Here is a 288358-nt window from a genome sequence, read left to right as displayed (position 1 = left end):
TGAATAATGCAAATAAGGTATTTCTGTTTTTAATTTTTAATACATTTGTATACAATTCTAAAAAATAGTTTTTGGCTTGTCATCATGGGGTATTGTGTCTAGATTGATGAGGGAAATTTTTTATTTTAATCAATTTTAGAATACGCCTGCATTGTAACAAAATGTGGAAAACGGGAAGGTGTCTGAATACTTTCAGAATGCACTTTAAGTACACATTAATGACAAGTGTACCCCTCAAGGTACACTTCATTTTAACTATCTAAATCCTGTGTAACACCTAGTAATTACATTGCAGATTTGACATGCACTCTGTTGTGTACTTGTGTGTTTATCCTCCCACTTAAGGATGACACCCGTATGGTAGACCCCAGTCAATGATATTGACCTACATCTTATCTCTTTTTGTAAACTCAACCAAGTTAACCCAGATGCTACAGTTTTTGGGGGCAAGTGCTACCAACAACATTGAGTGGATATTTTGAAGAGTGTGCATTCACGGGTAGGTAATTAGAGTTTATGTAATCTCAGGACACCCAGTTAATTTTTTATTTTACCTTTATTTAACTAGGCAAGTCAGTTAAGAACAAATTCTTATTTTCAATGACGGCCTAGGAACAGTGGGTTAACTGTCTGTTCAGAGGCAGAACGACAGATTTTGTACTTTGTCAGCTCGGGGGTTTGAACTTGCAACCTTCCGGTTAGTAGTCCAACGCTCTAACCACTAGGCTACCCTGCCTCCTGTGCATGTGTCCACAAGAGATTATTATTGAATCGGATGAAACTGAGAAGAAACAAAATACTAAATTGGTGAATTTAGCGGAACCCTGCCCATTTGTAACAAGCATGATAACAACCATTCATTGTTACACCTCTGTAATTACAGACTGCAATTACCACCAGTTAGTTACATGTTATTACAGTGTACCTATGAGTTATTACAGTTAACTACAATGCTTGTTACACATGTAATTATACTGTAATAAGGACCCCTTAAAAGTAAGTATTACCCATTCCTGATTATATGTTTTTTTAGTTGAATCTTTGTGTCATACAAAGGACCTTGACCAAACTCTTTCTGTTCTTTGGATATGAAATCTTATCATGGTGAGCAGCTTAGCTTCTGATGTAGCCATCTAATGTCTAATGGTACCTGTCATTGAGCTCTATAGGGCAATGGATTCTCTTCCTAGGGGAACATCACTGTTGAGTTCCAAATCATTTTATACCATTAGATTTCCGTTTTCTGCCTCACATGGGTTGTGTCCCAAATGGCACCACATTCCTTTATTGTGCACTACTTTTAAACAGGGCCAATAGGGCTCTGTTCAAAAGTAGTGCACTGTGTAGGGAATAAAAATGCCACTTGGGACGCATGCATGTAAATCTCCTTCCATCCCGGCTTCCCTGACCGTGAGAGATGGTGATGATCAGAAGTGATCATGCGGTGGAATAGTGGAAGATTTGTGAGGTTAATAAAAGGAGCTCAGGGAAATGCTAGCTATATTCCAGGCATCATTGGAGTGCATTTAAATAGGTGAGTCAATGGTGGGAATGGTCAAGGGAGTCGGTAGCAAAATGATATGTACATGTGTGTGTGGTATATCAAATGCTCGCATCCTTTTATGCTGACTGATATTGCAGGCATAACTCTAGCAATGGTCATTTTGCAACATACATGCATAGGTCTACACCTGAACTATATGCTGAATTATCATGTTTATAGCAGCGCTCATATCTGAATCTCTGTTCCTGCCCTCTTCTTTTGTTTTAGGTGTGGTTACTGGTTACACACCAGAATTCAAGTAACCCAGGGGCAGCTATGTGTATTACGGGGAGCATTGGGGATGCTATCTCATGCATTGTCTAGTAGTGTGTTGTTCATCTTCAGTGGCTCGTTGCTGCAGGGTTGCTGTCCATGGTGCTGAATGTGCTGGTGCTATGTAGTATGGGGAGGTGACCAGTGTTTAGGGCTGTGAAAGTCAGTATGAGCAGGTTAAATACTGATAAGACTGTGTGTGGGCTTGTTCCATAGGATTGTGGAAAGAAAGGATAGAGAAACACAGCACCAAAGTACTGTATCACTGAACTGGTCAAACATGGATGAACTGCACCAATCTTTGAATGATCATACGAAGCACCAGTTGAATAAAGACTAGGAGCCAGGGAAAGGCAATCTAGGCCTACATCTCCATTTATTGAACTGTGAGGCATATTGGCAAAGAAAATGCAACTGTTTCCTGGTGCTCATGGAACCTGGCACTTGTATGAAACGCCAGTTGTTGCTCTCTCCATCTGGAGATGAAGGCAGCAGAATCCCCCCTACACTTCCTCCATGGGTGGGATGCAGATTTTAAACCAGAGTTGATTTGATGAACCCCATCCACACCAGCAGCCAGGTGCATAGAACCACAGGACCGTCATCATGATGAGGTTGGTTCCATGCACTCAACAGCTGGTTATCTGACAGCACAGCTACCCTGGCACCTGAGGTGGCATGCTACCATGTTGAGCTAAACCAACTAATCACTGGCATCCCCTCCTATGACTGCAAGGCTTTGTGCAGTGCATACAGGGGAGAATGGTTGTAATGGTTTGAATTGGAAAACGTGTGTGTGTGTGGGGGGGGGGGGTTCGCAAATCTACTGTGAATGGACAAAGGGTCATCTTTCTAATCTCCACAAAAGTAATGATAACAGTTCTACTAACTACTAAAACTGCTGTGTGCTTTGCCACCAAATGTAAGGATTCTAGGAGGTCCCATTCCCTCCACATCCAGCGTATGGGCCCTGGTCTAATGTAGTACACATTATAGGGAATAGGGTACCATTTGGGATGCAACCCAGCCTCTAACATAAAGGGGAATTGGGCTCCCTTCAGGAGAAGGGTTACTTAATCACTGACCTTTAGTATATAGTCCTACATTTCTCTACACTATCTTCCCATTCAAATGAACCTGTAATGGAGAGCCATGCATAAATGATGGATGAGAGAAGTTGAATAAACTTATTGCCAGAGACCTACAGTACATACTGTATGACTTGACTTATTACATATTTATAATATGTGTCAGTGGTGCTCTTACCTCCATACCTCCAGGACCACTGGTGTAAGAACAGCTGTGGTGTTAATGAAAACATTGAACATGGTGTGTGATGGTTGATTGAATATGGTAATAACAACATTTATGCAGCCAGGAATAGATTCATCACTATTTTTAAGAAGGCCTCTAAATCAGCCTGGTCTCAAAGCCATACGAAAATACTATTAAGTATTTCTGAGCACCACCAAGACGAATGATATGTTCTAATGGTCTAGTTGCTTTTGACAGAAACTAAAGTAAGGATGATGGTCGGAAAGGATGGGTGGGAGTATACCCGCGACCGTCTAGCAATCCAAAGGTTGCGTGTGAAGTTGTGTCAGGGACAACTGTAGTATTTTAGCGAACCTTTATTCTAACCTTAACCCAATTCACCTAACCTGCTACGAAATTGTCATAACCTTTGTAGTTTTAGTTGTACTAACGTTTTACATAATTTATCTTAACCTTTTTTGTCAGTTCTATCCACCAATGTAAATTCTCGCCTGATTCTCCATTGTTGTTATGAGCCAAAAAGCAAAATGTCTCAAAGAAAAGCATGTAATACTATACGAACCTCCTAACATATGAATTAAGTCATTAAATTCGTGTGATATTGTACAACCGCTATTCCATTCATAATGTAACCTAACGTAACGTAATATATCATAGTAGATGAAGGGAACTATTTTACGTACCAAATCCTACGAACTGCCCTGAGACTGTTGTTTTAGTTAGTATCCAATAACAGTTTTATACCTTCCATAGTTCTCTTAATCAGATACTATACATATTTTGAAACAAATATTAAGTTGCTTCCTATTCAATCAATGCAAATTAAAGTATTGCAAAAACATCTAGTATTCTATTCTGAATACTGCAAAGTCTGATTCCAAAGTATCATATGCTAATTAATGTACTAACTTGGGCTGCAATCCCTTTCTGAATCACCCAGTCCTCTGGTGTGTTCTACATGCACTAAATAAGGATATCAAAGGCTCACATATCGTCTGTCCGGAGGGCTGGAGGGTTTGGACACGTCTGTGAGATACTGTCTCCACACAAAAGGGCAGATAGACAATGGTTGTGCCCCAAATGCCTCCTTATTACCTATGTTGTGCAGTGCACTACTTTTGACCAGGGCTCTGGTCAAAAAAAGTGCAGTATATAGGGAATAGGGTGCCATTTGAGATGTAGACAATGGGTTGGCATTGGAAGCAGCCAGCTAATTAAAGTAGTCATGCTCAATGTTTAATGCATGACCTTTCTGTTGGCATTATAACACAAAGGTGAGGGACTAGTGCAATAACTCCGTGTTGAACAAGGTCAATATCCTTAACATCATCTCTATTCATTCTTCCTGGCTGGACAGGGGAGGGGAATAATCTCATGCATCTTTAATCCAGTTGTTACTATGCTCACACAGAGGAAATGGATTGGATGTAGTACACTGATTGGCAGGGTCCAAGATGAGAATAACACATACTGTACAGTAAAAGGAGAGGACATTTGGAAGAATCGGGTCAAGGATAGCTAATACTTTCATCTGGTTTTCACTCTAATAAAAAACTGTTCAATGACTCAAGGACTTGTCATTGGCAATGTTTTCTTCTATAACACAGCACATGTATCTAGCCTTTGAATTATCATGACAGTACAGTATGCAGTGTCAATAAAAAGCAACAGAAGCAACCAATAACAAACACTTTTCTTTGCCCACCACAATTACCTGTTCAGCACAAACAGTCATTTCACGGCAATCAACAGGCTTGTAGAGCCACTCAGATCTCTGAACCACATTGACCATTGGCAACCTCTGAGCATACAGTAATCAAAATAGCTGTTCATTAATTCAGAGTGCTATAGCTACTCCCCACCCTCAACATTTCCAATTAAGCTCACCATGAAGTAGCTGGTAAAACAAAGACAATTATGCTCGCCACATTATAAGCATACAAACAAATGACGAAAAAAAGCATCATCCTTCATCCTGCACCTTCACAAGTCGTTTTCAGATTTCAAGCACACATTGTATCTAGACGATTCTTTAACAAAGACACAGAAATTCAAAGATTGACTCAAAGCAGCACTGCTCTATTTGTTTTCCCCCACAGTGAGACCATAACGCTAAAGTTAGAAAGCTACATTTTGCATACATCAACTCAAGTGAACTCATAATAGGCACAACTGATCATTATCCTAATCTTATTCTACACCTTAACTATGATGCTTCATTGTAGTTACCAACATGCTACAGTTTATTTTAACTTTATTTAGCTAGGCAAGTTAGTTAAAAAGTCAGTTAATAACAAATTCTTATTTACATTGACGGCCTACCAAGAGGCAAAATGCCTCCTGCGGGAACGAGGGCTGGGATAAAAAAAAAAAGGGACAAAGCACACATCACGACAAGAAAGACACCACAACACTACATAAAGAGAGACCTAAGACAACAATACAGCATGGCAGCAACACTACATGGCAGCAGCACAACATGGTAGCAGCACAAACATGGTATAAACATCGTTGGGCACAGACAACAGCACAAAGGGCAAAAAGGTAGAAACGACAATACATCACTTGAAGCAGCCACAAGTCTCAGTAAACGTGTCCATGATTGAGTCTTTTAATGTAAAGATGGAGATAAAACGATCCAGTTTGAGGTTGTTTTTTTTTCAGCTTGTTCCAGTCGCTATGTGCAGCGAACTGAAAAGAGTAGCAACCCAGTGATGTGTGTGCTTTGGGTACCTTTAACAGAACGTGACTGGCAGAATGGGTGTTGTAAGTAGAGGATGAGGGTTGCAAATAAAATTTGATATCTGTACTAGAGGTCGACCGATTAATCGGAATGGCCGATTAATTAGGGCTGATTTCAAGTTTTCATAACAATTGGTAATCTGCATTTTTGGTCACAGATGATGGCCGATTACATTACACTCCACGAGGAGACTGCGTGGCAGGCTGACTACCTGTTATGCGAGTGCAGCAAAGAGGTGATAGCTAGCATTAAACGTATCTTATAAAAAACAATCAATCTTCACATAATCACTAGTTGGTTGATGGTTGATGATATTACTAGTTTATCTAGCTTGTCCTGCGTTGCATATAATCGACGCGGTGTCTGTTAATTTATTATTGAATCATAGCCTACTTCGCCAAACGGGTGATTTAACAAGCGCAATCACGAAAAGAGCACTGTCTTTGCACCAATGTGTACCTAACCATAAACATCAACGCCTTTCTCAAAATCAATACACAAGTATATATTTTTAAACCTGCATATTTAGTTAATATTGCCTGCTAACATGACTGGAGAAATTGTGTCACTTCTCTTGTGTTCTGTGCAACAGAGTCAGGGTATATGCAGCAGTTTGGGCCGCCTGGCTCGTTGCGAACTGTGAAGACTATTCCTAACAAAGACAGCCAACTTCGCCAAACGGGAGCTAATTTAACAAAAGCGCATTTGCGAAAAAAGCATAATCGTTGCACGAATGTACCTAACCACAAACATCAATGCCTTTCTTAAAATCAATACACAGAAGTATATATTTTTAAACCTGCATATTTAGTTAAAAGAAATTCATGTTAGCAGGCAATATTAAACTAGGGAAATTATGTCACTTCTCGTGTTCATTGCAGAGTCAGGGTATATGCAACAGTTTGGGCTGTCTGGCTTGTTGCGAACTAATTTGTCCGAATTTTACGTAATTATGACATAACATTGAAGATTGTGCAATGTAACAGGAATATTTAGACTTATGGATGGCACCTGTTAGATAAAATACGGAACGGTTCCATATTTCACTGAAAGAATAAACGTTTTATTTTCGAAATTATAGTTTCCGGATTTGACCATATTAATGACCTAAGTCTCGTATTTGTGTGTGTTATTATGTTATTATTAAGTCTATGATTTGATATTTGATAGAGCAGTCTGACTGAGCGGTGGTAGGCAGCAGCAGGCTCGTAAGCATTCATTCAAACAACACTTTCGTGCTTTTGCCAGCAGCTCTTCGCAATGCTTCAAGCATTGCACTGTTTATGACTTCAAGCCTATCAACTCCCGAGATTAGGCTGTTATAACCGATGTGAAATGGCTAGCTAGTTAGCGTTTCAAACGTCACTCGCTCTGAGACTTGGAGTAGTTGTTCCCCTTGCTCTGCAAGGGCCGTGGCTTTTGTGGAGCGATGGATAACGATGCTTCGAGGGTGGCTGTTGTCGATGTGTTCCTGGTTCGAGCCCAGGTAGGGGCGAGGAGAGGGACGGAAGCTATACTGTTACACTGGCAATACTAAAGTGCCTATAAGAATTGTTGTAATTATCATTATTACAAATAAATAAATATTGGCCGATTAATCGGTACCGGCTTTTTTTGGTCCTCCAATAATCGGTATCGATATCGCCATTGAAAAATCATAATCGGTCGACATCTAATCTGTACATTACTGACCCTTAGCTGACAATTTTGATGTAAGTTCGTTTAGTTGGCTGATTTTGGTGTCAGACTAACTAGCAAAATGGAAATTAAGTGCATCGCACGACTGCATGCCTGTAACGTTACAGCTAGCCACTGCCAGTCGTAGTGAAAGGTTTGTCTGTATGTTTGCCCAGAGATAAGTGAGTGAGTAAGTGCATGTGAGAGAGTGAGATAAAACAGCGACAACCCTAAAAGCTATTCCCATAACAGTACCCGAAGCCTAGACCCAATCTTGCCTGATACCATGAAATATATTGTATAAAGATATGCTTAATATATTGAACAAAATATAAATGCAATATGTAACAATTTCATTGATTTTACTGAGTTACAGTTCATATGAGGAAAATAGTCAATTTATATAAACTCATTAGGCCCTAATCTATGGATTTCACATGACTGGGATTACAGATATGCATCTCTTGGTCAGAGATACCTTTAAAAAAATGAGCCTCAGGATATAGTCACAATATTTTTGTGCATTAAAATTGCCATTGGTAAAATGCAATTGTGTTCATTGTCCGTAGTTTATGCCTGTCCATTGTTCGGGTTATGGAAGGGTTTGGGCTGGGTAGGCCGTCATTGTTCAATAATAATTTGTTCTTAACTGACTTGCCTAGTTAAATAAAGGTTAAATAAAAAATAAATAAGTATTATTTTTGTCCCCAACACAAGGTGCACCTGTGTAATGATCATGCTGTTTAATCAGCTTCTTGATATGCCACACCTGTCAAGTGGATGGATTATCTTGACAAAGGAGAAATGCTCACTAACAGGGATGTAAAGAAATGTGTGCACAATTTGAGAGAAATAAGCTTTTTGTGTGAATTGAACATTTCTGGGATCTTTTATTTCAGCTCATGAAACATGGGACTAACACTACATGTTACGTTTACATTTTTGTTCAGTGTATATTGATTGACCCAAGACAAATTTGAAGTACGTTACTAAACAACATAGTTTAGTCGGCTGGCTCAAGTTGTCTGACTAGCTAGCCAAATGGAATTTTCCTTCACTCTGTGGTCCGACTCATCCCAAAGCATCTCAATTTAGTTGTGGAGGCCAGGTCATCTGATGCAGCACTCCTGTCATGCCTGCTCCCTTTCCCCCTCTCTGGCACTCGAGGGCACCATCGTTACGCGCATCTGCTCTTCATTGGACTCACCTGTACTCCATCACGTTAATGATTGCCTCCCCTATATCTGTCTATTCCTCAGTTTCATCCCCGTGTCAGCATTAATGCCGTTTTGTTCCCCCTATCCAGACGCTGTCCTTGTTTTGTTTCATGTCGGTTATTTATTAAATATTCACTCCCTGTATTTGCTTCTCGTCTCCCAGCATCTGTCCTCACAACTCCATCACTCTCCTTATTGGTCAAATAGCCCTTACACAGCCTGGTGGTGTGTTGGGTCATTGTCCTGTTGAAAAACAAATGAGTCCCTCTAAGCCCAAGCCAGATGGGATGGTATATCGCTGCAGAATGCTGTGGTAGCCATGCTAATTAAGTGTGCCTTGAATTCTAAATAAATCACAGACAGTGTCACCAGCATAGCATCCCCAGACCATAACACCTCCTCCATGCTTTATGGTGGGAAATACACATGCGGAGATCATCCGTTTACCCACAACGCGTCTCAAAAAGCCACACGGCGGTTGGAAACAAAAATCCTAGAGCACAAATTTCCACCCGTCTGATGTCCATTGCTCGTGTTTCTTGGCCCAAGCAAGTCTCTTCTTCTTATTGATGTCCTTTAGTAGTGGTTTCATTGCAGCAATTCGACCATGAAGGCCTGATTCACACAGTCTCCTCTGAACAGTTGATGTAACAGAGATGTGTCTGTTACTTGAACTCGGTGAAGCATTTATATGGGCTGCAATTTCCGAGGCTGGTAACTCTAATGAACTTATCCTCTGCAGCATAGGTAACTCTGGGTCTTCCTTTCCTGTGGCGGTCCTCATGGGAGCCAGTTTCATCATAGTGCTTGATGGTTGTTGCGACTGCACTTCTTGAAATGTTCCGTATTGACTGACCTTCGTGTCTTAAAGTAATGATGGACTGTCCTTTCTCTTTGCTTATTTGAGCTGTTCATGCCATAATATGGACTTAGTATTTTACCAAATAGGGCTATCTTTTATCAAATAGTGCTATCTTCTGTATACCCCCGCTACCTTGTCACAACACAACTGATTGGCTCAAACGCATTAAGAAATTAGAAATTCCACAAATTAACTTTTAACAAGGCACACCTTTTAATTGAAATGCATTCCAGGTGACTGCCTCATGAAGCTGGTTGAGAGAATGCCAAGCGTGTGCAAAGCTGTCATCAATGCAAAGGGTGGCTATTTGAAGTATCTCTATAAAATGTATTTTGACTTGTTTAACACTTTTATGGTTACTACATGATTACATATGTGTTATTTCATAGTTTCGATGTCTTCACTATTATTCTACAATGTAGAAAATAGTAAAAAATAAAGAAAAACCCTTGAATGAGTAAGTGTTTTAAAACTTTTGACCGGTTTTGTACATCATGAGATTGAAATCACGTTCGCCCTTAATGGACAGCTACTTGGTTTACGGAAAGCATACGTTGAAACTAGTCATACATATCTGATTGTATCTGAATTACCCACATTTCGGTTAATGCGTTTCCCTTGTCCCTATATCCAGCTGATGTTCACTTTGTGTTCAGCAGAGAGGGTATTCAGAGGTGGTTTCGGCTGCACACAGCCTCATCTCTGTGCTGACCCAGACTATTAATCAGGGTCAAAGTCCAGTGCCACCGCATCTGCAAGCTCAGGTTCATCAGTTTCATGGTCAGGGGCATCATCAGCAGACTGAGGTGCAGGGACAGACCCAGAAACCGATGCATTCCTCCAGTAACCCGGAGATGGCCAGGTGCATATCAATGGTCCCAGAATACAGGAGATTTAATTTAGCTGTCTATACCCAACCCATCATAGGGTGTAACCACTGTTTTGACGATGTATCAATTCAACCAATAATCTGGAAATTATTTATTACGTTTCCCATTATCATAACTCCCTTGCTGACTCACTCACACACACACGCATTGAAACCGTTATGCATCCAAAGTTGGTAGTTCTTAGGTTTGGTACACATTTGCAGTCACAAAAAGATGAATAGACATGGTCTCTCTGGTACATTGTCACGCACACTTGAAACTCTCGCATACCTCTTTTCCACAAACCTACGTTGTTTCCCATTACAATTTCGAGATGAAATGAACTCAAAAGTAGATTTATCAATGTGAATTTTCTCCCTTCTACTTGTAGGTCCTTTCCAAACCCCTTCCGGAGGCAGGCTGCCTCTGGAAAAAGAAGAATAAACCCTTCTTCTAGAACCAGGCAAGACTACAAAGGCCTGGAAACCTATTATTTCAGTGTACACTTTCTAAATAAGTTGTACGGCTTCCTGAACATCCTTCAGAAGCAGTCAAATCTCTGCAAAAGTATCTTTCTCCCCAGGGAAGATTGCAGAGTTAGTGAATTTGTTTTATTACTAGTTATGTTGTATGAGTGTGTCAGATTTATTTCTAAATTGAATTTATCCTTTTTCAGCCAGATGCTGGCTACGTAGTCAGCCTCATCGCTCCTGAAATGAACCTCCAGGGCTGCCATAGAGAGTCAGATAATAAACTACATTCAGGACTTTGTTCAAGATGTGGAAACTGCAGGTGAGCCTCGGCCTTGTTGTTGAAATTGTCAACATGAATGATCATGAACCAACACGGTTGGGAAGATAACGTGTTCAGTTGCTGATTACCAGTTTATAATGGTCAACTCTATTGGATTACTCACTCATAGTCCAAGTACTTTGTTTTTTTTGGCTCACTTTGCTTTCAAAAGCCATACAGCAGACTATGAACACAGTATTGTTTTCACATTGTCACTATCACAAACACACACCAGTAATGGTGACGGAATGGAGGAAAAGGCCGCAGCAGTGCACAGGGAACAATAAGGAGAGGAAGAAGACGGAAGAAGAAGTACAGCCATCCAGACTCAGTTCCCACTGTCCCTAAAGTTAAGCAATGTCTGATGGGTCAGGGGCACAAGCCACTACTGTTGTCTGAACAGCAGGCCTTTAAAATGTTCTTCAAATTTGACCATGAGTGCCGAGTCCGAATGCCAGCGCACACCCTATGCTACCCTACAGTGCTTGCTCAAACACAATCACATTCCCCACAGCGCACCTGACCACTTATGAAGATTTTAAAACCATCATGATACAAACCACATCAGGTGGAGCATTCCACAGTGCGAATGCCCATTGGCTGTACACATTGGATGAGACGAGTCAGGTTTTCAGTTTTCTTCTGGTGTTAAGTGATTGTTTTTAAACACATTTATTTCACCTTTATTTAGCCAGGTAGGCAAGTTGAGAACAAGTTCTCATTTACAACTGCGAACTGGCCAAGAATAAAGCAAACCAGTTTGACACATAAAACAACACAGAGTTACACATGGAATAAGCAAAACATACAGTCAATTATACAGTTGAAGAAAATATATATACAGGCAATAAATAGGCCATGGTGGCGAGGTAATTATAATATACCAATTAGACACTAGAAGTTGATGATTGATGTGCAGAAGATGAATGTGCAAGTAGAGATACAGGGGTGCAAAGGAGCAAGATAAATAAATAAATAAATACAGTATGGGTATGAGGTAGTTGGATGGGCTATTTACAGATGGGCTCTGTACAGGTGCAGTGATCCGTGAGCTGCTCAGACAGCTGGTGCTTAAAGCTAGTGAGGGAGATATGAGTCTCCAGCTTCAGTGATTTTTGCAATTGATTACAGTCATTTGCAGCAGAGAACTGGAAGGAAAGGTGGCCAAATGAGGAATTGGCCTTGGGGGTGACTAGAGAGATATTCCTGCTGGAGCGCGTGCTACGGGTGGGTGCTGCTATGGTGACCAGTGAGCTGAGATAAGGCAGGGCCTTACCTATCAGAGACTTGTAAGATGACCTGAAGCCAGTGGGTTTGGCGATGAGTATTAAGTGAGGGCCAGCCAATGAGAGCGTACAGGTTGCAGTGGTGGATAGAATGTGGGGCTTTGGTGACAAAACGGATGGCACTGTGATAGACTGCATCCAATTTGTTGAGTAGTGCTGGGGGCTATTTTGTAATTTGTATTGTCACACAACTATTGGAAAATAGGTATTGCACTTCCTGTATTAAATGCCTTTGGGGGGGGGGCATCGGTCTATGGCCAATGACATGTTGGTCATGTTGTCAACAAAACATACATACAGTGCATTTGGAAAGTATTCAGACCTCTTGACTTTTTCAAATGTTGTTACGTTACAGCCTTGTTCTAAAATGTATTAAATTAAAATGTACACACAATACCCCATAATGACAAAGCGAACAGGTTTTCAGAAATTTCTGCAAAATTATTAAAAATAAGAAACAGAAATACCATATTTACATAAGTATTCAGACCCTTTGCTATGAGACTCGAATTTGAGCTTAGGTGCATCCTGTTTCTACAACTTGATTGGAGTCCACCTGTGGTGAATTCAATTGATTGGACGTGATTTGGAAAGGCACACACCTGTCTATATCAGGTCAAACAGTTGACAGTGCATGTCAGAGGAAAAACCAAGTCATGAGGTCGAAGGAATTGTCCGTAGAACTCCGAGACAGGATTGTGTCGAGGCACAGATCTAGGGAAAGGTACCAAAAGGTCACCAAGAACACAGTGTCCTCCATCATTCTTAAATGTAAGAAGTTTGGAACCACCAAGACTCTTCCTAGAACTGCCTGTACTGCCAAACTGAGCAACTGGGGGAGAAGGGCCTTGGTCAGGGAGGTGACCAAGAAACCGATGGTCACTCTGATAGAGCTCCAGAGTTCCTCTGTGGAGATGGGAGAATCATCCAGAAGGACAACCATCTCTGCAGCACTCCACTAATCAGGCCTTTATGGTAGAGTGGGTATAATTTGTGGAATGTTCCAACTTTGTAAATAACAAGGTTGCCAACAAACAATGCATACAATGTTGTATAGCGGCAGAATAAGATACCGGGTAGGGAGTGGGCTATTTCATTAAGGTTTTCACTCACCACGTTTATTCTGAAAAATGTCTGCCCTCACTGGTAGCCTATGGACAAACATTAAGAATAAGCTATGTGGTGAGTTGATGCCTATTCGACAGCTAGTTAACTAGGTGAATTGATCATGCAACTTTGTATGCGTTGTTTTTTGGCAACCTTGTACTTTACAAAGTTTTTGGAACAGATTCCTTTTGGAATGTTCCACAAATTATACCCACCCCTTCAAAATTGTCACTCACAGGTCAATAACTTACTGATTTTAGAAGCGTGTCTAACTAATACATTTATTTACAAACCATGTAACTACTTAGGTAAACATATGAATGACCTGTTGCCCAAAATTCGGCGCAGGTGTTGGTAACTGTTTCGCCATGTTTAGTACATGCGGCCCAGGGGAAAAGATTTGGTGCGTAGTGGTAACGTCAGACCGTCTGGTTAAGTAGCCAATAGAACTGGGTTAAAATGAACTGTCACTACAAAACTAGTGGACCAATGGAGACTCTTTGTCTAACAAAAAAAATAGAAAAGCCAAAATTCGCATTCGAAAAAACTGGCAGTATATGCAAAGAAACAGACCTCGAAAAGCAAACATACAAGTAGCGTAACCAAAATGTAGTAAATGCAGGCCAGAGCTTAGGCAAAATGGATTCAATAGGATTGGCTGTTGGGACAGTTTAACTGAAAACGATTTTTGAATTAGTTTTTAAACATATTTTTTTGTTATTTGGCATAGAGTTATGCTCTCACTTTAACATTATTTGCTTGGAAGTTTTGAGTTTTTTGCGTTTGATGTCATTATTTTTGTTTAAAATTCTATACATTTTGCTTTCAATTGTTTTTGTTTTTGATTTCAACATCCATAATTTCAACCTTCCTCGAAAATATGTTTACATTTTCAACTTTGTTTCATGTGTACGATTTATTTTATTTTAAATTCAATACATATTGCGTGAAATTGGCCCCCTTAGAGTGAGGCCAAAGAGGGCTTTATGAATATGTATTAACCAGTGGGTCTTGAAGATGGCCAGTTTACAGAGGAGTATAAAATGCAGTGATGTGTCCTAGAAGGAGCATTGGTGGCAAATCTGATTGCCAAATGGTAAAGAACCTCTAGCTGCTCGAGAGTACCCTTCCCTGCCAATCTATAAATTACCTCCGTAATCTAGCATGAGTAGGATGGTCATTTGAATCAGGATTAGTTTGGCAGCTGGGGTGAAAGACGAGCCGTTACGGTAAGAGGAAACCAAGTCTCGATTTAACCTTAGCCTGCAGCTTGGATATGTGCTTGGACCGTTGCATGCAGTGTGTGTGAATCATATTAATTATCATGTACAACACACAACTCATTTAAATATTACAGAGGGGTGGTATGCTCAAAAGGATGTGTGCTCTCTCTGTAGTCCGAACTGAGAGACACATCAGAGAGCCTTGATAACTGCAGCCCAGTGGGCACCACAGGTGAGGGATTCAGATCAACCATGAGAGACAGGGGGACAGAAAGCTGGAACCCAAACACAGCATTCACTCCTCACCTCCACCACCACTGTGCCTTTTAGTCCCTTTTAAGTGTCTGTTTGTGGATTGGCCAAGCTGACAGAGGGGTCGGTCTGTGCGTACCAAATGGCACCCTATTCCATATTTAGTGTACCACATTTCACTTTAATAGGGAATAAGGAAAATGAAAGCCTCTGCCAGCATGTTTTGGCACCTCATTGCGGAGTATTTCTTGTATTCCCTTTTTCTTTAACAATCAATGTTATATACTCTCCAACATAATATCTTAACTTCACTGGATTAGAGTAAATCAACTATGAATAAACTCATAGTAGAATCCCCTCGAGCTCATTTTATTTTTGAAAAATGTAACTAGGCAAGTCAGTTAAAGAACAAATTCTTATTTACAATGACAGCCTACCCTGGCCAAACCCGGACGACGCTGGGCCAATTGTACGCCACCCTATGGGGCTCCCAATCACAGCCGGTTGTGATACAGCCTGGAATCAAACCAGGGTCTGAAGTGATGCATCTAGCACTGAAATGCAGTGTCTTAGACCATTGCACCACTCAGGAGCCCAATTCTATATATTTTTCTGTTAGCTCTTAAGTTAAGAGACAGGATGCAGTCTGAGTCTGCAATGTGTGAGCTTGCAATGAAAAGCTAATTAGCTTCCAAAGATGCATTTTCCTCTGTCAACAAACTTACGTGTGCATAAAGAAGTGCTGGAGTTTCTGTCTAACGAACACTAACAGTGGAGAAAATGAACCCTCTACGTTTTTCTTCCTGTGTTTTAGTCTCTCTCTAATCCCATCAAAGTCCTGTGCTTTTCTTTTTTTACCTCCCCTCAGGATGGGCATCTGGGAATGTACTATCTGGTGATTACACACACACACAACCATCCAGGGCTGACAAACATCTTGGAGCGTAAATACACATAATCCCTCCATAGCCCCCCAATAAGTAAATACCAAAACACGAAAGAGCACTAATAACAGGACAACTTTGGCCCGATAGAGCACATAGTGTTATACACAAAATTCAATTAAATATCACATTACAGTAAATTAATACATATACCGATCCATGTTGAGTAGAGGATTGGTACTTCAGACATTGGGATGGTTAGAATTCGTATTTTTCTTTATTTCCAGAAAGGACAACCAAACTTTAGATGGAGGTTGCTATGTTTCCAGAGGAGTTTAACCTTGGAAGATTTAGTGTAACAGTTTTCTTCTGGTGAAAGAGAGGCGAACCAAAATGCAGCGTGGTTATTTTTGTACATCTTTAATAAAGATGAAAATACAACAATCTACAAAACTAGAACCGTGAAACAACCGAAACAGTCCTATCTGGTGCCACAAAGACAGGAACAATCACCCACAAAACCCAACACAAAACAGGCTACCTAAATATGGTTCCCAATCAGAGACAATGACTAACACCTGCCTCTGATTGAGAACCACATCAGGCCAAACATAGAAATAGACAAACCAGACACACAACATAGAATGCCCACCCAGCTCACGTCCTGACCAACACTAAAACAAGGAAAACACACAAGAACGATGGTCAGAACGTGACATTTAGCCTCAATAGAAATGTGTCATAATGACACAGAGCTGTCATTTTTGTTGACTGAATCGCCTTGGCACCAGAATGAATGCTGCTGTAAACTACGCCACCAAAACAGCCTAACTGGTACAATTTTGGAAATTATAAAACATCTGAAATGTATAGTTATCCAGGAAAAATGTCTTAGCGGTAGAGGGCACTTTTCTACTGTCTTTTCTACTGCCAGTTACAGTACATTACCACTGCCTTCTAGTCAGAGTTCCTCTGTCCAGTGCCTGGGTTATTTTGCCCATCTTAATCTTTCATTTTTATTGGCCAGTCTGAGATATGGCATTTTATTTGCAACTCTGCCTAGAAGGCCAGCTTCTGGAGTCGCCTCTTCACTGTTGAGACTGGTGTTTGTGGGTACTATTTAATGAAGCTGCCAGTTGAGGACTTGTCTGTTTCTCAAACTAGACAATCTAATGTATTTGTCCTCTTGCTCAGTTGTGCACCGGAGCCTCCCACTCCTCTTTCTACTCTGGTTAGAGCCAGTTTGTGCTGTTATGTGAAGGGGGTAGTAAACAGCGTTGTACGAGATCTTCAGTTTCTTGGAAAACTGTCGCATGGAATAGCCTTCATTTCTCAGAACAAGAATAGACTGACGAGTTTCAGAAGAAAGTTCTTTGTTTCTGGCCATTTTGAGCCTGTAATTGAACCCACAAATGCTGATGCTCCAGATACTCAACTAGTCTAAAGAAGGCCAGTTGTATTGCTTCTTTAATCAGAACAACAGTTTTCAGCGGTGCTAACATAATTGCAAAAGGGTTTTCTAATGATCAATTGGCCTTTTAAAATTATAAACTTGGATTAGCTAACAATTGGAACACAGGAGTGATCGTTGCTGATAATGGGCCTCTGTAGACCTACATAGATATTCAATTAAAAAAATCTGCCGTTTCCACTAACAATATCTACACTGTACTTCTGATCAATTTGATGTTATTTTAAATATTTATTTAAATATGTATGTACAGTGGGGCAAAAAAGTATTTAGTCAGCCACCAATTGTGCAGGTTCTCCCACTTAAAAAGATGAGAGAGGCCTGTAATTTTCATCATAGGTACACTTCAACTATGACAGACAAAATGAGAAAAAAAATCCAGAAAATCACATTGTAGGATTTTTAATGAATTTATTTGCAAATTATGGTGGAAAATAAGTATTTGGTCACCTACAAACAAGCAAGATTTCTGGCTCTCACAGACCTGTAACTTCTTTAAGAGGCTCCTCTGTCCTCCACTCATTACCTGTATTAATGGCACCTGTGAACTTGTTATCAGTATAAAAGACACCTGTCCACAACCTCAAACAGTCACACTCCAAACTCCACTATGGCCAAGACCAAAGAGCTGTCAAAGGACACCAGAAACAAAATTGTAGACCTGCACCAGAATGGGAAGACTGAATCTGCAATAGGTAAGCAGCTTGGTTTGAAGAAATCAACTGTGGGAGCAATTATTAGGAAATGGAAGGCATTCAAGACCACTGATAATCTCCCTCGATCTGGGGCTCCATGCAAGATCTCACCCCGTGGGGTCAAAATGATTACAAGAACGGTGAGCAAAAATCCCAGAACCACACGGGGGGACCTAGTGAATGACCTGCAGAGAGCTGGGACCAAAGTAACAAAGCCCACCATCAGTAACACACTACGCCGCCAGGGACTCAAATTCTGCAGTGCCAGACGTGTCCCCCTGCTTAAGCCAGTACATGTCCAGGCCCGTCTGAAGTTTGCTAGAGAGCATTTGGATGATCCAGAAGAAGATTGGGAGAATGTCAAATGGTCAGATGAAACCAAAATAAAACTTTTTGGTAAAAACTCAACTTGTCGTGTTTGGAGGACAAAGATTGCTGAGTTGCATCCAAAGAACACCATACCTACTGTGAAGCATGGGGTTGGAATCATCATGCTTTGGGCTGTTTTTCTGCAAAGGGACCAGGACGACTGATCCGTGTAAAGGAAAGAATGAATGGGGCCATGTATCGTGAGATTTTGAGTGAAACCCTCCTTCCATCAGCAAGGGCATTGAAGATGAAACCTGGCTGGGTCTTTCAGCATGACAATGATCCCAAACACACCGCCCGGGCAACGAAGGAGTGGCTTCGTAAGAAGCATTTCAAGGTCCTGGAGTGGCCTAGCCAGTCTCCAGACCTGAACCCCATAGAAAATCTTTGGAGGGAGTTGAAAGTCCGTGTTGCCCAGCAACAGTCCCAAAACATCACTGCTCTAGAGGAGATCTGCATGGAGGAATGGGCCAAAATACCAGCAACAGTGTGTGAAAACCTTGTGAAGACTTACAGAAAACATTTGACCTCTGTCATTGCCAACAAAGGGTATATAACAAAGTATTGAGATAAACTTTTGTTATTGACCAAATACTTATTTTCCACCATAATTTGCAAATAGATTCATTAAAAATCCTACAATGTGATTTTATGTATTTTTTTCTCATTTTGTCTGTCATAGTTGAACTGTACCTATGATGACAATTACAGGCCTCTCTCATATTTTTAAGTGGGAGAACTTGCACAATTGGTGGCTCACTAAATACTTTTTTGCCCCACTGTATATATACACACAGTTGAAGTCGAAGTTTACATATACCTTAACCAAATACATTTTAAACTCAGTTTCACAATTCCTGACATTTACTCCTAGTAAAAATGCTTAGGTCAGTTAGGATCACCACTTTATTTTAAGAATGTGAAATGTCAGAATAATAGTAGAGAGAATGATTCATTTCGGCTTTTATTTCTTTCATCACATTCCCAGTGTGTCAGAAGCTTACATACACTCAATTTGTATTTCGTAGCATTGCCTTTATATTGTTTAACTTTGGTCAAACGTGTAGGGTAGGCTTCCACAAGCTTACTTCCTCCCATACGCTTTTTCAGTTCTGCCCACAAATTCTCTGTAGCATTGAGGTCAGGTCTTTGTGATGGCCTCTCCAATACCTTGACTTTGTTGTCCTTAAGCCATTTTGCCACAACTTTGGAAGTATGTTTGGGGTCATTGTCCATTTGGAAGACAAGCCATTTGTCCATTTGCAACCAAGCTTTAACTTCCTGACTGATGTCTTGAGATGTTGCTTCAATATATCCACGTAATTTTATTTTCTCATGATGCCATCTATTTTGTGAATGCGCCAATCCCTCCTGCAGCAAAGCACCCCCACAACATGATGCTGCCACCCCCGTGCTTCACGTTTGGGATGGTGTTCTTCGGCTTGCAAGCTATCCCCCCTTTTTTCTCCATACATAACGATGGTCATTATAGCCAACAGTTCTATTTTTGTTTCATCAGACCAGAGGACATTTCTCCAAAAAGTATGATCTTTGTCTCCATGTGCAGTGCAATCAGTAGTCTGTTTTTTTTATGGTGGTTATGGAGCAGTGGCTTCTTCTTGCTGAGCGGCATTTCAGGTTATGTTGATATAGGACTCGTTTTACTGTGGCTATAGATACTTTTGTACCCGTTTCCTCCAGCATCTTCACAAGGTCCTTTGCTGTTGTTCTGGGATTGATTTGCACTTTTCGCACCAAAGTACATTCATCTCTAGGAGACAGAATGCGTCTCCTTCCTGAGCTGTATGACGGCTGCGTGGTCCCATGGTGTTTATACTTGCATACTATTGTTTGTACAGATGAACGTGGTACCTTCAGGCGTTTGGAAATTGCTCCAAGGGATGAACCAGACTCGTGGAGGGCTACAATTTTTTTCTGTGGTCTTGGCTGATTTCTTTTGATTTTCCCATGATGTCAAGCAAAGAGGCACTGAGTTTGAAGGTAGGCCTTGAAATACATCCACAGGTACACCTCCAATTGACTCAATTGATGTCAATTAGCCTATCAGAAGCTTTTAAAGCCATGACATAATTTTCTGGAATTTTCCAAGCTGTTTAAAGGCACAGTCAACTTAGTGTATGTAAACTTCTGACCCACTGGAATTGTGATACAGTGAATTGTAAGTAAAATAATCTGTCTGTAAACAATTTTTTATGACTCCAATATATTCAGACCCCTTGACAATTTGTTAGGTTACAGCCTTATTGTAAAATGTATTAAGATCCTACTTGAGACGCAGACGTCTCATCTAGACACCTGGAAATGCAAATGCGCTATGCTAAATGCTAAATGTACTCGTTAAAACTCAAACGTTCATTAAAACACACATGCAGGGTATTGAATTAAAGCTACACTCGTTATGAATCTAGCCAACAAGTCAGATTTTTAAAATGCTTTTCGGCGAAAGCATGAGAAGCTATTATCTGATAGCATGCAACACCCCAATATACCTGAAGGGGACGTAAACAAAATAATTAGCTTAGCCGGCGCTACACAAAACGCAGAAATAAAATATAAAACATTCATTACCTTTGATGATATTCTTTGTTGGCACTCCTATATGTTCCATAAACATCACAATTGGGTCTTTTTCCCGATTAAATCCGTCCATGTATGCCCAAAATATCCATTTGTATAGCCTGTCTGGTTCAGGAAAAAAGCTCTCTTCCAACACGCAACGTCATTTTTAAAAATTATATAAGTTGCCTATATTCTTTGACAAAACACTTCAACCTACTTTTGTAACCCAACTTTAGGTATTTGTAAACGTTAATAAGCGATCAAATTGATCACTGGGCGATCTGTATTCAATAGCAGCTACTCAAGAAAACAATGTCCCTTTTTCTCTCTTCCAAAATCGATTGCTGTATGCTGGACGGAATGAAGGATCTATTTGTCATTACACAAAGGATTTTTGTCAATGAAAATGACGTTTTTGGCTACATCGTGTGGAAGCTGTAGGAATTGCAATCTTGGCCCTATTTAATTTGGTGTCCCTTAAACAATACATGCAAGTGGCGCATGGATATTTTTTTCAGTTTTCAGCGACCAGTTTTTCTTGCACTTTTCGATGAAACACACGCTCTGTTATAGTCACAGCCGCGATTTAACCAGTTTTAGAAATTTCAGAGTGTTTTCTATCCACACATACTAATCATATGCATATACTACATTCCTGGCATGAGTAGCAGGACGCTGAAATGTTGCGCGATTTTTAACAGAATGTTCGAAAAAGGAGGGGGTAGACTGAAGATTAAATAATTTTCCCCTCATCAATCTACCCACAATACCCCATAATGACAAAGCAAGAACATGTTTTTGAAATGTTTGCTAATTTATAAAAAAAATAAAATAGAAATACCACATTTACATAAATATTCAGACCCTTTAGTCAGTACTTTGTTGAAGCACCTTTGACAGCAGTTACAGCCTTCAGTCTTCTTGGTGCTTGGTGTATGATGCTACAAGCTTGGCACACCTGTATTCGGGGAGTTTCTCCCATTCTTCTCTGCAGATTCTCTCAAGCTCTGTCAGGTTGGCTGGGGAGCGTTGCTGCTCAGCTGTTTTCAAGACTCTCCAGAGGTGTTCGATCGGTTTCAAGTCCAGGCTCTGGATAGGCCACTCAAGGACATTCAAATACTTGTCCCAAAGCCACTCTTGCATTATCTTGGGGTCGTTGTCCTGTTGGAAGGTGAACCTTTTCCCCAGTCTGAGGTCCTGAGCACTTTGGTGCAGGCTTTCATCAAGGATCTCTGCCACTGAAAAGCCCCCCCCCCCCCCCCCCCCCCCCCCGACAGCATGATGCTGTCACCACCATGCTTCACCATAGGGATGGTGCCAGATTTCCTCCAGACGCTACGCTTGGCTTTCTGGCCAAAGAGTTCAATCTTTGTTTCATCGGACCAGATCATCTTGTTTCTCATGGTCTGAGAGCCTTTAGGTGCCTTTTGGCAAACTCCAAGTGGGCTGTCATGTGCCTGTTACTGAGGAGTGGCTTCCGTCTGGCCACTCTACCATAAAGGCCTGATTGGTGGAGTGCTGCAGAGATCGTTGTCCTTCTGGGAGGTTCTCCCATCTCCACAGATGAACTCTGGAGATCATTCAGAGTGACCACCAGGTTCTTGGTCACCTCCCTGACCAAGGCCCTTCTCCCTCGAATGCTCAGTTTGGTCAAGCTGCCAACTTTATGAAGGATCTTGGTGGTTCCAAACTTCTTCCATTTTAGAATGATGGAGGCCACTGTGTTCTTGGGGACCTTCAATGCTGCAGAATTTTTTTGGAACCCTTCCCCAGATCTGTGCCTCGACATCAGTGGTGTAAAGTACTTCAGTAAAAATACTTTAAAATACTACCTAAGTATTTTTGGGGGGTATCTGTACTTTACCATTTATATTTTTTGCAACTTTTACTTCACTACATTCCTAAAGAAATGTTTGACTCTATACATTTTCCCTGACACCCAAAAGTACTTGTTACATTTTGACAGGAAAATGGTCAAATTCACAAACTTATCAAGAGAACATCCCTGGTCATCCCTACTAACTCTGACCTGGCGGACTCACTAAACACAAATGCTTCGTTTGTAAAGTGTTGTAGTGTGCCCCCGGCTATCCATCAATAAAAAACATGACAATTGTGCAGTCTGGTTTGCTTAATAAAATGAATTTAAAATTAAACTTTTATTTTTACTTTTGATACTTAATAAGTACATTTAAGCATTTAATGGCGTACTCTCACGGATCCCTTTGGAACTTTCATTGTGCACACCTGGCCCCTATTCCAACTGATTGTAATTTGTATGTACAGTGCCTTGCGATAGTATTCGGCCCCCTTGAACTTTGCGACCTTTTGCCACATTTCAGGCTTCAAACATAAATATATAAAACTATATTTTTTTGTGAAGAATCAACAACAAGTGGGACACAATCATGAAGTGGAATGACATTTATTGGATATTTCAAACTTTTTTAACAAATCAAAAACTGAAAAATTGGGCGTGCAAAATTATTCAGCCCCCTTAAGTTAATACTTTGTAGCGCCACCTTTTGCTGCGATTACAGCTGTAAGTCGCTTGGGGTATGTCTCTATCAGTTTTGCACATTGAGAGACTGAAATTTTTCCCATTCCTCCTTGCAAAACAGCTCGAGCTCAGTGAGGTTGGATGGAGAGCATTTGTGAACAGCAGTTTTCAATTCTTTCCACAGATTCTCGATTGGATTCAGGTCTGGACTTTGACTTGGCCATTCTAACACCTGGATATGTTTATTTTTGAACCATTCCATTGTAGATTTTGCTTTATGTTTAGGATCATTGTCTTGTTGGAAGACAAATCTCCGTCCCAGTCTCAGGTCTTTTGCAGACTCCATCAGGTTTTTCTTCCAGAATGGTCCTGTATTTGGCTCCATCCATCTTCCCATCAATTTTAACCATCTTCCCTGTCCCTGCTGAAGAAAAGCAGGCCCAAACCATGATGCTGCCACCACCATGTTTGACAGTGGGGATGGTGTGTTCAGCTGTGTTGCTTTTACGCCAAACATAACGTTTTGCATTGTTGCCAAAAAGTTCAATTTTGGTTTCATCTGACCAGAGCACCTTCTTCCACATGTTTGGTGTGTCTCCCAGGTGGCTTGTGGCAAATTTTAAACAACACTTTTTATGGATATCTTTAAGAAATGGCTTTCTTCTTGCCACTCTTCCATAAAGGCCAGATTTGTGCAACATACGACTGATTGTTGTCCTATGGACAGAGTCTCCCACCTCAGCTGTAGATCTCTGCAGTTCATCCAGAGTGATCATGGGCCTCTTGGCTGCATCTCTGATCAGTCTTCTCCTTGTATGAGCTGAAAGTTTAGAGGGACGGCCAGGTCTTGGTAGATTTTCAGTGGTCTGATACTCCTTCCATTTCAATATTATCGCTTGCACAGTGCTCCTTGGGATGTTTAAAGCTTGGGAAATCTTTTTGTATCCAAATCCGGCTTTAAACTTCTTCACAACAGTATCTCGGACCTGCCTGGTGTGTTCCTTGTTCTTCATGATGCTCTCTGCGCTTTTAACGGACCTCTGAGACTATCACAGTGCAGGTGCATTTATACGGAGACTTGATTACACACAGGTGGATTGTATTTATCATCATTAGTCATTTAGGTCAACATTGGATCATTCAGAGATCCTCACTGAACTTCTGGAGAGAGTTTGCTGCACTGAAAGTAAAGGGGCTGAATAATTTTGCACGCCCAATTTTTCAGTTTTTGATTTGTTAAAAAAGTTTGAAATATCCAATAAATGTCGTTCCACTTCATGATTGTGTCCCACTTGTTGATTCTTCACAAAAAAATACAGTTTTATATCTTTATGTTTGAAGCCTGAAATGTGGCAAAAGGTCGCAAAGTTCAAGGGGGCCGAATACTTTCGCAAGGCACTGTATGTGCCCTTTGTTCACCATGTTGTTGTTCATTATTGTTACAATGTCCATTGGTGTGTGTGAATACCTCTGCGGTGTGTTTTGGCTTGCGTGCCATTGTGGATTGCGCAGATGATTACGGGTCTCGTCCTATGTGTTAATCAACCCTGTGTTTTTGTTACGTGTTTGTTTGGTCTTCGTTCCCGTGCCTTTACACGGATGAATCCTGGTTTCAGCTGTGCCGAGCAAATGGCAGATAACTTGTATGGCGTCATGTGGCCGAGTTGTTTACTGACGTCAACGTTGTGAACCGAGTGCCCCATGGTGGTGGTGGGGTTATGGTATGGGCAGGCATAAGCTACGGACAATGGACACAATTTTATTTTATCACGGTTTCTCTGGCAGTGCTCAGAGTCTGAATTCCAGGGATAATACACTACCCCTGGTTGGCTCTGGAGAGTTTCCAGAGTGTGAATCATATGACATCAGTTCGAGGCAGCCTAAAGCCCCGGCTTTAGATTCGGCGGGGTAGAGTGAACCATTGGTGGTCAATTCCCCTTTGATGGAGCTGTGTCATAGATTGGCCATATTCTCTCCCGCAATGGAGTTCCTCCAGGTTTGGGAGAAGGTATTTACCTCCTGTCCCTGGAGGGGTGAAGTGTCGCTTACCCCTGTTTAAAATGTTGCCAATGAGCTAAAGGCGACCTGGGATTCCCCTTATTCAGCCAGGCTGGTGCTACCAGGTTGTGGTGAGTTCATGAATTTAAAATGTATGTGCCTTGTGTACACGCCACCGATGGATGTTAATCTGGCAAATTACTTAGCCCCAGAGGCTAACAAGGGGGCTAATTCTAGCACAGTACTTCTGGATAAATAGTGCCGGTTCGGGGTGGATCAGCTGGACAAAGTGTACCAGGCTGAGGGTGTGTATCTTGTGGATTTGCGAGAAACAAAAACAAGACGCAGTTCTACGGGTCCTTTTCCCACAAAAATCCTTTGCGGAGATGGCTTTGCAATTCAAGTGGCATGATGGAAAGCATCCAGGCCAGAGGCGGGTGGCTTCGAGGTTGGTTTTTGGTCCTTCTGGGCAGCTGTGGACGGATTGGCATGGACGGCGTGCTGGGTTGAATGAGAGAGGGGTGAAAGCAGACTCTTCCGTGGCACAGGAGAAGAAGCAGACCTCGTGGTCTAAGCTGGAGGCCTGGGGAGGGGGCGTGTTCCTCCCCAAGCATTTACTGTGGGAACAGTGTTCACAAGTGGCTCGGTTAATGGGGGCAAGTTACTGGTTTGCGAAGTCCCCGAACCTCTTGTGGGCCGGGTATCAGAATGGCGGTACAGGGAGGCATGAGCAAGATGGCAGTCAGTGCAGATACATTTTTTGGTAGCTGAAGGAATAATTGGATTTCCTTACCCAAATATGAACATTTGGTAATTTCTAAGGTCATAAAACCGTGTATGAATATGGTATAGTTTGTTTACCAAAGTAATTGATTACTTTCTGCAAGTTATTAATCTCTAAAACAATTAGGTTAGCGACAACACTAGATATCCACATCAGCTAGCTAGCTCAAAAACTAGCTTGTCTACATGGAAACTTCCGCGACCAGAACCAAAAGAAAAGAAATGGAAAAATCAGATCACAATTAACAGCAAAAAGATGGTATAATTTTGTGTACTCCTGTTCAGATTGAAACTGTGGGGGGAAATACTGCTATGGGTGATGAAAATTTGGTGAGCACGGAAAACAATGCTCGCAACTCGTGCCCCTCCAGTCCCCAACTCCAGTCCCCACCTTACGACCCCAGCACTCCAGTCAAACCCCAGTGGAAAAAGATGAGGCCAAGAGGGTATGTCACTTCTGAGATGCAAAACAATATTGTAATGCTTTTGACAGCAAAGATAGATGAAAGGGCAAATGGCTTGGAGGTCATGGCTAGGGAGAATACAATGAAAATTGAAGCCATGAAAAAATCTGTTGATTTTATCTTTGGAGAAGTGAAAACCCTCAAAGTGACATGAAGAAAGTTATCTGCCAGGAAAATGAAAAAAAGGTGGCTGAACTCGAGCAAAAGGTGAATAAGGCAGAGCGATACCAGCGCAGGTGGAACCTGAGTCTCCATTGAATTCCAGAGCAGGTGGGTGAGGACATCAAATGCAGAGTTGTTGACATCTGTGGAGCTGTCATTACTGACTCAAAAACATCGTTCACCGTGGACATTGTTCATTGTTTGGGAAGACTCAAGGATCAAGACAAGAGACCGAGGACAACCATCATCCGGTTCACCAACAGATCTACACAGGATCATTTCTAGAGGCGAGCGAAGAATTGGGAGTTCCTCATCAAGCAAAAATGTAGGTTAGGATCTAACCTCAGCGGACAAAGTGACACGAGAGAAACCGTGGCCGATGGTGTCTGCAGCTCGAAAAGGCAGGGAAAACAGCATTTCTTTTGTCGGCGCAAGAGTGATCATCGATGGGAATGAAATGCAGCCAAATCAGAATATTTGAGAGAGAGCCAGAGTCTAACTCGGGCAGAACTGGTAGGCCTAAAAACTGCCTAATTGCCAGGTGAAAAGCAGTCTTTTATTATAAAAAATGTACAAACACTTGAATGAGAAAAGGCTGACCTGAGAACTGGTAAACTAAACATTAACTGTGGGTGAATAACTGCTTATTGTAAAGTCTACACAATGTCACTTGTGAGAGTAAGAATACTTTGGTAACTTTATGACCAGTATTTGTTTGTTTTTTGTTGGAGAGGTTAATAACCTCTTGGATATGTGGGACGCTAGCGCCAAAAGCCAGTGAATATGCAGAGCGCCAAATAAAAATAAATTACTATAAAAATCCAACTTTCGTTAAATAACACATGCAAGATAGCAAATTAAAGCTACACTTCTTGTGAATCCAGCCAACATGTCAGATTTCAAAAATACTTTTTGGCGAAAGCAAACAATGCTATTATTTGAGGATAGCACCTTTGTAAACAAAGAGAGAAAAGCATATTTCAACCCTGCAGGCGCAACACAAAACGCAGAAATATAAATATAATTCATGCCTTTACCTTTGATGAGCTTCTTTTGTTGGCACTCCAATATGTCCCATAAACATCACAAATGGTCCCTTTGTTCGATTAATTCCGTCGATATATATCAAAATGTCAATTTATTTGGCGCGTTTGATACATAAAAACACTGGTTCCAACTTGCGCAACGTGACTACAAAATATCTCAAAAGTTACCTGTAAACTTTGTCAAAACATTTCAAACTACTTTTGTAATACAATTTTAGGTATTTTTTAACGTAAATAATCAATAAAATGGAAGACAGGATGATCTGTGTTCAATACAGGAGGAAAACAAACTGTAGCTAGCTTTCTGGTCACGAACCTCTAACACTACACTACAAGTGACCCTCGTTCTGAACAGGGCTATTTCATTACACAAAGGAAAAACCTCAACCAATTTCTAAAGACTGGTGACATCCAGTGGAAGTGGTAGGAACTGCAAGAAGGTCCCTTATAAATCTGGATTCCCAATGAAACCTCATTGAAAAGAGAGTGACATCAAGAAAAATACATCTGAATGGTTTGTCCTCTGGGTTTCGCCTGCTAAATAAATTATGTTATACTCAGACATGATTCAAACAGTTTTAGAAAGTGTTTTCTATCCAAATCTACTAATAATATGCATATCTTATCTTCTGGGGATGAGTAGCAGGCAGTTGAATTTGGGCATGCATTTCATCTGGACATGAAAATACTGCCCCCTGTCACCAAGAAGTTAATAATAGGATGGAAATCCTTTTGAGTTACATATCCTTAGGGAAAGCTTATATTAGCAAAACAACGTTGTTGGTTGAAGTTTGTCTTTATTTTGTTTTTCAATTAATGTCAGGGCTATTCGTAATTTACTCAAATATAAGGCTATTTTCCTGTGTCGCAAACAGTTTAATGCACTTTTACTTTCTACAAGAGACTTGTTCTTCCGATTTATCTTTTTGGGAAAATCAATGGGGTAATGATATCTGGTTATCATATGGCAACAAGCACTCTGCATGTGTAGCAGTTTTAAGAGGTGCATTTAAAGGGAAGGTCATTAGTAGTAAGAGTCACCACTCTAATCGTTGATTAATTTTAACCGTGAATTTCAACAGTGAAATATTTTTATTAGGGAATACTAATGCATCCAACAACAAACAACAGAATGTTATTTCAAGAATTTGAAGAAGAGATTAATAGAGTTATAGGTGTATTCCAGGATATCAAAAGTATCTTAGGTGGAGATTTTAATTCTGTATCTAATGTGATGATTGACAGATACCCCCCTCCTAACAGATCCAGCATGGTTATTCCTGAGTTTAATAATCTATGTCTTGGTCTTGGATTAGTCGAGATTTTGTGATCTAAATATCCTAAAAAAAAAGGACTTCCCTTGGAGTAACAAGGACATGTCCAGACAGTCAAGAATTGACTTCTGGTTGGTTTCTAATTTATTAGATAATACTGTAGTCAAGGTATCCATTGAACCATCAATTCTTACTGATCATAAAGTTATATTCTTATCTTTAAATATGAATGGATCTGAAGTTAATAAACCGAATCAGAGTTATTGGAAACTCAACAGTAGACTGCTGGAAGATGATAATTTCAACATGGATGCCAAAGATATTATACAAGAAAATTGGAGATAAGCCCAACTATTTACATCTTATGGAAAATATTGGGAATTAATGAAGTATGAAGTAATACAAACAGCCATGAAGAGGGGTAAAGAAATTGCTGACCTTAAAAGATTGAGGGAAGATAAACTTGTTAATAAGGAAATACTTTCTCTAATCTCTATGGAGGACCTTGATGAAGAAGGAAAGGGTTAGTTATTTTCTTTACAACTAAAAATGGACCGAATTAATGAAGAAGGAGCAAAAAGGGCATTTGTAAGATCAATGAGATGATTGGAGGAAGGTGAAAAAACAAACTAATTTTACAATTTAGAGAGAAATTCTGAATGTACACAAGTTCACACAAGTTATGGCACTTCATATAAATAAGGATACTTTTAGGGTTATTCAGATACAAGATAAAGAGAAAATGTTCACAATTGGCTGACGACACCACAATTTGTTTTGAAAGATAATAATGAAGTCAGGAAAGCTATTGACTGTATTAATGCCTTCTCACATGTATCTGGTTTATCTCTGAATATTAGGAAATGTGAATTATTTGCATTGAAGAGATGTGACTTAAACACACTATGTGAAATCCCTGTAAAAGATGTGATCACATATCTTGCCATTAAAGTTAGCAAAGATCAGAAAGAAATGGACAACTTAAATGCCTCTTCTATTGTAGAGAAAATTGCAGAGATTTAACTCCTGGTTAAGAGATTTCTCTTTATCTGGATGTGTACTTTTTGTCAAAATCTGAAGGTCTGTCCAGATTAGTTTATACTTCCCTTGCCTTGGATGTTCCTCTGTCAGTAACTAAAATGGTTGATACTAAATTATTTAACTTCATATGTAGGAATAAACCAAATTATTTAAGAAAAGCAGTAATATGTAGCACCCAAAGTGAGGGAGGGTAGAATGCTCATAATTTTAAAACCTCTAATATAATATTTAAGATCAAATGGATACAAAACTATTTAAGAAATAAGGATTTCATTTGGAATATCATCCCTAATTTAATATTCCAAAGATTGGTGGTCTAGAATTCATACTCAAATGCAACATTGATGTGGGTAAAATCCCTTTTAAGCTTTCTAAGCTTCATAAACAAGTACTTCTAACTTCGAACCTCATGTACAAAGACAATTTTTCCCCACATACAGTTGAAGTCAGAAGTTTACATACACCTTAGCCAAATACGTTTAAACTCAGTTTTTCACAATTCCTGACATTTAATCCTGGTAATAATTCCCTGTCTAAGGTCAGTTAGGATCACCACATTATTTAAAAAATGTGAAATGTCAGAATAATATTAGAGAGAATTGTTTATTTTAGCTTTAATTTCTTTCATCACATTCACAGTGGGTCAGAAGTTTACATATACTCAAAATAGTATTTGGTAGCATTGCCTTTAAATTGTTTAACATTTCGGGAAGCCTTCCACAAGCTTCCCACAATGAGTTGTGTGAATTTTGGCCTATTCCTCCTGACAGAGCTGGTGTAACTGACTCAGGTTTGTAGGCCTACTTGCTCGTACACGCTTTTTCAGTTCTGCCCACAACTTTTCTGTAGCATTGAGGTCAGGGCTTTGTTATGGCCACTGAACTACCTTAACTTTGTTGTCCTTAAGCCATTTTGCCACAACTGTGGAAGTATGCTTGGGGTCATTGTCCATTTGGAAGACCCATTTGCGACCAGGCTTTAACTTCCTGACTGATGTCTTGAGATGTTGCCTCAATATATCCGCATAATTGTACTCCCTCATGGTGCCATCTATTTTGTGAAGTGCAGTCCCTCCTGCGGCAAAGCACCCCCACAACATGATGCTGCCACCCCTATGCTTCATGGTTGCGATGGTGTTCTTTGGCTTGCAACACCCCCCCCCCCCCTTTCCTCCAAAGATAACGATGGTCATTATGGCCAAACAGTTCTATTTTTGGTTCATCAGACCAGAGGACATTTCTCCAAAAAGTACGATCTTTGTCCCCATGTATAGTTGCTGAGCGACCTTTCAAGTTATGTCGATATAGGACTCGTTTTACTGTGGATATAGATATCTTTGTACCTGTTTCCTCCAGCATCTTCACAAGGTCCTTTGCTGTTGTTCTGGGATTGATTTGCACTTTTTGCAACAAAGTACGTTCATCTCTAGGAGACCGAACGCGTCTCCTTCCTGAGCGGTATGACTTTTCCCATGGTGTTTATACTTGCGTACTATTGTTTGTACAGATGAACGTGGTACCTTCAGGCGTTTGGAAATTGCTCCCAAGGATGAACCAGACTTGTGGAGGTCTACTATTTGTTTCTGAGGTCTTGGCTGATTTATTTTGATTTTCCCATGATGTCAAGCAAAGAGGCACTGAGTTTGAAGGTAGGCCTTGAAATACATCCACAGGTGCACATCCAATTGACTAAAATGATGTCAATTAGCCTATCAGAAGCTTCTAAGGCCATTGCATCATTTTCTGGAATTTTCCAAGCTGTTTAAAGGCACAGTCAACTTAGTGTATGTAAACTTCTGACCCATTGGAATCGTGATACAGTGAATTATAAGTGAAATAATTGTCTGTAAACAATTGTTGGAATAATTACAGCTGTCATGCACAAACCGTCCCAACCGACTTTCCAAAACCATAGTTTGTTAACAAGAAATGTGTGGAGTCGTTAAAAGACGAGTTTTAATGACTCCAACATAAATGTATGTAAACTTCCGACTTTAACTGTCGGTATTCAATCTGGAATAATAAAGACATAAAATACAAAAACTAGTCTTTGTTTTTCCAGAACTGTTTTGACAACAACATTATCTGGGTTAAACAATTATTGAATAATGATGGACAACTATATTATTATCCAGAATTCATGGGAACACACAATGTTACATTCACCCCTGAGGAGTATCAAATTGTCGTTTGAGCCGTCCTTATAGGTGCTATTTTTCTTTTAGCAGAATATAACAATACTCCAAGTGCAACTGTTGAGGATTTTGTAGCCTCAATACAACTAGAAGGAATTGACATTTTAAACTGCATATGTAATAACATGTAATAAGATGTTACAATTCCTAATGCTAAAATGTACTGGAATGCAGCCGTAGAACAAGTGAACTGGAACAAAGTCTTGTTGTTGTCTGGCAAATAAGGTATCATACAAATTCATTCATAGAATCTACCCTGTAAAGACCTTTATTATACACAGATTTAAAATAGCTATTGACATCAAATGTGTATTTTGTGGTTGTGACTCAGAAACTCTTGACCATTTATTTTGGGACTGTTCTTATGTCAGAAGATTTGAGCTTGTTAGAAGATTTTATTTGAAAATAAACGACTATTAATGTTAATCTGAGAGTCTCTGATGCTATGTTTTATTTTGATCCAAATGATATGGACCCTGATTTAACTTTAATTGTTCATTTGTTTATTTTTCATTTTATGGATAAAGAATCTTCAATAAAGTTGTCAGAGAACAAATCCCTCTTCACATTATTTAAGATATAATTTTAATATTATTTTGAAATTATCAGTAAATGTAAAAACAAAAAAGCACTACTACGACCCATAAAACCTTTTGACAAATTAAACATGTATCTGGATATGTAATACCCCTGTCTGTTAGGTTTATGTACTCTTGTTTGTATATTTCTGTTTTTGTATGTTGTGTTCATAATTTTTTTTAAATCAACAAAATAAAAACAATTCTAAAATAAAAAATATTGTTTGTGCCCAAGGTTCTTCTGTGTTCAGGGGTATCGAGAGTACGGTATTGTCCAGGTTTGGGCATAATAAGCGTGGTTCCTTCCCCGCATTCAGACACACGGTTGCCAAGAGTGGTGGATATGAAAACAAGCATGACAAAAAAACTTAATTATCCCAGTCCTCAGGGTGGCGCTCTGCCCCTTCAGGAGATAATGTATAGGAGACCGGCAGCATGCTCCGTCCAGTGGTGGGCATGCGTAGTTTCACCATGGGTGATGAGGACGGTGTGCGTCCTTGTGTCAATGGTCCCAGATTTCCTCTTTCTGGCAAAAAAAGCAGGCCATTTGGGTAGTCCCCGTGTCAGAAGTACAGGCGGTACTTCTGAGTGCCCAAGAGCAATGGAATGTTGCATCCCATCCTGGACTCGCATGTTCTTAACCAGCACCTTAAGGTTTACAAGTTCAAAATGCTCACACTTTGCCAGCTATTGCATTTGGTGAATCTGAGCGACTCATGCCCATAGATCTGAAGGATACGTATTTTCATGTCCTCCCCACAGAACTTTTCTGAGGTTTCATGGAGAGGGTGAGGCCAACGCATTTCTGGTCCTGCCTTTCGGGCTATTCCTATCGCCCGCACCTTTTCCATGGTGGAGGAGGCGGTGCCAGGTGATCAGAGTATTGGTCTATCTGGATGATTGGCTGGTCGTAGAGGAGACAAAGGTTGAATTTGACGACTAGAGGGTTTACCCTCAAACATGATTACGACTATACAGTTGGAGCATGCACCCTCTACGAGAGGGTTGTATACATATACCTGGTGTGGTGAGGGTTGGTGTCAGGTTAAACGAGTTTAACATTTTCAGAGTTCTTTGGTGGACATTTTGATGTTCTTGCAAGAGTTTTTTGATAGGGGCATTCTTTTTCCACATTGAAGGTTTATATGGCAGATATTTTGGTGTCTCATGTAGGGATTGACGGCTCTACCCGGGGGTCTCATCCTCTACTTTGTATTGACTCATTTTCCATTCCAATTTTATTCATGATCCTTTTTTAAAGGGAAATTTAACCACTGCTCCATTTCACTATATACAGTTGAAGTCAGAAGTTTGCATACACTTAGGTTGGAGTCATTCAAACTTGTTTTTTAATCACTCCACAAAAGTTCTTGCTAACTTCTTCAGGGTAGGGTCTATTTTTCTCCACTTCCTGTCTGACTGACGTTCCCAAAGTCAACTGCCTGTTACTCAGGCCCAGAAGCAGGGTATGCATATAATTGGTACCATTGGATAGAAAACACTTTGAAGTTCTAGAAATGTTAAAATAATGTATGAGACTATAACACAATTGATATTGTAGGAGAAAATCCAAAGAAAAACCAATCGGGATCTTTTTTTTTTTTTTGAGCCCGTGCTCTTTCAATGGAAAGCTATGGGGCATATGCAATTCCAGCTCCCAGAGTGCAATTCCTATGGGTCCCACTAGATGTCAACAGTCTTTGTTCAAGATTTCAGGCTTGTTTCTTCCCAAACGAGGAAGAATTTTGAGTTTTGGTACTGGGAGTCAGAGTTGGAAATCAGTCTGTGCGCACTTGACGAGGAGGACTGGCACTTGCTATTTTTACTTTTCTATTGAACATACTTCCTTCCATATGAAATATAATAGATTATTTACATTTTAGGGTACCTGAGGATTAAATAGAAATGTATTTTGACTTGTTTTAACAAAGTTTAGCGGTAGCTTTTTGGATTCCTTTCTCTGCATGTTGAACGAGTGGATTACTCAAATCGATTGCGCCAACTAAACTGACTGTTTGGGATATAAAGAAGGATTTTATCTAACAAAACAACCATGCATGTTGTAGCTGGAACATTTGGGATTGCAAATAAGAGAAAGATATTCAAAAAGTAAGTTAATATTTAATCGCTATTTGTGATTTTAACAAAGCCTGTGCTGGTTGAAAAATATTTTGATGTGGGGCGCCGTCCTCAAACAATCGCATGGCATGCTTTCGTGGTAAAGAAAATTGTAAATCGGACAATGCAGTTAGATTAACACAAATGTAAGCTTTTAACCGATATAATACACTTGTATGTACCTAGATGTTCAATATCCATAATTTTTATGATTATTTATTTGAATTGCGCGCCCTCCAATTTCACCGGAAGTTGTTTCTTGCTAACAAACTATAGTTTTGGCAAGTCGGTTAGGACATCTACTTTGTGCATGACACAAGTCATTTTTCCAACAATTGGTTACAGACAGATTATTTCACTTATAATTCACTGTATCACAATTCCAGTGGGTCAAAAGTTTACATAAACTAAATTGACTGTGCCTTTAAACAGCTTGTAAAATTCCAGAAAATTATGTCATGGCTTTAGAAGCTTCTGATAGGACAATTGACATCATTTGAGTCAATTGGAGGTGTACCTGTGGATGTATTTCAAGGCCTACCTTCAAACTCAGTGTCTCTTTGCTTGACATCATGGGAAAATCAAAAGAAATCAGCCAAGATCTCAGATAAACAAATAGTAGACCTCCACGAGTCTGGTTCATCCTTGGGAGCAATTTCCAAATGCCTGACGTTACCAAGTTCTTCTGTACAAACAATAGTATGCAAGTATAAACACCATGGGACCACGCAGCCGTCATACCGCTCAGGAAGGAGACGCATTCTGTCTCCTAGAGATGAAAATTCTTTGGTATAAAAAGTGCAAATCAATCCCAGAACAACAGAAAAGGACCTTGTGAAGATGCTGGAGGAAACAGGTACAAAAGTATCTATATCCACAGTAAAACAAGTCCTATATCGACATAACTTGAAAGGCCACTCTGCAAGGAAGAAGCCACTGCTCCAAAACTGCCATGAAAAAGTCAGACTACGGTTTGCAACTGCACATGAGGACAAAGATTGTACTTTTTGGAGAAATGTCCTCTGATCTGATGAAACAAAAATATAACTGTTTGGCCATAATGACCATCGTTATGTTTGGAGTAAAAAGGGGGAGGCTTGCAAGCCGATGAACACCATCCCAACCATGAAGCACGGGGGTGGCAGCATCATGTTGTGGGGGTGTTTTGCTGCAGGAGAGACTTGTGCACTTAACAAAATAGATGGAATCATGAGATAGGACAATTATGTGGATATGTTGAAGCAACAGCTCAAGACAACAGTCGCAAATGGGTCTTCCAAATGGACAATGACCCCAATCATACTTCCAAAGTTGTGGCAAAATGGCTTAAGGACAACAAAGTCAAGGTATTGGAGTGGCCATCACAAAGCCCTGACCTCAATCCCATAGAAAATATGTGGGCAGAACTGAAAAACCGTGTGCGAGCAAGGAGGCCTACAAACCTGACTCATTTACACCAGCTCTGTCAGGAGGAATGGGCCAAAATTCACACAATTTATTGTGGGAAGCTTGTGGGAGGCTACCCGAAACGTTTGACCCAAGTTAAACAATTTAGAGGCAATGCTCCTAAATACTAATTGAGTGTATGTAAGCTTCTGACCCACTGTGAATGTGATGAAAGAAAGAAAAGCAGAAATAAATCATTCTCTACTATTATTCTGACATTTCATATTCTTGAAATAAAGTAGTGATCCTAACTGACCAAAGACAGGGAATTTTTACTCGGATTTAATGTCAGGAATTGTGAAAACTGAGTTTAAATGTATTTGGCTAAGGTGTATGTAAACTTCCGACTTCAACTGTATGTCCATTAATATGTTATTAACATATATCAAATTGACAATTTACTCACTACGCTCAAGCATTTCTACATCTCACCTGTAGAAATGTGTCAGCTCCATTTCCTGGTTGTAGGCAAACTACAATATCCAGAATTCATAGCGATTTCAGAACATGGAGGTCCGCCCCATGGAGGAAATATCAAAATGTCTGTTTGTTGCCAGCACTTTCAGACAGAGGATTTTGAAACAGAACTTAAGTTTCAACTGATGGGGATGCTATGTCGTTGAATGTTGAAAAGTAATGCTATTCCATCGATTTTCCCCTTTACTTCAAAGTGAAAGGCAGAGGGAGGTGGTTGATGACAATTCAGCGTGGTTGGCACAGCTTTTCCCATGAATTATAAACATTTAGGATTAGCTGATAACTGCAAATTAAACATTCTGGATCATATAGAGAACCTTGAACTATTTATTGATCAGTATTTTGATATGCTCGGGAAAAAAATGATCAGATAAATCGAAGCGAACAAGAGAAGACCTTTCCTAGAGCTCTGCGAACGAAACTGAACGGGAGCTACCATCTAAATTTCCAAATGTAACTTTGGAGAGGAACGTTTTTTTAACTATGTCTCCAGAAGATAGAGCATTACAAGCATGAGTGAGCAATGTAAAAAGCTGGATCTATTGCCTGGGCTACTGGGGGAGTTTGAAGCCTTATGGAATGGATTACAGTAATAAAATGATGGACGAAATACAGGCGGAAAATAAGATATTGAAAACTACCTTGGACTCCCTAAAAGACACTACAGAGAGGCTACGGTAGGATGATAAAACAATTAAAGCCAAATTACTTGATTTAAGTGCTTAAGTATGAATAATAATATTGTTATAATGGGAATAAAGGAGGATGAAAATGAAAACTATCAGTCAACGGAGGAAAAAGTCAAGGTGTTCTTGAAATTTAATCTCACGATGATGGACTAACAGGTGGATACAATTGATTTTCAAAGGGCTCACCGTTTCTGTGGCAGAGCGGAGGGAAGGCCCCGTCCGATCGTAGCTATGCTAACTCACTACAAAATGAATTTTAAAATGTTTTTAGAACAATTGCATCCAATGAACTGAGCAGGCTGGGCTGACATGCTTAAAGCCTTGCTAAAACTTTCTAAATATGAAGGAAAGGGAAGGGAAAGGGTCACAAACAACCTAGTCAGTTGTACAACTGAGCATGGTGCTGTTATTATTTATATTAATATGATCTATTATTATTAGTTTTTAGTTATTATTTTCAGACTGATTTCCATGTTATTTGGTTAGTTCTCCTAAAAAGCACCCTCATAGATATGCAATAGACCTACGGGGTTTCGAATGTGTTAGTGAAGGGTGACAGTATTGAATTATGTTATCATGGGACTGCCCATATTTCCCTCTGGCCCGTGCCAATTGGCGACCAAGGGTTTGCCTTAGGGTGCAAAGGTGAGTCAGGGAGATGGTCTGATGGTCTTAGTGACACCAGACCTAGATATGGGGTGGTTTTATTGGGTGGAATATTAGGACAATTGGAAGTTCACAAAGTTGCAGCTACAGTATGCTTAACAATGCAAATATTATGGTACAGCTATATGGACACTTAAACATCATGGTGCTTTTTAATGGTAAGTTTACAAACATTGGTTGTGGTAAGAATAATTGAAACTTGGGTATCATTATGGTAACTGGGGAAATAAGTATAGCCAGTTACAATTGTAATGGCTTAGCAGATCATAAAAAATATAGATTTTTACCTGGCTAAAAGATAAAGAATATAATATTGATTGTTTACAGGAAACTCACTCTACAAATATAGATGAGGTTGGGTGGATAAAGGACTGGGGGGGGGGGGTGTATTTTTGTCATGGGCAAAGAAACTCAAAAGGGGTGATTATACTAATTAATACACATTTTCGATCTGATTATGCAAACAGATCCTCAAGGAAGATGGATTCTTTTGAATATGCTATTGAACCCAAAACAGATCTGGCTAATTAATCTATATGGGCCAAATAATGATGATTCACAATTCTTCGAAAATATGTATAATAATCTATTGAGCTCACAAGCAACGTATGAATCTATTATTATTATGGAGGGAGATTATAATATGGTTTTAAGTACCTCAATGGATTGTAAAGGAAGTCACACTACAAACTATCACCCTCAAGCAATTAAGGGGATCACAAATATCATGGATACATTAGAACTAGTGGATATATGGAGGCTGAAAAACCCTGACCTAGTGAGATGTATATGGAGGAGGCTTATTCAAGCTAGCCGTCTTGATTACTTCCTGGTCTCATTCTAGCTGGCATCAAAAGTAAAAAAGTATTAATAGGAAACCGAATGCGATCGGACCACCATCTAATTGGCCTCCATATAACTCTTACAGAATTTGGAAATTTAGTCAAAGCCTATTGGATAATTTGTCCTTAACTCAGACACAATAATTCATAATTAACTTTTTTCTGCACAACAAAGGTACAGCAGATCCCCTTATTGTATGGGACTGTCACATTGTATAAATGAATGGAGACAGGCGCGGGAATACGTAATACGGTGTTTTAATACTCCACCCAAAATATACAACATGCCATGAAAAGGCATGGGTGTCACGTGTGCTCCCTCTCCGGCCTCTAGGTCACCAGTCTGCTCGTCATGGCGTACATCTGTCACCATCGTATCGCGTAATTGAGCAATATGGCACTCACCTGGACTCCATCACCTCCTTGAATACCTGCCCTATAAATTTCACTCCATTTGGTTCCTTCCCCAGTCGTCATTGTATCGGTTTCTGTTCCATGTCGGTGCGCTGTTTGTGTTGTGTTTGTTTAATTTATTAATTAAATGTATTCACTCCCTGAACTTGCTTCCCAACTCTCAGCGCACATCATTACAACGCGACGAAGCCCAAAACAAACACATATACAAAAACACAGGGAGGTAACCCAAACAAAAGAGCGAGGTAAATCCTCAAATACACAGGATGAGACCCACAATACACTACATGAGGCGAGACCCGTAATAACAAATGCACAACAATATACAGGACAAGACCCATAATAACAAGTACACAATACACGCAGCACGAAAACCAAAACAACAAAGCACAGGTACTCACAAGACCAACAGACATGGGAACAATAACCGACAAGACAATGGTGAACAGAGGGCACATATATACAATTACTAATCAGGGGTATTGGAATCAGGTGTGTGTAATGAGACAGTTCAGTGATGCCTAGAGGCCGGTGACGTAAACCTCCGGAACTGGTGCACAGAATGAGCAGCAGTACCGGGGGAATCCGTGACAGGGACACGTTTAAATGTACTTTTAGGGGGGGGGGGCAGAGGGTTAAATACACAACATTTAATTGATGGAATTTGAATCAGGTGTGATAGACAAAACCAATGGAAAATTAAAAGTGGATCAGCGATGGCTAGGTCGGTGACTTCGACCGCCGAACGCCACCTGAGAGAGGGACCAACTTTGGAGGAAGTCGTGACAGTACCCCCCCCCCCCCCCCTCCCCTTGACGTGTGGCTCTAGCAGCGCATCGACATGGGCCTCGGGGGAGACCCGGAGGGCGAGGCGCAGGGCGATCCGGACAAAGACGGTGGAACTCCTGCAGCATTGAAGGGTCCGACACGTCCTCGACCCCTCCCACTCCACAAGATACTAAAGGCCCCTCGCCCAATCCCTCAAATCCAGTGTGGTGCGAACGGAGTATGCGAGGGCCCCACCGATGTCTAGAGGGGGCGGTGGAACCTCCCGCACCTCAGACTCCTGGAGCAGGCCAGCCACCACCGGCCTGAGGAGAGACACATGGAACGAGGGGTTAATACGGTAATCGGGTGGAAGCTGTAATCTATAACAAACCTCGTTCACTCTCCTCAGGACTTTAAATGGCCACACAAACCGTGGACCCAGCCTCCGGCAGGGCAGGCAGAAGGGCAGGTTTCAGGTCGAGAGCCAGACCCGGTCCCCTGGTGCGAAAACCGGGGCCTCACTGCGGTGGCGATTTGCGTTCTCCTTTTGGCGCATCACGGCCTGCTGAAGGTGAACACGGACATCTTCTCATGTCTCCTCCGCGCGACTGAACCAGTCGTCCACCGTAGGAACCTCGGTCTCACTCTGATGCCAAGGCACCAGAACCGGCTGGTACCCCAGTATGCACTGGAAGGGAGAGAGGTTAGTGGAGGAGTGGCGAAGCGAGTTCTGTGCCATCTCGGCCCAGGGCACGAACGCCGCCCACTCCCCCGGCCGGTTCTGGCAATAGGACCGCAGAAACCTGCCCACATCCTGGTTCATTCTCTCCACCTTCCCATTACTCTCGGTGTGAAACCCTGAAGTAAGGCTGATCGAGACCCCCAGACGTTCCATGAACGCCTTCCAGACACTGTATCCTCAGCCACCCCGTAGTGCCGGAAGACGTATGTAAACAAGGCCTCCGCAGTCTGTAGGGCCGTAGGGAGAACGGGTAGAGGGAGGAGACGACAGGGCTTAGAGAAACGATCCACAACGACCAGGATCGCAGTGTTACCCTGTGAGAGTGAAAGATCAGTCAGAAAATTCACCGACAGGTGTGACCAAGGCCGCTGTGGAACGGGTAAGGGGTGTAGCTTACCTCTGGGCAGGTGCCTAAGGCGCCTTACACTGGGCGCACACTGAGCAGGAGGAAACATAAACGCTCACGTCCTTAGCCAAGGTAGGCCACCAGTACCACCCGCTCAAACAGTGCACTGTCAGACCGATCCCAGGATGACCAGAGGAGGGTGACGTGTGGGCCCAATAGCTCAACCGGTCACGAACAGCAGACGGGAAGTACAGACGCCCAGAGGGACACTGAACGCCTGCTCAATATCCGTGTCCAGCTCCCACACTACCGGCGCCACCAGGCAGGAGGCGGGGAGTATGGGAGTGGGATCCATAGGCCGCTCCTCTGTGTCATACAGCCGGGACAATGCGTCTGCCTTCACATTCTGGGAGCCTGGTCTGTAGGAAAGGCTAAACACAAAATGGGTGAAAAACATTGCACACCTTGCCTGGCGAGGGTTCAGTCTCGTCGCTGCCCGGATGTACTCCAGATTGCGGTGGTCAGTCCAGATGAGAAAAGGGTGTCTAGCCCCCTCAAGCCAATGTCTCCACGCCTTCAAGGCCTTGACAACAGCTCCCGGTCCCCCATATCATAGTTTCGCTCCGCCGGGCTGAGCTTCTTCGAGAAGAAGGCACAGGGGTGGAGCTTCGGTAGCGTACCCGAGCGCTGAGAGAGTACAGCTCCTATCCCAGCATCGGACGCGTCCACCTCCACTATGAACGCCAAAGAGGGATCTGGATGGGCCAGCACGGGAGCCGAGGTAAACAGAGCCCTCAGGTGACTAAAGGCCCTGTCCACCTCAGCTGACCACTGCAAACGTACCGGGCCCCCCTTCAGCAGTGAGGTAATGGGAGCTGCTACCTGGCCAAAACCCTGGATAAACCTCTGGTAGTAGTTGGCAAACCCAAAGAACCGCTGCACCTCCTTTTACCGTGGTGGGAGTCGGCCAATTACGCACGGCTGAAATGTGGTCACTCTCCATCTCCACCCCTGAGGTGGAAATGCGATACCCTAGGAAGGAGACGGACTGTTGAAAGAACAGGCATTTCTCAGCCTTGACTTACAGGTCATGCTCCAACAGGCTTGGTTGGGTTGTGTTTCGGAGGACGCATGGCTTTCGACCTTCGTCTCTCCCGAGCTCGTACGGGAGTTGTAGCGATGAGACAAGATAGTAACTACTAACAATTGGATACCACAAAATTGTGGAGAAAAGGGGGTAAAAAAAAAATGAAATTTTGTTTAAAGTATTGCTCTTTCTTAAACAAGCCATACAAAGCTGTTTACATTTTCAGTTTTATCCTCTACAAAAGATATAACAAATATTACAACAAATGTTATGGTTAAACTCAAATATACTGATTCATATTTTGTTTAAATTATATTTATAGATGATATTATGAATAGAAACGGAGGAGTTGTGTCACATATGCATCTATCAAAAATATATGGGAATATCTGCTCAATTCCAACTTACAACCAACTGATTGCAGCACTACCACACAAATGGAGGAGGCAAGTGGAAAAGCGAGAATGTAGGGAACATGCTTGCCTGCCATATATTAAAGATACAAATTGGCTGAAAGGAATTATCATAAATAGACAAACATACCAGTTTAATTAGAGGACAGAAATGTTGACAGCTACACCATATACAGGTTGCAAAATAAATGGGAAGAGATTTCCATTGTACCGATTCCATGGCACATGGTTTATGAACTGGAACAAAAAACAACACTCAACATTTCAAGTTTTTCAATTGAAATAATTATATACAATTCTTGCCATAGACAGAACGCTATATACAGTACATGTATGTATGGGGCATACAACAATCTCAGCTCTGTAGATTTTGCTGTGAAGAGACAGAATCAACAGATCATTTATTTTGGTATTGCCCCCATGTAGCTTGTTTATAGTCACAGGCACAGGAATGGTTAAAAAAATCACAACATGCACTTAAAATTTACCTTACAAATAGCAGTGTTGGGTGATTTGGAAAGCCGTTGGCAGTCAATACATAATATAATAATACTCATAGGAAAGGTTTTCATCTTTAGCTCACACTCTGTGGATACTATACGATTAGAAAGGTTCAAAATGTATGTAAAACATCACAGCACAATTGAAAAGTATATGGCACATGGAAACCAAACGAGGGTGGTCTATGTTGATAGGTGGGATGGGCTGAGAGTGGCTGAGGGGTGGGAGGGGGGGGGGGTTGTTTGCTTTGGCACCTTTCAACACCCTGCATTATCACATTCATGCTTGCAAAACACTCACTTACACACACACCATTGTATATTGTACTTAGTTTACTTTATTTAATAAATATGTTTTGTTACTCCTTATCTCCACGTTGTCTCCCTTTTGTTACGGGCTTTGAGCCGGTTCGTGACAAGTGGGCGCTCGTCTGGTATTTTTGAACATGTTGGTTTGGGAGAATGTTGAGGTATGTGTTTGGTTTGCATATTTGGTTTGAGTTTGATAGGCCCAGTATTGGTTGCCTTTGTTTGGTTTGTGTGCTGTGTTGGAGAGAGATAATGGTTGGTTTCCAGGCCCTGCCCAGCCTGGAAACTCTTGTTCTACTTTCTGTTGGGACATCGGTCTGAGGTGAGTAAATCGGCTGTGTACCTCGGTGGGAGATTTGGGTAGGGTAGTGGAACTTGCTACCCGGAGCTATAGCCTTTTTCCCCTGATAGGCTTAGCGACATGTTTCAATTTTGGACATGTTGGGACTGGTTAAATGTTTGTTATTTTTGTGTGGTGTCTGTGGACTGAGCAGTTGTCTCGGGGGCACATCCGTGGCTTGGTCGAATTTGCCAGCATGCTGGGGAGTTCTATTTCCTTGCCAGCGGGCTACAGTGTATAAATTCCCACCGCAAATCCGCACGAAGACTAGGGATGACTTATTGTAGGTTTTGGGGAAGCTCCGTATCTCTCTTCTGTGGTGCTCAGGGTGATTGTCATTTCTCTGGTTGTGGTCTGATGTGCTCAGCAGAGGGGTTGAGCAAGATTATTTACTTATGACTATGGTGTCTCATGTAGACAAGTTCATTCACTTTCCATCAGAGGAACTGTTAGAATGATGTACTAAAGAACTGTTGAAGATCGCCGAACACTACAAGGTTGAATGATTGAAATTAGTGAAATTCTGTTACGTTGGGAAGTGACTGGGAGTTGTTAACTTAAGGACCCTGATGTTCTTTTCGTTGGAGTTTGTAGCTGTTGTGGCCTTTTGTGCCATGTTTCTGAATGTTTACGTGAATGACCATTGTTTGGGGTTGTCATGTTCTATCTTTCCTGTCTGCTCCCTCCTGGTCTTCTGTTCTTTCCTCTTAAACATTGCTTCCTGTGCGCAAAGGTTGCTGGGGCAGGTGGAGGTGTGAACACGTAACCCCTCATCAATTTGGGACGCAGAGGCTGGTGTTCCGGGGTCCTTGTTGGTCCCTGGTTTTATGGGGGGAATGTGATGATCCTCCCACTGTCTGCCATATTCTCTTTGTTCTTGTTTCCTTATTAGGATGCCGGTGGGCGGCGTTGGGAGGGTCGTCAGCTACATGGGGAAACACCTGGGCCTGGTGTCTCCCAGGATAAATACACCACTTCCCCATTCATAGGGGAGACTGGCTCCATGCAGACACCTTTTATAGATCTTGTTGTGTTTCTTGGTGTTTTTTTGGTTGTTTGCTTTGGCATCTTTCAACACGCTGCATGATCACATTCATGCATGCAAAACACTCACTTACACTACTGAGTACACACCATTGTACTTAGTTTACTTTATTTAATAAATGTTTTGTTACTCCTTATCTCCACGTTGTCTCCCTTTTGTTACGGGCTTTGAGCCGGTTCGTGACAATAAGCTGAGATAATGTAGCTACCGAACTACATTTGTTTACTTTAGCTAACTACCCCAGAGGCTAAAGTCCGATCCCATCAATATCCAGAGGTATCAAGTTCAGCACCAGGAACTAGTGTAAGTCAACTTCTATAATCATACTTAAATCTTTCCATGATGAGCAAATAAATATACTAGATCTAGGCATAAACATGGTCCATGTCTTGTTGTCATAGTTGGTGGGTCTAAAAGCAGCATACAACCCTGCATCCCACTGCTGGCTTGCATCTGAAGCTAAGCAGGGATGGTCCTGGATGGGAGACCAGATGCTACTGGAAGGGGTGTTGGAGGGCCAGTAGGAGGCACTCTTTCCTCTGGTCTAAAGAATATATCTCAATGACCCAGGGCAGTGATTGAGGACATTGCCCTGTGTAGGGTGCTGTGTTTCGGCTAGGATGTTAAATGGGTGTCTTTCGTCTTTGGTCAATAAAGTTCCCGTGGCGCTTATAGCGGTATTAACCCTGGTGTCCTGGCTAAGTTCCCAATCTGGCCCTCGTACCACCAGGGCCACCTAATCGTCCCCAGCTTCCAATTGGCTCATTCATCCCCCTTGTCTCCTCTGCAACTATTCCCCAAGTTGTTGCTGCAAGTGAGAATGTGTTCTCAGTCAACTTATATGGCAAAATAAATAAACTGGGCTACAACTTCTACCATAGTTTTCTGTCTTATGGAGGCTTAGTTGATTGTTCATGCAAGGCCTCGAGTCTAAATTGGAGAAAAGAATGTATTAGGAGGGAATGCTGTGGGTCACTGACTTGTGTCTGGAGGTGGGTATTGTGTGTGTGAAGGTTAGTATGCATGATCTGTAGATAAGGAAAACAAATTATAAGTACACTAAACTATCTACAATGATCCTCAAACTTTTCACACCCTTGCAGTCAGTTCTTTGGCATGGGGGAGAGGGGCTGTTAGTATTTGTCTAGTCTATTCACTATTGTTGGCAGTGCTTGTCAGCAACAGAACAACTGTAGGTGCTCATACACAACAGTACGTGACTAGACGGTCTTCAAGTCGAGCCCCCATCAAGCTTTTCACGTCTTTGCCAACAGCCCATCTCAATGCTCCATTATTGACTGAGTGTAACAAAACACCAGTCTACTGTATCCTTTTTGTTTACAAATGAACATGTTTTATTGTATGGTTACACATCCTCATGTGCTTGCAGTACAAACAAATATTCTGCAAGAGGTTGACGCAGTGGTTGGTGAAGAAAGTGTATGAGAGGCTTGTCCACCTGGCTGTGGACTGCAGAAAGGACCAGACGGTTGTCTACAACGATCCAGAGTCACACCCCCCAAACACAACAGCGCCAAAGCCTTCTAAACCAGCTGCCATTACCCAAGACGAGGTTCACCAGCTGAAGAACATTCTGGAACCTGCCTGGAACATTCAACCAACACAAAATCCACATTCAGTTAGACCGATGTTGTAGTATAATATAGAATGCCTAGTATGCTCACAACTGCATTGTGGTATAGATATAGCTAGCTGTAGCGCATAAGGTGTTTTATATCATGTGTTTACTAAATGATCCCAACTGCATTAAAAAAACGATAGTGTTTACTTCTTGATATATAATTGTGATATTCATGAAATGTATTTGGATAAACTACGTTGCTCAGTCTTACTGCTAATAGAAAGGATGCAGGGAGTTGGTTTATCATTTCAACTTGAATTTGAAAATAAGTAAACGTAGATATTCTGCAATGTCCTGGCAGATTGGAAGTCCAATGGCACTATTGAACAGACATCCATATCTACTCGCTGCCAGCGTGATCATGCAATCGGCGAAATACAAAGACCACAATAATTGCTAACAAAACATGACTCCATTAATGTTTTGATCAGAGAGCATGCTCAATCAACCAATGGCATCATTGGTTGAACTTTTCCAAGGTGAAAAAAAAATACAGCTATAGTGCATATGTCTGAAACACCCTGTTAAATGAAATCTGCATTTGAAATGGCACCCTTTTCCCTATTTAATGCACTACTTTTGACCAGAGCCCATATGGCAGGGTGCCATTTGTGATGCCGCCATGTGAGTCACATCTCAGAGCCTCTAAACCTGCTAATCACGCTTTACAATAAAACAGAAATATGTAAAATATGTACATTTGCCATGTGCTTGGCTCTTGTCATCTTCACACATGTCACATCAATATGGCAATCTGGTTGTTGTCCACAGGATATGCTTGTGAGAGGCCCTCCCTTTCTGCTGATTAGAAATAAATCTGATGACTCTAAGATATAATGCAGATGTAAAACTACATGGATTTGGATTTTCTCCACCCAGCAAAAATGTTTTGTTTGCTGTGGAGTTTTTCATGGAGAGGATTGAGGCAAAAACATAACAGATAGCCAACTATCTCATCATTCAGACTTGTGGAAGCGGCGCTATTAAAGCAGCTGAATAACTGTCATTACTAATCCTGTTCAAGCCTGTCAGCTCACCCCATTTCATCCCCCAAAAGCAGACCCAGGAATAAAAGGTAGTGTCATGTCTTTGATAGGCATGCAGGGAACTAATAGCAAAGTACTTGAGATAGTTGTATCTAACACCAAAACACATTACAGATTTATGCTTTCAACTGACATCTATCTTGTTATCAAGTGCACTATCAAAGAGGCTGCTATTCTTATTGAGTGAGATGATCTTTGATATACTGTGCATGCCAATAAGGGACTCCATGTATGGCGCCAAGATTTCCTCAAAATATGACAAGCTCATTTGAATACATTTCCCAATTAAAATACATTTGCATTGACGTGGAATATGTAGTCTAATATTTTGATGTGGTGAGGCCCGTGATATAGAAAACTGTAAGACAGTAGTATTGTCTAGAGAGGATGAGCTGCTTTCTATCTCTTCTGTTTAGAGTTGTACAATTATAATTTTATTTTGAAGCTTTTGGTCCTGGGGCAATATACTTGAGCAGCCATCGATGAGGGAAAACATAAATGTGGTATATTTAACTACGAGAACATTCTAATCATACTTAATAGTGTATGTGTAAACCTGGCGTGTTGCTTCCACCATTGCAGATGCAAGGTTTTGAAAAAGATGTAAACCTGTATGAATAACAGGTCTTTCAAATATGTTGGAGTGGCAGCCAAGAGAATGGTAAAGGCTTTGTAGCTTGCTCGGCACAGGCCCAGGCAGGCACAAAGCAAGGGCTTAAAGAGTAGCTGTCCATGGTACTGGCTAGTGGTGCTGAAAGGATCTGTTCATAATCACACTGTCATGAAAGGAAAAAGGGAAACGTTTATCAATTGTGGACTATGGTATTTTGTCACCTTAATACTTAACACTTTTAAATTAGTAATCATTTTTTTTTTATAAAAGGAGTAGAGACATATTTATACTTTAACCCCCTAAGGTTGATGTCCGCGGATCGATGTCTGTGTTGATTGGTTGGGGCCAGAACACATCTGTATTATCCTGTTATACAGTTGAAGTCGGAAGTTTACATACACTCCAACAATTGTTTACAGACAGATTATTTCACCACTGGATTTGTATCACAATTCCAGTGGGTCAGAAGTTTACATACACTAAGTTGACTGTGCCTTTAAACAGCTTGGAAAATTCCAGAAAATTATGTCATGACTGGTGCACTTCACAAAATACTGTAGATGGCATCATGAGATAGGAAAATTATGTTGTGGAAAAATGGCTTAAGGACAACAATGTCAAGGTATTGGAGTGGCCATCACAAAGCCCTGACCTCAATCCTATAGAAAATGTGTGTGCAGAATTGAAAAAGCGTGTGCGAGCAAGGAGGCCAACTAACCTGACTCAGTTACACCAGCTCTGTCAGGAGAAATGGGCCAAAATTCACCCAACTTATTGTGGGAAGCTTGTGGAAGGCTACCCGAAACATTTGACCCAAGTTAAACAATTTAAAGCAATGCTTTAATACTAATTGAGTGTATGTAAACTTCTGACCCACTGTGAATGTGATGAAAGAAATAAAAGCTGAAATAAATCATTCACTCTACTATTATTCTGACATTTCACATTCTTAAAATAAAGTGGTAATCCTAACTGGCCTAAAACAGGGAATTTTACTAGGATTAAACGTCAGGAATTGTGAAAAACTGAGTTTAAATGTATTTGGCTAAGGTGTATGTAAACTTCCGACTTCAACTGTAAATAATGTCAACTTGAGGTGATGAGGCTGTCACTCCACATATCTCACATACATAAACACCTTTTTATGACCCTGTTGTGAATAATCAAATAACCTGACAAATACACAAATTTGAGTGGATGAGATCTTTCTCCAAGCAAGGCTGTTTCTATCTACTGAATGCCAAGAATGTCGTTTTAGTCGAAACTCAAGTCAGGATCATGATAAATGACCTTCTCACTTCTTAATCTACCAGTGAAGTGTAATTTAAAAAAAAACATAAACCATACTTTGAGGATGAGCACCTGTAGTTCAAAGGTCCACAAAGTGGAGTACGTGACAAGGCTGAACAAGTGTTTTGGTATATTCATCCTGTGTAATGTTAACACGAAAATAATCAATGTCGCCAACACACGCGACTGCCCGCTTGACAACGTAGGATGTGCAGCTTGCTATTCATTGGCTCTAACATGGATTGTTTATGTACTTGAGTGTCATCTGAAGTGTGTCACCCTTTAAAGTCACATGAGTTGCCTTCCAAATTAGGTTATTCAAAGGGTTCTCCTTTGGACACAACCGAAGAACCCTTTAATTATTAAGGTTGCACCTTTTTTTCTGAGTGTAATATAAAGGACTTCATAAAGTAAAGCTGTTGAATGCATTTAGTGCTCATGGCAACTCCACAGACAATGTAGGCTGAAGAATGTGGGAGGATGTAGCTCAAATTATTGCTTGATATAAAACCTGTAATTGCTTGCTTTTAGATGGCACCAGATAAAGCAAACGAACAAAACAAACAAACTTTTTTGATATCGCCTTTTTTACATAATTGTATTTCTCATACAGTCAATGTGCAATGTCTTTCCAAAAGCTAACTAACAATATTATTTAATTGACTATTTCCCCCTTGGTAAAGTATTGTGAAGTTGTTCCTTGTGAAATACCCATCACTGTAAGCAGTGCCCGATGACCACTGAACATGACCGGTGAATATCAGTGAAGTTTTGCAGTATAGCCATTTCCCTGCTAAACACAATATTTACATAATGTACGCTAGCTAGTGCTCTTTGAGAATTGATGCACATACTGCAGTCACATCTATATACATGTGAGTGCCGCCTCATCTGTTACTGCCTCCCCTGTGGGTACCTACAGTAATCTTCCAATAGACAAAGCCTTCAGGCAGCCCAGCTATCACACACTCACTGCTGGTTTGTTTATGGATTTCCGGCATGTTCCCTTGATCCCCGCAGGATGCTACACATTACGAGCCACTCAATAGTTTTGACTTGAAAGTCACAGTGTGTGAGTCCCAAATGGCACCCTATTCCCTATATGGTGCACTACATTTGACCAGAGCAGCGTAGAGGCACTATATAGGGAATAGGGTACCATTTTGGACATAGAAAGTTACAGTGACATTTTTGCTAGAGTTTTCTGGCTGCCTTGACTTGCACTCAGTTCATAGCGTGCGAAAATAAATAAATATAAAGCTGCTCAATCAATTCATAACGGCATCAAAGATGTGAACGTTGAATACCCTCCAGGAAAAAAGAATGTTTGATAAGAAACCAGCCGTCATGTCTGGCTCAATAAATGATGTCATACTGCACCGCTCTGAATGAAGAAGCAGCAAGTGACAATAATACGTTTGAGTTCCCTCAGTGTTGGAAAGGCATAGCTATGTCGTTCAAACTTTTACTGCACCCCAGTAACTTCCAATATACGGTGCATTCGGAAAGTATTCAGACCCATTGACTTTTTCCACATTTTGTCACATTACAGCCTTATTAAAAAAAAAAGTATCATCAATCTACACACAATACCCCATAATGACAAAGCAAAAACAGTTGAAAAAAAATTGGGGCAAATGTATTACAAATAAAAAACGGAATATGACATTTACATAAGTATTCAGACCCTTTACTCAGTACTTTGTTGAAGCACCTTTGGCAGCAACTATAGCTTGGCACACCTGTATTTGGGGAGTTTCTCCCATTATTTTCTTCAGATCCTCTCAAGCTCTGTCAGTTTGGATGGGGAGCGTCGCTGCTATTTTTAGGTCTTTCCAGAGATGTTCGATCGGGTTCAAGTCCGGGCTCTGGTTGGGGAACTCAAGGACATTCAGACACTTGTCCTGTAGTCACTCCTGTGTTGTCTTGGCTGTGTGCTTAGGGTCATTGTCCTGTAGGAAGGTGAATATTCCCCCCCCGTCTGAGGTCCTGAGCGCTCTGGAGCAGGTTTTCATCAAGGATCTCGCTGTACTCTGCCTAGTTCATCTTTCACACGAACCATCGGGTTCTTGGTCACCTCCCTGACCAAGGCCCTTCTCCCCAGATTGCTCAGTTTAGCTAGGCAGCCAGCTCTAGGATGAGTCTTGGTGGTTCCAAACTTCTTTCATTTCAGAATGATGGAGGCCACTGTGTTCTTGGGGACCTTCAATGCTGCAGAAATGTTTTGGTACCCTTCCCCAGATCTGTGCCTCGGCACAATCCTGTCTCGGAGCTCTACAGACAATTCCTTAAACCATGGCTTGGTGTTTGCTCTGACATGCAATGTCAATTGTGGGACCTTATATATAGACAGGTGTGTTCCTTTCCAAATAATGTCCAATCATTTGAATTTACCACAGGTGGACTCCAATCAAGTTGTAGAAACATCTCAAGGATGATCAATGGAAACAGGATGCACCTGAGATCAATTTCAAGTCTCATAGCAAAGGGTCTGAATACTTATATAAATAAGGCATTTCTGTTTTTATTTGTAATACATTTTCAAAAATGTCTAAAAAAAAATGTATTGTGTGTAGATTGATGAGGGAAAAATGCATTTGATCAATTTTTGTATAAGGCTGTAAAGTAACAAAAAGTGGAAAAAGTCAAGGGGTCTGAATACTTTCCGAATGCACTGTACGTGTCTTTCAACTAATGGGTTGGTGACATGTAGTATAATGTACATTTACAAATGGAAGCATGTGAATATATCTTCAGACAACAGCCTGTTGCTGCAATTCAAATACAGGCCATAGAAAAAAGCAGAAAATCACTTCAAAGAGTTGTCCCTGCCTTTACTCTGCCTTTGCATTGTTCTATAAAGCAATCATCATTGTCTTGTTGTTATTGGTGTGTCTTATTATACATGAGGTTAAAATAAAATATGTTATGATCTCACACAGAATAAAGTGTTCTAGTGAAAATTATTCCCTATCCTCTTCTGATAGTGTGACTTGCAAAAAAAGCATTTCCTGTGATGTCGTCTGATGATGCGCCTCTCTGTGAGTCACTTTCACCAGACATGCAGAGGTAAGAGTGTGATGGAGTAGAGTCTGTCAAGCTGGATATGGTAACACAGTGGACACTTTGAATTAGTATTTGAGTAATTCCTGGGTCTTTTCTCTCCTTGAGCAGTCATTTGGGCTATCCAATATCCAATATGAAGTAAGCATTTCACTGTTAGTCTACACCTGTTGTTTAGGAAGCATGTGACAAATATTGTTGTTGATTTGAAGACAGAAAGCTGTAGTGATTTGAAGAAGGCAGGCTAATGTATTTTGGAAGTACTGGTATATACGCCATAATGTAATAGGTAACCTGACACGGACACTTCAGTGGGAATTGTCCCTGCCAAAGTTAATGGGTTGCTGTGATGAAACTGAATGAAAATCAAATCAGGGAGATTCCGTACTCAAAATAATATAGTCATTTTTCAGGTAATGTGCATAATATTGTGGTCTATGCTATATTCAAGAATCCAACCATGAGTGTAATTTGAATCTTTCTCTTTTCTTAATCTAATAGGAGTATAATGACCAAAGATCACATTGGGGATTTCATATAGGTCTGACATGTAGGCAAGGTGCTGCAGTTTGCAGTACTGTACCACTGCAGTTATATTCTGTTCATTTGGCTCCCACAAATACCCCCACCTCCCCCAAAAGAGAATACAATTAAGTATTCTTCCTTCATCATTTACATGTAGGCTACAGTGATGTGGTGGGAAGACAAATGGACTCGACCCTGATTTTCACAGACCACCAGCCAGCCCTATGTTCAATAGAGTACCACAGCATAAGTAATAATATCCCATAAAACCTAGCGGTGAAACAAGGAAAATGTTCCAATAGTTTTTCTAACATTCATTTTAAAAACACTTAAAATAAGGGCTGTGTTTCATGTAGGCTTACTCTGGCGTGATGTGAAAATCTCTCTAGGACAAGGTGACTTTTATCAATATATTTGCCTGTATTTACTAATGTGGCTATCAAAAACAACTACAAATGCCATGATGATCTGGACGAGACTGCTGAATTGAGGCAAAGGTAAGAATCTATTGATTAACTATCTAATGTTAGCTAAATGTAGTAATTAATAAATTGGCAAAATTTCTCTAAATGCACAATTCTGATAACAGTCTTGTGCAAGTTTTAAATTGACACAATACCTGTTAGCAAAGGGGTCAACTAGAGATGATATGCAGGAGTTTGCAGGAATTTGTAATCTTGCATGATGTCTACTTTGATGCTAATTGGCGTTTTCGAATCGGAGAGTAAATAGAGCCGAATATATTGTCGCTCGTCTACAGAGCCGTACGCGAACGAACGGCTCTTTTTGATCGGGTCTTTTTGGTGAACGTCGGGAACCGAATAGCATCTGTGAAAGAGACGATCATTTGCCTCCCTGATTTGCATACTGCTACTAATGTTTTTTACATTTTTATCTCAAAACAACGTTTTTCTGCAGATAAGTTACAAAGTAATTATATAACGATGGTGAATCCTCCCTGCAGAAACAATACATTGGGGAGAGAGCTTCAATCTGGTCCATTTTACTTTTTTTGCAGGTCTTCTAATAATTTCGCCAGGTAAAAATGCATTTGAACGAGCATTTTAATATCTGACCTACAGTAATGTTCTTTACATTGGAGTTTTCCAATGTATTTATGATTCTAAGTCGATGTTTATGCAGTTTGAACGAAGAGCCGTTTGGGATCCAAATGAGCCGTGTCTTTTACGTTAACGGAGCCAAATGAGTCGGCTCACCGAAAAAAATCGAAAATGCCCAACGTTCAATTACGTAAAAACTCCCAGCTCTCAGGGCGTCGCCGCTGGTCTGCTCTTTTCCCCTCCCACCGCGATGTGCCATTGGCTAACATCGGTGTGTCATAATACACTGTGGCATGCGAGGTGTTAGAAAAGTCCGCGACTTCTGTTTACACTGTAAAAAGTGAGTAGAAGATGCAGTTCTCCGGTGTGTCAGTGCCAGATTCGTTCCAACCGGTGAGAGTGACTGTCCCGTGGTCCATGATAATTACGTAGGAAGCTGTTACTGGCAGCACCTTGTGAAGGCTTGCAAGAAGAGGGTGAAACGGGAGAATTTCTCCCGGTTCAGCGTATCCACTTGAAAGTGAAGCAGCAGCTACAGTATGGTTGCGCTGACGAAGGGACGCTACCTCTCATTGGGCTTCGTGTTTCTTGTTTATTGCACAACTTGCACGAAATCTAAAGGTAAGAAATAATTAGGGTATTTGTCCATCACTGTGGGGTTGATGTGTGTATTTACTTGCATTGGGTCCAGTAACTTGACAGATGCCGTTTCTCAGTTGCTCACTTACCCATCACTTTCACGTTGCTTGTGTTTTGCCACTGTCTCCGAAGGGCTACTTGAGTATGTTGGACACTGTTTGATAAAACTGTTTGCACCATTTGATTATCAGCATGACTTCTCTTCTGTCATCACTTCACTAGAAGGACATAGCCTACGGTTCTGTCCACGTTGCACTGCGTGGTCATGTCGGCATTTGCTGCTTCTACAGTAGGCTACTTCGTTCCCTCCGTACTAACGCCCTCTGTCTTATATTGAGCTGATTGAATAGCCTTAGCTTTACACCAATATGTGTGAAGTGAGATTCAACAGGCGCAATAACGGTGCCATTGTGATCATCATCATCTACAGTACTATCCATTTAGCGAGCGAAATTATTTTACACACAATGGCTAAGTAGCAAATGAAAAATTAAATTCAAAGGCAAATATAGAAAGCTAGATTAAATTATGAAGATGTTCAATAAAGGAAAGATAGACCATCAAGCAATCACAAATTAATTTTGAATTACCATATTTCTGTCTACTTACTTATTGAGTCATAGTATGCCTTTCAATTTGTTACTAGAATGTTACCTTAAAGCAACTTTAACCATGGCATTAACACATTTACTGACAGAACACACTTTCCAATAGACAGTATTCTAACGATTAATGACCATGACATTTTCACAATGCAGTGAAAATGTCTGATTTACCCAGGGTTATAACCTGTGTGTGTGTGTATGATCAAAAGTCCAAAGAAGGTAGGTCCCTCCCCGTTTAAGAAATGTTTTGCTACAGAATTGGCTTAATGAATATGCCCCTAATGTGCATCCCAAATGACACCCTAGTGCACTACTTCTGAACAGAGCCCTAAGGGAATATGGTGCCATTTGAGATTTAGCCCTACTGTATCCATAGTACTTCAAGGGTATGACAGATAATGCTCCCCCCACAGTTAGCTGCGGTGTGCTACTGCTGATCTGTTAAGATGTGCTACAGGTGTTGTGCACTGACTGCAGTGCTGCATTGGCTTGTCAGCTATCGCTTACTGAAAATATTAAATGTCTTTATGCCTTCTATAATGAAGGCATAAACTTATTTTATTTGCATTCCTGGTGGGAAAGATATTTCCAGTAAAACTTGGATGTGGATGAGATGCATTTAATTTCAAACCACAGGCAAAACTGACTACGTCCCCAATTGTATTATCTTTATAGTGCACAAAGATGGCACCCTATTCCCTTTGCAATGCACTACTTTTGACCAGGGCCCATAAAGGGAATAGGGTGACTTTTGTGACAATGCCTATGTATTATCTTGGTAGAGGCCTACTGCAGTAGCCTAATAGCTCTGAAGAGAGACCTCCCTTCATGTCCATTCCTTGCGTGTGACACATTACTCTGAGGTCAAAACAGGTGTTGCATGCACCTTTCCTGACATGGTTGATTCTATTAACTAAAAGGCACCAACACAGTAGCCTTTCAAGCACTGGGACCTTGTCCCCGGGGCCTGCTACCACTCAACAGATTTAAGCTCTAAAATGGATACTTCGTGATTTTGTCAATCAAAGCCCTTTATCTTCTTCGAGCCAATGCTGACATGCTAGCTGTTAGACTTCCAGCCATATACTTCCAGCCATTGCGCTAAAGCTAGTTAGCAAATGCGCTAACGTCAGTCAAACTGCATGCAGACATAAAAAGGGTATCCACAAGTTCATCTGACTCTGGGGAAGAAGATAACGAGCTTAATTGCCCAAATTCTGAAGTATCCCTTTAAGCATTAATTGAGATGTCGAAATCCCTATTCACCCCCAATGACAATCATGCAAGGGGTCATGAACGGAGGTTCTTCCTGTGCAACACTACTTTACTTTAAGCAAGCACAGTGCACGAGGCCCTGGGGAAACTTTTACAATTATTTTTCAATTGTATCCATCCAGTCTGTGATTGACAATTCCAATGTTGCGTCATCACATGCAAGGATAAGGGATGAAGTAGCCTACAGGCCAATATGATTTCATACCATATACTGTAGCCATATTATGCTATAAACCATGCTAATTTCATGTGGATTACAGCATGTTTATGTAAAAAAAAAAAGGGTTATTTGTTGTTTGCGATTCATTAAAAATATGATTTTTCTATTGATCAGTTATCATGCCTGATCAGTATGGAACATGGTATTTAGATATGAAAAACTCAACCACAGTGTGTTGATTGGGTGAAGATTGTGAAAACGATGTGTTCAATAGATAATCATGGTCATAAATATGAATATGATGATGCATTTCGGATGAGCTACATTTCTGATTGATGTTGCTATTCATAATGAGGATTTGATGAGGATTGATTGGTAACTGTCAGAGAATGATGCAGATTTGACATCATAACGAGTGTATTATGGCTGGAGAAGCCAACCATAAATAAATGTTATCAATGGAAGATTTCATTCTCAGTGGTGTATTAATATTTGTGTCCCAAATGACACCCTTTCCGCTACATAGGGCTCTGGTCAAAAGTAGTGCACTATGACGCAGGTCAAAAGTAGTGCACTATACGGAATAAGGTGCCATTTAGGACATGAAGTTAGGGTTTTACTTTCAGCTGGCGTCAAGCCAGCGCAATTGTGAAACGCACGCTCTTTTGCGATTTCGACCTGTTAAACCTGGCACTGTTCTATTTTCAAACCCTAGTGCCAGGATTGGCAATTTACTTGTTTTAAATGAGAACACTTGCGCTAAAGTGGGAGGGGTGGCAATATCTGAGGTGTTCTTAAAAACGTGCGCCAAAGTGACAATTTCAGTATGCGGAAGCACATCTTGTCCAGCCGTGATGCACAGTGCCCATATGCACATGGGACAAGATAGATGTGCTTTTTGTGCCCGTAAACCTTGTATTTAGAAACCTAAAAAACTGCCCATGTTTTCCGTTTCGTTTGATTAATTAAGAAGCCCTTATAGTATGCTTCTCTTACCCTATGAGAACGAAATCTGGTTTAACAGCAATGCGTCTGATGTCTTTCTTATCCTGGGCAAGCATTAGCCAAGGAGCCTATCCATAGAAGGTTTCTAAACGGTCTACTCGTGAGGCTTTTGCGGACATGCTTTGCATTATTCACAATTCACATAGGCCTACCTGCAGTGCATACTCCATTCTGCTTGTATCATCCCCTTTTCCAAAGAGCGCCTCTTGTCCGTTACCAACGACGCGCTCCTCCAAACATAGGTAATTCAAAATAGGGCTGGGTAATATGGCCAAAGTACCATGTCACAATATTTTGCACATTTTGTGACATTTTAAGACTGTATTATGTGTTTTTTAATAATAAAAGTTCTAAATATGCTTTGTGTAGTCCATGACCCTAGGGTGGCAACACATTCATTATGTGATCTGATTGACCACTTTAAGGAATGGAACATTAGTCACTAATAATGTTTGCATATCTGGCATTACTCATCTCATATGTACAGTGGGGCAAAAAAGTATTTAGTCAGCCACCAATTGTGCAAGTTCTCCCACTTAAAAAGATGAGAGAACCCTGTAATTTTCATCATAGGTACACTTCAACTGTGACAGACAAAATGAGAAAAAAAATCCAGAAAATAACATTGTAGAATTTTTTTTATGAATGTATTTGCAAATTATGGTGGAAAATAAGTATTTGTTCACCTACAAACAAGCAAGATTTCTGGCTCTCAGACCTGTAACTTCTTCTTTAAGAGGCTCCTCTGTCCTCCACTCGTTACCTGTATTAATGGCACCTGTTTGAACTTGTTATCAGTATAAAAGACACCTGTCCACAACCTCAAACAGTCACACTCCAAACTCCACTATGGCCAAGACCAAAGAGCTGTCAAAGGACACCAGAAACAAACTTTTAGACCTGCACCAGGCTGGGAAGACTGAATCTGCAGTAGGTAAGCAGCTTGGTTTGAAGAAATCAACTGTGGGAGCAATTATTAGGAAATGGAAGACATACAAGACCACTGATAATCTCCCTCGATCTGGGGCTCCACGCAAGATCTCACCCCGTGGGGTCAATATGATCACAAGAACGGTGAGCAAAAATCCCAGAACCACACGGGGGGACCTAGTGAATGACCTGCAGAGAGCTGGGACCAAAGTAACAAGCCTATCATCAGTAACACACTACGCCGCCAGGGACTCAAATCCTGCAGTGCCAGACGTGTCCCCCTGCTTAAGCCAGTACATGTCCAGGCCCGTCTGAAGTTTGCTAGAGAATATTTGAATGATCCAGAAGAAGATTGGGAGAATGTCAAATGGTCAGATGAAACCAAAATATAACTTTTTGGTAAAAACTCAACTCGTCGTGTTTGGAGGACAAAGAATGCTGAGTTGCATCCAAAGAACACCATACCTACTGTGAAGCATGGGGGTGGAAACATCATGCTTTGGGGCTGTTTTTCTGCAAAGGGACCAGGACGACTGATCCGTGTAAAGGAAAGAATGAATGGGGCCATGTATCGTGAGATTTTGAGTGAAAACCTCCTTCCATCAGCAAGGGCATTGAAGATGAAACCTGGCTGGGACTTTCAGCATGGCAATGATCCCAAATACACCGCCCGGGCAACGAAGGAGTGGCTTCGTAAGAAGCATTTCAAGGTCCTGGAGTGGCCTAGCCAGTCTCCAGATCTCAACCCCATAGAAAATCTTTGGAGGGAGTTGAAAGTCCGTGTTGCCCAGCAACAGCCCAAAACCATCACTGCTCTAGAGGAGATCTGCATGGAGGAATGGGCCAAAATACCAGCAACAGTGTGTGAAGACTTACAGAAACGTTTGACCGCCAACAAAGGGTATATAACAAAGTATTTAGATAAACTTTTGTTATTGACCAAATACTTATTTTCCACCATAATTTGCAAATAAAAACATTAAAAATCCTACAATGTGATTTTCTGGATTTTTTTTTTCATTTTGTCTGTCATAGTTGAAGTGTACCTATGATGAAAATTACAGGCCTCTCTCATCTTTTTAAGTGGGAGAACTTGCACAATTGGTGGCTGACTAAATGCTTTTTTTGCCCCACTGTATATACTGTATAATGTCATTTCAACGCAAGGCCTAGGCTATTTCTTTCTTATTGAGATCATGCCTCACACATACAATACACGGGAGCCTTGCTACTATTTTTTATTTGAGCTGAAGTGCTATATTCTTTGAAGCTAATTACAGCAATTTAGACTGTCAACACTCCAAACCATATTTTTTTTTATTGTTGCTTTCACTCTTTACTGTAGCCTATGCTATTTAATAAACTGTAGTATCAATCCACAATGGACTAGGAATGGACAGCGGAATTGGAGTTGATGGCAACGCAAAGGCATTATTAAGCCATGGAACGCCTTGATTGGCCAGTGAGTGGCCAAGCCCTTGTTACACCTGCAACTTGTTTTAATAATCAAAGCCCAGTTCTTGCGCACTACTGCCAGCTATTGCGGTCATAATAACGGCTGTTAAAATAGCATAAATATTTCTGACACACCCCATGACCTATAGCGCTGCTGTAAGCACTTAAATATGCCATTGCGTTATGCACTATGCAGAAATCGCTCTGCCATTTCCTGGTTGCTAAAATTCGAATAGTTTGCCTAATTTCATTTTATGAAACTTAAAAATGGGAAGCATAGAAGTAGCGCACATAGAACATATATACCGCTTCTTAGACTTGCTTTCCATGAGTGACCGATCTATAACACACTTTTCTATGTGAAAAGTTACATATTGCAGCTTTAAAATGGAGCTCTTAGTCTCTACCCATAGATAAATGAAGGACCAGAAATTTACCTAAGCAATGAGTCCTGGATACATTTTTATTGACTTAGTTTGCGACAAAGCACAGTATTGTGTTTCCAATTAATTGATGGAATATACATGTCCTTGGTATAAATTCTTAATTCACCTCATGCATTTCTAATACATTTTTAATGTCACCTGAAACATTATTTATTTGTGTATCCCTTAGAAGTGAGTACTATTTAGCTGTTATTATACAGTTAGTGCAATGAAGACTAGATAAGGAAGCTGTCTAATTCATCACAATCTTTGCATTATTTAGTCCATCCGTTTGCTCCCCGAGTCAGTAGTCAGTGCAGCATCAACTGGCCCTGCAGCAACATGCAAATGCATGTATTTTATCTTTTGTCTGAGCCCTCACCCAGTGGTGCTGTTCTCTCAAACGCACAGATAGCTGTCAGCTCTACAGCCAGATCACCCACTGGATGCTCAGTCAGGCAGACTACAGTACATTCATGATCCAACCTTGTCTGTGTCCCAAATGGCACCCTATTCCCTTTATAGTAGACTACATTTGACCAGAGCCCAATGTAGAAGGGCACTATAAAGGGATACGATGCAATTTGGGATGCACCCCTTAAAACCATCAACCCACCCCCTTCTTTTTCTATCCCTCCTAGAGACATTTGACATGGAGACTCATCAAATAGCTTCATACATCAGTTCACCCGTGAACCAGGCTGCTGATTGTGCTTTTCTCTGTTAGCTGTCCTTAATATGATTGACACAGTTGGAACAACAACTGACACACAAGAAAAATACACATTGGTCTGAAATTTCCATATACATGTTTGTTGTTTTTGCAGAATCTTTACATTTCTGTTCTGCAGGGTAGCAGGGCATTGATGAAATGAGACGAAGGTCAAATTTGTTGTTTCCACTCGGAGAGAGAGTAGGGGGCTGTGATATTTCCAACTGCCGTTCTGTTCAAGAATGAATCATCAGAATCTGTCTGCCTGGGGTGTCAAAGTGTGCAGTTCAGTGCCCAGATTTACATTTAAATGAAACCAAATGGCTATACATTCAGAAGTGATATACAGTAATGGTGGTGGTATTAAAAGCACAGCCCCCTTGCTCTGTTAGAACAGCTAGTAGCTACTGCTTGAGATTGCTGTCATTTAGGCACTTTGCAGGTATTTTATGACTCGTCTTTCAGGATTATTAAATACAATACATGCATCCATTTCAGTTGTGGATTTCTTTCTTTGTATGAGCATACAGTACAGCTCATATAGGTGGGTGCACTACTCTCTTTTCTGTGCTTTTCTCTTTGTGACAATGTGCATCATTATCCAGCTCTAATATAGCTGTTTGGCTTGGAGAGAAAGTGTTTAAAGTGGATAACTAGCTTCAAATTACACCCCAGATGGTGTTACTGTGAGTGAGCTCTTTCTCTCACTCTCACCGACAACTTGGACAAATCAATATAGGCATTGCCTGAAAGGAAGAAAAAAAAACAGCATTGTTTTGAATTCCATTAGCCAATGCCCGTGTCATGATGGACTTATCTTCAGTATAAACACATTGAGATCTTGGTACTAGAAAGTTCTATCTGCAAAAATATAATAATTGGCTTTAAAGTTCCGAACCCTCATTAGTTTGAATGGTGTCAGCAATTTTTTACCTTGTATTATTTGAACTTAACTACATTAATTTGTGGTATTTAGAGTACTGTATTGGTAGGGCACATTGAAAAGAACAAGCCAATAACTCTATTTTGACAGAGAACCTTATAGTCCCAAGCTCTCAAAATTGTTCACTCGTTGCCTACTGCACCCACCTAACTAAGAGCTGCTTGAATACGTGTGTACAAAACCTTTCCTCGATGCTCTAATGCTGAACAACAGAAAAGTGCTTAAATTCAAGAGACCGTTTGAAAGTATATTAAGTGTTAACAGACAGTGGAAATATGGAGGGGAGAGCGGAGCATCATAGAGGAGAGTGGGCACTTGATGACTGGGCGGGGGAATATTATTTTCTGGGAGCCTGAGAAATGCGGCCGCTCTAGGGACTAATTAAAGCAAGGTCTAAAGTGCTTGCAGCTTGTAACCCAGTGCTTGTATGACTCCTTTATGTTATGCAGTTCAGAGACAGAACCAACACTGCAGCGTCTCTGAACGAGATCATGGTCTTTTGTTCATGTCTCTACTGAATCTGTCCACACCCTAGTTGTCTAGCCCCCTGTTAGCTTCTCTGTGTAGTGAGAAATAGTCACTGGTAAGTTGTCACTTGTCATAGTAAGGACAAAAAACTCCACAGAATCACAATAAAGTTGCATACATGTGTTCCCTTCTTCAATTGCATATTTTCTTTTTCCAAGCATGAAATAATTCTACTTTGTACTAAAGAGCAATTACTTCCAAGAGGCCATGCTTAACACAGGGCAGGCACCCTAGTACCCATTTGCAAATCTTCCTTGGTTAATACCATTGTCTAATTTGTCAGTGACTTAAAGTGAAATTATGCAAATATCATTTAAAATTGGGAAAATAATTACAATTGTAACTCCAAGGTAACTGATTAGATTATTGTTTTGTAAATATATATATCCTGAACAAAAATATAAACACAACATGTTTAATTGTTGGTCTCATGTTTCATGAGCTGAAATAAAATATCCCAGAAATGTTCCATACGCCCAAAATTGTATATCTCAAATTGTGTAAAAATGTGTTTACATCCCTGCACCTTATGCTGGGGACAATAAAAGGCCACTCTAAAATGTGCAGTTCGTCACACAACACAATGCTACAGTTTTGAAGGACCGTGCAATTGGCATGCTGACAGCACGGATGTCCACCAGAGCTGTTGCCAGAGAATTGAATGTTCATCTCTCTACCATAAGCCATCTCCAATGTCCTTTGGCAGTACGTCCAACCGGCCTCATAACTGCAGACCAGGTGTAGCCATGCCAGCCCAGGATCTCCACATCCAGCTTTTTCACCTGTGGGATCGTCTGAGCCCAGCCAGCTGTACAGCTGATTAAACTGTGGTTTGCACAACCAAACTGTCAGAAACATTCTCAGGGAAGCTCATCTCCATGCTCATTGTCCTCACCAGGGTCTGGACTTGACTGCAGTTCGCCGTCGTAAACGACTTCAGTGGGCTAATGCTCACCTTCGATGGCCACTGTCACACTGGAGAAGTCTGCTCTTTTTTTTAAGGTGTCTGTGACCAACATGCATATCTGTATTCCCAGTCATGTGAAATCCATAGATTAGGGCCTCATTCATTTATTTAAATTATCTGATTTCCTTATATGAACTGTATAAAATTATTGCATGTTGCGTTTAAATTTTTGTTCAGTGTAGTTTTCAGAGTTAAATGAGTCTTGAGTATGCCAACCAGATCTGCAAAAAGAAACAGAACGGGTCAGTTTTTAACAAAAAATGTTACAATGATGTTATGTTAACTGTTAGCCACATTACTTTGGAACAGTTTGCTCATAAGAAATGTTTGAATAGTTTGCTAATACAAATCTTTGTTTTAATAAGAATCTTTCTAATAGTATACTAATACAAATCTTTATTTGCTAAAAATTGTCTTCGTATTCACCCTGGAAGCAGATGGCACTGTGTGTGTCATGCGGGTTGTTTAGTGTTGGGTGGTTTATGGTTTACCTGTTATCATTTTATCCGAATTGGCACAGTTTTGTTTTCCTCACACATTTTGCGGAAATACATTTGGAAGAATCATTTGCCACTGCGATTGTTTTTGTGATAGAGCGGGTGTCTAACACACTGATTTGACCATGTTGTCCAAATATGGAGGTGACTGGCAAACTTTACTATATCAGTATTTGCAGATGGTCTTCACCAGATGTGCTTTTTACAAGAGTTGTTACGATAGCATCCTCTTTAGCAAAATGCCAAGCAGCCAGAACACCTACTCGGCACACACACACTTCTGTAAGAATGTTTACATCGTTATGAAAAACCCTTGCTAACAAAAGTTATGTTTAATTAGCATGAACATAATGTTTCTTTGTCCCTCAGAACAAAAGACTGCTGATTGGAGAGGTTGAAAGTGGTCTATTTATCAGAAATAGAAAATGTACCTGTCCAAAGGTTCTCTCAAGGGCTCACTTCAATCCAACATACAATGCAGTATTTACGCTGTAGCATTTACGCCATGTTTTTTACGCAACAGGCCGTGGGCGGGGGGCAGTATCAAATTTGTTATTGCACAACCACTTCTAAGGCAGATCTCTGATTTGAATCCTGCCATGAGCCTTCATGTAGTTACAGGTATGTCAGTTGAAAAGAAAGCCAATATCTTTCATTCTGTCAGAGAAAATGCAATATTATTATCGAAATACATGTCATGTTGATTTATGGGTGAATTGCTGAAATGTATATTTGACTATCTCAAACAAATGGCCTTTTGATAGTGAGGTTCCTCAGTAAAGTGTGGGCTGTCCTTTGAACCTGTTAGTTCTATTCTATTGACCAGTGTTGAGGGTACAATATTGAGTTGGATGACCTAGAAATGATTTTTTCTTTCAGTAATACAACTGAAATCCACAGCTCTGTAGTGGTTAGGGAGTATTATGTCCACTAGCTTTCAAATTAAGGACCCTAACATACTATAAAGTTAATCTATGCTAATTCACCTCTATTGTTTGCCATTCTATTCACAGTAACAGTTACAAGTATTGATTTTGAATGAGCATGGTGTGAACCTAAAGGTTTTACATGGTGTTAATTATTGGACATTTTTATATATGGGGCACTGAAATGTGTAGTTAAGTGCGGAGAGCAGCGCTTCACTCTTCAGTGAGGATGGATGGACGGACAGTGTCATAGTGAGCTTGCCCCAATGGTGACCTATTACGTACCTAGTACACAATCTCCATCCTCAGTCAGTCCACCAGAATAGGGTTAGGCATGAGTAATGGAGTACTCGAACTGACGTCATAGCTCGATCTTTGACCAGAGATCACATTTTTTTCTGGAAAACTATTTGGTGGAATGTGCTTTGAAATTTTTCTTGAAGACAACGTTAATTTACTTTGACTCTTGTGTTCCATTTGTACATGTGCAAAAATCATGTGAGTACTCAAAACAGTCCAAAAATGTCAAATGCCCATCCCTAATCCAAAATGACACCCTATTACAGGGATCATCATCTAGATTCAGCCGCAGGCATTTTTTTTTTCTTGAGCGGATGGTCCGGAACATAATTACAAATAGTTTTATTAGTATGTAAGGGATACGCGTGGTATACTGTACATCGTCCAGCAAAGTGCTTAGTTGCAGGTTCATGCTTGACAATGCAACAATAAGAAACATTTTAAGATAAAAATACAAACATAAAGTAAATGGCTCAGTAGAGTAGAATAATACATTTGAGCACAAGTATAATACAGGAAAGCACAATTTATAGTCAGTGTATAAATTGAGCAGTATAACGAGTCTGGTAGCAGCGTATATGTGTGTGTGTGTGTGCGCATGAGTGAGTGCATGTGTGCTAAGGTGCAGAGAATCAGAGCAGGTGGTTAGTCTAGTTCAAGTGTTCAGCAGTCTAATGGCTTGAAGATAGAAACTGTCTCAGACAGTTGGTGTTAGACTTCATGCTCCGATGCCGTCTGCCCGATAGTAAGGCAGTGAACAGCTCGTGACTGGGGTGTGTTGGGTCCTTGATGATGCTACGTGCCTTTTTAACAAGCCCTAACAGATATATTTAACTGAAACATAACAATTTCAAACCTTGCTTACATTTGTATACAATCACGTGCCTCTCTATTACGCTTGGAAATACTTGGGAACAGATTTCCAGAATTAAAATCACTCGTAGCTGATTTTCCCGTGGGTTATCCTACAAAGAAAGCTAGGTTTAATCAGGGTTTTCTAAAGCTAACAAGCTTCAGTTATCTTCACATTCCAGCTCAGGCTTAATCCGTACTGCGTCGGTGGATATTGCTTGTCTGCCTGCCGCTAACACTATGCAGAAATCACGCTGCCATTTCCTGGTTGCTAAAATTCTAATAGTTTGCCTAATTTTAGTTTGTGACAAAACAAAATATACAGGTCAAATAGGGGAGAGGCGTTGTGCCGCGAGGTGTTGCTTTATCTCTTTTTTGGAACCAGGTTTGCTGTTTATTTGAGCAATATAAGATGGAAGGAAGTTCCAAAATGTGCTGCTCTGTTCTGGGCCAGCTGCAGTTTAACTAGGTCTTTCCTTGCAGCACTGAACCACATGACTGGACAGTAATCAAGATTGGACAAAACTAGAGCCTGCAGAACTTGCTTTTTGGAGTGTGGTGTCAAAAAAGCAAAGCATCTCTTTATTACGGCCAGACCTCTCCCCTTCTTTACAACCATTGAATCTATATGTTTTGACAATGACAGTTTACAATCTAAGGTAACGACAAGTAATTTAGTCACCTCAACTTGTTCAACAGCCACACCATTCATTACCAGATTCAGGTCTAGAACTTAAGGAATGATTAGTACTAAACACAATGCTCTTAGTTTTAGAGATGTTCAGGACCAGTTTATTACTGGCCACCCATTCCAAAACAGACTTCAACTCTTTGTTAAGGGTTTCAGTGACTTAATTAGCTGTGGTTGCTGATGTGTATATGGTTGAATCATCAGCATACATGGACACACATGCTTGGTTTAATGCCAGTGGCAGGTCATTGGTAAAAATAGAAAAGAGTAGAGGGCCTAGAGAGCTGCCCTGCGGTACACCACACTTTACATTTTTGACATTAGAGAAGCTTCCATTAAAGAAAACCTTCAGAGTTATATTCGATAAATGGCTCTGAATCCACGATATGGCAGAGGTTGAAAAGCCATAACAACAACAACAACAGGTTGTGGTCAGGCTATGGTCAATATTACCAAAAGCTGCACTGAAATCTAACAGTACAGCTCCCACAATCTTCTTATTTCTTTCAACCATCAGTCATTTGTGTCAGTGCCGTTCTCTATAAGCATGCTAAAAGTCTGTTGTTAATTTGTTTACAGAGAAATAGCATTGTATTTGTTCAAACACAATTTTCTCCAACAGTTTGCTAAGAGCTGGCAGCAAGCTTATAGGTCTGTTAGAACCAGTGAAGACTGCTTTACCACTCTTGGGTAGCGGAATTACTTTGGCTTCCCTCCAGGCCTGAGTACAAAGACTTTTCTCTAGGCTCAGATTTAAAAAATATGACAGATAGGAGTGGCTATAGAGTCAGCTACCATCCTCAGTAGCTATCCATCTAAGTTGTCAATGTCAGGAGGTTTGTCATTATTGATCGATAACAATAATGTTTCCACCTTTCCCACACGAACTATACTTTTCTTTCATTATTTGTTGTTTTATGCATGAATACAATTGCTCACTGTTGGTATTTCCTGCCCAAGTTTACCCACTTTGCCAATGAAATAATCATTAAAATATTTGGCAACGTCAAATGGTTTTGTGATGAATAAGCCATCTGATTCGATTAAGTTGTTTTTCTGCCCATAGTTTAATTTAAAGTACTCAAGACCCCACCCCCATTCTTTATATCATTGATCTTGGCTTCATAATACAGTTCCTTCTTCTTTTTGTTGAGTTTAGTCACACATTTTCTCAATTTTCAGTAAATAAGCCAGTCAGATGTACAGCCAGACTTATTAGCCACTCCTTTTGCCCCATCTCCTTCAACCATACAGTTTTTCAAATCCTCATCAATCCATGGATCCTTAACAGTTCTAACAGTCAGTTTCTTAACAGGTCTTTATCAATAATTGGAAGAATCAATTTCATAAATTCATCAAGTGCTGCATCTGGATGCTCCTCATTAATCACATCAGACCAACAAATATGTTTGAAACTGGTGTACAAAACCGGAAGTAAAAGACACAAAAACTAAATTTTAAAGATGTTAAGCATAGAAATAGCGCACGTAGAACAGATCTACCACTTATTATAGATACTTTCAATGAGAATGAAAGATCTAAAACTCACATTTCTATGTGAATTGGGTCAGGTCGCCAAAAAAGTTATATATTGTAGCTTTAAGTCATACAAAAGTGTTACTGTGCGTGAAGTTTAAAATGTATTCTATTATTACTAAATGTGTAATGTGATATATTTTACCATCACTATTTTTTTATTTACAAAATTGTAGTAATAGAATAGGGGGTGATGACACAATTTTTGCAAGAGGGAGGGAATCTTATTTAATTGGTCCTCAACTCGTGGCTATGTCATTTCATTCAAGGTAAGTGGATTTAGCCGTGAGTTAGCCTGCCCCAGAGCAGGTTAGTTCTGAAGGATTCGTTGCCAGAAATCTACTCCTTTTTTTTTCTCTTTTCCCAACGCACTAGACGATCCAGATCAGCCCAAATAGTTCGAGCTTCTACTTTTAAAAATCCATCTCTCCAGAAATAAGTCCCTCACTGTTGCTGCTTGTTATAGACCCCCCTCAGCTCCCGGGTGTGCCCTGGACACCATATGTGAATTGATTGCCCCCCATCTATCACCAGAGTTCGTACTGTTAGGTGACCTAAACTGGGATATGCTTAACACCCCAGCCGTCCTACAATCTAAGCTAGATGCCCTCAATCTCACACAAATGATCAAGGAACCTACCAGGTACAACCCCAAGTCTGTAAACATGGGCACCCTTATAGATATCATCCTGACCAACTTGCCCTCTAAATACAACTCTGCTGTTTTCAACCAGGATCTCAGCGATCACTGCCTCATTGCCTGCGTCTGTTATGGGTCCACTGTCAAATGCTCCCTAAAACACTTCTGCGAGCAGGCCTTTCCAATTGACCTGGCACGGGTATCAACCTCATCCCGTCAGTAGAGGATGCCTGGTTGTTCTTTAAAAGTTCTTTCCTCACCATCTTAAATAAGCATGCCCCTTTCAAAAATGTTTGAACTAAGAACAGATATAGCTCTTGGTTCACTCCAGACTTGACTGCCCTTGACCAGCACAAAAACATCCTGTGGCATACTGCACTAGCTTCGAATACCTCCCGCGATATGCAACTTTTCAGGGAAGTCAGGAACCAATATACACAGTCAGTTAAGAAAAGCAAAGGCTAGCTTTTTCAAACAGAAATTTGCATCCTGCAGCACTAATTCCAAAAAGACTCTCTGGCTAGACTGTAAACTCTCCTTCCAGACTCATATTATGCATCTCCAATCCAAAGTTTTGTCTAGAATCGGCTTCCTATTTCACATCAAAGCCTCCTTCCTTCATGCTGCCAGACATACCCTCGTAAAACTGACTATCCTACCGATCCTTGACTTCGGCGATGTCATTTACAAAAAGCCTCCAACGCTCTACTCAGCAAATTGGATGCAGTATATCACAGTGCCATCCGTTTTGTCACCGAAGCCCCATATACTACCCACCACTGCGACCTGTATGCTCCTGTTGGCTGGTCCTCGCTACATGTTCATCGCCAAACCCACTGGCTCCAGGTCATCTGTAAGTTTTTGCTAGGTAAAGCTCCACCTTATCTCAGCTCACTGGTCACCATAGCAACACCCACCTGTAGCATGTGCTCCAGCAGGTATATTTCACTGGTCACCCCCAAAGCCAACACCTCTTTTGGCCGTCTTTCCTTCCAGTTCTCTGCTGCCAATGACTGGAAGGAATTGCAAAAATCACTGAAGTTGGAGAATCATATGTCCCTCACTAAATTTAAGCATCAGCTGTCAGAGCAGCTTACCGATCGCTGCAGCTGTACACAGCCCGTCTGTAAATAGACCATCCAACCAACTACCTTCCTCATCCCCATATTTGTTTTTGTTTTCTGCTCTTTTGTACACCAGTATTTCTATTCGCACATCCTCATCTGCACATCTATCACTCCAGTGTTAATTGCTAAATTGTAATTACTTCACCACTATGGCCTATTTATTGCCTTACCTCCTTACTTCATTTGCACACACTGTATACAGATTTTTCTATTGTGTTATTTGCTGTATGTTTGTTTATCCCATGTGTGACTGTGCTGTTGTTTTTGTTGCGCTGCTTTGCTTTATCTTGGCCATGTCGCAGTTGTAAATTAGAACTTGTTCTCAACTAACCAACCTGGTTAAATAAAGGTGAAATAAATACAAATATTAAAAAAATATATATTTTGCCACTATCTTCTTATTGGCTTGGCCTTAGGCATATATCACGGTCGCAAGGCATATGAACTAACAGGGTACAGAGCAAACAATGCAATTATCACATCACAGGTTGTAATATGGCATTTGTTTTCTGGCTTGGCATACCCAGTGATTTTACCCACGCTTTGCTACAAGTCAGTCTGGTCTTTTCACTGTTTCTTTAGCCTCTTCATCTGAGGCCCGGGGGTCAGCTGTTCAAACATGTCCTCTGATGATCCATCGAGCAAATTCAGTGGGAGAGAACAGAGCAGAACAGTCAGTGCTGTAGGACAAGTTGTGATAAATAGAGTGTAGAAACACAGCCATAGCACACTCTAGCCTGGCGGACCAAGCAGTTTCTATAATGGGTCCATGGTAGCTATTCAGACCTTATTGGACTATTCATTCCATTATTTCCCACTTGGCAAAAACTGGTTGAATCAATGTAATATCCATATAATTTCAACCAAAAAATGTAATGTGATGACTTTGAATCAATGTGGAAAACTGATTGGAAAGGAGTTAGTTGACAACTCAACCATATGTTGAACTGACGACTGTGCCCAGGTGGGTTATGAAAAGCCCAATACTGTGAGTGTTCTCTGGTCCTCTGTCTTAGAAACACACTTGACTGCCCAGCTATGCCACAGAAAAGCTAGCAATTTGGTGGCATAGTTGGAGGCATTTCAAGCCGAGGAGTGAGCTTTTCATTCCGACTTGGTTACATATAGAGGCTGCTGAGATGAAACTAGTTCAGAGAGAAGAACTGCCAAGGACAACGGAGGCTCAGTCTGGATATTGGGTTATTTGATCAATGCAGCAGTATCCATTTTGATAAGTGAAGAAGTGTTTCTATGTAAATTAGACTTGGAGAGCATTCTACTATTCATCTTCCAGCATTAGAGTTCTACAATGTGCACCACCAGATTTTGACTGATGTGCAAGTATGAAGATTGATGCATAGCTGATCAGTTTTTGAGCATGCTGTCAAATTTAAATGGCATATGGAACCGACTGTTTTGATCCGTTATTCACATGGAACCTAATCCCAGTTAGCCCATATCCTTTTGTTTCACCCTGGAATTTTGCTTCAGTTCTATGTCAGCTGTTGAATTTGTTTTAATATTACTATGTTCTATAGATACCGTCATCTTGATTGTAAACTTTTCCTGACTTGCAATTTCTTGACTGCTTATCTGTTTTATGTCCTCTATCTCCTTGTGGCAGTCTGTTCCCACCCTCCCTACCGTACCCTCCCTTTTCATATAAACTCACTCACTGTGAGTTTGAACTGAATTGATGAATGATCAGAGTACGCCTCAAGGGTGCTGGCTACAGTGAAACTGAGTAATACAAAAACACATTTAAAAACTGTCACGGGGTGGAAGCATCAGGCATCAGTTTACAAGGAGCAGAGACGGATTCGGCATATTTCAAGCCACGGTTTTGGACAGGATAATGAGGCAGACGGTACATGTGGTGAAGACTTGGGACAGCTGCAGTTAAGTCTTCACCGCTCCTCAGCCGGATGTCAAAAGCATTATGATACAACACCTGAAGAGGTACATCTCCCACCATATCCTGATGATGCCATGGCTCTTGGTTAGAGGGCTCTCAAAGTCTCATGGTTGAATGTCTAGGAGGGTTAACTGTTGCGTTTGTCTACGCTATACCTATATGAGGACCCTTTTCTGTTTCTTGTGTTTTATTTTGCGATCAAGTTTTCATTCAGTGTAGTTACAGACTTCTTTTGTTAGGCCTTTTAATGAGCATGTGTAGGAGGTGGATAACAGTAGACTTTGATCTGTGGTGGCGTTTATTGATTTTCCTCTGACTCAGTCAGCATTTATGAAAACGGCATTGTACTCCAAGCTGAGTGACTTTTGGTTTGTTATTTCCCTGAAGGCATCCTCTTGAATGTTTCCCTTTAAAATACTGTTTTTGTTCTTAAATACCTCTTGAGGGTCAGCTCCATTGTGGGTCCCACAAACCTCACATTTTAAGATCATGATATATTCATCTCGCCCTTTCAGGTCACGCTGCAGCTTTGTTGGTTTTATTCCGTACCCACACGCCACACGCCAAGATCATATCGGTTTTTTGAAGCTGTAGTAAGCATTGTATGGAAATATTCACATTTCTAAATTGTATCCGACTGAGCTATACTTGTCCTTTGCGTGCAATGAAGTAGCCTAGTGTCGGCCCGAGGCGGTAGGCATCCAAGCTCACAGTGATTTAATGTCATGTTCTTAGTGGAAGGACACACACTGAGATAAGAGCCATCTTCTATTTTATAGGAGTCCATTCTGCCCTCTTATATATCCCAGGGCATGTGAGACCCATCCACTTCCTCCCTGAAAAAAGCTATCCCTCATGGAGGGAGCAGAAATCACCTCCTAACAGTAAAAAGCTTTTAACGTCACCCCTCTTGCCATGCCAAGAATGCACCCTGCCATGTTTCTGATCTGAGGGCATAGGGACCGGTGCCGTAGCCTTACTGTACTGTATGAACTCATCGGTGCTGTTGCCATTTATGTAATGAACACATCAACATCAATAATGCAGTTGTGATTAACCGGTCATAATGTGTTGTGAAAATATAGCTAGCTATCAATAAGCTCTTATGCAAATGTTCATTTAGAATCAAGTATAATTAATGGAAGATCATTGATTGTTGTACATTCCAAATCCAACTGATGATGAGTAGGCACTGTGATATATTTACACAGCAACTGATTTAGCTACAGGTTATGAGAGTGATGTGCAATGCTGCACACTTCACTGCATAAATACAAACTGGGATCCAGACATTAATCTGATGAAGTACTGAGGGGGAACAAAATCTCTATTTTCTAAGCTGATTTACACTGACAATATAGTATTATTACTAGAACAACATGTATACTGTAGCAGACTATACATTTTCAGAGATTTCTGTTGATCCATTGGCAACAGAGGATATCATACAGTTGTTGGACGCATGTGTTGCACAATACAAGTCTACATTTAGAATTGCAGGAGCATCCAAACTGACTGTAAGAAAAAAAGAAGACGACAAGTAATCTATCAGCACCTTGAGGAATGAGCAGTCCTTGGGGGTGAATGTGAAACAGAAAGGTAATTGCAGACAATGGAGGAAAGCATAGACCAGTGTATAATTTTGCAGCACTTCAATGGCCTTCTAGATGAATTCTCAGCTCGGCGTTGACTGTTTATCTGCCGTGGGAAAATTAATGCACACGTAAATGGAATGGAATTAGACTGGCGTTTACTCTTTCATTTTATATGTTTAAATTCAAGTTTTTGTTTTTTACTCGTATGCATTAATTTCCTGAACATTGGAGATGAACTGTAACTATATAATTAGAATACAAAGAATCACAATTGGTGGGTCAGTGGTTTTACAGTTGGACCAGTGTACCTATGTGTTCATGGAAACCCAACACATAGCCTACCTTTGACAGCAGTCCCTGTGCTCTGTGATGTGTGCATATTAAATGTTCCTTATCGTTTTCTTGTATGTTGTTGTAGAATAACAGTGAGCTTTTAGCTCAATCACTTTGTTCAACTTCCTACTGAAATAAATATAAATCTCCATCATACGATTAGGTGAAAATCATAAAAATATCCCTAACATTCTTATGAGCACCTCATTATTTTAATGGCAGATGTAAGGAGGGCCTCTATTACTGCTCTGTAATGGCTGGGAGGTCAATACTGATAGTAAAAACTTAATTGTGATTGGTAGGCTGAATGAGAGGTCCTCTGGTCACTGTTAAGACTTGCAAGCCTTTATGATGCTTAGTGTACCACAGCTGGAATACATTGCCCCTCCACCACCCTAACTCCATTTTGTGAAACTTTTCCATGTCTCAAATGGCACCCTATTCCCTATGTAGTTAGCACTACTTTCCTCAATTCATTTTGGTGCCATCCCATGACGGTGCTATCCCATGTGCTGGGATGACTGTTTTGCTGTTGCTGGTTGCCAAGGGTGACCTCCCTATTCCTTATTGACCATTCGTTTGTTGTTGAGGAACCCTTTTAAGTAATCTTGGTTCTTCATGCCCCACTAGTAGTCTAATCCATGATCAGTTTAACTTGTTTGCTAGGAAATAAAAGCTTCCAACCGGTTCAATAGTATTGATGCATGACCTGTTTGCAATGGTTATTCTAACAAAGGTTGAGCAACACTGGTCCAAAACGAATTGCTTTGTCGGTCTTTAGTATGCTACACTAACCTGGGGTAATTTAACAGAGTGCACAGCAAAGGAGCTCTGACTATCTGGCTCAACCACTACCATTACTGACTGTCCCCAAGCAGGTCCTCTATTGATGGCTGTAGACCGTTAGCTCTGCACTCACTTGGAAGAAGAACGTAATTGAATCTCCATTTGCAACCGGCTAAATCAATTGGAAACGGGGTTGCTTAAGAAATTGCCTTTAATGACATGGACATCCTCCCATTGTCAAGTTTTCCCAGAGGAGGGTTTGGTGGGAAAGAGTTTGGGTTTGATTTGTGTTACAGGTTATACCACAGTGTGATCTTTGATTAGAATCAAATTATCTTCATAAACAACTGTTTTATTTTATCATGATTTAGATTCCCTATTGATGAATTCTAAAGGCCCCTTCACTTTCATTAATAATTATCACAATCGGTACAGTAGATAGCTGCATCAGAAAGAAGAAAATGAGCAGTACATCTATAATGAGCCCATTATTACATGTTTACAAACCTAATTTCATTGGCTAAGTCGTAACAGTCAGACCGTGTGGCTCTGCGGTTTTTTAACTCTGTAGGACGCTGAAGACATTCAACCTTAAAGTGGTAGTTTAACTCTAGGATAGTCATTATTTTAAATGGGTAGCCCTTTACTCACAACCCGTATATGGGTTGAAAATGTCAGATTTGGTCACTGATAAGCCTATATATGAGGTCAGAGCTCAGGGTCTCCGCTTTACTGTGCTCTATTTTGGGACACAGACATTCTAAATGTGAGCACCAATCACAATAACATGATTATTGGGCTACTTTTGCAAAAAATTTTGGTCTGAGATCGGGGAATGCAAATGTGCACTTCACAATTCCATATTACAAAACTCCTGTCATTTACAGTATCAATGTTTATGAACGCTATGTTTGATGTACAGTTACAAGGATGACATGGCTTCATACTCTGGCTTGTTCTAAACCGAATGCACCTATATTTGCCGCGGAACACGCACCTGAATGCACTCATGAATCCATTCTATGCTCACCAAAATTACCATCTGTTTCTCTGATGTGCCTTGCACTGTACGCATTGTACAATTTAGCTTGTCATGTTGGCAATAGAATAAGCTTTCAAATGATGCCCACCTGACCCAGATTGCGATTTTATAATGGACCGTTTTTGGATTGTGTAAACAACAACAGTAATTGTGTAAAGGCAGGGATGCAGGGCTGTGTTCCAAACGAAACAACTATAAATGTGCTTGCTCTTGTTCCTCAACGGCACAGCTAGGAGACCTGAAAAATAATTTTTATTTTATTTTGAGTCATAAAAGTGCATTGAAAATATTTTGGAACTGTGCTCACTTTGAGAGGTGTTTTGGCCACTTGGAGTCACCAGTTAGTCCTCTCACTCAAACCCTTTTTTTTGTCTTTGTGTTGCACCCACCCCCCATTTTCCATTAATGTTCTTATTACGTTACTGAATGTGTCCACAGTATTTTAAGATTTCGCTATCGACAAATGCTGCGAAAAGTACAGTAAATGTCAAATGCACATAAAATCCACAGCCTAATGTTTGAATTCAGTCTTGTGTCAGGTGAACTGTTGTGTCCTCACCTTTTGGTCTGATCACTTCCCCATAATCGCCAAACTGTTCCCCTTTAATTGCTACCATGGTTATGCATAAGCTTTTCATTTTTCTTCTGTTACGGACAAATTGAAATGTTTCAATCTATAAATGCCAATTCCCATAAGTCTAAAGGGTTAAATGAACTATTAATGAAAGATGAATGCCCTGAGACCATCATTTAGAGAGTGGATGTTACAGTTAATGTGACAATTGTATATTTTATTAAAGTTAAGATGGAAAGGAAAGTGTCGTTTTACATGTATAGTTTTGAAGTGTTGAAAATGTGATAAATCACATTTCCCACTGTAGCTTTGAACTGTATTATTAGACTTTGTTAAATGTTATTTTCTTTAGATTCTTAGTCAAAGGCTTCTCTTGAAGGCCATGTTTGTCATAATCAGTTATTTTCTTTTGAATGTACTCGACCTTACTTCTGGGAAAAGTTACAATCGTAAATGTCAGCATTAGAGCTGTGTGAATCCTCCATGTTCCTGTTCTGTGAAGAGATCTCATGTGTCTCTCTCTCTTGGCCCGATGCGACTTTAAGCAGTAATCACTTTTTAGTATCAGCATGGTTGGGATCCAAAACAAATGTAAACACAATCAAATGAGATTCTGATGGTCGTCTCAGAGGCGGACGAGGTGAAAAGTAATAATAAGAAATTATATCACTGGGGAGAACAAAGTGTTGTGATTACGTGTATTTCCACCGGCCTATTACTAGAGCACTGGGAGGAAAACGAGCGAGCGCTGAGCTTTCTGTTTTTGCAGCAGGGCGCAGGCCATCGCAAAAACCTCTGTTCGTTTTTTATTCATGGCGTGTCAGGAAAAACAGCCCGCTCCACTGCTGTCCTAGGAGAATTCTGGGATGATTTGAGCTGAATTCATTTGTGTAAAGGGAGGCCTTTCATGCTTATGCTTTGGAATCATGTCTGCCTTTTACATTTTGAAATGCATTGCCTTTAGAAAATGAAAGCTGTTACAACTAGTACATGACATTTCCAGATTCCCCCCCCCCCCCCTCATTATCAAATTGTGTTCGCTGGTTGGCGAGAAGGAAATTGTATATTGCTACTTTTCTGCCTTCACCACTTTCTATACACAATTTGTACTCATACACCACTGGAATGGTCCTATTGAAAATGATGTGCATGTGTTTAGCCTCAATTCTAGGACTAACTATATTATCTTATTGTTCAGAGAATTAAACAGCTGTCAGTGTCACTGTATTCCCCTAGACAAACAGTCATGTTTGGGATATGCTATCTATAAAGGAGAAAGGTAGGTGTTGTTAGGTGAGTGAATTTAACACAAACAAGAAGCCTCCTCTGTTGCTGATATTTTGATCACCACAGAATTCACTTTGCACATCATGCAGCAAATGGAAGTAGTCACAACATTGTTTGATTGTAGCTGTAACATTAAGGGGAAGAGACAGCTGAGGTAGATTGAGCTATCAATCTCAGTGTTTTCCATACTGTATATCCCTCTGACCCTCCTCACCCCCATTTCTTCTGGTGTTTTGGTTTTAGCAGGGAGTCTGCAAAGAACAGTATGTCAAAGAAGAGCAGTAGGGTTGGTGAATAAAATGACCTATGAAAATCAATTTTCATCTATGCATCTTCCTGCGCTCAAGTGATATTTGATCCTTTATTTAGTCCTTATTTATTCTTGCACAGTTCCTGAAGCTGTACTCTAGTAAGTTGTTTTTGTGACGTTATCTTTGACTGCGGAGAGGCTTGCTGCTTGTTGCCACAGCAACTATTGAATTTAACGGTGTTGTTGTCAAGATTAAGTTGATAAGAAGGACTAATACTGCTTTGAAATTCCAGCTGTCTAAATGAATCATTCCTCTCGCATCTGATCATTCACTCAGAGATTGCCATCCAGATCAGAAACAATTAGATATGTAAAAGGCCCCACGAGCACTAATGTGAAGTTCATAGGAGCACTACAAATTTGGTGTCATATATATTTTTTAATTAAGGCATATTTTTAGGGCAGCCCTCGACGTGACATGACACTTGGCTTTCAGGCCAAAGAGTTCAGTCTTGGTTTCATCAGACCAGATAATCTTGTTTCTCGTGGTCTGAGAGTCTTTAGGTGCCTTTAGACAAACTCCACGTGGGCTGTCATGCCTTTTACTGAGGAGTGGCTTCTATCTGGCCAATCTACCATAAAGGCCTGCTTGGTGAAGTGCTGCAGAGATGGCAGTCCATCTGGAAGGTTCTCCCATCTCGACAGAGGAACTTTGGAGCTCTGTCAGAGTGACCATCGGGTTCTTGGTCACCTCCCTGACCAATGCCCTTCTCCCCCGATTTCCCAGTTTGGCCGAGCGGCCAGCTATAGGACGAGTCCTGGTTGTTCCAAACTGCTTTTAAGAATGATGGAGGCCACTGTGTTCTTGGGAACCTTCCATGCTGCAGAAATGTTTTGGTACCGTTCCCTAGATCTGTGCCTTGACACAATCCTGTCTCGGAGTTCTACGGACAATTTCTTTCGACTTCATGGGTTTTTGCTCTGACATGCACTGTCAACTCTGTGGGACCTTATATAGACAGGTGTGTGCCTTTTCAAATCATGTCCAATCAATTGAATTTAGCAGAGGTGGACTCCAATCAAGTTATAGAAACATCTCAAGGATGGTAAATGGAAATGAGATGCACCTGAGCTCAATTTTGAGTCTCATAGCAAAGGGCCTGAATACTTATGTAAAAAAGGTATTTCTGTTTTTGATTTTTTGATTCATTTGTGAAAACATTTAAAAACCTTTATTTTATTTTATAAATGTTAGAATAAGTCTAACATAACAAAATGTGAAAAAGTCAAGGGGTCTGAATACTTTCCTAATGCACTGCATATTCCATTTTGTGCGACTCCAGCGGTTGGTAGGGGAAAACGCTCAAGTGCCTCTGTAACCCCGCCAGAGCCCAGCCGGTACATAGCTCATCGTGTCAGTGATGATATATACACACAAACACACAGCACCAGTCAAAAGTTTGGACACACCTACAAGGGTTTTTCTTTATTTTTACTATTTTCTACATTGCAGAATAATAGTTAAAACATCAAAACTATGAAATAACACATGGAATTACGTAGTAACCAAAAAGTGTTAAACAAATCAAACTGTTTTATATTTTAGATTCTTCAAAGTAGCAACCATTTGCCTTGATGACAGCTTTGCACACTATTGGCATTCTTTCAACCAGCTTCATGAGGTAGTCACCTGGAATGCATTTCAATTAACAATTGCGCCTTGTTAAAAGTAAATTTGTGGATTTTCTTTCCTGCTTAATGCGTTTGAGCCAATCAGTTTTGTTGTGACAAGGTAGAGGTGGTGTACAGAAGATGGCCCTATCAAATTGCAATTTGATTTCAGTTCATATTTAATTACTTAGCCTACCTTTTTATGTAGTCCTTTTGATTCCTAACATACGGCTTCAACAAGCACTGTTGAGGTTACTGCCTTTTTTAAAGATTGTGTTCCACAATATAATAGAGCCAGTTATTATTACAGTTTCAATAAATTAATCTTAAATAGCACTTGTTTTTTTTACTGACTTGAATATATAATGAACAAAAATATAAACCCAACATGTAAAGTGTTGGTCCCATGTTTCTTGAGCTGAAATAAAAGATCCCCAGAATGTGCACAAAACGCTCTCTAATGTCGTGCACAAATTTGTTTATGTAAGTAAGCATTTCTCCTTTTGTCTAGATACTCCATCCACCTGACAGGTGTGGCATATCAAGAAGCTGATTAAACAGTATGATCATTACACAGGTGGACCTTGTGCTGAGGACTATAAAAGGCCATTCTAAAATGTGTAATTTTGTCAGAACACAATGCCACGGATGTCTCAAGTTTTGAGGGAGCATGCAATTGGCATGCTGACTACAGGAATGTCCACCAGAACTGTTGCCAGATAATGTAATGTTATTTTCTCTACCATAAGCCACATCCAATGTTTTAGAGAATTTGCCAGTATGTCCAACTGGTCTCACAACTGCAGCCCAGGACTTCCACATTCGGCTTCTTCCCCGTCTGAGACAAGCCACCCGGACAGCTGATGAAACTGAGGATTATTTCTGTCTGTAATAAAGCCCTTTTGTGGGGAAAAACGTATTCTGATTGGCTGGGCCTGGCTCCCAAGTGGCTTGGCATTTGCCCTCCCAGACTGCGCCCCTGCCCAGTCATGTGAAATCCATAGATCAGAGCCTAGTGAAATTATTTCAATTGACTGATTTCCTTATAACTACTGTAACTCAGTAAAATCGTTGAAATTGTTGCATGTAGCATTTTATATTTTTGTTCAGTATAGATGGGGCAATTTAGCTATTAGGAGTTGTTATCCATGATGGTAACAATAAATTAGGCATTGTTGCATACTGTTGGTATATAAATAAATGCGCACATTTAGTGTGGGCCTTGTGTTCTAAAATAGTTTATTTTGTATTATTTTTTTATCATGCGCATACTCGAACAGTAAAACAAATCAAATGCCCATCCCTAACTGTACTGAACTCTATACTCTACTGTACTTTAATGTACTGTACTGAACTATACTGTTCTCTACTCTACTCCACTGTCCTGTGCTGTACTGTACCCTACTGTGCTATACCTGTGATGTCCAAACTTAGGAAACATATGATTGGTAGAGATTTGGTCCGGACCAACCAAATTAGTTTTTTTTTGGAGGCGGAGTTCATTAGAATAATAGCCAGTGTTTAGAATAATACTAAAACATGCAAAAGAGGATATTACATTTTTCTACCCTTTTGTGTACTCAGGATACATAACCATGAAGAGAATCACATTCCTAATTATACATTTCTGTATAGTACAGATCAGGGACCCACTTAACCGGGTCTTAATACATTGAATTTACTGTAGTTCAATAACCAAAATGTTTTTTCAAACTCTAAGTTTCATATCATAGCTAACACCCCATTCTTTCTGCAGACGTCTTTGAATCTTAAGAGTTTTTGTTAAACGTGGTCACATTAAAAACTGAGGGAGATTTTACTGTTCGTCTAATACCAAACAATGCACTTGTTCTTTGAGTAAATGTGTTTTTGTAAAAAAGTCCTAGAGTTGTATGGTTTGTTTAACTTTACAATTTCAATGGTTTTTGTTTGACATACTTTTAAAGTGAGTTATCGGAGTCTCGGCATCATTCTGTTATCGTGGAATTCCCCATGTAATTTATTTGTTTGCTGTCAAATGGACAAATATTTATGTATTTGATTGAAAACGGTTGTTGATAATAAAAATGGACATCGCTAAGCCTGCCTATATGAAATTCCCTCAGTGTTTCTGCTGCAGTCATTTAGCTGTGGCGCTGCGCCATGGCAAAATCCTTTGCGGCCACGCCAAAAAAAAGATAGAACATGAAGAAATATTTCTGCCTAGGCTCACTTTGAAGATGGTGGAACAGTCCACATTTACTTTTCCTCTGCAAACAAAATAATTAATGAACAGAAAAATCTGACAACCCCATAGTAGAATAGTTAATCTATTTACCTAGTCAGCTTGTTCTTGTGTGTTCTATGCGAGATAAATATTCCTCTCGAGGTGCATTCAAGTTACTCCCAGAATCGAATATAGGCTTACCAGCCGCACAGGTTTACACTTTATATGGCCTGTGTAGGGTCTAATGAACCAAAGCCTGAATTAATGTAATAAATAACTGAATAAGCGAAAACGAATAGGTCCACTTGTTTGCACTTTGCAGGCTGTGTATCTATCTTCCGCATTGTCCTTCACGATGGTGAAATCATCTTGATTTAAAATGTTTCCGACCGGCAATGTATATGTTCTGAACCTCGAGCAGACCCACGGGTGGAAAGACCGCTTTCATCCTCCGGCCAGCGGATTGTTTTTGGCCGCTCACCTATGGGGAACCGTGGATATCCGACCTGATGCTGGACTATACTAATAGTATAGGGTAAATAAGGTAAATGAAGATGGGCAACCCCATGCTTCAGCCTATTTATTTAGCCACTATGCTGCATCAGTTGGGCTAAAGGTGATAATGCTAATAGTATACCTGATCATATGGACTGTGCATAGGGGAGACACCCGACTGCTACACATTTGTTCTAGAGGAAACACTCTTCTCTACTCCCCACTTTTTTATTTTTGCCTGTTTATGCACTCATTCCTTCTAACCACTTACTTTTTGCCTTCGTCTCTCCCGAGCCTGTGCGGGAGTTGTAGTTACTACCTTAAAAGTGGTGAGTAGGACTGATTCCTCAGTCATTCCTACTCACCATTTTTACTTTTTGCCTGTCTACACTATCATTCCCACTCAATACTTTTTACTTTTATTTTTATTTATTTAAAATTCTCCCCAATTTCGTGGTATCCAATTGTTAGTAGCGATGAGACAAGATAGTAACTACAACTCCCGCACGGGCTCGGGAGAGAATAAGGTCGAAAGCACAACCCATCCAAGCCGCACTGCTTCTTAACACAGCGCGCCTCCAACCCGGAAGCCAGCCGCACCAATGTGTCAGAGGAAACACCGCGCACTGTGCCCGGCTCGCCACAGGAGTCGCTGGTGTGAGATGAGACAAGGATATCCCTACCGGCCAAACCCTCCCTAGCCCGGACGACGCTAGTCCAATTGTGCATTGCCCCACGGACCTCCTGGTCGCGGTCGGCTGCGACAGAGCCTGGGCGCGAACCTAGAGTGTCTCTGGTGGCACAGCTAGCGCTGCGATGCAGTGCCCTAGACCACTGCGCCACCCGGGAGGCCTTCTACTTTTACTTTTCTTGTACTGTACTTGTATTGGGCCACGGGCGGTAGCCTGGGTGGCAGATACGTGCAGCCTGACAGGCATATATGATGGATACCCCTCCATTATCAGGACCTGCTTCTCTAGCCCCACGTCCTGTGGGACACAGCCAGCGCGACATTTATTAATCGGCTGCAGATAATTCCTAATAAAACAGCAGACGGTGGCAGCTCTGCACTGAGCTGAATGGAGGTGCTGCATTGAGAGATCTTCAGGGATGGCATCCAGCACGTCTGACATGATGCATTATCATGCCAACCATCCCTCTACTACTGACAGGGAACTATTATTAACGTTAAGTCTACAACCCTGGTTGTTTTATTACTGAAGCTGCAGATCTCAGCCATGATGGAAGATCAGATGGTGCAATCTGTGGACATGGCATGGCCAACAATGTCTTACTGTAACACTGGTTTCCTGCTTAGTTGTTGCTACTGCATACGCAAACATTATTATGTTAACTGACGGTCTGAAAGAAGAAGTTGTGGTAAACCGTGTGCAACAACACAAGCTACCATAAATGCCTTTACCTTTTGGAAATCAGTTGGTTTTCATACTTACAGAATGACTTTGCAACATCACTCTTTGACTTTAGTGCAGGTATCAATGTCATTTTCAGATAGTGTCTATGGCCACAGAACAGCATCCTGTGGTTCTCTTTTACTGATGTGATTAGATGAGTCAGCGTTGACTCAGCTGGGTCATGTTGGCTCCTCTCTTCCTGTTACTATTACCATCCATTCAGGTGAGCCTGCCATCTCCCTTCTCCTACTACTCCTACCGTACCTACATTCTCAACAGACCAAGGCTGTTCATCCTTTTCCCTGCATAGTGCACTACATTTGACCCGAGTCCTTTTGAGCCCTGGTCAAAAGTAGAACAATATTTATTGAATAAGGTCCTGTTTCGAATGCAGATGAACACTTCAGCTCTCTATATGTCTCCTTTTATGCCACAATGAAGAGTCAGATGTTGTAGGTCGGAGCATGGCTTAAATGCTAATGCCAGCTTTCTGCATCTGTCTCCCTCTTGTTACTCATGTATTGATGCCCTGATATAGTTGGAGTTCCACTCTATTTAGTGAACTACTTTTAACCAGGGCCTATACTAGATGTTTGACCAGTATGGGCACGGATCAAAGGTATGGGCTACTTCTGACAGGTCTTTAAAAATATATATTTTATTTTGATTGATTGAATATTAGGTGTTATGCTTTAATTAGAATTGTAAAAATGACATTTGACTCCTCTTTCTTACCAGAGAGCTAGATCGTGGCAACACCAGTCACTACGGGGGGAGGGGGGGGGTTGCTTTTTTGTTTGCCAGTTCAGTTCCATTTCTCAGGATCCATGCTGAGAGATGGGAGGGCAGTACAGAGGATGGCCAGCAGCCAAGACGGGGGAGCGCTTTTCATGAGTTAAATATTCCTTTGGAGCCTTGTTTGGTTTATTATCAACCGTTCCCTCATAAGAGAGGGAAGGGCGAGGAGAAGGAGATACATAGAGAGAGAGAGCACCTCCTGACCAACACCTTAAATGAGTAGAAGCCCTGTAAGAGGAAAGGCAATTTGAAATAGTTGTGAAAGAGGAGAAAAGCAGTGTAGCTGCTGGGCAGTGGAGAAGACCGGCTGATCTAGTGGTAGCTAATTAAGGACCAGTCATTCTGGGAGAGAGAATCCTTTATCTCATTAATCAGGCTGTGGTGGGTCCTAATTACTGACGAGGAGGACTGCCATTATGGTAGTAAATTATGTACTATATTTGTTTTGGGTGATTTTGTGTTTGAGATCCTCATAGTACTTGGAACTATTTATGATTCTGCTGAAGCTGTTTTTTTTATTTTTTAAATTAACCTTCAGATGAAGATGCCATCACATAGTCTAATGTATATGATTTAAGTCCAGCCAAATGCTTTTGCAGTACATTCAAATGTACATATATGATATGTTTATTGCGTCCTTTTCTGTCCTATAAATTCAATTCTCAATATATCAGTCAGTTTCTCATGGAAATTGATTTACATACACGCAGTGTACAAAACATTAAGAACACCTTCCTAATATTATTATTTTTGCCCTCAGAACAGAATCAATTTGTCGGGGCATGGACTCTACAAGGTATCAAAAGCGTTCCACAGAGATGCTCGCCCATGTTGATTCCAATGCTTCTCACAGTTGTCAAGTTGGCTGGATGTCCTTTGAGTGGTGGACCATTCTTTATACACACAGGGAACTGTGAAAAACACAGCAGCGTTGTAGTTCTTGACACACTCAAACCGGTGCGCCTGGCACCTACTACCATACCCCGTTCAAAGGCACTTAAATCATTCACTCACTGAATGGCACACACACACAATCCATGTCTCAATGTTTACAAAACGTTCTTTAACCTGTCTCCTCAGGGGATCATAACTTTCACCAGAATCCACCTGGGTCTGTCTGTTATGAAAAGAGCAGGTGTTCATAATGTTTTGTTCACTCAGTAAATGGTAATAGACTGAATGATATTGAATTAAAAAAAACACTAACACTGTTATAAATCACTTAAATTCAACAGTCCAAGGATTGTTCAATTTGGAAACCAGTGTTGAATTTAACTGTGATGATAATTATGACGGGTAGCTCCTCTGTGTAGAATTACTTTGTTAATGAGTTGTGTCCTAGAGTATTTGCTCAGATTCTTTATCTTAAATGAGTCCCTAGGTTTTTTTGTATCACTAATCCACCAACAGTTATTTTCTAATTCAATCTATCAGCAGCAGTCTCTGTATGGCATAGCTTTACTGAGCTTTAATGTCACTGGCTCAAATAGGGAAAGCTCTGTTCCTTTTAAGCCAAAAAAGGTCTGTAGACCAACATAGATGTCTGTATGAGCACTGCATGATGAGCTTTTAGTCAATATGTTGACTTGAATAAGTAGTCACCTCAAACCCTTGATAAAGATGAGCAGAAAAGACTGTATAATATAAATAATTCAAATACTGAGCTATATTGTATGATATTTAAAAAAAATATATATATATATATTCTGTTATCTAATTACTCAGAGAAAGAGATTTTGTTAATCAAGTATTCATTTATTTTCTCAAAATGATGTGTCAAAACGATTGGCACCGCTGTTTTCAATACTTTGTGCACCCTCTCCTTGCGAGAAATGGCACTTTTTCTCAAATGTTTTCTGAGATTGGAGAACACATTGGGATGGATCTTAGACCATTCCTCCATACAGATTTTTTTCCGGGTCCTTGATACCCTTTGGTCTGTGCTTAAGGACTGCGAAATTACATACAAATCCACAAAACAATTGTACATTGATCACAAAATCGACATTTTGCAATGGTCATCTCAGCCTCTGCACCTGAACCCCGTTGAAAACCTGTGGTTTGAGCTGAAGAAGACAGTTAATAAGTGAAGACTGAAGGATATCAAAGATCTGGAAAGATTCTGTGGTCTAATGGTCTAAGATCCCTCCCAATGCGTTCTCCAATCATCTCAGAAAATATTTTATAAAAAGGCTCAGTTCCGTAATCCTCACACTGGGGTGCCATTTTAAGTTTGAGCAGAAAAAAAAGAAATATTACATGACTAATAAAGTCTTTCCCTGAGTAATTGTGTTAATATAATACAACATAATTGTTTAAGTTTTTGATCATACAATTTAGCTCAGTATTAGATTTAGATTTAGAGTCTTTTTTTGCTCATCTATATCCAATCATTTTGGAGGTGACTGTATCCGCCTTTAGTGTAGTTACATTTTTCTTCAGAGGTTCAGTATATCTCATAAGGCGGCGCAATGGCACCCAGATCATATCTAAACTTCGCCACTGCTTCTTCGTGGATAACGCCAAACTCTACAGAAGTGTCAAACTCTCTCATATTAGTTAGAAAGAGTTTGTCATGGGCAGCAAGTGGTTAGAGTGTTGGGCCAGGAACCGAAAGGTCGTTGGTTGGAATACATGAGCCGACAAGATGAAAAACCGCTCTGTGCCCTTGTTTATGTAACACTAATTTGCTCCAGGGGCAACGTACAACTGTGGCTGACCCTGTGAAACAACACATCCGGTGTATGTGACCATAAAACATCTGACTAAAGACTAGTCCTTCTTCATCCAACTCCTTTCGTTTGGAATCAATGAGGGAGTGGTGTGCTAACTTTAAGCTGAGTGAGTCAGAAGCCTTGATGCCACCTACTGTTAAGCTTTGTGATTGCATTCCTCTAATGGTACGCCTGAGGGAATTGAGAGAAAGAGACGGGCGCAAATGATGAGCGCTTAACCGTATTACAGTGGTAGGCGGTGGTGGGAAAAGAGTAATCGCGCACACACATTCTATTTTGAACAGCATTTACAGCACATGGAAGCATGCTCCACCATGTCCCTATTTAGAAAGGCACATCATGTGTTTATCATCTGTCAGCCATACATTTCCACTGCTCTGTGAAGTTTCCTGATGATTGAGTTTGGCAGGAAGACGAGCTGTGTCGATACATCCCTCCCTCCCAGGGCCTCCCCTATACACCGTTAGTTTTAGCACCTGGCAGTCTTCTGCTGCATCCCATTTCTGCTGCTGGAAATAGACATCAGTGCAAAACCTATTATATGCCTTAAAAAACGCGTCACATTGGCTGTGATAACACCAATACACTCGCTCTTTCGCTCTTTCTCCCCATCTCTGCTTCTCTCGCACTCCCTCTCCCGCTCTCATTTTCTCTCTCGCTCTCTCTCTCCTTGCATGTCTCTATCTGCCCTTTGTGAGCTTGTGTGTAAGCATATTTGTGTATGAATCCTCGAGTGCTCTGGGGGGGCTTTGTTTTCCTAGGCAGTATAAAGTCGTGATATAATAGAGCAGTTGACCTTCTCTTTTGTTTGTTTGATTCCCTTGTTATTCTTGATTTCACAAACAGTCCTATAATAATTTGTGGGGTGCTTATATTTGTCTTGTTACACACAAGTGTGTGTTAGAATATGCAAAACACACATATCCAACTCCCCCTGAGACACCCGCAGGGAGTGGGGTCATGGCCCCCTGGTGCAAGTAGGGTTAAGTGCCTTGCTCAAGGGCACAGCGACAGATTTCTCACCTTGTCGCCTCCGGTATTCAAACCAGCGACTTTTCCGTTGCTGGCTCAACGTTTTAACTTTGAGGCTACCTGCCAACCCTATTCTCGTGATATTAAAAGACTAGGATGATATTACCAAGTAAGTATTTTATTGGCTGTATGCATGTGTTAATAGAGGCTGTGTGTGTCAGAAACCATCACCACTAAGAGAGGTGGTTCTGAGAATTCGTAATGCATGTGTGACCTGTCACCAACCATGGGTATGACTTGCACAAACACTGTCTGTTTGTTGCTCAGCTTTTCACTGTGTAAAGGATTTAACCTTACCTTATCTCACACACACACACACACACACACACACACACACACACACACACACACACACACCTTCTGCATGTACCATTCACTTTACAATTCATCACAGTCTTGCCATGCCCACCATTTCAATGTGTCAAATACTGGATAAGGACCCATACATTACTGTTATCTGCCACGTCAGAGCATTTTGTCATCAATCAGTTTGAGCTAGACCCAGTTTAGTCTTTCACTCGCTGTGCGTCCCAAATTGCACCCTTCATTTGGGACGTACTCTCTGCATGTATATTATAACCTGTATCTGATTCTGTAGGTTTTTACATCCTTCAGCTATGTGAATTAATCCCAAGGAAATGACAGGGGATGTAATTGGCCCATGCTGAATGTATAGGCTGCAGGTGCCCAAACTATGAGAGAGTGACAGGACAGAAAATGGGAGGACAGAGAATGAGAATGGAACGGGAGTGCCTTGTGTCGTCATTGTCTTCATTTGAAAAGGCTCTGTGATTCCTAAACTCAATCCACACAGCTAACACATTGCTGTGGTAGTACAAAGTAGTGATGGCAGCATGTATGTGCCTTTTTTTGGTGTTTTCTCTCCCATGTACTTAGATAACATCATCATGAGACATCGTTTGGTAGCACTTATACATGGACTTGTTGTTGATGGCTGCTTAACCATGCATTTTTCCTCTCTCTCGTCATTAGGAAAGTTTGTAACTGTGGTTTAAAAGATGATAATTAGCATTGATTGCTTGTATTACGTTATGCCTTGTAGACATTTTGTTAACACTGATTATGAATTCTGGAGAATAAAAAGACCAGCTTTGTTCATCGTTAATTTAATGTATATTTTTTTTTGTCTCCTTAAAAAGTTCACGTGGATTATGCTCTTCTATGAGTCAACTGATACTGGCTGCATACCAAGTGACACCCTGCTCCCCATTTATTGCAAACGTAGTGCACTATATAGTGAATAGGTTGCCATTTGGGACTCAAACCCTCTTTTGGCTCTTCCTCGCTCTCGCTCCCTGGCAGTGGAACTGTCTCCAATTACATTTCAAAGTGGGAGGATTAATACAACTTTTAATTACAGCGAAGGAAAAGTAATGTTTCCAAATGCACAACGCACAGTAATGAAGCATTTTAAAGCACTGGCATGGCAAGCCGCTCGGGCTACTGCAGCTAAGTCCACCATACACCCACTACATTCAACCAAACAGATTTAAAGTCTTCCAAGATGATAAAGGAATAGAAATGAACCCTTTGGCCTGAATTAACATCTTCCAGATTTTCATAATTTCTTCCACTGGGGTATCACTTCACTTCCTCAGGGCCTAGAAGGCTCTGGTTAAACGTAGTGCACTATATATGGAATGGGGTGCCATTTGGGATGCAATCGGAACACTCCAGAGGTTTGACCAATCATGTTTTGGTCCTGTTCATTGTGCAATTGTGCAATCATAACAGTAATATCATGAATACTGTGCTACTACTGTTGGTACAATAACAACTACTGTAATTCTTAGAGGTTTGATAATGTATCTCGGCTAGGCCTACAGTAGAAGAAGAATAGGATCTGGGAGTCAAATGACCCCCTGTTCCCTATATAGTGCACTACTTTTGACCATGACCCATAGGACTCTGGACAGAGGTAGGGAATATGGTGCCATTCGGGACAACCAGGGTCCTGTTCATTGTGCAATGATAACAATAATATCACGGATAGTCCTACTGAACTACTGCTATTGCTACCAATAACAGCTAAATAATCCTCCTCTCACGCTAATCACTTCATTAGTAAGAGCTGGCCAAACCTATTTATTATCACTTAATGGAAATGGTCACTGACCTGAATATCCCTAATTAGATATCTGATTTTCAAATCCTGAATACGATCAAACCATTCAAGTAAGCTTGTTTCATTTGGAAAGAAAAAGGCAGGCAGTTACTTGTCTCTGGTGTGATTTGACTGCGGTTCAGTCATTCTTGTCCTGTTTTGTCATTAATCCATTCATTTGTTGACATGAAAACATATATTTGAGGCTGATTTTAAATGCGTTTCCATGGGATCATAGTTGGGTGTTCTAATTTAGTTCAAATCCCATATGGTGGAGACAGGCTGCCTGTGAGTCTGCCAATGAGGCTATTCTGAACTGCTAGTTTTATTTCCCTTTCTAGCAAAGCATTTAAATCCCCCTTTTATGTTGTAGCCTACTGTATCTAGGCTCTTAGTAGTTGTGGTTAGGAACCAAAACATGACTTGTCTGTCTGCATCCAAAAATGCACCCTATTCCCTGTGTAGTGCACTACTGTTGACCAGAGAACTATGGGCCCTAGTCAAAAGCAGTGCACTACATAGGGAATGGGGTGGCGAGCAGGTACAGGGTCGGGACAGGCAAAGGTCAAAAACCAGGAGGACAAGAAAAAGAGAGACTAGGGAACAACAGGAGCTGAGACAAGACGCTGGTAGGCTTGAACAAACAAGACGAACTGGCAGCAGACAGAAAGCACAGGTGTAAATACACGGGATAATGGCGACGATGGGTAACACCTGGAGGGGGGTGGAGACGAGCACAAGGACAGGTGAAACAGATCAGGGCGTGACAATGACACCCAGAATGTAATGGGTCATTGATGATTTTACTACATAATCATGGCCCTACTAGCTGAATGAATGTCAGTTTTCTTTGCTAGATATAGTCCATATAGGGCTATACGTCAAATAACGATCAGAAGAACGTTGTGTGTACAACCTCCTGCTGCCATTGGGGATCTCCCATTAATATGCAATGACAACCTTGTATATCCATCAGGTCCGGCCCCAGCAGATTGACTTAAGCACTTTTTGAAACTACAAAAGGACATTTGGTGAGGGCTTGAGCACTTTTTCAAATGAAGTCTCCTACACATATTGGACACTTTGTTCATTTGCAGAGATGGCAGACAATTACTCCTAGTTCCAGCAGCAGGTTCTTCTTGCTTTGAGAAACAAGTGTACTGTAGGAGGTGAGTGTAATCACAGTTTAGTACTGTAGTGCTGTCTCTCTCTGCGTGTCTAAAGCCAGCATTATTATCCCACTACTTCTGTTTATTTATTTAGTTTATTCTTTATTATATTCCTCAGGCCAGGACCTTATTGCACACCTTGGTTGTATCCCAAAAGGGCCCACAGGGTTCTGGTCAAAAGTAGTGCACTATATAGGAAATGGGGTGCTATTTGAGCTTCAGCCCTTTTCTCTCTCTCTGCCCAACTCCCAGTGGTTTCAAAATGTTGTTGGCTGTGGCAGTTGTGTAACATTACATACTTCCTGGCTGCCACATTGTGGCCTTGACACTTTGATAGCAGGCAGGGCTGTTGATAAAGCAGTGCTTGTCTAAGTGCTGAGCAGCACCATTCATTTCAAGGTGAGTGAGGTGCTCTGCTGCTGCCACGTCGCCACGTTAAGGTCACACTGAATGAATGAATGCTGAGTGATGGAGGACATGGAGCTACTATGGCCGCCATAAGTCCTGACCCTTCTGTTTTGCTTGCTACCAATCGATGCAGTCACACATTACCTCTGAGTCCGAAATGGCCCCTTGCTTCCTCTATAGTGTACTACTTTTGACCTATGGGACCTGGTCAAAAGTAGTACACTATATAGAGAAAAGGGGGCCATTTGGGACTCAAGACAGTTCATTTTCAAGCGAGCTTGCAGCGGCAATAGGGCTTTGTCTCTCAAACAATGCTGTGTTAAGCCAAGGGGAATCCATTTTCATGTCCCAATCCCTCCCAACCAACCTGATTTGATATGGGCCAGAGCAGAACCGAAGTCACCCAAGATAGGGTATCAACTACAGGGTTATTCTCTTGAAGTAGGCCTGCCTCAGTGATGTGATTTGTATTCCATGTCCACAAACAATCAATTACCTAGAGCATTCTTACACAGTTCTGAGCTATAGTTCAAATAAGCGTTTGATTATTTGTTACACTTTATTTTTTCTATTTGGTCCGGTTGGTTTCACATTGTCAAATGTCAAACAAACTAAAATGGCCATTGTCACATACAATGGATAGGTGCAGTGAAATGGGTTGTTTCACAGGGTCAGCCATAGTAGTATGCTGCCAAATTATTGACAGATGTTTCACCTTGTCGGCTATTCGCAGAATGTTTCAGAGATAACAAATTATGGTATGCTTCTATGGTGGCGTATTGCTTCCACTCAGATTAGTTATATCTTAGTTATGATTAGTTATGATCTTATATATATATATATATATATATATATATATATATATATATATATATATATATATATATATATATATATATATATATATATATATATATATATATATAAGATCACGTTATTAAGAAATAATTAAATAACTTGTTATAATGAAATAATCCATTGTCTCGTTATTATGAGGAAGATAACATTATAAAGAGAAATATAACATTATTACCAAATAATCAAATTGTACGTTATTAGCCTTTATTATGCTGAAACGTTAGCATAAGCTACTTGGCGAATTTGGCTTCCTCTCATGCACAGTTAGATATTATGGCTGGTTTGCTTGAGTTGATCAACTTTATTTTCTCCTTTGTTTGAGGCATTGGGATATATTAATGTCAATGAGCAATGGTGTTGACATCTACATTGCAGAGAAATCTGAGTTCTGTTTTTTCCATCTGCTGTAGAGCCAATCAGACCTCCTTTACGTGGCGTTATTCCTTCTTGATCAACTGGGCAGACATGGAACGCTTCATGGATGCAAACTAATGCATCTTAAATGCATCCAAACAGGTTATGTGGTGACCTAAAACACAGTCAGGAGTTTACTTTAAATACTAGACCCCATGGACTGCACATTTGGCCAGAAGTCTCTGGAAAGGAGATTAGCTAGCTACCTCTTCTTCACAACCAAGAGAACATAGAGGAACATCTTAGGTAAGTGTCCTTTTTGTCTTGTAATTTCACATTTGGAAGGTGCATTAAAACAATTAGCTAGCATGATTATATAATTTTGTGCACAACCCATTAGTTAGCCATTTGTTTTTAAATGTGCGTTTTAAACTCCTGACAGGGTAGGGTTCCTGACAAGGTAGGGTAGCCTAGTGGTTAGAGCGTTGGACTAGTAACCGGAAGGTTGCAAGTTCATATCCCTAAGCTGACAAGGTACAAAACTGTCGTTCTGCCCCTGAACAGGCAGTTAACCCACTGTTCCTAGGCCGTCATTGAAATTAAGAATTTGTTCTTAACTGACTTGCCTAGTTAAATAAAGGTCAAAAAATTTTTTTTTTAAATCCTAGTAACAAATTCCCTGTTTTAGGTCAGTTAGGATCACCACTTTATTTTAAGAATGTGAAATGTCAGAATAATAGTAGAGTGATTTATTTCAGCTTTTATTTATTTTATCACATTCCAAGTGGGTCAGAAGTTCACATACATACACTCAGTTAGTATTTGGTAGCATTAGCTTTAAATTGCTTACCTTGGGTCAAACGTTTGGGGTAGCCTTCCACAAGCTTCCCACAATAAGTTGGGTGAACTTTGGCCCATTCCTCCTGACAGAGCTGGTGTAACTGAGCCAGGTTTGTAGGCCTCTTTGCTCACATAAACTTTTTCAGTTATGCCCACAAATTTTCTATAGGATTGAGGTCAGGGATTTGTGATGGCCTCTCCAACACCTTGACTTTGTCCTTAAGCCATTTTGCCACAACTTTGGAAGTATGCTTGGGGTCATTGTCCATTTGGAAGACCCATTTGCGACCAAGCTTTAACTTCTTGACTGATCTCTTGAGATGTTGCTTCAATATATGCACATAATTATCCGTCCTCATGATGCCATCTATTTTGTGAAGAGTACCACTCCCATCTACAGCAAAGCACCCCCACAACATGATGCTGCCACCCTTGTGCTTCACGGTTGGGATGGTGTTCTTTGGCTTGCAAGCCTCCCCCTTTTTCCTCCAAACATAACGATGGTCATTATGGCAAAACAGTTCTATTTTTGTTTCATCAGACCAGAGGACATTTCTCCATAAAGTTCGATATTTGTCCCCATGTGCATTTGCAAGCCGTAGTCTGGCTTTTTATGGCAGTTTTGGAGCAGTGGCTTCTTCCTTGCTGAGCAACCTTTCAGGTTATGTCGATATAGGACTCATTTTACTGTGGCTATAGATACCTTTGCACCTGTTTCCTCCAGCATCTTCACAAGGTCCTTTGCTGCTGTTCTGGGATTTATTTGCACTTTTCGCACTAAAGTACGTTAATCTCTAGGAGCGGTATGACGGCTGTGTAGTCCCATGGTGTTTATACTTGTGTACTATTGTGTGTACAGATGAACATGGTACCTTCAGGCAATTGGAAATTGCTCCCAAGGATGAACAAGTCTTGTGGAGGTCTCCAATTTTTATCTGAGGTCTTGGCTGATTTCTTTTGATTTTCCCATGATGTCAGGCAAAGAGGCACTGAGTTTGAAGGTAGGCCCTGAAATACATCCACAGGTACACCTCCAATTACACCTCCAAAACTATAGTATGTTGATAAGAAATTTGCGGAGTGGTTGAAAGACGAGTTTTAATGTCTCCAAGCTAAGTGTATGTAAACATCTGACTTCAACTGTATGTACCTCCTCTCCTTTCCCATTCCATTCATCTCCCTTTCTCCACCCTAGGTACCATGTGGTCTCCTTCATAGTGGCCTCAGGTGGACCCTACCGCATAACCTCTTGGTCTAGCCAGGTGAATCAAGAATCAATCTCACATTTTTTCTCTTTCATTTGAAGTAAATTAACTAAGTAGACCAGACCCAGCTACTATCACTTTGGGTGTCTATGGGAGAGCCACACCCAAATATGAACTACCTTCATTTATCCACCATGTTTGGCTTCACCCAGGCTCAGACGGGGATCTTGAAACGCCACCCTCAGTGTGTCCCCAAAGATGAAGGAAGCACGCCTGCTTGCTTTGCCCCTCCACTACTGTTAACATCATATTTGCTTGAACAATAATGTTGTTGACTGAGTCGATACTTTTAAAGATAAATCTTACTTCATAAGGGTGAAAATCCAACATTCAAAGTTTTTCCTTGCCACTGTCAACACGAAAAGGTTGTGTGAGGTATAATGTTAATAACAACATTGATATCACTAGTTCATTGATTTTTCATGCCCAATCTGAACATTTAAACCATCACAAGGTATGTTAATGATATACCCTTACTGTACCCTCGGGGACCTGTGATGGTGACATTGTCCTAAAGGTTACACAGTCATTTTTGTCCTAAAAAAAGCACTGGTGTTCAAGAAACCGGTTACAATTTGTATTAGTAGTGTGCAACCAGGTTTCCGTGAATATGGTTTCCAACATAAAATGGACAGAACTTCACTAAAGAGCAAGTACATGTCTGTATTGTAATAATACATAATTTGATGTCCTTCTCACTCTGTCTGATGGGATCTCCTGTTTGGTAGTCTGCTTGTTGCAGAAGGCCAGTGGGCTGCTGGGAGGATTGTCAGCTGATGTGGCGCCCCTGGGCAGGCTTGGCCTGCAGGCTATAAAAGGTGTCCACACATCAGCCAAAACTTATTTTCCTTGACTGGCAGGTTGGCTTCCAGCACCTTTTTTTTGTTTTGTTTTCACCGTACAACACCCTCTCCACTCATCCACACACTGCATACACTACTGATCCTACAGACGTCCGCAGCTTATGTTACATTTTTAGTGGGAAACACTACCCCTGCACAATGAGGTAGTTCTATTAACCTGCACCGCGATGCACTGGTCTATGGTCCGTGACGTGAACGATCAAAAGTGGTGAGGGAGGAGCGCTCTTCTCAAATCTAACAGTAACTTGCCCCTGCTCTGTTATGTTGTCAACAAGGCAGCATTGTGTGTAGTCCAGAAACGCATATCTTTACCATAAAGTATACATGTATGTTAACAGTTTTCATTGGGATGCAGATAAAGCATTTTTATCAAAAGGAATCACTTTTGCTTGTGAAAAAACAGAATCCTACTCGTTACTCCACATGCTTAACCTAGCCTAGGCTATGTCACTTTTGTTTTGAGCTGACTTTGAGTTGGACTTTGAACAGAGCACCTGGCTCACTCCCAGGAGGCACTTCAAAAACAAATGCAATCACTTTTCACCCGGTCAAACTAACATGGGCCAGATAATCTAATCCTCTCATTGCCTGCCAGCATGTTAAACCCCACCAACCGAAACTTGTGATTTGTTAGGAGAGTTGTCTGTCTGAAGAGGACCCTCTCCGGAATTTAGATTTTGATGAAGTTACCAATCGAGTCTGTTATTAATCCCAAACCTAGTCACTGCTGTTGGATTGTTCTGTGTTTCCGATACTAACCGTATGGTGGCTTGTGCTCTATTCAATCAATACTTTAAATAGCTTGGCGTACAAAGCAATAAGTTACTTTACACATCATAACAAATTCCTTAGCGAAGGCATGATCACACCGAGCAGGTGGAGTGGCCGACAGCTTGTTTCTTGGACGCAAGACCCACGCCACGGAAACTTTCCTACTCCCGGCACATGCCGTAAGAGGTGATCGACCACACACACAGGTGGACTACAGGTTATAAAGAGGCAGAGGGTATGAAATGCAAGGAGAGAAACAGTAGTTATGTAGGATGCTCCAATCACAGGAGGAGGGTGGTTAAAATGTTTACACAATTTAACCCGTTTGGTTGGAGTGGAGGCTCAGGAGTTTGCATTTCGAGTCCTGTAGGATTGTTATGGTTGGAAGGAAGGTTTCTGGTTTCTGGAAGGGAGATACAAGCACATAAATTAGGATGCTTACATGATGATGTCATGGAAAATTACAAATATGTAGGGAGAGTTCCAGAACTGAACAAAACTTTAATAGCGTACCCAAAGTGGGAATGAGGAGGATCCTAGTTTAGTACTTAGATTCTGGATGACAGGAAAACTTGGCTTTTTCTGAAAAGGGAGGCACTGCCCAGGCAATATTCTGACATTTTGGTGCCACAACAGCCCTTCCTTCCATGGAAGACCATCCTCACCTGGCTGATAGTGGACCGTTTCAGCAGGATCTAAACGACAAGAGGTCTGCTGGATCACCTAGAGGAGCTGCTGGAGTTAATCACACACAACAATGGCATTGGTCAGGTGGCCCACTCCCTTCTCATAGTCTCCCGACGATTGGAAAACAAAGTGTATTATTTGAAAGGCACACTGTCAGGTCAGGATTAGATGAACCCTAAACTAATATGGAACATCATTTATTCAACAGCCCCCTTACAGTCTCTGGAACTGTCCCCTGAGGCAGCATAATCATTCACTGTTGTAAGTCATCTGACCAAGATAACATTTAATTTAGATAATTGATGTGGTTTGAAGCAAAGGGGATTGTAACTGTAACCGACCTGGAAGCCAAAGCCAAGCCCGGGCCTGGGTGAAGCTCTTGATTCACCTAACTAGACTAAGGTTATGCTGTGGGGTCCAGCGGAGGCCACTATAATGGAGATGGGAGACCATGTGGCACCAGAGGTCACAATGTCCTCAGTTGTAGGCTTCTTTGTCTCTGCATGTTCGTTAGACTGGATACATCAGATGTTCCAATGGTCTTTTGGTAAGATATTCCTTGTGTCTTTGGTCAAAGTTCTAGACTACTTTACATTACCCAGCTGCAGACTGAGAATGTTTGGTATGGTCTTTGCCTTCTTCACTCGTCGAGTTTCAGAGTTTCATTTCGTAACATTCAGCTCACACTGTTGGTCATGCTGGTCTGTATTTAAATTGCAACCATTTCAACATGTAGCCACCGCTCCACGCTTTCTGGTCTGGTAGAGTCTAACCATTTGATGTCCGGCTCAACACCGTCCGCCTGCTTGGTCTTGTAGTTTTAGGCCATTTGTCATGTAATCAGCTCGCACTGCACATATACTAGTCTAGTAGTTTTAAACCATTTTACACGCCAGTAGCAACCTAGCAATGTACTGGTCTAATGTAAATTTCTTTAGCAGTCCTTTTATGCACTCGCCTTGGAGGGCGGTTCCATCACATTGACACAATGTCTGCACTCAGGTGGGCATGGTTACTGACTTGGCAAAAGTTTATATAAAAACAATTATCTCATTTAGAAGGCTAAAACCACATTTCATCTTCTCACAAATAGTTTAATATTTAATCATATAAGTTTTACAACATTTAGATGTAAATTTAATAACTGGGATGTATACATTTGTAGAGCTACAGTTATTTAGTCATAACGTCCTTAACCTGTTGCATCTCTAGGGGCGCTATTTCATTTTTGGATAAAAAACGTTCCCGTTTTAAGCGCGATATTTTGTCACGAAAAGATGCTCGACTATGCATATTCAGTTGACAGTTTTGGAAAGAAAAGACTCTGAAGTTTCAGAATCTGCAAAGATTTTGTCTGTAAGTGCCCCAGAACTCATTCTACAGGCGAAACCAAGATGAAACGTCAAACAGGAAATGAGCAGAATTTCTGAAGCTCTGTTTTCTAATGTCTCCTTATATGGCTGTGAATGCGACAGGAATAAGCTTAGACCTTCTGCCGTTTCCCCAAGATGTCGGCAGCATTGTGACGTATTTGTAGGCATATCATTGGAAGATTGACCATAAGAGACTACATTTTCCAAGTGTCCGCCTGGTTGTCCTGTGTCGAAACTGGTGCGCAAAGCCAGGTGCAAGTATTTTTCCATTTGATTGAGAGGAGAAACCATGCTTCCACGAACGATATATCCTCGAAGAGATATGTGAAAAACACCTTGAGGATTGATTCTAAACAACGTTTGCCATGTTTTCAGTCGATATTATGGAGTTAATTTGGAAAAAAGTTTGCGTTTTGAGGACTGAATTTTCGTTTTTTTTTGGTAGCCAAATGTGATGTACAAAACGGAGCTATTTCTAATACACAAATAATATTTTTGGAAAAACGGAGCATTTGCTATCTGAGAGTCTCCTCATTGAAAACATCCGAAGTTCTTCAAAGGTAAATTATTTTATTTGAAGGCTTTTATGTTTTTGTTGAAATGTTGCTTGCTGGATGCTAACGCTAATGCTAACGCTAAATGCTACGCTAGCTAGCTACTTTTACACAAATTATTGTTTTCCTATGGTTGAGAAGCATATTTTGAAAATCTGAGATGACAGTGTTGTTTACAAAAGGCTAAGCTTGAGAGATGGCATATTTATTTCATTTCATTTGCGATTTTCATGAATAGTTAACGTTGCGTTATGGTAATGAGCTTGAGTCTGTATTCACGATCCCGGATCCGGGATGGGGAGATCAGAAAGGTTAACTTCTTGGCGCACCCATCCTGTTAGCGGGATCGTTTTCGTCAACATCCGCTGAATTGCAGAGCGCCAAATTCAAATTAAATTCATAAAAATATTTAATTTTCATGACATCACAAGAGCAATATAGCAAAACACAGTTTAGTTTGTTGTTAATCCACCTGGCGTGTCAGATTTCAAAAAAGCTTTACAGCGAAAGCTATCCAAGCGTTTGTTAGGACATCTCTCTCAGCAGATGAAACATTACAAACAGCTAGCAGCAAAGTAGATTGGTCACGAAAGTAAGAAAAGCAATAAAATGAATCGCTTACCTGTGATGATCTTCGGATGTTTGCACTCACGAGACTCCCAGTTCAGCAATAAATGTTCCTTTTGTTCGATAAAGATAATTTTTATATCCAAAATCCTCCATTTGGTTGGCACGTTTTGTTCAGAAATCCACAGGCCCGTGCAGGTCATGACGGGCAGATGAAAATTCCAAATAATATTCGTAAAGTTCGTAGAAACATGTCAAACGTTTTTTATAATCAATCCTCAGGTTGTTTTTACAATAAATAATAAATAATATTTCAACCGGACCGTAGCTTTTTCAATAGGAGAGAGAGAGAAAATGTCTGCTCCATGCTGTTGCACATGCAGAACTCTGCTGGCACCCAGCCACTGACGCGATGTGATCGTTCTTGCTCATTTTTCAGAATAAAAGGCTGAAACTGTGTCTAAAGACTGTTCACACCATGTGGAAGCCATATGGAAAGGAATCTGGTTGATATCCATTTAAATGGAGGGAAGGCATGCGATGGAACAGGGAGCTTTCAAAATAAGAGGCACTTCCTGGTTGGATTTTCCTCAGGTTTTCACCTGCAATATCAGTTCTGTTATACGCACAGACAATATTTTGACAGTTTTTGGAAACTTTAGACTGTTTTCTATCCTAATCTGACAATTATATTCTGTCTTCTGAGCTTGAGACATGGCAGGCAGTTTGATTTGGTTATGTTTTTCATCCAAACATCAAAATACTGCCCCCTACACTCAATAGGTTAATGATATCACAAAACAACAACTGATTTGACATGTTTATTGTTTGGATCCCCACCAACCATTTCCCACATTATTTATGTTTGAAACTGATGTTACACTATTCCAAAGTCTCTCTGTTGTAACACAGACATTCCAGTCTCAATACTGCAAAGGCAAGAGAGAGAGAAAGTTTACGACCGGTCGTTAAGTCATACAACCAGCCCAACTTTCACTCCCCACCCCCCTTCCTCTATGGTGGGAGAGAGAGTGTGGGGGGCTCTCTTTGATCCTCATCTAGGAGGGAAAGTCATGACACCACATACTTTTGTATATAGTGTACGATTTGTACTGTAAATCTATATGTACATGTAGCACAGTAGTGGTAGTAGTAGTAATGCATCACATTGTGTGAAATGTTTGCCTTTTGATTGTATATTTTTTTGTTGAAATTCCACATTAAATACAGTAGGATACATGTATCAGCTGTTGGAGCTGACCCTCCAAGCTCGTCATCAAGCTCGAGACCCTGGGTCTCGACCCCGCCCTGTGCAACTGGGTACTGGACTTCCTGACGGGCCGCCCCCAGGTGGTGAGGGTAGGCAACAACATCTCCTCCCCGCTGATCCTCAACACTGGGGCCCCACAAGGGTGCGTTCTGAGCCCTCTCCTGTACTCCCTGTTCACCCACGACTGCGTGGCCACGCACGCCTCCAACTCAATCATCAAGTTTGCGGACGACACAACAGTGGTAGGCTTGATTACCAACAACGACGAGACGGCCTACAGGGAGGAGGTGAGGGCCCTCGGAGTGTGGTGTCAGGAAAATAACCTCACACTCAACGTCAACAAAACTAAGGAGATGATTGTGGACTTCAGGAAACAGCAGAGGGAACACCCCCCTATCCACATCGATGGAACAGTAGTGGAGAGGGTAGCAAGTTTTAAGTTCCTCGGCATACACATCACAGACAAACTGAATTGGTCCACTCACACAGACAGCATTGTGAAGAAGGCGCATCAGCGCCTCTTCAACCTCAGGAGGCTGAAGAAATTTGGCTTGTCACCAAAAGCACTCACAAACTTCTACAGATGCACAATCGAGAGCATCCTGGCGGGCTGTATCACCGCCTGGTACGGCAACTGCTCCGCCCTCAACCGTAAGGCTCTCCAGAGGGTGGTGAGGTCTGCACAACGCATCACCGGGGTCAAACTACCTGCCCTCCAGGACACCTACACCACCCGATGTCACAGGAAGGCCATAAAGATCATCAAGGACATCAACCACCCGAGCCACTGCCTGTTCACCCCGCTATCATCCAGAAGGCGAGGTCAGTACAGGTGCATCAAAGCTGGGACCGAGAGACTGAAAAACAGCTTCTATCTCAAGGCCATCAGACTGTTAAACAGCCACCACTAACATTGAGTGGCTGCTGCCAACACACTGACACTGACTCAACTCCAGCCACTTTAATAATGGGAATTGATGGGAAATGATGTAAATATATCACTAGCCACTTTAAACAATGCTACCTTATATAATGTTACTTACCCTACATTATTCATCTCATATGCATACGTATATACTGTACTCTATATCATCGACTGTATCCTTATGTAATACATGTATCACTAGCCACTTTAAACTATGCCACTTTGTTTACATACTCATCTCATCTGTACATACTGTACTCGATACCATCTACTGTATCTTGCCTATGCTGCTCTGTACCATCACTCATTCATATATCCTTATGTACATATTCTTTATCCCCTTACACTGTGTACAAGACAGTAGTTTTGGAATTGTTAGTTAGATTACTTGTTGGTTATTACTGCATTGTCGGAACTAGAAGCACAAGCATTTCGCTACACTCGCATTAACATCTGCTAACCATGTGTATGTGACAAATAAAATTTGATTTGATTTGATAGATAAACTTCATGATGATGCTGTTCTACAAGTGCCCCAGTAAAGTTGTCACCGCCACTTCTCCAGCCACATCTGGAACACCAAGGCAGACAGACACAGGCTAGCAGAAAGACAGATATACATACACGCAAAATAGACATTTTCAAAACAAATGTTGCTATTCATAGGTTGCACTGGGTCACGTTATGCCATTGGTGGAGTTAATTTTTTTCTCCGGGTGGGTGGATATTTCACTTAACCTCTTAGAGCTCTAGGGGCGCTATTTCATTTTTGGATAAAAAACGTTCCCGTTTTAAGCGCGATATTTTGTCACGAAAAGATGCTCGACTATGCATATTCTTGACAGTTTTGGAAAGAAAACACTCTGAAGTTTCAGAATCTGCAAAGATTTTGTCTGTAAGTGCCCCAGAACTCATTCTACAGGCGAAACCAAGATGATGCATCACCCAGGAATTAGCAGAATTTCTGAAGCTCTGTTTTCCATTCTCTCCTTATATGGCTGTGATTGCGCAAGGAATGAGCCTACACTTTCTGTCGTTCGCCCAAGGTCTTAGCAGCATTGTGACGTATTTGTAGGCATATCATTGGAAGATTGGCCATAAGAGACTACATTTTCCAGAGGTCCGCCCGGTGTCCTTTGTCTAAATTTGTGCGTAATCTTCAGGTGCAGGCATTTTCTCCTGGGATTCAGGAGAGAAAGCATGTTTCCAAGAACGATGTATCAATGAAGAGATATGTGAAAAACACCTTGAGGATTGATTCTAAACAACGTTTGCCATGTTTTCAGTCGATATTATGGAGTTAATTTGGAAAAAAGTTTGCGTTTTGAGGACTGAATTTATGGATTTTTTTTGGTAGCCAAATGTGATGTATAAAACGGAGCTATTTCTAATACACAAGGAATCTTTTTGGAAAAACTGAGCATCTGCTATCTAACTGAGAGTATCCTCATTGAAAACATCAGAAGTTCTTCAAAGATAAATGATTTTATTTGAAGGCTTTTATGTTTTTGTTAATGTTGCGTGCTGGATGCTAACGCTAATGCTAACGCTAAATGCTAACGCGAAATGCTAACTCTAGCTAGCTACTTTTACACAAATGATTGTTTTCCTATGGTTGAGAAGCATATTTTGAAAATCTGAGATGACAGTGTTGTTTACAAAAGGCTAAGCTTGAGAGATGGCATATTTATTTCATTTCATTTGCGATTTTCATAAATAGTTAACGTTGTGTTATGCTAATGAGCTTGCTGATAGATTTACACAATCCTGGATACAGGGGTTTTTTCATAGCTAAACGTGACGCAGAAAACGGAGCGATTTGTCCTAAACAAATAATCTTTCAGGAAAAACTGAACATTTGCTATCTGAGAGTCTCCTCATTGAAAACATCTGAAGTTCTTCAAAGGTAAATTATTTTTTTGAATGCTTTTCTGTTTTTTTGTGTAAATGTTGCCAGCTGAATGCTAATGCTAAATGCTACGTTAGCCATCAATACTGTTACACAAATGCTTGTTTTGCAATGGTTGAGAAGCATATTTTGAAAATCTGAGATGACAGTGTTGTTAACAAAAGGCTAAGCTTGAGAGCTAGCATATTTATTTCATTTCATTTGCGATTTTCATGAATAGTTAACGTTGCGTTATGGTAATGAGCTTGAGTCTGTATTCACGAACCCGGATCCGGGATGGGGAGATCAGAAAGGTTAAGGACTAATGGAATGGTCTAAAATGTGCAAACTCCACCATTTTTATGAACATTATCAAGCCGCCCTCTGCCGGCGGCACCATAGTGGTCCCCAAAAGTCGTGATAGATGGAGGCTGACGACTGTTTCATCTAAATAACCCTATAGTGACCTAGAAATATGATGACATTGATAAAGTAGGCAAATGTTTAGTAGGAATCAACTTTGCCATCATTATCATGTCATTGAATGGATGTCAATGTTGTCATTAGCTAAGAGTCAAAAATAGCTAGCAATGGGCCTCCCAGGTGGCGCAGTGGTTAAGGGCGCTGTACTGCAGTGCCAGCTGTGCCACCAGAGACTCTGGGTTCGCGCCCAGACTCTGTCGTAACCGGCCGCGACCGGGAGGTCCGTGGGGCGACGCACAATTGGCTTAGCGTCGTCCGGGTTAGGGAGGGCTTGGTCGGTAGGGATGTCCTTGTCTCATCGCGCACCAGCGACTCCTGTGGCGGGCCGTGCGCAGTGCGCAGTGCGCGCTAACCAAGGTTGCCAGGTGCACAGTGTTTCCTCCGACACATTGGTGCGGCTGGCTTCCGGGTTGGATGTGTTAAGAAGCAGTGCGGCTTGGTTGGGTTGTGTATCGGAGGACGCATGACTTTCAACCTTCGTCTCTCCCGAGCCCGTACGGGAGTTGTAGCGATGAGACAAGATAGTAGCTACTACAACAATTGGATACCACGAAATTGGGGAGAAAAAGGGGTAAAAATGTAAACAAAACACAGCTAGCAATGCTAACGGTAGCTAACAAAAATGTGGGTTGATCATTCACTCCTCAATCTTAGCTAGCCAAGGTCATACTGTATCTAAAGTCAATCTGGCGACATCAAAATGATGACTACATTTTTTTCCTAATTATTTGACTCCTTTTGCAATGTTGCATTTCCAAGCCACTGTAATGTATTTTTTTAATGAAATCCGCACTCATTGAGTACGCTGCTTGCCTTTTACTCCACCCATTCCGGCCACAATGTGAATCACTGTATATGGAATACAATCATCACGTGCGCTTACTGAGCTACTGAAAACCAGCTAACCAAACATTGCAGGGCATGCTCACTGAATTTAAAGGGCAACTACACTCAAAATCAAAGTTTCTTCATTTTTCCCAGACCTTAAAAGTCATCCCCTTATGTGGTTTAAGCATTGTTGTGAACACAGAAAATCAAATTTGGTTGTTTTTTTATTAAAGTGCGAAAAAACTGGGAAAACCAGATTTTTGGGGGGGAAATCCAAAACTTGGATTGAAAGGCCCTACAGTACCAATGTTTTTTGCTATCCTGGCATTGCAATGTTCTACCGAGATGCATGACAGTGTTATAAATGCATTGTGAAACCTCAATTTTAGTATGATTTATAAGGTCTTTATTAAGCAGTGCTTATGCCATGCTTTATAAAGCACAGGTTTATGTAATATTTGACATAGGTTTATAAAGCATCACATAGTTATAGATTTGTAACACATTTATGTAGTGTTTATGAAGCCATTATGAAGCCTTTACAAGCTGCACTTCATTTAAAGCGGGACAAAAAATGTCACTTTCACTTTTTTTTTTCACCATATTGCCTTTTAACTTGGATGCCTGCATTGCTGTGCAAATATTCCACGATTAAAGCTAAATTATGGGTTCATTTCCAAGAGGGGTGTTTTAGCTGTACCCCAAGCATCTTCAGTGCATCGTCAGGTTGAAGTAGAGATGTTCTCCCCCCCCAGGTTCAGAAATACGCCACATCTTCTCCTGCATTATGGTTAAACTGAAAATGCAATTATGTTTATCAAATGACCAAATCAATCTTAATTCTGAGGTTGATAATGGACTTGAAGGCATAATTTGGTCGTTTGAAGTTTGTTACTTTGGCATAGTACAAAAACGGCTCATTTCACCCCTCTGCAAACCTTATCTTTGCTTACAGATTAGTGTTACTCACTCTTGCTAAGGGCTCTTTGTTAGTTTTGTTAAGTTTTGTTTCATCCATATAGCCATATCTTCACATTTAAGTTTTATTTCACTGAGGACCATATGCCATGTTTGGCAGGTGTGATGAACAAATTGATTCGAATTGCATATGAATTTATAATCTGTATTAATTAAAAATGCTCATTTAGAAAAATGCTAATTTAGAATAACTTTAATATATTACTAGCTCAAGACACGGCATTGTTTCAATCTCAGTATATCAGAGTGTAAAACATTATTTTCCATCTGAATAGTTGAGGAGATGAAAGCCAGACTGCCGGTGTCATAGACATGATGGATGTGTCATCTGGTTTATTTGACGAGTTAATTGAAATCTGTGCTCTGTCCTCTGCTAGATTAAGTGCTGAAAATGAATGGCTACTATCTACTGAAAATGAATGGCTACTGTCTAGAAAGAGAACAAATTCACACTCACTTAACTGGAAACGCAATCATCAGAGTAGAAAGGAAATTGTTCCATTAAAAAAAACTAAGCATAATCGCAATACTGTCATGTGCTCCATTTGAGTGAATTTGATCCCGATCTTTTAAGAAGCACAACAACCTATAATCTTCTGTTAACAAACAAAACATTCTGTGTGAAATAAGAATTATTTTGATTTCTCTTGTTTTTCCTGATGGCCACACCCAATGAATGCAGTGAATATAAATGTAAATATGAATGTGCCTGTTAGCAATGAACTTCAGAACATTTTAGCAAGGAGGATGCAGGATAAGACAGATAGTGTTGTAGTACCCGAACCCGGTCCAGGTCTCTAGTCTGGCTTGGAGACTGTCTCGGTGTCGGATACATTTGTACTTGATCTTAAGCTGGTCTCTGAAAGTGAGGACTCTGTCATTTCTTCCAGAGACCAGCAGAGTAAAAAAACTCATTATCAGCTTCCATTCAGTTAGCGCATAAAACCGCTTTGCCAGGCCAAATATATACACTCCTTTCTTGAAACATGATTGAATACAGTAGCTTAACAGCCTTTATATCTATTAGAGACATGTTTGTGCAGTGGCGAACCCATAGGCCGTCTATGTGTGTGACAGGGTTGTGATTATGAAAGGACAGCAACCATAATACCAGCGCACTCATGTAGGAGAATGCACTTTCTGTAAAACACAATGCGCCAGAGAGGTGTAGTGGAGGCTATACAGGTATAAACTGTATACACACTACTGATGCGTGTCAAAGTAGTGTAGTGGAGGTATATGATTTATCAAGTATGTAGTACAATAGATAAATAATGCACAAAGTAGCCTACACAATTGCAAAGCACATGAAATATATTCACACCAGCGTAGCAGACAGCCTGATTTCAAAGGAATATCTGCAGGCTGCAAGAGTGTGCAGCTGGTAGGGTTGGAAAGAAGTTACAAGTTAGGCTGTCTACCAGTAAATACTAACTAAGGCAAGAATGAGTATGCAAACCAGGTATTGAAAAAGTTTAGTCCGAAGTATTGGTAGTTGGCTATTTGTGATGTGCAATTGTAATCATTCATTGTTTGCTTCAGGGGCGTAGACATGGATGGGCCTGGGTGGACAGAGCCCCACCCACTGGGAAGCCTGGTCCTGACATCAGATTGATGTGGTTTATTCATTGTTGTGGACTTAGACCAGCATGTGTGTATTTTTTCAACAACAAAAGTGAAACGCTATAGGGAAACGTAGGAAACCATAGGATTTTTCACACAGGGTGCCTTTCCTTGCTGTGCGGGCCGTTTGGGAACTTTTTGGCAACATTTTTGTATACCCATTTCTCCAGGCACCACTGCATAGGGCCAATAGAAAGACATTTGTGACCGACCGGCTCAAATCAGTCTTATCCCAGCTAGCACAGTGGATCTGGGCCGATTCCCAGCTGAGAGTCGGTGCACTCTGCTGAGAGTCCGACTCCGCCGATGTCATGTGGCCCGAGTCTGGGCCGCCTTCGGCAGTATTACTTATTGCTAGGAGGCAGGGATTGAGCTTGGGTCGATTCCGGTGTGAGTTATCTGGCCCAAATGTATTACCTGGGGATCGGGACAATTGGGCTGCTCTCTGGCAGATGAATACACGGGCTGCTTTATATAATTAACATATCATGATTTATTTATTTTTCCATATTTTCCTCATTGTTTCTGTGATCCAAAAACACAATTAACATTTTACATTAAATTCTTTAAGAGTCCTGTGTAGTATTTTAGTATTTTGAAACTTTGTGCAAGGCAAATGATAAGCATTAAAAACTTTGGATGTACCTTCCCAAGTGGCGCAAGACACTGCATCGCAGTGGAACTGCGTTTCTACAGATGCTGGTTCGAGACCCGTGCCGGCCGCGACCGGAAGACCCATGAGGCGACGCACAATTGGCCCAGCGTCGTCCGAGTTAGGGGAGGGTTTGGCTGGCTGGGATGTCCTTGTACCATCGCGTTGTGGCTACTCCTGTGGCGTGCTAGGCGCATGCACACTGTAACGGTCACCAGGTGTATGGTGTTTCCTCTAAGACAAAATGTTTTTTTTTATGGATAGCTATAATTTGTATGCATAAAATGTATAATAGTAATAATGTAAAATTACTAAATCGGGTAATTTTGTATACATTTATTTCAATTTGCCGCTTCTGGGGGGGATTCTGGTAAGATGCCGGCAAAATCGGCTGAATTCTGGTAGACGGAAATGGTCCGATGTACTTGGGCTGATTCTGGGCAGTCATTCATTTTGATTCCGGCCCATTCAATCAGTTCCGCCCCCCCGGAAGAGGGTGGAGCTGCTGTCAAGAAACACTCATATTGTTGCACTGTGCGCAACTTCAGAATTTATAGCTACCATTTGGAAGAGGGCGTAAAAGAGCCTGGCTGATTTTCTTTTGTGGCTGGCAATTGGCATGGACCAATTTATTGCATAAATTGCGACCTCTCCTGTATACAATAAATGACGGATTCTTAAATTCAGCAGGCAAAGCTGGGTCAGATGATAAAACATGGCAGTGTTTCTTGACAGCATCTCCCACTTTTAACAAGTTCAAAGTACAGTTGAAGTCGGTAGTTTACATACACCTAAGCCAAATACATTTTAACTCAGTTTTTCACAATTCCTGACATTTAATCCTAGTAAAAATTCCCTGTCTTAGGTCAGTTAGGATCACCAATTTATTTTAAGATAGTGAAATGTCAGAATAATAGTAGAGAGAATGATTTATTTCAGCTTTTATTTCTTTCATCACATTCCCAGTGGGTCAGAAGTTTACATACACTCAATTAGTATTTGGTAGCATTGCCTTTAAATTGTTTAACTTGGTTCAAATGTTTCGGGTAGCCTTCCACAAGCTTCCCACAATATGTTGGGTTTGGGGGGGGGGGGGGGTTGGCCCATTCCTCATGACAGAGCTGGTGTAACTGAATCAGGTTTGTCGGCCTCCTTGCTCACACACGCTTTTTCAGTTCAGCCCAGACATTTTCTGATGCTTCAATATATCCACATAATTTTCTGCCCTCATGAAGCCATCTATTTTGTGAAGTCCACCAGTGCCTCCTGCAGCAAAGCATCCCCACAACATGATGCTGCCACCCCCATGCTTCACTGTTGGGATGGTGTTCTTTGGCTTGCAAGTCTCCCCCTTTTTCCTCCAAACATAACAATGGTCATTATGGCCAAACAATTATATTTTTATTTCATCAGACCAGAGGACACGATCTTTGTCCCCATGTGCAGTTGCAAACCGTAGTCTAGCTTTTTGATGGCGGTTTTGGAGCAGTGGCTTCTTCCTCGCTGAGCGGCCTTTCAGGTTATCGATATAGGACTCTTTTACTGTGGATATACAGTGGGGCAAAAAAGTATTTAGTCAGCCACCAATTGTGCAAGTTCTCCCACTTAAAAAGATGAGGCCTGTAATTGTCATCATAGGTATACTTCAACTATGACAGACAAAATGAGAAAAATCCAGAAAATCACATTGTAGGATTTTTAATGAATTTATTTGCAAATTATGGTGGAAAATAAGTATTTGGTCAATAACAAAAGTTTATCTCAATACTTTGTTATATACCCTTTGTTGGCAATGACAGAGGTCAAATGTTTTCTGTAAGTCTTCACAAGGTTTTCACACACTGTTGCTGGTATTTTGGCCCATTCCTCCATGCAGATCTCCTCTAGAGCAGTGATGTTTTGAGGCTGTTGCTGGGCAACACAGACTTTCAACTCCCTCCAAAGATTTTCTATGGGGTTGAGATCTGGAGACTGGCTAGGCCACTCCAGGACCTTGAAATGCTTCTTACGAAGCCACTCCTTCATTGTGATGCTGAAAGACCCAGCCACGTTTCGTCTTCAATGCCCTTGCTGATGGAAGGAGGTTTTTACTCAAAATCTCACGATACATGGCCCCATTCATTCTTTCCTTTACACGGATCAGTCGTCCTGGTCCCTTTGCAGAAAAACAGCCCCAAAGCATGATGTTTCCACCCCCATGCTTCACAGTAGGTATGGTGTTCTTTGGATGCAACTCAGCATTCTTTGTCCTCCAAACACGATGAGTTGAGTTTTTACCAAAAAGTTATATTTTGGTTTCATCTGACCATTTGACATTCTCCCAATCTTCTTCTGGATCATTCAAATGCTCTCTAGCAAACTTCAGACGGACCTGGACATGTACTGGCTTAAGCAGGGGGACACATCTGGCACTGCAGGATTTGAGTCACTGGCAGCGTAGTGTGTTACTGATGGTAGGCTTTGTTACTTTGGTCCCAGCTCTCTGCAGGTCATTCACTAGGTCCTCCCGTGTGGTTCTGGGATTTTTGCTCACCGTTCTTGTGATCATTTTGACCCCACGGGGTGAGATCTTGCGTGGAGCCCCAGATCGAGGGAGATTATCAGTGGACTTGTATGTCTTCCATTTCCTAATAATTGCTCCCACAGTTTCTTCAAACCAAGCTGCTTACCTATTGCAGATTCAGTCTTCCCAGCCTAGTGCAGGTCTACAATTTTGTTTCTGGTGTCTTTTGACAGCTCTTTGGTCTTGGCCATAGTGGAGTTAATACAGGTAACGAGTGGAGGACAGAGGAGCCTCTTAAAGAAGAAGTTACAGGTCTGTGAGAGCCAGAAATATTGCTTGTTTGTAGGTGACCAAATACTTATTTTCCACCATAATTTGCAAATAAATTCATAAAAAATCCTACAATGTGATATTTTTGATTTTTTTTCTCATTTTGTCTGTCATAGTTGAAGTGTACCTATGATGAAAATGACAGGCCTCTCTTATCTTCTTAAGTGGGAGAACTTGCACAATTGGTGGCTGACTAAATACTTTTTTGCCCCACTGTATATACTTTTGTACCTGTTTCCTCAAGCATCTTCACAAGGTCCTTTGCTGTTGTTCTGGGATTGATTTGCACTTTTCGCACCAAAGTACGTTCCTCTCTAAGAGACAGAACACGTCTCCTTCCTGAGCGGTATGACGGCTGCGTGGTCCCATGGTGTTTATACTTGTGTACTATTGTTTGTACAGGTGAACGTGGTATCTTCAGGTGTTTGGAAATTGCTTCCAAGTATGAACCAGAATTGTGGAGGTCTACAATTGTTTTTCTGAAGTCTTGGCTGATTTTCTTTTGATTTTCCCATGATGTTAAGCAAAAGGGCATTGAGTTTGAAGGTAGGCCTTGAAATACATCCACAGGTACACCTCCAATTGACTCAAATTATGTCAATTAGCCTATCAGAACCTTCTAAAGCCATGACGTAATTTTCTGGAATTTTCCAAACTGTTTAAATTAAAGGCACAGTCAACTTAGTGTATATAAACTTCTGACCCACTGGAATTGTGATACAGTGAATTAACTATAGTTTGTTAACAAGAAATGTGTGCAGTGGTTGAAAAACAAGTTTTAATGACTCCAACCTAAGTGTATGTAAACTTCCGACTTCAACTGTATATGTGGTTGTAAACATTAGTGTTCTTTAGCTGTTCCTCTCATGTTTTCCCCAATTCCAAATGAAGAGCTTCATCCACACATTGTCGAATTGCCTCTTCTTGGAAGCCTATTGCGCATCTCCGCTGCTTTTTCTAGATAATCCTCTATGGAGTGGCATATACACCGCAGTCTGAAAAACTGGCTATGTGGAAGTCCTCTGTTTATTGGCTCAGGGTGGAAGCTGTCCCCCTGTAATAGAGTATTTCTGTCCGTTCCTTTTCTATATAGAGTTGTTAACAGGGTTCCATTTGATTTCTCAATCCCTATATTGAGGTAATGAACACGTTTAGTGTCACATTCGATAGTGAATTTGAGATTGGGGTCAATGTCATTGAGTAATGCCATAAAGTCTGACAGCTCTTTTTCCCGTTCCTCCCCTTATGCAAAAAGTGTCGTCAATATATCGATACCACTTCGGGACTTTATTCAAAAATGAATTGTAGTTTTCATTTCATAACAAAACGTTTTTCAAAAAGACCCACATAAAGGTTAGCTTAGTTCAGAGCGAATGTGGAGCCCATCGATGTTCCATTCGTTTGGAGATCAAACCTGAAATAGTTGCACGTACAAACATATTCAGCCAGCTCTAGAATATAATTTGTTGGTGGGTATTTGTTAGTATCTCTGTCTTCTGTCTCTCAAATAGCCCCCCCCCCCCCCCCCCCCCCCGTTTGGGGAATGCTGGCATATAGACTCTCGACATCTGATGTGACCAAAATACAGTATTCTGTTAAACCCGTTATTGGTGAGATCTTGTTTATGAAGTCTTTAGAGTCTTTCACATATGATGGCAATGCTTGCACATGAGTTTTGATATGAGAGTCTGCGAAGTTCGACAATGGCTCTAGCATTGTCTATTCCAGCAACCTGGATAATTACCTTGTTGTGTTTTAGGTTTGTGTAATTTCAGCAAAATGTACAGTCATGGACGTATGGCACATGTTCAGCGAAGGTATTCATGTTCACATTTTGAGATGCGGTTATTTAATAGGCCTCGCTCCAGATTAGAGCATATATCCCTTTGGAACGTGTGTGTGGGATCAACACTTAGTTTTCTATTGAAACGTTCATTACTGAGTTGTCTCTGAATCTCTTCTTTGTATTTTTGATAGTCTAAAATGACCACAGCACCCCGCTTGTCTGCAGTTTTAATAACCAAAGATGAATCTTTCATTAGTTATTTAAGTGACTGTTCTTCTGTTCTTGTGAGGTTCTTCTGAATATGGTTTGTTTTTCTCGTATATAGTGACATGGCTTCTTGTTTGACTAACCTACAATAGGTATAAATCGAGGAGTTGATAACCATAGGACAGAATTTGTTTTTGTGCTTAAAATGAGTACCAGTTCTTTGTTGAGTTTCTAGGCCCGAAACAGTGTTTTGAGAAAACACGTGCTTAAGTTTTATCTCATGATTGTAGATCTGTTTTAAATTATTTCACATCAAATGGTTTGTCTGTACATGTAGGTACAAAAGAGCGGCCCTTAGACTTGACGCGCAAGTCTGTCTTCCTCATCCTTTCTTCATCAATAAAATGAAATTTTTATTTTATTTTTTTTTTATTTCACCTTTATTTAACCAGGTAGGCTAGTTGAGAACAAGTTCTCATTTGCAACTGCGACCTGGCCAAGATAAGGCATAGCAGTGTGAACAGACAACACAGAGTTACACATGGAGTAAACAATTAACAAGTCAATAACACAGTAGGAAAAAGGGGAGTCTATATATACATTGTGTGCAAAAGGCATGAGAAGGTAGGCAAATAATTACAATTATGCAGATTAACACTGGAGTGATAAATGATCAGATGGTTATGTACAGGTAGAGATTGGTGTGCAAAAGAGCAGAAAAATAAAAATAAATAAATAAAAACAGTATGGGGATGAGGTAGGTGAAAATGGGTGGGCTATTTACCAATAGACTATGTACAGCTGCAGCGATGGGCTCAGAACAAACCCCTCTTCACATTGTTTATTTCAGTTCTATCAGTAAGAGTAAAAACAAAAAAGCAATACGTACCATAACTTTTTGACAAATTGAAAATGTATCTCAAATTTGTTTTACCCCTGTCAGTTAGGTTTGTGTACTCTTGTTCGTATATTTCTGTTTTGTTTTTGTTTTGATCATCATCATCATAATAATACTACTAATAATAATACAAATAAAACATGTAAAAAAACAGTCAGGCATCCAAGCTAACTTGCTAGCTACTACCAGACACAACTGAGAGCGGTATAGGCTTATGTTAGCCAGAGCGTTGGTGACTGCAACTGTGCTGTCAGATTGTCCGTTCGTAAATTCAGTGTGTTTTGCTCTCGGGACTGTTCAAGCGCACACTGGACGCTATGGCTGAGGAGTAGGGTTGATCCGAGCGTTCTGACCTCACAATGGCAGTCAAGCACCCAAGCTAATTGGCTAGCATTGGCTAGCTTGCTAGCTACTTCCAGACACATTATGAGGGCACACCCCACTCTGACCATTTTACTCGCCATAGAAGAGCTGGTTAGGCTGTTTTCATGTTATCCGGAGCGTTGGTGACTAACTGTGCTACTGGAACAATTTAATTACGATTTTTTTGCCGACGTTTACTGACACCACCATATTCAACGGGTGTTGAGCATTCATAAATTCATCAGTTATTTGCCCTCTGTCACACTCAGATGAGTCTTTTGTTAAGACAACAATGAACCATAATCCCAACTCATGACGTTACTAGCCTACATGAATCTGCATGTTCAGTGCCTTGCGAAAGTATTCGGCCCCCTTGAACTTTGCGACCTTTTGCCACATTTCAGGCTTCAAACATAAAGATATAAAACTGTATTTTTTTTGTGAAGAATCAACAACAAGTGGGACACAATCATGAAGTGGAACGACATTTATTGGATATTTCAAACTTTTTTAACAAATCAAAAACTGAAAAATTGGGCGTGCAAAATTATTCAGCCCCTTTACTTTCAGTGCAGCAAACTCTCTCCAGAAGTTCAGTGAGGATCTCTGAATGATCCAATGTTGACCTAAATGACTAATGATGATAAATACAATCCACCTGTGTGTAATCAAGTCTCCGTATAAATGCACCTGCACTGTGATAGTCTCAGAGGTCCGTTAAAAGCGCAGAGAGCATCATGAAGAACAAGGAACACACCAGGCAGGTCCGAGATACTGTTGTGAAGAAGTTTAAAGCCGGATTTGGATACAAAAAGATTTCCCAAGCTTTAAACATCCCAAGGAGCACTGTGCAAGTGATAATATTGAAATGGAAGGAGTATCAGACCACTGCAAATCTACCAAGACCTGGCCGTCCCTCAACTTTCAGCTCATACAAGGAGAAGACTGATCAGAGATGCAGCCAAGAGGCCCATGATCACTCTGGATGAACTGCAGAAATTATATGACAACCTAAACAGAGCTAGCTAGCTCACAATAGCTAGCTCACAGTAGAAACTACTAATTAGCATAACCATAAGTATGACATTATCGGCAGAGTGCATCTTCAGACATAAACACCTGAAAGATATGAAATATGTACTTGCATGTCAACAAGGACACGGCATTGGCTAACACAATGAAAGCTAATTGGTGGGAAAACACAAGGATGGTTGGAACTTTCTCTCACTTAACTTCTCGAGCTGATCATCTTCTCTGAGCTGCATATCACCCAGCATGCTCTGCTCCACTTTACAGGTGGGCGGAGCTACAACACTGATATGATGAACTAACATTGCAGATATGACTAACTACAAATAATTCAGACTTTTGTAGTAGTCCGTCAACTCTGACATAATAAGACAGCAGGTTCCAATCATAAGAATACAAAAACAAAACCATTAAGCATTTCTGAATGGAAATGTACAACTATTCCCATTCCAAAAAACATTTTACGTTTAATCACACAAAGTAAACAGTGACCTAAAGTTTAAAGTGGAACTGATAGCAGTTTGCCTGTTTCAAATCTGAAAAGTAGTTAATCATAATATCAGTAAAAAATATCAAATTCCCAGTTTATGCTTCAAAACAAACTTTATAAGAGGTTTAAAAAATAGGTTACATTTGACTCAACGTTCCATGATATACACTAAGGCATTGTTGGCAGAATAGCTGATTGTAGTTCAATGCATGATTAATACAATTCACCAATACATTTCTTGGCAGTTAAAAGTTATTATTAATGCTACCTTATATAAATGTTACTTACCCTACACTATTCATCTCATATGCATACGTATATACTGTACTCTATATCATCGACGGTATCCTTATGTAATACATGTATCACTAGCCACTTTATACTATACTATGCCACTTTGTTTACATACTCATCTCATTTGTACATACTGTACCCGATACCATCTACTGTATCTTGCCTATGCTGCTCTGTACCATCACTCATTCATATATCCTTATGTACATATTCTTTATCCCCTTACACTGTGTACAAGACAGTAGTTTTGGAATTGTTAGTTAGATTACTTGTTATTACTGCATTGTCGGAACTAGAAGCACAAGCATTTCGCTACACTCGCATTAAAATCTGCTAACCATGTGTATGTGACAAATAAAATCTGATTTGATTTGATTTGACTATCAGGTTGTAAATCACAGCTGGATATTCTGGACAAAAATGGACAAATGTAACTAAGGCTGGGAATGTCAATACAATCAAACTAGCAAGGGCAATGATCACAAGTAAGTCATAACGTGGCTATTAGGCTTGCGTACTCTATATAGCAAGCTAAAAATATGTAGCCTTATGCTAGGTAGATAACTAGCTAGCTACTAGGAGGATGTCATGTCATTGGAGTAGGGGGTGAGTGACTGACTTACCTCTCATATCATTTTTTTTGGTGACTATACACAGCTCGAGATGGTTAGCTAGCAAGAACTTAAATGACTGTTATCCAATTAGCATATCTCTTGCTTTCGCAAATTCAGAACAACTGATTAATTTTCTATCGCACAACACCCACTGAATATGACTGGTGTCGGTAAACATAGACAAAAAATGTAATGGTTAGTCAAGAACGCTCTAAATAACATGTAAACAGCTTTACCAGCTCTGCTACGGTGAATAAATGGTCAGAGTGAAGTGTTCTCTAATTTGTGTCTGGAAGGTTCTAGCTAGCATTGCAAGCCAATTTTAGCCAGTTAGCTTGGGTGCTTGGTTGGGACAAGCATGCTTTGGCAGGCAAGCTGCAGAAGGACTAGGAGGCTACAATTCCCCATCATTTATCAGTGCAATTTTGACGGCCAACTAGCTGAAAAGTTTGAGAGGGTTTATCCAATGTTCCTTCTTTTAGATTTTAGCTCATCTTGCTCTGGCTAGCATTAGTTGTTGATCTTATTGTTCTTGATATGTGCATAACTGAGGGAGAGAGAGCCTACCTTTTCATGGTTGTTTGATCAATAAGGCTGTAAAGTTCCCAAATGTAAGAGGACTCCCGTGGTGTTTACATATTTGCAGAAATCCATTCAGGTGTATTTTGTGGCTGTTGGTGAATGCGTTCAAATGATCTAAAGTTGTTCAAAGTGAATAATGGCAGGCCCGTGTGGTAAATGGCTTGTTTATATAAAGGTCTACTGTAGCTCTGATTTGGCTATAGCGCACCGGTCTATGTAGACTCCGGTGCTGGACAAGACAGATGATAATTTGAAACTTCTTGTTGAAAGTTATTCTTAAAAAGGGAGAAGCTAACAAATTAGCAACAACATCCTCTTTGATAACACCTGCTGCAGCTGCTGCAAACTAGCCTACAACAAAAGCTAGCTAGCTAGACCATCGGCAAACTACTGCTCACTTTTGCGGAGTGACCTGTTGGCCTTCAAGAAGACATACGTTTTTGTAAAAACGGTCCCACCCATTAACTGAAAATGTTATTGGTTGATTCCACTGTCACTCCCAAATTTTGCCCTGACACAGTTTAATAACAGATGCCTCTATCTAGCTTTTGATAGCCTAGCCAATGGCTGGCTTAGCTAGCTAGATTTTTTTCTCTTCAGTGTTAACCCTTTCCTTTCCATCAAAAACTGAAGAGATTAAATCAGAACATTATTGATAATAATAACATAATTATCATTATTATATTCTTAAATTATTATAATCATTATTTTATTAATCCTTAGCCCTTCTCTGAATCCGTAGAATGCCCATTGTTCCCCACTGGGTTTGGGTTAGTAATAATTTGGAGTGGCTCTATTTTCCCCCAGCATGCATTTTTTCACTATTTTGAATGTCTAAAGAATCCATAAGTTGTTCTGAAACACTTTACATTTTGCACTCTTATTATGGTGGTGATTTGACTAAATTAAAATCATAGAATTGGATATTGGTCTTGACTCGGTCTTGGCCCCGTTGTCCACCTCTCGATCTCGGTGTTGACTTGATTTAGCCTCCCCCCCACTCGATTTCTCCGGTCTTGGTCTTGAATCGGTCTCGCTTTAGGTGGTCTCAATCACAACACTGAAGACAGCATGGCTGATAAAAGTGATAGTATATGATTTAGCAATTTTGAATCACTTCAGTATTTTGGATGTTTTTTTTGTGTTTTTTTTTTACCTTTGAGTTAGTCTGAAGTCAATTTTAGCTCTGAAGTTGCCGCTGAGGACCAGGTTCTAGGAGCCTCTGGCAAATGTATGGAACATTCCATTAGGAGAGAAGACTGAGGAACCGACAGCGTAGAACTCCCTCCGATAGGGAGAGTGTAGTAGGAACCCATTACACACGTCAGTCTCACTGCTGAAATCCATTATATGATCACAGAGATCAATCGAAAAGGTTACTTTTTTTTATGTCTGAATTTGAAACAGGCCCAGAGTGATGGATGTTTTTAGCCCTCGGTTTCCAGGAACCTGCTTGAAATTCCCTCATGCTGTCAGTCATGCTGTCTCTTGTGTTGATAAGTCAATACTGCTCCCAGAAACGACCATGCTCCACATCAGGAAGGGGGGGCTGATGGTTGGAGGTTGGCTAAGAGGAATGAGAACTACTCTTAGCCCAGCCAGTAACTGGGGCTGGTCTAATCAGATCTGCGTCCTAAATGGCACCCTATTTCCTTTATAGTGCACAGCTTTTTACCAGGGCCCATAGGGCTCTCTTCAAAAGTAATGCACTATAAAGGGAATAGGGTGCAATTTGAGAAACACACCAAGTGGCCTGGCTAGACAATGGTGCTGCTGCTCTAAAGGGGTTTGGTCCTACCTCAATATGGTCCATCATAGAGGTGTTAAAGCAACAGGCCGTCCCCATATCCAGCTTCTATCTGTGACACATAACACTGGGAAACCAAAGAACATCGATTTTCATCCAAATTAGTTGGCAGGAAAAAGGATCAACGTCCGGTGGTGAAATGTTTGTTTTCCATCCATCTATAGTAGAGGTCAACAGATTAATCGGAATAGCCAATTAATTAGGGCCGATTTTCAAGTTTTGATAACAATCGGAAATCTATATTTTTGTACACCGATTTGGCCGATTTTATTATTATTTTTTTTTACACCTTTATTAAACTAGGCAAGTCAGTTAAGAACACATTCTTATTTTCAATGACGGCCTAGGAACGAGGGTTAACTGCCTTGTTCAGGGGCAGAACGACCGATTTTAACCTTGTCAGATCGGGGATTCAATCTTGCAACTTTACGGTTAACTAGTCCAACGCTCTAACCACCTGCCTTACATTGCACTCCACGAGGAGCCTGCCTGTTACGCGAATGCAGTAAGATGCCAAGGTAAGTTGCTAGCTAGCATTAAACTTATCTTACAAAAAACAATCAATCATAATCACTAGTTTTAACTACACATGGTTGATGATATTACTATGTAGTTTATCTGGCGTGTCCTGTGTTGCATATAATCGATGCGGTGCGCGTTCGCGAAAAAGGACTGCCGTTGCTCCAACGTGTACCTAACCATAAACATCCATGCCTTTCTTAAAATCAATACACAGAAGTATATATTTTTAAACCTGCATATTTAGTTAATATTGCCTGCTAACATTAATTTCTTATAACTAGGGAAATTGTGTCACTTCTCTTGCAACAGAGTCCGGGTATATGCAGTAGTTTGGGCCGCCTGGCTCATTGCGGACCGTGTGAAGACTATTTCTTCCTAACAAAGACAGCCAACTTCGCGAAACGGGGGATGATTTAACAAAAGTGCATTTGCGAAAAAAGCACAATCGTTGCACGAATGTACCTAACCATACACATCAATGCCTTTCTTAAAATCAATACACAGAAGTATATATTTTTTAACCTGCATATTTAGCTAAAATATATCCAGGTTAGCAAGCAATATTAACCAGGTGAAACTGTGTCACTTCTCTTGCGTTCATTGCACGCAGAGTCAGGGTATATGCAACAGTTTGGGCCGCCTGGCTCGTTGCAAACTAATTTGCCAGAATTTTACGTAATTATGACATAACATTGAAGGTTGTGCAATGTAACGAATTTATATGTATGTTGTTTTTTCCCCTTTTTCTCCCCAATTTTGTGGTATCCAATTGTTAGTAGTTACTGTCTTGTCTCATCGCTACAACTCCCATACGGGCTCTTGCGAGAGACGAAGGACGAGAGCCATGCGTCCTCAGAAACACAACCCAACCATGCCGCACTGCTTCTTAACACAGCGCGCATCCAACCCGGAAGCCAGCCGCACCAATGTGTCGGAGGAAACACTGCGCCCGGCCCGCCACAGAAGTCACTAGTGCGCAATGAGACAAGGACATCCCTACCGGCCAAACCCTCCCTAACCCGGACGACGCTAGGCCAATTGTGCGTCTCCCCACGGACCTCCCGGTCGCGGCCGGCTGCGACAGAGCCTGGGCTCGAACCCAGAGTCTCTGGTGGCACAGCTAGCACTGCAATGCAGTGCCTTAGAGACACGCGCCACCCAGGAGGTCTGTAACAGGAATATTTAGACTTATGGATGCCACCCATTAGATAAAATACGGAACGGTTCTGTATTTCATTGAAAGAATAAACATTTTGTTTTCGAGATGATAGTTTCCGGATTCAACCATATTAATGACTTATGGCTCGTATTTCTGTGTGTTATAATTAAGTCTATGATTTGATAGAGCAGTCTGACTGAGCGATGGTAGGCACCAGGCTTGTAAGCATTAATTCAAACAGCACATTCGTGCCTTTTTCCAGCAGCTCTTTGCAATGCTTCAAGCATTGAGCTGTTTATGACTTCAAGCCTATCAACTCCCGAGATTTGGCTGGTGTAACCGATGTGAAATGGCTAGCTAGTTAGCAGGGTGCACGCTAATAACGATTCAAACGTCACTCGCTCTGAGACTTGGAGTGGTTGTTCCCCTTGCTCTGCATGGGTAACGCTGCTTCAAGGGTGGTTGTTGTCGATGTGTTCCTGGTTCGAGCCCAGGTAGGAGCGAGGAGAGGGACGGAAGCTATACTGTTACACTGACAATACTAAAGTGCCTATAAGAACATACAATAGTCAACGGTATATGAAATACAAATGGTATAGAAAGGAATTGTCCTATAATTCCTATAATAACTACAACCTAAAACTTCTTACCTGGGAATATTGAAGACTCATGTTAAAAGGAACCCCCAGCTTTCATATGTTCTCATGTTCTGAGCAAGGAACTTAAACGTTAGCTTTCTTACATGGCACATATTGCACTTTTACTTTCTTCTCCAACACTTTGTTTTTGCATTATTTAAACCAAATTGAACATGTTTCATTATTTATTTGAGGCTACATTGATTTTATAGATGTATTATATTAAGTTAAAATAAGTGTTCATTCATTATTCTTGTAATTGTCATTATTACAAATAAATAAATAAAAATCGGCCAATTTAATTTGTATCTGCTTTTTTTTGGTCCTCCAATAATCGGTATCTGCGTTGAAAAATCATAATCGGTCGACCTCTAATTTATAGCTACCTTCCCCTCATGCTACTGTGTTTGGATTTCGGCAATGAGAATATTGTTGATATTTCCTAGGTTTTTAATGGTATTTTGGCAGCATGGTTGATTAGTTCTAACAAATACAGTCAGTTACTGAGATTCAGATTTGATTGTCAAATCTGTGCATCGGTCTCATGCGTTTGCTGTTCAACAAACATTGCAAACGGTAGCTGCTGCAATTGGCTCTGAGGCAATGAAGTATATGCTTTCTGCAAGAACAGTTGTTTCTAATGTTTCTAACCGGTTGTTTGTAATGACTTTTTCTCAAAGGAACCTCTGTGTTTCATGATCATTAGCATTGAGGTATCCCCATTTTTAAGTGTGACTGAAGTGTAAAGTGCCTTTCAGTCTCTCGGACCGTTTCCAGTCCTTGCATGCATCCCAAATTGCACCCCCTTCCCTATGGGGTCAAAGGTAGGTCACTAAATAGGGAACAGGGTGCCATTTGGGACATCATCCTCTTTCCCTGCTGTGTGCTGCAGTGGCCGACTGTCTGACTGCAGTGCAACAAACAACATCCCGGGCCCCAACCAACTCACTCTAACTAATGGCCTTTCACACTAATGGGATAATGGAGATGGGATAATGAGATAATGCAGCATGATACCTCTGTCCTACCTCTGAAGCTGATTGCCCATGGCTAATTGTCACTATTCTAATGAACACGCTAAATTAGGAAAATCGAATTTGGACACGTGTATATGCTCATTTGGAAGGCACTTACACTCGCCTACGTATTAAAACTTTTAATTTGGCTTTATTCTCCAGCATTTTGTATTCAAGAACAAATGTTTTATCATAGGCGACAGTACAGAATGTCACCTTTTTATTTAAGGGTGTTTTCATACATACAGTGGGGAGAGCAAGTATTTGATACACTGCTGATTTTACAGGTTTTCCTACTTACAAAGCATGTAGAGGTCTGTAATTTTTATCATAGGTACACTTCAACTGTGAGAGACGGAATCTAAAACAAAAATCCAGAAAATCACATTGTATGATTGTAAGTATTTGATCACCTACCAACCAGTAAGAATTCCGGCTCTCACAGACCTGTTAGTTTTTCTTTAAGAAGCCCTCCTGTTCTCCACTCATTACCTGTATTAACTGCACCTGTTTGAACTTGTTACCTGTATAAAAGACACCTGTCCACACACTCAATCAAACAGACTCCAACCTCTCCACAATGGCCAAGACCAGAGAGGGTGTAAGGACATCAGGGATACAATTGTAGACCTGCACAAGGACCTGGTCAATGACCTGAAGAGAGCTGGGACCACAGTCTCAAATTAAACCATTAGTAACACACTACGCCGTCATGGATTATAATCCTGCAGCGCACGCAAGGTCCCCCTGCTCAAACCAGCACATGTCCAGGCCCGTCTGAAGTTTGCCAATGACCATCTGGATGATCCAGAGGAGGAATGGGAGAAGGTCATGTGGTCTGATGTGACAAAAATAGAGCTTTTTGGTCTAAACTACACTCGCCATGTTTGGAGGAAGAAGAAGGATGAGTACAACCCCAAGAACACCATCCCAACCGTGAAGCATGGAGGTGGAAACATCATTCTTTGGGGATGCTTTTCTGCAAAGGGGACAGGACGACTGCACCGTATTGAGGGGAGGATGGATGGGGTAATGTATCGCGAGATCTTGGCCAACAACCTCCTTCCCTCAGTAAGAGCATTGAAGATGGTTCGTGGCTGGGTGTTCCAGCATGACAACGACCCGAAACACACAGCCAGGGCAACTAAGGAGTGGCTCTGTAAGAAGCATCTCAAGGTCCTGGAGTGGCCTAGCCAGTCTCCAGACCTGAACCCAATAGAAAATATTTGGAGGGAGCTGAAAGTCCGTATTTCCCAGTGACAGCCCCGAAACCTGAAGGATCTGGAGAAGGTCTGTATGGAGGAGTGGGCAAAAATCCCTGCTGCAGTGTGTGCAAACCTGGTCAAGAACTACAGGAAACGTAGGATCTCTGTCATTGCAAACAAAGGTTTCTGTACCAAATATTAAGTTCTGCTTTTCTGATGTATCAAATACTTATGTCATACAATAAAATGCAAATGAATTACTTAAAAATCATACAATGTGATTTTCTGAATTGTTTGTTTTAGATTCAGTCTCTCACAGTTGAAGTGTACCTATGATAAAAACTACAGACCTCTACATGCTTTGTAAGTAGGAAAACCTGCAAGATCGGCAGTGTATCAAATACTTGTTCTCCCCACTGTATGTTTTACTGTTTAGAAATGAATGCACTTTATGTATCTAGTCCCTCCATTTGAAAATGTTATAGGTATTTGGACAAATACACTTATAGTGTATTACATTTAGTCAAGTTTAGTATTTGGTTCCATGCAATAATTAGATCTAGCTTCCATTTTGGAGTCACTTTTATTGTACATAAGAATATGATATGTTTCTGAACGCTTCTATATTAATGTGAATGCTACAATGATTACGGATAATCATGAATGATGAGTGAGAAAGTTACAGATGTACAAAGATCATGCCCCCAAAACATGCTAGCCTCTCACCGTTACCAATAACAGGGAAGGTTAGAATTTGTTATTTTTTATTTAACCTTTTTATTTAACTAGGCAAATTAAAAGTTTTTGCTTCACTGCCCAAATAAATACGTAGGGGAGTGTATGTGGATGGTATGCACTTGGGCATGGAAAGGGAGATTGAGGCTTACAAACAACTGAACACACAGCCTAGCCTTGTCATTGGGAATTGGGCTGTGCCCGTTTTGGCTGTCTAGCCTGTCAGCAGTCTCATGGCACCGTTAGAATCCCAATTTGGTCAGTCATACACCATTGCAATGACAAGGCCAATCTTTGTGTGCCATTTCCTCACTGGAGTGTAGCCTTGCCACATGCTTTAGCACGGCCATTGACTATGTATTAACCATTGAACCATGCCTTGGCTGTAGCCCTACATATTCTGTGAAACAAGGCAAGCAGCATAGTCCCTAAAGCAAGCTAGGTTCCATTTTTGTTTGTGGTCTCTGTCCCATTTTATGGCACATTGAACCAGAACTGAACCAATATGGACCATCTCCAGCAGCCTCCACTCATTTTATTTTATTTTAAATAAAACCGTAAGATACACTGTGGATTTCTGTCTCAAAATGATTTCATACTTCAGAGGTCTAAAGGTGGCAAGTAGCCTAATATAAGCTATTTGATGAAGCATTTGTTACACCTGGCTTATCAAGACCACCACCGACTGAATGAGAATCATCGATCGGAATGATAATTACGCACTAAATTGGACTGCGACGTCTCCCTAGGCATAGATAGAGAGGCTGAACCAACAAAGTTTGCTGTTTGCCCTCCTAATTCCTGCAGACTTTCAAAATTAGGATCTCAAGGATTTTTTACTTTTCAATATCACATTACATGAGGAGATGAGGTATATAGTGTATAAAGAATTCCTCGTTATTAATGAAGGTTCCTGTAGTAGTCACATTAAAGAAACATTAGATTTACGTCACGTTTTAGCCCTTAATTACAACCATTAATCACGTTTGAAACAATGTGCACACAGAGACTGAAATATGAAATGAAAAACTAGAGATAAATAAGATCAGTCCTCTGCTCTCTCCACCACTTTGGTTGGTCGATTAGCATATGATAATTAGTTATGGGCAATTGGCCTCTTGGATGGTTTCATTAAAAAGCATCACACTGGGACCTCATTAACAAGCTAATATAGGGGGCTCTGTTAGACTTGGCTTACCCTTGTCGATTAAATTTAAACTAGAACAGGGGATACATCTCAAATGGCACCCTATTCCCTTTATAGTACACTATTTTAGACCAGGGCCTCGAATGTTTCTCACTCATCATGATTCACGATTCATTCAGGACTCTCCGTTATCACGGTAGCATCCAGATTAATGTAGAAGTGTTTAGAAACATATTCTAATTTACAATAAAAATGACGAAACATTTTTTTACCATGTATTTCTATTGGGCACAAAATAAAATGAAACGCAACCCAAGCAAACAGCAAATTCATCCAGCAAGTTTGTAAAGTGACGAGCCTAATGTAATCATTGCGTGCTAGGAATATGGTTCCAAATACTACACTTTTGACTACACATAAGTGAATTTGTCCCAATTCTTTTGGTCTGCTAAAATAGGGGGATTATGTACAAAAACTGCTGTAATTTCTAAACGGTTCACCCGATATGGATAAAAAATACTCTCAAATTAAAGCTGTAAGTCTGCACTTTAACCTCTTGACAATCCAAAGTGCTGGAGTACAGAGCAAAACATTTTTGTTACTGTCCCAATACTTTTGGAGCTCACTGTAGTTTACAATGTTTGTTTATTAATAATGTTTTAGATGTTAGCTTAAGAGCTGCGATGCAATTTCATTAAGACTCAAATAGGCCTACAGTCTTGCGATCAGATATGTGACTTACGCCACAACATTTCGCTTAGTGCCCCCAAAAGGCTAGGGCTGTTGCCTTGTCATCAAAACTCACTTAGATATCAATTTCAAGATAGATATCAAAGCATATTCACATAGAGAGTGCACATCCATTTACGGGGGAAAGATATTATTATAAAGATATTGTAACGGCACCTCGAAATGGTCACACAGCAACCCTTATCCTCCCAGATGTGGCACCTTAGGAAGACGATAGAGAACATAGGAAGAATTGTACTAATTTGAAAGTAGTTGTCCATAATCCCCTGCATAATCCCCTGTCATTGACGGGAAAGATTACTATGGTCCTGAGAAGTCTGGAGAGGTTAAGAGAGGTCTCCCTGGATCTTATCAGAGTGGCACATTGAGCAGTTCTCTTTCCTTCTTTCTTTCTTTCTCCCCCCCTGTTTGGGAATGAGCTGAAAAACACACTCCTCAGATGTTAGTGTCAAGTTAGGGAAGGAACAGAAGACGGACCACTATGTCTTTAATTTGCAACTTCCGGAAGATGGCTTTCACATCTATATTTAGTTTTATAATCTCTCCAAAGCCAACGCTGGGATACAAATAACCCGCGTAGTAGGGAGACCAGAGCGTGTTGGCAGGACTTGCTAACAAGATTTATTTCAGATCAGGGAAGGGAGTTGAGCTGCCAACTGAATTATTGATATGTCTCTGTAGTGACCTGCCACAGACTAGGGCACAAAGTTAATTTCAACAAATCTCTGACAGCTTACTGTAATAGGACCAATCCAGCTCAGCAGCAACAGAAAATCTATTTTTCCTTCCTGACCTTATTACTTTAAGGGATTACTGTGGCGGTGTGGATGATTATAACTCTTAGCAGCAACAATGCCATGAAGCAACCATCATCACCCCTCAAATAACTGTATTCATAGCTGTCTGCCCTAGAGATATCAGTTTAGAGAAAACATTAAATCCCCATAACCTGTAGCCAATTCACTCCTCACAGCAGAAATGGCACCAGGATTGGTATACTGTATGGTTTAGGCTAATGGACTCATCGAATTCAGTGCCAATTTATGCTACTGTCTTTTCAAACTCCACCTTCAGTCAAGGGGGAGGGCTGCTTACAGCAATTAGTAGGCTGTTTGAGGCTTTATTCATGCATTTTCATCAGTACACAGAGCTCCCGCTGTGCAAAGCCTTACAGCCAAACCATCAACCTTGGCCCAGCTGGTGTGAGTGTATTTACCTTGGAACACAGCAACACATCACCTCTGACTGGTAATCACTTAGTTTCTAATGAAACATCAACTGATTCAGATACCACTACCCAGCATAATAGGCAATATCGTTAGTGCATAGGCCTACTTAATAATGGCCTTGAAAGTTTGCCAAGATTTGAGTGTGAAGATACTGTGTGCAGACATTCTATCATTCTATTCATTTCAGATAATTGTCTTTCCTTATCAAGTTTCCCAGACCTCAGATAAGTTCATGTTGTTCGACCTTAATTAGCATTGGATATGCTTTGCGCAGCTTTGGCGGACGTTATGAAGCATAGGAAATGGAAGAGAGCGGGAAATGTCCAATGTTCCAGTTGAAGGCAACGGTGACACAAAGCTCTGCATGGTCGTTCATAACAGGAATTGTTGCACGAGTGCTGTGCTCCACACAATGAAAGTCCCGAATAAAATCCATACGAACTGTGTTTGATTGCAAATAGAAAAGAGAGTACATGGTTCTTTTATAACCAGATCTCAGAGGTATTGATCTTCGGGAGCCCAAAGCAGTGGCATTAAAGAGTGTTTGCTGTGTGTAACCCCATTCTCTCAATTTTAGTTTAAGGCCATGAGATGTGGCATTCTGTAAGCATCCCCTTGATTTTTTTAAATGCACAGTATCTTGCGGGCTCTGCTTGTCTGAAATAGCTGACACATTTTCCCACTTGATTACTTCCTTCTCCAATTTCTGCCACAACAGATAAGTTATTCATTTACAAGTTCTTATTATCCTTAAATTGTTTTACCTTTCAATGCATTTTGATGATAACAGTTGATGCTAGACAAGTCATCATTTTATTCCATGCTTGAGTAAAACAATTAGTATTTTAGTCGGGGATTATCCTTCCTCGTTTGTTTTTTTTAAGAAGTTTTGATTTCTTAGACCTTAGCTGACTCATACCTGGGTAAGTTTGCAGGCAAAGATGCTCCTTTATTAACCTGCCTCTTGCTGTGGAGGAAGAAGTGTCTGCATACCAAATGGCACCTTATTCCCTATATGGTACACTACTTTTGACTAGAGACCTGAGATAGTGCACTAAATAGAGAATTGGGTCCCATTTAGGATACAGACAGTTTACCTGCTGTTCAGGCCAGGCCAGGGAGAGGTGGGGAAGCATGAACATAATTAAACACTGTGTCCTTCGCCCCTAACCTTGGCAGTCAGGGGCGAAGGACACTGTCTACCGGTGTTGTAGCTAGCTGCCTCCCACCTGTCTTTTTCGACTGGGATTTATCGGCGTTTGGCATCCAATGTTATGGTGCATTACTGCCACCTACTACCGTACTGGAGTCTCCCACCTGTGTACCGGAGTCCTAGCTGAAAAGTGTACCAATAGAAGTATAAAGATGCAGGAACGCCCTGAATTGCGGGCCACAGTCACACTTTTCTCAGTTTTGTTGCTTCTGTGAGATGTCGTAAGTGTTTCTCAGAAAGCTACATTTTAACACGCTTATTAAAAGCTATTTTGAATTCCATGTTCCCCCATTCCATCAAGAATGGTCATGCTTGCCGCGTTTGTGTGGTGTTAATTCTTTAGCAGCTTGGTCCAAGTTAGTCCAACTGAGGCTTATTAAATGGGGTGAAATGTTCCAAGAGATGCAGAAAGAAATGTGGTAAATTTAACATTGCAGCCATTATATACATTATTTGTCTGTCTGCAACGTTCTGAAAGTTCCAAACTAGTAAATAAACCAAGGCTTGTACCAATCCCTTCCTCCCAGTCATACCTGCACCCAGAATTCCAAATAACATACACCCAAAGAGAGAATGTTTACTTTAAAGCCCCCTAGCAGTCTTTGACATTTTTTAAATCATCACTCTATGTCTAACAAATCAAATCATTTTCAAAATGTCAGTGTTATTTCCACCGCATAGTGTGGAAATACTATATAAAAGAATACATTAAAATCATGTTAACTGCACTGCCCCTTTTAAAATATGAGTTTTTATTTTATAGTGACACAGATTGACACTGTACTTCATGATTTCCACAGCACAAACATCTTGAATGAATGCTGATAAACTCAGCGGCCGGGTGCAGTCAGAGCAGAGCCACAGTGAATGTGTAGCTGTGTAGCCTATTTGATTTCCAGAAAGCTCAGGGCCACATTTCTCATGTGTGATTCCGGCAACTTCAGTGATCCGTGGAGTATTTGCAGTGATTGACCAGATGTTCGGACGTCAGAGGCAATGAATAACTAATGAGGCTGAGAATCGGATCTCTCTCGCCGTCAGTAAAAATAAAATTAGTTTTTTTCCCCTGCTAGATGATTATGCTTTTGATGTTCCTGTCTTGCTGAAATGTTAATAGCCTTCAACTCAGTTCAATGCTTTATTTCTGAGGAAAAGCAGTTTGATTTGTTTGGGAAGAGAACATTTAAATTGTGTTCTATACCATTATAGCTGCAGTAATGGCATACAGCGGGAACATAAAATGCTTCCGAAAGGACTTTTATTTAACGAGATATGTTAGGATAAGCATCAACAACCTGGCATTGTGTTCTGATAAGTAGGGTATGCTGCTGCTGAATAGGCCTAGTGGCTCGCTCTCCTCAGGGAATGGGTATTTGTTTGTTTGTTTATAATCTCAAGCCCTCGGGGTTGGGGGGAGAGGATTAAAAAACTTTAGGGGCCTGAGAGAGAGACAGCATCTGAGAGTTGCTGCATCAGGATTTGAATGGAGGACATTGAAAGGAAAATACAGGGGGCAGTAAAAGAAGCAATGCAGGCAGGATTGGTCAAAAGTAGAGCACTACATAGGGGGATATGGTGCTGTTCGGAATATCTCTGCTGTACATACGTAGCTTGATCGCCTCAGTGGGTGTCACTGTTATGAATTTCTGTGTACGCCATTGTTGTAAAGTGATAATGCGAGATGACATGATTTGTCATCAATCTGTGTAGGTATGTGATCATCATTAAATCAAAATCACATTAAATCAAAGTTTCATTCTAATGGTCTATCAATAGAATGCAAATGTTACTGGCAATGTCAGTCCCTTATTAAACCAGGAGATAGTAGTGAGATCTCTCCACATACACTCACTCACTCACTTCTGAGTAGACAGAGAGAGAGGTCATAGAAGGAGAAATCAGAGCTATGAATCACACATGACCTTGTGTCCAAGAGTTCAGTCACCCAGGCTAAATCTGAAGTTTTTGTCCCAAATGGTGCTCTATTTCCTTTATAGTGAACTACCTTTGACCAGGGCCTATAGGCTTTGGTCATAGTGCTCTGGTTAAAAGTAGTGCACTATATCAGGGAACAGGGTGCCATTTGAGACGCAGTCCTAGCCTCTCTATGCACACTGCCCAGCCAGGCCCCTATCTCTCTCTCTGATGGTCACCCAGCTCTCCTCTGCAGCAGGCCTGCTCTCTCTCTCTCGCTCCCTGGAGACCAGGGACAGGCCAAGTTAGAGGGACCAATTAAATGTCCATGCTTGACTTATTTATTTTCTGCCGAGATTACACTAGCCTTCACTTCAGCCTTGGTTGCGTCACAAATGGCACCCTATTCCCTATTTGGTGCACTACGTTTGACCTGAAACATCTGGGCCCTAGTCAAAAGTCGTCCACTATATAGGGAAAAGGCTGCCATCTGGGACACAGGCTTTCTCTCTCTGTGGTGCTGGCTCCCATGACTTTAATTTAGATGATACGTGTAAAATATTCTCCCTCAAATGGGCCCAGCCAAGCAGGTGTAATATGCTGACTTATTCTGCATATTCGGTACAACTGTTGAGAGGCTGTTTGAGATACAGGGGGCCATTTGGACATGATTTACCCTACTTGTTGCCAGGAAACCCCCCCCCGATGACCAAAGCGTGGCTTCATTCAACAACAACAAAAAACTCTGGAGATTAAATGTCTTGTTTTCCCTGTGCCATCTCAATCTCTGATCCGAATATACTGGTTTATCTTGTTAAATGGTTCCCCCTTCCGCTGATTCAACATGGTTCCTGTCTCCTCTGCTTGCTGTGTGGTGTTTTAGAGTTGTTTTAGAGACACCCCCTGGTGTCAAAATGCTAGCTCTAACTTCCTCTATTTTATGTAAATGTTTTTTTAAATTTTTTTTATTTTGACTAATGCATATATAACCTCACAGCATATTATCCTTACATTTGTCAACATTGTGTTAGAAACAGCCTCAAAAAAGGCTTTTGACTATCTAATGAATTCCTAGAAAGGCATTGTGGTTCTCTCCTCCTCCTAAGCCATTGAGGGGTTTAGGTGTTTGATAGTTTCATCATTTTGTTATGCTCTATCTATGAATCCAAAGCTGTGGTTTGATGAAGATGTTACAGTGCATTTGAAAGCCTTGGGACAATTGGGACTAAAACACACAGCCTAAGCGTCTATCTTCCCCGCTCTCTATAATAGTCTTTGATTATTTTTGCTTTATGCACATAATTAAACCTTTTTTTTCCCCCCTTCTCTGATGGGGCCCAGGGCTGGCTCTAGCCTTTTGGGAGCCCTAAGCCAGATTTGGCTTGGGGGCCCCCCACCTTGTGGCATATCATTTTTGTGGCCCCCCTCTTGACGGTGGAGAGAAACATTTTGGTTTTAAAGTTCAATATTCTGTAATTCTACACATTTTGCCATGGGGTGGAGAGAATGTTCGACGACGTATGCCTGGAACCGACTCTGATGGGGCCTATCGCTCAAGGTATAACTGGTGTAGTACTTATTTTCTTAATCCTTGCAAAATCCACACTTTAAATTCTGTTCTGATAGCGTTTTGGTATTGGCTTTCCCCCCCGTAGATCCTTTTCAAACAGACGGACACCTCATCCTCTCAGGTGTGTTGGGGAGCTTTGACTAATGCAGATAATCCTTCTCGGATGGAGTATGAATCGAGAAACTGAACATTTAACCTGACTGGTGAGAAGGGAATAGAACAACACTATTTACATAATTAACTTAATTAAGATGCAATGATGCTACCTGAGTGTCAGAAAATAGAACTATCTGTTTCTTCCTCATGCCGAAGTGGCCACATCTTCTGAAAACTGCAGAGCATCACTACAGTTGGAGTGAAAATACACATTGGGAAAATTCGCTGTGGGACAGAAACAATAAAGGATGTCCAGGATGTCCATTCAGAAAAAACATTTGATTATTCATTTGACATGATGTAGTTGGGTTTAGCATACACTTTTATGCTAAACCCACTTACCAGTAGGTCAACATAACATCCGCTTTACGCCAGCTGTTAATGAAGCACTACAGGGAGCCACTGTCACTACCAGCCACATGCATGTGTTGAGATTGCCTGGTGAAGCAGAAAGTCCCCGCAGAGAGGAGAAATCAGGTCTGACTGGGGAGGCTGAAGGAGGGAAATCAGTCTCATGGTCTCAGCGGTTATATAATGACCCCTCCTCTCTTTTTCTGTCCTCTCTACTGTCTCTCTCTTTCGCTGTCCCTCTCCATCCCACTTTTTCTGTCCCTCTGTTTCTCTCCATCTCTCTCTCTTAAACCTCTGCCAGCTGGATCCTTAGAGTCTCAGAGCCTGACTGTGCTGCTCTGTCATTTAGCTCTGTTTACCTGGTGGGAATGGCCTCTGGCTGTTATAATGGTAATAGCCATGATGATGATAATAATAGCCTCAGTATTTGGAATCATAGCCGTGAGACCTCTAAGTGGTTACCTAATGTAACATGGTTCCTTTTAGCACCTCGTTTCACACCTGTGATAAAGTCAGATACGAACCACATCAAGTGAAAATTGAAATGACAGAATGACTCATTAAAAGTGAACTCAGTCAGAGAAAGAGGTGATAGCCTAGCTACATAACTAATTGACCTGGGTTTAATAAGGTGCGCTTAATAATGCAGTCCTTAACATGCATGCTATTCATTTTCGATTCTATTATCATCTCCTCTTCAACTGCGAGGGGAAACAATTTAGAGAGAAGAAAATGTAATGAACTATAAAACAAACTGTGATGAACCAACAGCAGTATACCGATACACTGCCTCCCTCCTGACCTCCCTTGCTCAGTGAGTGAGCAGTACTCTGGGTGTGTCCCAACTGGCACCCTATTCCCTGGTCAAAAGTAGTGCACTATAAAGGAAATAGGGTTCCATTTATGTGACTCGACCAGAGTGAAATTTTGGGAAGAAGGCACAGAGCTTTCTTCAGGCGGAGGTAATTATTTAGGGCCTCCGTTGGTTTAATAGCTGTTACCATTTAGATAGATGCCTTCTCCATCACAATGCAACATGATGACTCTGCGGTTCTCAAGCCCATGTTATAGTCCCTGCCCTCCAACTTTCAAAACATATGTGAAGTTTAGCATTTTTGAAGAGCCTACAGCTACAAAAAGATAGGATATAACAAGCAAATCTGACAGTAAAATACTGGGTATAGGTATAGTGGACTAGTAAGCAGATTCGAACACATTTGATTTCTCTACATTAGATGGTCGGAGAGGACTTCTTTCTCCATCCAAGTGGGGTTGATTGCTTCTATGCTTTAGATGAGACATATCTTTAAAAAATGAAGTCTTGATCGCAGTGTTACATACTGTAGCAGTGTTAACACATTAGTTTTATGTTGCTGACAAACAGAAAATTGAAAAGGCATCTTTAAACAATTGACCTTGAAAAAGACTGTCTCGTTCCCCATGGTCAAGAACCTTGCAGAGCCTTTCAATTTCAGTTGAGTTTCCGTGCACATAAGAGTTAAACAAATCAAGTCCCACTCCCTGCTCTCTATCTCTATGGCTATTTTTATCCATCCAACTGACAGATCAAGTGGCACTGATCATCACATCTGCTCATTAGAGGTGAGGGAGAGAGAGAGCGAAACTGGAAATCATGCATCAATGTGTCACCAGGTAGGATTGTCCAACAACCCCTGGGGAGACAGTGCTCCCACCGCTAGGTTAAGTCCAAAGGCAATACCTGGAATCACTTTTAGACCATGTAGGCCTTGAGCAGGGGTTCCCAAACTTTTTTGACCCATGACCTTATTTTGATATCTGAAAATTCTCGTGACCCAAGTAGTGCTGTGGCAGTCATGAAATTTTGTCAGCCGGTGATTGTCATTCAAATAATTGCCGGTCTCACGGTAATTGACCATTAATTAACACATTTAGCATCTCAGGCTTCCACGCATATCCTACAAGCCTCTAATGTGGATCTTTGGAACATTTTACATTTACATTTAATTTAATATAGCCTACAACATCACAATGCATCCATTATTTATCTTAGGCAGGTCAAAAGTAGCATTAAGATATGAACAAAATGTAGCCAGAATAGCATATTCTGAGTCATCCTTATGTTAGTCCCTGATTTGGCTATGCCATAGGGCTGTGGGCTACACTAGTTTATTAAGCAATGGCATTATTTTATAGTAAAAACAATACAATTGAACATAGCTGAATGAAATAGAAAGGATATTTTTCCACAAATGTTTTTCAAGGGAGTGTGCACATGTGGCTCTTCTGTGTTGAGTGGTTAACAAAGAAACTGGTCCTTACCTATGGAATCATGTAGTAACCAAAACATTTTATATTTGAGATTCTTCAAAGTAGCCACCCTTTGCCTTGATGACAGCTTTGCACTCTCTTGGAATTCTCTCAACCAGCTTCATGAAGTAGTCACCTGGAATGCATTTCAATTTTCGTGTGTGCCTTGTTAAAAGTTAATTTGTGGAATTTATTTCCTTCTTAATGCATTTGAGCAAATCATTTGTGTTGTGACAAGGTACTGTAGGGATGGTATACAGAAGATAGCCCTATTTGGTAAAAGACCAAGTCCATATTATGGCAAGAACTGATCAAGTAAGCAAATAGAAATGACATTCCATCAATATATTAAGACATGAAGATCAGTCAATGTGTTAAAGTTTCTTTAAGTGCAGTCAAAAAAGGATAATGTGCTATGATGAAACTGGCTCTCATGAGGACCGCCACAGGAAAGGAAGACCCAGAGTTACCTCTGCTGTAGAGGATAAATTCATTAGAGTTACCAGCCTCAGAAATCGGCAATTCATTTTTGGTTCCAACCTCCGTGTTTTTGTAAGACGCAGAGAAGGTGAACGGATGATCTCTTTATGTGTGGTTCCCACTGTGAAGCATGGAGGAGGAGGTGTGATTTTGTGGGGGTGCCTTGCTGGTGACACTGTCAGTGATTTATTTAGAATTCAAGGCACACTTAATCAGCAATATGCAGCGATACGCCATCCCATCTGGTTTGTGCTTAGTGGGACTATTCTTTGTTTTTCAACACGATAATGACCCAAAACACACCAGGCTGTGTAAGGGCTATATGGTAAGAGAGTAATGGAGTGCCTCATCAGATGACCTGGTTTACACAATCCCCCGACCTCAACCCAATTGAGATGGTTTGGGATGAGTTGGACCGCAAAGTGAAGGAAAAGCAGCCAACAAGTGCTCAGCATATGTGGGAAGTACTTTAATACTGTTGTAAAAGCATTCCATGTGACTACCTCATGAAGCTGGTTGAGAGAATGCAAAGCTGTCATCAAGGCAAAGGGTGGGTACTTTGAAGAATCTAAAATATATAGACATTTTTAATTTGTAATTTTTTTATTTAAGTGTCAACTTTTAATTGGTACTGAATGTATGGAATTATTTTTTTGTTTAGGATGGCCCACAAAAAAATGGCATCCATAGCCTGCACCCGATTAGGGAATGGAGGTTATGTGCAATTACTTTTTTAATATGCCAGGTAGGCTACACCACTTGTAAAGTGGATGGATGTGTTTAATTGAAGAATTTAGCAATAAATACTGTATAGCAGCATGAGAAATCTGGGATCCACTTTAATATCTAGTGGCCAGTCAAAACTTTGCACTGCTATCTGTTCAGAAATAAATTAAATCATTCAAAATAGCCTACTACACCATGAGAAGGCCAATAATTTAGCCATAGAGGATAAATAGCGTCTTAAAAAAATAGCCAAGGCTGTGGACTGTGTGGAGTCCAATAACAAGGCTAAACACCATGCAGACAAAACTGTCATTTCGCAATATTTGAAATACAATTGCTGGAAAACACAGGTTCAAATGCAAAGGCTCCCGCTGAAAAGAGAAGACTCTAATCCATATGCTGTAGGCTACCAAAGTATTGAATCAACTTCCAAATATTGTTTTACAAAGTAAAATGTAGGCAATGTGTTCGAGACAAACGCCTATCACCTGCGAGTGAGCTAGGCATCATTGGGTGAGTCAGTGAAACTGGAAAGCATTTTTAGGACTATAATTTCCTCCTCATATTGTAGCCTACAATATGTGAGTCTCCCCACATACCAAGGCCTGGGCTATTGATGGATTGAAGACAAGGTCGTCTTTATTGATCTCCGTTTGTCAGTGTCAAAGTAGCCTGTCATTTCGATCATTTGTGCGGTGCAAGTCTCCAGTCATGTAAAATTCCTTTTAAAAGGACAAATTTGTCCCAACGTGTGCCACTTCTGTAAGTGCCTCAGCTCCACTGCTCGATGCCACTATGCAAATGCTTAAGCTTTATTATAAAGATTGTTTTTTGTTCTTCTTATGCGTTTTTCTGAACCTCAGAGCTCCCAAGGTCAACCCCCTCTCGACCTCCCTTTTTTCCGTCACCTCCCGATTTACAAATGAAGCACGGGTCTTTACATATACTAAATAATATGTGTGAAATGAGTTTTGATTTAGAATGGGCTGTTACCATGCACCTGTCGAAACAGGCAAGGGGAAAAAATATGTCATCCGTATGCACTTGAATAGCAAATTGAGGAGGCTTTTTCCACGGTTAATTTTCATGCCAGTCAGGTAGGCCACTCCGCTCGTAAAGCCAAGCAATGTCTTTCATTTATGGAAAGTTGAGTCATAAATATAATAAGCCTAGCCAATACAAAGCTGGCGGGATCCTCGTTTTAAGAGATCCTCCTCTTTTTAAAACGTTGTTTTCTCATGCAATTGCGCAACAAGAACACTTATTTGATTCCATGGATCAACCAGCCATGAGAAGCTGGCATTGCCAACAGGTAATCGATCCTATTCCGCTCAAACTCTGAATGCCAGGGCTCTATTGAATTGTTTCCATTTGATTTTCGATTGCATTTGCATTGATGTCAGAGTGATTTAGATTGACAACGGACCACTGAGTACCGGCCTTTAGTAACTGTCTGAAGGCAAGTTTGGTAGGCTACTAATGAGGCATTAGAGCACAGTTTTGGGAAGTATTTTTACCGTGGTCACATGGAATTTGACTGTGGTCCTGACTGCCGATGTGGCGGTAATATGGTCACGATAACATTCCTGACCACAACCAAATGAAGAAAAAAAAATGTAATTAACAGCCGATGTTATTTTTTAAAATTTGGGCTATGACAGTCATTTTCAAAACATTCAGTATTTATGATTGTATTCTCAACTCACCATTATACACTTTTTAATGTGGGGCTATGACAGTCGATTGAACATTAATCTGACATGATGTCTCATATCTCACCACCTCTAATGAGATGGGTGTGCTTGATATATACCTCATCGGAGCTTCTCAGAGTCAGGCGACGTGGACGACAGTGTGCGCCTCTTCTGTCATGTCCAGCCTGGATCGATATTTGTTTTTAATGCAGATGAGAACACTGAATCAGCGTAATATTAATTAGAATTCTCGGATAGAGATGGCACACTATTCTCTTTGAGTGATGAACCAAAACTCCTCCATAGTGACACATGAATGCGTTGTCTGCAGCATTCCATCACACGACAGCTCGATGAGCTGGTTGCTTTCACTTACCGACATGACAACTGAGACAGGATCACAGTCAATCAGATTTCGCTGATTCGGTCACTCCTATGTGACTCACCACCTGGATTAGGTAAACAATGAACCTAGGTAGGTAAACAATGTGTAAGATCACACACGTAACGTTAGCTAACGAGCCAGCCAGCTAACGTTAGCTAGTTAAACAACAATGAACATAGTGCCAAATCATGTTGTTACTACCCTGCATGAATCTGCTGGGAACGAATCAACCAGGTTCAATGTTAGCTAGCTAACATTAGGCTCTAACTAGCAAAACAAATGGTTCCGTGATACGAATAATAACATCATACACGTAACGTTAGCTAGGGAGCTAGCTAGCTAACAGTACACTTTAGCTTGAAATGAAACCACTTTCTGTCAATTAGAGACCTGTAATATCTGAAAATATATCTAGCGAGGCTATCTTATCCGCATATATCATCATGCATGATGGGCGCATCTCCCTGTCATTGATGCCATGCCACGTTGCAATTAGTTTGTTGATGTAATCCGGAGACAGGTGTTTTCTCCATCTCTTTAGCTATCATACTCTAATTCCTCTGATTTTTGAAACTCGATCCTCCAGAAAGTGGAGAGCCACTCTTATGCAGCGATATATTAAAAAAAAAATCTGCGTTCTACAGGATTACCAACACAAACTGACCAGTTCAAATAGACAGAAGCCCTTTATATGCTAGACCAATCCAAACTCCTCTCTCGGCATGTCCAGCCTACTCATTATCTCAGCCAATCATGGCTAATGGGAAGGTTGCTGACTTTTTCTGTGGCTTAACCAACAAGGCTCGGAATTTAACAATTTTATTCATATTTACAGATGGCTTACACGTTTGTTATTAAGGCACATGACAGTTCACATGTTCGAGAAGGCATTTCTGCCAAAAAAAAACACAAACAAATTTATAAATTCAAATGGCTCTCCTGTGAAGTCGTGACTTGCGACATACGCCTAGATTCCTGAAACGGGCCACATATGTAGAACGTTTTTGTATTTACCCTGCATGTTTGCGTTCAGTTTGTTCAGTTTCCCAAATATGTCTGTTACTTAGGCAAGGACACACATTCTTTTCATTACACAGAAAGTCAACAGTGTATCTTACATACATTGCGAATGACAACAGTTCCTCTCTCAATTTGAAAAATCTTTCCAACACTCCCCCTCGATAACCAACAAGCCTTGGTGTGAAATATAAAATGTCCATGCTCTATCTCAAAATAGTTTTGCGAACAGGCGTGCATAATGCAGTTTACGATGGAAGTTACCTGCTTCATATCTCAGAATTCTGCGCTCAGCTCTTTTGCCGCCAGTTGCTCTCGGTATGTATCCATTATAGCTCAGTGGGTGTATCATACCAATGCGTCCATATGGCAGAGGGAGACGCATGCATAACTACACTGCAGAGGCCTGCCAGCCTTCCCATGATAGATAGATCCCCATCTGTGCAAAAGCCCACCATTCAATCCCATGGAATCAGTTTTTTGCCAATATAGCCACGCAGCACACTGAACATCCTCTAAGCCGTTTCCTGCCCGGGAATTGTGAGAAAGAACACTATGTCCTCGTGAATAGCATCCTCTGACATATAGCGAACAAAAGTCGATGCATGGGCATCTCGGCCCTCACAGCTAACATCCATTTGGAGAGCATAAGGTGGGGAGTTTGAGTCATTCAGTCAGTTTCCTCTTGATTGCTAGCTATAGCATTAATTCTTAGTTTCACACTGTCATCTGACAAAGGTATTGATGTGAGTTTCTCTACCTCTGCCTCCCCACACATTGTTCTCACCATATCAATTGCGGAAGGTAATATCAAAGTCTGCAATAGTGTGCAGATTAATAGTGTAGCGGGCATAGCCATTCACCGTGGGAATGATTCAAATGAATTTCAATTTTGAATCATTTTCATTTAGTTTTTAAAGGTTAACCACATTACAATGATTTTGAGAGAAAAAGACGATATTATAATGTTTTAGTTTTTTTCCCAGGATTTTGGAAATTCTCCTGCGACCCCATTTTCATATCAGGCGAACCCACATGGGGTTGCGACCCTTAGTTTGGGAACGACTGGCCTAGAGCCAAACAACTTTCATAAACACCATGTTTCCTGCATGACCAGATGTTTTAACGTATGCATATCTCAGTCTCTTAAGTGTTTTTTTTAAACATCAAATACAGATTAGTATATCTACTCAGTAAAGGTTATATTGAAAACCAATTGTTTTCCATTTTTAATGCCAACACAAGTTCTTGAGGTCTCTATTCACACACAAGAAGTTATGAGGATAATTTAGTAGCTAATAGCAGCCTGCAAAACACTGGTCGCCCTTAAACTTCAGTTACTCAATGAGCGGGGACAGCACTGAGCTAGCCTGCAACATCACTTTCACATCTCAACCGACGTAATTTGGCTTCAATGCGGTATTGAGTCTTCACATAGGAATGAATGGTGTCACGTGATCGATGGCTTTGTCCATTCATATATTCAGTCATTGGTGTGTACGAGTGTGTGTGTGTGTGTGTGTGTTGCTGTGCGTGCATACAAGGTTGAGGGCCTGTATCCACAAGCTGGCGTTATGTTTTATGGACAAGTACAATAACACAGTAACAAGTGCCTGTCAAAGTATTCCTTTTTATACTGCATTTCCTATAAATATGCTACTGCCTCTAAAGCTGAGCCCCGGTCTCAGTGTTGTATTACCTCAGACCAGGCACTGATTGACTGCACTTGTTCTAAGGTGGTCGTTTATGGTGCCAGGATGCATCCTGGTCTCAACAACCCCGGCTGTCAGTTTAGTGGTCATGTATGAGGTAGGCTAGTAGTAGAAGTAACTTAAATACTGTATGTGACGATAATAAGGATGAAGATGTTGATACTAATGTGCTCTCTTTTTTTATTTTATGTGCACTCTGCATCCTCATCCACTTTCTTCAGTGAGTATCCTGTTTTTTCCTTGATGCTTCATTTGTCAGTGAATAGCTTGTTGTAAACAAAATACCAAAAAGGTCAAATGTTTTGTGCAGTTGACAATATTCTCTTGGCCATATAAAAAGCCATGGCTTGAAAAGTAAACTAATTGAACACTGAATTGTAGAAACAAGAGTCTTAGAAACACATTAGTTCACATTCGTCAGTCTTTGTGGTGCCTGATGGTTGTACTGAAGTAAGTAAATCAACAGATGCACATATGTCCAAAAGAGTCACTCTATCAAAATGCTTGAGGTTACAATCACTCCTCTGACACATGTATCCTATTTCCCTAGTGGGTACTTGGGGTCAATTCATCCTGGCTTCATCTCAAATGGCACCCTGTCCTCTATATACAGAAGTACACAACTTTTGACCCAAGTGCTATGAACCCTGGTCAAAAGTAGTGCACTATAAAGGGAATCGAGTGCCATAGGGACACAGACTTCTGATAAAGCTTTACAAAGGACAGATAGATATAAAAGGTCCCCGTAGTCATACTAGGGGGCTATCGTTAACAGTGATCTATTGTCCTAATATAATGGTGTGTAGGTTGGTGTTTAGTGCCACTGTGTGAAGCAAGCATATATACTATGGGACAGTAGGGAGTGCCTTAGAGAGGTGCTAGTGCTGTTTAATGGCACAGGAGTCCATTGCATATTATCTGGAGAGTAGACAACTTGAACCTTGGGGTAAAGCACTCTAGAAGACTTGTTGGTTTGAAACGAGGAACTTTCTTTTCTAACAGTGGTGTGATGTGCTTATGGTGAATATCATTGTCACTACCCGAGTTAGTTTAAAGCAATTAAAACCGTTTTTTTTGTCACATGCACTACTACAGTGAGATACCTTTCTTTCAAACTCTAATCCCAACAATGCAGTAATCAATAACAATGTAATTCTAAAAATAACATATGGTAGAACAAAAACACACAAGAAATAAAATAAGAAATATGAAGAACATGAAAGTAAGTAAGCATACTATATACAGGGTCAGTCAGTTCTATGACTTTATTTACAATGTGCAGGGATACTGGGGTGATAGCTGTAGATATGTATAGGGGTAAGGTGACTAGGCATCAGGATATATGATAAACAGAGTAGCAGCAGCGTTCATGATGATTGTATGTGAGTGGGTGTGAGTGTGTATAGAGTCGGTATAAATGTATGGCTATGTGTATGTGAGCAAATTATGAAGTGAGTGTTTGTGTGTGTGTTGGAGTGTTGGTGTGCCTGAGTGTGTAGGGCCCTGTGAGTGTGCATAGAGACGGTGCAAAAATAAGGGTCAACTCAAATAGTTCATGTAGCCATTTTGTTAGCTATTAGTTAGCTATTTAGCAGTCTTATGGCTTGTGTAAAGCTGTTCAGGAACACTGGTACTGCTTGCTGTGCGGAAGTCTCTGGCTTAGGTGGCTGGAGTCTTTAACGATTTTCCGGACCTTCTGTTCACACCGCCTGGTATAGAGGTCCTTGATGGTAAGGTGCTCAGCCCCAGTGATGTACTGGGCTGTCTGCTCCACCCTCTGTAGCGCCATGTGATCGCGGGTGGTGCTATTGCCATACCAAGCAGTGATGCAGCCAGTCAAGATGCTCTCAATGGTACAGCTGAAGCACTTTTTGTGTATTTGAGGGCCCATGACAAACTTTTTCAACCTCCTTAATGGGATGAGGCTCTGTCATGCCTTCTTCACAACTGCTTGCGTGTGTGCACCATTTTGAGTCCTTTGTGATTTGGACACCGAGGAACTTGAAACTCTTTACCCGCTCCACTGCAAACCCTGTTGATGTGGTTTGGGGCATGCTCCCCCCGCCCTCAGCCCTTCCTGTAGTTCACGATCAGCTCCTTGGTCTTAATGGTGTGAAGGGAGAGGTTGTTGCTCCGGCACCACACTGCCAAGTCATTGACCACCTCCCTGTAGGCCTTCTCATCGTCACCGGTAATCAGACCTGCCACCGTCATGTCGTCAGTAAACTTGATGATGGTATTGGAATCGTTCATGGCCACGCAGTCATGGGTGAACAGAGTACAGGAAGTGTTTTAGCACAACACCCGTGTGGGGCCCATGTGTTGATGGTCAGCGTGGCGAAAGTGATGTTGCCTACCCTCACCACCTGGGGTCGGCCCGTCAGGAAGTCCAGGATCCAATTTGCAGAGGGAGGTGTTCAGTCCCGGGATCCTAAGCTTGGTGACAAGCTTGTAGGGGACAGTGGTGTTGAACGCTGAGCTGTAGTCAATTAACAGCATTCTCACGTAGGTATTCCTCTTATTTAGGTGGGTGAGGGCAGTGTGGAGTCCAATTGAGATTGTCTCATCTAAGGATCTGTTGGGGTGGTATGTAAATTGGAGTGGGTCGAGGGTGTCTGGAATGATTGAGTTGATGTGTGCCATAACCAGCCTCTCAAAGCACTTCATGAGTACAGATGTGAGTGCTACAGGGTGGTAGTCATTGTTGAAGCCTTAGAGTTCTTGGGAACAGGAATGATGGTGTTCATCTTAAGATGTGTGGGGATTACAGACGGGGACAAGGAAAGGTTGGAAATTACTGTGAATATGCCTGTCAGCTGTTCTGCGCATGCTCTGAGAATGAACCTGGGAATATCATCGGGCCATGCGGCCTTGTGGGTGTTGACCTGATTAAAGACTTTTCCTTTCAGCTTTGGAGTGCAAGATCACCCAGTCCTCTGAGGTCAGTGGCAGCCCTCACACCCGGCACAATGTTGCTATTGTAGAGGCGTGTATAATATGCATTGAGTTCGTCTGGTAGAGAGGCATCGTTGGGCAGATCACGACTGGGTCTTCGTTTGTAATCCGTAATGGACTGTATCCCCTGCCCCTTGGTGGGCATTTGAGCCTGTGCAATAGGATTCCACCTTATTCCTATATTGTCCTTTTGCACTTTTGATGACTGCTGAGATCATAGCGGGACTTTTTGTACATGTTCTTGTCCTCAGCTGTAGCCTCAGGGTAGTCTGCGATAGCCCTGTATGTGGTTGCCCTGTCCTTTAGTTTAGTTAATCCCGCAGCGAACCTTTACTATGGGGACAATGTCATCAATTGCATTTCCTAGTGAAGCCAGTGACTGAGGTGGTAAGCTCATCGACGTTATCGGCGCAGTCTCAAAACATATTCCGATCAGTGCTAGCAAAACAGTCCTGTAGCATAATCTTTGATTCTGGTGACCATTTCTCAACGGAGCAAGTCATGGGTACATCCTGTTTGAGCTTCTGCTTGTAAACAGGAAGCAGGAGTATGGAGTTGTCCGCCATTCGGCAAATGGATCATAAGGGCCTTGATTGCTTGCTTGTGGGTAGAATAACAGTGGTCTAGGACTTTATCTCCCCTAGTGGCGAAGGAGACGCCTTGATGTACATCGTCCTTCCACCATACATCACGTGTCTTAAAATCTATGTCAACCAGAAAAGCAGCCTCCGGATAAAGGTTTTCCTGCCTGTTTATAGCCTTGTACAGTTCAGTAAGTGCCATTTTTCAGAAAAGCAGAGAATATTGCTGTTGGTAGCAAATCTGCGATCGAAGGTCATCCATCTATCTTATTAGTAGAATGAAGGGAAGAGTTTGCCGGGTTTCCCTTTGCCTTAATCTCGCTAGGATCCCCCCTCTTTTGGCTCTGTTATGCCGGCATTTCCTTTTGGGTAATACAGTACGAATATTGAGTCGGAATTACAGAAAGGGCAGATGAGTCAAAGTTGAAGCCAGAATTTAGGTAAGTAACTGCCGATCTGATGTTTACAAGTTCTTGTCGGTTGTAAGAAATGATAGTGGATACATTTTGTGAAAATAAAGTCAAAATAAAGACAAAATAGCTAAATTAGGTCAGAGATTGTTAAACAGTGGCCCAATCCAGTACAACGCCATCTTTCCTGTTGTTAGGCCCAAGGCGAAGCAGTTGGCAACTGCTTTTATAAAACCTCTTTTATAAAAATGATTTAAAAAAATGTATGACCAGCATGTTTGGATAGCAACTTCAGAACCTCAGAGTTAACAACTGGCTTTTGCCTGGACTAAATTGTCTGGTGAAAATGATTTTATAAAATAAAAATGACTATATAAAACCGCTTTTATGAAACGGTTGCCAACATAAAAAAATGTGAAGATTAACTTCATGTTTTCATTAAAAACATTCTTTTAATGAGTAAATTGGTTTTATATCGTACTTCCACCAGACAATTTAGTCCAGGCAAAAGCCAGTTGTTAACTCTGAGGTTCCGAAGTTGCTATCCAAACATGCTGGTCATACATTTTTTTGGTATGTTTTTGGTATGTTTCGTTATATTCATTATAAATTGCTATGCTAAAAAAATAATTGGCATGTAGCCAGATAGCTAGCAGAGGTTCAATGATGATGAGAGATGAGCACCAATAAATAAATGTTTTTAAAAAATTATTTAGAAATAGGCAACAAGAACCTCAGCAAATAAGGATTTGAAAAATAATGTATAAATAGGTGAAAAGCAGCTGATTGTCAAGTCAATAACATAGTAATGGAGGATAGCTAGGCTAATGTTACTTCTCATTTGCTAGCTAGCCAACTAAAGGCAAGCTAACACACAATAACATAAAGCAGCTGAAATGACAGCGAACTGTGCATTTTCATTTGTTTTACCTTTGTTTCTATATTGCCATTTCTTTGAATATGTCCATTTTAAAGATCCTGATAATTATACGCCTGGCTCAGAGAAGGTCTAAGTCTCGTCACGTTCATATGCATGGCACAATGGAGATCACAAGAAATACTACAAGATGTTGCGCAGGCCAGGTAGAAACACGACCAGGCTTATTAACCCCCGCTGAACCAAATGCTAGCCAATAAGCATGGGGGAATAATGTCTAGACACTTTCTTTCTGGGAGAGATGAAATGTAAGAATGCCTGGCTTGGCTGCAAACCGTTTTATAATACCTTTGAGATCAGTCAGTGCATATGATTATCAGAGAGAACAGCTTATTATCCGATACGAAAACACCATTGAACTCATTGATACAATCTGATGAATGCCTTGACACATCTGTGACCATTATTTTGCAAAAGCTTCACAAAATCAATGGTGTTTGCTCCGAAACACCTGAGGCGACGATACCCGTGAATGCTTTATTTACCATTTTATGAATATCTGATACGAAAACACCACAGATGTTGACTAATGAACAACCTGCCCTGCTTGTGATACCAAACCAAGGGACCACTACAGCTACAGCACGTACCAGTACGATTGCGTCCCAAATGGCACCCTATTCTCTATATTGTGCAATACTTGATCCCATGCACTACCTAGGGGGGTAGGGTGCCATTTTGGACAAAATACCATAATTACCTCAAATGTCACTCTTCTCTGTCCGTCTGTCTCTAATTCATATTCCACCACGTCCTCCATTCACCTCATCAATAATAGGTAAGAGAGCTGAGCTAAGTGGAGGAGTTTGAAGAAGTGGATAGTCTCCCTGCGCCCCTGTGAAGGCCCAGGGAGGCCTGGGGTGGGCATGGAGCACAGCGGCCAGCCTGCTCAGTCTGTCCGTCTGTCCCAGCTAATGAGGCAGATGTCAGGTATGCCAAAGAAGACTCTCCTCAGAGCTACAGAGTGGATGAGGGGGAAAATGGGCCTGCCAATATAATTGGCACCTGATGTGTCAGACAACTTGGATGCGCTGGCTGACATTCATTACACTTAATAATGCACTCCTCCTGCTTCTCGCTCGCTCCCCCTCGCCCCGAATAACCAGCTGCCCGGTTGAAACCATAATGCCATTAGTCTTCAAAGGCGCTGTGTCAAGCCCTCCTTTTGACCGTGTCCTCTGTTCTGTAGTAGAGGGAAAACCTGCTCTCCCTGTAGTTATCTGTTCAGCAGTCAAGTCTAGCTGTCTGCATCCTCGCCTCTCTGTCTCACTCCTCACTAGGGAGAGAGCGAGAGGTCCATTCCTCTGTTGAGGGATATTTTCTGAAGACATAAAGATGTCTTTCCCAGGGATTCGGCTAACCTGCTGGAGCAACTGGGACATATTCTGGATTCTCTTTTCTCACTGCCATGTTGGCACCTCAGAACCACTCATCTGTCTGAACACCCCAAGTCTCCATGTCCAGATGTTATCTGGGTTTCTGCTGCAAGTGAGGTGTGGCACCTGTCTCTGTTGCCAGTACAGTCCAACCTCAGCCCATCACACTGGTGTCCCTGACAGGATGCGAGGAGAATGCCAGCCCAGCGTAGGTACTGTACACTGCGTCCTGAGCTCTTCTCCTCTCCTTTGGCTGGCTCTGTCTGCCAGCCTGTCCTTTCCAATCAGGCTTGAGTTCACTTGTAATGCTGCGTGTGCAGGAAGCGTGTCTGGAGAGAGCAAAGCTCCTTCAGCTCAAGGATCAGAGGCCCACTCCTGTGAAAAGAGCGCTGCATCTCCTATTCTGTCTCTGCCATGTTTTCCTTGGTTTGTGGGTGGACTTGATCATTTTTTTATGCCCTGCCAATGTTTTCTACATTTTAGAAACTGTGTTTTCTGGCCTTAATATTGAGTTTCTTGCAATGTAGCCAATGTTGCTGTTTTTTTGTGACAGTTATCAACAAGTGCACCTTCTCTTAACGTTCCTGTTGGTAACACATATTCCATTTTTGAAAAAAGTACATACTGTATATTGTGTGTAACTTGTACATATATTTATGAATCAGTGAACTCAGGACAGTACAACCATGTACATGTATTCATCAGAGGTCTGACACATTATATATTCATATGAGAGAAGTAAAGGCTTTGCGGATAATTTTCCATATAACGTAGCAGGAACAGAGCAAGCGCTGACAGACAAAGGATGGATGTAATGTAATTCATGTAACATCAGCGACATGTGTTATCATGAATAACGAGGTTTGCTCTTTTTTTAATGAATAGGAAGAAGCTCCTTTTCTCTGTAATAAATCTTTTGGGATCCTTAATGAATGTAAAAAATCTGTCAATGCTTGAGCCTATTGTTGAAGTCGGTAATTAAGTGTTTGTTTTTTTAGAATTGAACCTTAGTGTTTCTGTAAATACACATTTTTTGTAACTGCTATCATGGATATCTATTTTGTTGTAAAGACACATCTTTTTGAAATGAATAGCAAGGAAAGTTACTCTGCATTTCTCCATAAATAATTTTATTTGTACAATATTTCAAGCTAGTTTAGTTTAATCTGTCCTATTTTGTATTACAATTATTGCTGATGGACAGTATGTATGCATGTACAGTTGAAGTCGGAAGTTTACATACACCTTCCAAATACATTTAAACTCAGTTTTTCACAATTCCTGACATTTAATCAGAGTAAAAATTATTAGGTCAGTTAGGATCACCACTTTATTTTAAGAATGTGAAATAGTAATAGTAGAGGGAATGATTTATTTCAGTTTATATTTATTTCATCACATTCCCAGTGGGTCAGAAGTTTACATACACTCAATTAGTATTTGGTAGCATTGCCTTTAAATTGTTTAACTTGGGTCAAACGTTTCAGGTAGCCTTCCACAAGCTTCCCACAATAAGTTGGGGGGAATTTTGGCCCATTCCTCCTGACAACTGTAACTGAGTCAGGTTTGTTGGCCTCCTTGATCGCACACAATTTTTCAGTTCTGCCCACAAATGTTCTATATGATTGAGGTCAGGGCTTTGTGATGGCAATTCTACAATACCTTGACTTTCTTGTCCTTAAGCCATTTTGCCACACCTTTGGAAGTATGCTTGGGGTCATTGTCCATTTGGAAGACCCATTTGCGACCAACCTATAACTTCCTGACTGATGTCTTGAGATGTTGCTTCAATATATCCACATAATTTTCTGTCCTCATGATGCCATCTATTTTGTGAAGTGCATCAGTCCCTCCTGCAGCAAAGCACCCCCGCAACATGATGCTACCAACCCTGTGCTTCACTGTTGGAATGGTGTTCTTCGGCTTGCAAGCCTCCCCCTTTTCCCTCCAAACATAACAATGGTCACTATGGCCAAACAGTTCTATTTTTGTTTCATCAGACCAGAGGACCAGAGGATTTCTCCAAAAGTACGATCTTTGTCCCCATGTGCATTTGCAAACCGTAGTCAGGCTTGTTTATGGCAGTTTTGGAGCAGTGGCTTCTTCCTTGCTGAGTGGTCTTTCAGGTTATGCCGATATGGGACTCGTTTTATAGTGGATATAGATACTTTTGTACCTGTTTCCTCAAGCATCATAGTATGTGAATCTCTAGTAGACAGAACGTGTCTCCTTCCTGAGCAGCATGACGGCTGCGTGGTCCCATGGTGTTTATACTTGTGTACTTTTGTTTGTACAGATGAATGTGGCGTTTGGAAATTGCTCCCAAGGTTAAACCAGACTTGTGGAGGTCTACAAATGTTTTCTCTGAGGACTTGGCTGATTTCTTTTGATTTTCCCATGATTTCAAGCAAAGAGGCACTGAGTTTGAAGGTAGGCCTTGAAATACATCCACAGGTACACCTCCAATTGACTCAAATTGACATCATTTTCAGGATTTTTCCAAGCTGTTTAATGGCACAGTCAACTTAGTGTATGTAAACTTCTGACTCACTGGAATTGTGATACTGTGAATTATAAGTGAAATAATCTGTCTGTAAACATTGTTGGAAAAGTGACTTTGTGCATGACAAAGTAGATGTCCTAACCGATTTGCCAAACTATAGTTTGTTTACAAGAAATTTGTGGTTGAAAAACAAGTTTTAATGACTCCAACCTAAGTGTACGTAAACTTCCGACCTCAACTGTATGTATTCATTAGTGAGTACATAAGGGAGTACATGATAGTTGAATACCTAATTGCAATTGGGGTTTCATCACATGCAGGGAGAAAAGCAAATGCCTTTTTGCTTCTAATATCAAGCTGCTGCACAGCGAAGGCAGTCAGCAGATTCACTCTCTGCTCTGCAAAGTGGAGCAGCAGAGACAAAAGAGAGATGATAGCCAGAGATAATGGTGTGTTTTATTCATCTGACTGTGTGTAGCTTGATGCTGACCAGCATTAGTTTATGTTTATGTTGATCTCATTGTGTTTGCAGTGAGATCTGTACACCTGTGAGTGTGTAATTAATTCCACCGTTGACCTGACTGCCGAGAGACTCTGAGTTCTGACAGAGAGGAGAGAGAAGAACAACCGCACCAGTTGTGACTCGATGGGTGGTGTGAAGTATGTCACCTTCTGTGGGTACCGTGTGCCAAATTAGAAAGCTCTCAAGAAATTAGCAAAGCTTGTGATATTTTGCTATTGAAGATCAAAAAGCAGGCTTGTGTCAGTAAAACATTTGACTGGTTATATGATCCTAGGCGTTTGATGCTCGTTCTTACGTCACAGTAGGGCTGTTTGTGCCGTAATTACTTTAATGTGCTTTATTCTGGAAATATGAATTAAGCTATTAAAACCAAGGAGAAGAGCACTGAGCTATATTGGCACTGAGATATATAGGCAGAAAGACAGGATCCATCCTGGCTTGCCATGATTGGCTGCCAAGAGATGAGTACTGATTGGTCATGATTCAGTCTATAGCAGAACGGGGGCTTCCCTGTTGGGTATATACAGTAGATACTGTTTTCTAGTTTTGGAAAGATAGAACTGTGAAACTGCAAAAGTGTTGCTTCAGCTCTCAAAAACATTCCTGCCCTGAATTTAGCTAGTACTTTTCTCCTTTTCTCTATTAAGTGGGTTTACAAGTTTATAAACTTTAAAAGCAGCATAACTCCCATGTTTCATAAAACTACTGTGCTGTCAAAAACATGATTTTCCTGTGTTTTATGTCTATGATTTTCCTTATAGATATGATTTTCCTGTGTTTTTATATATATTTCCACAATGAGGTTGGAATAATACTGTGAAATTGTGAAAATAATTATAATGCCCTTTTAGTGTAAGAGCTATTTGAAAAGACCGCCTGAAATTTCAGCCTGTTTTGGTGGGATGAGGTTTTGGCCTGCCTGGTGACATCACCAGGTGGTAAATTAGTTAATAGAACATTAAGAAAGAGGGTTCCAAACCTCTTGGCCAATAACAGCTAGTTTTCATTTTCCTCTCCCCACTCAGACAACTTCCAAACAGTCCTAGCAAAAGTATTGCTTGAGAATTTGCTCTATGCTAAGAAGCTATTTTTGTTTATTGTTGATGTTTTTTATTGAAAACAATTACAGTTAGGTACTTCATTTGTACCCAGAAATGATTTGATAAAAACCGCTACATTGGACATAAAAAAATAAAATAATAATAATAATCACAAAATGTGACTTAAGCTCATATAGAGCTGTGCTGTCACAAATAAATAAGTGTTGTCTCTAAGTCTTTTCCTGTAGCATGGTCAAAGATAGGGCAGATAAGTGAGGCGGGTTTCGAAACGGATAGTGGAGGGAGAAGATCAGACTGTCAGTCCCTCAGTGCACTTTTAACATATTTTTAACTTGGCAATGAGCTTTGCTTTCATATTTCTAATTAGTAGCTACTTTTAACATGGGGCAGAGGCAGAAATTGGTAAGAGACTTATTTCTATGTACTGGCATGCACTGTACAGTAGGCACTCTAGGGAGAACCTTGATATCCAATGTTCTGCCAGGTCTAGGAAGTGTAACAGCGTGGGGTTAAGGATACCTATGGCACAGCTGTACCTTAGTATACCTAGATGATAGTGTGGATGGAACGAAGTATATGACAAGGTCAATATAATGTGGATGTGAACCGATATATTGTGTGTAAACCCCTTAACCTGACCTCTATGCAATATATCCATGATCTGCCAGACCAGCAGTTGATGTGGTCTTCTGGAGTTTACACAAATACCTTAGTATCTGGCTGCTGGGAGGAGCTGTAGGTGGATGGGTTCATTGTAATGACTAGTATGGAATGGTATCAAACATGGAAACCACATTTTACTACATTCCATTATTCCATTCCAAGTGGTGTGAAGTACTTAAGTAAAAATACTTTAAAGTACTACTTAAGGGTATCTTGGGTTATCTGTACTTTACTTTACTATTTATATTTTTGACAACTTTTACTTTACTATATTCCTAATGAAAACAATACCTGAAAGTACTCGTTACAATTTTTATGATTAGCAGGACAGAAAATGGTCCAATTCACGCACTTATCAAGATAACATCCCTAGTCATCCTTACTGCCTCTGTTCTGGCAAACTCACTAAAAACAAATGCTTAATTTTGTAAATGATGTCTGAGTGTTGGAGTGTGCCCTTGGCCATCCGTAATATAGAAGAAAAAGACAACTGTGTCATCTGGTTTGCTTCATTTCAGGAATTTTAAATGATTCATACTTTTACTTTTGATTTTTAAGTATATTTGAGCAATTACATTTACTTATGATACTTAACTATATTTACAAACATATACTTTTAGACTTTTACTTAAGTAGTATTTTACTGGGTGACATTTATTTTTACTTTAGTCATTTTCTATTAAGGTATCTTTACTTTTGCTCAAGTATGACAGTTGGGTACTTTTTCCACCACTGCATTCCAACCATTACTATGAGCTTGTCCTTCTATAGCTCCTCCCACCAGCTTCCTCTGCTTAGTATACCTGTGACACATACCTTAGGATACCTGTAAAATACATGAATGTGAGCCTGAACCTGTTTCCACAATCTGCCATGCAGCAGTTGATGTGGTCTTGTGAAGATGTAAATGAGGCCTGTGTCTAACTGTACAGGAGGTGATGTTGAATGTTTCCACCACCATGTTAACCTTCAGGATGAGAAACCCTGTGGGCAGAGCTGTCTAGGCAGCAGACACATTATAACCCAGACTTTTAAAGCTCAGAATGTGGCCCAAATGGCATCCTATTCCCGATATAGTGCACTACTTTTATGGGTTCTAGTCAAAAGTAGTGTACTATACGGTGCGAAAGAAGTCACTAGAAGATGCAATTTAGGATGCAACCTTTGTCTCTGAGAACATCTCTGTCTGTCATGCTAGAGAAATCCCGTTCCTGCTTCCCATTATGTCAAAAACTACTTTAATAGGCAGTTTCAGTTCTCGGCCAATAACAACTAGTTATTGGCCGGGAACATCATAGCAACGCTGCCAGTTGTCGTGGCGTGCAGTATTAAGCTGAACTGGCATGAAGGTCAACAACTTCAGGCTCAATGATTCTAAAGTTCTACAGCGAAATAAAGCTCTATGTTTATATGAAACGTACTGTATGAAAGACTCCCTACAAAGATGAAACCTTTTTGACAGTTGACATACAAAAAATATGAATTGAGAAACTTTAGAATTCATCCTTCAACCATGAGTTTAATGGTGGCACTGGGTCGTTACATGACAAAATTTAGCACCTTTTCTTTTTGAATCTTTTGATATCTGAATGATAAATATTGAATTTTAAAAGCCTGTTATATTAAATGAAGATTTTCTATATGATTAAATACTTGGGTGCTTTATTTCATGACATTAATAGTGTCATTACTGGGCTCCATCTTGTAATACATGTAATTCATTTTAATGCCCTTTATGGAGGCTGTGAGCAAAATCTGCAAAAGATAGTTCTGACCTCTTCCCTCTATGCCCTCTGGAATCGCCCCCAGGAGAGCCACCAGGTGGTGTTGTGGTATTTCTACATGGTACACTTCATGTAAAGCTGTATAAACGTCGTCCCAGTACAGTTTCAACTTTGGACATGACCAGAATATATGTGCATAGTTGCTCACTTGTTCCTCCAACAGCTACTACTACAACCATTTTGCCTGTTATATGTGGTGTTCTAAAGAATCTTGTAATCATGTTCCATTAACATTTCCTCCAGGTGTTTGAACAGGTAACTAGGTAGGCCTCAGAGCAGATTTCATCCCATGTCTCTACTTGTATTTCCTGCTGCATTTCAGCTCCCCACTTCCTCTTTACATGGAGGGAGCAATTCGGTTCCATGGATAAGTACAAGATATTACCTTCCCGCGAATGCTTATGTTTGTTAAGGAAATTCCTAATATGTAGAAACCTAAAGAAGTCTGTTCTAGGGAGGTTGAACTCCTCTCTAATTTTCTCAAATGACTTCAAGGTGCCTCCCCTGAATAAGGGATAGCCAGTGCATTCGGAAAGTATTGAGACACTTTGACTTTTTCCACATTTTGTTATGTTACAGGCTTATTCTAAAATGTATTAAATAAATGTTTTTCATCACTTTACAAACAATACCGCATAATGACAAAGTGAAAACAGATTTTATTTTATTTGTATATAAAAAAAAATCCCACAGTTGATAGTGCAGCGACGCTTTGGCAGCGACGGATCTGCGGAGAAGAAGGGGAGAAACTCCCAAAGTACAGGTGTGCTAAGCTTGTAGTGTCATTCCCAAAAAGACTTGAGGCTATAATCGCTGCCAAAAGTGCTTCAACAAAGTTTTGAGTAAAGGGTTTGAATACTTAGGTAAATGTGATATTTCAGTTTTTTATTTTTAATACATTTGCTAAAATGTCTATGTTTTTGCTTTGTCATTTTGTGTAGATTGTCTTTTCCCTTCATCAATTTAATCCATTTTAGAATATGGTTGTAATGTAACAAAATGTGAAAAAAGTCGAAGGGTCTGAATACTTTCCGAATGCACTGGCTATCCCTTATTCATGGGAGGCACCTTGCACAGAGCTATGAGGAGAAACTGAAATGTTTTTTGTCCATTTGTGTATTTCCTTTTGTAGAGTTTTAGCCTGGAATAAAAGAAAAAGGGTGACCTATATAAACATAAAAATATTTCAGGCCCTGTAGAGCGAATGGCAAGTGTATATGTGTGTGTGTGTGTGTATAGATAGATAGATAGATATAGATTGTGTGTACGCTTGTCTCACACTTGAATCTTCTCCTTGTGCCAGACTGGATTCAAATGCCTTTCGTTTAATTTTTCTTTATTTATTTACCTGTATTTATTTTGTTTTATTTTTACTGCTCTGGGGTTCTAGTCATTGCTTAGATAACCATATTTACTATTATGTATTGATTTCTGTTTCACTCTTCATGCGTTGTCCACTGCACAGGACACTGGAATAATTATTACTGAATTATCACAGTGAATTATTGTTGGTTTTTGTATCAATTAATCTCATAAGGGATGTGTTGCCAACTGCAGATTTGACATACAAATAAATGTAATTCATTCATTCACGCAGTCCATTCATTAATTCTATAGTTATTTACAGACATATCCATAAAAGGCAAACTCGAAATCCCCTGTTGACATGCATGCAGATTTCTCTATGCTTAGCCAGCGTGTTTTCATACTGTCAATAACTCAAGACGTCGTTGGTTTTAACTGCGCTGCCCAAAAGTAAAACCTTACATTTGGAATTGCCAAGCCTCCCACTGATTTAGGAAGCTGTAATGTTTTATATCTTACTCTCGGGCGTCTCCCTTGCCATATACAGTGGGCCAAAAAAATATTTAGTCAGCCACCAATTGTGCAAGTTCTCCCAATTAAAAAGATGAGAGAGGCCTGTAATTTTCATCATAGGTACACTTCAACTATGACAGACAAAATGAGGAAAAGAAATCCAGAAAATCACATTGTAGGATTTTTTATGAATTTATTTGCAAATTATGGTGGAAAATAAGTACCTACAAACAAGCAGGATTTCTGGCTCTCACAGACCTGTAACTTCCTCTTTAAGAGGCTCCTCTGTCCTCCACTCGTTACCTGTATTAATGGCACCTGTTTGAACTTGTTATCAGTATAAAAGACACCTGTCCACAACCTCAAACAGTCACACTCCAAACTCCACTATGGCCAAGACCAAAGAGCTGTCAAAGGACACCAGAAACAAAATTGTAGACCTGCATCAGGCTGGGAAGACTGAATCTGCAATAGGTAAGCAGCTTGGTTTGAAGAAATCAACTGTGGGAGCAATTATTAGGAAACGGAAGACATACAAGACCACTGATAATCTCCCTCAATATGGGGCTCCACGCAAGATCTCACCCCGTGGGGTCAAAATGATCACAAGAACGGTGAGCAAAAATCCCAGAACCACACGGGGGGACCTAGTGAATGACCTGCAGAGAGCTGGGACCAAAGTAACAAAGCCATCAGTAACACACTACGCCGCCAGGGACTCATCAGTAACACACTACGCCGCCAGGGACTCAAATCCTGCAGTGCCAGACGTGTCCCCCTGCTTAAGCCAGTACATGTCCAGGCCCGTCTGAAGTTTGCTAGAGAGCATTTGGATGATCCAGAAGAAGATTGGGAGAATGTCATATGGTCATTTCAAGGTCCCGGAGTGGCCTAGCCAGTCTCCAGATCTCAACCCCATAGAAAATCTTTGGAGGGAGTTGAAAGTCTGTGTTGCCCAGCAACAGCCCCAAAACATCACTGCTCTAGAGGAGATCTGCATGGAGGAATGGGCCAAAATACCAGCAACAGTGTGTGAAAACCTTGTGAAGACTTACAGAAAACATTTGACCTCTGTCAATGCCAACAAATGGTATATAACAAAGTGTTGAGAAACTTTTGATATTGACCAAATACTAATTTTCCACCATAATTTGCAAATAAATTCATAAAAAATCATACAATATGATTTTCTGGATTTTTTTTCCATTTTGACTGTCATAGTTGAAGTGTACCTATGATGAAAATTACAGGCCTCTCTCATCTTTTTAAGCGGGAGAACTTGCACAATTGGTGGCTGACTAAATACTTTTTTTGCCCCACTGTAAATCTGGAAGTCAGGCGGCCAAGCATATTGAATGTAGATTTGGAGATTTGTACAGGAAGTGTTTGAAACAGATATAACAATCTGGGGAGGTCTCTATTCGCAGGTAATTTTTAATGCAATGGATTATCTTATCATAGTTTCCCCCATATAAACTCTAGTGATGGCGGAATAAAGATTCCCAGGTACTTAGTGCCCTCACTGGGCCACTTTGTATCTCAACCTGGAGTGGAATCTTCCCACTTATGTCCATCGCCTCAGTCTTATCCACATTAAATTTATAGCCTGAATAGAATCCAAATTGTGAGACATATTCCTTCACATCGGGTATTGATGAAAGCCATACATCGTCCACATACAGTGACACTTTATGCTTTTCTCCCCCTATCACACTTCCTGTTATTTTCTTATCTTTAATCAGTTGTGCTAAGCGCTCAATTCAAATTGAAAAAAAGATTGGCGAGAGTGAGCATCCTTGCCTGGAGCCGCACTATAGGGAGAAGGCTGCCTACGCTTGACCATTCACCCTTATCGACGCTTGTGGATTTTAAAGTATCCGAGTCCATTTTAAAAAGTTAGGCCGGAACCCAACGCGTTGCAGAGTTGCAAACTGGAATCCCCAGGACACGGGATCAAATGCTTTTTCTGCATCTAAAGTTAAGATCATTGCCGCCCCTCCAGTAGCCCAGGAATGGGTTATGACATTGAGGAGCCTACGAATATTGTCACCTCAGTAGAGGCCTGTGATGAAGCCTGTGGTCCACGTGTATGAAAGAGGCAATTAAGTTATTCACCCATCTGGCTAGGATTGCTGTTAAAATGTTGAGGTTGAGAAGAGAAAAAGGCCTATGCGAACTACACTGGGTTGGGTCCTCTTTGTAAATTACTGTAATGGTTGCATCCCTCCAGGAGGGGGCAAGATTCCCAGTCTCTAGGGAGTGGTGATATGCTTGTAGAAGAAGAGGAGATAATACATTTGATTAAACATTTGAAGATGTACTAACGTTACAATATGATCCAGTGCTTTTGTTATTCTTAAGATTTGAAATGACCTCATCAATATCTTAATTTTCTATAGGTTCTGCTAATTCTTTAGCCAATGTTTCAGGTACAGTAGCTCTGTCATTCCCACCTTTTCCCAAAATTATTTAAATTCTTCCCTATCTGAGCAAGTACCCGAGATTCTATAGAGAACCTTATAATAGTCGGCAAGGTCTCGGATACCGAAGTGATTTGGCATCTGTGACTTTATTTACTTAACTACAGTACGGTGCCTTCAGAAAGTATCCACACCCCTTGACTTTTTCCACATTTTATGTTAGACTGAATTTCAAATGAATTACATTGAAAAAAAATTGTCATTGGCCTACACACAATACCCCATAATATCAAAGTGGAATTGTGTTTTTAGACATTTTTACAAATTAATAAAAAATGAAAATCTGAAATGTCTTGCGTCAATAACTATTCAACGCCTTTTTTATGGCAAGGCTAAATAAGTTCACGAGTAAAAATCAAGTCACATAATATGTTGCATGGAGTCGCACTCTGCCAACGAGGAACTTTACTGGAGTATATGCAAACTGGAAACCATACATCCTGAGGCTGCATTTATTGTAGCTGGGGATTTTAACAAAGCACATTTGAGAACAAGTCTACCAAAAATTCTTCCAGCATATTGATTGCGCTATGTGGATGCGCAACACCCTCGACCACTGCTACTCTAACTTCTGCAATGCATAGAAAGCCCTCCCCCGCCCTCCCTACGGCAAATCCGACCACAACTCCATCTAGCTCAGTCCGTCTTATAGGCAAAAACTCAAACAGGATGTTCCAGTGACGAGAACCATTCAACGCAGGTCCGACCAATTGGAAGCCATGCTTCAAGATTGTTTTGATCACGCGGTCTGGAATATGTTCCGGTCAGCCTCAGAGAACAACATCGACCTATACGCTGACTCTGAGTGCGTTTATAAAGAATTGCATTGGAGATGTTGTACCCACTGTGACTATTAAAACCTACCCTAACCGAGCAACCGTGGATGGATGGTGGCATTCGCGCAAAACTGAAAGTACAATCCACCACATTCAACCATGGAAAGAGGTCTGTGAATATGTCTGAATATAAACAGTGTAGCTATTCCCTCCACAAAGTGAAATGCCAGTACAGGGACAAGGTGGAGTCGCAATTCAACGGCTCAGACACAAGACGTATGTGGCAGGGTGTACAGGAAATCAGACTACAAAAAGAAATCCAGCCACGTCACGGACACTGACATCACACTTCCACACAAACTAAACACCTTCTTTGTCTGTTTTGAGGATAGTACAGTGTCACACCGCTAACAAGGACTGCGCCCATGGCTGATGTGAGTAAAACATTTCAACTTGTTAACCCTCGCAAGGCATATTCAATCGCTCCCTATCCCAGTCTGTTGTTCCCACATGCTTGGCTACCATGGTTCCTGTTCCCAAGAAGGCAAAGATAACTGAACTAAATGACTACCGCCCCGTAGCACTCACTTCTGTCATCATGAAGTGCTTTGAGACACTAGTCAAGGATCATATCACCGCCACCTTACCGGCCACCCTAGACCCACTTCAGTTTGCATACTGCCCCAACAGGTGCACAGACGACACAATCGGCATCACACTGCACACTGCCGTATCCGATCTGGACAAAAGGAATACCTATGGAAAAATGCTGTTCATTGACCTCAGCTCAGCATTCAACACCATAGTACCCTTCAAGCTCATCATCAAGCTGGAGACCCTGGATCTCACCCCCACTCTGTGCAATTGGGTCCTGGACTTTCTGACGGGCAGCCCCCAGGTGGTGAAGGTAGGAAACAACATCTCCACTTTGCTGACGCTCAACACTGAGGCCTCACAAAGGTGCGTGCTCAGCCCCCTCCTGTACTCCCTGTTCACCCACAACTGTGTGGCCATGCATGCCTCCAACTCAATCATCAAGTTTGCAGACAACACAACAGTAGTGAGCTTGATTACCAACAACAACGAGACCGCCTACAGGGAGGAGGTGAGGGCACTCGGAGTGTGGTGTCAGGAAAACAACCTCTCACTCAACGTTAATAAAACAAAGGAGATGATCATGGACTTCAGGAAACAGCAGAGGGAGCATCCCCCTATCCACATCGAAGCGACTCCAGTGGCGAAGGTGGAAAGATTTAAGTTCCTCTGCGTATACATCCCAGACAAACTGAAATGGTCCACTCACACAGACAGTTTGGTGAAGAAGGCACAAACAGCGCCTCTTCAACGTAAGGAGGCTGAAGAAATTTGGCTTGTCACCCAAAATCCTGACAAACTTCTACAGATGCACAATCGAGAGCATCCTGTCTTGCTGTATCACAGCCTGGTATGGCAACTGCACCGCCCTCAATTGGAAGGCTCTCCAGAGGGTGGTGCGGTCTGCACAACGCATCACCGGGGGAAAACTATCTGCCCCTTATGACACATACAGCACCCAATGTCACAGGAATGCCAAAAAGATCATCAAGGGCATCAACCCCCCAAGCCAACTGCCTGTTCACACCGCTACCACCCAGAAGGCTAGGTCAGTACAGGTGCATCAAAGCTGGGACCGAGAGACTGAAAAACAGTTTCTATCTCAAGGCCATCAGACTGCTAAACAGCAATCACTGTTGCTGGCGGCTGCTTACATTGAGACCCAATCACTGGCCACTTTAATAAATGGATCACTAGTCACTTATACAATGCACTCTAAATAATTCCACTTTAATAATGTTTACATATATTACATTACTCATATCACATGTATATAATTGTTAGAACTTTTTAGATATAACTGCACTGTCGGAACTAGAAGCACAAGCATTTCGCTACACTCGCATTAACATCTGCTAACCGTGTGTATGTGACAAATAACATTTGATTTGATTACAGATTTTAATGGCTGTGATAGGAGAAAACTGAGGATGGATCAACAACATTGTAGTTGCTCTCCATATTTTCAAACATAGCAGTGGCTGCATTATGTTATGGGTATGCTTGTAATTGTTAAGGACTGGGGAATCTTTCAGGATTAAAAATAATCTGAATGGAGCTAAGCACGGCGGAAAACCTGGTTCAGTCTGCTTTCCAACAGACACTGGGAGATGAATTCACCTTTCAGCAGGAGTTGCTTACCAAGACGACAGTGAATGTTCCTGAGTTTGCCGGGTTACAGTTATTATTTTTGCTGTATACCAAAGCATATTGGAGTTCAAATTAAATAATGATTATGAGCTGAAATTACAGACTTGAATTTATTGATGATGTGACTGCTGACAAAAGCAGCAGGATGAATTCTGAAGTGTTTAGGGCTATATTATCTGCTCAGATTCAGCCAAATGTTTAAAAACTCGTTGGACAGTGCTTCACAGTGCAGATGGACAATGACTCGAAGCATACTGCAAAAGCAACCCAATACTTTTTTAAGGCAATGAAGTGGAATGTTCTGCAATGGCAATCACATCACCTGACCAATTGTGCATGCGTTCTACTTGCTGAAGGAAAAACTGAAGGCAAAATGCCCCAAGAACAAGCAGAAACTGAAGACAGCTGCAGTAAAGGGCTGGCAGAGCATCACCAGGGAAGAAACCCAGCATCTGGTGATGTCTATGGGTTCCAGACTTCAGGCAGTCATTGACTGAAAAAAGATTTGCAACCAACTATTACAACTCACAATTTAATTTATGATTATGTGAGTTTGTCCCATTACTTTTGAGCCCCTATGTATAAAATGGTTGTAAATCTTACATGGTTCATACAATAATTTAGACAAAAGCCTAAAATTAAAGATGAAAGTTGATACTTCAAGCATATCTTGATTGTTTCCTTTCAAATCCATTGTGGTGTTTGTGTACAGACCCAAAATGATGCAAATTGTGGCACTGTCCACATACTTATGAACCTTACTGTCTGCGATACTTCTGTATTTCATTTTCAATATTTGTGCAAACATTTCTAAAACAGGTTTTTACTTTGGTATTGTGGGTTGATGGGTGAGGGGGAAAAAATATTGAATTCAGGCTGTAACACAACGAAATGTGAAATAATTCAAGGGGTATGAATACTTTCTGAAGGCTCTGTATATTAGATGCTTGCTGCTTCCTTAGCTGGAATGCTAATAAGCGGCTTGGACTGCCATGTTGATAATGTCTCTCCTTGGCAATCCTTTATTGGCCCTCTATGTTTTCAGAGAGCAGGCTATCTAAAGCTCTGTGCATTTCCTTAAGGGATGTCATCAGAGCTGTGGATGTTTTCACTTTGTTCTGTTGTTTTAAATGGTTTATTTTGCTTTCCAATTAAGTGTGCTTGGATTTGTTCCTGTTTTTCCCCTGCTTGCGAATGATACATATTGCGACCTCTTAGAAATGCTTTTGCACAGTCCCAAAGCGTAAGTAATGAGATCTCAGGGGTTAAGATCAAGATTGGGGTTGCACATTTTGGGGAATATTCAGAGGTGGAAACTTTCCGTGGGAATTAACAGGAATATATGAGAATTAATGGAAATATATGCATATTAATACCATTTAAATGCAGATGTTTTTTGCATTGGAGATATTTACCATATCATATGGAGACAGAAACATAAACCTTTTACCTTCTCATACGTAGACATAATTGCAAATGATTAAATCCTTTATTAAAACAATTGTTACAAATTGAACTTACATTTAATTAGTAGACTCGTCACATGGGATGATTTCACTGAACAAAAGAAAGGGAATATTGAATGATCCCCAATGATCCATCGCATCACCCGAAAACGTTAGTCTAGAAACTAAAGCTTTGGTTGTCATCCTCTCAGGCTTCCATGTCTTTTCCCTGGACCTCTTTCTTCTCTTACATCTGCAAGCAGAGTCTGAATATCAGACAGGATGGCATTGTCTCCCTCAATCCATGCAATGGCTACTGCTACAGGTTTCAGGCTGCTTACCACTCTCTCCCAAAATACATCATCCAGGAGGATCCTCTTGATGGGGCTGTCCATATCGGCAGACTGTGATATGGCCATTTCTTGGAGAGACTGCTTCCCCTCCAGGAGACTGTCAAACATGATGACAACACCACACCAACAGGTGTTGCTTGGCATCTTCAATGTGGTGCTCTTATTCTTCTCATGCTCATGCTTGATGAGGTTGATTGCTGCTATAACTTGATGACCCTTCATATACCTAACCATTTCCTTGGCTCTTTTGTAGAGTGTGTCCATTGTTTTCAGGGCCTTGAGGAGCAGATTCAATGCATGAGCAGCACAGCCAATGGGTGTAATGTGAGGGTAGGACTCCTCCACTTTAGACCGCAGCATTGTCTGTCACCGGTGCAAATACCTTCAAGGTCCAAGGTCATTGTGTGACTTCCTTCAGCTCATATGCAATGTAGAGACCAGTGGGTCTGTTGTCCCTTGTGTTTGTGCTCTTGTAGAATACTGGATGAGGGGTGGAGATGATGTAGTTAATTATTCCTTGCCCACAAACATTTGACTACCCATCAGAGATGATTCCAATACAGTCTGCTTTCTCTATGATTTACTTGACCTTTACTTGAACTCTGTTGATCTCTGCATCCGGCAAATGAGTAGATGATGCATGTCTGGTTGGAGGGGTGTATGCTGGGCAAAAAATATTCAGTAATCTCTTCCAATACACATTGCCTGTGAGCATCAGAGGTGAACAAGTTGCATACACAGCTCGAGCAAGACATTTATCAGAATTTCTCTGACTAGGTTCCTCCATTGAGTCAAAATGATTCCGGGAGGACCATGAGCTGTTACTATCGATGAGGTGTCTGATTCATAATTTTCACCTCAAATAGAAGTAGAGGGACTTTTGTCAGAGGTTGCTTGTTGTGAGCGCTGAAGGAACTTTATGCACTTGGCCAGATGATTCTGCATCTTTGTTGCATTCTTCACATATGATTTGGCACAGTATTTGCAAATGTACACAGCTTTTCCTTATATATTATATATATTAGCTGCAGTGAAATATCTCCACATATCAGATAGCGCCCGTGGCATTTTACAGTAATGATTATTTAAAAAATTGTAAAAAAACAACAAATACAATTCCATGTACAGATAAATAGTAATCAGTAAGATTAAACAACTCCTTTGTAAGATAAATGTTTTTAAATTATTCATGTATTCATGGATTTCTGCATAAATGTATTATAACATTGGATCGTAAAGTAATAACACACACATTATTGTATTTTTCTTGTCTATATTGAATACATAATTTTAAACATTCACAGTGTAGGTTGGAAAAAAGTATGTGAATCCCTAGGCTAATGACTTTTCCAACCACTAATTGGAGTCAGGAGTCAGCTAACCTGGAGTCCAATCAATGAGATGGAATAGGAGATGTTGGTTAGAGCTGCCCTGCCCTATAAAAAAAACCACTGAATTTGAGTTTGCTATTCACAAGAAGCATTGCCTGATGTGAACCATACATCGAACAAAAGAGATGTCAGAAGACCTAGGTTTAAGAATGGTTGACTTGCATAAAGCTGGAAAAGGTTACAAAAGTATCTCTAAAAGCCTTGATGTTCATCAGTCCACGGTAAGACAAATTGTCTATAAATGGAGAAAGTTCAGCACTGTTGCTACTCTCCCTAGGAGTGGCTGTTCTGCAAAGATGACTGCAAGAGCACAGTGCAGAATGCTCAGTGAGGTTAAGAAGAATCCTAGAGTGTCAGCTAAAGCCTTACAAAAATCTCTGGAACATGCTAACATCTCTGTTGACGAGTCTACGATTTGTAAAACACTAAACAAGAATGGTGTTCTTTGGAGGACACCACGGAAGAAGCCACTGCTGTCCAAAAAAAAACATTTCTGCACGTCTGAAGTTTGCAAAAGAGCACCTGGATGTTCCACAGCGCTTCTGGCAAAATATTCTGTGGACAGATTAAACTACAGTTGAGTTATTTGGAAGGAACACACAACACTATGTGTGGAGAAAAAAAAGCATAGCACACCAACATCAAAACCTCATCCCAACTGTAAAGTATAGTGGAGGGAGCCTCATGGTTTGGGGCTGCTTTGCTGCCTCAGGGCCTGGACAGCTTTATATCATCACTGGACAAATTAATTCCCAAGTTTTTCAAGACATTTTGCAGAATGTAAGGCAATCTGTCCGCCAATTGAAGCTCAACGGAAGTTCGGTGATGCAACAGGACAACGGCCCAAAACACAGAAGTAAATCAACAACAGAATGGCTTCAACAGAAGAAAATACGCCTTCTGGAGTGGCCCAGTCAGATTCCTGACCTCAACCCGATTTAAAATGCTGTGGCATGACCTCGAGAGCAGTTCACACAAGAAATCCTAATATTGCTGAACTGAAACAGTTTTGTAAAGATGAATGGTCCAAAATTCCTCCTGACCGTTGTGCAGGTCTGATCCACATAAACATTTGGTTGAGTGTAGTGCTGCCAAAAGAGGGTCATCCAGTTATTAAATCCAAGGTTTCACATACTGTTTCCACCCTACACTGTGAATGTTTACACAGTGTGTTCAATAAAGACATGAAAACACATAATTGTTTGTGTGTTATTAGTTTAAGCAGACAGTGTTTGTCTATTGAAGATCAGATCTATTTTTATGACCAATTTATGCAGAAATCCAGGTAATTCCAAAGGGTTTACATACTTTTTCTTGCCACTGTATGTCATGTAAAATATATTCACCCCCCCCCTCCCCCCCACAGTATTGTAATCAAAACTTAACAGATAGCATGTAGTACTTGGCTCAGACAGTGTAGTAGTGTGGGCTCAATGGCGTCTCATTAGTGTGCAAGATCCTGAGAATCAGCTGTGATGTGATGGAAGAGTGCACTGCATATGTGATGGAAGAATAAACCGTGCATGCAGAGCGTTGCAATTCCATTCAATTGGGGATAGTTTAACCAAAAATGCCATAAGACCTAGAATTGCCTGATGTGTATCTCACAAAAAAAGGTTAATTGTTATAAGCTAACTTTAACTTCCCTTGGAAAGTTTCTGACCCTTTGCAACACTAATCAAGATACAACTGCAGCTCTTTTCTAACAAAGGCGACACATTTAGAGTCATTAATTAAGGAGGGACACGTTTAGTCTCCATCTTTGTGAGACATATTATTGTCCTAAATCCCACATCGCTATCATTTTTATTTTTACCTTTATTTAACTAGGTAGGTCAGTTAAGAACAAATTCTTATTTTCATTGACGGCCTAGGAACAGTGGGCAGAACAACAGATTTGTACCTTGTCAGCTCTGGGATTTGAACGTGCAACCTTCCGGTTACTAGTCTAACGCTCTAACCACTAGGCTACCCTGCCGCCCTCAATGGTGAATGGTCCGACAACGTTATTGGAAGTATCTCACAATCCATTATCCTATTGGCTTTACACTGAGTGGTAAAGTAGTAATCAATGCGGGAATAGGATAAGTGGTGGTTTGAGCCTCTCCCACTTGGATAAAGGTTTCTCCATACATCAACCAATCCCACTTCTAGATAGTGGCTGGTCAATGACTTGCTCATTCTAGAGGATTGAGTTGATGGTACAGGTGATCTATCTACAGTCTGAGACATAATTAAAGTCTCACCCATTAGGAGTAAGCCAGAGCCTTTCTCCAAGATAAGGTTTAAAATCTTTTTGACGAACCTTGGATCATCCTCATTGGGGAGTGTACACATTGTGCTGGAAAAAAACACTCAGAAGGCAGTCCAATCTCAATATACAAAAGCTTTATTTGAACATGCATGGGAAAACCAATTCGACTCGCTTTTTTGTTCTTACAGACATTTTATACAGACCGAGTATGGGGGGAGGGGGTGTTTCACATGCCCGGTACTTCTGCTTATCACCACAGATAGTAGGCCAGAGAAAGACGAATCATACCAAGGACATTACCACTCCCCCACACATCCTGGGATAACAGAAACCATGAAAGATTGTTTTACAGACAGTAAGAACAGGGCAGTTTAAAAACAATTATAGAACAGACTGGTTATATTACATATCAGGGAACAGAGCAATCTTACAGACGAGATGAGGAACAGGATGACCTGTTTCTTCTTTAGGTAATATAAGATTTTTTACAAAAAATCAAATTTCCTCTTCCACAACATTTAGCAATGATAGATCCACCCCATCTATAGTTCCATTTACTAATATGAACCTACCCTCTGTTTCCCAAGGAGCTGGCAGTGAAATTGACTGACCTGTGCACTAGAATTGCCCCCCCCCTTTCCGTCCTGATATATGAGATGAATACAATATTTTATTAGCCCATGTTCTATTCAGTTGCTCATGTTCATTACCCGACAAGTGCATTTCCTGCAGAAATGCAATCTTACATCCAAATTGTTTCAACTGATAGAGTACTTTATTTTTCTCATTCGGGTTATGAATGCCTTTCAAGTTACTGTATAGCTTATTACCTTAAAAACCTCTTAAGGATCGGACCCTTTTTTTAAATTTTCGCCTAAAATGACACAGCCAAATCTAACTGCCTGTAGCTCAGGACCTGAAGCAAGGATATGCATATTCTTGATACCATTTGAAAGGAAACACTTTGATATTTGTGTAAATATGAAATGAATGTAGGAGAATACAACACATTAGATTTGGTTAAAAAAAAACATGCTTTTTCTATTTCTTTTTTTGTCCATCTTTGAAATGCAAGAGAAAAGCCTACATTAACATAGGTGTAATTTTGATTTTGTCCACAAATGGCAGCAGTGTGTGTGCAAAGTTTCAGACTGATCCAGTGAAGAATTACCTCACTACACAACATTTTGCATCAAGTCTGCCAGGAGTTTGCCCAAATGTGCCGAATTGGTCAATTCATACATTTTCAAGTACGTAACTATAGAGAACATACAAAAATGCTATGGTAATAAAAAATGCAAGTTTACACACTCCCAGGAATGTCATACATGATGGATCATTAGCTTCTATACAGAAAATACACGTCTAGCGGGGTGGAGTGGAGTGGAGCCAGGGACAGCAGTGGAGTCAAACTGTAGAACCCAATTCCTACATTGGAATATAAAAATAAAAAAAATTCAAACAAAACTACTCCACATTTTATCTCTGGGACCCTCAGGATGACAAATCAAAGCAAGATTACTGAATGTAAGTACATTATTTACCTTCACAATCAATATCATGGTATCTTTTTCTGTAATAGGTACGTACTGTAAATTGGACACTGTAGTTAGATTACTGTTCAAGAATTTAAGTTTTCTGCCCATATAAGACATGTCTATGTCCCGGGAAGTTGTATACAATGTTTTATAGTCACATTATCGCATATTGAGCAACAACCGTCCCGGTTTAGGGACACCGATCCTGCAGAGGTTTTAAGTGGTCCCAGAATGTTCTATAAGCAGATGTGATGACATTTGAAACTATCCAGTAGGAGAGAACAATAAAACTAAAACAAAGCAGAAATAAAAGGAAACGTGTACCGGGAAGGGTGGAGTAAAACCGTACCAAGATATTTACCTTGGTTATTGAGAGAATGATAACAAAAAAAGCCCACAGGATGGGCATAGGACAACTTTCCTTGTAGCTGTGTGACCTGTCACAGGAAAGTCTCTATTGAACGATGAGACCTGATGCAGTAACACAAACACATGTATGTAATTGTAAAGGATTTTCAGAGCTGTACCTATTGGTGCTCGGGCCTTAGCTGTATGGTGTAAACACAGCTGTGCGAACTCTCTTACTACTCTCCTGACTGTAGGCTTTTGCGTTGGGTTGCAAAACAGCTATTCCCACCCATCCCAACAGTCAATCCACTCTGTCTCCCACAGATTTGGCCGAGTGAAAACTAGCCACATTTTAGCTATTGTAGCTAGCCAGCTATACATTCAGTAGTAAAAGCATTGTTTCCAGCCACTCAGAAAATATTACAGCAACTAAAGTTGCATTCTTTGTTCACTTTATGAAACATTTTTAATTGTGTGGCTTGTTAGCCATCTACAGTTAATAATAGCTAGCTAATGTTGTCAAATCTCAATGAATTTGCCTAACATCTCAGCTAAGAATAACACAGTCATTAGCCTAGCATAGCTAGCTACATTCAGTTTCTCACCAGTGCATTCAAGCTAGTTCCCATTCTTGAGCAGTCCTTCCATATCCCAGACAACTTTTTGGTTAAGCTAGGAGCCTAGCCGCAGCTTCGGTTTCTCCCACCTGCTGTCTGCCATCTGATGCAGTGGAGCGTTTTTTTCCAGACGTTCGTCCTTGGATAGGGTCGCTTCGATGCTCAGTATCTGTAGCCCATCTGCCGCCTCCCATGCTAAGTTGAAGGTCTTGGTCCCTTCCTGCAAGTGGCCTTTCAGCAGCGCTGGGTATGGGGTTTGGAATCGGATGTTCTTTTCCCGTAGCTGTCTGCTTACTGTCGTCGTCTCCTTAGCAGGGCTGGTGAGTAGTCATGGTAATCCTCTTTCCTTTCTACTTCAAGTTCTTCTCACTCAAGGCTTTTGTGAGTACATGTTGTTGTGTCTGAAAGCTGAGGAATTTCATCATGAATGATCTTGGGGGCGCATTGACCTCGGTCGGTTTTTGTTGCAGTGAGCGGTGCAAGCGTTCAAGTTTCAGAGAGAAGTTCAGTAGTAGTTTCAGTAATTCTCTGAGGAAGTTTTCAAACCACTGGACACTGTCCCCAATCTTAGAATTTTCTGCAACCCATAGAGTCTCAAGTTGCTCCTCGATCTGTCTGACCCTCTGTAGCAGGTATGAGAGGAGACGGTCAGTGCTAACACACCCATCCTCCACTGTCATAAATACTATTCTCCGCCTCAGTCACCCTTTCACAGAGTCCCTTAATAGATTGTTCCAGCATGACAATGGAGCTCTTCATCTTACTCAGGCTTTCATTCATCTCCTGTCGGTATTTTCTGAGTTCAGTAACTATTGTGCCCACTTCAGTTGCCTGTGATTCCTGTGGGCTAGCATCGCCATCGTCGGGCTCATGTCGTTTTAGTTTTCACTTCGGTCCTAACGTGTTTCTTCCATGCCTGCTCAAACTGAATCCATTTCAGATGTTTAACACAAACTTGGTGCCAAAAAAATGGATGGAGGTAGAACAAAAATATAAATGCAACATGTAAAGTGTTGGTCCCATGTTTCATGAGCTGAAATTCATGAAGAAAGTATTCAGACCCCTTGAATTTTTCCACATTTTGTTACATTACATCCTTATCCTCATCAATCAACACACAACACTCTAAAATAACAAAGCAATTGATTTTGTGTGCAAATGTATTAAAAATAAAAAACAGATACCTTATTTACATAAGTATTCCGACTATTTGCTATGAGATTCACAATTTAACTCAGGTGCGTTCTGTTTCCATTGACCATGTTTCTACGACTTGAATGGAGTCCACATGTTGTAAATTCAATTGATTTGACATGATTTGGAGAGGCACACACTGTCCCACAGTTGACAGTGCATGTCAGAGCAAAAACTAAGCCATGGGGTCGAAGGAGTTGTCCTTAGAGAGCCGAGACAAGATTGTGTCGAGGCACAGATCTGGGGAAGGGTGCAAAACAAATGCTGCAGTGTTGAAGGTCCCCAATAACAATAGCTTCCAACATTCTTAAATGGAAGAATTTTAGAACCACCAAGACTCTTCCTAGAGCTGGTCGCCCGACCAAACTGAGCTATCGAGGGAGAAGGGACGTGGTTAGGGAAGTGACCAAGAACCCGATGGTCACTCTGACAGCTCCAGCTTCAGTAAAGGCACATGACAGCCCGCTTGGAGTTTGCCAAAATTCACTTAAAGGACTCTGACCATGAGAAACAAGATTGTCTGGTCTGATGAAACCAAGATTGAACTCTTTGGCCAGAATGCCAAGCATCATGTCCTGAGGAAACCTGGCCACTATCCCTACAATGAAGCATGGTGGTGGCAGCATCATACTGTGGGAATGTTTTTCAGCGGCAGGGACTTGGAGACTAGTCAGGATCGAGAGAGCCCACAGCCAAGATAATGCAGGAGTGGCTTCGGGACAAATCTCTGAATGTCCATGAGTGGCCCAGCCAGAGCCCAGACTTGAACCCGATCAAACATCTCTGGAGAGACGAATGGGAGAAACTCCTCAAATACAGGTGTGCCAAGCATGTAGTGTCATACCCAAGAAGACTCGGGGCTGTAATCGCTGCCAAAGGTGCTTCAACAAAGTACTGAGTAAAGGGTCTGAATACTTATGTAAATGTGATATTTCATTATTTTTTTTTATAATTGTTTTAATGAATACTTTCTGAACACACAGTAGCTATATTTCATTGCATTTTTTTGAGTTTCGCTTACAGTAGCTAGCAAATGCAGCTAGCTAGTTTAGCCTACTCAAACACCCGGCTCAAACAGACAAGGATGCTATGTTAGCTAGCTGGCTATGGCTTACCAACACTAGAACTCTTCCAAGTGAAGGTAAGCCTTTGGTTTTATTCATTTCTTTGCCACCAGTGCCCACCTGTGTAACTGCTAAACTACTTAATGACTGTAAACTGTACTACATGATTGTAGCGGGTTTACTGACACGTGTCAGGACTATATCTTGTGGAATGAGGAAATAGTATGAATAAATGATTCCAAATAATGTTTTTAATGAAAATATGTCAATCATTATTTGAATATGTTGGTAACCCGTTGTATAAAAGTGATAATGCCCTTGAAGCCGGTGTTTGGAGGATAAATTGGGATGGTTTGCCGGCTCTCAACAACACCTGTGCCAATATATCCTCCAAACACTGGCTTCTCTGGCATTATCACTTAAATAGAAATAAGACCATGCTCATTTTAAAAAATTGTCCTCCCTCATCTTAAATGTCACTGACCGCCACTGCTGTTAGTAAGCATTTCTCCTTTGCCAAGATAATCCAACCTCCTGACAGATGTGGCATATCAGGAAGCTGATTAAACAGCATGACTTTTACACAGGTGCACTTTGTGCTGGGGACAATTAAAGGCCACTCTAAAATGTGCAGTTTTGTCACACAACGCAATACCACAGATGTCTCAAGGTTTGTGGGAGTGTGTAATTGGCATGCTGACAGCTGGAATGTCCACCAGAGTTGTTGCCAGATAGTTGAATGTTGATTTGTCTACCATAAGTTTTTGAGAATTTGTCAGTATGTCCAACCGGCCTTACAACCATAGACCATGTTTAACCATGCCAGCCCAGGACCTCCACATCCGGCTTCTTAACCTATGGGATGGTCTGAGACCAGCCACCCAGACAGCTGATGAAACTGTGGGTTTGCACCACCAAAGAATTTCTTCTCAAACTGTCAGAAACTGTCTCAGGGAAGTTCATCTGCATGCTCATTGTCCTCAGCTGACTGCAGTTTGGCTTCGTAACTGACTTCAGTAGGCAAATGCTCACTTTCTATGTGCCACTGGCACACTGGAAAAGTGTGCTCTACATGGATGAATCCCTGTTTCAATTCTACCGGGTATATGGCATGGTATGGGTGAGCGGTTTGCTGATATCAACGTTATGGACAGAGTGCCCCATGATGTCGTAGGGGTTATGGTATGTAAGCTACGGACCACGGACACATCTATTTTAACGATGGTCATTTGAATGCACAGAGATACCGTGACGAGATCCTGAGCCCATTGCCGTTCCAATAATTTGCCGCCATCACCTCATGTTTTAGCATGATCATGCACGGCCCCATGTCTCAAGGATTTGTACACAATTCCTGGAAGCTGAACATGTCCCAGTTCTTCCATGGCCTGCATACTCACCAGACATGTCACCCATTGATCATGTTTGGGATTCTCTGCATCAACGTGTACGACAGAGTGTTCCAGTTCCCGCCAATATCCAGCAACTTCGCAGCCTGATAAACTTTTCTGATCCACGCTTCTACTTTTTTTTAAGGTATCTCTGACCAACAGATACATACCTGTATTCCCAATCATGTGAAATCCATAGATTAGGGCCTAATTAATTTCTTTCAATTGACTGATTTCCTTAAATGAACTGTAATCGATGAAATTGTTCCATGTTACGTTTATCTTTTTGTTCAGTGTAGTTTAGGATGGACAGGGCTGTGCCTAGCAAGCATCCATTAGGTGGATGACATCATCCGAAGCTCCAAACTATTAATTTAAAAAATACAAAAAATATTGACTAATAGACAAATCATAGTTTAAAAGCAGGTGAGCTGGGTCTACTCTTTTAGGCCCTTTTATGGGGTTTTGTGGTGGAAAACAAGCGGGTCGAGCATAACACATCAACCCTGTTACCCATAGATAGACAGGCTATAAGTATTTGGGGGATTTATGGCTGATTTAAGATGAAATTGTCAACCCTGTTACGGTCAACCCTGTTACGGTCAACCCTGTTACTTTATTTGGCACTTACTATAGTATTTTATATTTTTATTTTTTATTTAACCTCTTGACATGGGAAAATCCGCTTACATTTTGGGGTGAATCGTGCTCTTTATGACAATGTTTAAATTAGGTTAAATAAAAAACATTTCAGTTTCACAACCCAAAAGGTACTCATTTGGTGGAACGACGTCACTACAATTGCTCTTACTGTCGAATTTCTCTATAGCCACCATTTCATTAATTTTGATGATGCAGGTATAGATTGATGTAATGTCAACTATCATATGCTCTGTGCTCTTGACTAGAAACTGTCAGTTGTAATCACAAGATTGCATGCAGACTTTTTACCTCCTTTTGTATTACACCTGCTGTGTAAATATGTACTGTAGTTAATAACCACATCTGCTCATTCTCAAATCAGCTTTGCTTGGCATACTTCATCTAACAATACACAATCAACAATCAAGTCTGCCAAGACTGCCCCAGTCGTAGTCACTGCCTCGCATAATAATGACCACATTCATCTGCACATGTTTTTGCATTCTTCACAACAACATGCAGTGGCGGCTGGTTATGGATAAGGCCACATAGATCATAAGGGAACATGGCTGCTCATAGTAATCTAGTCTGTGTCCTAAATGGCAGCCTATTCCCTTTATCGTACACAACTACCCTATGTGCCCTATTCATAAGTAGTGCACTACAGAGGAAATAGGTTGCCATTTGGGACTGAGCCATAGTGTTAAAAATAAGTTTGTATTCCCAACCGTTGCCTCACTCCTTACCTGACTTCCCGCTCTACCATAATGTCTGTGCCGACTGCTGACTCCACACATCCCTGCTGCTGCAAGCAGAGACATCAACACAATGTGAAGAGATCAGGGGATCTCGCTGTGAAAACAGACCCCTCTGTGCTCACACTTCCTTCTTTTCCTTCTCCGTCTCTCTCTCTCTCTGCAAGTGTTAGTAGGGAGACTGCCTTGAAAGAGCACACATCAGTTCATCTGGCTGTAGAGAGGTTCAGGGGTGAGCTACTCACACTTGTCTATGCTTGTGTCCCCAATAGCACCTTATTTTCTATATAATACACTACTTGGGCCAAAATTAGTGCACTATAAAGGGAATATGGTGACATTTAGGAAGACAACTATTTTAGGTTGGGCTGGCTGGGCAAGTAGAGGAAGGAGAGCGAGACCTGGCAAGGTCAGACGAATGAGCACACACACATATACACACACACACACACACACACACACACACACACACACACACACACACACACACACACACTCCGTCCAGGCTTAATTAGCATTAATCACTTATCCTCTTGTAAATGCTGCCAGCTGCCAATTATCAATGATTATGCCCTGTTAGCTTCAGGGAAGGTGACAGGGTTCAAGGCTAGCTGTACACCATAATATTCACTCAACAGTATTCACTGGTAAAAATAAAATATGCTTGGTAATGGCTTTGAAAATAAAGCCTCCTACCCAAGACTTATGCTAATGGACTTTTTGAATAATCAACCATTACCTGTGATAAGATACAATTATCAGGTTGGAATAATCTGATACTGCAGTCAGGTCAAGAACCTGGTGAGGACAATGATCATGCAGATGAGCTTCCCTGAGACGATTTCTGACAGTTTGTGCATAAATTATTTGGTTGCGAGGGGGAGAAAATGGTTTTCATCAGCCAGGTATATTTGCTATTTGTGATCCAAGAAATCCATTGTCAGGTATACAGTAGTGTATATCCATTGTCAGGTATTCATCCATTGTCAGGTATACAGTAGTGGGGGTGTCTGCTATTGACATCCAAGTGGTTTCGATCCCTACTGTTCCTATTTGCACTAATAGAACACCCCAGCTATTAGATGATGAGAAAATCCCCCTAAGTCCTATAGTAATAATAGCTAAATCATTAGTAATAGCTTCTAAATCTTTTGCTTATATATATCTTAACTGCAGGCTAAGGGGTCATGCTTTCTCTCTGGTTAAGAAGGCAGTGACAGATGAGAAAGAGCACCATACCCCAGAGGGGATTAAAGGGGGATTCTGCAATTGATTTCTCGCACCATCCTGTCTGTAATGTCACTCATTCTCTTCCTTTTAGAGTTGTAATTAAATCCCTGACTTGAGTCCTGTTCTCTTTTCTGATTTGAAGTTGGAATCAATGGGAGCAAAGTGTCCAAAGATTGGAGCTGTTCAGTAAATCATTTCCAACAATGCTTCCAGCCCTGTGCCTCTGAGGATCGGAGGGAATCCTCTTCCTCTAGCTCTGTACTCTACATGCTGCTGCTGTTGGTGGTGGGGTGTCAGAAGAGATATTATCTCTCCAATTGTTAGCTAGCTAGCTGCCATCCTCTTCCCTGCTCTTTTTGCTTAGTCCTGCAGTGTTGCAAGATCTCCCATGGGCCATTTCCATTTCCCCCAATTTATGTAGTGCTGTTGTTTATTCTAGAGTAGTATATTAAAACTACTCTAGAATGCATACAATTTGATACTGTACGTATTCAATTGATATCTGATATGCAGTGGCATTCTAATGTCCAAGCCCCCTTGAGTTTGATGCATAATTGTGGATGTCAAAGTGGATGTTTATGTTTAATGGTTTGACCTTGTATAATGTATACAATGTATTATATGGATAGGTCTGCCATGTACAGTATAGTTTATAGACGTTTCCCCTCATTAGGTTTAGCCTCGGTTACGTATTGTGTTGTTGCACTTTTTATGAAGCAACGTGGGAGCTTCAGCTCAGACTTCACCCTCAATCTTTCTCTCTCCAGACTGAAGTCATCCATCAGAAATTATCACCTCCTGTTTGGTGATAGGTCAAGTGAAATATTAACAAGGATATGTCCAATACACCCTATCAATTACAGAATGCTATATCAATAAATCAATGTGATGGATCTGACAGCTGAAAGACAAATCTTTCATTACAGTGCATTGGCATTTCACATATTGAGTTTATATGTTGGAGACTGTATATTGGAGTATATTGGCATATCAGAGACCGTATATTGGAGTGTATTGTGGGATTGTTTTAGCTATAGTTCAGTCGCCAGTGTTTCATGCATAGGCCTATTAATCCAGACCATTTGCTTTGGTTTTTGTTAAAATGCCTGATTAAACATGCAGGAGATCATACACAGATTGAATGGAATATAAAGCCATAGCTGCCATGTTACAGTTTGCTTTAGTAAACCTTCTGGTATGTATTGTAGACTGTCACTCAAACCTTATAACACATTTTCAAATGAATCAGCTGTTGTTGAGAAGAGTTGGTTGAAATTACTATTATACATTTCAGGGCTATGATCAGATGAGACTAATCCGTCTTTGGTTTGTAAATGCCCAGTCATTTGAACACATTGAGGCTGGCTTTAGTAGTCTATTGGCGTAATCTATTGGTGTGGTATTAAATAAGATTGATCAGAGTTCTTCTCTGTTTGACAGCTAAAATGAGGTAGAAATTGAGCTTTGTCATGCATTCAGGGTTTGTAATTAAAACAATTAAATAAAACATGTTTTGTCACATTCTGGTCCTTTAATTTAAATGTGCCTGGGAAAGAGTTGTGGTAATGCATTTGCCATTGTGGATAAAAAAGCCACCAGATAAGACACCACTGGTCACTGACTTTATAATCACATTAGGAACGCCGAGACCCACGTTAGGAATCACGTCAGGAACAATGACGATGACCATAGTCATATTTTTTTGCCAGGCATTGTTATGTAAATGTGTGGCTTCAAATACCATTGTTTGCGTTCTGTCCCAAATGACATCCTATTTCATATATAGTGCACTACTTTTGATCAGAGTTCTATGGTGCCTGGTCGAAAGTAGTGCACTAAATAGGGAATAACTTGCCATTTAGAACGCAAACCAAATCTTACTTTTCACATCTAGAGAGAACTCGAGTGCTTGGGATTATAAAGTTCTATCTGAATTTTTGTCAAAATTGAGTTATTGACAGCCTTGTTCTGTTCAGTGTTCCGTATAGTACTCTATATACCCTAATTCATGTTAAGTTCGAATGAATACAAGATAAAAAAAATCACTGACACCATTTAAACCAATGAGGGTTCAGAACTTTAAAGCCAATTATCTCAGTAATCTTTTTGCACATAGAACCTTATTGTCCCAAGCTCTCGAAATCATGACTCCAAAGACAAACATAAAACATTTAAAATAATTGTAATACTGTAGTACTATACGACTCATATTACTCATCTGTATAACACTTGTTCCTGTCCTCAATATAAAGACTTGAGTGCATTTTTAGATTTAAGGACCTTGTGAAATGCTAAATTTTTTAAAAGCTGGATCAATTCAGCAACAAGACAATCCATACTGTTGAAAGATTTTCTTTCTTTCCTCTGAAAATATGAAGCAAATTCATCAGAACTTTCAACGACAAAATCTATTTAGTTGGTGAACGTCTAATAAGGCCTGATTGATTCAGCAGTATTGTGAGGATTAGGAGTGACGACACCTCATGTTTATAACATGAGACTGAAAATGTAACCGATTAGCAAGGAGCAAGGCTTTAATTAAATTAACTTTCAGTGGGATTCTGAAGTTTTTCTTCTCCATTTCCCACCCCTTGGCTTTTGTCAGTCAACTTTGCAATGTTGCCTCAACCTCTCCGAAAAATATGTAGCAGTTAACCAGAAATGTAGCATTTCACTCCGTTTTCATCTGCTATGTTTCATGAATAAACATTAGATGATTAAATTCTCAAGTATATGCTAAACTAATCATGGAAGTTATTAATGCATGCAAGGTGAAATTGTCTTTATCCTGCACCTCTTTCTCCCCACAAAGTTGTCAGGATCAAGCTTGCATGCCAAAATTCATTTACAGGTGTCAGTGAACAATGACATTTGACAGTGACAAAGCTCTAAAGGGCAGTTGGTCAAAAAATAAATAATATGTTTCATCAATATTATTCAGAAACAATGATTATTGTGTAAAAATTGACTACAAAGTGTAAATAGCATTATTTTGGTCAGTCTTCGAAAACTGAGATTTGCAAGTTTTATGGAAGCAGTTCGGTTCCTGGATCCATTGTACAGTTGAGGGTTGGGTTGGGATTTCGATCATGCCCGCTAACACGGGATGGTGACACAGAGAAACAGCTGCACTGACTGCACTCTATCAAATCATACGGCAGAACCTGCAGACTGTGAGACAGACCTGCCCACATTGTGCAGCGCCTCGGACTTGTTTACATAAGACAACACATCGCCAATGTTAGGTTGAAGGAACACTTGGCCCCTAAGCCCTTTATCGAGTGGCCACTTTCTGATGTCTTTGATACTGTAGTGATCACTCGAGTCTGCCAATGAGAATTGAGACGATGCGCACTTACATCCCAACTGCCACTTGTTGATATTTTATTTTATTAGGCTCTATTTTAATCCTCATTTGGACTAATCTTTGAACACTCAGTGTTTATACAAAAGTAAATAAGAAAAAACTAAACTATAATAATGATAGCTACTCTGACAGTCTGAAAAGAGAGATTGGTTGTCATCCACCATGGTCATGTTTTTATATTTTGTTTTATTTAACCTTTATTTAAGTAGGCAAGTCAGTTAAGAACAAATTCTCATTTACAATGACAGTCTACCCCAGCCAAACCCTAACCCAGACGACGCTGGGCCAATTGTGCGCCGCCCTACGGGACTCCCAATCACGGCCGGTTGTGCTGCAGCCTGGAATCGAACCAGGGTCTGTAGGGACGCCTCTAGCACTGAGATGCAGTGCCTTAGACCGCTGCACCACTCGGGAGCAAAGGAACTGTACAACAACACAATCTATTATTTTTAAGTGGTCCTAAAGTATTGCTTGACGGTACTGTATTTATTGAAAGATTTCTGGTTTGCTCAAACTCTACATTGATCTGAATCAAACATGTTTTTGGGCCATTTCTCTTCTCTGCCAAGGTAAGACATACACTGAGTGTACAAAACATTAGGAACACCTGCTCTTTCCATGACATAGACTGACCAGGTGAAATCTATGATCCCTTATTCATGTTACCTGTTAAATCCACTTCAGTCAATCCTGTAGTAGAAAGCAATGGGTTAGAAGAAGCCTACATAACCATCCCATAAAGTAAAATGTAACATTTATGGCCAACTATGTAAACTAACATTGATGGAATAGATGTAATTCAATCGGTAATATACATTTTAGTCTTCTTCTAATTCCTCTTAAGGGGAAAGTAAAGTAAAAGTAACAAAGTAATCAGATTACTTTACTAAGTTTGCCACGGTACGATATAGCGAACATAGCACACTCACATCGAGCTCCACCCCCAATATGCAAATCTCTGAGAGACTGAAATACGGAGCGGTTAGTTCAGCTGCTTTTTAATTGGTATTTGCCTTGTGACCACTACAGCTAACAATTGTCGCAATGTCTCTTATTTTTGCACTCTATGCCATAGAAGAGACAGCAGTGTTGTATTTCAGTTAAAATGGTCTTATCCAGTAAACACCTAACTGAACTTATAGTGTTGTCCCCCTCCCTTTTTTAGGGAACCCTTTTTGAAGACCAAGAACACTACCACTATAAGATGAAACCCTGAAACCAAGAACACTATAGTACACTACCACTATAGTACACTACCGGTCAAAAGCTTTAGAACTCCTACTCATTCCAGGGGTTTTATTTATGTATACTATTTCCTACATTGTAGAATGATAGTGGAGACATCACAACTATGAAATACACATATGGAATCATGTAGTAACCAAAAAAGTGTTAAAATATATTTTATATTTGAGATTCTTCAAAGTAGCCACCCGTTGCCTTGATGGCATCTTTGCATACTCTTGGTATTCTCTCAACCAGCTTCACGAGGTAGTCACCTGGAATGCATCTCAATTAACAGGTGTGCCTTCTTAAAAGTTCATTTATGGAAATTCTTTCCTTCTTAATGTGTTTGAGCCAATCAGTTGTGATGTAACAAGGTAAGGGGAGTATACAGAAGATAGCCGGCCCTATTTGGTAAAGACCAAGTCCATATTATGGCAAGAACAGCTTAAATAAGCAAAGCAAAACGACACTCCATCATTACTTTAAGACATGGTCAGTCAATCTGGAAAATGTCAAGAATTGTTAAAGTTTCTTCCAAGTGCAGTCACAAAAGCATCAAGCGCTATGATGAAAATGGCTCTCATGAGGACCGCCACAGGAAAGACCCAGAGTTACCTCTGCTGCAGAGGATACGTTCATTAGAGTCACCAGCCTCAGAAATTGCAGCCCAAATAAATGCTTCACAGAGTTCAAGTAACAGACACATCTCAACATCAGCTGTTCAGAGGAGACTGTGTGTATCAGGCCGTCATGGTCAAATTGCTGCAAAGAAACCACTACTAAAGGACACCAATGAGAAGAAAAAGAAACAAGAAACACAAGCAATGGACATTAGACCAGTGGAACTTTGTCCTTTGGTCTGTGGAGTCCAAATTGGAGATGTTTGGCTCCAACCTTCGTGACTTTGTGAGACATGGTGTGGGTGAACGGATGATCTCTGCATGTGTTTTTTCCACCATAAAGCATGGTGGAGGTGGTGTTATGGTGTGGGGGTGCTTTGCTGGTGACACTGTCAGTGATTTATTTAGAATTCAAGGCACACTTAACCAGCATGCCCTCCACAGCATAATGCAGCAATACACCATCCCATCTGGTTTGCGCTTAGTGGGACTACCATTTATTTTTCAACAAGACAATGACCCAAAACACACCTCCAGGCTGTGTAAGGGATATTTGACCATGAAGGAGAGTGATGGAGTGCTGCAACAGATGACCTGCCCTCCACAATCCCCCGACCTCAACCAAATTGAGATGGTTTGGGATGAGGTGGACCGCAGAGTGAAGGAAAGCAGCCAAAAGGTGGTCAGCATATGTGGGAACTCCTTCAAGACTGTTGGAAAAGCATTCCAGGTGAAGCTGGTTGAGAGAATACCAAGAGTGTGCAAAGCTGTCAAGGCAAAGGGTGGCTATTTGAAGAATCTCAAATGTAAAATGTATTTTGATTTGTTTAACACTTTCTTGGTTGCTACATGTTATTTCATAGTTTTGAGGCCTTCACTATTATTCTACAATGTAGAAAATAGTAAAAAATAAAGAGAAATCCTAGAATGAGTAGGTGTTTAAAACTTTTGACCGGTAGTGTACCAGTCTCCTTAGCAGACTCGCCAAGCTAAAAGGAACATTCTACCCTATTTCCAGGGGGATTCTGGCACAGCTCATTTGATTGAACTGTTGATGCAGCCCTCTCTCTTTCTGTGAGGACTTGAGAGGTGAAAATGATTGGGGGCTAACTAAGCATGGGTGGGTTATGAAGGCTTTAGACACGGATCACTTTAAGTGACAAGAATTAGGTGGCTCAACTGCAGACAGGCCTCTGGTGGAAGCATTTCTATTTTATATTTTCTACCAGGATGTTTGCACAGAGGTAGTGTCAATAATTGACAGTCTGTCTCAGTCAATCAGCGTACACGAGCGCTCACAGCCTCTGGACTCAACAGCACCTCCGTAACTAACTGGGCTCTCCAGATCTATGGTTAAAATTACATTGAGCCAATCTCTCACAGAGCAGGTTAATTAATGGGTTGGTTGAGTGTGGACACATCCGCCATGTAATTGCTTTTCATAGAGGGGAAATGGAGCTACGCTACTTTTATAGCTCTTACTCACAATTTTTTTTACGGGTTACAGTCCATCTAAAATGCTGTTCAAAGTCTTGTCATGACCATGCATTTTATGTCAATCGTTAGGTTCTACAGTAAAGCTTGTGTCTGAAAATACTAACACCATTTAATTTACAGAAGAGTTACTGGGTTAATCAGTTAGGCGACAAAACTCTAGGTGTCCTTTACTCCACACACAGAAACGCATACAAGGCCCACCCTTTGGCAAATTAGAGCATAACTGTAGTTTACCTGGTATATTTATGTTTACCAATAGATGGCAGTATTGACTCAAGACGGGGGTTTGCTTTCCGCTAGCCGTAGCCGTTTCTATGTCTGCCTATATAACCGTGATTTGAGAAAGCTTCAGGTAGCTTATGCCAGGTGCATTAGAGAATGTTATTCTAATTTACAATTAAATACTAAACCGTACTTACGTTTCATGAGTCATCAATCTAAGGAGCCTCTAAGGATAACGACAATAACTCTATCCTCCTGCTTCCTACTTAGAATTCAAACCTCAAACAGGAAGTACCAGTGACACGCTCAATGCAGAAGGGGTCCGATGAAGCGGATGCTTAGATACTGGACTGTTTCGCACAGACTGGAATGTGTTCCGGGGTTCTTCCAAAACGTTGAGGAGTTTACCACATCAGTCACCGACTTTAAGACTTGAATTGCTGAAGCGGTCATTTTGACTGGCTTGAGAATGACGCTAGAGGGAATAGTGGTCATTTTATGGGCTCCTGACCAACTGTGCTATTTTATATATTTTTTTACTCTGATCTTAACTTTTTTTTGTACATAATGTTTCTGGACATCAGAACAGCGATCACTAACCTCAATTTGGATGAAGACTTATTGAAAGACACATTGATTATCCCAGACCGGGCCCAAATTCCCCGACGGGATAGAGAATAGAGGCCGGCGTGATGGATAACTGATGAGACTATGTCAGAGATTGGGATAAATTGCCTCTACCCTCCGTTCGATTGACGTTTGTACAATCACTGGATAATAAACCGGATGAGCTCCGTTCGAGACTATCCTATTAACCTGATCTGAAAAACTGTAATATCGTATGGTTCTCAGAGTCGTGGCTGAACAAGGACATGGTAAATAAAAATCTAGCAGTTTTTTGATATACATAATTCTTACATTGGTAGAACAGAACCTATGTTAATTGACTACAGCTTAGTATTCATTAACATGGAGGAGGTCCTCGTGTGTGTGCTTAGTCCCCTCCTGTACTCCCTGTTCACCAACAACTGCGCAGCTGTGCATGACTCCAACACCATCATCAACTTTGCTGACGAAATGATGGTGGTAGGACGGATCACCAATGAAGATGAGGCTGATTGTGAATTACAGGAAATGGAGGGGCAAGCACAACCCAATCCACATCGATGGGACTGTAGTGGACAGGGTCGAGAGCTTCAAGTTCCTCAGTGTCCACATCACTAACGAATTAACATTGTCCACACTGTTGTGAAGAGGGCACGACAGCGCCTCTTACCCCTTAGGACACTGAAAATATATTGGCATGGGCCTTCAGATCCTCAAAAGTTCTACAGCTGCACTATTGAGAGCATCTTGACTGGCTGCATCACAGCAAGGCACCCAACCGCAAGGTGCTACAGAGGCTGGTGAAGAAGGCACAAAAAATGGTCTGTCTCCAGCCACCCAAGCAATAGACTGTTCTCTCTGCTCCCACACTGCAATCGGTACCATTGGACCAAGTCTGGAACCAACAGGACCATGAACAGCTTCTATCCCAAGTCATAAGGCTGCTTAACAAGACTGCTAAATAGCTAATCAAATGGCTACCCGGACTACCTGCATTGACCCTTTTTTTTAACTAACTATCTTGCACTGACTATGCATACACACTGAACTCTACCCACACAGTCACACACACACTGACAGACCTACACACACACACACACACACACATTGCATACACCCATACAGACATATGTGTATGTGACAAATCAAATTTGCTTTGATGTGCATACTGACAACTCACACTTTCACACTCACTTTCACCACATACGCTACTGCAGTTCAGTTTACTTATCTACCCTGTTGCCTAGTGACTTACCCCTACCTAAAGCGTATGTACATAGCTACCTCAATTACCTCGTACCTCTGCACATCGACTCGGTACTGGTATTCCCTGTATAGAGCCATGTTATTTTTGACTCTTTATGGTAATGCACTGTGTATTTATTCATCGTGTCACTTTCTATTTTTTTTATTTAACTCTCCGTTGTTGGAAAAGGACCCGTAAGGAAGCATTTCAATGTTAGTGTACACCTGTTGTTTATGAAGCATGTGTCAAATAAAATGTTTTGTTTTTGTCAACTTATTTTAGTATTCCTATTTGAGCAGAGTATTTTTCTCTGCTTCATATAGGAATAGCAAAGGCCTCGTTCACTAATTTGTCTTATTATTATTTTTGATTTTGATTTATCCGGCGTTGCAGCACCCTCAGCACCCCTACTTCCCACAGCTATGGTTGCACCAGAAGCAGGAGAACTCCAGCGGAGACACCAGTTCTTTTTGAAGCAGTGGATCTGGTGCAATCAGAAGTGGAGAGAAGATTTGACGAGAAAGGGCTAGGGATATCAGCAAGAGAGAACCATCATTGACCCAGAAAAAGGAAGCACAACTCAACTGGATGCACAGACCTTTGACTCCCTTCACCTCCCCGCTAGCGCTCTCGCCGTGCCTGAACGTTCGAGCTCGGTCCGACCCAAGCCCAGTGAGCTGATCCCCAGGCCCAGTCCGACATCACAGAAAGGAAATGAACCCGAGAAAAAGCCTTATTTCTGGAAAACATTGATGTAAAGTGGTGGCAACGGAGTGAGGAGATGAGGAAACAGCCACTGGGCCTAGAAATTAAATAACAAAGGTAGCCTTGAATAATTAAATCATAAATAAATGACTAGATTTGTTTGATTTGGAAAACATTTGGATCAGTTATGGGTCTGCTTTCGATAGTTTACAAGGTCCAGCAAGGCACATTAGGAGGGCAGTCATGGGGTGTATTTTGTTAGGATGTATCGACGTGAACAAATTCCATTGGAATATGAGCTTCTCCTGATTCTGAGATGCACTGCCTGTCGTGGTCTTGTGGATCATCATTCTCCCAAGTGTACGCCAGCCTATTCATATCGCAATTTGAAACATTTCAATCATCAGAAAAAATGTGTGTTCTCATGGCCACACATTTCTCTGGCCGAGCCATTAATGGAATCCTGGCGTCACTAATGTCTGCAGCTGCTGCGGCTGAGAGCAAGCCATAGTAGGTTAAAAGGTGCACAGACACAGCACAGCAAGCCCGAAACCCACACAACCTGACTCAATTCACAGAATTTGAGCTGGCCCGGGTTGGGCTGAAAATGAGAACTATAGCTTGCAATAGTCTCCCGCTTCTATTTTCTATTCGTTTACAATTAAAAGGGACGTAAGGAACATGGCACTCTCTCGCCCTCGGCTCGCAGGCCTGCTCCGGCCCATGTCAAACACGTAGGCTTAATAGCCCACTAGTAAGTTATACAGGGCGCTGCCCCGCCGGTGAGTGCCTTTCTCCGCAGTGGCTTACATAGCTGTCCATGGTCCCGAAACCATTTATTTTTGTGCTCTGTTTTTTAGGCACAATCTTGTGTTTACTAATTTAGTTACCCTTCTCGTGTTCTCTCTCACTATCGCTCTCATACAGGAACCTGTTGTAATTACGCAGTACAAAGAAATGTGTACGCTGTTCACAACTGGATTTTTTTGCAGAAAGCCATGAGTTGGGCTGCACTGATACTGTTACCGAGTCTTGTCCTTAGGCTAGGCTACTCATCACTTTAGGAATTGCATTTTATTATTAGTCTGCATAGATGCATGCAATGCTTTATGATATAGGATAATTCTGGTGGTCTGCCCAGGGGTGTTAGTGAGTATGCTTGTGCCTCTGTTGCTTCTCTTTACTCCCTAGAGTGTAAGTGGGGGTTTTAGAGAACAGAACAGTCAAGAGTGTAGACACCTTCGTCAGCGCAAGTCCTCTCTTCTTAACTCAGCTCAGCCACACTCCTCTCCGCTCCTCTCCTCTCCTTCAACAGCCTTGTGGTTGGATTAGCCTGACACCTTAGACTGACACTCGCGGCTTTCAAATGAAGAGGATTCCTGCTGAAATCCAAGAGAGGGTGCTCACCATGTAAAGCTTACATTCACACAGCCTAACAGTATTCTTCCTCGCCCTCTACCTAGCTCAACCCCTGTAAAAAATCCATGAGAAAGTCCCCGGTGATCTTCAGCGTGTGACAATAAAAGTGTATGGTTTAAAGGACTTTGGGTCCAGAGGCAGCTGTGAAATAGTAATGTGTAACTGAGTGAGGAAGGGAGGCAACCAGGAGAGTGGTAGATGAGTGGAGTGCTCTGGTGTCTGGATAAACAGGTAGCCAGCCTACTTCTGCTGCTGTCCAGTTCCTTTCATTGCTGGGAGGAGAGAAACAAACTGTCAAACATATCAGGGGTATGAGAGACGCAGCAGTCCTAGTATGATTCCTTTTTCTTTTTACAGCATTTGGCTGTTCAGTAGATTACCTATCTTGGCATGCAGGTTGACATTTATTGTCACGAGTCTTGTTCTGGAGGCAAAACTGAGCGATTTCCCCCCTTAGGCCAGCTGCAATGTCAAAATTGTATTGTAAAAATGTGCTTTTTGGTCATAATTTAAGTATGGGGTTAGGCATTAGGGTTAGCGGTGTAGTTAGGGTTAGGTTAAAGATCTGATTTTATGGCTTTGTGCTAGTGACCACTGCAGAGCTACCTAAATGCGAACCTCCTTTTGGCATATCCCCGTCCTGAGTCATCACACTACAAGCTCAGTCCTCTGCACTCCGCAGCGTTCCAAAAGCAAAGTGAACAGAACTGACTGAAGCCGGCATGCAGAGTTATGATTGCCATGTCGTGGTATATCTCAGAGACAGAGTTGATTTAAATATTTATGCTAAACAAGGTCCCCTGGCTCATTGGCATTGTTTCCCTTGTCCCCGATCACAGCATCAGTGCCACGGCGACACCGCAAACGTCCCTACATACAGATAACCACCGTGGCATTTATCTGCACTGCCTGCCTTCACATCCATCCAGCATCCAGGCAGGCAGGCTGCTCTCTGCTCATTCAGGGGGGAAAGCATCAGCCTGCTGCCCGCCCTCCACCCAGTGACTGGCAGCAGATAGGAGGAAAGCGAGGAGCATTTAAGAGGCAGTGTAAAAATGTACAGACGTAATGAGGAAATAAGTGACTTATTGGCGGCCCACTCATTGCCTTCATTAAGCCTCATACTGTATTTACGAACATCTATCATGAGATGAGAGAGAGACGAGCAGGCAGCCTAGAGTGAGACTAGGGATGCTCTATGGAGCGTGCATTGTCACCTTGTTCCAATTATCTGTTACCTTTGACTACGTTAAGTGTGTAGGCATTAAGAAGAGGACAGGGTTCATAATTAGCAGTTTGCAGTGGAAAATTGATGTCTACTCTCAGCCAAATCAAAGCATCTCTTGGGGGTCACCTGGCCTTTTTAGCCGTCAACGCTTCCTGTTGAATTAGCCCATTAGACCAGATGAAGGACACTCACTTTCTTCTCCATTTGCTGTCCTTCATCTGTTCTAATGGGCTAATTATACAGTATATAACGCCCTGGCAATCAAGTGTATGCATGGAGCAGTCAGTTCCTATTGAGAGTAGGACAAGCACAGACATCAGTAACATGGAAATGAACAATCTGTCAGGAATCAATTTAACAAAGGATGTGTCAGCATTGGCCCCACTGCCTGTCAGGTTTGGGAGTAATTCATTTATTCTGCAGGTTGTATCCCCCTTTCCCCCCCAATCTACCTCCTGTAGCATAAATAACAGAATTGAATCTTCTTCTGCTTGTGAAACAATGTCCAACTTGTCACTTAATGATCTGGGAAAGATTACAGGGATTCAGAAAGTATTCATACCCCTTGACTTGTTCTACATTTTGTTGTGTTACAGCCTGAATTTAAAATGGATTGAATTGCGATTTTTTTGTCACTGGCTTAAGGACACCACGCTGCTTGCTTAGCAAGCACCACTTCCTCCCGATTTGGCCCATGCCTTGCTAGCACACGTGACCACCCTCCTGAAGCGTCTTACCAGTCGGAGCCATGCAGAAAGCTAGCTATTCGCTGGCGCAAGTGCGGACAGTTCAGGCTGAGGATCCCCATGTGCTACACCTATACACAATACCCCATAATGTGAAAGCGGAATAATGTTTTGGGGATTTTTTACACATGAATTAAAAATGAAAAGCTGTATTGTCTTGAGTCAATAAGTATTGTTTATGGCAAGTGTAAATAAGGAGTAAACCTTTGCAGGAACAAGACACATAATCAGTTACATGGAGTCACTTTGTGTGCCATAATAGTGTTTAACATGATTTTTGAAAGACTACCTCATCTCTGCACCCCACACATACATACAATTTTAAACACAGATTCAACCACAAACACCAGCATTTTCAAATGCTTCAAAAAGAAGGCCACCTATTGGTAGCTGAAAAAAACGAATCAGACATAGAATATCCTTTTGAGCATGGTGAAGTTATTAATTACGCTTTGGATGGTGTACTGTATCAATACATCAGATAACTAAAAATGATCAGTTCATCCTAACTCAGCTGCTGGAGAGGAAGGAAACCACTCAGGGATTTCACCATGAGGCCAATGGTCTTGAAAACAGTTACACAGAGTTTAATGGCTGTGATAGGAGAAAACTAAGGATGGATCAAGAACATTGTAGTTAGTCTACAATACTAACTTAAGTGACAGAGTGATAATATTCCAAAACATGCATCTTATTTGTGACAAGACACTAAAGTATTACTACAAAAAATGTGGCAAAACAACTAACTTGTCCCAAATACAAAGTGTTATCTATGGGGCAAATCCAATACAACACAGTACTTACTGCGTACCACTCTGAATATATGTTCAAGCATAGTGGTGGCTGCATCATGTTATGGGTATGCTTGTAATCGATAAGGACTGAATAGTTATTCTGGATAAAAAATATCTAATTGAGCTAAGCACAGGCAAAATCCTAGAGGAAAACCTGGTTCAGGATGCTTTCCAACAGACACTGGGAAATGAATATACCTTTCAGCAGGAAAATAACCTAAAACACAAGGCCAATCTTAACTGGATTTTCTTACCAAGAAGACAGTGAATGTTCCTGAATGGCCGAGTTACAGTTTTGACTTAATGTCCTTGAAGCTGGTGTTTAAGTCTAGATTCATCACTATTATTTATTTTACCTTTTATTTAACTAGGCAAGTCAGTTAAGAACAAATTATTTTCAATACAGCCTTGGAACAGTGGGTTTACTGCCTTGTTCAGGGGCAGAACAACAGATTTTTACCTTGTCAGCTCAGGGATTCGATCTTGCAACCTTTTGGTTACAAGTCCAACACTCTGACCACTAGGCAACCTGGGTTACCAACATATTCAAATAATGATTGACATTTTAATTAAAAACCTTTATTTTGATGAATGTATTCATACTATTTTATCCTTACACGAGATATAGTCCCAACACAGATTGGTTGCTACGCAAGCCGGCTGGTTGTTAGTTCTATCGGTTTTGTTGCCAGAGACACAACTCAGTCGTTAATTCATTTTGTTATGTAGCTATGGACGTGACCCAGTCGTTCATTCTAAGTGTTCTAAGTGCGCAATTTCGCCTTTCATAGAAAATGTGCTCTCTCGTCGGCACAATGTTGTTCAGAGGAGTTAGCCAACCACACAGCCTACACAATCACTTCAAACTGAAGCTGGAAAGACTGCAAACTCTCTGCATTTTGTTTCGTTGGAACGGATTTCTATTGACATTTCTTTTTTCCCACTTTTTTGTTGTTTTACTGGGGTGTATATCAGCCATAATAGTGCAGATAGATTGTAGATTCCATCTATGTAATTGTCTGCGTCATTTCCAATCACCCACATGTTTAACTGTTGCCTTATTTACTCTTACTGGAATTCATTCATTTCTTTGTCAGAACGGCAACTTACAAATATGTATTTTTCACTTCATAAAAAAGCAGTTGGTGCTCAAGGCCCTTCTGGCTACAGGCAATAACTATAGAATTGGCTTGGCAAACTGTGTGCGTCAAATCGTAAGAATGTTGTGTAAGAAGACATAACACAATTCTATCTTCAAAAGTCCAGGGTCATTTCTGAAAGTTTCAATCCCTAGAAGACCTTGTGTATTGAGTCCTGTACTCAGATGTTTTGCTGTGTTTACACTATTGTCTGTGTGTTTACTGCATTTGTGAGTGTACTACATCCTACAGTATGTGTGCATTCATTCATGTATCTATTAGACACAACAACATTCATGGGAGGTGGTGGTGGAAAGTGGGGCCGGACGATTCGATTTCAGTGGACAGAATTGGATTTGATAGTGGGGCATAATAGCTTTCATGGGCTTTTACAGCTCTGAATAGCTTAGCTGTATCGTCCTTGATGGGATTGAGGGATGAGCCCAGCGATTCTGGGATGAAGCCCAGCGATGGCATCCTGTTCCTCCTTATTGTTCTGGGCCCAGGAGTGATGTAGAGGGCTCTCCCTGAACTAGAGGCTTCATATGAAGAGTCCAGGACTGCATCCAAAATGACACCCTATTTCCTTTATAGCCCATAGGTCTCTGGTCAAAAGTCGTGCACTATAAAGGGAATACAAAAGGGTGCCATTTGGGATTCATCCCAGCTCTTATCTTGAACTATAATCCCATCTCGTATTGTTGAGCCTGTTTGTTAGATCAATGTTTCCTCACTCTCTCTGTTAAATTGATGAGGTAATCTAACGCACAATGGCAAGCAAACCTGTTTCAGCTGCTTGCCAAACTGACTTGAAAGAATAACCTGGTATGAATTGTGTGCTCACGTAGGGACATATTGGGCATCTGCACAAAGACATTCTGTGCACAAAGAGGAGGGCTTGCGGTAGAGATAAGATGCATTCAGGCTCAACGGTCACAGTGCTGGTAATCAGTCCTCGCCCAATGCCTGCGTTTGGTGGTCTATTCTGATTTCATTCATCCGCAAATTACCCTGAAGAGACTGATTTCGACTAATGTGGAAGAGAATTGCTTGAATTGTTCTCCATGTATTCTTATTTATTGTTCCTGACTATGTTTACGTATGATGAATGAGAAATGTGAACATTGTCTGTGGGGGAATGACAGATTTTCAATATGGACATGGGCAGAGTAGTGAATCCAAAGTATGTGAAAGGTGCCTCAGAATGTGAAAGGTCTGTTTTTAGTATAGACCAGTGTCACATCTTTGGGACTAATTATTTTCCAGGCATATCATTTTCCAAACATATTTTCATTCTATGGCACGTCTTAGTAGAGTAGTTAAAATGACTTAATTTTAGTTCAAAATGTTAGTTAACGCTACACTGCTATGTGTGTACAGGTGCTTTTTTTTCTAGATTTGAAAACAATTTCCCAGAATTTCATAGATGACTCTCTCATCGATGATGTAGTACAGTGGTCGGCAATCTTTTCTGAGTCGAGATCACTTTGAGTCAAAATGCCAACCGATATCTACATCTCTGATTTTTTTTTAACATGACTTAAAAAATGTACGCCTATGCAACATTATCCTATTAAAACTATACTGTAGCAATGAAGTCTGTGCAGTAAGCTATAGGCCAAATACATTATCACTGCATATTGGCTTTGCTTGAACTGCCCTGGCAATGCATGGTTGTTCTTTTCAGACCAACATTTTCTATCTAGGCTACATGATCACACCGGCAGTAGATCAGTTGTTGTATTGCTTGTGACGCACATCTGAGTGGCCATACATTTTTAAATAATTAGTTATTTTTGTATTTTACTGGGCTGATGGTGCATGCATCTGATGGTCAATCTCAGCAGAGGGAGAGAGCAGCAGACTGCGGGTCCCCCTCTCAACGTCCCTCCCCTCTCCCTTTCCTGCGCTCACACTGACCAAAAAGGTACATTGTCTTCCAACTGATGTAGAAACTCGAGTCGCATCGCATTATTTTTGTCTCATGCACAAATTAATGTTGTTACTCCAATGACCAAAATAAGTGAAATGTTCCTCGACGTAAAAAAACAAGCTACTAATAATAATGCATGCCTATTGATACACTTCCTACTCATTCATTGCTGCTGCGGTGCTGGTTGTACCACACCACGAGTGGAAGTAGGGAGAACGCACATTTTATGGCTTATATAAGTGTTGAATAAAAAGTGTTGACAGTGCTGGGTATTTTTTTTTACATGAACTCCCTCATAAAAACAACAGCTCTTTGCTGTATTTGTTGAATATCTAGTCATGGTTTTAAAAGTTTAGAAATCTCACAGTATCAACTTTGCTGTAACTTTCTTTTACACCTACAGACACGGTAATCTGAACCATCTGATTGGTCAGTAGTAGGTCTATAGTACACTTGATTTGCTCTCTGGGCCTGCCGGAAAGGCAGAATTTGTACTTTCAAACACATAAAATGGTTCAAGATGGGAACACTTTGCCTTCCCGGCGTGCAGGGCAGCTGTGCACCTACCGCCAACAGCGGGAGACAAATAAAAAAAGTAGGAACGCAAAGTTTTATTGTTGGGTTTTTACGAGAAATGTTTGGAGACAGATTATGAATGCCTTGGAGTTCAGCCAGTTGGTGACCACTGACCTGGGTAAATCCAGTACATCAGCATCCGCTCTGAGGCTGGTGGAGATTCGGGACTGAAAGTGGATGCGATAGATAACAGCTATGGAAACAGTTTAAAAAAAATAAGATTCATCATTTACATTTTGCAATGTCTTGAGAACAGGTGAAAACGTGATACACTGGGTAGAATTATCTTTAAAAAAAAAAAGATTATGTTGGAGACATGCAATAACATTATAGCTATAGTGTCCCTTAAAATATTAGATCACACTCTGACGTTAGCTAGCAAGCTAACTTGGTCAATTTGATAGCTATCAAACATGTGGAAAAAGCTGTGCAAAATAATGCATTTTGACTCTCATAGCTCTGCATTTACAGAACATAACTTTGGCTTTAGCATGCATCGGTAATCCTTTGTTCTTCTGACAATACTACTGTACTGGGTATTGCCCAACATTCTCAGAATTATGGTAGTCCTTAGCTAGCTATCTATCTACTTGCAAGCTAATAAACTCGTTTTTTTTTTCTTCAAATAGTAATTTATGATAATGACAAGCGGCAGTAAATGTTTATCAAACCAAAGGAAATTGGTATTAATATGATGTAGCCTAATCATAGACAACACATTCAATCATTACCACTTCCTAACAGTGTTGTTCATGTGTTTTGTCTGAAGGATTCCAGGTTTGAAGAGTCTAGCTAGAGGAGGGGGCACAGGCAAGGCTTCAGAAAGAATTGCAGAGGAAGACCTTGAGGGCTGCTAAGATGACTGCACAGACTGCTAAATTCTTCAATCTAGACTCCTGCACTTTACAACACACGACTGCTGCCATTTCACCACTGCACTATTCTATTTATTTATTACTAAGTCTGTTTACATAAGTTTTACACTTTCCAAGACTACATTGTACTTTATTCTTCAGATGCCATCTACTAGGCATCTATGCTTGGCATATGCAACTACTTTGTAAGTCGTTTTCTTAGTGATTTTTTTCATGGTTAGGGTGATATCAGTTCAGTACTTTATCCTAATTGTTTCCTCACACTGTGCTTTTGTTATTGAAGTTACAGCTACTACCTTGTATTCTTGCTTATCTCCCTAATAAACCTTTATTTGACCTGATCTGTCTAATCGGACCGACTTGTTTTTTTTACAGTATTTGCAACCGGGTAGTCCATCCACCTTCCTGCAGACCTACCCTCTTGTAGGAAACCTTCAGGATCGTAGATATCCAGGAAGAAAGTGCATTTTTGTAAATGAATCTAAAACAATTCCAAAAGTACAACGATGCCGAAATGCTAGATAAAGAATGCACAAATATTTTTTTGTTGTGCACACAAACTTCCCTTATTTTTATATGATTTATAGGTTTGGTTGTAAGTCCCTCTCTTTCAACATTTCACAGTACTCTGTAGGTTTATACAATTCCAGAGAGCCACCAAATCTGACAACAATAGGGAAAGCTCAGGTCCTTCCCCTCTCAAAGGTTTGCTAACCGCATCCTGTGTTGCGTGGAAACGTGTCCTCAAAGTTGTAGCAGCTCAGCTGTTGTTGGTGGCACTTCAGGGAGTCTTCTTATGCAGACTTCTTAAATAGCTGAAAGACAGAATAATCATAAAATATTATGTCTATTGAATGTAATTAGTTTTAGTGCAGAACTGAAGCATTGACATCTGTTGAAAATAATAACAGGACATTTTTTTTCATTTGACATATACAAATCTTTTTCACAACCTAGAGGACAACTAACACTTAGAGTGGCTTGCGAAATTATTCACCCCCCTTGGCATTTTTCCTTTTGTTGCCTTACAACCTGTAATTAAAATATATGTGGGGGGGGTTGTATCATTTGATTTACACAACAAGCCTACCACTTTAAAGATGCAATTTTTATTTTATTTTGAAACAAACAAGAAATAATACAAAAAACAGAACTTGAGCGTGCATAACTATTCACCCCCCCCCCCCAAAGTCAATACTTGTTTGAGCCACCTTTCGCAGCAATTACAGCTGCAAGTCTCTTAGGATACGTCTCTATAAGCTTGGCACATATAATTGCCAAGCCCATTCTTCAAAGCAAAACTGCTCCAGCTCCTTCAAGTTGGATGGGTTTCGCTGGTGTACAGCAATCTTTAAGTCATACCACAGATTCTCAATTGGATTGAGGTCAGGGCTTTGACTAGGCCATTCCAAGACATTTAAATATTCCCCTTCCCCTTTAACCACTCGAGTGTTGCTTTAGCAGTATGCTTAGGATCATTGTCCTGCTGGAAGGTGAACCTCCATCCCAGTCTCAAATCTCTGGAAGACTAAAACAGGTTTCCCTCAAGAATTTCCCTGTGTTTAGTGCATCCATCAATCATTCGATTCTGATCAGTTTCTCAGTCCCTGCCGATGGAAAAACATCCCCACAGCATGATGGTGGCAGCATCATGGGATGGTACCAGAGTACCTTCTTCCATATGTTTGGGGAGTCTCCCACATGCCTTTTGGTGAACACCAAACGTGTTTGCTCATTGTTTTCTTTTAGCAATGGCTTTTTTCTGGCTACTCTTCCGTAAATCCCAGCTCTATGGAGTGCACGGCTTAAAGTGGTCCTATGGACAGATACTCCAATCTCCACTGTGGAACTTTGCAGCTCCTTCAGGGTTATCTTTGGTCTCTTTGCTGCCTCTCTGATTAATGCCCTCCTTGTCTGGTCTGTGTGTTTTGGTGGGCGGCCCTCTATTGGAAGGTTTGTTGTGGTGCCATATTCTTTCCATTTTTCAATAATGGATTTAATGGTGCTCAGTGGGATGTTCAAAGTTTCTGATATTTTTTTATAACCCAACCGTTATCTGTTCTTCTCCACAACTTTGTCCCTGACCTGTTTGGAGAGCTTGCCGCTTGCTTAGTGGTGTTGCAGATCTTATTTAGGGGCTTCGTAGCAAAGGGGATGAATACATATGCATGCACCACTTTTCAGTTTTTATTTTTAGAATTTTTTGAAACAATTTTTTTTCATCTCACTTCACCAATTTGGACTATTTTGTGTATGTCCATTACATGAAATCCAAATCCATTTAACCTGTTAGAGCTCTAGGGGCGCTATTTCATTTTTGGATAAAAAACGTTCCCGTTTTAAACGCGATATTTTGTCACGAAAAGATGCTCGACTATGCATATTCTTGACAGTTTTGGAAAGAAAACACTCTGAAGTTTCAGAATCTGCAAAGATTTTGTCTGTAAGTGCCCCAGAACTCATTCTACAGGCGAAACCAAGATGATGCATCAACCAGGAATTAGCAGAATTTTTGAAGCTCTGTTTTCCATTGTCTCCTTATATGGCTGTGATTGCGCAAGGAATGAGCCTACACTTTCTGTCGTTCGCCCAAGGTCTTAGCAGCATTGTGACGTATTTGTAGGCATATCATTGGAAGATTGACCATAAGAGACTACATTTTCCAAGTGTCCGCCTGGTGTCCTGCGTCGAATTCGGTGCGCAATTGCCAGCTGCTTCTACTTTACCATTTGATTCAGGGGAGAAAGCATGTGTCCAAGAACGATGTATCAATGAAGAGATATGTGAAAAACACCTTGATGATTGATTCTAAACAACGTTTGCCATGTTTTCAGTCGATATTATGGAGTTAATTTGGAAAAAAGTTGTGATGTATAAAACGGAGCTATTTCTAATACACAAGGAATCTTTTTGGAAAAACTGAGCATTTGCTATCTAACTGAGAGTATCCTCATTGAAAACATCAGAAGTTCTTCAAAGGTAAATTATTTTATTTGAAGGCTTTTATGTTTTTGTTAATGTTGCGTGCTGGATGCTAACGCTAATGCTAACGCTAAATGCTAACGCTAAATGCTAACGCTAGCTAGCTACTTTTACACAAATGATTGTTTTCCTATGGTTGAGAAGCATATTTTGAAAATCTGAGATGACAGTGTTGTTTACAAAAGGCTAAGCTTGAGAGATGGCATATTTATTTCATTTCATTTGCGAGTTTCATAAATAGTTAACGTTGTGTTATGCTAATGAGCTTGCTGATAGATTTACACAATCCTGGATACAGGGGTTACATAGCTAAACGTGACGCAGAAAACGGAGCGATTTGTCCTAAACAAATAATCTTTCAGGAAAAACTGAACATTTGCTATCTGAGAGTCTCCTCATTGAAAACATCTGAAGTTCTTCAAAGGTAAATGATTTTATTTGAATGCTTTTCAGTTTTTTTGTGTAAATGTTGCCAGCTGAATGCTAATGCTAAATGCTACGTTAGCCATCAATACTGTTACACATATGCTTGTTTTGCAATGGTTGAGAAGCATATTTTGAAAATCTGAGATGACAGTGTTGTTAACAAAAGGCTAAGCTTGAGAGCTAGCATATTTATTTCATTTCATTTGCGATTTTCATGAATAGTTAACGTTGCGTTATGGTAATGAGCTTGAGTCTGTATTCACGATCCCGGATCCGGGATGGGGAGATCAGAAAGGTTAAACTATATTTAAATAGGAAAAACAGCAAGGGGATGAATGCTTTTGCTAGGCACTGTAGATCTTGTTGCCCTCCGCATTCTCAAAGTAACAAGTTCAAACAGGTGCCATTAATACAGGTAACGAGTGGAGGACAGAGGAGCCTCAACCAGTTGCACTTAGCCATCCCGGATCCGGGATCGTGAATACAGGCTCAAGCTCATTACCATAACGCAACTTTAACTATTCATGAAAATCGCAAATGAAATGAAATAAATATGCTAGCTCTCAAGCTTAGCCTTTTGTTAACAACACTGTCATCTCAGATTTTCAAAATATGCTTCTCAACCATAGGAAAACAATCATTTGTGTAACAGTAGCTAGCTAGCATAGCATTTAGCGTTAGCATTTAGCAGGCAACATTTTCACAAAAACCATAAAAGCATTAAAATAAAATAATTTACCTTTGAAGAACTTCAGATGTTTTCAATGAGGAGACTCTGTTAGATAGCAAATGTTCAGTTTTTCCTGAAAGATTATTTGTTTAGCAGAAATCGCTCCGTTTGGTGCGTCACGTTTGGCTACCAAAAAAAAACGAAAATCCAGTCATCAATACGCCAAACTTTTTTCCAAATTAACTCCATAATATCGACTGAAACATGGCAAACGTTGTTTAGAACCAATCCTCAAGGTGTTTTTCACATATCTCTTCGATGATATATCCTTCGTGGAAGTGTGCTTTCTGTTCTGAATCACAGGAGAAAATGACCGCAACTGAAGATTACGCACCAATTTAGACAAAGGACACCGGGCGGACCCCTGGAAAATGTAGTCTCTTATGGCCAATCTTCCAATGATATGCCTACAAATACGTCACAATGCTGCAGACATCTTGAAGAAACGACAGAAAGCACAGGCTCGTTCCTGCCGCATTCACAGCCATGTAAGAAGACATTGGAAAACAGCTTCAGAAATTCTGCTCATTTCCTGTTTGAAGTTTCATCTTGGTTTCGCCTGTAGCATGAGTTCTGTGGCACTCACAGATAATATCTTTGCAGTTTTGGAAACGTTAGACTGTTTTCTTTCCAAAGCTGTCAATTATATGCATAGTCGAGCATCTTTTCATGACAAAATATTGCGCTTAAAACGGGCACGTTTTTTTTTATCCAATAATGAAATAGCGCCCCTATAGACTCAACAGGTTAAAGAAGAAGTTACAGGTCTGTGAGAGCCATAAATCTGGCTTGTTTGTAGGTGACCAAATACTTATTTTCCACCATAATCTGCAAATAAATTCATAAAAAATCCTACAATGTGATTTTCTGGATTTTTTTTCTCATTTTGTCTGTCATAGTTGAAGTGTACCTATGATGAAAATCACAGGCCTCTCATCTTTTTAAGTGGAGAACTTGCACAATTGGTGGCAAATAATAATACTTTTTTGCCCCACTGTATGCCTATTATTGGAAGATGTACACTTTATTAATAGATCAATTCTTGGCCAGCTAGGGGAAATACAATGATACATTTTTACTTCTGCTCCAATACTTGACAATGGTGGGGTTGGAAACACACAACGCTTGGTAGGTATTGATATCGATTGATCCCTTTCATAACTGAAATAGAAGCAATATTTTTGTTTATATATATTTTCTAAATAGAGCTTTTTTGCCATTACGGCTATTCCGTGCCAGTACAGTAGTGTGAAGAGAAGTAAAGTTCACTAGCTAACTATTCAGACCACAGAAATAAGAAATATAACAAATTAATACATATAGTCATAGTTTATTAAAACTAAATAGCAAAGCAACATTTTATACTAATTTAAATAAACCAATGATGCAGTCACTAGCTAGCTAGCTGCTAACATGGCTTGAAAACAAGTAATCCATAGTAGCTATAGCACTTTTTTAATTTTGAAAACATGTATTTAACCTTTATTTGACAAGGCAAGTCAGTTAAGAATATATTCTTATTTACATTGACGGCCTACCCCAGTCAAACCCTAACCCGGACGACGCTCGGCCAATTGTGTGCTTCCCCATGGGACTCCCAATCACGGCGGGTTGTGATACAGCCTGGAATCAAACAAGGGTCTGTAGTGACACCTCTAGCTCTGAGATGTAGTGCCTTAGACCGTTTCGCCACTCAGGAGCCCACTTGCATACATATTTACAACTAAATAGCAAAAGCAACATATTACTTTATATCTAGAAATATTTATTAGCTGGCTAGCTATTTCTTTTCAGCAGAACAGTCTCTTGGTTGGTTTTCAATCCCTTAGCTAGTTTTGTTAAATGTGAAGACTGTATATTATCAAATCAATTCTCTGTGTAATTTAATTACGCGATTAAACTAATCATGTAACTTTAATTAACTAGGAAGTTGGGGCACCACAGGACATTTTTTAAAAGTCTTTATTTCCTGAGTTAATTAATTAATTTCCTGAATTCCTATATTTTCATATCTTATCAAAACAGTCGCTTATTAAGGAATTTTACCTCATCAGTCTCATTACTGAACATTGCAAACCCTTGGGTATCTGCACGAACCATAGCATAGAATCATGAATGAGCAATTGTCTTAATTATTTATTTTCCCTTTTAAGTTTCTTTGGGTTATATGGAGGAGATGCTGGGACATGTTGTTTGCTCCCCGCATCTGCCATATCTCTTCGCTAGCGAAGTGTGGATATGCATCCATTTGAGATTCTAAATTGAATGATACTCTCGTCCTTTCTTCTCATTTCCTTCTCAAAACCCGTTGGTGAGTTTTGCCTTTCTCATCCTTTTGGCTTTCTCATCCAATGGGTTTTGAGAAGGAGACGAGGCGAGAGGATGCTAGTAGTATGCAATTGAGATCTTCTCAGTCTGACCCAATGAGCTTGTGGCGGAAACTTGTCATTCATTGTGCGCAGTACTAAATCTGTCAGGAAAGTCCAAACCAACAGCCAAATCAAATACAGGGGTTTTCAGGTAGGCTGCAGGCGCTAAATTGTTACTGTTGAATCACATTGAATGACAACTAGCAACTTACAGCTTTTAGACAAAGAAAAAGTTACATGATGTAGCTTTAAAATCTTCGTAACATATCTATCAGCTCTTTTTCCTGGGTTTTGTTTTGAATGTCTGTCATTGTCACCCAGAAGAACACTGCTTTGCTTTCTCTTTGGGAATTTAGGCTGGGTATCTGCTGTATCTGTAAAGCACTTTGTGACAACTGCTGTGCTGATGTAAAAAGGACTTTATGAAATACATGTAATTGATTGATTGAATTAACTAGTCTCTCTCTTTGCAGGCGCCACAGGTGACATCCTGCCAGACTCCCTACCATCAGTCCCAGGTACCCTGCCTCACTTCCTGAAGGAACCAGAAGATTCCTACATAATCAAAAGCAACCCAATCAAGCTGCTGTGTCGGGCTGTGCCTGCCTTGCAGATCTTCTTCAAGTGCAATGGAGAATGGGTGCACCAGAATGAACATGTGTCCCGGGAGTACATGGATCAGAACACTGGTAAGAAACCATAGAGATCCTATAATCCAAGGTTATTCAAATCCTACAACGGATGTTTGGAGTTGTGTAGAATGGCGCCTGAGGGGATGGCTGACATTTTACATGATCCTAACCAACTGTGCTATTTTGTTTGTTTTTTTGCATTGTTTGTAACTTATTTTTTTACTTATTTTGTACATAATGTTGCTGCTACCATCTCTTATGCCTGAAAATAACTTCTGGACATCAGAACAGTGATTACTCAACACGAACTGGAAGAATATTTTTTCTTAAATGAGTCTGACATGAAGGATATACTGGTTTCTCGGGAACTGGCCCAAATCGCCGTCATTTGCGTGAAGAAAAGAAGGAGAAAAAGGGGGAGGAGGTCAGGCTGCCTTCTGAGAATATGTTGGCGAGTGAGTAAACCTCAACTACCATCCGTTCTATTGGCCAACGTGCAATCATTGGAAAATAAAATGGATGACCCTTGATCAAGATTGTACTACCAAAGGGACATTAAAAACTGTAATATCTTATGTATCTGAACGACAACACGGATAATATAGAGCTGGCTGTATTTTCCATGCACCGGCAGGGCAGAGAAGCTACGCCTGGTAAGTAAGTGCTTGCCTGAGGTAGAGAACCTTATGATAAGCTGTAGACCACACTATTTACCAAGAGAGTTCTCATCCATATTATTCGTGCCTGTCTATTTACCACTACAAACCTAGGCTGGTACTAAGCCCGCACTCAAGCTGTACAAGGCCATAAGCAAACAAGAAAATGCTCATCCAGAAGCAGCGCTCCTAGTGGCCGGGGACTTTAATGCAGGCAAACTTAAATCCGTTTTACCTCATTCCTACCAGCATGTGACATGTGCAACCCGAGGAAAAAAGAACTCTAGACCACCTTTACTCCACACAAAGAGATGTATACAAATGGCAGTGAGGAGTATATTACCTCAGTCATCGGCTTCATCAGTAAGTGCATCGACGATGTCATCCCCACAGTGACCGTACATACAAATCCCAACCAGAAGTCATGGATTGTCCAGCCTTTTGTCTACTAATCTCCACGGATGGTTGTCGGCATGGTTGGTATTCTCTGCAAAACACATTCACGTTTTAGTACACAACTATTTGTATTTTTTTATTTAAACTTTATTTAATGATAAATTTTATCACACAGTATGCCTACATGTTGATAGGCTATATAAATTTGTTTTAAGAAAATGCACTGAAACCGAAATACCATTTGTTTTGGTGATCCTCTCAGCACCGGCTATTTTCAAGTCCTCAAATGGTTACGGTCCTAACCCTGGAACGGGTAGCACCGTAGAAAGAAGCTGGCTTGATGAAAATGATGTCCATTTCATCTGTTCTCTTTGGTCGCAATGTCTTTTTTTTTGATAAACAGCTCGTTTTTGAATGGTAACTGTGTTAAGGGTGGAGTTTGGAGCGGTGTGAGGAGTACTGGAAAGATGTGAATTTCAGCTTACAATAGGCCATAAGCATACAGCAGATTGTCGATTGTCCTCACTTTGATTATGCTGTAACAACGTACTGTAGCACCATGATCAGGATCTCTATTAATTTAAGGAATAACGTAAAATATAGTACAGTTTTTTTTATCAATCAGTATATTTGAGTTCAACCACAAAATTTGTTGTATTATTTGTTCTGTTATTTCTGGTGGAACTGAAATTACAACCAAATTTCTTTGGGTTGTTTAAAAAAATAAGGATATTTTGGAGATTATTTTGTTTTCAAATAACCTAAAGTGAACGAGAAAAAGACCATTCTTGAGCATGGGGTGAGACATTGTTACTAATTTGTAAATAAAGCCAGTTTGTTATTCAGAATGATTTATTTCTGTTTTTAGAGGGAGAGAAACCAGAAGCCTACCGTCACCTCATAGGTCTCTCGGTAGTGGCTGGTACAGGTATTGAACCAGCATCCGTAGCAACTCCGTTTGCGCTGCGATGCAGTGTTTTAGACCACTGTGCCACTCGGTCACTGTGGAACGTGACCGGTCGGGAGTAGGCTACAGTACTACAGTAAGAGCAAAATAATCCTAACATTTCCACACCCTAATTGTAGTCTAAGTTTCTCTTAGAATAAAAACCTTAGTGTAACAACAGTTTTAGTAGGTAATACTGTCAAGTTGTAACAAAAAAATAATAATAATTCCGGGTGTGTGCGGGCAGGACAGAGGAATAGCAATTCTTACACCATTGTTCTAAATTGAATCACTTTCTTCATCCTCATCATTCAGTTCATTGAAATTCAATTTTGAAGTCGTGCACAATTATCAGTTTCTATTTGGTTTATGTCGCCCATTCATTGTCAGTTAGAGACGCAGTAGCACCTTGGACCCAAAAGCATAATCAGTGCTCTAACTCCCCTTTGCGCTGGTCTGAAACATTGAAGTAGTGACGCAGGGTACCGTACTAAACCACAAATTACCTGTAAGTTCCGCAGCATAATCGCAAAACTTTTAGTTGAGCAACCACTGTACAAATGGAAACCCAGCCGTGAGCTGCCCTGTGACGTGAGCCTGCCAAATGAGCTAAATGCCTTTATTGCTCGCTTCAAGGCAAGCAGCACTGAAGCATGCATGAGAGCACCAGCTGTTCTGGACGACTGTGTGATAACGCTCTCAGTAGCCAATGTGAGCAAGACCTTTAAACGGGTTAACATTCACAAAGCCGCGGAGCCAAACGGATTACCAGGATGTGTACTCAAAGCATGCACGGATCAACTGGCAAGCGTCTTCACTGACATTTTCAACCTCTCCCAGAACGAGTCTGTCTAATACCTACATGTTTCAAGCAGACCGCCAGAGTCCCTGTGCCCAAGGAAGCGAAGGTAACCTGCCTAAATGATTACCGCCCCGTAGCACTCACGTAGTAGTGGTAGTCATAAAGTGCTTTTAAATGCTGGTCATAGCTCACATCAACAGCATCCTCCCCGGACCCACTCCAATTCTCATACCGCTCCAACAGATCCACAGATGACACAATCTCAATCGCACTCCACATTATCCTTTCCCACCTGGACAAAAGGAACACCTATGTGAGAATGCTGTTCATTGACTACAACTCAGCGTTCAACACCATAGTGCCCACAAACCTCATCACTAAGCTAAGGACCCTGAGACTAAACACCTCCCTCTGCAACTGGATCCTGGACTTCCTGACGGGCCACCCCCAGGTGGTAAGGGTAGTTAACAACACGTCTGTTACGCTGAACCTCAACCCTGGGGCCCCTCAGAGGTGTGTGCTCAGTCCCCTCCTGTACTCCCAAATACGACTCCAACACCATCATTAAGATTGCTGAGTTCATGGTGGTGGTAGGCCTGATCACTGACAACGATGAGACAGCCTATAGGGAGGAGGTCAGAGATCTGGCAGTGTGGTTCCAGGACAACCACCTCTCCATCAATGTGAGAAAGACATAGGAGCTGATCATGGACTACAGGAAAAGGCGGGCCGAACAGGCCCTCATTAATATCGACGGAGCTGTAGAGGAGCGGGTCGAGAGTTTAAAGTTTCTTGGTGTCCTCATCACCAACGAACTATCATGCATGGTCTAAACACACCAAGACAGTCGTAAAGAGGACCCGACAACACTTTTTCCCACTCAGGAGACTGAAAAGATTTGGCATGGGTCCCCAGGTCCTCAAAAGGTTCTACAGCTGAACCATCGAGAGCATCCTGACAGGTTACATCACCGCCTGGTATGGTAACTGCTCGGCATCTGACCGTAAGGCACAACAGAGGGTAGTGTGTACGACCCAGTACATCACTGGGGCCAATCTTCCTGCCACATTCAGGTCCTATATACTAGGCGGTGTCAGAGGAAAGCCCCAAAAATTGCTAAAGACTCGTCACCCAAGTTATTAACTGTTTCCTCTACTGTTTTCTCCGCCCATCAAGCGGTACCAGAGTGCCAAGTCTAGGACCAAAAGGCTCCTTAACAGCTTCTACCCCCAAGCCATAAAACTGCTGACAAAATGGCCAAATGGCCACCGGATTATTTACATTGACACCCCATTTGTTTTTTACACTGCTGCAACTCACTGTTTATTATCTATGCATAGTCACTTTACTTACATGTACAAATTACCTCGACTAACCTGTACCCCCGCACATTGACTCGGTACCGGTACCCCCTGTATATTGCCTCGTTATTGTTATTTTGTTACTTTTTATAATTTTTTACTTTAGTTTATTTGGTAAATATTTTATTAACTCTTTCTTGAACTGCACTGTTGGTTAAGGGCTTGTAAGTAAGCATTTCATGGTAAGGTCTATACGTTGTATTCGGCGCATGTGACAAATAAAGTTTGATTTGATTTGGAGTTCTGCTGGTTTTCTGTTCTACCTGATAGTTAATTGCACCCACCTGGTGTCCGAGGTCTAAATCAGTCCCTGATTAGAGATCATCCTATATTCTATCATTCTATGTTGTATTTGATTCTGTTTTAAGAAGCATAATTTCTATCGCCTTCTTGTCTATCTACTGCGTAGTGAGAGGGCATATGGATTCCATGTGTGGAATCATGGGCCTGCATATTTATGGTGGGAAAATTCCGTAATGACATTTTGATTATGATCATCTAAGGCTTGATGCAGTACATGGGATGAAAGGGGGATATCTAGTCAATTGTACAACTGAGTGCCTTCAACTGAAATGTGTCTTCAGCATTTAACCCAGCCTCTCTGAATCCGAGAGGTGCGGGGACCTGCCTTAATCAACATCCACGTCTTCGGGCACATGGGTAACAGTGGTTTAACTGCCTTGCTCAGAGGCAGAAAGAAAGAGTTTTACCTTGTCAGCTCGGGGATTCAATCCAGCAACCTTTCGGTTACTGGCTCAACGCTCTAACCACTAGGCTACCTGCCGCACATGTACATTACATATTGTTACAACAGATACTTTTCAGTCTATAGGCACTTGTCAGTGTTCTTTTTGATGTTTCCAAAGTTAAGCGACAAGTAGGCTAACAGAGATCACACATTAAGAAGCTTTGTGACTACATATTCTATCCAGCACCCTAAACAAACAAAGAAAAACACTAACTTTCCCTCATAAATGTCAACAGGTTATTTGTAAAGTTGTGTTAAAGTAATCATGCAGAGTTATATTCAGGAGATTGTTGGTCCATACTTGCGAAGATTAGAAAAAGTTTAATGCACATCAGCCAATTAAAATTGTCGACTTAGTTGCACGTGATAAAACAAGACATGATCTCTTTCCGGGACAGTCTCAGACAAATAAGCATTTTTGCGTTCTTACTACCCGCTATTCAAAGTGCTCTGAAAAATTCAGGGAATCGTTCACAAACACTGACTCATTCTAAGATCCGATGACAGTATTGTTAATGTGTTTTTGGAACCTCCCCTGATCGTATTCTCGCGGGGCACAAATCTCAGAGATCAACTTATAAACTCTGATTTACTATCCTAAAATACCCCTGCACAACATCTATTTGCACCTCTCCCGGATGGAAACTACAAGTGTAATGGCTGCGCTCAATGCAATGGCACTTACAAATGTAGATCCTTCAAACAAGGAAACAAATCCCAATCAAAGGTGTTATCACGTGCTCAACTAAAGCAGTTATTTATCTTAGAACTTGTCCTTGTGGTAAAAAAAATGATGTGGGTAAAACGAAGCGCGAATTAAAAGTATGAATCTCGGAACATTGTGGCACCATTAGGTGCAAAAACTCGGCGTACCCAGTTGCAGGCCACTTTTTGGAATGCAGCCACTCGATTTTGTCCCTACATTATATCGGAATTGAACACGACAATTTATTGTTAAAACGAGAGCTTGGATCTTTAATTTAAAAACTCTTGCTCCCTTCAGTCTCAACGTAGACTTTGATCTGAAGCCATTCTTGTGATTTTGCTATTCAATGCAAATGTTTGTAGGCTTATGTAGCCATATTGTATCTTTTAATCTTATACTATCCATTCATGTTTTTTTATATGTTCTATTTATATCTGTAAATTAACCAATGATATCAAGCCACACCCGGCAAAGATTACAGACACCTGTGTGTGTCCTTTGACACTATATAAACTAGTGACCCGCAGTGTTTGCCATTATACCCTGATGAAGACAGCTTGTCTGTCGAAATGTTGGTTATTACGTTAATCAGTTATTGCATCTGAGCTCCTAGAGTGTGCGGTTCTCCTTTTCTTTTTCAAGTGTTTTTTTTTTCAGGTGTGCTTTTCTTTCACCTCCAGATTAACATGATAAAACTCTACATGTTGTCTGTTCCCATTACATAACCTGGCATATTTATCCTTATGCTAACCTGAGCAGGTGGCAGTGATTATTTCCTGTAACAAATTCTCTATCAGCCTATCAAAGATTTTAGACTTTATATCGACCAACCAATGGTATTTCTTAAAATAAGTCAACTTGGCTACCAGAGGGACCTTTTAAAACTCCAAATTCAGTTTACTTTTGTTCCACTTGGTAGTGGAGAGTGCCAATAGTGCATGATACATCCTTGACTAGGCTACTAGCTACTAACGTAAGAAACAATTCTAAAGGCACGTTTTCGCGTATGACAAAATCCTATGTTTTTCATGTGCTTTTCCCGAAAATAAAGTAAAAGGAGGTCTATACAACATTTAATTTTATCGTACGTCGTAAAAAGGCTTATGGACTTGTCAAATAGCTGTCATGTACAGTCATCATCATTGCTTCCTGGTTGCACACACCGCTAAAGCGGTTGACTCTAAAACGACAGGGCACTTTAACCGTGGGTTTGAGCCCTCCTTGCATCAAGCATTTTTGTTAAGGAAAGAACTGTTCTCTGCTGGTCCTCGTTGTTCGATTCAAATAACACGTGACAAAGTGGAGGATTATAAAAATGCATATCAAACGTTGTACATGAACATTACCGGTCAAAAGTTTTAGAACACCTACTCATTCAAGGTTTTTCTTTATTTTTTAGTATTTTCTACATTGTAGAATAATAGTACAGACATCAAAACTATGAAATAACACATCATGTAGTAACCAAAAAAGTGTTAAACAAATTCTTCAAATAGCCACCCTTTGCCTTGATGGCAGCTTTGCACACTCTTGGCATTCTCTCAAACAGCTTTATGAGTTAGTCACCTGGAATGCATTTCAATTAACAGGTGTGCCTTCTTAAAAGTTAATTTGTGGAATTTCAACAGTCAATACGGAACATTTCAAGAACTTTGAAAGTTTCTTTAAGTGCAGTCGCAAAAACCATCAAGCGCCACGATGAAACTGTCTCTCATGAGGACCGCCACAGGAAAGGAAGGAACCTCTGCTGTAGAGGATAAGTTCATTAGAATTACCAGCCTCAGAAATTGCAGCCCAAATAAATGCTTCACAGAGTTCAAGTAACAGACATATCTCAACATCAACTCTTCAGAGGAGACTGTGTGAATCAGGCCTTTATGGTCAAATTGCTGCAAAGAAACCACTACTAAAGGACACCAATAACAAGAAGAAACTTGCTTGGGCCAAGAAACACAAGCAATGGAATCTAGACCTGTGGAAATTTGTCCTTTGGTCTCGAGTCCAAATTAGAGATTTTTTGTTCTAACTGCCGTGTCAGTGTGAGACGTGGTGTGGGTGAACGGATGCTCTCCACGTGTGTATTTCCCACTGTAAAGCATGGAGGAGGTGTTATGGTGTGGGGGTGCTTTGCTGGTGACATTGTCTGTGATGTATTTAGAATTCAAGGCACACTTAACCAGCATGGCTACCACAGCATTTTTCAACAGGACAATGACCCAACACACCTCCAGGCTGTGTAAGGGCTATTTTACCAAGAAGGAGAGTGATGGAGTGCTGCATCAGATGACTTGGCCTCCACAATCCCCCGACCTCAATCAAATTGAGATTGCTTGGGATGAGTTGGACAGCAGAGTGAAGGAAAAGCAGCCAACAAGTGCTTCGCATATGTGGGAATGCCTTCAAGACTGTTGGAAAAGCATTCCAGGTGAAGCTGGTTGAGAGAATGCCAAGAGTGTGCAAAGCTGTCATCAAGGCAAAGGGTGGATATTTGAAGAATCTCAAATATAACATATTTAGATTATTTTAACACTTTTTTGGTTGCTACATGATTCCATGTGTTATTTCATAGTTTTGATGTTTTCAATGTTGTTCTACAATGTAGAAAATAGTTTTTAAAAATAAAGAAAACCACTTGAATGAGTAGGTGTTCTAAAACTTTTGACCGGTACTTGTACAATGTTTCATATGCATTATTATAATCACATTTTTAAAATACCGGTATTGTAAGCGTAGGCCTATGTCTATGCTATGTGTGTAAGGGATAATCAACATGGGGCTAAATGTGCCAGGTTATCTAATGGGAACAGCTAATGTAGCTTTTGGTCATGTGCAACTATGTCAACGATTGTAATTGGCGGATGCATATTTTGAGATGGAGAAAAAGTTTAAATTATAACTTTTTCTAATGTTCGCAAGTATGGACCCCATATGTTCAGTCCAATTAAGACCCATGAGGCTGGTGTCAGAGAGAGAGACGTGCACAACAGATTAGCGCTGTGCCCCAAATGGCACCCTATGCTCTACTTTTGACCAGAGCCCATAGTGCACTATGCACGGAATAGGGCACCATTTGGGATGTATCCGAGAGCAGGTTGTGTTGATTAGAGGCTTACACTTCACTTCTGTTTCCTGAAGGGATTTCCGGGAAAACAAAGCTGATGTGACACCTCGTCTGGAATGTGTTCTGATTAGTGGCTTCTCAATAGGAATCGTCGTCTTTCTGGTATTCATGAAGGTCCCTTTGCAGTAAAGCCTGTTTAATTACTTCTGGAAGTTCATATTTGTGTGATTGCTGTGCTGTGAAATTGTTGTGGGACTGATAATGGGGGAAATGAAAGTCAGAACTTGTACCATTTCCACTCTGTGTGATTCAGTCAGTGCATGGGAAAAGTATGAGGGAATAGTTCACTCTTTGGTTTTATGCTAAATCCACTGCTTAGCAAGAGGCCAGCTGGTTAATTGATTTGAAAGATGAGAATGGGGCGTTATCTATCAATAACAAAAAGTAAAGTGCCTGTTCTTCTTCCTTCAATATGTTGACACAGTGGGCTGAACATACTGGGATGTTTTAGGTGGTAGGAGGACTGTGGGTTAAAAATATGTTGTTGCTAAATACTGAATTATTGGCAAATTCCACCAATTCTTTAGAAAATGGAAAGCACGAGCTCCAACCCAAGCACTGTATTTGAATAATTTTATGCTATTTACCAAAATGTAGCAAATTGCACTAACTAAGCATGACAATTGCACTGGATTGGGAGGAAAGGGGTTGTTGTAATACTAGGTTAGGGTACCTGTAGACATGTGTGCAAATAGGGTCTGATAACATATTGACCAATCAGTGTCTGTTAACTTCTCTACAATAAAGCAACTAGCAGTACTATAATGGCTCGTATTGCTTATTTCATAAGCTTATGAACTTGATATTATCCTTTTTTATTTCATAGAGCCATGGTGATGTTTTCCTACTGTAAATGGAGTATATGGTCTCTGTAAATCCAGAGTAGATCAGGTCTGATGATGTACTGTAGGATATGAAAGCTGTTTTGTATTCATTAACTCTGTTCATACTTGTTCAGCTCATCTGCATTCTCAAGTGAATAACTGTCTACTCGTTGGGCTCCCTCCAGACGGCGCCACCGCCTCCCCACATGGTACTTAACCTAACACATTATCTTCGTTCGCTACGCAATTTCACAGATTTTGATTCAAGCACTCGCAGTATTTGAACATTTGCTCTGCCTTTAAGCTATATTCCAGAGAACAATTATTACTTTTTCTTAATCTTCTGCACTTCACCGCATGCGATGTTACTTTGCCTAGGCTGTGAAACCAATGGTTTCTGTATCAAAAGGAGACCCAGGTGGATTTGCAATTAAAAGAGCCTGGATGAGATTGTCCTCTTCTCACCTCTTCTCACACCTGGCCAACTGGATAGCCAACTAGCTTTATCACCATTAAAATCATAACCACCAGTGAAAACAACATGCTCAGCGCTGCTTTGTCCTGCCCTGGTAATGGACAGACAAATTGTGTAGTGTTGGATTAGGCCAAGATAATCAGAGCAGAAGATATATGAAGAATTGGATGTTATTGATTAGTACATGGACCCTCAATGCCACCAGGAGCCCCGTGATTATAACGTATCTTATTTACCAACCAGGCTGATGAATCACAGCCACAGATAAGCAGTGCTCCAGTGCCCTTGATTTAGCCAGACTGAGGCACAGGGAGGAGAGCTAGGAAGAGAGAAGAGGAGAGCTATGAGGTGAGGAGAGGAGAGCTAGGAGGAGAGGAGAGCAGAGCTAGGAGGAGAGGAGAGCAGGGACTGACTGTTGGCTGGCTGAAGTCAGCCAGCAAGGTGAAGTAATAAGTTGAGAATGTACTGTCACGAAGTGCTGCTCATGGAACGTTTCCTTTCAATTAACCTTCCTACCTTAAAGGAAAATGGACTTCTGTCCCAATTTGTCTATGTTTAAATGTCAATAAATGTCTATTTGAATATCGCTGTGGCAAATGAATCCAGACAGCCACCTACACCTCTGTCCAGGTATTTCTCTAAGCAGAGAGAATTAATTTCAGACCCCATGGAGTGCAGTGTGATGACTAGAGATGACTACAGACAGCTGTGCTGAGGCCTCTGGGATGAGGCGGGTCTCGTCTACCTGTCAGTAATAGATTTTTTATAGGGTCAGCATGCCTATACATAATTGAACAGCGGAAGGATTACTGGGGAAATCAATGTCACAGTGGCCTCCGGTTGAAACCGACGGCTGCAAGCGATGACGTGTGGTTAGGTTTAAAATAATTGAATTGACAAGCTCTGTTCATACACTATTTGTACAAAAGTATGTGGACACCCCTTCAAATTAGTTGATTTGGCTATTTCAGCCACACCCTTTACTGACAGGTGTATATAATCTCAAATGTCTGCTCTGCTAGAGCTTCCCCGGTCAACTGTAAGTGCTATTATTGTGAAGTGGAAATGTCTAGGGGCAACAACGGCTCAGCCGCGAAGTGGTAGCCCACACAAGCTCACAGAACGCGACCGCTGACGTGCGTAGCGCGTACAAATGATCTTTCCTAGTTTCAACACTCACCACAGAGTTCCAAAATGCCTGTGGAAGCAACGTCAGCACAAGAATGATTCATCGGGAGCTTCATGGAATGGGTTTCCATGGCCAAGCAGCCACACACAAGCCTAAGATCACAATGCCAATCGTCGGCTGGAGTGGTATAAAACCTGCCGTGGTATAATAATCGTCGGCTGGAGTGGTATAAAACTTGCCGCGGTATAATAATCGTCGGCTGGAGTGGTATAAAACTTGCCGCGGTATAATAATCGTCGGCTGGAGTGGTATAAAACTTGCCGTGGTATAATAATCGTCGGCTGGAGTGGTATAAAACTTGCCGTGGTATAATAATCGTCGGCTGGAGTGGTATAAAACTTGCCGTGGTATAATAATCGTCGGCTGGAGTGGTATAAAACTTGCCGTGGTATAATAATCGTCGGCTGGAGTGGTATAAAACCTGCCGTGGTATAATAATCGTCGGCTGGAGTGGTATAAAACTTGCCGTGGTATAATAATCGTCGGCTGGAGTGGTATAAAACTTGCCGTGGTATAATAATCGTCGGCTAGAGTGGTATAAAACTTGCCGTGGTATAATAATCGTCGGCTGGAGTGGTATAAAACTTGCCGTGGTATAATAATCGTCGGCTGGAGTGGTATAAAACTTGCCGTGGTATAATAATCGTCGGCTGGAGTGGTATAGAACTTGCCGTGGTATAATAATCGTCGGCTGGAGTGGTATAAAACTTGCCGTGGTATAATAATCGTCGGCTGGAGTGGTATAAAACTTGCCGTGGTATAATAATCGTCGGCTGGAGTGGTATAAAACTTGCCGTGGCATAATAAGCGTCGGCTGGAGTGGTATAAAACTTGCCGTGATATAATAATCGTCGGCTGGAGTGGTTTAAAACCTGCCTTGGTATAATAATCGTCGGCTGGAGTGGTATAAAACTTGCGTGGTATAATAAGCGTCGGCTGGAGTGTTATGAAACTCGCGTGGTATAAAAAACGCGTTCTCTGGAGGGATGAATCACGCTTCACCATCTGGCAGTCCGATAGACGAATCTGGGTTTGATGGATGCCAGGAGAATGCTAGCTTCCCGAATGCTTAGAGCCAACTGTTAAGTTTGTTGGAGGAGGAATAATGGTCTCTGCAGCTGTTTTTCATGGTTCGGGCTAGACCCCTTATTTCCAGTGAAGGGAAATCTTAACGCTATAGCATACAATGACATTCTAGAAACATGGAAACAAACTTTACATTGTGTTTATATTTTTGTTTAAGTTTTGACTTAGGGGTGTGAATACCTATGTAAATGAGATATTTATGTATTTAATTTTCAATAAATTAGCAAAACTGTCTAAAAATTATTGTGTGTCGATGGGTGAGAAAAATGAATACATTTAATGCGTTTTGAATTTAGGCTGTAACACAACAAAATATGGAATAAGTCAATGAATTCTTTCTGAAGGCACTGTATGTGAGAGGGAATCATAATACGTTTGTTCCGAGAGAAGTATTTATGACGTTATGGATGGACTGCTCCTTTGATGCTGTTAAAGGCCTAGTGCAGTCAAAAACTATTTGCCAAGAGTGTGCAAAGCTGTCATCATGGCAAATATAAAACATATTTTGATTTGTTTAACACATTTTTTGGTTACTACATGATTCCATATGTGTTATGTCATAGTTTTGATGTCTTCACTATTATTCTACAATGTAGAAAATAGTAAAAATAAAGAAAAACTCTATATAGCACTTTTGACTGGTGCTATATATTTCCCCCTGAGGTTGGAATAATACTGTGAAATTGTGATGAAAATGCCCTTTTAGTGCAAGAGCTGTAATTTCTGCCTGTTTTGGTGGGATGGACTTTTGGCCTGCCTGGTGACTAGGCAGTACATTGGTTAATAGACCAATAAGAAAGAGATTGCCAAACCTCTCTTAATAGCTAGTTTTCTGTTTTCCCCTTCCCACTCAGACCCCTCCCAGACATTACTAGCTAAATTCTTGCTTGATAAATTGTTTATTTTTGACAATTTTAATTGAAAACAATCACATCTAGGGTACTTAATTGTTACGCATAAATGATTTGATATTGAGATAAAAATGGCTGGATTGGTCCTTTTAAGATCCATTCTTCGTACTACCATCTTTTATGTGTTTTTAATTAAGCTAGTTAAAATCTCCTTTATCAGGGGTAAATAGTCGATGTGCCTTAGGGAATCACACACCAGTGGGCCCCATATAGACCCATATATTCCATAAGGACTCAATGCCCTTGGATTAAAGAAAAGTCACCCACCTTTCTTGTTGAGTCTGTGCATAGTGAATGTTATTGTTGGCGGGCAGTGAGCAGATAAAGCCGCTTGCTCTCTCTCACATAGATTGAAGGCACATGGAGAGTGGCAGGTCCAGACAGGCTTGGACACTATGGGGGAGAAGAGGCCTGAGAATTGTAGATGAATAACCTTGATGGTTACAAAGACAAACACACACACACACACACACAGCTGCACGCTTCCCTGACCATGTCTTCTTTCCCTGTCCTCCTTCACTTCCCTTCATGGATCTTACTGAGACAACTGGGTTTATGTAGGCCAGTGGTTCTCAAAACGTTGACCCGCAAATGTAGCCTGTCATTGCAGCCATAAACATTTCCAAACGAAAGATACATAAATACACTGTGTTTCATACCTGCATTTTGAGCTAAAAGTTATTCATGTCAGCAGCCAATATCAACTAGGGATATCTTGTCACCTTTTCTGGAGTCCAAAGCAAGATCATATGGCCAACCTGTTTGTAGCGGCGGTTGCAGGGTTGGATGGAAGGCATGGCCTGCCTGTGGCTGTGATATGTCCAGAGGGGTTCTGATCTATGAAGTAGCAGGGCGTGGTGTACACAGCGGCGGAGTCAGCTTTTAAGTTGCAAAAATATATAACATTTTTCCCAGCATGGCGTTTATCCTGTTCAATAAAGGGAAAATGAAACCTAGCTCGGTTTAGAGCACTTCACTTATTCATTAACTCAAGTCTTTCGTCAAACCCTAAATCAAATAATCTCTGTCGTGGCTTGGCTTTAGCTTTCGGCTATGGGAATCAACTCACGCACGTTCTTTGTCTTTTCGTCCGTTCTTTGTCTTTGTCTTTCATGTCCTCTGCTTTCCTTTTCTTGTTTCTTTGTTCTATAGTTTTCATTGTGTCTTTGTTCTATAGTCTCCTAGGTTATTTGTTCTATAGTCTCCTAGGTTATTTGTTCTATAGTTCTCCTTGTTTCTTTGTTCTATAGGTCTCCTTGTTTCTTTGTTCTATAGTTCTCCTTGTTTCTTTGTTATTTAGGGTCTCCTTGTTTCGTTGTTATTTAGTTCTCCTTGTCTCTTGGTTCTATAGTTCTCCTTGTTTATTGGTTCTATAGTTCTCATTGTTTCTTTGTTATTTAGTTCTCCTTGTTTCTTGGTTCTATAGTTCTCCTTATTTCTTTGTTCTATAGTTCTCCTTGTTTCTTGGTTCTATAGTTCTCCTTATTTCTTTGTTCTATAGTGCTCCTTGTTTCTTGGTTCTATAGTGCTCTTTGTTTCTTTGTTATTTAGTTCTCCTTGTTTCTTGGTTCTATAGTTCTCCTTGTTTCTTTGTTCTATAGTTCTCCTTATTTCTTTGTTCTATAGTGCTCCTTGTTTCTTGGTTCTATAGAGCTCCTTGTTTCTTTGTTATTTAGTTCTCCTTGTTTCTTTGTTCTATAGTTCTCCTTGTTTCTTGGTTCTATCGTTCTCCTTGTTTCTTTGTTCTATAGTTCTCCTTGTTTCTTTGTTCTATAGTTCTCCTTGTTCCTTGGTTCTATAGTGCTCCTTGTTTCTTGGTTCTATAGTGCTCCTTGTTTCTTGGTTCTATAGTTCTCCTTGTTTGTTGGTTCTATAGTGCTCCTTGTTTCTTGGTTCTATAGTGCTCCTTGTTTCTTGGTTCTATAGTGCTCCTTGTTTTTTGGTTCTATAGTGCTCCTTGTTTCTTGGTTCTATAGTTCTCTTTGTTTCTTGGTTCTATAGTTCGCCTTGTTTCTTGGTTCTATAGTTCTCCTTGTTTCTTGGTTCTATAGTGCTCTTTGTTTCTTGGTTCTATAGTGCTCCTTGTTTCTTGGTTCTATAGTGCTCCTTGTTTCTTGGTTCTATAGTGCTCCTTGTTTCTTGGTTCTATAGTGCTCCTTGTTTCTTGGTTCTATAGTTCTCCTTGTTTGTTGGTTCTATAGTGCTCCTTGTTTCTTGGTTCTATAGTGCTCCTTGTTTCTTGGTTCTATAGTGCTCCTTGTTTTTTGGTTCTATAGTGCTCCTTGTTTCTTGGTTCTATAGTTCTCTTTGTTTCTTGGTTCTATAGTTCGCCTTGTTTCTTGGTTCTATAGTTCTCCTTGTTTCTTGGTTCTATAGTTCTCTTTGTTTCTTGGTTCTATAGTTCGCCTTGTTTCTTGGCTCTATAGTTCTCCTTGTTTCTTGGTTCTATAGTGCTCCTTGTTTCTTGGTTCTATAGTGCTCCTTATTTTTTGGTTCTATCGTTCTCCTTGTTTCTTGGTTCTATAGTTCTCCTTATTTCTTTGTTCTATAGTGCTCCTTGTTTCTTGGTTCTATAGTGCTCCTTGTTTCTTTGTTATTTAGTTCTCCTTGTTTCTTGGTTCTATAGTTCTCCTTGTTTCTTTGTTCTATAGTTCTCCTTATTTCTTTGTTCTATAGTGCTCCTTGTTTCTTGGTTCTATAGTTCTCCTTGTTTCTTTGTTCTATAGTTCTCCTTGTTTCTTGGTTCTATAGTTCTCCTTGTTTCTTGGTTCTATAGTCCTCCTTGTTTCTTTGATATTTAGTTCTCCTTGTTTCTTTGTTCTATAGTGCTCCTTGTTTATTGGTTCTATAGTGCTCCTTGTTTCTTGGTTCTATAGTTCTCCTTGTTTCTTGGTTCTATAGTCCTCCTTGTTTCTTTGTTATTTAGTTCTCCTTGTTTCTTGGTTCTATAGTGCTCCTTGCTTCTTGGTTCTATAGTGCTCCTTATTTCTTGGTTCTATATTGCTCTTTGTTTCTTGGTTCTATAGTTCTCTTTGTTTCTTGGTTCTATAGTTCTCCTTGTTTCTTGGTTCTATAGTTCTAATTGTTTATTTGTTATTTAGTGCTCCTTGTTTCTTGGTTCTATAGTTCTCCTTGTTTCTTGGTTCTATAGTCCTCCTTGTTTATTTGTCCATGCGTTCCTCTCCTGCATCTCCATTGTTCTGTTTTTCCCTTTAATTGCTCCCATTTCTTCACCTGCGCCGGTAATAAGAGTTGTGCTCGGCATAGCCGCGGAAAGTAGGGGTGCTAAAGGTTCTGCAGCACCCCCTGCTAATATTTTTTTTTTTTTTAAATGTAATCCCATAAATTTTGTGAACTGGGGCTTTATTAATCCTGTGTGAGTGGACCAAAATAGTTGTCAGCAGTGCAGGTAGCAAAAATTCCCTCAGATCTTTTTGGTTTTAAAGCACAGACTTTGGAGACACATTTAGTGCAATACCATAGGCCTATGTTGGTAACCATATTGAATAGGCAAAGGTATAAATATAAAATACAAATAGTAGGTCTATATGTAGCCTATTAAAATATGTATGAAAAATGTGTTTATCTCATTCAGTTTCACACTCGCGACCCCTCCCAATACCTACTTGTGACCCCCGCAGTTTGAGAACCACTGGTGTAAGCAATATCCAGTCCTATCAGATCAGTGAAAGAATGTAAATGAGGGCAGATGGAAGGGAGCATATTCCTGGAATGAGACCTAGGAGCTAAGAGTCCATGACAGAGGAACACCATTAACATGTAACCTACAAACAGGCAGAAAACAGTAAATAGCCAGCAAACAGACCACAAACAGGCAGTAATCCTGCTGCAAAGAAGCAACAAACAGGAAGCAAACAGACAGCATACAGGCTGAAAACAGTCAGTGACACTACTTCCCCTCAGCAGTGACCTCAGTCTCACCTCACGCTCAACTCTCCTATATCATGAGTGTTGGATTGCTTTTACCATTATGTAATGGGCACTAAAGCCAGGATTGATGTTATCTTTGCCCCAGGATTCCTGTGTGACACTGTTAATGGTGTTGTTAACTGAATGTGCCCAGACAATACAATACACCTCACACACATACCGTACCCTATACAGAATAGGCTCCTTAGGGGTGATATAACTTTATTACATGTCAGACAGGACTGGGTGTATTGAGACCTGTGTTATATTTGTACAATATATCCCTTTTGTTGGGTAGGTACTGACACCATCACATTTCTATAGAGTGCACCTAGAGGTCTGTCATGGGCTCAGATGGCTAAGTCCACCTGAGATCTGTCTGTGCCGGACACTTTCTTGACATGTTCAAATAGTGGACTCAGTCTTTCTCCTCTCAAATGTTCTCAGGGTGCATTTAATGGGCAGTTGGAGCACAACTAGGGTTTTGCATGGAGGTTTTGTTGCCACTAAAAAGTTAGCTTGCACCAGGGTATTGGCAGAACAATTGCTGCAATGCAACAAGGCGCTGTGGCTTTTTCTAGCAATAGTTTGTTACGAAAACCTGTACTGCCCGCAACTGTACTGAACATGGGCTTGCCTATACATTAAGGTGTTGTATACACACGTCAATTCATTCTATTGTTTACATTTCGGAACCCGGTCAATAATAATTTACTTTAGGTTCAACCCAGGACATCCTTGAGCAAACACGGCTTTCCAGCAAACAAAACCAACATAGCAGTGAAGTCAAGAATAATAAAACCCTTTTCCATCGCCCACTGAAAACAGTATGACATCGCTTCCCTTATCTAGCCACAGATGGAGATGAAACTCAACTTGAAAACTTCTGTCCCAATATTTCCTGTACGAGTGGTTGCATTTGCAATTAGGTAAACTCTTTCCCCCACAACTATTGCAGCATAATGCCCTTTTGGCTCACTTGCTAATTCTCTCTGCTTATAATGCCATGGATCCAAACAAGCTATTAATGGTCTGTGTTTCTTTTGTCAGACTTTTGATTTCATTTTAGCAAGCTTTACATTGGATATGATTTTGTTGTTAAGAGGTAAAGAGGAGAGTTGGCTCTGTCAGTGTTGTTGGCCTCTATTTCCAGAGTTAAACAGTGGGCATTGGGCCTAATGGATGTGGCAGGCAATAGCCTTATCTGGATAGAGCAGCCTATCTCTCTGCAGTGAGGAATAAAAATGGTGCATTATAAAATAGCATGTCCCCAAATGCAGGAAATTATCATTTTTTTCTAGCAAGCTTAAAGCTTGAATCGTGTGTGTGTGTGTGTGTGTGTGTGTGCACATGCGTGCAAGCTCGTGTCTGTGTGAGTGGTTAAAGTGTGTGTAGGTGGGGAGAGGCTGTCTGATTTCGTAATAGATTTTCTGTATTAATGCATTAAGTGCCACGTCATTGTTTTAGATAGGCCTATTTTTGAATCCGTGCTTGCCTTATGTGATCATTCTTTCTTTCTACCCAAAGGTTGTGCTAATGTGCTAATGCTGTTTCTCTCCTCGACTGAGAGGTAAGGGTTACATCCTCAATTGTGCTCAAAGTGTTTACATTTACCATGGCTGCCTTGGTAGACTGGGATACACACGTGCGCACCCACACATACAACCTCAACTGCAACAAGTTAAGAACTCCTTAATGGGTAGACATTGTTGATAGTTTAAATTATTGCGGTAAGATCGGGTCAAATACGTCACCCTGCTTCTCATTTATCTGTGGTTAAAACGTCTCGATTTCTACACACGTTTTATATGCTAAACCCTCTAGTGCCTCCCCTGTGAATAACTTTAGCAGGAAGCAGAAACACGGGTGTTGCCAGAGGCCAGTCATGGTTCTCTTAGAGGGTTGGATGATGTGTTAAGAGGGAATGAGGAGGCTTGGTGGAGACAGCAACATGCGCACTGTGCAGGTGGAGCAGCAATGGCTAGAGCACTCCATGGGGACCTTCTGACTTTGTAATACCAACGTACTTACAGTGGACTCTGGAAGTGAAGTGTAGCTCCATGAAATGGCTCAGTGAAAAGGCTTATATTGCAACCCATTATAAGGAATAGGGTGCCATTTGGGATTTAGCCTTATTTGATAATCCCTAGCAGGAAGATGTAGCATCCGTTGGAGGGTTAATAGATCAAAAGCGGGATCCAGGCTCTTCTTATGCTCTCCCTCCTGTCCAACTCACAGCAAAAGCTGAGCCATGGCAAGACAACAGAGCAAATCCATAGGAAGAACAGATTAGCCTTGCTTTGTCCCCTCCAACTATGCTCCCAACACCCTAACCTCCTTTCCTATTTCATGTTTTTCGGCCAATAGCCATGGCTTAAGTCATTCTTTTTATAATTCTGCCTTTTGGATCGCTTTGTCACTTGTAAAACCACTTACATTATTTTTTTAAAGAAAGAAAAGTTGGGTGTAAGAAATCAAGAGGGTTTAGTTTAATATGTCCTGTCAACGGTGCTCTGCCTGTAAACAAAAGGGGTGACATGACAAAGTGCCAAAGCTCGGGTCTGTCTCTCAGGCACACCACCTGTCGTGGACGGTTAGTCCTCAAGGAAATGTGCCTCTCCGATGCTAGAGATATCGGGACCTGCTAACTCTCATTAGCATATTACTCAGTGATGTTTTTCTTTTGGGGGGGGCTTCTGTGACATCATTAGTAATGACCTTCTCTGCTATCTCTTCACCCCATGCTCTGTCAATTGCCATATCTTTGCAAGGGAGTTCTGAATTATGTTTGTGTCTCACTACACATTGTGACTGGTGCTGGCTGGCTGTAGTAGTGATTGGAGAACCTTCAAAGAATCTACTTGTCCATTAAGGATATAATCATGTCTACAGAGATGTCTGTTAATAAAAAAACATTTCCCATCAGAATTTGAATTTGTTTGGACGATAGCAGTGGACCGAGTTCCAACAACATTTGTGCTGTAAAATCAATTTGGGACTAAAGGGATATACTACACGCAGTCTTCGCAAACTGAGCCGACGCAGATCCGTTTGCATCGCTCTTTACGTAGTTCTACGTACATTTGTGCGTTTTGAATATTTCTCAGAACTAGAATAGACTGACGAGTTTCAGAAGAAAGTCCTTTGTTTCTGGCCATTTTGAGCCTGTAATCGAACCCACAAATGCTGATACTCCAGATACTCAACTAGTCTAAAGAAGGCCATTTTAATTGCTTCTTTAATCAAAACAACAGTTTTCAGCTGTGCTAACATAATTGCAAAAGGGTTTTCTAATGATCAATTAGCCTTTTAAAATGATAAACTTGGATCTGCTAACACAACATGCCTTTGGAACACAGGAGTGATGGATGATGATAATGGGCCTCTGTACGCCTATGTAGATATTCCATTAAAAAATCAGCCGTTTCCAGCTACAATAGTCATTTACAACATTAACAATGTCTACACTGTATTTCTGATAAGTTTGATGTTATTTGAATGGACACAATGTGCATTTCTTTCAAAAACAGGGACATTTCTAAGTGACCCCTAACCTTTGAACGGTAATGTATATCAAATCAATTCTCTAGGTTTAATTATTATGTGATTAAACTGATCATGTAAACATTAGTTAACTAGGAAGTCGGGGCATCACGGAAAATGTTGAGATCACACAGTTATAATTTTCCGAATATAACTCTTCAGATATTTTAATGTCTAATCAATTGGTCTTCTATTAATGAATTATTACCTCATCAGTTCTCATTACTGAACATCGCAAACCCTTGGATATCTGCACGGACCTTAGTTTCCATAATGAATCAGCAATATACAAATTGGCAAAATTATTTATTTACTAACTAACTAATCACAGAAATACATACAAAACAAACAGTAGATATTGGTTACTAACAATGATCGAAAAAACCCTAGTGGGGTATGCCGATAAGATGGCTTGGTAGACAAAAGAAAGGGGTGGGGACTGAGAAAGAGCGGGAAAGACTAAATGGATTCACTACACACAGTCGATAATTATATTCATTGATATGCTAATCCTTTGCACATGAACGTCCACTCATTCGAGAATAATTGGAATGTATATATTTACGACCCATGTCGTTGTTGTCTTCTCTGTTGGAATCCTCAATCATCCTGTAGAGTTCATCAGACTCTCTGGTTAACTTTCCCAGAAGTCACAATGTATTTTGTGGTTGTAGGTGGTTAGAATGGTTACTTCAGAGTACCATTCAAAAATGTTCTCATAAAATAGATGCTTCAGCAGTTGTCGGTATTCTCGTTCTAGACTTATGTCATTTCTAGCTGCAGACTAGTAATTATACGTCAAAGATTTGCTCTTATTCTGTAGTGATCTATAGTCTCAGAGTTTAACCATTTCCAGCTGTGTAGCCAAAACTACAGCGGTATTATCTCCGTAGCCTATAGAATTGTAGCCATTTCCTAGGAAGTGGGTTTTATCCTCTGTCAAAGAAGGTGCGATTCTATGATGCCTAATGTGATGTCTTGGCTCATGGGGGTATGGCCACTGACTAGAAAATCCGTACTCTCATTTAGAAGGTTAACATTACATTACATATTTCACAAATAGTTTCATGTTTAATCACATATGTTTCACAATGAATATATGTAAACCTGACAGCTGGGAAATGTACACTTTAAGAGATACAGTTATGGGTGTTTCCTGTGCTTCATGAGATCACCAAATGAAACACACTTGTCACGACTGCCTCTTAAGTATCCGCGGACCATTCCCACATTCTCAAAAGTAGAAATATTGTTTAGTTCTCCCATTTTGGGAATTAGGAGTTTTCTTTCCCTCAATACTGCATGGCAGATTCTAATCTGAAACCTGTAATAACAAAATGGAGAAAACAGAATTTTAAATAAATAAATAAATGGAATTAAGCAAAAAATAAAACCAATTCTATAGGGCCCTTATTAATCCATCCATTTTATATATATTTTTTATTTATTTAACCTTTATATAACTAGGCCTGTCAGTTAAGAACAAATTCTTATTTACAATGACAGTCTACCAAAAGGCAAAAGGCCTCCTGTGGGGACGGGGGCTAGGATTAAAAATAAAAAAATAAATTAAAATATAGGACAAAGCACACATCACGACAAGACAACAACATAGCATGGAAGCAACACATGACAACACAGCATGGTAGCAACACATGACAACACAGCATGGTAGCAACACAACATGACAACAACATGGTAGCAAAACAGCATGGTAGCAGCACAAAACATGGTACAAACATTATTGGGCACAGACAACAGCACAAAGGGAAAGAAGGTAGAGGCAACAATACGTTGCGTGAAGCAGCCACAACTGTCAGTAAGAGTGTCCATGAAGATAAATGGAGATAAAACTGTCCAATTTGTGTGTTTGTTGCAGCTTGTTCCAGTCACTAGCTGCAGAAAACTGAAAAGAGGAGCGACTCAGGGATGTGTGTGCTTTGGGGACCTTTAACAGAATGTGACTGGCAGGATGGGTGTTGTATGTGGAGGATGAGGGCTGCAGTAGATATCTCAGATAGGGGGGAGTGAGGCCTAAGAGGGTTTTATTAATAAGCATCAATGGGTGGGTCTTGTGGCGGGTATACAGAGATGAGCAGTTTAGAGAGGAGTATAGACTGCAGTGATGTTTCCTATAAGGAGCATTGTTGGAAAATCTGATGGCCGAATGATAATGACGATTTAGCCGCTCGAGAGCACCCTTACCTGTCGATCCATAAATTACATCTCCGTAACCTAGCATGGGAAGGATGGTCATCTGAATCAGGATTAGTTTGGAAGCTGGGGTGAAAGTGGAACGATTACGATAGAGGAAACCAAGTCTAGATTTAACTTTAGCCTGACGCTTTGATATGTACTGAGAGAAGGACAGTGTACCGTCTAGCCATACTCCCAAGTACTTGTATGAGGTGACTACCTCAAGCTCTAAACCCTCAGAGGTAGTAATCACACCTGTGGGGAGAGGGGAATTATTTTTACCAAACCACATGGCCTTTGTTTTGGAGGTGTTCAGAACAAGGTTAAGGGTAGATAAAGCTTGTTGGACACTAAGAAAGCTTTGTTGTGGAGTGCTTAACACAATATCTGGGGAGGGGCCAGCTGAGTATAAGACTGTATCATGTGCATATAAATGGATGAGAGAACTTCCTACTGCCTGAGTTATGTTGTTGATGTACATTGAGAAAGACGGGTATGGTGGTGTATGGGATCGAGCCTTGGGGTACTCCCTTGGTGACAGGCAGTGGCTGAGACAGCAGATGTTCTGACTTTATACACTGCACTCTTTGAGAGGTAGTTGGCAAACCAGGCCAAAGACCCCTCAAAGACACCAATACTCCTTAGCCGGCCCACAAGAATGGAATGGTCTACCTTATCAAAAGCTTTGGCCAAGTCAATGAAAATAGCAGGACAACATTGCTTAGAATCAAGGGCAATTGTGACATCATTGAGGACATTTAAGGTTGCAGTGACACATCCATAACCTGAGCGGAAACCAGATTGCATACCCAAGAGAATACAATAGACAATACAATATCAAGAAGCCAATCAGTTGATTACTGACAAGTATTTCCAACACTTTTGGCAACATAGAAATAAAGTTAGGATCAGCTTGATCTCTCCCTTTAAATAAAAGATGCACCGTGGCTGCCTTGGGAACCTCCTCAGAGAGGAGAGACAGGTTAAAAAGGTCAGAGATAGGCGTGGCGATGGCAGGGGCAGAAACCTTAAAGAAGAAAGGGTCTAAACCATCTGACCCAGATGTTTTTTGGGGGGTCAAGTTTATGGAGCTTCTTTAGCACCTCAGACTCAGTGACCGCCTGCAGGGCAAAACATTCTAGAAGGGCAGGGGAAACAGAGGGAGGAGAATCGGGGCTAGTTACATTAGAAGGGGTGGGAGATGAGGAAATGTTGGACGGGCAAGAAGGCATTGCTGAGTCAAATAGGAATCCTGTGCTCCTTGTCAGTAACAATGACATCATCAAGAGCCAGTCAGCCTGAGTGTGCGTGTGCCGAGCCTTTCGCCAAATGGAATTCTTGAGGTGGAGTAACTCTGCAAGATCACGGTCGAACCAGGGGCTGAACCTGTTTTTAATTCTCATTTTCTTTATGGGGTTGTGTTTGTTTACAATACCACTGAAAATCAAAAAATAAGGTCCAAGCGTCTTTGACAGCTGATTCTATACCAATTTAGGCCAGGTCATGAAAGTTTTTTAGCAAGCAGCTATGACAAAAAGTGAAAAGAATATGGCATCACAACAAACCTGCCAAGAGAGGGTCGCCCACCAAAACTAATGGACCGGGAAAGGAGGGCATTAATCAGAGAGGCAACAAAGAGACCAAAGATCACCCTGAAGGAGCTGCAAAGCTCCACAGCGGAGATTGGAGTATCTGTCCATAGGACCACTTTAAGCCGTACACTCCACAGAATTGGGCATTACGGAAGAGTGACCAGAAAAAAAATCCTTTGCTTTAAGAAAACAATAACCAGACACATTTGGTGTTTTCCAAAAGGCATGTGGGAGACTCCCCAAACATATGGAAGAAGGTACTCTGCTCAGATGAGACTAAAATTGAGCTTTTTGGCCATCAAGGAAAACCCTATGTTTGGCACAAACCCAACACCTCACATCACCCTGAGAACACCATCCCCACAGTGAAGCATGGTGGTGGCAGCATCATGCTGTGGGGATGTTTTTCATTGGCAGGGACTGGGAAACTGGTCAGAATTGAAGGAATGATGGATGGCGCTAAATGCAGGGAAATTCTTGAGGGAAATCTGTTTGTCTTCCAGAGATTCGAGACTGGAACGGAGGTTCACCTTCCAGCAGGACAATGCCCCTAAGCATACTGCTAAAGCAACACTCGAGTGGTTAAAGGGGAAAGATTTAAATGTCTTGTAATGACCTAGTCAAAGCCCAGACCTCAATCCAATTGAGAATCTGTAGTATGACTTAAAATTGCTGTAAAAGGTGGATCTACAAAGTATTGACTTTTGGGGGGGGGGGGGTGAATAGTTATGCACGCTCAAGTTTTCAGTTTTTTTTTGGTCTTCTTTCTTATGTTTCACAAGAAAAAAATATTTTGCATCTTCAAAGTGGTAGGCATGTTGTGTAAATCAAATTATACAACCCCCCTCCCCCCAACATCCATTTTAATTTCAGGTTGTAAGGCAACAAAATAGGAAAAATGCCAAGGGGGGTGAACACTTTCGCAAGCCACTGTAGCATAAAGCTCACAAAAAAATTATAATGACTTGGGGCTAGCCATTGTAAGTTCAGAGTCGCTCGCCTCAACAGTGCGTGTGTGCTGGAGGCAAACGAAAGATCGTGAGTGTGGCGGGGGTACCTGTACCAGACAGGGGGAGACAGGCCAGGGCAGACGGTGAACAGATCGCCAGGTGGAATCCAAGCAGCAGTGCAGCAGGCAACAGGAGTAGGTGTCACCCACTTGGGAGAAGCTTTTTTATGGAGGCAGATTCCTTGTAGAAAATGCCAGGGGATGGTCTCTGAACAGCAGGAGGGGGCTTCAAAGGCCTCCAGTTCCAGGTTGGATGGTGTTTTCAGCTTTCTGTTTGTTTGCCAGAGCATTTGCCGTATAGCTTGGAAATGGGAATCTTTGGTAGTTCAAATCCTTCCCGGTAATTTTGTCCAAAATCAGGTTGTAGGTTTGGAGTTTTGATTTGGAGTGAAGGTTATGTTGTGGAGGGTAGGTAGTATGCTGTAAATGTCCTTGCCGAAAAATATAAGTTTATCTTAATCTAATCTTTTGTAAAAACATGCTGAAAAATGCTAGCTCACATGCAGCTGTCTCTCTCTCTCTCTCACACATTAATATCCATGTTAATATCCACATTAATATCCATGTTCCCTGCAGTTATTTAGTGTGGAGTTGAATTGTTATTTATTCAAAACTCTGATATGCTGTGCAGTAAATGTGCTGTTATGACTCAATGAGCATGTCAGATTAGGCTGCATTTATCATTTATTGTTGTGTGCAGGAGAGGAGAGCGGGGTGGGGGGTGTTAAGAGACTCCAGAAATTGCACCATATTCCCTATATAGTGCACTACTTTTGACCAGAGTACTACACTATATAGGGAACAGGGTACCATTTTCTGTCATAAACCCCCCACATTGCATCTTTTCTTTAATCCTGTGTTTGGGAAGCCTGCAGGCTATCGAGGCTCTGAAAAGGGGGAAAGAAAACACACATGGCAGATCCCTAAGCCCATGACTCAGATACAAAATGGAAGCCTTTAACAATTCTAAACTGTGTGACAGGTCTGCATAGATTTCAGTTGGCGAGTTTTGCGCTGCGCCGCTAAGAGGATTTCAGAATCTGGGAGAGTCCATTCGTACAGATACACTTTAATGTGCTTGTTCTAAAAATGTGCTGCGTTTGCATTGTGCTAGCTGTGCTTGTGTCACTGTGGTATATGTACTATTATTGTGTCATGGTTATTGTACATACTAGAGTATTCTTTTGAAGCAGGTCTGATGTTAAGCTTGTTAGTGGGGATTATGTTGCTCTAGGCAACTATTTTTCTTGTTCGCACTATTTTGCATCACGCACAACAGAATCCTAAGAGAGGCCTAGGGGACTGCCTATTTCATCTGTGATGCATTTTCAATACCCAGCATAGAGTAAAGGGAGAACAGAATAACATTAGACACACTGATTGGAGCAGTGTGTCAGGCCACCATAAAAACCAAATGTATTTTTAAAATTGTATTTTGGGAAACCATTGATCAATACTACCAGACAGACTTTCTAAATATTTGATCAGATCCCACCCTCCTCCCCTTTAAATATGTTGTTAGGATCTCTCAACTATGGTTAGCACATTCCAAGGACTGAGAACTAGAGGTCCTGTAAATGTTCCTGGTACTTTGCTGTGATCTCTAAATAACACCTGATCTAACAAGTAAGATCACTTATTGGCTGTTTCTGTCCACTATGCAGGTCTGAAGGTGCGTGAGGTGCTGATCAACGTGTCCCGTCAGCAAGTGGAGGACTTCCACGGCCCAGAGGACTACTGGTGTCTGTGTGTGGCCTGGAGCCACCTGGGCACCTCCAAGAGCCGCAAGGCCACGGTACACATCGCATGTGAGTAGCCTACATAACAATGCACATTTTAGTTTTTTGCGCTAGCACTAACATACTTGATTCAACCAATCAACAAGCCTTTAGTTTAATCAGGTATGTTAGTGCTAGAGCACAGAACCAGGCTTTGGAAACACTGACCCATAGAATTAGAATGAATAGAACAGGTGTCTCCATTCAGGTCAATTTTGCCATCATGTGTGGACTGGTGGCCATTTTGAGTGTTGCCAGGAGGTTGCCGGTAGAATTGCCATGGTTAGAGGTTCGATCCCCATCATACTCATTATATTTATATGGTAATACCACAGTCTCACATTACAGTGAATGGACAAAACTGCACTGCAGGAGTAAATAGATTAAAGCAGAGTGCAACGTAGAGAAAAAATGATGTCCTTGGCATATACTGTAAAGCTTCATGGGCATATTATAAAGTATATGTACTCATCAGCCAGTGCAGTCTATCCTCCAAATGACCTTGGGAACCTGCAGGCAGATGAAGGAAGGAAGGAAGGAAGAAAGGAAGGAAGGAAGGAAGGAAGGAAGGAAGGAAGGAGATGAGCTCCCAATTCATCTATCCCCCCCAGCCCGTTTCTCACTCGCAAGGTTGATACTGTGTCCAAACCAAGGGCAGGGCCAGGCAGGGAGAGTGGCAGTGGCAAGTGGTGTTAGTGATGGGGAGATTGAGGGCAGGCTGGACATGGCACGGACTGACAGCACGGTGTTCTCTCCCCACACAGACCTGAGGAAGAACTTTGAGCAGGACCCCCAGGGGAAGGAAGTGCCAATCAAAGGGATGATCGTGCTGCATTGCCGCCCCCCAGAGGGAGTGCCCACGGCAGAGGTAAGACCCCAGCTTCCCAGTCCTTAACACTTAACACCCCTCCAACAAGATGAGAGCCTCTCTGCGCAGGGGAACAGCTTACCTTACACTCCAGGCTGTTGAAATAATCTAGATTTGAACATTTTAAATCTTTGCAGCAAGGGGAAACTGTCTGCTTTGAAAATATATTTCTTCCCAACTGTGTAAATGGGAGAGGTAGGCATACACTACACACTGTGATTTGTTATAATGACAGTGTTGTTGTTTAATGCACCTATATTTTGTTGATGTTAATTGCTGAAAAAGAACATCGCTCCAATTTTAATAATTGTAATGGTTCTAGTTTCTTACATATATATGCAATGGGTGCATGGCCCATGAGCACTATGCACATGTTTATATAGTTTGGTGTCTATTAATTGAGTAGCATTTTGATCACTGGTCAGTAGTTCAATCAGATTTCAACCAAAAAAACAGATAAGATGTTTGGGGTTTTTTGACGTTGAAAAGAACCCCAGGCTGTAGTGACGCCACAACACTACGATGCAGTACCTTAGACCGCTGCGCCACTCGGGAGCCCACACCTTAATGTGAGATGAAACACATTGAACTGACTCAGCCTGGGTTCCAATTTCTATGACACAAATAAATACTGAAAAATTGCAGGGCTCCGTCCCCTATTCCCTATATAGTGTACTACTTTTGACCAGGGCCCATGATGCACTATATAGGGAATAGGGTACCATTTGGGGTACCAAATGTAATTGGACACAAATGGTGAAAAAAACACATTGGATAAAAATAAAAAAAGCACACTGGCGTGCTGCTGTGCGAGTATTTGTACTACATGCTATTTTCATTACTGCTTTTGATTCATTTAGCCTATTTAAGTGAAACTGTAGAAAAGGAACTAAACTTAGCTTGTTAAACTCAGTGTTATTCCATTGTGGAAAACAAAATGGATATTACATTCCACATGTAATTGCATTCCTTTCATGTTAGTTTCTCCCACAATACACAAACTTTACTGTTCACATCAATCAAAGGGAGTAATTGTAAATGGGTGAATTGCTACTTTTTGGGCGTATAAAGAATTCAATGTTAGCCACCTTGATGGGGAGTATGTATGTACTCCGTGAATTCATGTTTGGGAAAGGTACTCTATACTTAACGATATTATATTATACTTAGCTATATAAGTTAGCATATAGCAGCACCCCCACACATTCAGCCTTATGTGCCCTCATGCTTCTAATTCCCTAGCCCTGCTCCCTCTGTTGTTTCCTCACAGTTCCTCCAAGCAGGGCCGGATCTAGCCTAATAGAGATTTTGGTCGGGCCCCCTAGCAGCTGGGGGCTGTAAGCGGCTGCTTATGTCGCTTATGCCTGGAGCCGGCCCTGCATCCAAGCCAGCAAATGATGAGCCAAGCAATTACATTCCCAAGCTTGGTCAGGCAGTGTAGTGAAGAGCTCTCCCTGCTCCCTCTATTTATTTCCTTAAGATAAGACAGATCTAGGTGGAATAGGAATGTGCTGCAGCCACATTGCTCAGGGGAGAAGAGGTAGCATTTGGGATGCAACTTGGAGGCGGGCCAGCTACACAACCCCACTTTGTGTTCCCTTATCTTTTTTGATTAACCTCCTGGCTGGTGACCACAGCAGCGGTGGCGATAGCTCCATCACAGCCCTCCCCGGTCTGTATGTATGTCAGGTTCACACAGACATGAACACACAGAGGCAAGTTCAAAGCCTTTGATTTGGCTCAATCTGTGTGTGCATGCTCGTGGATTACTAACACATTTGGTGGTGGCATCCAACACAGTCTTCAGTAAGCCCCCACGTTATCTTCCTGTCCCTGGGGCTTGTCTTTCAGAGTTGTTTAATCCATGTAATTGTCTTGATCAGATATACAACAATTTAAAAAGTTACCCCTCCCACACTGTCACAGGCTACGCCGCTGGTATCTACGGACCTTCCATGGCTCCTCAGAACTGTTGGCTGAAGGGGAGCACTACGAACTCTGTGTGTGTCCCAAATGGCATCCAATTTCCTAGTGATTGGGGGAAAAATTGATACAGTTACATATTGGGATATTATTGTTGACGATATTGTATCGTTTTGACAATATCGCAATATTATTTTTACGCTAGTTGGCTATACCTGCACCTTAACTCATTCATAGCTTGTTCTCCGTGTTCTTTTAAAATACAGGGCCAATTTGTTTTCAGCACTTTTTACAATTGATTTCTCAGCCATATAGTGAATATTGAATCGTAATAAAATCACAGTATGGAATCGCAACACATATAGAATCATGAGAATCGCAATACATATCGTATCGGCACCTAAGTATCGTGATAATATAATTTTGTGAGGTCCCTGGCCATTCCCAGCCCTACTATTTCCTACTATTTGACTACTAATGTAGTGCATTTCTTTTGACTAGGGCCCATAGGGATCTGGACAAAAGCAGTTCACTATATAGGAAGTACACTGCCATTTGGACACACCCTGTGAAATCCTCAGAGAATCAGCCATGACTCGATGACTCAGCATTTCTATGCTCTTACCTGTTTAAAAACTTTAGAGTGCTATTACCTGTTTAAGCACTTTAGAGTGTGTCACCTTGAAACTACAGTAACTCCACAGGAGAGTAGGGAAGGGACAAAGATCCAGTCGTACGGTAGTGTCACCCAGAAAAGAAAAGCTGCACACTCTCAGAGCCAATGCAATACATTTATCAACACTTCCACAGCTATGCTGCTGAGTGTCACCCACCCATATGCCTCTAAAGGCGTCTGCATGCTAGGTTCGGATTGCTCCTAACGTCTGTGCCTCGCATACTCCCTAAAAAGGCTGCTTGAAAAATGAGAAAAAAATTGCAATAGTCCTGTTTGTCCCTGTTGAGATGCCATAACCAGTTTACACTTCCTCAAAATAGTCTGAATTCATATAAGATAGGTCAAGAAATATGTAATGAATTTATCATTTTTGGTGCACTATTTCTCAATTGAAAACATTTGCATGAAAATGAGTAATCTCTCATTGAACGACAACAAACATAATTGAATAATCTTTACTGTTGACCAATCACCGATGAAGCAGCGTAGACTTCGGCTACCAAAATGTAGCTTGCCTCAAGAAAAAAATGTGTGTGCACGAACAGCCAAAAAAAACTCTTGCCAAAGACGAAAATTACTTTTTTTTCCACAAGTTGTTGTCATAATATACACAAACTGTTTTGGATTGGAAGCATGAGGAAACCTTACTTGTCACCCACCCACCCAGGTCTCTGATTGTATCTACACTATATATACACAAGTATGTGTACACCCCCTTCAAATTAGTGGATTCGGCTACTTCAGCCACATCCGTTGCTGACAGGTGTTTAAAATCGAGCACACCACCATGCAATCTCCATAGACAAACATTGGTAGTAGAATGGCCTTACTGAAGACCTCAGTAACTTTCAACGTGGCACCGTCATAGGATGCCACCTTTCCAACGAGTCAGTTTGTCAAATTTCTGCCCTGCTATAGCTGCGCTGGACAACTGTAAGTGCTGTTCTTGTGAAGTGGAAACGTCTAGGTGCAACAACAGTTCAGCCACGAAGTGGTAGGCCACACAAGTTCACAGAACGCAACCGCCTAGTGCTGAAGCGTGTAGCGACTAAAAAATGATCTGTCCTCGTTTGCAACACTCACTACCGAGTTCCAAACTGCCTCTGGAAGCAATGTCCGCATAAGAACTGTTCATTTGGAGCTTAGTGAAATGGGTTTCCATGGCCGAGCAGCCCACACAAGCCTAAGATCACCATGGGCAATGCCAAGCATCAGCAGGAGTGGTGTAAAACTTGCTGCCATTGGATGCTGGAGCAGTTTAAACGCGTTCTCTGGAGTGATGGATCACGCTTCACCACCTGGCAGGCTGATGGACGATTCTAGGTTTGGCGGATGCCAGGAGACCGCTAACTGTAAAGTTTGGTGGACGAGGAATAATATTCTGGGGCTGTTTTTCATGGTTCAGGCTAGTCCGCTTAGTTCCAGTGAAGGGATGACATTCAATGACATTCTAGATGATTCTGTGCTTCCAACTTTGTGGGAACAGTTTATAGAAGGCCCTTTCCTGTTTCAGCATGACATTGCCCCCATGCACAAAGCAAGGCCCATACAGAAATGGTTTGTCGAGATCGGTGTGGAAGAACTTGACTGACCTGCACAGAGCCCTGACCTCAACCCAATCGAACACCTTTGGAATTAATTATTACTCCGACTGTGAGCCATGCCTAATTGCCCAACATCAGTGCCCGACCTCACGAATGCTCTTGTGGCTGAATGGAAGCAAGTCCCCACAGCAATGTTCCAACATCTAGTGGAAAGCAGAAAAGGGGGGGACCAACTCCATATTAAAGCCGTGATTTTAGAATGAGATGTTCGATGAGCAGGTGTCCACATACTATTGGTCATGTAGTGTATCTTTATCTCAGTTTGACATGGCGACAGCTAATCTTTCTGGGGTCCAAACACACAACAAAAATACATTACAGACATAAGACTTTACTGTCACCCACCCAAGCCTCTGGCTCCTCTCTGCTCTAGGAGATTAGAGGTCCTCCCTTGCCCACAGTCCTCCCAAGCCCCAGACCCCCACAGAGACACACAGCCTCAACCTGAAGAATATGACCATCACTCCGTTGGCGCAATCTTCATCATAATGAAATCACAGAACCCCCTTGTGTCTGTGTGGGGGCCCTGGAAACCTGCTGTCTGTCAAGCCTGTAACACTGATAACCGCATCCTAATTGAAACAAATGTGCCAATTAGGTAATTCATCTCTCACATCCTCCGCCACACACTTACAGGGCTAATTTGTCCCGCCACAGTTTCTCTTCTTCCTTCTGCCGGGCGTATCTTTTCATCATTACCCTAAGGCTGTTAGCAGCGGCAGGCGACAGCCCGGGAATGTAGAGCAAGTGCTACAGATCAGCAGTGAGGGCCAGGCAGATTGTGCCACTCTTTAATTGCCTCTTTCAACTTGCAAATTTCCCCTGATCAAATTGAAATAAATACATGAAGAGGAAAATACTCTTCTGCCACCGCCACTGTTGCGTCATCTAGTCGGCTCTCATCCAGTGATACATTGTTTTAATCATGGAACATTAGAGTAAATTCCCAGTCTTTTCCCCCTTATCTTTTAGCTTTAGTACATTAACTGCTTGCCTCTGATGCCAACCTGCTAAAGGGTATCTTTTAATTGCACCTTGGAATCCAATGAATGTGTTTTCCAAGGCTTGTTTAAAGTGAAGGGAATACAGGCTATTCCCAGTTCTACTCTTTCTAGGTCATAAATGTATAGTCTTCAATGACATCAGATTGGTTGTAGTTTTGCCTATCCATGAAAACATTTTGTGAGTATGGGTGTGTTTGTGTGCGCCCAGTGCAGTGCAATAAGTGTGCACGTTTTTTTGCAGTTCGAAAACACTCCATGCGTTTGTTTTGCACCCTATAAATCCATCATTTCTTCCAGTGTGAATGCAATTTGCAAACGCAGCGATGCAGCTCCATATACCAGGGTAGGAGCAGTAAAGCATCACTAAGTTTGTAATTCATAATTCGTTTTCCTCTCTGTGTCTGTGTTGCTGGTAATAGGTATGGCCCTCCTCTGACTGCCTAATGGCTGTGGTCACGTGATTGGGTGATGTGGTGTGGTTGTATAGGTTGTGTGCTATAATAAGTCTGTAATAACTCTCTCACTCTCTGGGCAGGTGGAGTGGTTGAAGAACGAAGAGCTAGTGAGCTCCCTGACGGATGACAACATTGACACCCGAGCTGACCACAATCTCATCATTAACGAGGCACGGCTGTCCGACTCGGGAAACTACACGTGCCTGGCCAGCAACATTGTGGCCAAGAGACGCAGTGCCACAGCCACTGTGGTTGTTTTTGGTAAGGCTCCGGTCGCGGCTTCACCCATTAGCTGACTGCGTTTGTCTAACGTAGACCTAGTTTCCCAGACACAGATAATGGAGAATCTTCATTGAAGATGTTTTGTGCGGCAGTAGGCTTAATCTGTGCTAGCGAACCAGCCCAAAGTGTTTAAGGTGCACCTCAGATCAAGTTGCTGTCTGTTTCATGCCCCCACACAAATGAATGAGACCCATCTCAGTGTTTTTGTTTAAAAAAAAAAGATGTTAGATTTTTATTTATTTATTTCACCTTTATTTAACCAGGTAGGCAAGTTGAGAACAAGTTCTCATTTACAATTATGAGCTGGCCAAGATAAAGCAAAGCAGTTCGACACATACAACGACACAGAGTTACACATGGAGTAAAACAAACATACAGTCAATAATACAATAGAAAAATAAGTCTATATACAATGTGAGCAAATGAGGTGAGATAAGGGAGGTAAAGGCAAAATAAGGCCATGGTGGCGAAGTAAATACAATATAACAAGTAAAACACTGGAATGGTAGATTTGCAGTGGAAGAATGTGCAAAGTAGAAATAGAAATAATGGGGTGAAAGGAGCAAAATAAATACAGTACGGGAAGAGGTAGTTGTTTGGGCTAAATTGTACAGGTGCAGTAATATATGAGCTGCTCTGACAGCTGGTGCTTAAAGCTAGTGAGGGAGATAAGTGTTTCCAGTTTCAGAGATTTTTGTAGTTCATTCCAGTCATTGGCAGCAGAGAACTGGAAGGAGAGGCGGCCAAAGGAGGAATTGGTTTTGGGGGTGACCAGAGAGGTATACCTGCTGGAGCGCATGCTACAGTTGGGTGCTGCTATGGTGACCAGCAAGCTGAGATAAGGGGGGACTTTACCAAGCAGAGACTTGTGGATGACCTGGAGCCAGTGGATTTGGCGATGAGTATGAAGCGAAGGCCAGCCAACGAGAGCATACGGGTTGCAGTGGTGGGTAGTAAATGGGGCTTTGGTGACAAAACTGATGGCGCTGTGATAGACTGCATCCAATTTATTGAGTAGGGTATTGGAGGCTATTTTGTAGATGACATCGCCGAAGTCGAGGATCGGTAGGATGGTCAGTTTTATGACGGTATGTTTGGCAGCATGAGTGAAAGATAAATGTATTATTCAAGGAGTTAATTCACTGCCTCAGTATTTATGAAATGTTATGAAAGGAATGTGCTACTGTTTCTTAATCTCATTTAAAGACATGTTGCTTATGAATTATGCATTCGCCAGACGCCTTGGAGCAATGCGACGGCTCACAAGCTTTGGTAGCATTTGTTAGAAAACTTTTTGTCTCCACTCATACAAATCACAGACCAAACAAACCAGACCACAAAGTGGTTGACTACTTAGTAAGTGAACCTCTCATTCATTCTGACTTCATCTGCCCGACTGTATTAATGTGCAGTGGCCTATTTGAATGGATTCCTCTTATCATTTTTGTTCTTAGTTTTTTTCTCTTTGATTCAAAGAGCTTTGACAATTGAACTGACAATTAACGGAAGAGTAGTTCACATTTTCCACATTTGATGTACTGTACTCAGTATTTTCAAGCTTATAGTCATGGAACATTGCTAGTCATCAATACCTCTAAACTGTTGTCTATATAGTTAACTCTGTGGGAGATTAGATTAGTTTAAATTAAGTTTCCCTCTCTTCCTCTCCGCTCTCTCTCACCCATCTTTCTTTCTTTCGCTATCCATCTCTCTCTCCATCCATCTCTCTCTCCATCCATCTCTCACTCTCTCTCTCTGTCCGTCTGTCTCTCGCTCTCTCACCCCTATCTCTCTCTCTGTAGTGAACGGTGGATGGTCGCTGTGGACAGAGTGGTCTCCTTGTAACGTGCCCTGTGGTCGGGGTGTCCAGAAACGCTCCCGTACCTGTACCAACCCTGCCCCGCTCAACGGAGGAGCTTTCTGCCAGGGCATGTCTGTGCAGAAGATCACCTGTAATGCGCTCTGTCCAAGTAAGCCCTTATGCCTCATGAAGTACCGTAGAGCTGGTGAATAGACAGCCTCGTTCAACCATCATGAGATCACATTCTGTTTCTCTTCTCGCAGAGGTCAGTCGGTTTCACCAGGCAATAATATACTGTTATCTATTGGGCATATCTCAAAGGGCAAAGCAATTTGACTTGCAAGGACATACAGTACATATAGCATGCTCAACTTTATGACTTTATGAATATAGTAGGCTTGCCATGCAGGCATCTAAGTGCAGAGTAAACGTGAATACAACATCTGGTTATGCAAGACTATGACAACTTTTATTATATTGTGTGTGAGTCCTATAGTCTTTGTAATTAATATATGTTGTATGCTGCTGCATGCCTGCCATGGTGGTCTGAATTAGTTTACTTATATATATATATACACACACACACACACACACACACACACACACACACACACACACACACACACACACACACACACACACACACACACACAGTTGAAGTTGTAAGTTTACATACACTTAGGTTGGAGTCATTAAAACTCTTTTTTTTCAACCACTCTACAAATTTCTTAACAAACTATAGTTTTTGGCAAGTCAGTTAGGATATCTACTGTGTGCATGACGCAAGTAATTTGTCCAACAATTGTTCACAGACAGATTATTTCAACTATAATTCACTGTCACAATTCCAGTGCGTCAGAAGTTTACATACACTAAGTTGACTGTGCCTTTAAACAGCTTGTAAAATTCCAGAAAATGATGTCATAGCTTTATAAGCTTCTGATAGGCTAATTGACATAATTTGAGTCAATTGGAGGTGTACCTGTGGATGTATTTCAACGCCTACCTTCAAACTCAGTGCCTCTTTGCTTGACATCATGGGAAGACCTCAGGAAAATAATTGTAGACCTCCACAAGTCTGGTTCATCCTTGGGAGCAATTTCCAAACGCCTGAAGGTACCACGTTCATCGGTACAAACAACGGTACACAAGTATAAACACCATGGGACCACGCAGCCGTCATACCGCTCAGGAAGGAGACGTGTTCTGTCTCTTAGAGATTAACGTACTTTGGTGCGAAAAGTGCAAATCAATCCCAGAACAACAGCAAAGGACCTTGTGAAGATGGTGGAGGAAACAGTTACAAAGTATGTATATCCACTGCAAAACGAGTCCTATATCGACATAACCTGAAAGACCGCTCAGCGAGGAAGAAGCCACTGCTCCAAATCCGCCATAAAAAAATCCAGACTACGGTTTGCAACTGCACATGGCGACAAAGATCGTACTTTTTGGAGAAATGTCCGCTAGTCTGATGAAACAAAAATAGAACTGTTTGGCCATTAATGACCATCGTTATGTTTGGAAGAAAAAGGGGGAGGCTTGCAAGCCGAAGAACACCATCCCAACTGTAAAGCACGGGGGGTGGCAGCATCATGTTATGGGGGAGCTTTGCTGCAGGAGGGACTAGTGCCCTTCACAAAATAGATGGCATCATGAGGACAGAAAATTATGTGGATATATTGACGCGACATCAGTCAGGAAGTTAAATCTTGGTCGCAAATGGGTCTCCAAATGGACAATGACCCCAAGCATACTTCCAAAGTTGTGGTAAAATGGCTGAAGGACAACAAAGTCAAGGTATTGGAGTGGCCATCACAAAGTCCTGACCTCAATCCTATAGAAAATGTGTGGGCAGAACTGAAAACCGTGTGCGAGCAAGGAGGCCTACAAACCTGACTCAGTTACACCAGCTGTGTCGGGAGGAATGGGCCAAAATTCACCCAACTTATTGTGGGAAGCTTGTGGAAGGCTACCCGAAACGTTTGACCCAAGTTAAACAATTTAAAGGCAATGCTACCAAATACTAAATGAGTGTATGTAAACTTCTGACCCACTGGGAATGTGATGAAAGAAATACAAGCTGAAATAAATACTTCTCAATACTATTATTCTGACATTTCACATTCTTAAAATAAAGTGGTGATCCTAACTGGCCTAAAACAGGGAATTATTACTCGGATTAAATGTCAGAAATTGTGAAAAACTGAGTTTAAATGTATTTGGCTAAGGTGTATGTAAACTTCCAACTTCAACTGTATGTTATAATATTTTGTATTTTTATTTCCTTTATTTTATCAGGGAGTTATACTGAGACCAATGTCTCTTTTACAGATGAGCCCTGAACTACAGAAATACACATATCAAAATATAATACAGAAAGCAAACACATTCATCCATAATAAGGTCCTCAATCAGCTTTCTGAACTGCCCTAGAGGCACCAAAACATCACATTTAAAAACATTTCGAAGATTGTTCCACAAATAAGGTGCAACTCAATAGAGGCCAACGGAATTTCCATCACTGAGACCGGGTGTGATAACTTACACTATATGTCTAAAGGTTAGAAATTATGTTAGGCCAATGTGTTTTCTGTGTCTATTCCTGCACCAGACAATAGTTTGTAGTAGTTCTCAATTCTAATTCATGTAACTGTGAATTTTCACAGACAATTCTGAATTGTTTCCTTGCAGGTCAAGGGGGAGACTGGATCTGTTAGGGAAGAAGCTATATGGAGAGAGAGCACAATATGTATGCACACAGAGGGGTTATAGAACAAAGAGCTTATAGAACTCATGGAGTCCTACAAAATAAATCTTCTTCTTCAGAGCTTGTGCGGAGAGACGGCTTAAGGTCGCCGAAAAAGTGCTTCCGAGAAATCTCTTTTTGGCACCACATGGGTTCCTCCTAGATCAAATGACACAGGCGACCGAGGAACCTGAGTTTTAACGCGCACGGTTAAATCGGGGGATTTCATTTCACCATCTGCAGAAAGAGAGCGAGACAATTGATCCCATTATGTGAGGAGGACCTGCGGGTTAATGTGGACTTAAATGTTCTTTGAGATGGTCCATCGCCTCACCTTCTGTCTGTCTGTGTGTTCCTTGTTCCATTTCCTCCCCCACAGTTGACGGTGGCTGGGAAAAGTGGAGTGAGTGGACGGCGTGCAGTGTGCAGTGTGAAAGACAGCGTAGAAGGGAGTGCAATAACCCACCGCCCAGGCACAGGGGCATTATGTGTGAGGGGCCCAGCAATGCCACCGAGAACTGCACTGGAGGAATGTGTACCCAGAGTAAGTCCCTTACTCTTTTCTCTGAAGGATTTCTTTATTTTCTACATTGCCATCTTAACCTCGACTATCATCTCCATTAAGCCGTATGTATCTCCATTACACCCATCATAACATGACTTCTCATCAACACATCTGAACAGCTGGCCACAGAGGGATTTTCTGGACAAAGAAACACACTGGAATGAAGTCCACATTGCTGGAGCACTCGATGCATGATAGCACTATGGTAATCCCTCCTGTGGTGTTCAGGCGAAACGTCCCCCGTGTCACGGGAGAATATACTGTAGCGATCACTGAAGACATGAAGAGTGTATTCCGTTTTGACCACAGTTTGAACGTTTTGACTATGGTTGTCAAAGCAATTTAGTAACTGATGCAGTGCATTACCCGACCCCCCGTGATGCTTCATTTCACATTTGCATAATTTAGTTGGTAAACTCATGAACGTGGCACAATGAGAGGTTTTGAAATAAATATCGATTAACACCATGGTCTGATCTACTGCAAACTAGAGTCACGCTTGCGTTGTCAAAATGGGGTCCATGATGTAATATTAAGGGTCACAAACTGTGACGGTAATTACCTGACTAAAGGGAAATCTCACACACATACAGTCCCTGAATTGGATAAAAGAAAGAGGCATCAGCATGTTTTAAAAAGTAGGACTGGTATTTTGGCCTAGTCTGGTAGAAGTATTGGTAAGCTCCAATTTTCCATTGGTAAAAACACAATTTCTGAAAATATTTGAAATGTTTCTCTTTGTTAAGGAGAGAGATAATCATGGTATTTTTCAGTCCCATTTGCCAGTCTCTCCCTTGGCCACTTCTATCCATGTGGATATTGAGTCTGGTAATGAAGCCATGCATCATTATCTGGGCAGTCTGTATCTGTATTGGCATATCTCAGTGGTAGGGCCTCTCCACATGATTTGAGTCAGAAAGAAGTGCACTAGTAGGATACCTCACTCACACAGGGCTGGCGTTTAATCACCTCGCTCTGCATGCGCCCCAAATGGCAACTCCCCCCCGCTTTATAGGGCACTACTTTTGTAGGGAAGTAGTCCACTATAAAGGGAATAGGGTGCCATTTGGGACATAACCAGGGCTGGCGTTTAATCCCCTCTGTCTCTCTCTCTCTCTCTCTCTCTCTCTCTTTTCTGTCTCATTCTGTGTCTGTCTTTGCAGATGGAAAGCTGCTGCATGATGTTAAACCTCAAAGTGAGTCCTTCCTTTCCGCATTTCTTTTATTTTCAACCCCCAACTCTTTAAACAGGCTAGCTGTCTACCTCATTTGTGAAAATTCAGGAAACCAGAATCAGAATATTTAACAGGTTTTTTATTTTTTATGAGAAGCTTTTTTTTTGTTTTTTTGACATCTACCTATTAGTTAACTTTAATTTCCCTGCATTTTATACAACCATCCCACCCATCCAAAACCCTTGCAGTCAGGTTCTGAACAGAACTATAACCGTAGAATTAGGAATTAGACTAATTAGAGTAATTGAATAGGATCTATTTTACTATAACCAGGTTCTACCATTCTATCAGTCAGCTGTTCACGCTTCACGAGCGTGACATCACAACGTGCTCTTCTTCTCGGATTGAGTCGAGAGATTGATCGGTTGTGACAGCTGAACATATGCTATATTGTAAGGGATTAATGCAGTGTAATTATGCAAACAAGCTAATTTGACCAATTTGCAGTGCATCCTCACTTGTATTCCCCTGGTGGGTCTCAGCTCAGACACTCTCTTCCCCTTGCATACCGCCTGACACCTCCTGAAATGATTCAGGTGCTACCTTGACTGGAGCCTCAGCAGTGATTGTAATGAGACTTCATTAGACTGACAGACAGGCTCACTCACTGTGCCTGGTTTGCAATGCATTCTGGGTCAAACAATTCAGTGGAGAGTTCTAGAAGCGGGAGACAGACATCTGGTGAGTGATCATACTAACGGGGCTACTCTAAATTAATTTGCTTCGGATCATTTCCTGTCACTGTCAGACATTGACCATTGGGCCATACTATGTAGTTTAATATGTACCATTAGGCTTATTGGATATAGACTAGTGGGTCTGAAGGCAGTTATACCCCTCTCACTCTCACTGTTAACAGCTTTATGAATGTCTTGTGTAACTGCAGTGTAGAGGCGAGATTCTGCATGCTCATCTAGTCCTCTGTGTGCTGCATAATGTAGCATAGGAAGATGAGCCTGTTGGATGAGCAGTTGAACTGTGTCTTGGGATGGACAGTCATCAAAGTGCTCTACACTGTGCTTTCAAATGAATTCACTTCTCTCCAAAAGCTCCTAGTCAAATACAATACTGTGTACTTTAATTACTATTTTAGATGCCTCAGAATGTCACCACAAAATAATCACTACCATCACCATTCTCACATTTTCCTCTTCAGTGTCTCTGTACTGTACCTTAGTTGAACTTCGTGCATGTTATTGTTTACACTTAGCAAACATCCATTGAGACTGTTGTTTCTGTGTTGGTCTGTGTGTGTACCAGGTATGGACGACTCCAACGACGTGGCTCTCTACTCTGGGCTGGGGTCGGGAGTCATAGTTGTGGCTGTCCTTGTGGTGGCCGTCATGCTGTACAGGAGGAGCCAGAGTAACTACGGCGTTGACGTCATCGACTCATCCGCGCTCACTGGGGGCTTCCAGTCTTTCACCTTCAAGACCACCAGACAAGGTGACCTAGCGCTGCCTTTCACTTTATGGAGACATGCCAGGTGCCCACAAGGCCAAACGGTAGGCAGGATTTTTCAAGGACCCTTTTGACAGGCTGCTTCTGCTGGTGATTGATTGCATGTGTTTGCATTGAGGCGGCACTGTGCAAACCCTGCACATCTGCCTCAAATTTATATTCTCATAAGCGCTGAAAGGATCTGTCGTTCTATTTTGACAGACCAGTTCTTCTGTTATTGCCGAGATAGGTAATCAATCTTTGACAGACACATCCTGTGTCCACCTGGCCGCAGACCACACACACGCATGACTGTCAAGCAACCAATCCCCCTTCCCTGCCGTCAGATAGCCCCAGCCAAATCCACTGATGGATAAATGTGAAAAGCATGGAACACTGAACATCAATTGCATTTTTGTTGTGCACAGCAATAACTTCTGTTCATAACAGTGTCTGGGGCTGTGGCTTGTCCCAGGCATCCTTCCTATTACTGTCAATGACACTTCTGGGTTAGCACAAGCGATAGCCATTGCAGAAGCGGGTGATAAATCCTGGCTGGATGTGACACCACTGTGAAAAGCCCTGCCGGAGCCATGCTGAGCCCACTACATCCACTGCTCCCAAGGCCTGGGTTGACACTCATGCCTAGCCCCTCACCACGCGCAGGGCGGGAAGGGAAAGATGGGGGACTGTGGAGCGCTACATCCGGCAGGCTATCAATCCTATTTAAATAGGCCAGCTTTTCAGGAGCCGCCTGCTGTGCCCTCCAACCGGCCACCATCACTCCATCCCATTCCCCTCTCCATCAGCTTGCTAATGGAGCAGAAGAAATATAGCTCATATTATCCGCTTTCCCATTTCCCGTCTGGATCCTTCTTTTACAGAGGGAAGGAAAGAAACACAAATGAATAGCAAAAAATATAATATTTTTCCTGACTGTTCCCCCCCAGTCGACCTTATTCAGGTTGATTTTTCATAATCACAATAATATACGGCAATACACAGAGAGAGAAAAACAGCTTTTCTCAAGTGTGTTCTTCATAAGAAATTAGTAGCTTTTCATGCCTTTTTAATTCATTTTAAGTCCCTTAAATGCTTTAGACACACCCCCTCATGTGGCAGGAGCTAAGGCGGAGTGGTGAATGAATCTTTAGGCCTGACCCTGTCTCTATGCATTACTGCTGGCCATGAGCCATTTTCTTTTTTTTCCTTCTTTTTTTAATCAGAGGTCCAATTCCAAACCTATCCCTCAAGGTATTCAACGTGAGGTCCATTTCATTAACTTCTGTCTTCCCACCTCCTCCTCAATTCCGTTTTGCTCTACCATTTCCACTGCGCTGAGAAGAAGAAAAAAAGTATGCATGCCAGATTGAAAGTTTGGCCAATGGCCACTGGATTTTTTTTCTTTCTGCGTGATCTATATGAATTTTCTCAATAGTCCGCTACTATGTCTACTGCAATCAGTAGCAAATCACCACTGATCAGTAATATTTCACACTGCTCAGTTCCGTCAAATGCAACATTTCCCATGATATCCTTTAATGTGTTTGATTGAAGTGCAATAGATTTCAAAATGGTTCAATTGTATACTTTCATCCTGTTACGCATTTTCCGGCACTAGACTAGACAATGAAGTTACAAGGAGAAGCCCTTGATTGAACAATACCCTCTAGTTAGTCTTTCAGTAGAAACAAACACACCCTGAAAGCATGACACAAATCAAGCCCCCCAGCAATTAACGATTCCCCTAAAAATAAAACATTAGCCTCCTGCCTTATGCCCCTCGCCAGGCAGCAGCTGGGCAGCAATGACTTTGTGACTCCTCCGTTATCTTGGCACAGGGAGTCCTGGGGCCCTAATGTCTGGATGTGCCAGATAGATGCATGCGGTGTTTGGCAGTATGGTCAGGCGTCTAATGGCTGTGGATGAAGACCACCTCCTTGGACGGTTGAGTTGATTATGAGAGCTGAAGGACCCTCATTTACAGGACGGTCACCCAGACCTCCTTAGCACCTTCCCAGCCACACACACAAGCACGCACGCACACACATACACACATACACACACACACACACACACACACACACACACACACACACACACACACACACACACACACACACACACACACACACACACACACACACAACCCCAGCGCTGTGCTGTGACCACAGACAGAGAAGGACTGTGTCCTCCAGGAGGATGACTTTGTGTACAGAGAGGAACTGACTCCAACAGATGGATTATGGCAATCAAGCTGTGTATGCTTGGTAATTAAATCTACCTCTGACCAGTGACTATGACTCAGCCCTGACCTGGATAGCTACAGTATCTTTTATCCAGGTTATTTACCTGTACCGTAACTCTGTGTTAGTCACATACCCTGACATGTTATTCACACTAAAAGCCTGTTTCCCATCAGTTGACAGAGTGTGCTCCCTGCTCAGTGGACTTCACTTCAGCCAATGGCTCCAGCAGAGAGAGCTAGGGTATTTAGATGACGGCATGACTTTGTGGCTGTGTGTTCCACTCCATCTCTCTAGGGAGCCCACTGCTTCTCAACTCCTCTCTGCAGCCAGAACTGACAGTGGGCCGGACTTATAGCAGCCCCATCTGCTTCAAGGACTTCATAGACAATAAAGAGCTCTTTGACCACCTACCAGACAACAAGGTCAAAGTTCAGAGCTCCTTTATGGTTTCACTAGGTGTGGCCGACCGCGCTGAGTACCACGCTCCCAAAGGCCATCCGCCCGAGACCTTCCCCAGGGGGCTGAACCGAGACTACAGCAACAGCACTGTGGAGAGACGGAGCACCAAGAAGGGCCTGCTCACCCCCAACGGGCCCCCCCTCACCCCCACTAAAGATCAGATGAGAACCACGGGCGTGTTTGGGCATCTGGGCGGCCGGTTGGTGGTGCCAAATACTGGTGAGTTCAATGTGTTTAAAGACTGAATTACACTTGAAGCTGTGTTTAAAGCTGAATTAAACAGTGTGTGCTGCCAAATACTGGTAAAGTACAGTACATGGGTTTAATGAAGAGAGATGAGTAGACTGTTCTCTGATGATGGCTACTCTGTGCTAATATCTCATTCTAGCATTTTTTATTCTATTCTAATGGAAAATAAAGTTATCAGTTTAGCAAAAACATGCACACTCTTGACTAATTACAAGTAGAGGTAGTCTAAGTGAATGTCTTGGTTAGTGAAACCAGGGATACATCTCAAATGGCACCCTATTGTCTATGGGCCCTGGTCAAAGGTAGTGCACTATGAAAACAGTGGGGTGCCATTTGGGACTCAGGTCCCTTTAATCTCTCTAGAGTCTAATGCATGTTGCTACAGTACAGTAGGATTCATTAATGTTGTTTCCCAGGTAGGTTAAGTACAGGAAGCTAGTATAGCTGTTTGTTATTCCTCTACATTCCCACCAGCCCTCCCAGGCAAACGGGGGTCAGGCCTCTTATCATAGACAATGACTACAAGTGGAGGGAGTAGATGAGTTTGCTATGAGGACTGCCACAGTTGTCAGGGGTCAACAGTTCCATGTGAACTGTAGCTTTGACATCTCTCTCCCGGTCCCTAGTGTGTGTAGGGCCCTCGGCTTTGTTGGAGAGGCACTGATGGAGAGGCACAGGAAAATCAGGCTCCTTCAGTCTGATGGTTGTGTGCGAGTGGAGAGAGTCACAGCGGTCAAGTGGACCACTCTCACATCTACAATGTCGTTAACGATGCTGAACAGACGGCCATACATGGCCAACGCTTGGCTAACTGCCAGTATCTTCTTTCAGGATGAATACAGGTCCTAGACGCTCAAGCACAAGTGTAGACACACATGAACATGTGTGCGCACACACGCAGACCGACAACGTTCAGTACAAGCTCAGACATCAGTCAGTCCTGTGGGACGTGAACTGATGATGATCCAACTTTGTTGATGTGAGCATAATCCTCTGGGCTAAGGATGTTGTTCCCTGTCACTCTGGGGATTGAAGAGGTCCTGGAGGGCCCCTGCGCAGCCATCCCCCAGTGAAACATCTGACAGGGTGGCAGGTGAACGCTAACTGCTTGATTTGCAAGAGGGGAGATGACAGACAGGGGGATGACAAAACACTTCCATTGCTGTTTTATCGACAGGCAGACATGGAATCTCCTCTGCAGCTGCTATACCCCAGTCTTCGCTAACCCTTTGTAAGGTTTCAGACCGGGTTTTTAGGCATTGTAAGTGGTATTGTTTCCAATATATGAATGGCGCTATGAAGCTGTGTGGTTGTGCTGATGCGCAATATTGAATGTCTAGTCCTGCACTGACGTCTTTCACCAGTGCAGGTCAACACAGTCACAGATATACAGTACCTTGCAAAAGTATTCAAACCCCTTGGATTTCTTCATATTTTATTGTGTTACAAAGTGGGAATAGTTGTATTTTTTCCCCCAACAATCTACACAAAATAGTCTGTCGAAGTGTAAGAAAAATTGGATATATATATTTTTTTTATTAATTAAAAAATCCAAAATATAGTTCTTACATAAGTATTCAGCTCCCTGAGTCAATACATTTTAGAAACACCTTTGGCATCGATTACAGCTGTGAGTCTTATTGGGTAAGCCTCTAAGAGCTTTGCCCACCTGGATGATACAATATTTGCCCATTATTCTTCAAGCTCTTTCAAGATGTTGGGGATAGATTTGCAGCAGATTTGCAGCAAGTCAAAACTGTAACGTGGCCACTCGGGAACAGTCACTGTCTTCTTGGTAAGCAACTCCAGTGTACAGTGCCTTCGGAAAGTATTCAGACACCTTGACTGTTTCAACATTTTGTTACGTTACACCATTATTGTAAAATGGATTAATTTGTGTTTTTTCCTCATCAATCTACACACAATTCCCTTATAATGAAAACAGGTTTTTAGGTTGTTGTCCTGATGAAAGGTGAATTCCTGTCCCAGTCTCTGGTGTAAAGCAGACTGAAGCAGGTGTTCCTCTTATTTTTGCCTGTGCTTAGCTCCATCCCGTTTCTTTTTATCCTGAAAATGTTATTTGCTGATGTCAAGCATACCCATAGCATGATGCAGCCACCACCATGCTTGAAAATAAGGAGGCAGTTACTCGGTTAATCGGTGATGTGTTGTTTGGGATTTGCCCTAAACACAAGGCAAAAAGTGTATTCATTTGCTGTGTTCTTTTTTTTCAGTATTCCTATATTGCCTTTTTCATACAAGATGCATGTTTTGGAATATTTTTATTCTGTATATTTATTTATATTCTTCTTTTCACTCTGTCATTTAGGTCATTATTGTGAGTCACTACAATCATTTTGATCCATCCTCAGTTTTCACAGCCATTGAACCCTTTAAAATCACCAATGGCCTCGAGGTAACATCCCTGAGCAGTTTCATTTCTGTCCTACAGCTCAGTTCAGAAGGACGACTGTGTCTTTGATGTGTCTGGGATGTATTTTGTGATATTCAATTGCGATCCAATTACGATCTTATCTCATCGCTGCAACTTCCCAACGGGCTCGGGAGAGGCGAAGGTCGAGTCATTCATCCTCTGAAACATGACCCGCCAAACCGCACTTCTTAACACCCGCCCGCTTAACCCGGACGCCAGCTGCACTGTTGTGTCGGAGGAAACACCGTTCAACTGACGACCGAAGCAGCCTGCAGGTGCCCAACCCGCCACAAAGGAGTCGCTAGAGTGCGATGAGCCAACTAAAGTCCCCCGCAGCCAAACCCTCCCCTAACCCGGATGACGGTGGGCAAATTGTGCGCCGCCCTATGGGACTCCCGGGTCACAGATGGTAGTGACACAGCCTGGGATTAAACCTGGATCTGTAGGGACGCCTCAAGCACTGCAGCATAATTATTTACTTGACCATGCTTAAAGAGATATTTAATGCCTGATTTGTTATTGTTACACATCTACCAATCACTGCCCTTCTTTGAGGCATTCTAAAAACTCCCTGGTCTTTGTAGTTGAATCTGTGCTTAAAATTCAATACTTGACTGAGGGACCTTACAGATGTTTTATGTATGGGGGACAGAGGAAGGGTTCATTCAAAAATCATGTCAACCCCATGTAATTTATGTGATTTGCTTAGCTAATGTTTATTTCTAAACTAATTAGGCTTGCCTTAATAAAGGTGGTGAATGCGACAACTACAGTATATTTTTGTATATTTTAGTTAATAAGGATGTATTATAATAAGGAAATAAGGATGTTATTGTATTTATTTATTCTTGACAAAACATGACCATTAAATCCATTTTAATCCCACTTTGTAACACAATAAAATCTGAAGAATTCCAAGGGGTCAGAATAGTTTAGCAAGGCACATGTAAAGTGTTGTTCCCGTGTTTCATGAGCTGAAATAAAAGAGCCCAGAAATTTTCCATAAGCACGAAAGCTTATTTTTCTCAGAATGTGTGCACAAATTTGCTTATACCCCTCTTATGGCTGCAATCTCCCTATCGGGATAAGTGTCATCAACAACCGCTGAATAGCATAGCGCTACATTCAATAAATATTACTACGAATATTTATATTCATGAAATCACAAGTGCAATATAGGAAAACACAGCTTAGCCTTTTGTTAATCCACCTGTCGTGTCAGATTTTGAAATTATGCTTTACAGCGAAAGTAATCCAAGCGTTGTGTAACTTTATCGATCGCACGACAAAACAGTAAGTACACTTAGCATCAGGAAGGTCACGAAAATCAGAAAAGCAATCAAATTAATCGTTTACCTTTGATGATCTTCAGATGTTTTCACTCACGAGACTCCCAGTTACACAACAAATGTTCCTTTTGTTCCATAAAGATTATTTCTATATCCAAAATACCTACGTTTGTTTGTCGCGTTATGTTCAGAAATCCACAGGAAAGAGCGGTCACGACAACGCAGACGAACATTCCAAATAGTTTCCATAATGTCCACAGAAACATGTTTTATAATCAATCCTCAGGTTGTTTTCAAAATATATAATCGATAATATATCAACCGCAAATGTCTTTCACAGTAGGAGAGGGAAAAGCAATGGCTGCCCAAATGCTGTTGCGTGAGCAAAACTCATGTGACCACTTGACGCGATGTTATCGTTCTGGCTCATTTTTCAAAATAAAAGCCTGAAACTATGTCTGAAGACTGTTGACACCTTGAGGTAGCGATAGGAAAATGAATCTGGTTCATATCCCTTTAAATCCAGCAAAGGGAGGCTATGGAACATAGGCTATGGAAATAGAAGCCACTTCCTGTTTTGATTTTCCTCAGGGTTTCGCCTGCAATATCAGTTCTGTTATACTCACAGACAATATTTTGACAATTTTGGAAACTTTAGTGTTTTCTATTCAATACTAATAATAATATGCTTATATTAGCAACTGAGACTGAGGAGCTAGCCATTTACAATGGGCACCTTTTCATCCAAGCTACTCAATACTGCCCCTGCAGCCATAAGAAGATAATCAATCCACCTGACAAGTGTGCCATATCAAGAAGCTGATTAAACAGCATGATCATTACACAAGTGTACCTTGTGCTGTGGACAATAAAAGGCCACTCTAAAATGTGCTGTTTTGTCATACAACACAATCCCACAGATGTCTCAAGTTTTGAGGGAGTGTGTAATTGGCATGCTGACTGCAGGAATTTCCACCAGAGCTGTTGCCAGAGAATTGAATATTAATTTCTCTACCATAAGCCACCTCCAACATTGTTTTAGAGAATTTGGCATCCAACCGGCCTCATAACCGCATACAATGTGTAACCATGGCAGTCCAGGACTTCCACATCCGGCTTCTTCATCTGCGGGATCGTCTGAGACCAGCCACCTGTATAGCTGATGAAACTGAAGAGTATTTCTGTCTGTAATAAAGCCCCTTTGTGGGGGGAAAACAAATTCTGATTGGCAGGGCCTGGCTCCCCAGTGGCTGGTCCTTTCTCTCAAGTGGGTGGCCCTATGCCCTCCCAGGCCCATCCATGGCTGCACTCCTACCCAGTCATGTGAAATCCATAGATTAGGGCCTCATTTCCTTCTTTCAATTGAATGATTTCCTTATATGAACTGTAACTTAATAGCGTTTTGTAATTGTTGCATGTTCCGTTTATATTTTTGTTCAGTATAGAAGGAATCCGTGTTATGCTCAACTACAGTATATACAGGCATCTCAAAGATATCTTTAGTGTTTTGTTGTTATCGTTGTTGACTCTGTTGTTGTGTCTTGCAGGAGTCAGCCTGCTGGTTCCCCATGGTGCGATCACTGAGGACACTTCCTGGGAGATGTACATGGTGATAAATCAGGGAGAGTCTAGGTGAGAGCAGATCTCATGACCATCTATATGTATGTCAGTCGCTCTCTACTTCCTCATCTTTCATCATCAAGCCTTACCATTCTTTATCAGCTGAACAATGCTACTTGTTCACCCTTCCTCACCTGTTTTAGCCTCATGAGTTAAAAAACGTTATAAATACGGAGGTCTCTGGCAGATGGACCCAGCGAGCACCACAGATTATCTAGCACTCTCCACACGAATCATTTAGGTGGCAAGATCAGGCTGATCATTTCCACTGTGACCTCGCAGGTGATATTCCAGCTTTGATCTCTCATGTGCAACAAAGAAAGTGCAGCTCATGTGGAGCAATGTGGGTTTATTCCCAATGTAGTCTTGATTCATTTAGTCTAGCTTACTTCAAATAGGTAAAGTTTTGATGTGTGGAGTTTGAGTTGGTGTTGGTCTAACAACAAAAAAAAAGATCTGTTTGTATTTCAAAGCTAGAGCCACCTGTTTTGTACACCCACATTCATACAACAACTTGCGAATTTAAAGACCTACATTCGAAATGTTCTTTGCTGAAGTTCTGGATGCCAGGTGTTTTCTCCTTGGCTCTGCCAAGATGGTGTGGGAATGCGGTCATGGCCGGGCTGTGCAATACATCTCACCCACTTGAGGATGACATGGCTCCCCCGCCCGGCCACTGTACCTTCTAGTTAGCCTCAATAACACCCCACAGGGACAGACTGTGGCTGTGCCCCCTTTCCCGTTATAGTGAGACTACTTTTGACCAAGACCCATAAGACTCTGGACAAAAGTAGTCTCACTACTGTATATAGCGAATAGAGTGCCATTTTGGAAAGATTTGTGAGCTCTCCTAAGCCCCCTCGGGTCATTTGTCCATTCGATCTGCAGGTGGGATGTCACTGACTGTCTCTGGCAGGAACTATTGTAATGGTTTCAACATAGCTTTAATTTTGAATGCCACAGGGAGAAAATATGGTTGTCCAGTTTATATCTTAGTATCCCTCATTCTCTTGAGCTCATGAGTAAACAAGTACTTCAAAGATGTAATTTAGTAATGTAAATGTTCGTTTAATTTAACTGTATACATTTCTAGATTCGAGAAAGAGAGAGGCTAAAAGGGATAGATGAAACATTAAATCATAGCTTGGTATGTGCAGCCAATTGTAGTCCATAACGTACAGCTTTCACTCTTCGGTACCAATGTGATGAATGTCCCCATTCTCTGCCCATAACATGTGCCTATGTGTCGCCTTAAAAAATGGACAAAAACCCAGTTGGACAGGCAGGTAGGAGAGTACAAGCAAATAAAGGTGAAGCTAATGGAGCATGTTAATGTGTGCATTTATTAAGCCCCACGCTGCCTCCGCTCTCTCTGTGGCGTCGTGGCCCAATAGGCCACTTTGCATGGCTCCCCAGTCCCTGAAGAGTGAGTCATCAGTCACTTTGAGTAATGTACCTCATCTAGGGCCAGGGAGGAAGCCAAGCCGTACGTTGGTACAGGACCCTTCATGATGATGACAAGTGGAATTGAAAAAGAGAGGGGTCCGTCCCAAATGGCACCCCATTCCCTATATAGCAAACGACTTTTGACCAGAGCCTTATGGGCCCTGGTCAAAAGTAGTGCACTATAAACAGAAGCGGGTACCACTTCGGACTCAGCCAGGATAAGAGCCAGAGGCACTTCTTCTTTTAGGTGCTGCTGCTTCTAGACTCCTCTCAGTCATAAGTGGTAGGCAGCTACTTAAAGTCCAGCTAATCTGTTCCTTGCTTAGCTACTCTTGCCGTTGAATGTGTGATCAGGCTCTTCGTTGTTGACTAAAGGATCGTCAGAACTCTCGCTGGACCATTCAAAAACCAGCCAGGGCTACTATTAAAACAGCACGGTGATTGACGTGAGCAGTGAGCTCTCATCTGTATAAAACAGGTACAGGTTAACTGTGTGAGGTGAAGATTATATGAATAGAAATAGTCATCATCAGCACTGAATATGCAATCACATATTTTATTGCTATTTATTAGTGTATTTTACTAGCGTATTCACAATCATGTAACTGCAAGTCAATGAAATGAAACATATATATTATGTTTTATCAATAGATATACTGACTGGTTCAGATGTTGAAAATGTTTGGGAAGTCTGAAAGGTGTCTGTATTGTACAGTGTACATTGACTGTGAGAAGTGAATCATGAAAGATCTTAACCATTGTTGGGCAATCCACACTAGAGCACATTACCAGTCAAAAGTTTGGACACGCCTACTGTGTCATCAAGGACAGCTTTGGAAACACCTCCAAAGCTGTCATCAAGGTACTGTAATAGGTGGCTACTTTGAAAAATATCAAATATATTTTGATTAATCACTATTCATTTTTTTGGTTACTACATGATTCCATATGTGTCATTTCATAGTTTTGATGTCTTTGCTATTATTCTACAATGTAGAAAATAGTACAAATAAAGAAAAACCCTTGCATGAGTAGGCGTGTCCAAACGTTTGACTGGTACTGTATGTGGCAATCTTACTGAAATAATTACGTTTTCATCTGCCACAATATTATTTCTGTCATTGTTTATGCCTTGGGTTATTTGTTTAAAGTCACACTGCATTTTGACGCGGATGAACTTTCCACCTCACTCACTCGCTCAATCACTCAAGGATCTGGATATAGCCTAAATCAGTTTTTATTCAGTGGAGGAAATCTTGACAATTCACAGTTCTCAGATCTTTGATGACTGATATGAGCTTAGAGAGCTTTGCGAAGGCGTTTCGCTGCACTGCCTTGATCTTCCTTGGCCTTTTCAAACCACCGCCTACCCTTCCTACCCCCCCTGGCAACACAACCTGAAGATGCTATTTATTGTCAGCCCTTTTTTAATGAATATGCCATCCATTTTTAAGGTAAATCATATTCTGACTTTATGACTCTGTCTCTAGCAGGGAATCCGGGAACCAAACACCTGCAGGCTGCTCTCTGTGTCTTTATGCTGTTTGTGAATTTGCATGACTGTCCACCACCCTCATTCGTTTTCCTTCATTAATTGCTTTGATTTCATGCAGCACCACCACAAGGAGCGATGGAAAGATAATGACTGCAAGATGATAAACACAAGGCTGATGAATATGCAAATTCATCAGCGACCGACCGGCACACAGATCCCTTTAAGACTATTATTGGTCCACACTCAAGCCCTTAACATACATGATCTAAAATGATGTCCCTGATTTGCATGGGGAATAGATTAATGTCTTAAGTCGATTATGTAGAATTAGCATTTCAGTTGTTTTTAGTCTTATAACGATGTACTACTAAACGATGTTCGTTTAGTAATACCTTGAATTTGCAAACCCATTAAATATATATATTTTTTTATGTTTAAATTTGTATTATTTTACCCCTTTTTCTCCCCAATTTCATGGTTTCCAATTGGTAGTAATTACTGTCTTGTCTCGTCGCTACAACTCCCATACGGAATTGGGAGAGGCGAAGGTCGAGAGCCATGCGTCCTCCGAAACACAACCCAACCAAGCCACACTGCTTCTTGACACAACGCACATCCAACCCGGAAGCCAGCCGCACCTATGTGTCGGAGGAAACACCGTACACATGAGACAAGGATATCCCTGCCGGCCAAACCCTCCCTAACCCAGACGACGCTGGGCCAATTGTGCGTCGCCCCATGAGCCTCCCGGTCGCGGCCGGCTGCGGCAGAGCCTGAGCTCGAACCCAGTGCCTTAGACCCGGAAGGCCCCCCCTCCATTAAATATTTGACCACATTTTATCAAATACATTATACCTGTAGTTACAGTTAGTTGAATAGCGTCTTTTCAGAATCAACCAACGACAATTAGTGTTTTTCAGTTTCCAGACGGAGGAAGGCTGTGAGATCCTACTAGGACCAGAGGTCACCTATGGTCCTCTAGGCCTAGACCTCTCCAGTCCTGTTGCTATGACGATAGCTCACTGTGCAGAGGTTGACACTGAGAACTGGAACATCCAACTGAAGAGGAAAACACAGGACAACAGTTGGGAGGTAAGAGAAGCCCCTTTAACCATAAACAACTCTGTGCTCTCTGGGCCAGTTACTCAGACACAGATTGCATTTTTTAGTCCAGGACCGAGTCCATCCACATAAGAAAATACTACAGTTTACTAGAGAATACTACCTCGATCATGTGTAGTACTTAGTATATAATTGTGTGGTATACTGTAGAATACTATAGTAAATACTAGTATTATCGACAAAAAACACCATTAAATAATACAGAAATGTATGCAAAACATTTTTTTACTATAGTAAATACTTCTGTATTTCATTTGCATATACCCTGCCCATCCCCCTCCCCCATACTGCAATTTGTGCCATCTTTAAATGAGAAACCAACTTGCCAAGTATAGACCATATATTGTGTTTCCTACAGGTTATAGAAAGATCAGAAACTGAACTACCTGAAAATGTGCTCTTTTAGTATTTCTCCAGTAGGTTTCCTCTAGGAGAAAGCCCCCCGGTTTTAAGTCAAAGATAATAAAACAAAAACTGTTTGGGGAAATACTACAGTAATGTCCCCAAAAACACTAGTGTTTTTGCAGACTGTAGTGTACTGTACAGTAAATACTACAGAATACTATTCCCTAAAAAGTGCACTACTTTTGACCAGGGCCCATATGTATGAATTGAGTGCCATTTGGGATGCATCCTTGAGCAATGCCTTGCTCCGCACCCTTTGCCCTCAATAGCCTTTTCACACTTCAGACACAACAGTGAATACTACAGTAAAGTCTGATATTTTTTCATATGGGCAGGCCCTATGTTATTGTTTATTTTTTCTTCTATAACCCTGGGGGCAGTGTGTTTTTAACTGGTCAAAGATATTCCCAGATAGAGGTTGTATTTTCCCTTGACACCTCAACACAGTTTGTTCCATCAGCTCTTTTAATTTCCTGACCTCTGTATCTCTCTTTTGGGAGGGACAATGTTCCAGCGAGCCTTTTTGTGATGTACCTGTTGAGATGTGTGTGTCTAAAGTGTGAAAAGGCTATTGAGAGCATAGGGTGTGGAGCAGGGCATTGCTAAAGGATGCGTCCCAAACTGCACTCAATTCCTACGTAGTGCACTACTTTTGACCAGGGCCCATAGGGAATCTGGTCAAAAGTACTGCACTTTAATAGGGAATAGGGTGCCATTTGTGACTCACACAAAGGCTTACGGTCACTGTGGATTCAACAGCCTGCTTGAGGGGAACAACAGCCTGCCTGAGGGGAATAACGTTGAGAGCTCTGAAGAAAAAACAAAACAATTACAGCATGTAATAGCAGAGAAAACACATTGCTTGTGTCAGTCAGACGGGGTAACGACAGGGCAAAAGGGCCCGTTAGACATCGGAAGTATCGATTGGTGGATTCTGGATGGACACACTGAAATGGGTGTGGACGTGAGGCAATCAGGGGAAGAGTCATGGAAATGGCCTCCCATCTGACCTGGACTCGCCGAATATGTCCCAAATGGCACCCTTTTCCCTATGTAGTGCACTATTTTTAACTATGGGCCCTGGTCAAAGTAGTGCACTATATAGGGAATAGGGTGCCATTTGTGATGCCACTGCCTGCCCTGCTTTCTAAACACCTCCCACTTCTCAGGACATGTTCACTAAACAGACACGTGAATCAGCCTACCTGCCACTCACTGGCTTTTTCAGTAATTGTTAGACCTTGGTTTGTTACCTTTTGTATTTCTCAACACCGTTGTTGAGATACTTATGGCCTACACCCTAAAGCCATAGTGTTTGTTTCTTCTCATGCAAAGTTGCTAGTAGTAGGCTTAGTTGAGATATTTCAGCATTCTTGTTTTTTTTTCCCAGTGTGTACTGTTTGCCTTAGGAATGTCTAATATTATTTTGTTGTCTAAAAAAGAGCTTTCTACAATCTATAACTTATTGTACATTCCCAAGAGGTTAATACACAACCCAGAGGCTCTGTAGGCAATGCCCTCCCTCACTTAGAATTATTTGTTCATGAAAATGTGTTTTTGAACAAAACAAGTGTAAAAGAAAATAATTAAGAGCATTTCCAGGCAGGCAGTAATATAATTGTACATCTGACCACGTTTTGGCAGACTGAACAGGGGGTCAGAATATTGAATATTGTAGTTCTGCCCCAGGCTGTTATGCTATGTGGTGTCGGTGATTAAAACAGGGTTGTTATTTAGAATATTAGCAGCCTCTGGATTTGCTCCTGCACCCACTCTGTCCTATGTAATGCTGTTACAACCAATGGAAGTGGGCTGTGTGCCCTATGTAAGGCAATTAACTATACAAGAGGTTGTAGCAGTCCTTGCATGTATCACTGGCTTGCTTACCCCAGGCAAGGAAACAATGGGAATGGGTGGCAGGGATCTTTGTCTCAATTACGGGCTGCCTCCTGACCCCACCATTCTTATACACCATTTTTGTCTCTTGCCCTTTTCTATGGGTATATCCCAAATAGCTATTCACATATAGTGCACTACTTTTGACCAGAGCCCTATGGTGCCATTTGGGACAAAGTCTATAATCTCTCTTGGATATACAACATGCACCGCTGCAGATTTCATACCCTGCAGACTCCCTGGAGGTCATTCTAGCTGAGGATGGTACAGGTGTGTAATTGACATACTGTAGCTAAGCCTTGCATCTCATTAACCGACTCTGCGACCAAAGGTTCAACACGCAATAACAAGAGACAGCGAAATTGGTAGCTACTAACCATCCCGCCTTCCTTGGCCCTTCATTACTTCTCATTTGTGTAAATGATATAGCTTTGTATGTCTCCAATTTTCTCGCTGTTTTTTTATTTTATTTGAAGTGAACACAGCTGTTTTAGAGGGAGATAATGTGGGATATAATTATGGTAGCTGGCTGGGATGATAAAAACGACTGATTCCATTATTGTAGTTTAAAATAATAAAAGGGATTTCCCAACTACTGCTGTTGTTCATGATGACTGATCTGTGTTCTGAGATGCTACCATCTCATCTACCTCGGAAACCCGTTTAAAAAAGCACTTCAATTATATTCATTGAACCAAACATTTAAATGCTCCCATGATGACACAACACTATAAAAGATGCTGAACAAATACACATCCGCACATAGCACAATTGCATAATTATAGTATTTCTTCTCAATGTAATCAAATGTAATGATGCTTCATGCAATTGTCTTATCATCCTCTGTTGCCAACCGGCCTGTGTTCTGTGTTCCCTGTCACAGGAAGTGATGTCAGTAGAGGATGAGTCAACATTCTGTTACTGCCTGATGGACTCCAGTAGCTGCCACCTGCTGCTGGACCAGCCTGGCTCCTACGCCCTGGTTGGTGAACCACTCACTCAGGCAGCCGTGAAGAGGCTGAAGCTAGCAGTGTTTGGCAGCATGGGGGCCACACCCATGCACTACAGCCTCCGAGTGTACTGTGTGGACGACACGCCATACGCCTTTCAGGTAAACAGGAAGGGGCTCTGCACCATAAATCGACCCATATGCCCTATGCATTTGTGGAGATCTGAGAGGATTTGATTGGTATAAGCAATATGGGGATCTTCCAAGGTAGAGCTATTAGGGGTCAATTTGAGATTAGGTCATTCTCATCCATTTTTGTCATGCAATGCCTGTTTGTCAGCAGTGGAAAGGAAGAAATACTGTTGAATAATAGGTGTATTTCCTGGTGGTTGCATAATGCATACGCACACGTTGTTTTCCTTTGCTTGGTTCATTCTTTTCATTGATTGCAGTTTGCTCTTGGGCAATCATCTGAATCGCAGTATTGATGGCAGTGCTTAGGCGGCAGATGATAGAAGAGAATCAAGTCCCTCACAAACATGGATATTTACGGGTTAGCCTTCCAATCATTCGGTCATATAATTCAATAAAGCATGTGAATGTCTGTATTGATATCTCATCATCTAGCATCAGGGAAATCAACTGCCTCAGTTCACCCAAGAGACATAAAGCAGAACAGAAGTGATCAGAACAGAATAGGCCTCAGGAGTGACTCAGCCCCTGCTTGTGTTCCTGTGATTTACCAGAAGTCACTGACAGCTGGGTTTAAAATGCTTTTTGGATTTGGTTTATGAATCCGTCCCCAGCGCAGCCTGCCGAGCAGATGCCAGCCCCCTCTGTCCTCTGGGTCTCTGTCGGCTACAATCACACTCACTCTGCTTCATGTTGTTCAAGTTCTGGCTATAGACGGACAGAGTCAATCACCGGTCATATCCTAGATTTAGATCAACAGGATGCTCCTGATAATAATATTAAGGATGTCATTTCAGTGCAAAATGTACCCAAATGTAGCTCTTACTCTGGCTTCAGTTGCCATAAAATATGAGGATGGGGCTAGCACACAACCTAGTCTGCATGGGGAATACAGATTACAGAATTACAGAGGAATACCATTTGCTCAAGCAATGCTGATATTAATGCAGGGGAAGAGGAAATGTAGCATTGAAAGGGTGTCATTTCTCAAAAGGTCAAAGAAAATGGCCATGATGTATCCTAAAAATTATTTTATGGATTTTAAATTTTAAAACTTTCGTCCTGCAGATCAGGTTATCTGATCGGATAGGATTAAATGTTAAATTCAAATGATAACTGATGTGGCTCATGTAATGGAATGTATTTTTTTGTAACGTCAGTTGAGTTGAATCAACAAATCACAGCACATATTGATGGGTACACTTCCTGCTTTTGCTTCCTGCTTGTACTGTGCTTCCTGCTTTGCTCCTATGGGTCAAAGATGTTCTATTAGATTGACAAGATAGTCAAGTGACCGCTCTAACAATGGAAATACATGTCCTCAAAGACGTGAGAGGTGAGATCAGGTGGGACCATTCTAGCAAATGAGAGCACAGATAAGAAGTATGAAGAAGTATGAAGAACAGGCCAAGATAAATAGAGGACTAATCTTTGAATCAAATAAAATCTAATTATATTGGTCACATACACATGGTTAGTAGATGTTATTGTGAGTGTAGTGAAATGCTTGTCTGTGTCATTATAGTGTCTGTGACAGCATGGACAGCGCCATTGAGGCTATCTCCATTTTAAATTAGTCCATTTTCTTGTTCTTCATTGGTTGTTTTCTCCCAGCTCATTGGCTCTTAGCTCACAAGTCCCAACTCTTTACAATTGTGGAAGCCCTCAATTGTAAAATCCATGCTAAAATGAGTTATATCCATGATGAGTCCTCTATCTATGTCATGACAGCAGGCACAATTCCGATATAAAGTTGTTTTTGGGTAAGTTGCCGATATGCCATGTATATCAATGCATTCGTAACAACATAACTTCTATTCGATCAAATAAGCCTCACGTAGCAAATAATAATTTTTCTGTTGACCAAATTCGACACTCATTGGCCTCAACACAAAAAAATACTTACTTATTTTTGTGGACAGATTTTGAACGGAGTAAAACGTCTCGTTTCGCCTCTTCCTCTCTGTATGGGTACACTCGCAATGGCAGCCAGTCCACCCTTTATGCCATCATTGACTTGAATGGGGATACCCGTTCTATTGATTCTATTTCTATGGCAGCACATGCAGTCAGGAGCGGAGGAAAGGAGAAAATGTGTGTCTCCCTATCCAGTGCATTCAGAAAGTATTCAGACCCCTTGACTTTTTCCACATTTTGTGACGTTACAGCCTTATTCTAAAATTGATTCAATTCTTTTTTTTCTTCCTCATCAATCTACACACAATACCCAATAATGACAAAGCAAAAACAGGCTTTTTGAAATTTTTGCAAAGAAAAAAAAACAACTTTATCACATTTACATAAGTACTCAGACCCTTTACTCAGTACTTTGTTGAAGCATATTTGGCAGCGATTACAGCCTCGAGTCTTCTTGGGTATGATGCTGCAAGCTTGGCACACCTGTATTTGGGGAGTTTCTCCCATTCTTCTCTGCAGATCCTCTCAAGCTCTGTCAGGATGGCTGGGGAGTGTTGCTGCACTTTTTCAGGTCTCTCCAGAGATGTTGGATTGGGTTCAAGTCTGGGCTCTGGCTGGGCCACTCAAGGACATTCAGAGACTTGTCCCGAAGCCACTCCTGCGTTGTGTTGGCTGTGTGCTTAGGGTCTGAGGTCCTGAGTGCTCTGGATCAGGGTTTCGTCAAGGATCACCCTGTACTTTGCTCCATTCATTTTGCCTCGATCCTGGCTAGTCTCCCAGTCCCTGCTGCTGAAAAACATCCCCACAGCATAATGCTTCCACCACCATGCTTAACCGTGACGAGTTAAATCTTGGTTTCATCAGACCAGAGAATCTTGTTTCTCATGGTCTGAGTCCTTTAGGTGCCTTTTGGCAAACTCCAAGCGGGCTGTCATGCGCCTTTTACTGAGGTGTGGATTCCGTCTGGCCACTCCACCATAAAGTCCTGATTGGTGGAGTGCTGCAGAGATGGTTGTCCTTCTGGTAGGTTCTCTCATCTCAGCTCTGTCAGAGTGACCATCAGGTTCTTGGTCACCTCCCTGACCAAGGCCCTTCTCCCCAGATCGCTCAGTTTGGCCGAGTGGCCAGATCTCCAAACTTCTTCCATTTAAGAATGATGGAGGCCACTGTGTTCTTGGGGACCTTCAATGCTGCAGAAATGTTTTGGTACCCATGCCCAGATCTGTGACTCTGCACTATCCTGTCTCAGAGCTCTCTGACAATTCCTTCAACCTCATGGCATAGTTTTTGCTCTGACATTCACCATCAACTGTGGGATCTTACATAGACAGGTGTGTGCCTTTCCAAATAATGTCCAATCAATTGAATTCACCACAGGTGGACTCCAATCAAGTTGTAGAAACATCACAAGGATGATCAATGGAAACAGGATGCACCTGAGCTCAATTTCGAGTTTCATATCAAAGGGTCTGAATACTTATGTAAATAAGGTATTTCTGTTTTTTGCAAAATGTCTAAAAACCTGTTTTTGCTTTGTCATTATGGGATTTTGAGTGTAGATTGATGAGGTGAAAGAAATATTTGTACAATTTTAGAATAAGGCTGTAACATAACAAAATGTAGCAAAAGTCGAGGGGTCTGAATACTTTCAGAATTCACTGTGTATATATATTTATTTTCTATTACGGAGACCGCAGTCATTTGGCTGGCCAATTACCGTCATCCAAAATTCCATGACCGTCACAGCCCTAACACAAATGCAAACAAACAGTCACAAGCAGTCAGCATGGCATGGTGTTAGTCATCCCTCTGTTTCTTTTGTCGCTTCTCTTTGGCATTGAGATGTCTGAGAATAGACCGCTCATACATTAAACGCCCCACAGGAGCAGAACAATGGTGACAGATGAATACCTTACAGCCTCAAATCAAAAGGCACTTTCATCATTTCAAATACAATTTTGGGGATGGATGTAAGCCGATACATGCTCATCTAATGCATTAAATTGAGACTTCAATCTTGTATTGTGGTTCCATATTTAATATAGCTTGCTACTAATGAGAATTGTTTTTTAGTATTTCATGTAATTTCGAAAATGATCAGGTTTTGTGAGGATTTGTGGTTGGAAGCAGAAGTGAACTGTGGTGATAAAGAGAACTGGCCGACTGACTCTCCGGTCCCTCACTCCCTCCAGGGAGTGGTGGCCACAGAGACCAGTAGAGGAGGACAGCTCCTGGAGGAACCTAAGATGCTGCCTTTCAGAGGGAACACCTTCAGCCTCCAGGTCTACATCCAGGATGTCCCACAATTTCTATGGAGCATCAAACCCTTTACTACGTGTCAGGTAACTGTTTTAGACTTTAACTACTTAGAGATGTAGACGTTATGATGTACATGTTATGACAGTCTCTGTCTCAGCAGGACTTGTGTCAGTTGTAAGTTTCAGGAAGAATTGTGTCAGTCTAATCAGTACTAGACACTGTAAGACATTATCGACTTCTGCCTTACCCTAAAGCGTTTCGCACTGAATCATTTCAGAAACTGTTGAAACTGGAACTTCAAACTCTTTACCAGATGTCAGGTATTGTTAAAGCAGTCTTGGCGTACAAATGTAGACTGTTTGGTACTTCCAGATAGGGACATTATCTTGTTCTGCCTTACCCTAAAGTGTTGAGCACTAAAGATTTTCAGAAACTGCAAATCTTAGCATAGAAAGCAGTGGTGGAAAAAGTACCCAATTGTTATACTTGAGTACAAGTATAGATACCTTAAATAGAAAGTTATTCAAGTAAAAGTGAAAGCCACCCAGTAAAATACTACTAGAGTAAAAGTATTTGGTTCTAAATATACTTAAGTATCAAAAGTAAATGTAATTTCTAAAATAAGAGTAAAAGTATACATTATTTAAAATTCCTTATATTAAGCAAAGCAGATGGCACCATTTTATTGTTTTAAAAATATATGGATAGCCAGGGATACACTCCAACACACAAAATGTACATACGGTGCATTTGTGTTTAGTGAGTCTACCAGATCAGAGGCATTCAACATGTAATGAGTACTTTTGGGTGTCAGGGAAAATGTAGTGAAGTAAAAGTAACAGTTGTCAAAAATATAAATAATAAAGACCAGATACCCCCAAAAACTACTGAATTAGTACTTTAAAGTATTTTTTAAAGTACTTTACACCACTGATAGAAAGTTGTGTGTTATTAATTGATGGTTAACAAAATGTTTGGTTACAACCAGACTGCCATTTTTACAGGAGGTTGTTTACCTTTATTGGTAACTGTGTGTGCACACTGCATTCCCCATACATCTGTGAGAGGTGAGGAAGTAGGGTAGCGTGTCTCACACAGACCGTCAGACAGACACCTCGTCTTGGCTTATTTATGATGATCTTTGGAAGGAGACTGCCTCTATGAACCTCCCCCTTTCAAAGGGCAGTTGGAGAGTAATGGCTCTTGCCTGGACCATACATCAAGTTAGCTTTTTATTTTTTATTTTACTGCTAGAGTACCTGGCCTCTCCACTTCCATCATTCCCCTGTGCACCATTATCTGACACATCCATCCCACATCGGGGAGGATCAGATGATCAAAGCTAAGGGGTTAAGTTCTCTTTAGGCACACTAGGCTGTTTTTTTTTTTACTGTACAGTTAGCTAGTGTCCCTATTGCCATGGTTACGTATCAAATGGCACCCTGTTCCCTATTTAGTGCACTACTTTTGACCAGTGGGATCATACTCTTTTTTTTTCAATTTTCACCTAAAATGACACACAAGTCAAACTGCCTGTAGCTCAGGACCTGAAGCAATGATATGCATATTATTGATACCATTTGTGCAAATGTGAAATAAATGTAGGATAATATAGCACATTAGATCTGGTAAAATATATATTTTTTCATCATCTTTGAAATGCAAGAGAAAGGCCATACATTGATTGGAGTCTAGGTGTAATTTAGATTTTGACCACCAGATGGCAGCAGTGTGTTTGCAAAGTTTCACGCTGATCCAGTGAAGAATTACATTACTGCACAATATTTTGTATCAAGTCTGCCAGGAGTTTGGTCAATTGATATATTTTCAAGTACATAACTATAGAGAACATACAAAAATGCTATGGTAATAAACATTTTCAGTTTACACACTCCCAGGAATGTCATACATGGTGGATCATTAGCTTATACACTAACTTTCACACATCTAGATGGCCAGGCGGGGTGGGTGTGGAGCCAGAGACAGCAGTGGGGTCAAACTGTAGACCCCAGTTCCTACATTTGAACATAAAAATTGATTTTATCAAACAAAACTATGCTACATTTTATCTCTGGGACCCTCAGGATGACAACTCAGAGCAAGATTACTGAATGTAAGCACATGCTTTACCTTCAGAGGTGAATGTATCAAACCAGTTGCCGTGATAAAGTTTTTTGTTGTTGTTGTGCACTCTCCTCAAACAATAACATGGTATTTTTCCACTGTAACAGCTACTGTTAATTGGACACTGCAGTTAGAGTAACAAGAATTTAAGCTTTCTGCCCATATAATACATATCTATATCCCGGAAAGTTGGCTGTTGTATACAACGTCATTCTAGTCACATTAGTGCACGTTAGCAACAAGGGACACCCATCCTGTAGATGATAAGTAGTGCACTATATAGGGGATAAGGTGCCATTTCGGAGGCAGCTCATCACTGTGACTCGTTTACTGGTGACTTTATTATGCAGAGATGGAAGATGGAAATGTGCAGGAGGTCAAGGATTTCCCTACAGAGAGGTGCCCACTGCAGAAATGTATTAAACATCAAAGGCAATAATTTTCCCGTTCGTCATTCCCTCGGTCTCGGACATTGTGTGTAATATTTAGCCCGCGATCCGACATCCATTATCAGAATTAAGTGGGAATTGAACCCCCCCAGTACAAATGCTTATTACTTCCATACATAATTCTCTCTTTGTGTGCCTGGCTGCAGGAATTCTCATTTTCCCAAGTGTGGTGCAGCAATCAGAAGCCCCTGCACTGTGCCTTCTCCCTGGAGAGAAACAGCCCCACCACCACCCAGCTCTCCTGCAAGATCAGCGTGCGCCAGGTCAAAGGTCATGAGCAGATTCTGCAGGTCTATACGTCCGTGGCGGAGGTGAGCCTGGCTCTCCGTGTATGGATTACATTTTACTTCCACAATCCACACAACCTTTATTTAACCTTAGTGAAGTCAGTGTCCTCTGCTGTCACTAGCAGAACATCCTGTTCTCAGGAGTCTGCAGTGGTTGTCTCTCCCTATTCCCTGTGGTGTACTACTTTTGACCAAGGCCCATAGGGCTCTGGTCAAAAGTAGTGAAATATATAGGGAATAGGTTGCCATTTGGGATGCACCCTATGCTTCTTTTTAAAACCGAGGGTAGCTAGACGCTATCAATGAGAGCTGACTTATTGATGGCCCTGTGTATCCTAACAGCCTTTTTGTTAAATAAAATAGTTTTTTAATTATACTTGACTCCTGTGACATTGTGTTTTGGCTCTGTTTTTCCCTTGTAGAGCAAGAAGGAGTCAGTCCCATTTTTTACCCAGACGGACTGCACCGTCACCTCACAGGCAGGGCCCAAGGCCTTCAAAATCCCCCTCTCCATCCGCCAGAGGATATGTGCCACCTTTGACACTGCCAATGCCAAGGGCAAGGACTGGCAGCTCTTAGCCCAGAAACTCAATCTAGAAAGGTGAGTGTCCAAGGATGTGATCCCAAATACCCCCCTATTCCCAATGTAGTGCACTACTTTTGACCAGGGCCCCATGGTACTAAATAGGGAGTAGGGTGCAATTTGAGATGTAGCCCAACTGTCTATCATGTCTCACTGAATGTTTCAATGATTACTTGAACAAACAGCAGAAGGTATTTGAGACTTTTGGGCTTCCAAATGAGCCCAATCAGCTGTCCTCATATTATATCTTATCATGTTAAGCTGATTTTAATTGAGTCTGATGGCACAGAAATGACTGCATTCACAGAGGGTGATGCTTTTGGCAGGGACGGGTAAACCCATGTTTTATAGTGAAATACTGCCCTCCACTGGATCTAAAGGCTTACTGTAATACAGACATTGCAAGTTGTTACCCCAAACGACGCAATAGGCCTACAGAGTGTTTATCATAGGCCTACAGTACATATTCAGTCCTAACGTGACATGGACTTTTCCCCCCTCAAATGTTGACTAGTTTACTAACTTTGATATTTCAAGAAATCTCTTATCATGTCTAGTATGTCATTTCTCAGATACACACTTACTAGCATTGCATGTCAGTCCCTCCCTGTTGAGATGTGGAAACAGTGCTGTGCTGAAACACAGAGTTGTATCTCATAGGAGACAAAAATCTATAAACAACAGTGTTGTTCACTTTGCTAAGTGTGCTGTGACCACTTTGTCTACCAAAAGTGTTTCCCCCCCTTTCTCCCTACAGAAACCTGTCATATTTTCTTAAGCAACAGAGCCCCTCTGCGGTCATACTGAGCCTGTGGGAGGCACGACACCAAGACACTGGTGACCTGGACTCTCTGGCAAGCGCTCTGGAGGAAATTGGCAAGATCCACTCCAAAAGTGCTGCAGCAAAGAGCCAGGACCCTGAATCAGACTTAGTACATCATTTAGGAACAGGAAGCCCAGGCAACCCAGTGTGTGGAATGGGTGAACTCACCAATCATGAGACTGCTAACTCAGTCCAAGAGTATACTGGCTGATTTATGAGAGGAATTCTTCTTCTACATAGATCCCAACAACAGAAGCGTAATGCATAAGATGGAGATTGTTGTTCACAGTGCAAAACAACATGACCGACAACAATGACCACTGAAAAAATATCAAATCTGTCATTGCTGTGTGCATACTGTATCCACCCTTTTCTGAGGATGTACTGTAAATCTGTTTTGCCTTTCTGTGTTCCATTCCCTCCATTATTTTCCTCTTAGTCAATCCATTCTTAAGTCAGGCTGCCCCTCAATTGAGTTTCTGTTGCCCTTGTTTTCTTATTCTGTTGTTGGGACCAACCAATGCTCTTCAGAGAGTGGAACAGCTCTTCAATCATCCCGAGAGGTTGAAACTATCCTCAGTGTCCAAATGGAAGCCCATTTCCGATGTAGTGCAGTACTTCTGGCCAGAGCCCTATGGACGCTGGTGAAAAGTAGTGCACTAAATAGGTAATAGGGTCTTCTATTTGGGAAGGAACCAATATCACACCCATTTACCGTAAGACATCTCTTGGTATTGTATTCGTTCCTATTTGAATACTAGGTCATCAATTCCAAATAATGTATCAAATGGGAGAAACCACTCTGAAAAACGTGAAAGGTACAGATTTTAATAACATGATTTTTACTGTAATGGCAAAACCCCTGACGATGATGAAAATGTCTTTGTGTCAGGCTATTGTGTGTGTGTATGTGTTTGTGTGTGTGCGCACGAGTTGTGGTTTGGCCACCCAGGGGGAGAAGGAGAAAGCTGGAGGAGTTGTAAGACATCATTTCCTGGCCCTGTGCCATGTGTAACACTGCATCTTATCACCCACTTTCAACCATTGACACCTGTCAAAGAGCTGCATAGCTATCCACCACACACAAGCCTCCCAGCAGAGGCACAGCACTTCACAGGACATCAATGTGGATAGAATGTGTTATGGTATGGAAGCCCTTCTGGTACATTAAGCATGCATGTTTAACATCCTGTTGTACTGTACAAGTAAGGGGAGCCCATAGGGCTCTGAACAAAAGTAGTGCACTATGTAGGGAATATGATGCCATTTGGGACGCACCTTAAATGTCATAGGAAAGCAGGGGATTATGAATTACTGGTCTGAACAATAGGCACTGTTTTGAACATGTTTAGAAAAGACATCCAGCTAAAACAAAAATGAAAGAATGAAACAGTAATTCAAAGGGCGGATGTATACTTTAAAGTCATTGTTATTATGCATATTTCTGTTGTATGTGTTCAGTGTGATTTCTCATCTACAGGTTTGGATCATGTCCCTTTGTAGTTACTCACTGCTTTCATTGCTATAGTATTATGATCATAATAACACGGATTTGAAATTATCTGAATAGTTTTTGAAAATGTTGCTCATTTTACAAAAGACGCTCAACTTGTTGATTGTACACATGTTGCAGTCTCCTCTGAACTACTGTACCTAAAACACTGTTGGCACATAGTTTGTTATATGCAATTTCATATACAACAGTATGCGTCCCAAATGATACCCTATTCCCAATAGTGCGCTACTTTTGAATAGTGCACTTTAAAGGAAATAGAGTTCCATTTGGGACACAAAACATACAGTGTTGAGCTGAAGAGTGTTTATGCTACATGACCGGATTCATGTACCAGTTTTGTCGCTCTCATCATGAAGGATTACATAAGAGCTGAAGTTACGTTGTACGTGAAACCTACATTGCTATTCAGATTGGCTATACTCTAGTGATCAATCGAATGTTAATCGTTATACAACCCAGCTGGCTATAGAACAGATTAGTGAGTGAGCTTTACATTTTGAATATGATTGTTTTTTAATTGTTAGTTGTTGAATTCTCCTCCCCTGTACTAATGTGAGCAAGAGTGGTACAAAAAATGGAAGCAAGTGTGCTGTTGTAATGCTAAACAGTGGCTGATGTTGCATTAAGAGCATTTGTCTGTAAAATACAATACATCTTAACAACCAAACAGAATTGTAACTATTTTATTTAATGCAGCAATGCTGAGTCATGTCCATCTTATTAAATGTTGAAGTTAAGTTTGTAAATGTTAAGTGGGGCCACTGAGCTTTGAACCATGAACACACACACACACACACACACACACACACACACACACACACACTCTCTGTATACTTATGCTTTGTGTTAGAGTATTGCTGTGTCACTGGCTGAAGAGTTTACTGTTGGACCCCTGATTTACTGTCCCCTGAGCTGGGATGTGTCCCAAATGGTAATTTATTCCCTATAGTGTGTACTGCTTTTGACTAGAGCCTTATGGGCCCTGGTGAAAAGTAGTGCAGTATATAGTGAAAAGGGTGCCAATTAGGACACAACCCTGGTAACTAGATCTCCACCCTGATTTACATCACGGATGGATGTTACCTAGCTCTGGTCCAGGGTATTAGCTGGCTCAGCGTTATCATGCAACACTAACCCCGTGTACCAGAGCTAGAGGTTACGATGCTCCTTTTTACATCACGCATGGCCTTGGGCTTCATGTCACTATTCTTGTGCCTTGTTTAACTACTGTAAATGGTGAATGTTGTAAAGTACAGATGGGGATGAAAAAAAGCAACAAAACAAAACCATACCAATATACATTTAAAAAAGTATTAGTTCAAAAAAGTATTTAAGATGAAATCATTTACTAGGCTGCAGAGCTTTTCTAGTGCTAAACATATATGTTTGGTATTGCCAGGGCAGCTTTGTGGTATATTATATCTATATAATTATGGACATTTTGGATGTTTTATGTACAGTAGAATTTGCAAATGTATATGTAGCCTTTTGGAAATAAATGTACAGTTGAAAAGTCTCAAATTTAGTATGAGTAGGTTACTGTGCACCGTTGACACAATATGATATGCACTTTACTAGGTCTACATCACTGTAATTTTGTTTGAGTACATGTCTCTGACATGCATGCCTTTTCATGCTTTTGATTTCTCCTTGCTTATATATAATATGGCTGAAGTTGTTTTCTTCCACAAGTCTCTTGATGATTAGCTTGGTCCCAGCTATCCTCTGGCTGTACTGTAACTCTAACGAACACTGTGGCTGCTCATACAATTAGATTTTGATTATCTTAATACCAGCTGAGAAAAAGTGCCCTGACTGGCCACTTCTTGCATACCATGCAGTCCTGGGCACACAGGAAGCTACTGTGCTTACAAGAGACTGCACTGCAGAATACAGTACTAATGAGTCATGTGGAGGGCACATAGGAATAAGTCTGCCCCTGAGGAAGGTGAGGTCCTACTCAGTTCTATTGAATGCCCCAAACTGTCAGGAGAGGAGAGGGACAAAGTTCAAGACCATTTCAACATACCTACACTGAACAAAAATATAATCGCAACATGTACCAATTTCTAAGATTTTACTGAGTTACAGTTCATATAAGGAAATCAGTCAATTAAAATAAAGTAATTAGGGCCTAATCTATGGATTTCACATGACTGGGAATACAGATATGCATCTGTTGGTCACAGGAAAAGTTGAGTTGATCAGGCTGTTGATTGTGGCCTGTGGAATGTTGTCCTACTCCTGTTCAATGTCTATGCGAAATTGCTGGATATTGGAAGGAACTGGAACACGCTGACGTTCATTTCGATCCAGAGCATCCCAAACATGCTCAATGGGTGACATGTCTGGTGTGTTTGCAGGCCATGGAAGAACTGGGACATTTTCAGCTTTCAGGAATTGTATACAGATCCTTGCGACATGGCGTCGTGCTTTATCATGCTGAAACATGAGGTGATGGCGGTGGATGAATAGCACCACAATGGGCCTCAGGATCTCGTCATGGTATCTTTTTAGATTCAAATTGCCATAGATAAAATAAAATTGTGTTCGTTGTCCGTAGCTTATGCCTGCCCATACCATAACCCCACCGCCACCATGGTGCACTCTGATCACAAAGTTGACATCAGCAAACCGCTCACCCACACTACGCCATACACACTGTCTACCATCTGCTCGGTACAGTTGAAACCGGGAGATATCCGTGAACGGCACAATTCTCCAGTGTGCCAGTGGCCATCAAAGGTTAGCATTTGCCCACTGAAGTCGATTGCGACGCCAAACTGCAGTCAGGTCAAGACCCTGTTGAGGACGCAGAACAAGCTGATGAGCTTCCCTGAGAAGGTTTCTGACAGTTTGCAAAAATTCATCGGTTATGAAAAACCACAGTTTCATCAGCTGTCGGGGTGGCTGGTCTCAAACATTGCTGGATGTGGAGGTCCTGCTATGGCTTGGTTACACATGGTCTGTGGCTGTGAGGCTGGTTGGACGTACTGCCAAATTCTCTAAAACAATGTTGAAGGCGGCTTATGATAGAGAAATGAACAAATCTCTGGTAACAGCTCTGGTGTACATTAATGCGTTCAGCATGCCAATTACATGTGCCCTCAACTTGAGACATATGTGCCATTGTTGTTTGACAAAACTGCACATTTTAGAGTGGTCTTTTATTGTCCCCAAAAAAATACAGTTTTCTATCTTTATGTTTGAAGCCTGAAATGTGGCAAAAGGTTGCAAAGTTCAAGGGGGCCGAATACTTTCGCAAGGCACTGTATATGTGTATATGTGTATATGTATGTATATTTGTGTATATATATATATATATATATATATATGTGTGTGTGTGTGTGTGTGTGTGTGTGTTTAATCCATCCTCACATAATTATATCAGCAGACAAGGGTGACTGGGTTAGTGTATTTTCACAGTTTACTTTACGGTGGCGTCTTTTTGTTTAAAATGGGTGGACTACATGTTTGAGGTTCACACTTCCCAGCATTCTGTTGTGGGTATGAAACTCCTCTCTTTTGGAGCAAATTAGTCAGTTTAAACCTTCTCTTCCTGTCCGGTGACTGTGGCCGTGTCTGCGTGTGAGAGACCAGGTCGTGCAGACAACTGATGAGTGTGGCTAGTAATCCCATAAGTCTGAGGGGTTTTTCCCCAAATAAAACAACATTTGTAATATGTGCCCTCAACTTGAGACATATGTGCCATTGTTGTTTGACAAAACTGCACATTTTAGAGTGGTCTTTTATTGTCCCCAGCACAAGGTGCACCTGTCTAATGATCATGCTGTTTAATTCACTTCTTGATATGCCACACCTGTCAGGTGGATGGATTATCTTGGCAAAGGAGAAATAATACTCTTGTTTTGTGCATGGAACATTTCTGGGACCAACACTTTACATATTGTGTTAATATTTTTGTTCAGTGTACTAATTTCCAGATTGAAGTGTTCGCCTACTTCAAAATTAGCCTAGACCCAGCACAATCCAAACCAAAGAAACCAAGTAGACATCTTCGATGGGTCGCTCAGCGAGCATTGCCACTCCCTTGAGTCTGCATCCTTATCAAGAATGACAGAATGCATCAGCTATAGCAAACATAGCAGCAGTCATGAGTGGTCCAGATGTCTTTTGATTGTTAGATATATATGAACAATGGCTTTCTTGCTCTATGGATGCAATACCGAGTGTCTCTGGGTTTTCGCGCCTCCTTTGTACCTGATTGATGAATTAAGGTCACAAATTAATAAGAAACTCCCCGCACCTGGTTGTCTAGGTCTTAATTGAAATGAAAAAAACAAAAACCAGCAACCAGTAGGCACTCCATGGAATGAGTTTGACACCCCTGTAGTAAAGGAATAGAATGGTATGTTGAGTTTAAGAAATGGTTTATGGCCAGCATGCTATGTTTCAATGTTAGTGTTTTGCTGACCCCATGAGCAAATTGCTAAGGTAAGAGGTAAAAATATCAGCAAAACCAAAATGTTCTATACAATGAGCGGCTGTGTTGGACACACACAATACTGTATGACAACTGCATATGTGGCATAACATTCGACGCATTTGATGCACTGTTAATGCAGGTTGTATTTTTTTACCTTTTGTATTTGATATATATATATATATATATGAATATGTGTATATTTATGTATATATATACAGTTGAAGTCGGAAGTTAACAAACACTTAAGGTGGAGTCATTAAAACTAGTTTTTCAACCACTCCACAAATTTCTTGTTGACAAACTATAGATTTGGCAAGTCGGTTAGGACATCTACTTTGTGCAAGTCATTTTTCCAACAATTGTTTACAGACAGATTATTTCACTTATTACACTTACACTGTGTCACAGTTCGTGGGTCAGAAGTTTACATACACTAAGTTGACTGTGCCTTTAAACAGCTTGGAATATTCCAGAAAAGTATGTCATGGCTTTAGAAGCTTCTGATAGGCTAAATTATATATTTTGAGTCAACTGGAGGTGTACCTGTGGATGGATTTCAAGGCCTACTTTCAAACTCCGTGCCTCATTGCTTGACATCATGGGAAAATCTAAATAAATCAGCCAAGACCTCAGAAAAAAATGAAGACCTCCAAGTCTGGTTCATCGTTGGGAGCAATTTCCAAACGCTTGAAGGTACCACGTTCATGTGTACAAACAATAGTACGCAAGTATAAACACCATGGGACCATGCAGCCGTCATACCGCTCAGGAAGGAGATGCATTCTGTCTCCTAGAGATGAATTGACTTTGGTGCAAATCAATCCCAGAACAACAGCAAAGAACCTTGTGAAGATGCTGGAGGAAACAGGTAAAAAAGTACAGTGCCTTGCGAAAGTATTCGGCCCCCTTGAACTTTGCGACCTTTTGCCACATTTCAGGCTTCAAACGTGAAGATATAAAACTGTATTTTTTTGTGAAGAATCAACAACAAGTGGGACACAATCATGAAGTGGAACGACATTTATTGGATATTTCAAACTTTTTTAACAAATCAAAAACTGAAAAATTGGGCGTGCAAAATTATTCAGCCCCCTTAAGTTAATACTTTGTAGCGCCACCTTTTGCTGCGATTACAGCTGTATGTCGCTTGGGGTATGTCTCTATCAGTTTTGCACATCGAGAGACTGACATTTTTTCCCATTCCTCCTTGCAAAACAGCTCGAGCTCAGTGAGGTTGGATGGAGAGCATTTGTGAACAGCAGTTTTCAATTCTTTCCACAGATTCTCGATTGGATTCAGGTCTGGACTTTGACTTGGCCATTCTAACACCTGGATATGTTTATTTTTGAACCATTCCATTGTAGATTTTGCTTTATGTTCTGGATCATTGTCTTGTTGGAAGACAAATCTCCGTCCCAGTCCCAGGTCTTTTGCAGACTCCATCAGGTTTTCTTCCAGAATGGTCCTGTATTTGGCTCCATCCATCTTCCCATCAATTTTAACCATCTTCCCTGTCCCTGCTGAAGAAAAGCAGGCCCAAACCATGATGCTGCCACCACCATGTTTGACAGTGGGGATGGTGTGTTCAGGGTGATGAGCTGTGTTGCTTTTACGCCAAGCATAACGTTTTGCATTGTTGCCAAAAAGTTCAATTTTGGTTTCATGTGACCAGAGCACCTTCTTCCACATGTTTGGTGTGTCTCCCAGGTGGCTTGTGGCAAACTTTAAACAACACTTTTTATGGATATCTTTAAGAAATGGCTTTCTTCTTGCCACTCTTCCATAAAGGCCAGATTTGTGCAATATACGACTGATTGTTGTCCTATGGACAGAGTCTCCCACCTCAGCTGTAGATCTCTGCAGTTCATCCAGAGTGATCATGGGCCTCTTGGCTGCATCTCTGATCAGTCTTATCCTTGTATGAGTTGAAAGTTTAGAGGGACGGCCAGGTCTTGGTAGATTTGCAGTGGTCTGATACTCCTTCCATTTCAATATTATCGCTTGCACAGTGCTCCTCTGGATGTTTAAAGCTTGGGAAATCTTTTTGTATCCAAATCCGGCTTTAAACTTCTTCACAACAGTATCTCGGACCTGCCTGGTGTGTTCCTTGTTCTTCATGATGTTCTCTGCGCTTTTAACGGACCTCTGAGACTATCACAGTGCAGGTGCATTTATACGGAGACTTGATTACACACAGGTGGATTGTATTTATCATCATTAGTCATTTAGGTCAACATTGGATCATTCAGAGATCCTCACTGAACTTCTGGAGAGAGTTTGCTGCACTGAAAGTAAAGGGGCTGAATAATTTTGCACGCCCAAATGTTCAGTTTTTGATATGTTAAAAACGTTTGAAATATCCAATAAATGTCGTTCCACTTCATGATTGTGTCCCACTTGTTGTTGATTCTTCACAAAAAAATACAGTTTTATATATTTATGTTTGAAGCCTGAAATGTGGCAAAAGGTCGCAAAGTTCAAGGGGGCCAAATACTTTCGCAAGGCACTGTATTACAGTGAAATAATACCATGCTATTGTTTGAGGAGAGTGCACAGTTATGAACTTGAAAATGTATTAATAAACCAATTAGGCACATTTGGGCAGACTTTTGAACAGAAATACAATGGTTCATTGTATTAGTCTAAAACTTTGCACATACACATACAACTGGAATACTACATTGTGGCCTTTCTCTTGCATTTCAAAGATGATTATACAAAAAATATATATATTTTACCAGATCTAATGTGTTATTCTCCTACATTAATTTCACATTTCCACTGGTATCAAGATTATGCATATCCTTGCTTCAGGTCCTGAGCTACAGGTAGTTCGATCTGGGTATGTCATTTTAGGCGAAAATTGAAAAAAAGCGTCCGAACCTTGGACTATTTAATCGTTTCCCTAAGGGGCGTAACTGGCACTGTGCCAATCGTCATTTGGAACTTTCTCTTTCGTGAGGAGAGTTGTCTCAAATAAATCTAGCGCTGTTCAACCAAACTAAACCATCGATTCATGGAGGAGTGCTGGTGCCGCTTTTCTGTTTTCTGACACATCAACTGGGATATGTACGCCACCTTTGACATTTTGCGATGTTTGATAAAAGTATGAGCAATATAGGCCTACATTACATGGTAAGTTGTTTCACGCTGTACGGCTGTGACCACATCAATTTGAAGCGTTGTTGTCACACAGCACGCGCGCTCTGTCATTACCTCATCAATTAAATTGTGGAGCCTACTAGTAATGTAACTTTAGACTTATTCTAAAATTCGAACTCATGTTCTGACTTAGTCCATGCGCCATTTGTGCGGCCAGAAAGAATGTCGCGTAAACATCCCAATGGAAAAGCCTCATAAAGGTGCGAAATTCCTATGTAGTGCCTGTTGAAGCCGGTGTTTGGTTAGACTAAGGCAGGGGTTCCCAAACTGTATTTAGCTTCGTAGACCGTCTTTAGTGATACGTTAGCAAATACTTCTGGGACCCCCTCATAATATCAGAACACAACTCCTACTTTAGAGTGCGATTTATTTTTTGCATACAAGCAGTTTCTGCAGTGTATGGCCAGACTGAAGAAGTTTCTGCCCTTGGGAAATAACATTTTAAAGGCTTGTCATTAGTGAGAAAATGTTGCAGTTCTAAAGCTAATTTCTTGCAATTCTACACATATTGCCTTGGGCAGAGAGAACATTTAGCAATTTAATGCTAAAATAACTGTATTTATGTTCCAAATAACATTTTGGGAGAATACATAAAACAGCAGCCAAACATAATATGATGCAGCATATCTATTGTCACCTTGCCTCTTTTCTACTCTGGAGTGTGCTTGGGTTTTGTTCAGAGAGTTTGTAGGCTGGCCTATATTTGGGCATACTTTACAGGTGAATGAATACAGGTTGCTAAATTGGGTGTGCCCTTGTATCTTGTGACTCAGAGGTTCCAAATAGATTTGTGATGAAATTGCATCACAGCGCTTCTTGTTTGTCTCTAGTTGAGCAATACCACCCTCAAATAGTTGAACCAGATAAAGACCCGTTTCAAAATAGTTGTTGTCTAACTGCATACATTATTGGGACTAATTATTAGGCTTGCTTCACTTGTAGATGAAGTGTTAGTCTACACCTGTTGTTTACGAAGCATGTGACAAATAACATTAGATTTGTAGTTGTTTTTGACCACGCATCAGTGGCGTGATCATGAATGCAATTATATTGTCCCTGTTATCATACCTAAGCTTTGGCAAGTCTGTCACTTGACACAAGGAGCTCTGCATGTACAAAGATGAGGACATTTCTTGACAAACAAGGTTTGGATGATCTCATAGACATTCTTGGATTATTTCCTTTCCCTTCTCTAGTTAGTCATGAATATGGACCTTTTTGAAGATATTCCCTTGAAGGGGAAGTGATTTATTGTCAGGACTACAATGAGGAAAGAAAGACCTAGGTTTATGTACCAAATGCTATTCCCTACTTTTGACCAGAGCCCTCTAAAGTAGTGCACTATATGGGGAATAGGGTGCCATTTGAGATTTACACCTCATTTTTACAACAGTAATTTCCTCACCAACTTTGGCTACTTTCCTTTGATATTATGGGTGTCTAAAGTAAGCTAGGTGAAAACTGGATGACAATGTTTTTCATGTGTGCTTCATCTTTCTCTAAGGTTGTCCTCCTAATCTGGGCCCTCAACCCCATGGTGGCAGCTCAGTCTGGCCTTAAATTGACACGGACAGGAGGCAGCGTCAGAAACTTGACACAGCGGGACATCTCATGCCGGGAAAACCTGGAGTACCCACATGACAATATCTGCTGTTTAAACTGCCTAGCTGGTGAGACAAATAGAGATTTAAGATTCAGTCTACTGAGGCCAGTGTGTGCACTTGAAATGGTACACTACTTTGGCCTTGTATTGACCATGGTGATACGACTACAGTAATTCATGCTCAGTGTCAAGTGTCTGCTGTATGGACAGGTAGGTAAGACACCTGTTTGGATAACCCAGTAACTGTTGTTTCTCTATGGCCTCAGGTACGTATGTTAAAGAGTACTGCACACGTGCCTTGGAGAGAGGAACGTGTGAGGCCTGTGAGTTTGACACATACACTGAACATGGCAACGGACTACGACAGTGCTTAAAGTGCACCACGTGTCACTCAGGTAATTCTGTTGAACAAGTTAGCCCTTTTCAAATTCAACATGATCCATTAGAATGAATGACAAATTAAATGGCTGGGCTCCGATCTATCCCCTGTCTGATTATTATTATTATTTTTTTTAAATAAAAATAATTGTGTCTTTAACATTACAATCTCTGTATGTTCCTCTCACAGATCAGGTGACTACGAAGGCATGCACCATCACTCAGGACAGAGAGTGCCGGTGTAAACCTGGGTCATTCTGTGCCCCTGACCAAGCCTGTGAAGTGTGCAAAAAGTGCTTAAGGTATGTCCATAGAATATGTGAACATGCACGCGGATGCTCTCAAACTAAATCTAGCCTAACCTCCATTTTTACTTCATTAGACTGTTGTGTAGACGTTATTGCACAGTGGTGACTAGCTTTCCTATACATGGCATTTATTCATCGATAAATAAAATCGAATTAAACTGGTTTTAATGTGGCTTTTAAAATGATACTTTGTTGAAACCCCCATTTATCTCAGATGTGAAGAGAATGAGGTGAGGCTGAAGAACTGCACTGCTACGTCCAACACTGTCTGTAAGACCAGACTGCCCGCACCCAGCACCATCCCAGGTACAAGACCAGGTACAGCAGACATCCCCTTGCTGCATGCTCTGTTGACTCCTGTTTATTACTATGGATTAGGATTTTATTGTGTGTTAACACAATAGAATATTATGATTGTTGCGTATATTTTGGGAAATTACTGTTTCTGAATTTCAAGGGACGTTCTGGGATTCAAACAACGACGAATTGTCAACCCTGCCACTTATTTGGTCAACAGCTGATGGATGGGGTTGTGACATTAATCATTAATTTCTCTCTGTTGAAACAGCAGGTGTGATTGTGGTGGGAGTACTGGGTATCACTGCTGCAATTGCCGCTGTCTATTTGAAGAGGCGAAATTGCTGTAAAAGGAGAGGTAAGGTCATATATATCAAATAAATACCTTTTGCTCTTTCAAAAGTGAAGTCTTGGGATGCCTTCCAAATGGCACCCTATTGCCTATGGGGCCTGGTCAAAAGTAGTTCACTATACAGGTAGTAAGGGGCCATCCAGAGGGAACAGAGCCTCAAAGCTCACGTGTCAGCAGTGATGCACTTAAAGCTGTCAACAGAACATGTCAATATTGTACCTGAAAGTAAAGTGCCCTGTGTGTTTCATACTTCATCTGTTCCAGACTCCCAGAATAATCCCAGTGAGACGCTGAAGATTGAGGTGGTGAGTCAACCGGTCTCATTCCAAAGTTATTTTCACATTCGGGGTGTCAGACTCAATGGGGCTGATCCCGACTTAGGAATTTGTCACTCCTACACATGCCTTTCCTATGCACTTCTCAGTATTTGATATTCAGACTTGCCTTATTCTTTCGTGTAACATTCTCTGCAGGTGTGACTACCTTGCGCATTCTGAATACATCTAAATCAACTGCTGAATACGGTGTACCTTTTTCAAATGAGACTCTTGTCGGACAGACTCAAGAGAATACGCATAGAGAGAAATGCGCATGATAAGGGAATTGTGTTACATTTACGCACGCTTAACTCTGGTCTGAATCTAGGCCAATCGGCACTGCATACTGAATTAGATTAATTCTGATCAAATTGCTCAGACGAGCTGATATAATTTTTTTAATTTTAATTTGACGTTTATTTAACTAGGCAAGTCAGTTAAGAACAAATTCTTATTTTCAATGACGGCCTAGGAACAGTGGGTTAACTGCCTGTTCAGGGGCAGAACGACAGATTTGTACCTTGTCAGCTCGGGGGTTTGAACTTGATGTGAAAACATGGCAAAGTACATAAGTGAACAGCAACAAATGTGCCTCATTAGACTACATATAACTTTTCATATTTTGTAGGATGATCAAAACAACAGGTCAATTGAGGAGAGGCCGAACAACCGGAGTCCTGTGCAGGATGACACACGGCTCCATCTTTTCCTGGAGCTGACCCAGGAGGTGGGCGCCAACGCCTCCTCAGCCGATGAGGACAATGGACTGGGCGACAGCCTCCACAACACCACCAACTCCTCCCAGTCCAGTTTGTCTGCACTACCCTCATCCTCCCCGCTTTCCAGCCCTTCGGCCAAGAGGCAGCCAGGCGCTGCGGCTACGGTGAGAGCAGCAGCACAGGGCATGCTCATGCGAACCTGTCCCTTGTCTTCTCTCAATCTCTTTTCTAACCACATCTGCATTGTTTCTTTAGAACTCCCATCCTATTCTGGATCTGGTCTTACTTTCTGTTCATCTTTATTTTCTCTGCTCAATATACAGTGCATTCTGAAATATTCAGACCCCTTGACTTTTTCCACATTCTAAAATGGATTGCATTTTGTTTTCCCCTCACACAATACCCCATAATGACAAAGTGAAAACAGGTATTTATACATTTTTGCAAATGTATAAAAAGCAATAAAAACAGATGCCTTATTTATATACGTATTCAGGCCCTTTGCTATGAGACTCGAAATTGAGCTCAGGTGCATCCTGTTTCCGTTGATCATCCTTGATGTTTCGACAACTTGATTGGAGCCCACCTGTGGTAAGTTCAATTGATTGGAAAGGTACAAAACCTGTCTATACACGGTCCCACAGATCTGGGTAATTGTACCAAAACAGTTCTGCAGCATTGAAGGTCCCCAAGGACACAGTGGCCTCCATCATTCTTAAATTGAAGAAGTTTTAGAACCACCAAGACTCTTCCTAGAGCTGGCCGCCTGGCCAAACTGAGCTATTGGGGGTCACTCTGACAGAGCTCCAGATTTCCTCTGTGGAGATGGTTGTCCTTCTGGAAGGTTCTCCCATCTCTGCAGCACTCCATAAATCAGGTAGAGAGGCCAGACGGAAGTCACTCCTCAGTAAAAGGCACGTGACAGTCCAGTTGGAGTTTTCCAAAAGGCACCTAAAGGATTCTCAGACCATGAAAAAACAAGATTCTCTGGTCTGATGAAACCAAGTTTGAACTCTTTGGCGTAAAGAGTTCGTTCCAAATGCACTGAATTCGTTCAAAATGCACTGTACTTACTTACTGTTTGAAAGCCACAGTCTGTCTGACAAGTATACAGCATTAGTTCACCCAATTCATAATTACTCTCATGGGCAAATGGAGCCAAACAACCGTGTCCCATTTTGAAGTAGAGCTACTCCCTTTCCACCATCCATCTTGATGAAGACTTACCAGGCAGAAGACTTACTAGGCAGTTTTGACACTTGTTTTTGAAGATTTAATTAACCATTGCTAGTGGCCAGGCCCAAGCACATGAATGTGATTTATAGATGCAAATGCAGGATCGAGGAAAGGACGGAATAAGGCCAGAGACAAGAAGTCCAGAGCTGTTGTTAAGGTCCTTCCCTCCTGCACAACCCTCCAAGAGCCAAACTTCAGAGCTAGTGCAGGGGCCTTGTTTAGGAGCCTGATTTATGATTTATGACTGACCATGTTTATTTTAATTTGTTTTCTAGGAAGATGTCCTTCTCAGAAAACTTGCTCCTTTGAATGGTGAGAGTATACCCTCTATATTTTATGGATTTAGGCTAGTTAACATACTAATATTATTTAGCCTTGTCTATGACCCACTCTGCTCTGCTTGATTAATACAGTACAGCACGGTGGGCTTTGATGTCAGGGACTTTTATCTTTTTTATCTTTTTTATTTTTAGGTGACGAGTCCTTGAAGAAAAGTTTTGAACTTTTTGAAGAGCTGGATGTTTACTACCATAACAGATTCTTCAGGCACATCGGACTCCGTGACAACGCTATAAAAAGCACTGCACACCTTCATCCTGAAGACCGAGTCTATGAACTGTTAAACGTATGGTTGGAAATGGTGGGCATGCAAGCCGACATAAATGACCTAATCAAAGCCTTACTTTATTTGGACCAAAAGTTAACAGCAGAAAATATTATTTCTAAAGCCATTGAAAATGGTTATTATGAATATGCAGTCAAATTGCGTTAGGAAAGTATAAAGACCCCTTCCCCTTTTCCACATTTTGTTACATTACAGCCTTATTATAAAATGGATTAAATAAAAATCTTCATCAGTTAACACACAACCCCATAATGACAAAGCGAAAACAGGTTTTTAGACGTTTTTGCAGGTTACTTATTCGCATAGGTATTCAGGCCCTTGCAATTGAGCTCAGGAGCCTTCTGTTTCCATTGATCATCCTTGAAATGATTCTACAATTTGATTGGAGTCCACCTGTGGTAAATTCAATTGGTTAGACATGATTTGGAAAGGCACACACCTGTCTATATAAGGTCCTACAGTTGACGGTGCATGTCAGAGCAAAAACCAAACCATGAGGTCAAAGGAACTGTCCGTAGAGCTCCGAGGCAGGATTTGGTCGGGGTACAGATCTGGGAAGGGGTACCAAAACATTTCTGCAATATTGAAGGTCCTCAAGTGGCCTACATCATTCTTAAATGGAAGAAGTTTGGGACCACCAAGAGTCTTCCCAGAGCTGGCCGCCCAGCCAAACTGAGCAATCGGGGGAGAAGGGCCTTGGTCAGGGAGGTGACCAAGAACCCAATGGTCACTCTGACAGAGTTCCTCTGTGGAGATGGGAGAACTGTCCATAAGGACAATCATTTCTGCAGCACTCCACCAATCAGGCCTTTATGGTAGTGGCCAGGTGGAAGCCAATCTTCAATAAAACTCCTGCTTGGAGTTTGCCAAAAAAGGTACCTAAAGGACTCTGACCATGTGAAACAAGATTTTCTGGTTTGATTAAACCTTGATTGAACTCTTTTACCTAAATGCCAAGCGTCACATCTAGAGGAAACCTGGCACCATCCCTATGGGGAAAACTTGGTGGCATCATTCTGTGGGGATGTTTTTCAGCGGCAGGAACTGGGAGACTAGTCAGGAATGAGGGGAAAGATGAACGTAGCAAAGTACAGAGAGGTCCTTGATGAAAAGCTGCTCCAGAACGCTGAGTAAAGGGTCTGAATACATGTGATATTTAAAATGATACATTTGAAACAAGTTCTAAAAACCTGTTTTTTGCTTTGTCATTATGGTGTGTGTGTGTGTGTGAGAGAGAGTTGGTTGAGTGGGGAAAAAAAACATTTGAATTGATTTTAGAATAAGGCTGTCATGTAACAATGTGGGAAAAGTCAAGGGGTCTGAATGCACTATGTTTCTGCTTCTAGGGAGTTCTGGGGAAAATACCCAAAATACAGACAGTAGGAGTCATAACTGAGCCGTATATGTGATTTAGTTAAATGATCTCCGGTACTTGCTGCGACAGGCCTATTGTCTGGCTGTTGAATCAGTTCACTGTGCGAAACTGCAGAGGGAATGATAAGTTATGCACATGCTAGCGACTGTAGAGCTCCTGGGTGTTGAGTAAACACTGTCAACTGTAGTAGAAGGGAAGAATATACACTGGATGTAGTCTACTGTGCTGTAGTGGTCAGGACACCATGAAATGCATGGACCATCCTGAATGTATTTTAAACACCAGGGGTGCATCCCAAATGTCACCGTATTCCCTTTATAGTGCACTACGTTTGACCTGGGCTCTGGTCAAAAGTAATGCACTATATATAGATATGGTGCCATTTGGGGTGCCCCACCAGTGGTGTGTGTCTTTACGATTCAGCATAGAATGTATAACGGTTGTATTTATTTATTTTTAAATTTAACGGACTGGTAAATGTGTATTTGCCTATAAGGTTGTTTTTTTATGTTGGTCCTGTAGAGCCAGATCTATTGATGCTGAATATTCTGTACAAACTATAGACTTTGTTTTGTGATGAAATAATGCTGCCTTGTTTTACACCACAGTACTGTCTTCACACACTGATAATAAGTCCTATTGCTCCTTAAGCAAATCATGTATGTTGAGTGATGTCCATCAAACGAAATAAAGCAACAATGTTTCAGTGTAAGTGTTAGATGGCACTGACATTTTGAACATGAGCAATGTTGCACAGATCTGTGTTCAGAGCAGATAACTCCACCTAGTGGAAATAATTTTGTCTTCTGCTGTTTTAATGATGATGATCTTACATCCTCAGCCTTTAGTCCTGTACACTGTATTTTGTGATATCCTCCGTATTATTTATCATGGCCTCTTTCAACTGATGAAATTAGTTAAGTTACTCTCCCAAGACTGCGTTCATTATTTCAAATACAATTGTCTCTGCATTATGTTCTTGTCATATCTCCTCTGAAGTTTAAAGATCTTGTCAGTATATCCTTGAGTTGGAGCCAAAGTGCAGTTGCCAATGGCAGTGTCCCTTTTAATTTATAATTTCACATTATTTATGTAGATGTTCTTTACAGTGAATTTTCTTTTTTAAGAACAATACAACAAGTTGGATATTAATGCATCAGTTTTGAAATAAAGGTTTAATATATTTTGTGCTCTTTTCAAAATGTCTCTAACTAGAACCAGATATTGCTAAAATGTTGCCCAAGAATCAATCACATGATGTCACTAAGCTTACTCTTTGTGACATCTTAGCAATATAACATTGATTGTTATTTGGTTGACATGTTCTGTGATGTCATATTTGTGTGTTGTCCAAAATGTCATTCTGTTTCAATACATTGTTAGAAGCAAGACGAGGAGGTAGAGAGGAAGGGTCTCTGCTGCACCTGCACTCGGTATGAGGATGGCAAAGAACGCTGGGGCATTTGACCTCAACAGCTGCACTGTCAGAGAGCTCATGCAGCAGACTGGCATTTCCTTGGGCAAGGCCAGGAGACTAGTGTGCTTCAGGAACCACCAACGGAGGTGGGCTCACAGTATAGAGGCTGAGAGGAAGGCCTTGGCAAGGCCATCCCGGAAAGGAAACAGAAATAGCCGTAAAGTGGCTTCTCAGAACAGTACAGCAGGTGGCAGTGGCACACAGCTCCCTACCCATGTGTCTGTAGCTACAGGGCCTGACCCTATCCATGGGTCTGTAGCTACAGGGACTGACCCTATCCATGGGTCTGTAGCTACAGGGACTGACCCTATCCATGGGTTTGTAGCTACAGGGACTGACCCTATCCATGGGTCTGTAGCTACAGGGACTGACCCTATCCATCTGTCTGTAGCTAGAGGAACTGAGCAGGATGAGAGCACATCATCCTCACAGAGCAGGGACATCACAGCTAATCATGATCCTGGGGAACTGGGACAAGCAAGCCAAACCACATCTCCAGAGTCCATTACACATAGAGAAAACATCAAGGGTGATGATGAGACACTGGACTTTAGAAACATGGATCTCATCAAACAGAGACAATTGTCTACTGGGGGAGACGGTGTCATCCTAGTCGGCATCAGAGCGCCCAGTGGAAGAGTACTTGAGGACAAGGGCACAGGATCCATGCGTGAGGGACACGCTGCAGTACGCACCGCTCCCCGACGCAGTGCTCGCCTGAGACTGAAGAGACTTACACTCTCTCAGAACTCAAAGCTGGTTGAAACCGAGAGAATCATGATGTCCCTTCATCAGCTTTCAAAACCTCTCAATCACGGTAAAGCAACTCGATTCCAATTACCCATCTTGAAGCCTACAGATTCTGCCCTCCAGAGCAGGGGTGAGTGTGCCTGTAGTTTAACTGAAGAGTCTCTTCGTGGCTTGGACTTGGACAAGAGGCAAAGTAAGGCCTGTGATGCACTTGACAAGCAGCACCGTGGGAAACATGGACGGTGCCCAGCATCTCCCTGCTTGGCAGATGAAGCAGAGTCTTCTGGAAATACAAGGCTTGTAAAAGGATTGGTCAACAACACACAACTGGGGAAGAGGAGGAGAAGCAACAGGAACAAGTTCAGGAAAGAAAGTGAAAAGGAGGACTTTTGTGTCATTCAATGATTTTGTGACATTCTTGATTTTGAAAATTATTGTTATAACATGTTATTTGGAAGCAAGTGGACTGAGACTCATCTTTGGACCGTTTATTCAAGTTGACTTTATTAATGTAGCACACAATTGCTTGTACAGCAAGATACAGTATAATATATATATTTTTTACAGTATAATACAAATTTGATTTGTGTCGGGCTACAGTTTGCTATTACACTTGATAATTACTGTAGTTAACCTAACGTTTAGTAAATTATCAAAAAAATATATAGTAAACATAACAGTATCTACTAGCGTAGTAATTTTGAACTATTAGTAGTATCTGTAAATCTGTAACCTTCATTACTTACAAGTGATGCATTTCGAAAAAGGTTATCAATTCAACCACTGTATGCTATTAGTAAATCAGTTATTAAGAAGTACATTTTCAAGATGGAGATTTAGGTCTGCTTCTCTTCATTCTCACAACACAATCATCTTAAAGAATGTTACACAAAGCCCTCTTCAAATCCATCCACAAGCAGTCTGTATGTAATCGATGTTCAAAAGGGACTACAGCCAGCATATTTAGATGTTTATCTTGCTCTTTGAAAAAGTTGTCAAATGTGTCTGTTTTTGATTTTAGAAGAAGCGATGGATCAACTTCAAATTCTTGATGTGTTTGCATTTTATACTTTCTCCATAAAGTCAGCCAAAGCTCTGCCATGGTTAATAAGCCATCTGCAAACATACTGTACACGGACAATGATACTTTAGGTCCTTTACTCATCTGTTGGAGTGACGTTTCCTTGTCAAGTTTAGGCCCATACTCTTCATGAGTTTCACTTTTGCAGTTCCTAGATTCTTATAAGAGGGCAAACCAGTTCTAGGACCATGGTATTTGAGAGTTTTCCTACTAACATATACAGACGCACGATAACATACACACTATACACACACGTACACATGGATTTTGTGCTGTAGATACAGTTGAAGTCAAGAGTCATTAAAACATTTTTTTTCAACCACTCCACAAATGTCTTGTTACCAAACTTTTGTTTTGGCAAGTCGGTTAGGGCATCTACTTTGTGCATGACTCAAGTCATTTTTCCAACAATTGTTTAAAAACAGATTATTTCACTTAGAATTCACTGTATCACGATTCCAGTGGGTCAGAAGTTTACATACATTAAGTTGACTGTGCCTTTAAACAGCTTGGAAAATTCCAGAAAATTATGTAATGGCTTTAGAAGCTTCTGATAGGCTAATTTACATAATTTGAGTCAATTGGCGGTGTACCTGTGGATGGATTTCAAGGCCTACTTTCAAACTCCGTGCCTCATTGCTTGACATCATGGGAAAATCAAAAGAAATCAGTAAGACCTCAGAAAA

General features: G+C 41.2%; 2 protein-coding genes and 1 non-coding gene across 4 annotated transcripts; all 3 read left to right on the top strand.

The window, feature by feature from the left end:
• The first annotated feature begins 54856 nt into the window (after positions 1-54856).
• Positions 54857-271066, top strand: LOC110525897 (netrin receptor UNC5D). Of its 2 annotated transcripts, none has more exons than XM_021606393.3 (17): positions 54857-55221; positions 201753-201968; positions 229067-229210; positions 229945-230048; positions 235791-235971; positions 237795-237962; positions 240922-241086; positions 242271-242303; positions 243603-243788; positions 246488-246709; positions 252010-252094; positions 255944-256115; positions 259330-259557; positions 263697-263846; positions 266483-266647; positions 267046-267224; positions 267964-271066. In XM_021606393.3, the coding sequence occupies exons 1-17, from the start codon at positions 55140-55142 to the stop codon at positions 268238-268240; spliced, it is 2757 nt and encodes a 918-aa protein (XP_021462068.3). In that variant the 5' UTR covers positions 54857-55139; the 3' UTR covers positions 268241-271066. The 2 variants fall into 2 exon arrangements, with proteins under 2 accessions (XP_021462068.3, XP_021462066.3); XM_021606391.3 differs by having other exon boundaries at positions 54858-55221; positions 246326-246709.
• Positions 256536-256588, top strand: LOC118965104 (U7 small nuclear RNA). The gene has a single exon (XR_005052437.1). It is a non-coding gene; the product is annotated as a U7 small nuclear RNA (small nuclear RNA).
• A 5857-nt stretch (positions 271067-276923) lies between the features above and the next one.
• On the top strand, positions 276924-285107 carry hdr (hematopoietic death receptor). The gene is made up of 10 exons (XM_036980063.2): positions 276924-277127; positions 278659-278824; positions 279024-279152; positions 279326-279437; positions 279658-279761; positions 280015-280098; positions 280357-280397; positions 281038-281292; positions 282640-282676; positions 282838-285107. Exons 1-10 carry the CDS (start codon positions 277086-277088, stop codon positions 283134-283136), a joined length of 1269 nt encoding a protein of 422 aa, XP_036835958.2. The 5' UTR covers positions 276924-277085; the 3' UTR covers positions 283137-285107.
• Positions 285108-288358: the final 3251 nt, after the last annotated feature.

This window comes from Oncorhynchus mykiss, chromosome 6 (genome assembly GCF_057628025.1).
Source record: "Oncorhynchus mykiss isolate SJ-2025 chromosome 6, ASM5762802v1, whole genome shotgun sequence".
In the NCBI taxonomy this organism is placed as follows: domain Eukaryota; kingdom Metazoa; phylum Chordata; class Actinopteri; order Salmoniformes; family Salmonidae; genus Oncorhynchus; species Oncorhynchus mykiss.
Note: the sequence above shows the minus strand (reverse complement) of the source record. Positions and strands in the feature narration are given on the sequence as shown.

Coding starts and splice junctions, on each gene's coding strand:
- LOC110525897 (XM_021606391.3), top strand. CDS start 55,140: ATGGTTGCGCTGACGAAGGGACGCTACCTCTCATTGGGCTTCGTGTTT. Junction 256,116..259,329: donor CACAGGACAACAGTTGGGAG/GTAAGAGAAGCC, acceptor TCCCTGTCACAG/GAAGTGATGTCAGTAGAGGA. Junction 259,558..263,696: donor ACACGCCATACGCCTTTCAG/GTAAACAGGAAG, acceptor CACTCCCTCCAG/GGAGTGGTGGCCACAGAGAC.
- hdr (XM_036980063.2), top strand. CDS start 277,086: ATGTTTGATAAAAGTATGAGCAATATAGGCCTACATTACATG. Junction 279,438..279,657: donor GTGTGCAAAAAGTGCTTAAG/GTATGTCCATAG, acceptor CATTTATCTCAG/ATGTGAAGAGAATGAGGTGA. Junction 280,099..280,356: donor AAATTGCTGTAAAAGGAGAG/GTAAGGTCATAT, acceptor CATCTGTTCCAG/ACTCCCAGAATAATCCCAGT.